Here is a 276643-nt window from a genome sequence, read left to right as displayed (position 1 = left end):
TAATCTCCAACATCTACAGGCAGCTTATGCAACTTAATAAGAGGAAGATAAATGATCCAATAAAAAAATGGGCAACAGACCTAAACAGAATATTTTCAAAAGAAGACAGAAGGAAGGCCAAGAGACACATGAAAACATGTTCAAAGTCACTTATTATCCGAGAGATGCAAATCAAAACAACAATGAGGTACCATCTCACACCTGTCAGAATGGCTATCATCAACAAATCAACAAACAACAAGTGTTGGCGAGGATGCGGATAAAAAGGAACCCTCGTGCACTGCTGGTGGGAATGCAGACTGGTGCAGCCACTGTGGAGAACAGTATGGAGTTTCCTCAAAAAACTGAAAATGGAACTCCCATTTGACCCAGTAATCCCACTCCTGGGAATATATCCGAAGAAACTAGAAACACCAATCAGAAAGGATATATGCACCACTATGTTCATAGCAGCACAATTTACAATAGCTAAGATTTGGAAACAGCCTAGGTGCCCATCAGCAGATGACTGGATCGGAAAACTGTGGTACATCTACACAATGGAATACTATGCTGCCATAAAAAAGAAGGAATTCTCATCATTTGCAGCAACCTGGATGGAATTGGAGAACATTATGCTAAGTGAAATAAGCCAGTCAATGAAAGAACAATACCACATGATCTCACTCATTTAGGGATAGTAAAGAACATTATAAAGTGGTGAACAAAAAGATAGATACAGAGACAGTAAAGCATCAAACAGACTTTCAAATTACAGGGGGAAAGTTTGGGAAAGGTGGGGGAGTTTTGAAATCAAACGAAGGACTTGTATGCATGCATATAAGCATAAACAATGGACGCAAAACTCTGGGGGGGGAGGGCATGTGTGGGTGTGGGGTGGGGGGGTAATAGTAAGATATGTACACATATAATACCTAAATAAAAATATTTAAAAAAAAAAAAGATAGTGAATTACAATTAAAATAGTGAATATACTCATCACTCTTAAAATTTCCTTCGGATCCTTTATAACCCTTTGCAACCTGCCTGGACCTGCTTTTTGGTAGGTTGTGGTTTTATTTTTATTCAGTTCAAAATACTTGGTAATTTTCCTTTGACTTCTTCTTTGACCCATTTAGAGATATGTTTTTCAGTTGCTGAGATTTGGAAATTTTCCAGAGCTCTGTCTTTTGTTGGTTTCTAATTTAATTCTATTATGATTACAGAATAAGCTTTGAGTGACTTGAATCCTTTCAAATGTACTAAGGCTTTTTTATTCTGCAGAATATGGCCTCTCTTGCTAAATGGACAGTGAAAAGAACATGTATCCCGCTCTTATTAGGTGCCGTGTTCTCTGAATGTCAAGTGGGTCTACTCGGTTGGTAGTGTTGATCTGGTCTTTCAAATCCTTCATTTGCTTTTCTTTCTCTATTTATTCTATAGATTATTGAGGGAGGGGTATTGAAATCTCTAGCTATAATTAAAGATTTGTCTATTTCTCTTTGCATTTGTATTAGTTTTCACTTCGTGTATTTTAAAGCTTTATTATTAAGTGCATGATATTTAGGATTTTTATGCTCTCTTGATGGACTGCCTCCTTCATCATTAGGAAAGGACATTTTGTCTCCCTGGTAATACTCTTTTCTCTGAATCTACTTTGTCTGATGTTAATATAGCCACTACAGCTTTATTGTGATTGGCATCAACATGGTAAATTTTGCTCATCTTTTTATATTTGATTTATTTGTGTCTTTATATTTAAAGTGTGTTTCTTACAATGTGTAATTAGTTCTTGCTTTTTTATTGAGTTTGACAATTTCTGCCTTCTAATTGGAGTATTTAGACTATTTATATTTACTATTATTACTGATAAAGTTGGATTTAAGTCTATCATCTTACTTGTTTTTTATTTGTTCCATCTGTTCTTTCTTCTTTTCCCATTTTTCTGCCTCCTTTTGGATGAATACTACTCACAATTTCATTTTATCTCCTTTGTTGGCTTATTAACTATAACTCTTTGTTTTCTTATTTTAGTGGTTTCTTTGGCAGATTATATTATACTAGAGGCCCAATGAACAAAATTCATGCAAAAGTAGGCCTTCCTGGAACAGGAAGATGGCTGCTGACGGGAAGGCAGGCTGCAAGATAGTGTGTGAGAGAACAAAAGGAGAGAGTGTGGATGTGCGGGGGAGTGTCTATTTGTGAGTGAGGGACAGCTATATTCCAAGGGACTGTTGGGGACTGCCGGACCGGGTTCCCCTGACTGGGCAGCCCCGACTGCTGCTGAAATCTCTCCTGGAGTGGCCGGCTCTGCCACAGAGACTGTGCCATCTTAAAGGGGAGAGTGGCTGTGATCAGAAACCTAGTCTTACCTTCAACTGGGAAGAACTCAGATACCTCCCGGGACCCCACAAGCACAATACCCAGGGACCAGCTGCGAACCCACAAACACCGGGTCTCAAGCAGCATGAATACGTGGACACGGATGAGCCCTGCACCTTCTCATGGGAAGGTTAAATATCACTAGAGAAAGGTGAGGTTTGCAATCCAGGCTGGAGGGAGAAGTGCGCTCAGCGGGATCTAGAGTTTCAAAGGAAGTCTGTGCCCCACAAAATCCACAGCTGTTGGGGTCAGCATAGCCCGCGAATGTGGAAGGGGGTCCACAGGGCTGCTGGCAGAAGGGAACTCTAGAAATCAACCCATAGCTGGGCTGGGCACAGAAAGGCAGCCAGGAGTTTTACCAGTATACCAGCTGCACTGTGCCAGGGGGAAAAGACGTGCACAGAGACATGCACAGAGATGCGTGCAGTGCTGGGGGAAAAAGTCACGAGTCCGCGTGCTTACTCTGGCTTTTTTTTCTCTTTAAATTCTTGCTTTTGATTACTAAGCCCAGTACATAGGATCTCCCAGTTAAAAACACTCTCAGAGACTGTAGGAGAATGTTGTTTTTGTGGAACCTGGGGATCAGAGCAGGGGGAAACGCTTAGAAAACCAGCTCTGGGGCAGTCCATTCCCCCAACCCAGTATTAAGTGCAGCAAGGAAAACAAATTCTAAATACTGGGTAGAGAGAACTTATAGCTCCAGATGTCAATACAGAAACACTGCCACCCAGGGGTTGAATCACAAATTGACGCTTATGTAAATACAGCTAAAGACAGGCTGAGAAACAAAGAAATACCGCCTGCTTGAAAACAGGATTGTGGCTTACGACACAAAGGAGCAGTGGAACACAGAGAACTTCAATAGTGTCCTGACTACCTGACAGAAAACAGACGGCCAAACAGAACAGTAGAGGAAGTGAATGACCTTCACTACTGCACATTTTTATTTTTTATCTTTTACTTAAGAAACTAAATTTTTTTCTTTTTTTCTCACTTGATTTTACCTTTTTATTATACTTTATTTTTAATTATTATTACTACTATTACCTTTTTAAGTTTCATTTTATTTTTTCTTTATTTTATTTTGTGATTAGTGTCATACATTCTATTTTCATTTTTCCTTTAGCATCATTTTACTTAATCTCAACTTTACCTTTATGCCAACACTCTCTTCCTCAATTTTCCCCTTTTGTTGTCCTATTTCTCTTACTCTATTCCTGTTTTAGATTTTCCCTATTCTTTCTTTTTACCCCATTAAAAATTCATCCTACTTATATATCTAATTTCCACTCCCCTGCTCCAAATCCATACACACTTCTCTCTTCTCTTTCTTCACTATCCAATATTTTTCTCTTCCCTTTTTCTTTTCTTTTTGTTTTATGTTTTTTGTTTTATTTTGTTTTGTTTTGCCCTTCTTTCTCTATGTCCTATTGTTTTTGTTTGTTTGATTGTTGATTAGTTTGGGTTTTTTTGTTTGTTTGTGTGATTCTCTCTTTTTTTTTTTTTTTTGCTCCTGTTTTTCCTCTCCTCGCTTGTTATTAATTATTGTTTGTAGTTTGCATTCATCTCTGGGTGCTTGTTGTTTGCATTTTTTTAGATTAGTTGTTGTTCTATTGGAGTTTTCTCCCCATATAAATAGTTTTTCCCCTTCTTTTTTTATTCCCTTTCTTTTATCTCTTACTTTTTTTCCTTTTCTCAATATCATTTTTTCACTCTCTTTTTTTTATCCCCTAATTCTCTTTTCTCTGGTGGTCACCTTTATTTGGAGTTATTAGTATCGTGAATATATTTGTGTTCAGTGCCTTGTGCATTGTGCCTTGTTGTGTTGTATTTTGTGCCTTTAAGTCAATGCAGGAGAAAGAGATCTACGTAACGACACCCAGACAGAAGAGATCATGGGGAGACAAAGAAACAGCCCGCATACAAAAGAAAATGGAGCCTCACCAGAAAAGGAAGTAAATGAAATGGAGGCAAGCAATATGTCAGAGAAAGAATTCAGAGAAATGGTCATAAGGTTACTGAAAAGGTTGGAAGACAAATTCAACAATATGTGTAAGAACCAAGAGGAAATGAAGAAGAACCAAGAAGAAATGAAAAATGACATCACTGCAATAAAGAACTCAATAGAAGGCATCAACAGTAGACTAGAAGAAGTGGAGGACCACATCAGTGAGCTAGAAGACAAGGTAGAAAAAAATTCCCAAACAGAGCAGCATCTAGAAAAAAAGCTTTAAAAACAAGAGGAGAGCTTTAGGGAACTTTGGGACAACACAAAGTGAAACGACATCTGCATTATAGGGGTGCCAGTAGGAGAGGAAACTGAGCAAGGAATAGAAAACCTGTTTGAAGAAATAATGACAGAAAACTTCACTGATATAGGGAAGAAAAAAGTCCAAGAAGCTCACAGAGTCCCAAACAAAATGAATCCCAAAAGACAGACGCCAAGGCACATTATAATTAAATTGGCAAACACCAATAACAAAGTAAGAATCTTAAAAGCAGCCAGAGAGAGACAGAAAGTTACCTACAAAGGATCCCCCATCAGATTAGCAACTGATTTCTCAACAGAAAAACATCAGGCCAGAAGGGAATGGAATGAAATATACAAAGTCATGCAAAGGAAGGGTCTGAATCCAAAAATACTGTACCCAGCAAGGCTATCAATTAAAATTGAGGGTGAAATTAGGAGCTTCACAGACAAAAAATGACTAAGGGAGTTTATTACCACCAAACAAGCAATGCAAGAAATGATAAAGGGTCTGCTGTAAAAAGAAGAAATAGGAAGCGAAGAAGGAACACAGGCATAAAGAATAAAAATGGTGACAAACAAGTATCCTACCTTATAATAGAGAAACATGCAAATTGACCACACCTCCGCTATGCCCATGATTGGGCCTGCGAGAGGCTGGGGGCGGGACTCCGGGTGGCCTATCCGGCCGTTGAGAAGACCAAGATGGCGGCGCCCAATCCTCTTAGTTCTGGGGGTCCCTGGCGGCGATCACCACCCGGAGGGGCGTGGCCGGGCCCAGCCAGGCGCTCCCGGGGGTCCCAGGCAGCGATCGCCACCCTGGGGGGGCGTGGCCGGGCCCAGCCAGCCTTTCCCTGGGGGTCCCCGGGGAGATCGCCACCTTGGGGGGGGGGGGGCGTGGCAGGACTCGCCCAGCCCCTCCCAGGGTCCCTGGGAACATTGCAGGCATGTGGTTGCTGAGACCCAGACCAGGCCTCTGGCCACAGATTCATAGCTTTGCGGAGACCTAGGGCAGGGATCTGCCTCATCTGCAGAGAGACAGAGGTTCTGCAGTGCCCCCAAGACGTGGGTGGGCCCAGCCAGGGATCAAGGGGCATGGAAGGACTCCTGGCAGAGTGGCAAGGACCCTCACCCCTGAGGCGGGGGTTGAGGGGTGGAGCCACCTCCGTGAAGGGGTGCTGCACTGCAGGGTACTGGACTGACTGACATGATTCAGAGAAGCTCCCAGTGCTAATGGGCCTCGCTCAAGCGGCCTTCACACTTCAGAGGCAGTGATACTGCTCCTGCCTTCACCCAAAAGCAAGCTCGCTACACCCTGCCCCATAGCAGAGCATGCCTAGGCAGTGAGTGGGAAGCCTTCCACCTGCTTTGGAGAAGGGGGGGCAGTAAAGAATGGGAAGAGAGGAAAGAATGTGGAGCATCCGCAATGAAGAGGTGCTTGAGAAAGAGGCTCAGAAGCCTGACTGGAAGGTTTGTTCTGTTTGCTGGGCCGCTGCCCCTTAGGAAGCGCAAAGAGCATGGCTCTGAGGGCTTCCTGTGTGCTCTGAGGGCTTCCTGAGCCAAGTTCCACAGCCAACTGGAATTGGCCTCAGTTTCCTGGTCTGTAAAATGGATGAAGCGTGTCCCAGTGCCTTCACAGAGCTTTGATGGCCAATTGAGATACTATATAAAGAAAATGAGGGAAGAAGTGAGAAAGAAAAGGAAGGACAAAAAACACAAAAGAAAGATTGAAAGGAACCTGTAAACCCATTGTCACTTAAATAGGGAATATAGTCAGTAGTGTTGTAATGATGGTATGATGCCAGGTGGGTACTAGAAATATCGGGGAACACTTTGTAAAGTATATGATTGTCTAACCACTATTCTGTAACTAATATAAAACCTGAAACCAATACAAAATAATGTTGAATGTAAAGAAATGAAAATTGGAGTGAAATTTTTATAAATTTCAAAGTTTAAATAAAAGCTGTAAAGGAAGGAAGGGGAGAATAAAAAGTGTTTTTCATTTTGCCACTTCATTAAAAAGACAGTTGTCTTTATGTGGTGCTTTTATACTTTTCTAAGTCATTATCTCATTTTAATTTCCGGGCAACTTAAAGACAAGATAAGTATTCCCTCCACTATTCAAAGAAAGGAAATCTTGGTGTCTGGTCCTAATGATTCAATCGTCAAGCCCTTATTGTAAAGCAGGGTTAGTAAAATTTTCTGTGCAGGGTCATATCTATACTAATAAAAGCCTTGGGGGTGATCAGGCCAGCAGGGGAGGGTATTTGGGGGCAATCAGGCCCGCAGAGGAGCAGTTAGGGGTCAATCAGGCCAGCAAGGAAGCAGTTAGGGGGCAATCAGGCAGGTAGGTGAGCGGTTAGGAGCCAGCAGTCCCAGATTGTGAGAAGGATGTCCAACTGCAGGATTAGGCCCGATTCCTGTGGATCCCGGGACATCCCCCGAGGGGTCCCATATTAGAGAGGGTGCAAGCTGGGATGAGGGACACCCTCCCAGTGCATGAATTTCGTGCATCAGGCCTCTAGTCTATCAATAATAAATTTAAATGTAAATGTATCAAATGCCCCAATCAAAAGACATAGGGTAGCTGAGTGGATAAGAAAACATGACCTGCTGTCTACAGGAAACCCACCTCAGAACAAAGAACTCACACATACTGATGGTGAAGGAATAGAAAAAGGTTTTTCAGGCAAATGGAAATTAAAAAAGAAAACTGGGGTAGCAATACTTATATCTGACAAATTAGACCTCAAAGTGAAGGCCATAACAAGAGATAAGGAAGGTCACTTCATAATACTAAAGGGAGCAATTCAAAAAGAAGATATAACTCTGGTAAACATATATGCACCCAATACAGGAGCACCCAAATACAAAAAAACTGCTGGAGGATATCAAGGGAGAGATTGACACAATACAGTCATAGTAGAGGACTTTAATACGCCACTAACACCACTGGACAAATCCTCTAAACAAAAAATTAGCAAAGAAACATCAATCCTAAATGACTCACTAGATCAGATGGAATTAATTGACATCTTCAGAAAATTTCACCCCAAAGCCACAGAATATACATTCTTCTCAAGTGCACATGGGTCATTTGCAAAGATAGACCATATATTGGGACATAGGCAAAGTCTCTTCAAATTCAAGAAGATAGAAATCATAACATGCATCTTCTCAGATCACAATGGCATAAAACTAGAAATCAACTACAATAAAAACAATCCAAAAAAATCAAACACATGGAGGCTAAATAGCATGCTATTAAACAATGACAGGGTTATCAGAGAGATCAAAGAAGAAATAAAAAACAGCATGGCATCAAACAACAATGAAAACACAACAATCTAAAATCTATGGCACACAGTGAAAGTAGTCTTGAGAGGGATATTCATAGCTCTACAGGCCTACCTCAAAAAACAAGAAACAATGGTAATAAATTATCTAACCCTACAACTCAAAGAGTTAGAAAAAGAACAACAAGAAAAGCCCAGCGTAATCAGAAGGAAGGAAATAATAAAGATCAGAGTGGAGATAAACGACATAGAGACTCAAAAAACAATACAAAAGATCAACAAAACCAAGAGCTGGTTCTTTGAAAGGATAAACAAGATTGATGAACCTCTAACCAGGCTCACCAAGAAGCAAAGAGAGAGGACCCAAATAAAGAAAATCAGAAATAAAAGAGGTAAAGTAACAACCAATCCCACAGAAATACAAACGATTATGAAAAATACTATGAACAACTCTATTCCAACAAAATGGACAACCTAGATGAAATAGACATATTCTTAGAAAAATACAAACTCCCAAAACTCAACCAAGAAGAATAAAAAAACCTGAATAGGCAGATCACTACCAAAGAAATTGAAACAGCGATCAAAAATCTTCCAGCAAACAAAAGCCCTGGTACGGATGGCTTTACAGGGGAGTTCTACCAAGCATTCAAAGAAGAACTAAAACCTATCCTCCTCAGACTATTCCAAAAAATTCAAGAGGAAGGCACAATTCCAACCTCTTTCTATGAAGCCAGCATTACCCTAATCCCAAAACCAGATAAAGACACAACAACAAAAAAAGAGAACTACAGGCCAATATCCTTGATGAATATAGATGCTAAAATCCTCAACAAAATTCTAGCAAATCAGATTCAGCAATACATTAGAAAGATCATACACCATGACCAAGTGGGATTTATTCCGGGGATGCAAGGATGGTACAATATCCACAAATCAATAAATGTGACACATCACATAAACAAACTGAGACAAAAATCACATAATCATATCAATTGATGCAGAAAAACCATTTGACAAAGTCCAACACCCTTTTCTGATAAAAACGCTCAGCAAAGTGGGAATAGAGGGATCATACCTCAACATAATAAAAGTCCTATATGACAAACCTACAGCCAACATCATACTCAATGGGCAAAAACTAAACTCATTTCCCCTAAGAACAGGAACAAGACAAGGATGCCCACTTTCACCACTCCTGTTCAACATAGTACTAGAAGTACTAGCCATAGTGATCAGAGAAGAAGAAATAAAAGGCATCCAAATTGGAAAAGAAGTAAAACTGTCCTTATTCGCAGATGACATGATACTATACATAGAAAACCCCAAAGACTCCATCAAAAAACTATTAGACTTAATAAATGAATTTGGCAATGTAGCAGTATACAAAATTAACACCCAGAAATCTATGGCCTTTTTATACACCAATAATAAACAGAAAGAGAAATGAAAAAAAAAAAAAAACCATCCCATTTACCTTTGCACCAAAAATATTAAGATACCTAGGAATAAACTTAACTAAGGATGTAAAAGACCTGTACTTGGAAAACTACAGGATATTGAATAAAGAGATAGAGGAAGACATAAACAAATAGAACAACATACCATGTTCATGGATTGGTAGAATCAACATCATTAAAATATCCATAAGACCTAAAGCAATCTATGGGTTCAATGCAATAACTATTAAAATACCAATGGCATATTTCAAAGATCTAGAACAAACTCTCCAAAAATACATCTGGAATAAAAAAAGACCCTGAATAACCACAGCTATCTTGAGAAAGAAGAACAAAGTTGGAGGGATCACAATACCAGATTTCAAGCTATATTACCAAGCCACGGTTCTCAAAACTGCCTGGTACTGGCACAAGAACAGACATATAGACCAATGGAACAGAACAGAGAACCCAGAAATGGACCCAAGCCATTATACTCAATTAATATTTGACAAAGGAGGCAAGAGCACACAATGGAGTAAAAACAGTCTCTTTAATAAATAGTGCTGGGAAATTTGGTCAGATACATGCAAAAAAAGTAAACTAGATCACCAAATTACACCATACACACACACAAAAAAAAACCCTCAAAATGGCTAAAGGACTTGAATGTAAGACAGGAAACCATAAAAATCCTACAAGACTCTGTAGGCAGCAAAATTGCAGACATATGTCGTAGCAATATCTTTACAGACACAGACCCTAGGGCAAGAGAAACTAAGGAGAAAATAAACAAATGGGACTACATCAAAATAAAAAGCTTCTGCACAGCAAAAGAAACCAAAACAAAACAACAAGAAAGCCCACTGCATGGGAGAACATATTTGCTAATGTTATCTCTGATAAGGGTTTAATCTCCAACATTTACAGGGAACTCATACAATTTAACAAAAGGAAGATAATCCAATCAAAAATGGGCAAAGGACCTAAATAGACACTTTTCGAAAGAGGACATTCAGAAAGCCGAGAGACACATGAAAACATACTCAGTCACTAATCATCCGAGAGATGCAAATCAAAACAACAATGAGGTACCACCTTACACCTGTCAGAATGGCTATCATCAACAAATTAACAAACGACAAATGCTGGAGAGGATGTGGAGAAAAAGGAACCCTCCTTCACTGCTGGTGGGAATGCAGACTGGTGCAGCCATTGTGGAAAACAGTATGGCGTTTCCTCAAAAATTTAAAAATGGAACTGCCATTTGACCCAATAATACCACTTCTAGGAATATATCCCAAGAAAACAGAAACACCAATCAGAAAGGATATATGCACCCCTATGTTCATAGCAGCACAATTTACAATAGCTAAGATTTAGAAATAGCCTAAATGCCCATCAACAGATGAGTGGATTAGAAAACTATGGTACATCTACACAATGGAATACTACGCTGCTATAAAAAAGAAGGAATTCTTACCATTTGCAGCAGCATGGATGGAACTGGAGAGCATTATGCTAAGTGAAATAAGCCAGTCAGTGAAAGAAAAATACCACATGATCTCACTCATTTATGGATAATAAAGAACATTATAACCTGATGAACAAAAAGATAAGATACAGAGGTAGAGAAGCATCGAACAGACTGTCAAATTACAGTGGTAAGTCTGAGGAGGGTTGCGGGGGCAAGGTAAGAGATCAACCGAAGGACTTGTATGCATGCATATAAGCATAACCAATGGACGCAAGACACTAGGGGGTGGGGTGAGGGCATGTGCCAGGGGGTAAGGGAGGCCGGGGGAAGGTCAATGGGGAAAAAAAAGGAGACATATGGACTACTATTTGTAATACTTTAATCAATAAAATTAAAAATTTTTTTTAAGAAGAGTAGGTCTTCCATCCCCCGGCTGCTGGCACCGGCTTCCCTCTGGCACCTGGGGCCCAGGCTTCCCTCACAGCCCCAGATGACCAGAAGGATGTCTGGAAGGACATCTGGTCTAATTAGCGTATTATGCTTTTATTATTACAGATATCTTTAGCATATCACAGTGGACTTTCAAGTGATATATGAACAGTATAAGAGTCTTACAATAGCCCTAACCGGTTTGGCTCAGTGGATAGAGCGTCAGCTTGCAGATTGAAAGGTCCCAGGTTCGATTCCGGTCAAGGGCATGTACCTTGGTTGCAGGCACATCCCCAGTAGGAGGTGTGCAGGAGGGAGGCAGCTGATCAATGTTTCTCTCTCATTGATGTTTCTAACTCTCTATTCCTCTCCCTTCCTCTCTGTAAAATAAAAATAAAAATATTTTTTTTAAAGAGTCTTACAAAGAAACCAAGATGGAGGCATAGGTAAATATCTAAACTGCTGCCTCGCACAACAATTTCAAAACTACAACTAAAAGACAAAATGTCTATCACCCAGAACCACGGGAAAGCTGGCTGAGTGGAAGTTCTACATCTATAAGGAAAGAGAAAAGAGCATTGAGATGTGCACAAGCACTGAAAAGCTGAGATACAGAGGTGCGCAAATTGGGCTGGTGGCAGACGATTGGATGTGCTGCTTTTTTTCAACCCAAAGGTGAGACGAGCTCCCGATTACTCTGAAATCCAGTTTCTGGGGAGACGCTGGACTGTCAGCCATCGGGTCGGAAAGTGAGGGTGACTTTCTTGCAGAGGTGCACCCAGCAATCATTGTTTACTGCGGCGCAGGACGCGGGGACTTGAAAACGCGGAAACTCAGAGAAGGCTGACTGGCAGCCATCACTGTTTGCCACGCCCTAGCCTAGTGACGCCCTGAGACCCAGCCCTGCACAATCTACAAACACACCCAACCTCCACGCAGCGACTTTTGCATATAAATGGCCTGCCCTATCACAGCTTAACCAAACAAACTGCAACTCCAGTCAGACAGCTCCAAAACCTCCAAACCCCAAGCAAAAAGGAGAAAACTGTAGTTCCCGCTGTAGCTCCTGCTGGGTAGCCTCAGACAGTAGCTGACCTGCACCCCATTGGAGAGCCAGAAGCTAGTGTATCTAGTGGTCTGTGTGAGACGACATCAGATTTCAACTACTCTCATAAGGGACACATTTAAGAGGCAGACTCAGTGAGCACCAAAGCAACACTGAAACAAATCCTGCCCAATAAGCGTGTCTCCAGCACAGCGATTCTTCCATTATAGACACAGCGGGTCCTCCAGTCAATTGGCCTGGTGGTCAATTCCTCCCAGTGACACCAACAACAATCAACACTTAACTACAACAAGGCTGTACACACAGTCCACAAGGGTAACTGGGAGGCCGACTCATTGGACACCTAGCAGACAAAGCCACCCTACCAACTCAGGGAAGCAGCGAAAATGAGGAGACAAGGAAACAGATCACAAACGAAAGAAATGGAGGAAAACAAACGACTGGATATAGAGTTCAAAACCATGGTTATAAGGTTTTTCAAGAATTTCCTAAAAAAGGCCGATAAATTTAACGAGACCCTCGAGGATATAAAAAAGGACCAACTAGAAATTAAACATACTGACTGAAATAAAGAATATTATACAGAGACCCAACAGCAGACTAGAGGAACGCAAGAATCAAGTCAAAGATTTGAAATACAAAGAAGCAACAAACACTCAACTGGAAAAGCAAAAAGAAAAAAGAATCCAAAAATATGAAGATGGTGTAAGAAGCCTCTGGGACAACTTCAAGCATACCAACATCAGAATTATGGGGGTGCCAGAAGAAGAGAGAGAGCAAGATACTGAAAACCTATTTGAAGAAATAATGACTGAAAACTTCCCCCACCTGGTGAAAGAAATAGACTTACAAGTCCAGGAAACGCAGAGAACCCCAAACAAAAGGAATCCAAAGAGGACCACACCAAGACACATCATAATTAAAATGCCAAGGGCAAAAGACGAAGAGAGAATCTTACAAGCAGCAAGAGAAAAACAGTTAGTTACCTACAAGGGAGCACCCATACGACTGTCAGCTGATTTCTCAACAGAAACTATGCAGGCCAGACGGGAGTGGCAAGAAATATTCAAAGTGATGAATAGCAAGAACCTACAACCAAGACTACTCTACCCAGCAAAGCTATCATTCAGAATTGAAGGGCAGATAAAGAGCTTCACAGATAAGAAAAAGCTAAAGGAGTTCACCACCACCAAACCAGTATTATATGAAATGCTGAAAGGTATTCTTTAAGAAGAGGAAGAAGAAGAAAAAGTAAAGATAAAAATTATGAACAACAAATACATATCTATCAACAAGTGAATCTAAAAATCAGGTGAATTAAAAATCTGAGGAACAGAATAAACTGGTGAATATAATAGAATCAGGCACATAGAATGGGAGGGGATTGATAATTCTCAGCCGGGAAGGGGTGTGGGGGATACAGGAAGAGACTGGACAAAAATTGTACACCTACGGATGAGGACAGTGTGGGGGAGGTAAGGGCAGAGGGTGGAGTGGGAACCGGGTGGAGGGGAGCTATGGGTGGGAAAAAGAGGAACAATTGTAATAATCTGAACAATAAAGATTTATTAAATTATAAAAATAAATAAATAAATAAATAAAATTTAAAAAACAAAAAGTCTTACAGGCCTCCCGTGCGCTGGGCGACCGCGGAGTCATACCCCATGGGTTTATTTGATAAATGAGCTTCTTGGCATAGAAGAGAATTAAAGAATGATGGCTTCATTCCAGCACTCCAATAGCCACGACAAAGTAAGGAGTTGCAGAGGAGGGTCGTACAGCAAGAAATCTAATAGCTTGGAGCATTCCACTAGAAAGCAAAGATGATGATGAAAAATCTAAATTTCAAACTGGTGGAAAACCAAAGAGGACAATTCAGGGGACTCATAAAACTACTAAACAGAACACTGCGGTAGATAAAATAACATCTACAACTGGAGATAAACACTTTGATAAAAGTCCCACTAAAACAAGGCACCCTCGCAAAATTGATCTAAGAGCTAGATACTGGGCATTTCTTTTTGACAATCTTCGCCGGGCAGTCGATGAAATCTATGTAACTTGTGAATCAGATCAGAGTGTGGTGGAATGCAAGGAGGTGCTGATGATGCTGGATAATTACATAAGATTTCAAAGCATTGATTGACTGGATTCAGCTACAGGAAAAGCTAGAGAAGACTGATGCTCAGAGCAGACCAACTTCATTGGCATGGGAAGTAAAGAAGATGTCTCCGGGACCTCATGTGATTCCAAGTCCATCAACAGATAGAATAAGTGTAACATCAAATGCTCGAAGAAGCTTAAATTTTGGGGCTTCGCCTGGCACAGTGGCTGCTCCCCGTGCGGCTTCCGCGGGTGTTAGTTGGGCTGACAAGGTCAAGGCTCATCATTCAGGGCCTACTGCTTCTTCAGATGGAGCGCCTGCGCAGTCTTGCCCACCAATGGCAGTGCAGAAGACTTCCTGCAAAAACGAACGGAAAGATGCTGAAGGATGGGAGACTGTTCAGAGAGGGAGGGCTGTTTGCTCACGATCAACAGCAGTGATGCCAAAAGTTTCAACACAGCATTAAGGTCAAAGGATGACAGTGATAAAGAAAATGTACGTCTTTTGCCGGATGAAAGCATACAGAAAGGTAAAGTTGGAGATGGACCTTCTAACGCCATAGAGGCTCGTTAGAAGACTCATCACATTCATGTGACCATCTTCTGGCTGAAAGAACCCAGTTCACAGCGAGTACACTGGATGACGTCAAGAACTCTGGCAGTAGTAGTATCTTACCAGACAGTTCTGTGCGAAGTTCTGAAATACCTGCTGTTCAAGGGGATACAGTGTGTGTTTCAATTAATCAGCAAGATGACACACCTCCTTTGCATACAAATGAAGAGAGATTTTCAGCAGAGAAAGCAAGGATAGAAAGTGAATGGACTCTTCAGATATTTCAAATGTGAGTGCTGCTAACTTGTCCATGGCAGAAGTTCTTGCTAAAAAGGAAGAGCTAGCAGATCGCCTAGAAAAGGCCAAGGAAGAAGCCATTGCTAGTGCTATTGCTGAAGAACAATTAACTAGCGAAATCGAAGCTGAAGAAAACAATGATATTAATATTGAAACTGACGACAGTGATTTTTCTGTGAGCCTTCAGAATTTTATAATTGTTCAAAAAAAGTATATTCAAAAATAAAATTCTTATGGCCAGAGGGACCTAGAGTTCAAAAAAAAAAAAAAAAGAGTCTTACAATAGTATAGTTTTAATTCTTCCTTCTAGGCCTTTATACTATATGTTTCCATGCATACTGCTTATAGATATGTTATAAAACTCACAATTGTTATTATTTTTGTTTAAATAGTGAATTATTTTTTGTAACAGCTTCATTGAGATATAGTTGACATACTATACAATTCACCCTTTGACAGTGTACCATTCAATGATTTTTAGTATAACCATAAGACTGCAACCATCACCACTATTTAATGCAGAACCTTTTTACCAAACTAAAAGAAAAGCCAACACCTCCCAACCCCCCAGCCCTCCCCGCTCTAGGTCACCACTAATCTACTTCCTGTCTCTATAGATTTTCCTGTCCTGGACATTTCTTATGACTGGTTCTTTTCACTTAGCATACCATTTTTAAGGTTAATTCATGTTGTAATATGTATCCACATTTTGTTCTTTCTTTTTTTAAAAATATATTTTATTGATTTTTTACAGAGAGGAAGGGAGAGAGATAGAGAGTTAGAAACATCGATGAGAGAGAAACATCGACCAGCAGCCTCCTGCACACCCCCTACTGGGGATGTGCCCGCAACCAAGGTACGTGCCCTTGACCGGAATCGAACCTGGTACCCTTCAGTCCGCAGGCCGATGCTCTATCCACTGAGCCAAACCAGTTTCGGCTGTTCTTTCTTTTTTAAAAAAAAATAATTTTTATTGATTTCAGAGAGGAAGGGAGAGGGAGAGAAACACCAACGATGAGAGAGAATCATTCCTCAGCTGCCTTCTGCATGCCCTACTGGGGACTGAGCCCACAACCCGGGCATGTGCCCTGACTAGGAATTGAACCCTGTCTTCCTAGTTCATAAGTTGATGCTCAACCACAGAGCCACACCAGTTGGGCTACTTAATTTTTTATTTGTAATCTTGTATTCTTTTTCTTAAAGAGGGCCCCATTATTGTGTAATCTCTGGCCCCATACTCAGGCTCTTGTACTGAACCACCTGGTTTGAAATTCTGCCTCCACCACCTACTAGCACTGTGATCTTAAGCAGCCTCAGTATCTGTTTTTTCTCATCAGTAAAACCAGGATGATAATAGGACTTTCATTATGAAGTGGAACATTAAATGAGCTAATATGTGTAAACCACTTAGAAAAGAACATGGAATATAGAAATCACTCAATAAATCTTTTATTCTTATTATTATTTGAGCATTAACAAGATATAGGTAGAACTATCAATTATGGGATCACCCATAGAGAGTGTGAGGGCTTAGAATGGAAGATCCCTATATAAGTGATGAGAGCAGGGGAAGAGATTACAAAAGAGACAAAGTAGTGGCCAGAGAATGGGATTACCCAAAGAATATAATGTTCTAGAAAATAAAGTAAGCAAACTTCCATAGAAGGGAGAGATTAATCTGTTCTGTGCCAGTAAAAATCAAGATGAGAACTTAAAAATATCCCCTGGATTTGGCAATATAGCAGTCATGACTGATGCTGTAAAATGGGGACATGAACGGGCCCCACCACATATGTTAATAGTGAGTATTAAATGAGAAATCCATACTAATTCCTTAGAGTATATTAATCATTCAAAAAATATAAGATATTTTTATTACTATTATCAAAATTATGTTTATCTTTTACATCACTGGTTCCAGCCTGTGTCTTACCCTAGTATATAAATGTTAGGACAGAGTCTCTGTCTGGTCCTACTGTCTTTATTTGCCTGATGCATTTTCACCCACACCTTGAGGTATGCCACTAGGGGGTCCTTCTCTCTCTCTCTCTCTCTCTCTCTCACACTCACTCACACACACACACACACACACACACACACACACACACCCCACATCACAGACTATCCTACAAGCTTACTTTGCTTTTTTCCAAGGGCAGTTGTTTCCCCCTGCCTTCATACTCCTCCCTATCTCCCTATCTTATTAAAGTAGTGTAGAATTCACCAATAATTAGCACTCCCTGTGGATTCAAAGGCCAAGGCCAACCCTGGGTCAATACTGAGTCACATGTTCATATCCTTTAGGGCTAGGAGAGATGCCTGGGCCCCTCTGGCTTCTATAGGAGAGGCAGAGCTCAGCTTTCTACCAGGATTCCCTCCAAGTAAGAAGTGGACTGGATTCTTAGCAGCCAAAGACCAGTGGCCAGTGTACCCTACACTCAACTAATTCCAGCATTCCAAGGACATAACCACCTAACCCAAAAGATATGTCGTTCTATCTTGAATTATATTTCTAAATTTTCTCTTTAATTTGAAGAGGTACCAAATCCATTTGGTCACTTGTTTGTAAGCCATATGAATTCCAAGTGAAAAACTGGTGCTTCCCTGTGGTTCTGATTCGTTACTATATGAATCATATTAATGCTATTTGCAAAGATCTGTAGGGAGCCCCAAATTCTACCTTTCAAGATAAGAAGTATAACTTGTACCAAGAATCAAATTATTTAAACCCAAAACACACCTGTGTTCAAGCTGAAAATTTGTTCCCCAGGCTTCTCTGAGCCTTGTACTGTGAGTCATTCTAGATGACTAAACCTCCCAATAATTGAAAGCTTAATCATTTAAACAAAAAACTTTAGAATTTTAGGGATGTGAGACAAAAATCTTCCTAAACAAAACTATTTCAACTTCTTAAGCAAGGCAAAATGAATATAATTTTATCTTCTCTTAGAGACTCAGGGTCACCCACAAAAATATAAGTAATGGCCCATTCTAGAATAGATTTAAGACTCCAAGGGTTATTTAACCCTACCCTAAATGGCCCAGATGGTTGGCGTTGAGTTCTCAAGACTATTTTTTATATGTTTAATAAATCTTTATTGTTCAGATTATTACAATTGTTCCTCTTTTTCCCCCCATTGCTCCCCTCCACCTGGTTTCCACCCCAACCTCTGCCCTTACCCACCCCTACTGTCCTCATCCATAGGTGTATGATTTTTGTCCAGTCTCTTCCCGCACCCTCTTCTCCCTTCCCCCTGAGAATTGTCAGTCCACTTCCTTTCTATGCCCCTGATTCTATTATATTCACCAGTTTATTCTGTTCATCAGATTTTTTATTCACTTGATTTTTAGATTCACTTGTTGATAGATATGTATTTGTTGTTCATAATTTTTATCTTTACCTTTTTCTTCTTCTTCCTCTTCTTAAAGAATAAATACCCTTCAGCATTTCATATAATACTGGTTTGGCAGTGATGAGCTCCTTTAGCTTTTTCTTATTTGTGAAGCTTTTTATCTGACCTTCAATTCTGAATGATAGCTTTTCTGGGTAGAGTAATCTTGGTTGTAGGTTCTTGCTATTCATCACTTTGAATATTTCTTGCCACTCCCCTCTGGCCTGCATAGTTTCTGTTGAGAAATCAGCTGACAATCGTATGGGTGCTCCTTTGTAGGTAACTAACTGTTTTTCTCTTGCTGCTTTTAAAATTCTCTCTTTGTATTCTGCTCTTGGCATTTTAATTATGATGTGTCTTGGTGTGGTCCTCTTTGGATTCCTTTTGTTTGGGGTTCTCTGCGCTTCCTGGACTTGTAAGTCTATTTCTTTCACCAGGTAGGGGACATTTTCTGTCATTATTTCTTCAAATAGGTTTTCAGTATCTTGCTCTCTCTTTCTTCTGGCACCCCCATAATTCAGAAGTTGGTACACTTGAAGTTGACCCAGAGGCTCCTTACACTATCTTCATATTTTTTAATTCTTTTTTCTTTTTGCTTTTCCAGTTGGGTGTTTTTTGCTTCTTTGTATTTCAAATCTTTGACTTGATTCTTGCAATCCTCTAGTCTGCTGTTGGATCTCTGTGTATTATTCTTTATTTCAGTCAGTGTATGCTTAATTTCTAGTTGGTCCTTTTTCATATCCTCGAGGGTCTCACTAAATTTATCGTCAGTTTCTAGAAGTTTCTTGAATAACCTTATAACCGTGGTTTTGAACTCTATATCCAGTCGTTTGCTTTCCTCCATTTCTGTCATTTGTGACCTGTTTCTTTGTCTCCGCAATTTGGCTGCTTCCCTGTGTTGATAGAGTGGCTTTGTGTGCTAGGTGTCCTATAGGGCCCAATGACTCAGCCTACCCAGTTACCTGAGGTGGACACTCTTGGTGCACCCCTTTGTGGGCTGTGTGCAGTCTTATTGTAGTTAAGCCTTGATTGTTGTTAGTATCACTGGGAGGAATTGACCTCCAGGCCAATTGGCTCTGAGGATCAGTTGTGTCTACGATGGGAGAACTTCTGTGCTGGAGACACCCTTATGGGGCAAGACTTGCTTCAGTGGGGCTTTGGTGCTCACTGAGTCTGCCCCCTGAGTGTGTCCCTTATGGATCTGAGGAGTTGTAATCTGGATGGTCCCACTCTGACCACTGGGTACACTGGCTCTTGGATCTCCAAGGAGGTGCAAATTTAGCCTCTTCCTGAGGCCACCCAGCAGGAGATATTTGCAAATACCTCTTCTTTGTTAGGGGTTTGGAGGTGCCCAGATGAGGCCCAGCTATGAAGTAATGCAAGCTGCTATGGAGCCTTGGGCCTTCTTTTGGAAGTTCTGGGGCTCTCTGACCCAGCTGCAGTTTATTAGGTAATTTTAGATTGCAAAGGGCCAGGCCATTCATATGCAAAAGCCTCTACGCACAGCTGGAGTGGGGTTGTAAATTGGGTGGGGCGGGATCTCAGGGCAGAGCAAACAGCAATGGCTGACCATCAGCCCTGCCCTAAGAGGCCCCTGAGTCTCAGTGTCCCGTGGTAATCGCTGCAAGCACCTCTGAGAGAAAGCCGCCCTTGTGTTCCGGCCCAATGCCAGACAGTCCAGTTTCCCCCCTATGAGTCTGGGTCCCCAGAGTCTCGCCCGGAACTGGAGTTCAGAGCAGTCGGGAGCTTGTGTCTCCCTCCCAATTGAAAAAGACAGCTGCATCCTCAGTTGCCAGCCCTTTCCACGTGCTCGCCTCCGTACCTCTGCACTTTACTTCTGCACCTCCTCTGAGTCTCAGTGTGCTTTTCTCTTTCCTTCTAGTTGTAGAATTTCCACTCAGCCAGCCTTCCTGTGGTTCTGGATGATGTCTGTTTTGTCTTCTAGTTGTAGTTTTGAAGTGGTGTGCGAGGCAGCAAGTTCAGGTGTTTACCTATGCCGCCATCTTGGTTTCTCTCTCTTGGGACTATTATTGTTTTTCTGTCTCTTTTCTTATTGGTACCTGTCACTTCCTGCCACTAGAAGTTTACTGATCTATAGTAGCTCCTTCCACATTAAACTATTTGTTGCTTTTTAAATCTGAGAGCTTAGATACCCTGTGAGAATTCTTATATAGTACAAATTGATTCTAAATGGAGCCCTGATTTCACATGTGAACAACCTAAAGTTGCTCAGATGCTTTTTTTTTAAAATCGGTAAAGCAAACATTTTGTGACATCCACTCTGGGTTCTCTGATGTTTTATTGGTTTTTCTTACTTTGTGATTTTGGCCATGTCCTAAAGTGGTAGAAAAGCAGGGGGTGGGAGGGAGGGCAAAGGAGACTAGGCCTCAGATGTGCTTCATTCTCTCTCTATCATCAGGGGCATCAGCCAGCTGGAAATACAACCAGTGGCTTGGATCAGCAAATAACTGAAATACCTCAGGAAAGACTTGGGACAGAAAGGCCAGGGGCAGTCAGAAACAGGTGCCCTCAAAAATATTTCCTCATTCCTTACAAAGAATTACTAAAAGCATGAGATCTTGCCACAATCCTGGGGCCTGGTTGGAAGAAGCATCTTTGTTCCCTGGGTTTGGCTAGATGGGCCAGTTCCCCAGGGGGACAGTGGGCTGTCAGACACCGCACTCACATCCCAAGAGCCAGCACGCAAGCAGGGCTGCTCCTCTGCCGCCTCTCCCTGCAGCGTACCACCTGGCCCCGGGATTTCTCTGTGCTGGGAGAAACCGCCGCCCAACACTTCAATTCAATCCTGGGGAGCATTTTCAATAGGTGAGTGCGCTTCCAATTATTTAATTCCTTAAACAGCAGAAATCTCAACTATTCCCTAGAGTCCATGCTTTGGCTCCAAGGAAGCTCTTCCCCAATAATCTCCTGACACAGGGCAGCTGAGGCACCTGGCCATCCGTCAGCACCGAGGCTAAGGAGCTCTTGTCCTGTGGCCTGCTTCTCACAACCCCACCTTCTGCTCCCCAGACAGGCTGGCTCTTGAGCTTCTTTCCAGCCTCTTCCCTTGGGCAGCTTCCAGCTTACTTGACCTATTTTCTACCAGCTCAAAACAGAGGGCATAGAAAAGTGCTGAGTCACTATAGGGTCTCTGTTGTTTCCCAGTTATAAAGCCCAATGTCAAAACATAATATCACCTTTTAGCAGCCCCACACCTCATAGATTTAATGGTCCATTCTAATTAATAATCAGCTACATTTCTTTCTTTACCTTCTTTCCCTAGTGTAAGAGAAAAGAAAGTTCTTCTCTTTCAGTAGATTCTAGATTCTGTATTTATAAATATCACTAGAGGCTATACACTTTCACAATGATAGGAAAAGTAAAGATTTTCTCTATTTACCCAATCAGAACAGAACTATTTCTCTATCACTAGAGAGTTTTCTCCCTTCTCCATCTTCAGCTCAGTATTCTGGTTCTCTAGGTACATAGTAGCTATTCAAGAAACATTCATTGGTTGAAAGAATGGATAGAGATGGATAAATGTCTCCACTTTGTCATCTTCTGGGGCATCCCCCAAACTTGTCAGAGAACCCTCACAGTGCTTCTTGGGGGCTCTTCTTCAGGGACCCATGATCAAAGGGGCCTCTCTTAAGCCTATTTGGGGTTCATACAATGGAATTTAATAATTAAGACACTTTTATTTACTTCTTCGTTTTGTTTGCAAAAGAACTGGATGAAAACTTAGCTCCCTGGGTCCTGGGTAGAAGTTCTGAGTGAATGGTTGGACAATTTTGTGTTTCTAGTTCAGCTCAGCTATCAGGCAACTTGGCACCCACTTGGCCCTGGAATGGCTGTGCACCGCTGGGGTTCCGTCAGGAGTTCAAAGGGCTCCTCCAGAGCCCTGAAGCAATTAAATTTAGGACTTGCTCTTCTTTGTGATGAGCCTGTTGGATTTTTTTTTTTAATCTTTTCAGAAGTCTTGGCAGCTATTGGCCTCTCTTTAGAGAACATCCTCCCTCGAACATTACAAGATGCTACTGCCCACTGAGAACTACAAAGGCAATGGCCCTGGTAATGGACCCCACAGTATGTCAGAGGCCAGGGGCTCAGTGTCACAGGCCAAACTACCCTAGTGTGACTCAGTGGCTGCAACTTCCCTAATCTCCCAGCTCCTTCAGTCTGTTTCTCCCTTTTCTAGAGCTGAGCCAGGCTTCCAGAGGACATTTCCTCCTCTCAGTGGGACTCCTTATTAACATTTCTTCTTTTCTCTTGTTCTTTGCTCCAGTTCCACTGCAGCTTCCTATCACAGCATTCACAACCAGATCTGACCCCACTGCTGATATGGCATACCCAAGGGAGGGCTTTGAGCCAAGAGAAGACAGGCTGTGGTCATGAGAAATGGAAGGAGCCTCTCCAGGACGAAAAGAGGCCACATCAGTAACTGGCTGTGCTGAGCACAGGGTAAGTGCTCTTACAGCTGTTACTGTTCCGATTATTGGTTGATAGTCTTAAAGTGACTCCCCACATATCACTTCTCAGTAGCAAGGGAGAAAAACTTCACAGCAACCACACAGTGGGGGAAGTGTACAACACCTTGACTGGATGATCAAAATTAACTTTATCTATAACCTCAATCTCACCATGAAGAAACACCAGGCAAATACACAAGGAGGAACATGCTATTAAAACAACATAGTGTGGTGCTCCCTTTCGTAACACATATACTAAAATTGGAATGATACAGAGAAGATTAGCATTGCCCCTCTACACAAAGATGACACACAAATTTATGAAATTTAAAAAAAAATGTGTTTAGAGGGAATGAGGGATCAATGTCATTAAAACAGATTAAAGGGAGCTAAAAATACATGACAAGAATATGCAATACTTGACCCTAGACTGGATCCTGTACTAGGGAGGGGGAAGGGGATGCTTTAGAGGCCATTGATAAGTCATCAAAATTGATATGTGAAGGCTAGATTAGACAAACATTCTTTGTTCATATTTTCATATATTGATCTATTTGAACATTTAGTTAATTCTCCAAAGATATTTTTCAATGGGTGGTAGGTTTTAAAGTGTCTCTAGGCTTCCTGGGATGGATGGCAGACCATTAGCCTGCCTCTTGCCTGAGAAATCAGACTAATTACTGGTGAGGCTTGGCTAATGGGGTCTTTTGTGAACTCCCTTCTTAAATGAGAAATCTTTAACTTTTCACAAAAACTCAATCTCATTTGTGCTGCTGATTCCTAATATTTCTAAATAATTGCTTGGCCTCTGGGCTTGTGTAGTCAAATAACCCAAATCAAACCAAGCTGCTGTGGCAGAGGAAGTTTTTACTTTGTGTGAATCTACTGGAGGAAACAGACCGAGTTTGGAATCATCATAAGCAAAGACTAGCTGCAGCTCACCCTGGGTCAAGTTTCGTGGACCTGGGCTAAGAGGTGAGTTTACCCCGGTTTGGGCTGAAATGGCTTGTTGAGATGCTCACACTGTAAACACGGGCATGTTTCAGAACTCACAGTTTGTAAGACGTAGGCTAATCCCCTGACCCAAGTCAACTGCCACACATGGACAGGCTCAGGACTCTGTGTCTAAGGCAGAGGAGACAAAGTCCAGGGAAGCCAGCTAACTGTCCCGCATCAACCTAGAAAGGAGGCAAAAGAGTCGGAGAAGGTAGGAGGTGTTTCAGGCTGGAACCTCTTAGTAATGACAGGACCATCCACCAGCAGGAGGTCCTCTGAGAGAGATGAACTTGAAACAGAGATACATGTAAACGATGGTAGGAGGAGAGGGAAGAACAACTCAGAGCTTGTCAGGCCGGAGAGGATTCCGAAAGTGGCTCGGAGCTGAGCTGTATCCTACACAGTTGGCTGGAGGGACCTGCTCCAGCAGCACCTCCAGTGACCTTGAAAGGCAGATCTGGAATATTCCATTAGCCCTTTCTTCAGAGTTCTTCCTCAGCAAGGATTTTCACAACTCTTGAAATCCAGTAAAATGGGAATGCTGGGTGCCTTTGGATTCCTTTTATAATATTAAATTGCACTGAATTGCCTCCCAGCTAATTCTGAGCTCTTCCTCTACTGTATTTTCACCAGCTCCACTGTTTCTTTCCAGAAACTTTGAGAAGGGATAGCTGTCTGCCCCATAACTTCTTGGGATATTCTGGGTCCCCACTCTATCCTGAGGAATAGAAAACATTTCTTCTTTTTGCCTTAATAAAGGTACCATTCAACTTTTTTAAAAAATTGGTAGAAAACTTCAAAAAGATAAAACAAAGAGGTACAGAAATGGTTTCAGGACATAGTTTTTATTCTAATGGGAGTTATGGCAAAAGTTAGGATCCAGTAAGCTCCAGTTTCTTTCCCTCTCTTCCACTCCTCCATTCAGCCTAGAACTTTCTGACCAAAATCCTCCTTAAATCCTTCAGCATCTTTCTCCCGTTCCATTTTTAGCATATGCATATTCCTCCAGGAAATAAGCATGGACAGGGGCCTCAGTCACCACATGTAAGACTAAGTGGGTCATTAAAGGTCCATGCCTCGTCAGAGAAAGGATGCCTCTCATTTCTCATGACCAGGGTTCTCGCACTGTGTTATGCATACAGACTACCTGGTGAACACCTTAAAATTCCTATTTTGGGGCCTTTCTTCCACATTCACTAGGTCTGTGGTAAGGCTCAGGAAACTGCCTTTTTTTGGGGGGGAGAGAGAGAGAGGAAGGGGGAAGAAACATCGATGTGAGAGAAACATCCATCCATTGTCTCCAGTACTGGGGATCGAACCCCCAACCTAGGTATGTACCCTGACCGGGAATCGAACCCACCATCTTTTGGTATACGGGAGGAAGCTCCAACCAACTGAGCAACCATGCTGGGGCTCCTGGGTGTTTCTTGGACAATTTTTGTTGTTGTATTGTTGTTAATCCTCACCTGAGGATATTTTTCCATTGATTTTTAGAGAGAGTTGGAAGAGAGAGGGAAACAGAGAGAGAGAGAAACATGGGGATTGAGCCTGCAACCGAGGTACCCTTGACCAGAATTGAAACTTGGACCCTTCAGTCTGTGGGCCGATGCTCTATCCACTGAGCTAAACTGGCTTGGGCAGGAAACTGCATTTTTTAACATCCTAGGACCTAGGTAATTCTGATTCAGATAAAAAGAAGACACTTTGAAAGCCTGTTTTGGGGCTACAGCATCATAATGACAGTCTTAAAAAACTGGTACCCACTCCTAACAGAAGTAAAGGATCATTTCCCTACACTTCTCTAGACCAGAATGGAGTCCTCCCCAGGATCTGGACCTTCAAGAGCTGCCTGGCTCAATCCTCCCAATCCACGGTGCCACTCTGCAAGCCCGAGTTACCCACAACAGCTGCTGACTCTTTTAAAAAATCACAAGGGAGTAACATTTCTCAGCCTCCCATGCAAAGCCATTCAGTGTTTAATCACCCTTCGGTTAAGTTCTCCCTTACATTTAATCAGTTCTCTCACTGCAAGACTCATCAACTCTGGCTCTATTCTCTGTGGAGATGGAAAAACGTTACTGTGCAATTTCTAACCCTTCATTGAATCACAGAAGAGATTGCAGATATTATCTGGCACTACCCCTCTACTCTACCTATGAAGATGTTTGTCCAAAGACAACATACATTCTGTGGGTTTTAGTTTACAGTTCCTGCAAAACATCTGAACAAAGCTGACCAGGAGGTAGTTAGCTATACAACAGTCCCCATTCTGTACATTTTCTATTCTACTGTGTTGCCTTAATTTGGGAGTGGGTTGAGAGCACCCTCTTAGCCTTTTCTGTTTCAGAGTATACATATGAACTCTTCCATCATTCCTCCAAAACACATGTTTTCCAATATTATAATCATTTTAACTGCTTGTCTTCAGATTTTTCTTTGCTCCAAATAGGGTTGCCAGACATGGCAAATTAAAATTCAGGACTCCTAGTTAAATTTGAATTTCAAATAAACTAATAATTTTAGTAAATATTTCCCATGCAATGTTTGAGTCATACTTTATACCTTTTTAAAATTTTAATGTTGAGAGTATTACAGATATTACCCCCTTTTTCCCCCTAATACCCCCTCCACCCAGTTCCCACTCTGCCCCAGGCCTTCACTACCCTATTGTCTGTGCCATGGACAATGCATATATGCATGTAAGTCCTTTGGTTACAAAATACAAGGCCAGCACACAAAAATAATTTAATTTCTAGAAACTAAAAAATTTTAGAAACTAAAAAATTAGAAACTAAAAAATTTTAAATACCCATTAGAAAATGAAATCTCAGTTATAACTCTAATATTCAGCTTTAGATTGTTTTTTCAAGCTCCTTCTGTACTAAAGCATCTGAAAGTTCTAAACTAAAGTTCCAAAACAGACAAAACTAACCTATGATGATGAAGACAGAAAAGTGTAGTACTGGCATAGGACATAGGGGACTTGTGGTTTCTCTGGTAATATTCTATTTCTTGACTTGTGTAATGATTTGTTTTGATAAATCACTAGCGTAAACAATTATGAGTTGGATACTTTTCTGAATATATGTTCTACATAAAATTTTTTTAAATAACAAACAAAAATATAGAGTGTTATGTCTTGAAACATTTGTAAAACTACATTTTGAAATTGCAGTTTACATTTTATCTTAACCAATTAAACATTAGCAGAATGATCTGAGAAATATATTGGTTTAATTTAACAAATCATTAGATTTCCATAAAATTTTATTGTTTCACAAAATTTGCATCGTTCTCACCCATATTTTCCTCATCATTATTACCTAGCAATGACAGTAACTGTTGTCACATGGCTAACACTAATCGTCCTTACAAAGCTTGAGGATGCTTTCATTTTGGGGTAGGTAGTCTTAGGATCAGAGCATTGGGATAATCATCCCTCATCTACACAAGGTTCATCTTTTGTTTTGTTTACAACATCCCAATTCCTCTATTTCCCTCTCTATCCTCTCCCTGCCCCCAAACATAGGTATCTGAGATTATCCTTGGATACTATTCTTTAAAATTATAAAGGGTACAAAGTTTCAGTTATGCTGGATGAATAAATTCTGGATATCTGTACAGCATGATGTCTATAGTTAGTAACACTATATTGTATACTTAAAAGTTGCTAAGAAAGTAGGTCTTAAATGTCCTCACCACAAAAATAATTATAACTATATGAGGTGATGAATATGTTAATTAGCTGTAGTAATAATTTCACAATGTTTATGTGTATCAAAACATCATATTGTACAGTCAATATATATAATTTTTGTCAATAATGACTCAATAAAGCTGGAAAAAATTATATAGTTTTTAATGTGTACAAATTTTTAGCTTACATAAATGGTTGGTGCAATGGATCTTATTCTTTTTTCTCTTTTACCCAACACCATGGTTTTGAATAATTACCTCTGTTGCTATGTGCACATCTAGTTTATTTCTGACTGCTCCAGAGTTTACTCTGTGTGTACCTACTTTTTATATGTTTTTTTTTTCTTTTGTGATAAACAAAAAACACTGCAAACCTACCCCCTATACAAAAAGTTTCTCTGGAATATATCCAGGGTTGGGAAGGCTGGGTCCTTAAGTATGTGAATTTATCTTTGCTAGGTACCGCCAGAATACTGCTTCTAGAAGTGTCTCTCGTTATGTGTTTAGTTTGTATTTCGCTGATGGGTGGGGAGCGTTTCTCTTATAGACATATTAGTCATTTAGATTCGGGGTTCTATGAATTATCTATTCATACTTCTTGCACATTTTTCAACTAGGCTTCTAAGTATTCTTTACTGATATAAATTAGTTCTCCCTAACGCACAAACTACGAAGTAAACAACTGATAAATTTGATATCAAAAGTAAGCATTCCTCTCAGGAACAACAGGAGAGGCAACATTCAAAGTAAACAGATAACCCCTTGGAAGAAAGACATCCGCAGCACCATTCCACCTTATTTAATCCTCCCAACGACCCCAGAAGTCAGCGTCATTATAACTCCCATTTCATAGATGTAAAACCTGAGACCAAAAAGGCACAAATAACTCACCCATGATCAAATCGATAATCAGAAGATGAGAGCAGACTCAAATCCAGATTCAACTGAATGGAAACTCTTTGCTCTGGGACTTCCACTTTTTGGATCCATGTGTAAGGAGTTTGGAAGTTCCACTCCATCCTAACAAGTAGAAGTTGAACAGACTGAAAACTCAACAGCTCTTCTTGGATCCCTGAGAGAGGAGAGGACACAGGGCAAAGCGCTGCCCTCCAGGCTGGAGAGAGAGGGGACTATGTGGAGTGGGCTTCCTGATGAGACTCACAGTGGAAGCAGCTGTGGGAGTCAGCGCTGGGGAGGAACACCTGGCCTGCAATTGATGCTCGCGGGAGGCTCGGTGTGGACAAGTCTGAGAGTTAGAAGCTCAGGGGGGCCTGGTCATAGGGCAGCCCCCACAACATTGTGTGATTTACCTTAGGAACTCAACCAGTTTCCCACAGTAAATATCAGAGAAAAATCCCCTCGGGCTTCCTCAGGAGAAGGAAAAGGAACCATTGTGAAATATACCAAACCACTCAGTTCTATTAAAAATGCCTGCCCTCAGGAGAAACTAATTAACCAGAGCCTAGTGGAGGTGGGGAATGCATATACAGGCTCCAGCCCACTCTAGCCACCCTGTTCCACCCAGTGGGGAGCGTAAAGGGTGAAACTCCTGAAGGTCACGGTCCAGAGGCACAGGCTCACTCATAGACTGAGCCAAAATTATAGGGCCATGGAAGGCTTCCCGCCCCCAAATCACCACAACTAAAGGCCTATTTACAGCAGCTCCTCCACCCAGTGCCTCACAGCGGACTATGAAGGGGAAATTTCAAGGCATACCAAAAGGAAAAAAACAAGCAAACAGAAAGCACCTCTTTAGAAAGGTCAGAGCAAGCATCAGAACCAGATAGGCAGGATGCTGGAATGATCAGACTTAGGATTGAAAGTAACTATGATTAATATGCTAATGGATAAAGTAGACAGCATGCAAGAACAGATGGGCAATGTACACACAGAGATAGAAATCCTTTAAAAGGACCAAAAAGAAATGCTAGAGATAAAAACATGGTGGATGAATGAGTTTTTTTTTTAAAGCCCATTTGGCCATTGTTAAACCCCTTGACTGACGAACCTCTGTCCTATAAATCTACATATGTGGCCATCTGTAGGCATATCTTTTCTAACATATATCTTTATCTTTTTCCAAATGGTGAAATAAGTATAATGGTGGAGACAGAGTATTGTTGGAATTGGAGGCAAGCCAGTTAGATCTGGGAACAAAAAGAACTGAAACCAAGGGAAATAAAACCTTCAAGTTTGGTGGTTAAAAACAATTAAGGGGCATTGACAAAGGCCCCATATTTGTTATCAGCCAACAGGTCAAAACCAAAGATATCAAAGAGAGTTGAACTGTACAAACTCACCTGCCTTTTTAAACTCTTTTTATTTTGAAGTAATTATAGCCTTACAGGAAGTTGCAAAAATAACACAGAGACAAACCTATGTACTTTACTCAGTTTCCTTCATTTTTATATCTTACAGAACCATAGTCCAATATCAAAACTAGGAAACAATGCATTGGTAAAACGTGTGTATAGTTCTGTCATTTTATCACGTGTGGATTTATGTAACCACTGCTGCCATCAAATACAGAACAATGCCATCACCATGATAGCTACCTCTTGCTCCCCTTTATAGTCCAGTTTGCTTTATAGGAAGATAACAATTTAAAGCTCAGTCTGGAAGCATTTAAGACATGGTGTGTGTGGAGAAGGCAGATGAAAGATGACTGTCCCTTAACTGCCACTAAGCCAAGCTCTCCAGTGTGTCAGGGAATCTTGGTTAGGGACCTCCCGCCACTGCTGGTGTTTCCCCTGAGAAGCAAACTCTTTAAAAAGACATTAAAATTATTCCTGCTACATTGTCCCCAGATCTTTTCCGCACAACCTTCCTTATCTCTTGTCCCACATTCCCCCAACCTGGCCCTTCACTCACTCTCTGGCCTCTTATTAAGTGAGACAAATTACATTTAATCTTTAAGTCCCTTAGTCAGTGGCATTGGCCTGCCTAATCTAACAAGTCACCATACACCTCATGTACTCGTAAATGGACTCATAAAAGAGACTCTGTCCTCTACCTTCTCTCATGGTATCTCATGCTCATGGCCTCATGAAAATCATCCCAAGTTTGCATCTCTGGCTCCAGACAAGGTAGCTCCAACTATATGTCATGAGCACCCTAGAACTGTCCCAAATTCAACTCCGTATTCTAACAAAAATTGTACTCAGCCGTGTTCCCTACAGTGGAGACTAAAATCATTACCTGCTCAGTCACTCAGTATAGAGGCCTCAGTAACTCCAGAGTCTCCCCGCTGCCTTGCCCCCATATCCGTCACTTCCAGCGTGCAATAGACAGGGCTTTTGAGGGCTTGTTCTTTATTCCCCTCAGATCCTGATTATTTTTCATGTGGACTCAAATGACAATGCAGCCTCCCCTTCACAGCGCCACTGCATTCTTCCCTCCTCAGTACCCACAGTGGAGGCATCACTCCCCAGCTCAACCACCTGGGGATGACTCATCACTTATAATAATAAAAGAGTAATAGGCAAATTAACCATCACTCTACTACACCCACAAACCATGCCCACCAGCCAATCAGAGCGAGTATGCAAATTAACCCCAACCAAGATGGCTGCGGCCACAGAGAGCAGGAGGGAGGCTTGGGTTTCCCTGGCAATGGAGGAAGCCTAGCTTTCCACACACCCTGGCGGGCCCAGGCCTCCACTCAAGGGTACAAAGTTTCAATTATAGAAGGTAAATAAATTCCAACAGAAATGGCGGCAGCCACTGAGCTGGAAGAGCAGGAGGCTAGGGTTGCCCTGGGCGATGGAGGAAGCCAAGCTTCTGCAGCCCTGGCTTGCTCAGGCCTTCACTCCAGGCTACAAAGTTTCAATTATAGAAGATACATAAATCCCAACAGAAATGGCTGCCCCCATGGAGCGAGCAGGAGGCTTGGCTCCACTCCAGGCTACAAAGTTTCAATTGTAGAAGATAAATAAATTCCAGATACCAGGGCCTCCGCTTGGGTTGCTGGGGGGCGTGGCCAGCCTGCAAACCACCACAGGCCCCTGGCCCAGGCCACCCCATGCCCCAAGGGAACCCCCACCCTGATCTGGGACACCCTTCAGGGCAAACCAGCTGGCCCCCACCCATGCACCAGGCCTCTATCCTATCTAATAAAAGAGTAATATGCAGACTGACCATCACTCCAACACACAAGATGGCTGCCCCCCATGTGGTCAAAGATCCTGCCCCCATGTGGACACAAGATGGCCAACACAAGATGGCTAGAAGGGCAGGGCAGTTGGGAGGGACCAGGCCTGCAAGAGACGGCAGTTGTGGGTGATCAGGCAAGCAGGGGAGGGCAGTTGGGAGGCACCAGGCCTGCAAGGGAGGGCAGTTGAGAGGGACCAGGCCTTTAAGGGAGGGCAGTTGGGGGCGATCAACCCTGCAGGGGAGGGCAGTTAGGAGTGACCAGGCCAGCAGAGGAGGGAAGTTGGGGGCAAACAGGCTGGCAGGGGAGCAGTTAGACATCAATCAGGCTTGCATGGGAGTGGTTAGGGGGTGATCAGTCTGGCAGGCGAAGCGGTTAGGGGCAATCAGGAAGGCAGGCAGGCGAGCAGTTGGGAGCCAGAAGTCCTGGATTGTGAGAGGGATGTCCGACTGCCCGTTTAGGCCTGATCCCACCAGGCAGTCGGACATCCCTCGAGGGGTCCCAGAATGGAGAGGGTGCAGGCTGGGCTGAGGGACACCACCCCCTCCCCCCGTGCACGAATTTCATGCACCGGGCCTCTAGTCACTTATAAAGTCAAAACTCCTTCCTTCAGCATCTCAAGAGCTCCATTCCCAAGGGTACATACAGTGTGTGCTCTAGAGTCACCCTACCTTTGCATCTGCCTCTTTTTAATCGGCCCAGATGGTCCTACACCCTTGACCTGCTTGATAAAATCCTATGCATCCTTCCAGACCTCTTTCAGAGCCATCTTCTTGGCTGAGCCTTCTTTGATTGACCAGATGGAATGAATTCTCCTTGGCATTCCCATGGGCACTTTAGTCTAATGATTATTTAAGGTTGCCTAGAAATATAGCTCATGTACATTTCTAACACTGCAGCCACCTTCATCATTTTTTGATCTAGCAAAATATTGAAGAAAAACAATGAGTTTTAGAGTTAGTTAAACTAGGATTTGAATTCCAACTCTGATATGTACTGACATGTGGTATTGCACCAATTGTCCTCTCTGAGCCTAATTTCTTCATCAGTAAAATGAGGAAAATACTGTCTGTCCAATAAGAGTTGCTATATAAGAATTAAACAAGATAATGTGGATAAAATGCCAAGCACAATGTCTCCTCACTCAGAGTAGGCACTCCAAAATTATGAGCTGGGTTCTCCACTTGATATCATACCTAATATATCTAAGGCAAGTTTTTGTGAATAGCAGGCTGTTAAAAAAGTTTTTCTTGTGTAAACCCCTCCCACATTGTACCAGGGTTGGTATGTATGACAGAAGTAATATGCCACTTCCAGATTAGGTTATAAAAGACACTGGGGGGAAATTTTTGTAAATAAAGGATACTTGCCCTGGCTATTGTGGCTCAGTTGGTTGGGTGCAGTTCCATGCACTAAAGGGTTGGTTCAATTCCAGGTCAAGTACAGGCCTGGGTTGCAGGCTTGATCCCTGGGAGGCATGCAGGAGGCAGCCAATCTATATTCTGCTTTCACATCAATATCTCTCTCTCTCTCAAAATCATCATCAACAACAAAAAACTTTAAATAAATAGATACTGGGGCTTTCATCTTGGGTATGTTTTTTGTGTATGTTCTGTCTCTCCCTCTCTTGGATCACTTGTCCTGGGGAAATCAGTTGCTGTGTTGTTAGCAGCCCTATGGAGAGCCCACATGGCAAGAAACCACAAGTGAATTTGAAAGCAAATCCTCCAGCCCGTCAAGCCTCAGATGATTGTGGCCCAGCTGAGACTTTAATTACAGCCTAGTAAGACTCTGGGCCAAAATCACTCAGCTAAGCTACTCCTGGATTCCTGGCCCACAGACTGTAATGTAATGAATATTATTTTATTGCATTAATTTTAGGGTAATTTGTTAACCAGGAGTAGATATCTAACATAGTCTGAATCTCTTTATTTCCCAATTAGAGGCCCGGTGCACGAAATTCACGCACTGGGGGGTGTCCCTCAGCCCAGCCTGCACGCTCTCCAATCTGGGATCCCTCTCACAAACGGGCAATCGGACATCCCTCTCACAATCCAGGACTTCTGGCTCCCAACCATTCGCCTGCATGCCTGCCTGATTGCCCCTAACTGCTTCTGCCTGCCAGCCTGATCACCCCCTAACCACTCCTCTGCCAGCCTGATTGATGCCTAACTGTTCCCCTGACGGCCCGATTGCCCCCAACTGTCCTCCCCTGCAGGCCTGGTCGCCCCTAACTGCCCTCCCCTGCTGGTCTGATTCCTCCCAACTGCCCTCCCCTGCCAGCCATCTTGTGTCCATGGGGTCGGCCATCTTGTTAGAGTGATGGTCAATTTGCATATTACCTCCTTATTATATAGGATACTAGAAGCCACATATGTCTGGGGATGCTTTTGCATTACAATGGCAGAGTTGAATGATTGTTATGTTTTGTAGAAAATGTTTGTTGACTGTTGCTCTAAACTGAGGCTATAATGATCATTTTAATATTGCAATCTGAACACTCACTGCCCTACTTAATCTCTTACAATGACTTCCTGTTGCCCTTAGGACAAAGATCAAAATCCATAACATGGCTCAAGGACATGCATGATCTGATTTGAGCCTATCTTTCCTGCATCATATCCTGCCACAACCACCACACCCTTCCACTTTCAATTCAACTGTACTGTACTTCTTTCAGTTTCTTTCTTTTTCTTTATTGGGGCAACACTTACTAGGCTGTAATTAAAGTCATTATGTAATTTTCAGGTACACAATATTATAATTTGACATCTGTGTACTCTATTGCATGCTCCCCATCTGAAGTCGTTACCTTGTTAGTGTATACACTGAGTGGCCAGATTATTATGATCTCTGAACGCATAATAATCTGGCCACTTAGTGTGTGTGTGTGAGTGTGTGTGTGTGTGTGTGTGTGTGTGTGTGTGTATTAGAGGCCCGGTGCATGAATTCATGCATGGGTGGGGATCGGCCAGCCCTGGCCAGGGGGAAGGGACATGGGCAGTTGGCCGGCCTGCCTACTGGCCGAACTCCTGGTCGAGGGGACAATTTGCATATTAGCCTTTTATTATATAGGATATACACTGAGTGGCCAGATTATTATGCATTCAGAGATCATAATAATCTGGCCACTCAGTGTATTTGACCCACTTAACCCACTTTGCCCTTCCCACCCTCTTTCCCCTCTGTAACCACTAATCTGTTGTATCTATGAGTTTGTTCTTGTCACTTTTTTTATATTCCATGAGTGAAAACATATGGTTTTGTCCTTTTCCATCTGACTTACTTCACTTAGCATGATATTCTAAAGATCCATTCAGTTTCTGGAGTGTATCCTGCCTGCCCATTGGTTCCCACAGCCCTCTGCCTAATTTGTTGATAACATCCATTTACCTATAGAGTGCTGTTTTCCACTAAACTGCAGGGTGAGACACTAACATTCTGTCTTGTTCATTGTGGTATCCTCAGCATTTAGCTTAGCATCTGGCACACAGTAGGCACTTAATATTCCTTGCTCTCCCTTACCCTATTGAATTCTGTCAATTCTCTTCTGCTATTGTCCACTGCTTTCTGTCTCCACCACAACTTCCCTAGTTGAGCCAACTATTATGTTGTGTCTGGATTCTTTCAATAGATACCGAGGCAAGTCTTCCCACTCTGGATTTTTCTCCACAGTGCAGCTGGACTAACTTTACTAAAATGCAAATCATCTAAAGAGTCTAAAACTCTTGGAAGACTTACAAAATCCTTTGTAATTTAGATTTTACTTCTCTCTCAAAAGCACCAATATTAGAGTCAAAATGATTCCCTTTCAGGTCTTTAATTACAGATTCTCTCACAACTCTGAATCTTACAAATGACTCTCTTCACCTGCCTAAAACAGTATTCCCCACACCTTCCCTTTCACCCAGGCATCTCCTACACAGTATTTGGGGATCATCTTTAGACATCTCTACCCCTGAAAGCCTCCTCACACTCCCAAGTCTGGTTAGAGGTGCCTTCTTTAGTACCCTATATTCATTCCATTGCCCCCAACACCCCCTACACACACCACTTGTAGAATTACACAAAAAGCTCTTTGAGAGAAGGGACTGTCTGGCTTCTTTTCCATTGTATTTCCAGTATTTACACAAGGCATGGCACACAGAAGGAGACAAAAAAAAAATTTACTAAATAAGTGAATTTTAATGCTTCAACACTAAAGCAATTTTCATAATTCTGAAAGGAAACTTTGAAAGCTTACATTAAATCTTGTGATTTATATTATACCCTTCAATTTATCCCACATGGACCCTACACTCCTTTCAACTAGCACCCCAAAATTTCTTACTACCTTACATTGTACCCACCTCTCAAATCCCCAAAACATGAATTTAGCAGTCTAATTTCTACCCTTTGGGTCCTAGACTGCTGGGCTCAGGGGCTTCATAAAGTCACAAAACCTTTCTAATTGGCTCCATTAAAATATGGCTTCTAACCCTACTGGACTCTCAAAAGGACTTCTGCCCATTGGTGCTTCTCCTTATTCCCAGCCTATTCTCTACCATATGTCTAAACTTTTACCACTTACCTCAAGTCCCCAAATTATTCTACACTTGCTCACTCTCAACAGATGATCCTTACTCTGTCACCGAGGTAAGAGGGAAATGGAGATTCCTTTCCTTCCTCTAAACTTCCTTTTCTTTCTCTTGTCCCTATTCCTTCTTCTCAAGCTGAAGCATTTATCTGTGCTCTTGAACCTACTTCTCTGGCCTGCTCTTGAGCTCTGCCACATCAATCTTGGTATTGTCATATTTCATATTAACTCACTCGCGGTATCACTATGCTTCTTCATTGTGTTGCATCAGCTTGAGTGGAATCCACTCCACTGCTGGATTACTGCACACTAAGATGGTACAGCTCTTCAATACTTGATATGCCTCATTATCAGGGGAGCCTAAAGTTGACAAATCGAGAAGTGATGATGTTGCCATCCTTCTGCCCACTCCAGTTCACCCCTGATGAGCTTGGATCAAGTCAGATCACAAAGATAAAAGAAAGGACTATGTGCTGTGAATGGGACTAAGACAGTAACAAGTCTTCTGCTCTCCCACTAATTCTCAAGTGTCAGGCATAACCCCAAGCTACAATAAATGTATCTTGTCTTGGTGATTCTAGTGGTTAAAACTATGTTGCATTGTTTTGGGTTTTGTTGTTGTCAACATGACCTCAAATATGAGCCAAAAATGGGAACTTGAGAATTAGCAATGACAATTCTGGAGAGGACTCAAGAGACTCGTGGGCCACATCTCCTCTCGTGCTGTTGTTCCCTCCAAGCTTTCAGTACTTCTATCAGCTTTTTTTCTAGATCAAAGAAATCAATAAATATCAAAACACATAAAGCAGAAAGGTTTGTAAACATAAATGGATTCCTAACTGGCTGGTGATGATTGGCTGGTGAGCTCAGGATGGAGGGGTAGGGATGAGGACTGTCAATTCAAACAACACCACAGACCATTCAAAAAGACCATTATCACAAATCACTTCAGATTTCTGAAGTCCAGATGGGAATTTTCAGAAAGCAAGGACCATAGTAGTGTTCCTCAGATCTGCACAACCATTTTCTTCTCCCCACTCCTTTCCAAAACACATACACTTAGCAAAGGCTTTGCATTAATTTTAACACAAGGATAGCAGAAATAGGAACTAGCTCTCAAAATAAAAAAAGAAAAGAAAAAAAAAACCCTTTACACTTAAACTCTACCTTAAAGCAATTATTAGTTGTTATGTTTTCATCTTTTGAGCCGTGCTCACTTACATACATTATTGTCAATATCTTTGAAAAAACATGTAAACATTAAACATTTTAAGGACCTTTCACAAACCAAATGACAGTAGGTTTTTATTAACATATCTTACAATGTTGATTATTCCTAGGTTTATAATTTCTGCTTAATTATAAAGATTGATTTAGCTTCTACAGTAATGTACTGTATTTAAATGATCATTCATACAAGGTATCACACCAGTACATTTTTTGAATAATATACACACAGCACTCTAACTTGGACCTGTTATTTTTAAAAGTGAATTTATAAATGGTACTTAAAAAAGTTATGGGGGGGAAATTAAAGTTCTAGTTTAGCAGCATGCATGTATGAATTCAAGTACAATTTTCAACCAAGTGCTTTTTAAAAATTTATTGGTGACTAATTCACCAATATCAAAATAAACACTATCAAACCAAAATTTTAATGTTAAGGCTAATATTTTCACTTCACATCCATATGCACAACCATAAAACATTCCATTTTAAATATGTAGTAATCAAAGTCTGAATACATTATACCATGTATATATAGCATCAGAGTTTCAAACTGTAGAATTATTCAAGTTCATGAATCCTGAAACAGTATTTACTAGATGTAAATTAGCATTTTTCTCTTCAACCACACTTACAAATGGTCTGGTATTCATAATGACTGATGCGAAAAAAATATGACAGGCTGAACTTATGATACATTATTGTAAAAAGTAGCAATGAGTTGGAAAGGACATCTATTTAGTTAAACAGAATCATTCTAATCTTTCAGAAAGTTATCTTAATATTTTGGAAATGTATATAAAAATAGCAAGCTATTTCCATGTATTTTATTGTAGAGCTATAGGTAATTTTTTGACTTTTTGAACACATTTGAGTATGTACTGTTCTGTTCTCTCTATTTTAACCAAGGCCATCATTTAATGTCCACTTGCATATTCTGTAATATCATGTCATTCATGATTTTTAGAAGCTAGGTCTGACTTTATTTTTATATTTTATCACTAGATTTTTTTAGGTTATTTTTATATGTAAAAATGTAATTGTATATAACAAGCCATGTTCAGTCCAAAGTATCTGGAATTGCTTGATAGCACTAAGTATGAAATAATCATCAACTTAATTATTTGGAAGAAAAAAAATGGCAGCAATATATAACATGCTTTTCTGTAACCTTCCATCTGTTCTAATAGAGTTTAGCTCAATCATTCCCATTCTGACTTAAAAACCCTACAAACATAAATTGCTTTTCACAACAGCATTTGAGAAGAATGCAGATGTGAGGCTCATTCATGAGGGTCCTCACCACTGAGCCCTTTCCTCCCCTTTTAGGAAACCAAGCAGAAATAGCAGTGATTACATTGCACAAATATATAGATGAACCGCTTGAGCTGAAAGGAAAGTTCCAAAACTATGCTTCATTTGTGGGAAGTCTGAGCATTTCCAATCCAGTCATTTAAAAAAAAAGTGTGGTTGGTAATAAAAGACGGGCATGAGCAGATTCAAAATCTGCCATGTGTATGCTCTTAAAACTTAATTTTATAGTCAAATCTATTTGTTACTACCTCCAGTAATTCAACCAACTGAAATGGAAAATTTTGATTTTAAGGACTCCCTCCCCCAAGCACTCATGTATCTCCCAAAATGTACTGTATTATATTAACAGCAGCTACCTACTTATTTTACAATTATTTCAATTATTTACCTGGGGAGAATATTTATGAAATTCCTGAGAATGAATTAAGTTTTCAGCAAAGCCTTAAACTTGAACAGATTCCTCACAATAAGAAAACATTTTAAAGTTCTACTATTAAACCAACTTTTACTATACAATATTTCACATAAATCATGTTTTACATTTTTTTTCTAATTACATACAGCAAAAATCTCAAATCAACACAAGAATGGTGAGGGGAAAAGATGCATTATGTTTAGCAGATGTAAATTAACACACAGATATAAAGAAGCAGTAAAACTTTAAATAAATCACACCCACTCTAAGTATCAATGAATCATTGATATGCATTGCTGGGAGAATCAGTTTTAAATAATTTTGTCAAATTGTGCTTCTTATTAATTGTAGATTTTTTAAATGACCACTAAAGAATGATTTAACTTGTAACTTATGTTCTCCAGATACTTTTTAAAATTATTATACCATTAATGTGATTACCAAGCACCTAATTTTGGAAAGGCTTCATAACGTATGTTTTCTTTATTTCCCTCAGCAAAAGCGTTAATCCCCCAAATTAAGTTAAAGCTTATTGTTGATAAATTCTTAATGAAAATGATAATATAATGCAGTGCTGAGGTGGTGAGTCAGAGCCCATTGTAGTGTGGACCCCATCTTTTATTGATGTGATCAAAAGTATGAGAGATCCACTGTTGTTCAAGAACTTTGTATCTTTCCTTACAAATGTAGAGAGGCTTGCCTCGCCTAGGGAAAAAAAGGGGAAAAGGTATTAAAAGTAATAAAATACAATAAAGATTTCATACGTATTTTTAAAAACAGAATTTTCATGGCAAAAATTTCACATAGTAATTTGGTTTATTTCATGTTTCCTTAGCAGGTTGATGAGGAAAATATCTCAAAAACTAGAAATAGCTCTAAATTAATGACTGTCAGAATTTCTTAATATAAAACTTTTATTATTACAAAGCTAGAAATGGCACATTGTTCTTACCGGACCAAATGTCAGTGACACACCTGTGACACCCACACACTCTCACCTAAGATCCCGGTCTTCCTCTCCATGCGCATCCAGGTACACTGAGCCCCACAAGCAGAAGCGGTGCCCACGGATGATGATGATCACCGACGCATTGACCAGGAGGAAAATTCCCGTGCCAGCACCGCAGTTCTGAGAATGCTGAAAGATTAAAAATATATCCAATAACTTCATAATCAAACGGACTTTACATAAGAAAATCAAGAATTCCTTAAGTAAATTTCTTCTAAATAAAACAGGCATGTTTTTAAATTTTTTAATAAGATTTTATCTAAGTTAAATTTATAATCTCATTTCTAACACTTTATTAATAATACATTAGGAGTAAGGATTATCTAGAAAAGCAATTAAAAGTCAATGCAGGGGTGGGGGGGGACAATGGGGCAATTAGGACACATATGAAATTCCTTAATCAATAAAGAAAAAAAATTTAAAAAGTAAGCAGGCACACACACAAAAAAAAGCCAATGCAAACCTAATTCAGAGGTTAGCATCTACATTAGCATATATGACTGTGGTTTTGTTGCACAACATTCAAAAGTATGTATCAGTAAAGGATGGTAGGAGTAGGAAGAGGACGAGAATTGTACTTGTGAAAGGTTTTACTCAAAGCCTCAGGTGTTTTGTTTTGCTTTGCTTTACCCTTTTACTGGGTTAAAAAGAAGAAAAATAAACAATAACAAAAAAGAACGAAATCTTTACATGTATTATTTCACTCAAAGCCTAAACTTTTAGAGCTGGCTTGACCATATATATGTATCTATATAGCACATATCCATGTGATATGAAATTTTGAGTTTTCATAAAATAGCTATTATTTACTAATGCTTACCAATACACATTCACAGTAACTTTGTTGCTTGCAGCAAAGTCCTTTCAGGCATACAAAAGTGCCACAAACAAGGCAAACAGCAGGATCTTTAGGAACCTTGGTGCAGACACTGCAGGTCTTTCTGTGGTAGTACTGAAAAATGGTATTATAATTCTCAGGCAATTGTAGTAGGTGTGGTAACTTCCATCTTGACTCTTGGATAAGCAAGGCCTAAAACATTATCCAAAAATATTCATTAGTCCTATGTATTTAAGTCATTAACACAAAATACTTATTTTTTAAAATGATTTTTTTAAAGAATGGAAAATCTGTCTCCAAAAATGTGACTTATTTTCTTTATTAACACTCTTCTCATTTCCATTTTACAAATGACCAAAATAATATTTCAAAAATTACCATTCTCTATTTTAATGTTGTTTCTATTTAAAATATGATGCAAGGTTTAGATTAAGCACCCTAAAACACTTAAACTTGTTACTATTTTAAAAGAAAAATAGTAAATATAACTAAGCATGCATGAAAAGTATATCTAGTTATACTTGTTTTATATATGCTTTTAAACAGTTATACATTTCTTAAAACCAAGTTTTGACCTTTCTTAGCTAAATAATTCATTGGCTTTTTCTTTAGGGAAAGTCAAAGTTTTAACTCATTTCTATTTCAATACTTTTTAACCTAGAGCGGGGGGTGGGGGAGAAGGATACTTTTTTTCTGTCAAGGCCATTTGGATATTTATAACATCATTCTCGGGCCATACCAAGCTATCAACTTAAACATTAGCCTGCTATATTCGGTCAAACATTTAAGTAACTCACCCCTAATGCCTGGCAGGGCCAGACCACCTGACTTCTCCGGCCTTATACAGCCCAAGGGCCTGACGTTCCCCACCCCGATCTAGATTATAAAGTGTTGATCTCCTTCCTAGAAGGTGTAAAATCTTCTTATACCTCAAGCTAAGATATTTTGTATTCATAAGTGCTAGGGCTACAACTCTTCATAAATTTGCTAACTTTTTTTTTAAATGACAAATTAGTTCAATTTTCCTGCAGGATATACTTTATTGATTGTTTGCAGGGATATAAAAATATTGGTAACAGCACTCATTTTTTCTAGATGCTACTTCATTAACACAAATAAAATGTAGTATGAATCTATTACCTTAAGAAACCGTAAAGATGGCAGGCAACTCTTACGTTGATCATCTCACATTATCTACAGCCATAATCCATCTAACTCAATGCAGTGGCTAAGTAGCTAATCTGGTGTTTATCAATAAGTTCATGGATAAAGTGACCATGGAAGCAAGAATAAGGACAATATATGGGCCTACAATATGCTATTTGCCAATACTCAGTGTCCAACCCTGGACTCCAAAAATTGTTATTCCATAATGGGCTGATTATATTGGAACTCTTCCATCAGTGGAAGGAGTGGCAGTTTGTCCTCACTGAACTTGATACTTAGCTAGATTAGGCTGTGAACTACCCAGAAACTCACACCACATGGCCTCTAATAAAAGAATCTTCTTCTATATAAGAGTGATTGTTCTCTCACAGCTGGAAATGCACAGATTAGGAAACCAGGGTTTCAAGGTGGTTGTGGCATCTTACATGTTTTCATCTAAGAATTTGGTCTTTAATTTCTGCTTACCTAAGGAAGCTGTGTACTATTCTCCATCAGATTCCACTGAATTAGAAAGTAAATGTCATCTAACCATTCTAGGTTACCCACACCACTAGGAGAAGAAAAAGAATGGCTCGCAACACTGTCTGGAGGGACTGACCCTGACTGGCAGCTATCAAGAGCAGCCGAGATGCTAGTCAAAGGAGGTGAAAGAAGGAAGTCATATATTTAACTATGTATTAACTACAGCTTTATGACTGGTTGTTACTTTTGCTTTCTGTGGCATACATTTTTGCAACAATTTTCATTCTTTTTCCCTTTCTCTTACTATTGAATTCAGGGTGAGTAGATGCTAATTAAAATTTTCTATTATTTTTTTAGGTTTAATAAATCTTTATTGTTCAGATTATTACAATTGTTCCTCTTCCCCCCACCCCATAGCTCCCCTCCACACGGTTCCCACCCCACCCTCTGTCCTTACACCACCCCCGCCACTGTCCTCATCCATAGGTGTACGATTTTTGTCCAGTCTCTTCCTGCACCCCCCATACCCCTTCCCCCGCCCGAGATTGTCAGTCCACTCTCTTTCTATGCCCCTGATTCTATTATATTCACCAGTTTATTCTGTTCATCAGATTTTTTATTCACTTGATTTTTAGATTCACTTGTTGATAGATATGTATTTGTTGTTCATAATTTTTATCTTTACCTTTTTCTTCTTCTTCCTCTTCTTAAATACATTTCAGCATTTCATATAATACTGGTTTGGCAGTGATGAACTCCTTTAGCTTTTTCTTATCTGTGAAGCTCTTTATCTGACCTTCAATTCTGAATGATAGCTTTGCTGGGTAGAGAATTCTTGGTTGTAGGTTCTTGCTATTCATCACTTTGAATATTTCTTGCCACTCCCTTCTGGCCTGCATAGTTTCTGTTGAGGAATCAGCTGACAATCGTATGGGTGCTCCCTTGTAGGTAACTAACTGTTTTTCTCTTGCTGCTTGTAAGATTCTCTCTTTGTCTTTTGCCCTTGGCATTTTAATTATGATGTGTCTTGGTGTGGTCCTCTTTGGATTCCTCTTGTTTGGGGTTCTGTGCGATTCCTGGACTTGTAAGTCTATTTCTTTCACCAGGTGGGGAAGTTTTCTGTCATTATTTCTTCAAATAGGTTTTTAGTATCTTGCTCTCTCTCTTCTTCTGGCACCCCCATAATTCGGAGGTTGGTATGCTTGAAGTTGTCCCAGAGGCTCCTTACACTATCTTCATATTTTTGGATTCTTTTTCTTTTTGCTTTTCCAGTTGGGTGTTTTTTACTTCTTTGTATTTCGAATCTTTGACTTGATTCTTGTGATCCTCTAGTTCAGTGGTTGGCAAACTGCAGCTCATGAGCCACATGCGGCTCGCGAGCCGCGGTTTGCCGCTTTGTTGACTAATGAGTTTGCCGACCACTGCTAGACTAAATGTTACCATGTAGTTGGAAGCTGTGAAGATTAGGCAATTGTGGCATATTGTGTGCAAAGAGGTAAAGGGTAGTATATGACAGTGGTCAGCAAACTCATTAGTCAACAGAGCAGCAAACGGCAGCTTGCAAGCTGCATGTGGCTCACGAGCCACAATTTGCCTACCACTGCTCTAGTCTGCTGTTGGATCTCTGTATATTATTTTTTATTTCAGTCAGTGTACACTTAATTTCTAGTTGGTCCTTTTTCATATCCTCGAGGGTCTCACTAAATTTATTGGCCTTTTCTAGAAAATTCTTGAAAAACCTTATAATCATGGTTTTGAATTCTATATCCAGTTGTTTGCTTTCCTCCATTTCTTTCATTTGTGACCTGTTTCTTTGTCTCCGCATTTTGGCTGCTTCCCTGAGTTGACAAGAGTGGCTTTGTGTGCTAGGTGCCCTATAGGGCCCAGTGGCTCAGCCTCCCCAGTTACCTGAGGTGGACACTCTTGGTGCACCCCTTTGTGGAATGTGTGCACAGTCTTGTTGTAGTTAAAGCCTTGATTGTTGTTGGTATCACTGGGAGGAATTGACCTCTAGGCCAATTGGCTGTGAGGATCAGCTGTGTCTACACTGGGAGAACTTCTGTGCTGGAGACACCCTTATGAGACAAGACTTGCAAAAGCCTCTGTGCTCAGCTTGGATGGGGCGGAGTCTCGGGGCGGAGTCTCAGGGCGGAGCAGACAGCAATGGCTGACCGTCAGCCCTGCCCTAAGAGGCCCCTGGGTCTCAGTGTCCCACGGTAATCACTGCAAGCACCTCTGAGAGAAAGTCGCCCTTGAGTTTCGCCCACTGCCAGACAGTCTAGTTTCTCCCCGAATGAGTCTGGGTCCCCAGAGTCTCGCCCGGAACTGGAGTTCAGAGCCATCGGGAGCTTTTTTCTCCCTTCCAGTTGAGAAAGCCAGCCACGTACTCAGTTGCCAGTCCTCTCCGCGCACGCGCCTCGGTATCTCTGCCTTCCGCAGTTCCTCTGAGTCTCAGTGTGCTTTTTTCTTTCCTGACAGTCCAGTTTCTCCCCGTATGAGTCTGGGTCTCCAGAGTCTCGCCCGGAACTGGAGTTCAGAGCCGTAGGGAGCTTTTGTCTCCCTTCCAGTTGAGAGAGCCAGCCGTGTACTCAGTTGCCAGCCCTCTCCACACACGCGCTTCAGTACCTCTGCCTTCTGAAGCTCCTCTGAGTCTCAGTGTGCTTTTCTCTTTCCTTCTAGTTGTAGAATTTCCACTCAGCCAGCCTTCCTGTGGTTCTGGATGATGTCCGTTTTGTCTTTTAGTTGTAGTTTTGAAATTGTTGTGCGAGGCAGCAGTTTAGGTGTTTACCTATGCCGCCATCTTGGTTTCTCTCCTAAAATTTTCTAGATGACTGGGGCATGAGTACAAAAAAATATCACAAAAGAAATAAACATCTGCCAGAGCCTCTAGATTCAGGGAGGCTGATGATATAACTATTGGATGTGATTTCAGGTTGCATATTTTGAGAAGTGGTACATGCACCTGTGGTTGTATAGGTGATGCGACTGTTACTTCATTTTGAACACAGAAAGAAGTGAAACTCTAAGAATGAGAAGAAAGATGTCTATGTGCTGGGCAAGTAAGATGTGGAGGTAATGGGCTACCAGTGTTTTTTATTTCCATTTTTCTAACATCTTTATCTGCATTCTTATATTAATGTCATTACAAGTTCTTTTGGAACAAAAATAACCTCTTTTCCTGCTACAAACAAGTCTCATAGGGTTGCCCTCTCACAAGATACTGCCCAACACAAGGGTGTGTATATGATGCAAATTAGGCTAACCCAGGTCTCTCTCCCAGGAATCTGAATCTTGAGTGCACATGGAGGGAAGAAAAATGGTTGAGGCTGAGTCATCCAGAGGTAGAACTTCAGAGAAAACAGACCATAGGTTTGCAACCAAACTGTCTGTTTGAACTAAAGAATCTTAGGTGATGCATGTTAGAAGCACTAACTCAGGCTATCTTTCAAGGGTACTGTTGTTGGACTATTTAGCTTCATTCACTGTTTATCTTTCTAAGTCCCTTTATTCAAATTTAAAATTCCTGGCAAAGAAAATCTAGTTGCCCTAGGGTCCCAGACAGGGTTAGAGATAGAACAGAGTGAAGCAGGAACAGGAGGAGGGGTGCAGGTCAGATGGTGATGCATTCAAATAACCAGTAAAAATTCTGCATGAATAAGTACAGTCAGTCTACTGTTCTGACTCTAAAACAAATAATTACCACTATATTTTACAAAAAGATACAGTATTTTTAAATGATAAATTCTAGTCTTCATCAATATCCACACCAATAATCATTCATCTAAAATGTAGGCCTGCTCTTATACTATCAAATAAGTTATTTTTATCTCTTGCTTAACCCATGGCTCATATGAAAACAAAAATTTTAAGTATGCTCATTACTTTTTCTCCTGTCCTGGTTGTACAATTAGACCCATCTCTTATTCCAAGTCATGCCTCATAGGTTTTCAGACATCAAAATATAACTTCAGATTCTAGCTACAAACTATGAATAAAGAAACTACTAGACAGAAAAAAAGATTTTTATATGTAAGATTTCAATTAACTTCATGAATTTCCCATTCCTTTAAAAAAAAAAGGTATAAAATGATATATTATCTCTTCAAGGACTTTGACAAAAAATAGAAATGAGTAAAAGAGACATTTATTATTTATGCTTATCTTGCCTTTATTATTCACTTCAATGTTTTAAAAATTAAGTATAATCAGACACTTCTATCTGAAATACTAATCTTTTTATTTTCCCTTTGATGTTAAAATTAAAATTCTAATTTTCCCTGAAATTTGGTTCCCTTTCATCAGTTCTATTTCAGCCAATGACATCCTACCACCACTTAATTGTTTAACAAATATTTATTAGGTCACTAGTCTATAGCAGGCACTTTATAGGAACTAGGGATTCAAGGATATACAAATAAATTTTGCTTTGTGGAGCCACAAATCAGACATAAAAGTTTTAAATTCTTCATTAGCCTCATATCACCTCTATGGCAAGTGAGCACTATTCCTTTTACGTACCTTTCCTTGTTCTGCATGTCTTTCAGTAAATGAATTTATCTCAGAACACCACTGAGCTATAATATCAAATGCTGGAACTGGCCAATCCAGACAGGAGGCACTGATGAAGGGATGTTCTGTTTGGTAAAATGTTGGCAGAAGTCCCAGGCAGCTGGAAAGAACTGAAAATTCTTCTTCTTCCTTTTAGACATGGAATAGAAAATTCTCAAGACATTTCATCATGAACATTTCCCATTATAGATATTTTAAGTGTCATTCTCATCAATTACTTTTGGATAGTAAGAAAACTTTCTTAAGTAAAGAAAAGTACAGGGAGTAAAAGAAAAGAGAGAAAGGTTCCTGGCTGTTATATCCAAATATACTCTTAACTAGAGGCCTGGTGCATGAAATTCGTGCACAGGGGGAGGGTCCCCTCAGCCCAGCCTGCACCCTCTCCAATCCAGGACCCTGAGGGGGATGTCCGACTGCTGCTTTAGGGATCGGGCCTAAACCGGCAGTCGGACATCCCTCTCACAATCCTGGACTGCTGGCTCCTAATTGCTCACCTGCCTGCCTGCCTGGTCACCCCTAACTGCCCCCCTCTGCCAGCCTGGTCGTCCCCAACTTCCCCCCCCCACCGGCCTAGTTGCCCCTCACTGCCCCCACCTGCCAGCCTAGTCACCCCCAACTGCCCCCCTGCTGGCCTGGTTGCCCCCAACTGCACCCCCCCCCCGCCGGCCTGGTTGCCCCTAACTGCCCCCCCCCCACAGCCCTGGTCGCCCCTCACTAACCCCCCTGCCAGCCTGGTCACCCCACTTAGCCTGCTGTTCAGTCATTTGGAGGTCCCTCACTAACCCCCCTGCCAGCCTGGTCATAGGCAGCAATCTTGTGAGGGTGTGAGGGTTAATTTGCATATTACCTCTTTATTATATAGGATATTTCTCTCTGAAATTTAACTCCTAAGTGCATAGCATCTGCTTCTTTTATACATTTATTTTCTAAACTAGAGGCCCGGTGCATGAAATTTGTGCACTGGAGTGTGGGGTCCCTCAGCCCGGTCTGCACCCTCTCACAGTCCGGGACCTCTCGGGGGGTGTCCACCTGCTGGCTTAGGCCCGATCCCCTGGCAGTCAGACATCCCTCTCACACTCTGGGGCTCTTGCAGTCCGGAACCCCTCGCTCATTACTGCCGTGAGCCCGGCTTCTGGCTGAGCACTGCTCCCCCTATGGGAGCACACTGACCACCAGGGGGCATCTCCTGCATTGAGTGTCTGGCCCCTAGTGGTCAGTGCACATCATAGCGACCGGTCGTTATGCTGGTGGTTCTGCCATTCGGTCAATTTGCATATTAGGGTTTTATTATATAGGAATAGTATTGTCACATAACTGATGAGTACAGTTTATAGACCCGTATTCACTCTGAAAGCAAATGTTAATTTAGGACAAAAGCAAAGTGACTTTCAGTGTGGGGTGACCAGGCCGGCAGGGGGGCCGTGTCAGTGTGGATGAAGAATAAGAGTAAAAGCATAGAATACACAAGAGGCAATGCTAAATAATTTGCATGTGAAACAAAGACAGTTTTAAAAGAAGGGAGGCCCTTGCCAGTGTTGCTCAATGGCTGAAGTGTTGACCCCCTGCACTGAAGGGTCTCAGGTTTGATCCTGTGCATGTGAGAGGCAACCAATTGATGTCTCTCTCTCTCTCTCTCTCTCTCTCTCTCTCTCTCTCTCTCTCTCTCTCTCCATCTCCCACCCTTCCACTCTCTCTAAAAAAATCAACTGAAAAAATATTCTCTGAAGATTAAGAAAAATAAATAAATAAATCTGCCAAAAACATTTTAATAAATAAATAAATAAAGATAGAAGTGAGTTTTAAAAAACTTCCGAGATCCAAGTGTCAGGCGATCTTGAAGCTCCACTCAGTAATAACAGAACCAGAGAAATAAGCCATCCAAGCACTCACATTTTGAAAGTTTATTTTTAAGGAGTTTGTTAGTCTTGTGAAAACCAAAGTATACTCCCTAATCCCTTTTTATTTAACTGAAAAAAACATTTCTGAGGCTAGTGTGTCTACTTTTCTCTGTCCATTGGATCAATTCCTATCATCCTTCAAATCCTCTAGCTCCTCAGAGAAGCCTCCCCTGACCCCTATTAATGAGACTTTACATTACCCAGACCCATTCAGATAAAATTAATCCTTCCACACCTTGTAAACACTTCTCTTCTTGGATATTTGCTATTAGTTTAAAAATAAATTAGCCTTTCCTATAAAACTGTGGGAGTGGTTCCTGGGTATAGGAGCTCTGTCTTGCCAGGGCTTGGCACATAATAGAAATTCAACCAGCATCTTTTAGCAAAAATGAACTAATTATCTAGATTAGGTACAAATTTGAAATATGGTACAATGATTTTTTAAAAAGCAAAATGATAAGAAAGCTAAAAAATTTTAATTTTTTAAATCTCTAGAAATAAAGCCACAAATCCCCCATTTATATAGCTATGCAAAGAGGGCATTTTAAAAAACAACTTTATTGAGGTACTAGAGGCCCAGTGCATGATTTAATCATGCACGTGTAGGCTGTCTGTCCGCTGGTCAGGACCCGGTGTGGCCGGCAGCTCCGAAGTCCCTGGGCCCCTAGGGCGAGGCGGGGCGGGGGCGTGGTCCTCCTGCGGCCGGAGCCCAGGCCGGGGTCTTGCCTTTGCCTCCCGCCCAGGAATGCTGGGGCCGCCGCCGCCTCCTCTGCCTTCGTGGAAACCCGCGTCCTCTGCGGACACCGGGACACCCGGACACCGCTGCGCGCTCCTGCAGCCCAACTGCCGCCAGACTCCTCCCCCCCACCCCCCCCGCCGGGAGCCGCGCCGCCAGCCCACCCGCGCCGCCTCCAAACCTCCAAAACCTCCAAAACGCTGGCTCGCTGCCCCAGAGGCCCGTCTGTGCTGCAGCATAGCCATGGCGCAGACGCTGAGCTCGCGTCGCCGCTGGCAACGCGAGCTCAGCGTCCTGCCGGCCCAATCACCACCCCAGCCACTCCGAGTCCCGCCCCCTGTGTCTCCCACTGGCCCAATCGTGGGCGTAGTGGAGTGATGATAATTTGCATATTACCATTTTATTAGGTATGGTAACTTCCATAACCATAAAATGGACCAACCTTAAGTGTAGTTTGATGAATTTTAGTAAAAGTATAGTCATGCAACTACTGCTACCATAAAATTTTAGAACAATTCCACCCCCAAAAATATTCCTTCTACCCCTATGCAATCAATTCCAGCCCCTTCTTTTGTGCCTGGCCTCTTTCAGCATAATATTTTGAGATTCATTCATGTTATAGCATGAATCAGTAGTCCATTCTTTCTTATTACTTAGTAGTATTCCACTATATGAGCATACCACATTTTGTTCACATGTTCACTTGTTGAAGGACTTCTGGGTTATTTTCAGTTTTTGACTACTATAAATTTGGCTGCTATGAACATTCATTTACAAGTATTTATGTGGACATATGCTTTCATATCTTTTGGTAGATAACTAGGAATAGAATCATTGTATTATACAATTAAGTGTATGCTTAATATTTTAAAGAAACTGCCTGAATTTGACTATACCACTTTGCATTCCTACCAGCAATGAACGAGAGTTTCATGGAACTCTATCCAACTCCTTACCAACACTTGTAACATTAATTTGTACTCCTCTAATCAACAATGATGTTGAACACTTTGTCATGTACATATGGTCATTCATATATATTCTTATAAGAAGTGCTTGTTCAAATTTTCTTGACCATCGTATGTTTTTTGTTTACTTATTATTGAGTTATAAAAGTTCCTGATATATTCTGGATATAAATCCTTTCTCAATATATACATTTTTAATTTTTTTATGAAAACTACAAACCCACAGATCTAAGAAGCTTAATTAATCCAAATCAGAGGAAATATAAATAGGTCGAATACTGGAGTTCTCAATGTTAAGGTGATAACATTATAATGTTACAGCGTCAGTTCTTCCAATTAAGATGACAGTTCTAAATTAATATTTAGAGTCAATGCAAACCTCCCTCACCCCCAAAAAATCTAAATAGGCTTTGTTTTTTTATAGAAATTTCCAGGCCGATTTAAAAATTTTATGGAAATGCAATGAATAGCCAAAACATACCTTGAAAAAGAACAAATTTTAAGAACTTATACTGTATGATTTCAAGTCTTACTATTTTAAGTCTTTTTTTCAAGATCATATTTGAAAGAAAGGTTCTACTGCTAAAGTATGTTTGAAAACTCCTGCTGCAGTGTCATGGGACTGAAGGGAGGGGAGAGATTAAAGGAAGGTGTGATGAGGCATATCAAATTGTGCTGTAATCAGATGGTCCTTAGTAACATTTGAGGCTGCAGGATAGTACTGGTAGGCAGAAAAAGTAGATTTTGTGGGGTTAAGGAGTGAGTGAAGAATAATGTAGGCAGCTGGTAATAGACCACAATTAGAAAGAGAAAGAACGAATGCAGATAAATGTCCTGGTTGGGCAGCCCCTTCCTCGTGCCCATGCTCACTAACATTAGTGCTAGGGATAACTTCTTCAGTCAAAGGTATTTTGATTAAAGCTGTACTCTTCAAGTGAGTTACTTGATTTGACAAGACCAAGATTCCACAGGTCTCTCACTCTATCCACTCTTTTAGTGACTACAAAATCGGTCTCAGACAACCCTGATGTATGGCTGGTTAAATCATCACCGTTTATTTTAGAAATATTTGTATTTTTGAAGTCACTTTGGCGACCCAGTGCCTGGATTGCTGTTAAAAAAGAAAAACCCCACAGCTTAATCCCTACTTTTTGTTTAAGGAGATTCTCCTAGATTATTGGTGCAATACAGTGATGTGAAGAATTTTTGAATATTTTTAATTTGTTCAATATCTTATAATCCTAAATACAAAGTTTTGGGGACAAATGTGTAGAGTTTAATCTCAAATCACTTGATAAAAACCAAAGCACACAAACTATGCAATGGCCAATTACATAGAAGGAAAGGAATAATTGACTTAAATTCTGATATACTTCAGGCTTCAAAGACCATAAATATAATAAATATCTTAATGGCCACATCAAATTCACTGAAAATGAATTGCAGATAATGCTAGAAACATAATCCTAAAAGCTAATTTGGTTTACTTACCTTCTGCTTTCCTATCCTGTCACTTTCTTGCCTGCTCACATTGATTAACAGTTCTAAGAAATATATTAAACTAGTGATAACTCATTCATCCAAGTTTTAATATAAGTGGCTATAAATTGAACATTTTGTTGTTCTAAAATTACATAAACACTATCTTATCTTCAGATAACCAGCTTTCTGATCAACGTAACTTTTAAAGGATATTAAAAGCAATTAGTGATAAATGTATCAATAGAGATAGTGATAACTATATCAATATGAATACTATGATCCTGTAAAGTATTGGGCATTTATTATCACTGATCTAATCCAAAACTACTCAAATATCAAATATTAGTAACATTATCATAAAAATGAATGATGGTAACAAATACAAAATACAATAACAATAAATATTCTAAATACTTATTCCTTTCAGTTAGACTAAAACAATGCACCCTGATCTCTATCCCAAATTATACCTGGCAGCTAGGTAAATCTTCCCCAAAAAGGTGATGCTGAAGAAGGCTGGTGATTCTGAGGAAAGGTAAGCAGAAGTCCTGTAAGTATTTTTCCATGGATTCAGAAGACCAAGCAGTAGGGCTAACCTAAAGTTAAAAAAAGAAAACCTGAATAATTCATTCTATAATAGATATAGCTTTAAAAATTATATTCATAATGGCAACAAAATCTAAATTTTTAACTAAATAACCACTACATCTAATCTTAGAGAAAACATACCATTGCACACTCCTGAGCTCCTTCTTCATGGTATAACTTTCCTTTAGATAGTTCACTTATCACAAAGCTCAACAGCACTTTATAAGACTTTTCTGCATCACACGTATTCTAGAAAAAATTAAAATATTAGTTATCTCAGTCACTAAATTTACAAAAGGTTAACATTAAAAAGAACACTTTTTAAAGAGTGCAGCATTATTATGATTACACTAGAGGCCCAGTGCATGAATTCATGCACACTGAAAGGAAATTAATTAAAAGAAATATTTTAATATTGCTATTCACCCTTTCTCTATAATAGAAGTATCAACCAAATTCACGATCAACAATGACAGGTGGAAACACACATGTGCGATTGGCACCAGCGAGAGCTGTATCACGCATGCACAAGTCAACTTAGCCTTTTATAGATATAGAACTTGCTTAATTAGACCTGCTTTCTGATGTTGCTAAACCTTTTCCAGCCCAGTGAAGCACCCCAACTTCTCTTTCAGGTAATTGTCAGCAACACAGCAGTAAATATCAACACGAAGCAGATTATTATTGTAGATCACGCAGGGAGAACAAAGTGTAAAATATTTAACTGCAGTAGTGTTTGACTGTGTTCTGTGCACTGAGAAAACCTGAAGTCGTTTTCAAGGTCCACCATTTCTTACATCTTTTCAGTCAGGTCAAGTTTCTAAATTTTCTAAATCTTCGTTTTCCGCCTAATGAAAAGAAAATTGGATTCCACCAAGTCTCCTATCTACCTACTCCAGAACTTCTGTGAGGATCAAATGAGATGAGGCACAGGAAAATGCTTCAGAGACATTTGGTTAAAGTGTGAAATGTTTCCACCTGGCTATAAAGCAAGTCGTGTTCCTGGGCTGAAGAAACTGCAAGGAGGCTAGTCACTAGGGAGAAAAAGCCGGCGTTGCTATGTGACGTCACTACCCAGACGTCATTACCTATACATTTACACAATGGAGTACTACTCTGCTGTAAAAAGGAAGAAAATTTTATGTTTTGCAATAGCATGGATGGACCTGGAGAACACTATACTAAGTAAAGTAGGCCAGACAAGTCAGAGAAAGACAAGTACCATGTCATTTCATTCGTATGTGGAATTTAATGAACCAACTGAACTGACAAGCAAAATAGAGACAAAATTATAGAGAGCAAGCAGACAGCTCTGGTGTGTGTGGAAGGATGTTGGAAGCCGGGTGGAAGGACTGAGCAAAAAAAGAAAAAGAACTCATGAACATGGATAATAGTGTGATGACTCCGGGGGGAGCAAAAAGGGATAGAGGTGGAAGAGGACATGAGGGGAGGATAAATGGTGATGGGGGGAGCAAAGAAATCCTGGTATAAAATCTCTTTTAACAGATATTCCAAAGAAGAAAAGAAATATACTAACTGTAATGACCATTTTTCCAACTCAACTGAACTTCCTTATCAAATTATCTCTATAATATTCTTTTGAAAAATATATATATTTATTGCTCTAGGGTAGATTCGATTTGCCAAAAATCTGTTTTCACTGGAATTATCATACCTGAGGATAAAGATTTATAGGGTGGGTTGAAATAAAAGAGGCTCAATGAAGAAAGAAAAGAAGGAAAGGGATGAGAAGAAAAGAAGTAAAGGAAATGAAAAAAAAAAGAAGTAATGAATGATAGAGAAATCTAAGTAGGCACAGAAGTCATAATGATACATTTCATTACTTATACAGCTGTTGCTCTTATTTACTAGAGGCCTGGTGCACAAAATTCATGCACTTGGGGGAGTCACTCAGCCCACCCTGCTCCCTCTTGCAGTCCGGAAGCCCTTGGGAGATGTCCGACTGACAGCTTTAGTGCTGCCAGGGAGGCAGGAGAGGCTCCCACCACCACCACTGCACTCACCAGCCATGAGCCCAGCTTCTGGCTGAGTGGCATTCCCCCTGTGGGAGCAAACTGACCACCAGGGGGAAGCCCTTGCATTGGTCAGGATTGGGCCGAACCCAGCTCTCCAACATTCCCCAAGGGGTCCCGGATTGTGAGAGGACACAGGCCAGGCTGAGGGACCCCACCAGTGCACAATAGGGAACAGGGAGGGACGCGGGAAGTTGGCCAGCCTGGGAGGGACCACGGAAGGGTTCCAGGGCGTGTTGGCTCATCTTGCTCAGTCCCGATCAATCGGACCCCAGCAGCAAGCTCATCTACCGGTCAGAGTGTCTGCCCCCTGGTGGTCAGTGCACGTCATAGCGAGTGGCTGAGTGGCCTTAGCACATCATTAGCATATTACACTTTGATTGGTTGAATGGACAATCAGACAACCAGCCACTTAGCATATTAGGCTTTTATTATATAGGATACTAGAGGCCTAGCGTGCAAAATCACACGCAGTAGGCTGCCACTGCTCACAGCCCCACCCACCCACCCGCCACCGTGCCACACTCAGAGCCCTGCCCACTCGCCCGTTGCTGCTCACCACCCCGCCCACCCACCCACCGCTGCTCGTCGCATTCACCACCCCGTCCACCCGCCTGCCGCTGCTCACTGTACTAGCTGCCCCACCCACCCATCACCTGCTGCCCGCCTTGCTTCGATCGGAGCCTGTGGGCCACGGGGGAGGGACCGAGAGGTGCTCAATGTACCTCATTGTAACCAGTCATTTGGTCATCACAGACACTGGCTTTTTATATATATAGATGCTACATATCTAAATGTTTAGATCAACTGCAGAAAAAGCTAATAACATAGCAAAACAACCTACAGAATAATTATAATGTTTGCTTTCATTCACTAAAGCCATTTATGTGGGTATAAACTTCTAATCTATATCTGATAAGAATCTAACTCATGTTAAAGGTTTTATTAAGTATTTTTAAATAGCTAATAATTATCAAGTCAAGAAAGAAAATTAATAGAAGTTACCTAAATTAGCTCATGTTCCTCCCATCATGGATTTACAATTGTCTAATGTTCTGTCATTAAGGTCTTACTTTTGCAGTTAGATTAATAGATTTAGACCCAAATTATATCAGAAAATGTTTTAAATACACAATTTTTCATTATTAGACAGTTTACTAAGAAAACATAGTTAAACAATGACACAGCATAAAAACTTAATATACTTGATTTGAATACTAACAATACAAATATCAGATTTGAGTGCATTCAGAAAACTGAAAGAATATTTAGGGAAAAAAAGAAAGATAGTTGCAGAATAAAAATTATCTAAGAATCAACTAAGAACAAGGAGGAAAAAAATCACTGCAAGAAAAGACAAAAATCAATTTTGATAACTTGGAATAACAGAATTTTATAAAGAAAGGCACCGTTATAAATCATACTAGAGGCCCAGTGCATGATTGAATCATGCACGTGTAGGGTCCCCTACACGCTTTCACTTTCGATCACGGGGGAGCTGGGTGCCTGTCCGCTGATGCACCAGGCCTTTCGGAAGCCTCCACCGTGCCGGAGGCTTCTGAAAGGCATGGTACACCAGCGGACAGACTCCCAGCTCCCCCGCTTTTGATGGTCCGCGGTGGGACGTGAGCTTGCTGCCCCAGAGGCCCCTTCTGTTCCGCAGCACAGCCATGGCGCAGACCAGCTGGCCCAATCGGCTACCCCGGCCACCCGAGTCCCGCCCCCTGCGCCTCCCGCTAGCCCAATCGTGGGCGTAGCGGAGTGATGGTAATTTACATATTACCATTTTATTAGGTAGGATATTCCAAATTCTCATTTACCTCTGAGAAAACTGAGGTTCATTGAGTTATGTCTTGACTGAAAAAGTAATATATATCTCTATTTAGTGGTAGAAGCTTGGCCTAGTACTTAGGTTCAATGGCCAACCACCCATATCCCTAATTAAGACTAATGAACTGTGTGATGATACTATACTAAATTTTTGTACACATAATCATGATTTGAGAGTAAACTGGTGATAAAAGTGAAAGTTATGTTGAGTATATTTCATGTGTTTATAAATAGTCTTCTCTCCCCTTTGATATAAGTAGTTTAATCCTCACCTGAGGATATTTTTTCCATTGATTTTTTTAGAGAGAATGGGAGGTAGAGGAGGGGGAGAGAGAAGGAAGAAAGGAGGAAAGGAGGAAAGGAGGGAGGGAGGGAGGGAGCGAGAGAGAGAGAGAAAGAAAGAGAGAGAGAGAGAAACATAAGAGAGACACAGCAACTGGTTGCCTCCCACTCAAGCCCCAACTGGAGCCTGGGATCAAGTCTGCAACCAAGGTATGTGCCCTTGGCCAGGAATCGAATCCACAACCCTCAGCCCATAGGCCAATGCTCTAACCACTTAGCAACCAGCCAGGGCAAATAGATATGATTTTAACAGAAACTTTTCAATGAGGTATAAAAACCTTTTTAAGAGTTTATAAGCCTAACAAAGGTTTAATTTATACACCTATTCTTTTCTACTAATTTTCCTAAATAAATACTGAAGTAACTTTCTTATTTTAAACTATTTGTAAGCCAAACCACTCATTAACAGAGCACTTTGATTCCACAGTATCCTATTTGTTCTCAAGCCACTGAAATACTTTAATTAAATACATTTAACTAAATGTGCACAATTGTTCTAAATTGTTTACATAATTTTAACTAAAGAGATCTCCTTTAAATTTGCTAAGAACCTGTATATTCCAACATGGGGGGAAAAAGCAGTACTTAAAAAGGTATCATTAAGAAAAGGTTAGGATTATTTTTTAGGTTTAGTATATTTTATTTTTAAGCATATAAAGTATCTGAGAGGCAAACTTACAATCCCAATAGAACTAGAAAAAAAAAGCCTCAAACAAACTAGTAAGTACAGTAATTGAGTTACCTCAAATATAACAGTAGTATTTATATGCAATACATTTCCAATACACCTTTCACCTTAGGATTTTTAAGTTTAGAAATGATAAGTGAAAAGCCACCTTTGGATTGTGACTGGGGATAGGGATAAGAAGAAGAAAGATGACATAGAGTAAAATAGGTAAGTCTGCAGACATTGTGTTACTGCCTCACTGTGTTAACAAAATTTTTGTAACTTCTGTAAGTTTAAGGCTTATAGCAAAAGCAAAACAAAACTGCCCAAATATCCTACCTAATAATAGACAAATATGCAAATTGACCATACCTCCAACACACCCACAAGCCATGCCCACAAGCCACGCCCACCATCCAATCAGAGCGAGTATGCAAATTAACCCAAACCAAGATGGCTACAGCCACAGAGAGCAAGGTTTCCTAGGTAACAGAGGAAGCCAAGCTTTCCGCCTGCCCTTGCCAGGCCTAAGCCTCCATTCAAGCTACAAAGTTTCAATTACAGAAAGTAAACAAATTCAAACAAATGGCGGCAGGATGGAGCTTGAGAGAGCAGGCCAGGGTTGCTGGCGGCAACAGGGGAAGCAAAGCTTTCCACACACCCTGGCCGGGCCCACCCGCTTAAGGCAACAAAGTTTCAATTTTAACCCCAACAGAAATGGCTGCCAGCCTTGGAGGGAGCCCCAGGCTTGGCTCTGCTCCAGGCTACAAAGTTTCAATTGTAGAAGGAAAATAAATTCCAGATACCAGGGCCTCCGCTTTCGTTGCCAGGGGGCGTGGCCGGCCTGCAAACCACCACAGGCCCCTCGCTCAGGCCGCCCCACGCCCCAAGGGAACCCCCACCTGATCTGCGACAACCTTCAGGGCAAACCAGCTGGCCCCCACCCCTGTACCAGGCCTCTATCCTATCTAATAAAAGAGTAATATGCAGATTGATCATCATTGCAATACACAATATAACTGCCCCCATGTGGTAAAGATCCTGCCCCCATGTGGACACAAGATGGCCACCACAAGATGGCCAGCAGGAGAGGGCAGTTGGGAGGCATCCGGCCTGCAAGGGAGGGCAGTTGTGAGGGATCAGGCCTGCAAGGGAGGGCAGTTGGAGGTGATCAACCCTGCAGGAGAGGGCAGTTAAGGGTGACCAGGCCGGCAGAGGAGGGAAGTTGGGGCAAATAGGCTGGCAGCAGAGTGGTTAGGGGGTGATCAGGCTGGCAGGCAGAAGTGGTTAGGGGCAATCAGGAAGGCAGGCAGGCAAGCAGTTGGGAGCCAGCAGTCCTGGATTGTGAGAGGGATGTCCGACTGCCCATTTAGGCCCGATCCCCGGAGGATCAGGCCTAAACGGGCAGTCGGACATCCCTCGAGGGGTCCTATATTGGAGAGGGTATAGGCTGGGCTGAGGGACAATCCCCCTCCGTGCACGAATTTCGTGCATCGGGCCTCTAGTAAAGGGATAAAGGCCAAGGTTTAGAAACAGATGCAAAAGACCTCATTGTACAAGGGAAACATTTTCAACGTTTTTAGCCTGAATGTGTTACATTTCCAATTAAAATACTTTGTTAATAACTCATTTTGTCTTTAAAATATCTAATCTCATTCATTCATACCTCCAACATAAATGAGTTACCAAACTACTAAATGACAAATTCAGATAAGACACTAACCTTTTTGAGAGCTCCTGTATGTTTCCAGGCTGACCTATCTTCCTCATTGCATTTGACTGAAAGTGCCGCAAGAGCTTGTGTGTACAGTAGGGCAAAAAGCACCTTCACAATGCAGGTGAAGTGGTCTACAAGAGAAAGAGAAAATCGTTATTTCTTTGGAATCTAGACATTTTATACTCAAGACTAGAGGCCCGGTGCACGAAATTCATGCACTTGGGCGGGGGAGGGGGGTCCCTCAGCCCAGATTGCAAGAGGGCGCAGGCCAGGTCGAGGGACCCCACCAGTGCACGATTGGGGTCGGGGAGGGATGCGGGAGGCTGGCCAGCGGGGGAAGGACTGCAGGAGGGCTCCAGGGCGTGTCCGGCCCATCTTGCTCAGCTGGACCCCATAGTGGACATCATAGTGAGCAATTGAGTGGCCTTAGCATATAATTAGCATATTACGCTTTGATTGGTTGACCGGACAACCAAATTACTGGACACTTAGCATATTGGGCTTTTATTATATAGGATAATTTCACAAATATATGCCTTTCCTTGCTGGTCCGATCAGCTGGACCCCAGCAGCAAGCTAGCCTACTGGTCAGAGTGTTTGCCCCCTGGTGGTCAGTGCACATCATAGCGATTGGTTGACCAGTCGACTGTCTGCCCCCTGGTGGTCAGTGCACATCATAGTGAGCAGTTGAGGATAATTTCACAAATATATGCCTTTCCTTGCATGTGTAATTGATTTTTGTTCAACATTTAAGTAGTTAATAAAATGAGATTATAATGTGGTGATATATTTTCTACTCAACAGATCTGAAATTATGCAATCAAAGTTCCTTTATTTATCCACTGAATATGTAAATGAAAGGCATTTAGCATAGTGGAAGGTGTGCTATGTTTTAGAAGACCAGAGTGCTAATGCCACTCAAATCCCCTACTAGACATCATGTACTTAACAATGTCTGGTAGTCTGAGTGCTTAAAACCAATACTTCACCTACTTCTAATATAATATAGATCTTGTAAAACCAATATTTCATCTACTTCCAATATGATATAGATCTTGTAAATAATAACATAATATAATACAATATAGAACTTCTAAAATAAAAAAAGAAATACCAATATTTTAGGTACTCTGAGTCTTAAAATTCAATGAAAACTATAACAATGCAAAAACAAGAATAACAATAATGCAAAATGCTTGGTACATATTAGGTACTTAATAAATGGTAGCTTAATAATCATAATTAATACTTATAAACACCTAATAACAGAAAATTTCCTCAAATGTCTCATTCAATCCTCAGAACAGTCTCAACTGGAGAACTAAGCTTCAAAAGGATGTGCCAGTGGTAACCAAGCTAATAAGCACACAGGTCTGAACTTGAATCCACACACATCAATCAGATTCACTGTTCCTTCTATGATTTTATGCTGTTCAGTTGGTTGGGCATCATCCCATGCACCAAAACGTTGCTGATTCGATTCCCCATCAGGTCACATGCCTGGTATTGTGGGCTGGATCTCCAGTAGGGGGCATGCAAGAGAAAGCCAATAGATGTTCTGCTCTCATATCAGTTTCTCTTTCTCCCTTTCCCTTCTCTAAAAATTTATAAAAATATTTTTTAAAAATCCCTAGCTGGTGTGACTCAGTTGATTGAGTGTCATCCCATGCTTTCAGAGTGATTTCCCATTTCTTTACCTCATTATGGACTAAAAAGCTAAAAAGAATAGACCTATAAGGGAAAAAGCAATTTTATTTCATTGTCTTTTTCTTTATATATATATATATGATTTCTATTTACTAATAATAAATAAACGTTATTTACCTCTAAATAATTCCACCAGATGAATGCTATATTTGTTGCTACAATTAGTAGAATATTCATTATATATACTATGTAATCTAAGAATCTGAATTATAAAGATATACCTTTGCGTAAGGGTTGTGGCATCATTAAAATCTGGATGAGCAAAAGGGATGTAACATCATGATAAAGAATTGGAACCTCAGGCTGTTGTTCTTCATTTCCCAGCCTAAAAGAAAATGCATAATCACTTTAGACAGTATTGTACATCTTTTCTTTCTAATTCATTTTCTATTTTACACATATGTCTATGGAACAGAAATCAAACTTTCATAAGCAACTGAGAAATCTCAAAAGAAAAAGCTAGGGGCCATAATTTTTGCCTAAAAAATAATCTTTTTTATCTTTTTTAGTCCTTACCCAAAGATAGGTTTTCACTGACTTTAGAGAAAGGAGAGGGTGGGAAAGGGGGGGAGAGAGAGACAGAGACAGTGACAGAGACAGAGACAGAGAGAGAGACTGATAGGATAGAGAAACATCAATAATCATTCAGAAATATTTAAAGAATAAGATACCAACAGAAAAAATGTACAGATGTCATGAATATGTAATTCACAGATTATAAACAAATGGCTAATAAATATGAAATATTTATATAAAGTTAACTTCACCAGAAGTTATATAAATTTCTATTACTTTGCAATTCCAATTTTTTTTTTTAATTTCAGAAAGAGAAAGGGAGAGGAAGAGAGACAGAAACATCAATGATGAGAGAGATTCATTAATCAGTTACCTCCTGCATGCCCCCTACTGGGGACTGAGCCCAAAACCCCGACATGTGCCCTGACTAGGAATCAAACGCTCAACCACTGAGCCACACCAGTCGGGCATGAGGTCCCAATTTTTGTCTCTCAAATTATCCCCCAAGCCCTAGCCGGCTTGGCTCAGTGGATAGAGCATCAGCCTGAGGACCGAAGGGACCCAGGTTCGATTCCAGCCGAGGGCACATGCCTGGGTTGCAGGCTTGATCCCCAGTGGGGGGGGTGTGCAGGAAGCAGCCCATCAATGATTCTCCCTCATCATTGATGTTTCTATCACTCTCTTCTTCTCCCTTCCTCTCTGAAATCAAATTATCCCCCAAAATATTTTTAAGCACTAATATTCAAGATTGACAGAAATGATGACATTCTTAGATTAACAATTTAAGTTTATATAGGTACAATCTTCCTGAGAAGCAATGTTGCTCTGTACAACACAGTTCCTAACACTCGGTGAGTATTTATCAAATAAATTACTGAAATAATCTAAAACATGTTATTTTATAGTTTCATGTTATTCTATTGCTCTAGGTTACATCTAACATGTCAAGAACTGCTTAACACACCATCTGATATTATGGTGGAAAGAGAAAAATTAAATAATTAACAATAGAAATGAATAAATAAATTAGGTACATCATTTAAAGAATTTTTAATGATAAGGGAATTTGGTTGTTATATATTAATTTTAAATTCTAAAACGAATATAGTATGAATCAAATAGTATTCTAAAATTTATAATATCCTATATAATAATGAGGTAATATGCAAATTGACCATCACTCCAACATACAAGATGGCTACCCCCATGTGGTCAAAGATGGCCACCCCCATGTGGACACAAGATGGCCACCACAAGATGGCCAGCAGGGAAGGGCAGTTGGGAGGAACCAGGCCTGCAAGGGAGGGCAGTTGGGGGCGATCAGGCCTGCAGGGGAGGGCAGTTCGGGGGGACCCAGGCCTGCAGGGAAGGGCAGTTGGGGGGGACCAGGCCTGCAGGGGAGGGCAGATGGGGAGGGCCAGGCCAGCAGGGGAGGGCAGTTAGGGGTGACCAGGCTGGCAAGGGAGGGAAGTTAGGGGTGACCGGGCCAGCAGGGAAGGTTAGTTGGGGGCAACCAGGCCTGCAGAGAGGGCAGTTGGGGGGGCGACCAGGCTGGCAGGGGAGTGTATTAGGGGTACTGGGCCAGTAGGGGAGGTCAGTTAGGGGCGACCAGGCCGGCAGGGGAGGGCAGTTAGGGGCAAACAGGATGGCAAGGGAGGGCAGTTAGGGGTACCAGGCCAGCAGGGGAGGGCAGTTGGGGGCAACCAGGCCTGCAGGGGAGGACAGTTAGGGGCAACCAGGCTGTCAGGGGAGGGCAGTTTGGGGTGACCAGGCCAGCAGGGGAGGGCAGTTAGGGGCAATCGGGCCAGCAGGGGAGCAGTTAGGCGTCAATCAGGCTGGCAGGGGAGTGGTTAGGGAGTGATCAGGCAGGCAGGCGAGCGGTTGGGAGCCAGCAGTCCTGGATTGTGAGAGGGATCTCAGATTGGAGAGGGTGCAGGCTGGGCTGAGGGACATCCCCCACCACCACCGTGCACAAATTTCATGCACCGGGCCTCTAGTATATACATATAAAAAAAGAAAATAAAAAATATCTCATAATGTTAACAGTATAAGAGGATATCTCAGAAAATATGATTGATTTATTTCTCTATTTGCTCTCATTTTTATGGTTGATGAGTTCATTAAACTGTAATAAACTATGTATAACACATAGTATATAAGATTCTAGATCATTTCATCCTCATCCTCAATATTTTTGTATGTTCTAAGTATTGTACAATAAATATAATTTTTATAATCAGAAAAAAATGTAAAAATAATAAACTGGAGCTTGTTGGCTACTAAGATAAAAACAATCATTCTGAGAACATAGAAATGGATCTTTCCTAGCACACAGTAGGCACATACTAAAAATGAATGAATGAATGAATGAATGAATTCACCCCACTGTCGAAAGAGAAGCATAGATTTTGACTGTGGTGTTTAATAATATCATTGTGATAACTACCCTTTAAATGCTTAATATTTTAAAATACATAATTATTTCTAATGGCCAGGAGACATATGAAAAATGCTCAAAAGTCACTAATCATTAGGGAGATGTAAATTAAAACCATAATGAGGTATGACCTCACACCTGCCAGAATGGCTACCATCAACAAATCACAAACAAGTACTGTCAAGGATATAGAGCAAAGGGAACTCTAATACACTGCTGGTGGGAATGCAGATTGGTACAGCCACTGTGGAAAACAGTATGGAGTTTCCTTAAAAAATTAAAAGTGGAACTGCCATTTGACCCAGTGATCCCACTTCTAAGAATATATCCTAAGAATCCTGAAACACTAATCAGAAAGAATATATGCACCCTTATGTTCATAGCAGTACTATCTATAATAGCTAAGATCTGGCAATAGCCCAAGTGCCCATCAGTGATGAGTGGATAAAAAAGCTGTGGTACATCTACACCAGGGAATACAATGCAGCAGTAGAAAATAAGGTGCTCTTACCCTTTGAGACAGTATGGAAGGACCTGGAGAATATTATGCTAAGCGAAATAAGCCAGTCAGAGAAAGACAAGTATCACGTAATCTCACTTATATGTGGAATCTAATGAACAAAATAAAACTCACGAACAAAATAGACCCAGAGACATGGAAGCATGCAACAGACTGACAAATCTCAGAGTGAAGAGGGGGAGGGGGTAAGAGATTAACTAAAGAACTTATATGCACATATGTATAACTCATAGACACACACAATTGTGCAGTGAAGACCTGGGGAGGGGATGGGAGTGGGATGTAGGGGGACATCTGTAATACTTTCAACAAGAAAGATAATTTTTAAAAATATATAATTGTTTCTAACTCCTAAAGTTTTTAGCTAATCTTTAAAAAATCTAGATTATAAAAACTGTACACCACTATTAACTCTATAGATGATAAAAGAAAACGGGTGGGTTAGTGTTAATAGGCCTAATTTTCCCATTATTTTTTCTTAAACCAAATGATAGTCAATACAATAAAATTAAAAGGAAATAAGAAAATAATTTTCATGAGGATTACAGAAAAAGCATATATGAAATCTGTATCATTAGACATAGAATTTGATATTGAAGAAGTATTAAAAGTGAGAAAATAGGAAAAGATACTTCAATTCTTAAAAATCTAATATTATAGATATAAAACAGATGACATTATTAGTATTAAAACTTAGTGAACTAATGAACCATACTGGAAATTCCTCAGATCTGTACGGTAACAAACAGTTAAGAAGTTAGGCCTCCAAAATCAGAAAGTTTTGGATTCAAATACCAGCTCTATTCCTTAAAAGCTGTATATCCCAAAAGAGTATGTTACTTAACTTTTCTAAGCCTCAGGTTCCTCATATGTAAAAACTGGGATAACAATGGTACCTAGTGTATAGCATTATGGTGATGATAAAATGAGATTATACACGCCACGTACAATAATGCCTTACCATGAAATAAGCATTAGATAAGTGTTCACAGCATTTACTACTATCCTAATGGATGGGTATTTATCTTAGGGCTTAAAAAGAACACAACCCAGCAATCAATATTATGGAAAGCATAGTACCGATGTCTGTTCTTTCAATATATTTTTTAAAATCCTCATCTGAGGATATCCTTTCCATTAGTTTCTAGACAAACCAACAGCATGTGCCTCCTGATACAACACAGTAAAAAGAACACATTACTTCTGTGGTATTTCTGCCAAAAGTTTATAGCCTGAATCTAACTACAAGGAAATATTAGACAAAAAAATTTGAGAAATTCTACAAAATAATTGGCCTAAGCCCTTCAAAAAAGAAGTCAGTGTCATAAAATACAAAGAAAAAGTCAGGAACAATTTCAGATTAAAGGAAACTAAAGAGACATGACAACTAAATACAAGCATGATTTTTGAATTGTCTTTGCATTGCATTTGCATTTCCCAGGATATTACTGAAACAACTAGCAAAATCTGAATAGGTTCTGTATGAGGTAAGGGTCAACATTGTTTCTCATATAGATAGTCAATTAACCAGCATCATTCACCATAAAGACTACGCTTCCCCCTCCTCAGAGCCATCTAGTCTATAAATCCAATATCTAGTACAACAGAAGAAAGGTTTTTTAATATCACTATTTTGCAGCATCTAATGAAATATCAGATTTAGGCAAGAATCATCAGGGATTGCAAAAATCATTAGATGAAAGGCTGATGGGGAACTTTACAATGGAGGGATCAGACTTAGGCTACCTGAACCCACTGATCAATTCTGACATAAAAAGAGGCACAACCAACTATTGTGTGCGTCCATTTGAATGTTTTATCTGTATTTTTCAAAAGCAACTTTAATTAACTTAATCTTTCAATAATACTTACTGCGAATTCATCTCTTCTAACTGAGTAAGCTTTCTCCAGGGATTAAACTCAGAATCAATGCTATAAAGCCGCATGTGCAAGGCTAATACATGGAACAGTTGATCTAAATATATTAGAGAAAAGGTAATTAGAAAGTTTACAAAATTCTTCCAGAACAAAATTCAGACAAAATGTCTAATTCACAAAGAAATGTTTCCTATTCTTATAATTATAATTCACTAGGTTTAAGTACCAACTATTTCATGCTGTCTTTTAAGCTAAACTCTGAAATATATCTAAATAATTTCAATTAGTGTCTGGACTGTCCTTATACTCAGTCTTAACAGGAATGGTTCCTTTTCCTCATCTGTCATAGACCTACTTTTCCTGGGCTTTATGCTACAGCTTTACAACATGTACTTCTCACTATTGTGGTCTCCTCCTAACCAAAATTTACTATTATCTTCATTACCCTACCCTGAATAATATGGACAATACAGCCATATAAATCAGTTAGGTGAAGTTTTTTCTTTACCTAATATTTTCCCCAAAGTCTTTTTCAGGTTGAATTTTGACTTTATCAATCATCTTTTGATTCAACCTAAAGAAAAAAATAACAGCCTGGTAGGTGTGGCTCAGTTGATTGGAGCATCTTCCCATGCACTGATGGGTCTTGGGTTCGATTTCTAGTCAGGGCACATACCCAGGTTTCAAGTTCATGTTCATAAAAAATCTACTTAAAGTTCCCAATGACACTTCTCTCAACTATACCCTTACAAAAAGTATTAAAGAATCATGCCACTTTACAATATAAAGTATATTCATAAATAAAAGCAAACATATATAACTTTAATAGGTTTTAACACATATATCAAAGTACAACATAAATGCCTTCCTTAATTAACAGTAGCTATATACTAGAGGAATCTATAGGCAATACTAATTGTCATTATGAAAAGATTTTCTTAAATGTACACAATGAAAAAATTATTTTAAAGAATTCAGTTCAAGAACAATTTTTTATAGCTGAGAATAACATTGTTTTAGAACCAATGTAAATCTGGTCAATTAGTATGATATTTATTTACTGAGTAATCACAGTACAGAAAGAGCTAAATATTCATATGATTTTTTTCTAAGTACAAGATTAACAATTTAAAGCATATAATCACTATTAAAATTGATTATATACAATATAAAAAGAATCTAAAAATACCCCAAAAGATTACTTTGTCTGTATATGCTTTCAAAAAAGACATAAATAGAAAATTTTAGCACCATTTAATACTTACTTAAACAAGACCTTTTGCCAGCTGTGCTTGCACCCCCTGAACACAAATTGCCTCCTCGATGTATTAATTCAAGTTCCAAATTGGTTCTGTAAATAAAGCATTATAATATATCTCAGTCATTAGGCTGAAGCAATCTTTCTTAGTTTGTCTTATTAATATGACTGAGTCAACCTAAACAATAAAGTTCAACTTTATTATTTGCAAAAGTATAATCTATGCAATATCAGGTACAATTTTATTTCTGAAATAAAAAGGGGACAGCTTATTGTCCTTACTTATACAGTATATTCATATTTATAACTGCAAAACCGCACGTCACAGTATAATTGTTCAAAATTCCAAATGTTGGCAAATACTTAAAACTAGTCCATAAGGAAAATAACTACAAATGAATCTAAAGAAAGAATTTGTATCCCAACTGTTAGTCACTGAGTAGGTGGTTACTATCACACAACACACAAGGGCATACCAATTTTTCTATCAGAGAAATGGTTATCACTCATTGGAGCTTAGATGGTTCTAGAAATCAATACTAAGAAACAAAATCACTAACATAAAAATGACTAGGAACAACATAATTAACAGCAGTCTCTTCTGTGGACATCTACAATTAGTTTTATTAAAATATATTGTGTAACTATTGATACTGCTAAACATCAGTAGTATTATTCATATAGACCTGAAATTATAAAATACTTAGCAATTATCAGCTTACAAAATAGCAATAATTAGTAAATTGACATTTCAAAAATCAAACTGATGCAGAATCTAAAGATTCACTCAAAAATAATAACAGTAAAATAGCAATTTTTGCCAAAATAATAAATAATAATTCTGAGTCATAAACTATGTATTTTTACTTCAACAGTATTAATAATCTTAAATATACCTTTATTTGCCACAACTAAAACTGAATGAAGTTGTTTATATCCTAGACATGCATTTGACTCTAATAGTGAGCTATCCTCAGTCTTAAAAAAAAATAAAAAGAAAAAGAAATTAGGCGGCCAAGTATCAAGCTTACTCTTTGCAAATGAATTCAAGAAAAAATGTTATGCTATTTTATTTAAAACAAACCATTTTGAACTAGTTCTGATTGTATTTTTGAACACGAATGTTTTGAAATGTTATTTTCATATATTTACTTAGAAATGCAAACTTTAAAATATTAATATTCCTAAGTCTGTACATTTGCCACCCATTTCTAAAGGAATGCTTTAATCCTCTCTACTTGTTGGGGGTGAGGGGGCAAACGGGGGAAGGAAAGCAATTTAACATTGATAATGTTCCTGCTCAGAGCTCCATCTGGTTGCTGCTGATAAGGGAATCTGTGTGACAAGGAAATTTTCCACCCTTCAGGCGATTTGCATTGCTCACTGAACTTCTAAAAACCTACCAGCAAGGAAGCAGGGACAAGGATTTCATATTAGTGGACAGAAAGCGAGCGGAGACCAGCATGTTTTCCTTCATCAAGGGAACATAAATGAGATCAATACATTTTGTTTTCACAAATCTTCTGTTGCCTAATCTGTAGGAAAAAATTAATGGCTATATTCTCTTATAAAAACTAAGATTTCCTAGACAGTACTTTTAAAGAGCTAACCAGAAACATGAGCAATTCTTACATTTGAATGTCAGAACTAGAATGTCAACTTTGATTTCAGTGTAATTTGCAAAAATATTCATTAAAATATAAATACAGGAACAATTATGTTTATTCAACCATCAAATAAGATACTTTAAAAAATGACAAACATGTTACTAGGAATTTTATTTTAATGAATACTTGACAGAAAACTACTAAATGTAATTAATTATTTCAGATTATGGTAGGACAATCTCCTACACAACATTCTTTCTGAATTAAAAAAAAAACAACAACAAATACTACCTACCTACCCAAAGGGTTAGTATCATGTAATAATTTGTAAAATTTAAAAATCAAAGTCAGAGGCCCTAACCATCAGCTTTTCCTTATTTCATTTATAACAAAATTTATCCTTTAATTTCAGACTTGTAAGAAAAGAGACACAAATGCATTTTGTTCCCCATGTCTAATCTTCCCTCACTGTTGAAAATCACCACACAATAGGGCTGGTAGCAGGAGTTTTCTGACCATTCCAACAATTTCTTCTTTGCTGCCCTCAGAAAATCTCCCAAGGCTTCACCATACAAATAAAATTAAAAACAAAAAGATACTCATTGTCCTATTAAAAAGAAATTTCTAAAACAATGATTAAGGGAAACAGTTTTACAGGCTAGTTACCCTCTAGAAATATTTTGTTTCTAAACATCAAAAAATTTAAGTTCCCAAGAGCAAACAAAATTACATAATCAGCAGGAAGAAATTCAGTTCTGGAAAACAGGTTGTAGTCCATTCAAAATTACTAATGTCAAATAAATAAACTTGTAAGTTCTAATAAACTCTACATTTAAGAATCACAATGTTTGATTCAAAAGTAATTCAAATTAAGCTTACTTCTAAATATTTTACTTAAATATCTAAGCATTTTAGATATTAATATGTTAATGCCTACTTTTTAGGCATAAAAATAATCATAATCTATAATCATAAGTATTTATGACATAAGGTTATATGCTAGGCATAAGATAATTATGAACAATCTGGTTGGTTTCCTACCTTGATAAAATTATATCCTATTCAAATAGGATATAAAATACTTTTTTCTTTTAATTCATGTTTTTGTTTTCTGAGTCATTTTGGTTTTTGTTTGGTTGTTTGTTTTCTTTTTAATGACTAAATAAAACTTTAGAGAAGGCATGCAATTTTTCTGTGAAAACTTGACAATGAACTAGGTAATTTTAACCAAAGGAAAATGAGGTTTTTAAGGATTATATACTTTCTCTTTCAGAATCTTTATTTTGCAGCTTTAGAGTTTATCATTAAAGATCAGAGAAGGGTGGGAAGAGGGAAGAGCATATTTTCTCTACATATATACCCTTATTAGTAAATAACATTTGACATTTGTTCCTGCTTCTCTATAAAAAACTGAAATTTGTGTATTTTAAAAGTCTCCTGAATTAGTAAGCTTTATTCTGTAAGTTATTTATATATTTAATATTTAAACCACAAATAGGAATCTAAAATTTCCACTAAACTAAATGTAAATCAAATTATTGGATTTATCATACTATAGAAAAATTCCATATAGATGGAATTTTCATGCCCATTCAAACAGGATTTTCTTATAAGTCAAATCAAAGGCATAATAATCAACGTGTGTGTGTGTGTGTGTGTGTGTGTGTGTGAGAGAGAGAGAGAGAGAGAGAGAGAGAGAGAGAGAGAGAGAGAGAGAATATCTATGTTTGCATAAAGACATTTCAGTCAACACATATACCAACCACCGTAATACCATAACGTTATAATGGACCTATCACCTAGTGATGTCATAGTCCTCCTAACATCATAGCACAACACATTACTCACGTGTTTGTGGTGATGCTAGTGTGAACAAATCTGCCGAGTTGCCAATTGTATAAAAGCATAACACATACAATTATGGATAGTACATAATACTTGACAATGATAAATGACTATGTTACTGGTTTATGTATTTACTACATTTTTATCATTATTTTAGAGTGTACTCTTTATAAAATGTGTTACATTGGTAGCCACATCATATATCTCATGTTCATCGCATCTGTTTATTGCATTATTTTCCTGTGATTGATTTAATCTTGTGTTTGTTTGTACAGTAACATGCTGTACAGGCTTATAGCCTGGAAGCAATAGGCTATATCAAGGAGTCTCGGTGTGTAGAGGAGGCTATGCCATCTAGGTTTGTTAAGTACATTCTATAATCTTTGCACAACAAAAAATCGCCTATCAACACATTTTTCAGAACATATGCCTATCATTAAGTAGCACAGGACTACCTATGTGTACACACACACACACACACCATAACTGAGTTGGTCTACATTCATCCCAATCTTCTATAGCATTATTACCACAATATAGTACAGGAGTTTTATAAAACCTTGAAACCATGGAAAATTAAATTATATTCAATTTAGTTTTCACATAAAGCATATTTTACTGCAAGTATGCAATTGGTTACTCTCCAGAGACAAATGTTAAATTAACTATTATAGCTTCCCCCAAAGCATTCTGGATAAATAATAATAGTCAGGAATGTGCAGGCTAGAAAGTTACTTCCCAGTCCATTAGATCCTTTTACATCAATCTGTGTCCAGCATTTGCATTCTTAAACCAAAGACTAACGTTTCCTTATCGTGAGCTCTAACTTGCTTGCAGCAATTTTCCTGAATCTGGTTCCATTTTTCCTGGGTTCTAAAGACTACATATAATTCATTTATCCTTTTATTATCTTCTGGTCCAGGAATGGGTCAAAGACAATGGCCATGATAAACTGCATGCATATATGACCTAAAAAAAGCTGAATGCAGGACAAGAAAAAGGAGGATTGGAACCGAAAGAACACTAGACCGAGACTCAAGAGACCAGAGTTCTAGTCCTACTCCTGCCACTAATTTGCTGCATGACTTCCAGTCACATTTTCTCTCTAAATGTTGCCTATGACAACACTACTTGGACAAAATATGAAGCTTCTAGAGATATCCAGGGTTCTTTTATGGTTCTCTGTTTTCATTCTATTAAGTTTTCTAAAATTCCTATTTGGAACTATTTCTTAGGCAATGAACATCTATCTACTCAGTCGATTAGACTAATCCTACCTAATCTGAAAGATGAGAGTTATTTGCCTCTGTTTTCTTAAGACCGCTGCTAGCTACTAATAGAGGCTTAGGATCTGCCTGATCTCATGCTTCTCTCCCTCACCTGTTTTTCAAAACCAACTATTGTCTTCTAGGATATTATTAGATCTTCCACTAGTTTAGAACAAACAAAATAAGTTCTTCTTACTGTTCTTATTTTTTTAAATAAATACTGTTCAACATGTTACAATGTTTTAATTCTCAATATTATCACTTTTTAACAACTTGAATAGTGATTTCTTAACACCACCTTTCATATATAATACTCATATGCGTTGAGGTAGATATCTGTCTCAAAATGTTAACATATCCCACATATCCTATAATGCTTAATAACACTTATCTCAATATTTCACTAAAATAAACTCTTCAGAAAATGAAGGAAAAGTATACGTTTATAGTCCTTCTAGGAGATTCTAAAATTAGCCATAATTTCAACAAGCATTAAAAAAAATCCTTTCTTCAAATAAATATGAATGACAACAAATGAAATAAATCCAACTAAAAATAATAAGTAAATATAAACGTATATATTGCATATACCTACCTAGCAACAGAATACATAAAGAGAAAATCATTGTCTGGTGAGCCTGGGGTCTTGCTATAGTCTCTATATTTCTTCTGAGTAGTATTTTTTATATCTTTCATTACAGATTCCATTTCTTTACTTAAGTTAGTTTCAGACTGTAAAAAATACAAACAAAAATATAAAGTTTATTTATATTCATTTTCTCTAATAATAGTCTAATACTATTATTTATTATATGAACACACTAGAAAATTAAAGTTAAAAAGTACATTAACTATCTATTATAAATGTATGTAGTATACAAAGATAAAACAGATCAAGAAATATTTTCTCTTATTTTAGGGATATTTTATCCTAATTCTATATTGTGACTGGTAACCCAACCACACAAACTATATTCTAAACAAATGAGTGGATGTCATTAAAATAATATTTTAGAACAGTTCCCATGTTTATCAAAAACCTGATTTTCATTTTCAAAGACTAATATTGATGCCCCTTACTTTAAGCATACTATAAACACACACAAATTTAGAGGTACCAAAGGAAAAAATCACAAAGACTCTAAAATTAGTCTTCAACTGAGAAAAGGAACTGCTAGGAGATGATTCTGAGTAGCTTTAAACTATGAATTTCTGTTTCAAAAGTTTTCATAAGTTTACTGCAAAAACCAGCCATAGCTGTCACTTCTCTCAAGAACTACGTAATAGCCCAGGCCAATGTGGCCCAGTTGGTTGGAGCGTCATCCTGTTCACCAAAAGGTTGCAGGTTCAATTCCCAATGAGGGCACATACTTAGGTTGCAGGTTCGATCCTGGTGGGGCGCGCACGGAAGGCAACTGATCGATGTTTCTCCCTCTCTCTCCCACATATCCTAAAATCAATAAAAACATATCCTAAGCTGAGGATTAACTTTTTTTTAAAAGAACCATATCACAAACCTATAATAAGGTGAAATATTTAAGAGTTTAAATCAAATAAATAAATCCTACTGGATAGGATAAAAGATGGGTTCACTTAGAACAAATCACACAGTAAAATAGATCTGACTTATGGTGAATTCAATCAAGTATACAATATTTCATCTCTTTAATATACATACACACACAAGTGTCTATGTAAATCTATAATTACACATATATAAAGTGTGTGTGTATGTGTGTGTGTGTGTGTGTGTGTCTACATGTATCTTAATCCTAAAATACCTACTGGGCATAATTTATGCATAATCCTAAAATACCTACTGGGCATAATTATGTCTATGTATCTTGCAATGTTAAGCACATTGCAAGATACATAGACATAATTTACTTATTTGAGTGGCTTTGTTTTTAAATATTTCAATATCTTAAAAAAGTTTAACCATATCTAAGCTTATAGGATTTCATGATCTGGAAGACATATATTAAAACTATAACAATTTAGACTAAGGAAAAGTATAGCCTTTGCTAATAACTTGTTCTATTATTCTCATTTTTATTTTTAATAACCACAAATAAGAGAAAAACTTCTAAAAGTAATTTCTATTAAATGTATAAAGGCTCAGAATAATTTAAAAACTAAACAAATATGAAAGCTAAAAAGCAGAGCTGAGTTAACCAGGATATTTCTGCCTTACACTGATGCTTACTGGGAAAGCTCCCGGCCGTCCCTGCAGCTCCTCCACTTCCTTTATGAGATCGTGTATGCTTTTGTTACTAGGACGTTGCCAAAGGTTATTTTCCATATTGCTTCCAGGATAACAAGGAAGAACACTGTTCGCAAACTGCCTGCAGAGAGGACAGGTGAATTCTCCTTTGTCCACTGAGAACCCCTGAAGAACCTGGTCATTCTGAAAGATGAAATAAACATACAAATGTATGATGCACACCTTTATATAAAATAAAATTACAACACTACATTTTATAGTAAATAAATGAAACATACAAAATAAGACTTCTCTAATATACGCCATAAAAACATCAACAAAATCTCTCATTTAACTGTTGAAGCTTATCAAATCACCTCTCACATCATGGCAATCATGCAATAGTTGCCATTACCAATAAACTTCTTAAGTACCCTACTCTTCTCTCAGATTTGAAACATTTAAATAATGACAAAAATTACTCTGAAATGTGGATTTAAGATAAAGAATAACTGAAAAAGCAGACCACATTAAAGTGGATCACCTTCTTCTTACCCCTTGCCCTGCTTTCATAATCTGTAACTGACTACTGAGAAGATTTTCCAAGTGCCACGTAGGTAAGATAGACAGCTTTTGAGCATAAATTAAGCCAAAAAAATGTGATGTGTCTTGTGTCTTAACTGCTGAAGACAACTGACTGGCCTTTACACAGTAGATCTGTTTAGGTTTCATGGATAGGAAAAAGATTTAGAGTATTCAGAACGTAAGTGTGATAGGAGGGGAATTAACTCCTTCCTTCGGATGTTTCTGATAGAAAGAGGAGGAAAAAGTAGAATTTTTGAAGCAAAGACACATAATGCACATATGCCAAGGAGGAAGCTCTTGCTCGAGAGACTGCAATACATGCTAACTAACCAGAGGACTTAGGACAGAAATTCAAGCTGATATATTCGTTCCTTTCTTTTGCCTGACACCATCCCACTTCTATTTTGTTCTTGTAGGCCATTGCTGTTGTGTAGTCCTAACTGTTATATATCTTTTCCCAGTAGTCTGTCTCTTATTCTGTTAATGCTTTATCTCAAAATATGTTTTTAATACATCATGTATATGTATGAATACTATAATATGACCATTATTACTAATAAGACAAAAATAATGAGAAAACAGGATTAAGAAAAAGAAAATAAATTTATTTGCCTAGAGTTAATAAGGTAGTTAATGACAATGTCAGGATGAACTTAGATTTCCCCACTCTTAATTTAGTGCTAATTTCACTACACTAGGTTCTATCATGTGTCAAGTGATGGCATAAAGAGTTAAGATATATCTTCACTTAAGATACAAACAATTTAAAAGCAAACAGAAACAGCTAGATTATAATAATAATGTGATAAATGCAACAAAGAAGGCTTTCCAGAGAAGACTTGTGAGCTAAGTTTTAAAGATACAAAAAAAGAGTAGACTACAAGGTTGGGGCAAGGGACCTGATCACTGAAGGACATTCTGTGATAAGCTTCCCTATATCCTTAATTTTAAAAAATGGTAGGTCTACCTCCTTACCACGACTGAAACTCAATTCTTTCCTAAAGCCTCCCCAGAAGTCCTCTTAATTAGGCACTGCTCATTCTCTTACATCCCTCACATCTCAGCATCCTTCTCATCTCGTGATGGCTCGAGATAATTATTCTTGCATTCTCCTGTCTTTGTGGCTCATGTCATTTAACAATACCATTCTTTCCTTCCCTTTTACTGGTCTCCATTGCCTTCATTAACATGAGGATTTTGGTACCTAGATCAGCTTTCCTCATCACTCCAAGTCCTACCATCTTCCTATGCAACTTCATTGTGTGTATGTAGACAACCCATCTTACTTATATCTGAGTCCTTCAACTACTTGGCCTAATCGGCTCCTATGGCTTTGACCTCCACTCTAACACCAGTACCTGTTACCATGACCACATCCTTGTTCTGTAATGGCCCAAAATTATCCATATCTGAAAATACTAAATTCATACGTCTTACTTTCTGACTGCCAACTCCTGTCTCCTTTAGTTCCTCTTTTTTTGTTCCAGTTTATCAGGCTATTCCTGTCCTGCCCATCACACCATGATCTGCCACTTCAAAAACTCTCAAGTCAATACTCCTCATTCCCTCCATATGTCTTTTCATCACACACACCTAACACAACATTCATACAAAATTAATTCAATGTATGACTTCTCCAATTCTGCATCAAACTAAATGCTGTTAGGGAAAACTGAAGTAATTTCTTCCACAGTTTCCAATTTCAGCAGAACCCTGAATACTGCATGGCAATCTTGCTCCAACATCCTATGAAGCACTCTCTCACCCAATTCCAAAGTGGTTTTTCAAAACCACCTCTTCACTTGTAACGTCCCTTCACCTACCCCAGCTTTGTCCCCTGTACTCTAGGCACATAAAGCCATACCTCCTGACTTAGAAAGAAGACAGTTATGGCAGCTCCTTCAGCTTCCTGACTTCTCCCACCCCAAATATGGAACTAATAAATCCTATCAGTCCTTCCATCCACTTTCTTCCTTTATCCTCTTTGCTAATATCTCCTAATCACACTACTGTCAGTATGATCTACCTAATGTGAGATTATTCCCAATCACAATCTTTCAATTATCACCATTATCTTTCACCTTGATTCCTTACTCTCTTATGCTGCACATACAATCTCTCAGAAGACCATATATATTATTTCTATATATATCTATTATATATTCTATATATATTTCAAATATCTAACCTCTTCTCCATCTCAACTGCCATGACCAAGCCCAAGCAGCCATCATCTCTTGCCTCCTAAATGATATCACCACATATTTTCTAACTCTCCTGCAATCCTACAACAATCCCCTGCAAACACAACTACCACAATAAACTTTCTGAGCATGTCATATCTCTGTTTAAGAGTCTTTAATGGCTTTAATGTATCTCTGGAAGGAATCTGTCTAGAGTCCAAAATCCTTACATGGACCTTTACTATATGACCCCTGGATACTTCTCCCATCTTATCTCTCATCACTCAAGAACCTTACTTCATCAAATGTTCTAGCACTTTGGCAGATGTTCCAATAAGACCCTATATACACTTCATAATACTTAGCACATATATTGCAACTGTTTATTTGTCTCACACAATGTATAGTAAACTCCTTGAGAGAAACTGTGTCTTATTCACTGTTGCATCCCAAAAATCTATCACAGTATCTGGAACACTACAGGCTTTGAATAAATATTTGTTGAATGAACAATTGAATAAAGAGGTATGAAAAAGGCATAATGTACTTACAGAGCTATTAATTAGCTTATTAGTGCTGAATTAATGGAAGATAAAGCTAAAGCAACAGGCAAGCCTAGATCATGGAGTGCCTTGAATGCCATTCAGAGAAGAATAAACTTTATCCCATCAAGATAAGTCAGTAAAGGATCTTTAAGCCATATGTCATCAAATTTACATTTTAGAAAGATCAATATAATGATTAAAGTAGACTTGGAGTAAGGAAATTGATAAAAAAGCAAATGCAATAGTCAATAGATGAAGGCATATACAAAAAAGTAGAAGTGGGAACAATAAAGACAGAATATAGTCAAATGAGATTTTAGAAGGCAGAATCAACAGAAATTGGTAATGACTGAATGTGAGAGATAAGGAATATGAAAGGAAAAAAAGAAATCCACTGCTTCTGAGTTAGAAATCTGGGAATAGACCTATCTAGCTTTTAAGAAGTTAAGCTGAGAGAAAGATAAAGACTACAGCGACATGCCCAGGCGGTGTGGCTCAGTGGTTGAGCATTGACCTATGAACCAGGAGGTCATGGTTCGTTTCCTGGTCAGGACACATGCCCAGGTTGCGGGCTCGATCCCCAGTAGGGGGCGTGCAGGAGGCAGCCAATCAATGATTCTCTCTCATCATTGATGTTTCCTTCTCTCTCTCCTTCTCCCTTCCTCTCTGAAATCAATAAAAATTTTAAAAATTTAAAAAAGACTACAGCTACAGGAAAATACAAGGTCAAGGGAAGAAATTTTAAATAGCAGACTTTGGTGTCCTTATTAACTGAAAAGAAGGGACAGACCAGGCAAAAAAACTAAAGATACAGAAGAAAAAGAAGATACTTACTGATAAACCAAAGCCCCTGTGGTAAAGGGGAGAAAGGAATACTACAGCATAAAAAGAAAGATTATTCCTGAACAGAAGAAGAAATACTACCTCAAAGAGTAGAAAAGAAAGAATTGGTTGGGATGCAATTCATTCATCAAGGAATATACCTAAAAGCAAGGTAGGAAGCTAAAGTAGTATGTGACAGAGAACCACTGTTTTTGGTGAGAGGAAGAGACAGTTTAATGAGGGGAAAGGGACCTTGGGACTTAAGTGGGATAAGGGAGGCAAAGGTTTGGAATAGCTGCTGAGGACACCAGGAGAGGAAACTGATTAAAGACAAGTAAATGAAGTGTAAGTGGTATTTACAGTCCATGACTTTAGTCCAGCAATTTTTAACCTTTTTCATCTTATGGCACACATAAACTAATTACTGAAATTCTGAGGCACACCAAAAAATATATTGTTGTTTTTGTGCCAATCTGACAGGAAAAAAAAAATAGTTATACTTTTGATTCATTCATACCAGATGGCTATTGTTGTGTTGGGTGTTGTCACTTCTTTATTTGATAACTAAGGGAAAAGAGGTGCCCTGACTAAAATTTTTATGGCACACCAGTTGAAATTCACTGCTCTAGTCTAAGGCACTATTATAGAAAACCACAAATTTATGGAGATGCCAGTTTACTTAGCTTTATTACTTTTCTAGGAGGGCTAGTTGCCTGGGTCTATGATCAAAGGAGGCAGATTAAACAACGGGTATTAAGAGTAGAACAGGCAAAGTATAAGTAAGTGAGGGTAGGTAAGAGCTAATGCACCAGGAAAAAATGCACAAGGGTTAAAGGACTAGAGATCTTGATGCCAAAAGCAAAACATAATAGTAAGAGTGAAAATAAGAGAATTTGAAAAATAATCAAATGATATGGTGGGATAATAAAGCTTAATATTTCAGAACTAGAATAGCAAAGTCTAAAATTACAGCCATGTCCTGGCCTGTGTGGCTCAGTGGTTGAGCGTCAACCTAGGAACCAGGAAGTCATGGTTCGATTCCCAATCAGGGCACATGCCCAGGTTGTGGCCTCGATCCCCAGTAGGGGATGTGCAGGAGGCAGCCAATCGATGATTCTCTCTCATCATTGGTGTTTCTCCTTCTTTCTTCCTTTCTCTCTAAAATGAATAACATTTTTAAAAAATAAAATAAAATTACAGCCTTGGACGTCAGCTACTAAAAAAAAATCCCTAAAGTGAAAATGAAGAAACTGTGAGTCTAGATTGTTCACATGATGATCAAAATCACCCCAGATGAATTGGGATGTATATGCTGTAAAGGTATTTAATATGGGGAAAGATACATACACCTTTAAAATTTATTCAATTAACTTACCCGTAATGATTCCATATAAGATTTATGACAATCTATATGTAATGTGTGTCCACAGGTTTGTACATAAACACCTCCTTCCCAGCCAATTGATACTGCCAAGAGACAAGAACTCTTAAAAAAAGAAAGACAAAATACAATTAATTTTAAAGAAGTATAGACATATTTAAATATATCCACAGAAACCTCTGAATGATTTCATATTCGAACTTAGCATTCTGATTTGGTGACTAAATAGATTGTGGAGCTTTTAAACCCAGAGGAAAAGGAAGAATAACTTTGTATTTTTGTGATAAAGCAATACCAGACTTGACAGCCCGAAGGCAATATCTTTAAACTAGAAACACCATAAAGATTTAGCTTCCAAATATCTATGCTCATATGAAAAATAATGATCAATTAGCCTTTCTCCACCCCATAAAATATAAGCTCTCATTATTATATTATAGTTCAGTGTAAACTATACTGCTATTGATGATCTTAACCGTTTTTATATGGTACTTAATCTGTGATTGCCATTAACAACTTCCCTCTTAAAGGGTCTACTTCCCTCTGACTTCCATAATGCGACTCTCTTGGTTTTTACTCCCAATCCTTTAACCATTTGGTTTAGGTTCCTTTAAGTCTCTTCTTTCTTCCCCTGCCCCTTCAAAGTTTATATTCCTCAAGATTCTATTCTTGGTGCTTACTCTCTACTCATTACAACTATTCTCCCTAAGTGATTTAATCAGTAAATTCACCTACCCTTCAAGCTAAATCTCTTGCCTGACTGACAGATACAAATAGTTAGCTGCCAACCAGAAATCTCCAGTTTGACATCCCTCAGATAACATAAAATTAATGTGTCAAAAACTTGTCATTTTCTCCATTACTCTTCCTTTTCCTGTGGGTTTAAAAGCTCCACAATCTATTTAGTCACCAAATCAGAAAGCTAAAGAGTTAATCTACATCACACCCTTTCCTTCACACCACAGTTTTAATTCCCAAATCATATGAATTCTGTCTTCTAAATAACTCATGACTTCGGCCTGACTTCTTCATTCTCACTGTAACATTCAAGTCTGTGCATTTGTTAGGGGGGGGGGGGGGTATCCTATATAATAAAGAGGTAATATGCAAATTGACCATCACTCCAACACACAAGATGGCTGCCCCCATGTGGTCAAAGATGGCCACCCCCATTTGGACACAAGATGGTTGCCACAAGATGGCCGGCAGGGGAGGACAATTGGGAGGGACCAGGCCTGCAAGGGAAGGCAGTTGGTGGTGACCAGGCCTGCAGAGGAAGGCAGTTAGGGGCAACCAGGCCTGCAGGAGAGGGCAGTTGTTGGTGACCAGGCCTGTAGGGGAGGGCAGTGCAGGTGAGGGCAGTTGGGGGAGAACAGGCCTGCAGAGGAGGGCAGTTGGGGTTGACCAGGCCTGCAGGGGAGGGCAGTTGGGAGGAATCAGGCCTGCAGGGGGGACCAGACTAGCAGGGGCGGGCAGGTAGGGGTGACCAGGCCTGCAGGGGAGGGCAGTTAGGGGTGACCAGGCCAGCAGGGGAGGGCATTTGGGGGAAACCAGGCCAGCAGGGGAGGGCAGTTAGGGGTGACCAGGCCAGCAGGGGAGGACAGTTAGGGGCAACCAGACCTGCAGGGGAGGGCAGTTGGGGGGACCAGGCCTGCAGGGGAGGGCAGTTGGGAGGGATCAGGCCTGCAGGGGGGACCAGACTAGCAGGGGCGGGCAGGTAGGGGTGACCAGGCCTGCAGGGAAGGGCAGTTAGGAGTGACCAGGCCAGCAGGGGAGGGCATTTGGGGGAAACCAGGCCAGCAGGGGAGGGCAGTTAGGGTCAATCAGGCAGGCAGGCAGGCAAGCAGTTGGAAGCCAGCAGCCCTGGATTGTGAGAAGGATATCCTACTGCCTGGTGGGATCAGGCCTAAAAGGGCAATTGGACATCTCTCGAAGGGTCCCAATTGGAGAGGGTGCTGGCTGGGCTGAGGGACACACCTCTCTTCCCCCCCCATGCATGAATTTCATGCACCGGGCCTCTAGTTCTTATATAAAGTTTTCTTATATAAAGTTTTGTAATTGGTCTTCTTGACTCCGATTTCTTCTCTCCATGATGCATCCCCCACATATCTCTCCAAAGTACAAATATGGTCATAAGAATAACCCCCAAAAAGTGTCTTAATATTTACAAGGGTTTAATATAATACACAATAAAGAAGGCAAACAGATTATATAAGCCAACTACATACTCATTTGAAATTTGTTTTTAAAGTTAATTGCTTCTATCTCCTTTTTCTCTTACATCTTCAACTTCTTCTCTGCTAATTCCTTCCATTCAACCTATAAACAGGTTTAGACTTTTCCACCTAAAATAATTTTGAGTTTTCATTTCCCCTCTGACAAATAGTACTTGAGTTCACTCCTCTACAGTCTGTAGTAAATAGATGGCCAAGCCAGAGCAATATAAGATCTAACATGAGTTACAGCATATGATGAAAGCTTTGAGAGCCATAAAAACTCTTTTTATATTAAAAATTTATACATTATAATGTAAGATGACCAAATCAACTTTAACAACAGTAAACAAAGTTCCAATATTAAATCGAGACTCTTCATGAGCATCTGAAAGTGGAAAATTACAGTGCAAAATGTCTTCACAGCCAATTTAAATATATGTGCAGCAGCACAAATCAAATACTACTCACAGCAGGTGAGCTGGCTTCTACTGTTACAAATCAGAAAAATAACAGGAGATCTGCTCATCTCTGTTTTATGATTTGGAGCCACTTGAAGTAGAAGCAGATTTTGATATTAGATCCTTTTAGAACTAGAGGCCCGATGCATGGATTCGTGCACCGGTGGGGTGGTCCCTCAGCCTGGCCTGTGGGAATCGGGCTGAAACCAGCTCTCTGGCATCCCCAGAGGGGTCCCAGATTGTGAGAGGGCGCAGGCCAGGCCAAAGGACCCCACCAGTGCACAATCAGGCCTGGGGAAGGACTACGGGAGGGTTCCAGGGCGTGTCCAGCCCTTCTTGCCCAGTCCTGATCAGGGCCAATCGGGGCCGTCTGACCCAGTCCCAATTGGGGCCAATCGGACCTGCCAGTCGGGGAGGGACCATGGGAGGTTGGCCGGCCAGGGAGGGACCACAGGAGGGCTCAAGGGCATGTCCAGACCATCTCGCCCAGTCCCAATCAGCTGGACCCAAGCAGCAAACTAACCTAGTCAGAGCGTCTGCCCCCTGGTGGTCAGTGCACATCATAGTGACTGGTCAAATGGTAGAACAGTTGGACACTTAGCATATTAGGCTTTTATTATATAGGACTAGAGGCCCAGTGCACAAATTCGTGCACTGGTGGGGTCCAGCTGGCCCGCCCCCGATGGCCCATCGGGGGCGGGCCAGCTGGGGCAGGGGGCCGATCAGGGGCGGGCCCGGCCAGGGCGAGGGGCTGCCGGCAGTTTGCCTGCCGGCCCGGCCCCACCCCAATCGGGATTGGAATGCCCGCTGGGGGACGGGGGCGGCTAGGGTGAGGGGCCGCGGGCATTCCAGTTGTTCTGCTATTCAGTCAACTTGCATATTACCCTTTTATTATATAGGACAATTGATAGTTAATAAACAAGCTGCTTCTTTGACCATGTATTATAAAAATGTAATTAATCTTCCTTTTTAATAAAAGCAATTAGCTGAAAATACTAAGTCATTTGTTAATGTAACTGTTAGTTGTCTTATTTGAATCTGCTATAGTGTGGAAAAAAGGCAGGAAAACATTTACTAATATGAGATTAATATTTTAGGAAGACTTCAATGATGTGTCCACCACTGTGGTAAGTGCTTATCATTCAATTTTCATGACCTCAATATTTATTAAAACCTCCCACAGTAAGTGGTAGTATCTTTTTACAAATAAGGAATACAAAAGTTACTAAGATCACTAGTTATAAATGTTAGTAGAGCCCAAGTTCAAACCCAAGTCTATCTGACTCCAAAGCTCAGGTTCTTCCCCTATATAAACACTTACAATTTCAACACTTCAGTTTCAGTAGTAATTGTACTGTCTTACATGACCAAAATTCTACACATCAACTCTATAAACTGCATGCATTTGATCTGAAGAGAGCAGAATCTACACAGTTTAATTCTATAATCAATATCAGTGCCCACTGATTGTAACTCTTCTCTTCTACCAAAATCTGATACTCTGCTGGAATAATACAGTAAGAAATCTAGTAAGCATCTACAACACACATAGCATGTGCTAGCCCCTCAGGAAACTATAAAACTAATATAAGAAATGGCCCTAGCCCTAGCTGGTTTGGCTCAGTGGATAGAGCATCGGCCTGTGGACTGAGGAGTCCCGGGTTCGATTCCGGCCAAGGACACATGCCTGGGTTGTGGGCTCCATCCATCCCCAGTGTGGGGTGTGCAGGAGTTAGCCAATCAATGATTCTCTTTCATCATTGATGTTTCTATCTCTCTCTCCCTCTCCCTTCCTCTCTGAAATCAATAAAAATATATTTAATAAAAGAAAAAGAAATGGCCCTAGACCTCCAGAGGCATGGTCGAGGGATCATGCCATATACACATAAAATAACCATTGTATAAGTACACAAAAGTATTAACATAGGAATAAAATCTCACAATCACTAACAGAAACATAACAGATATTCAGTCCAGTTCATATTTCAGAACCTATTCGTTAAAAAAATTTTTTTTGCTCTGGCCAGGTAGCTCTGTTGGCTGGAGCTTTGTCCCAAAGTGCTAAGGTTGTGTTTTTGCTCTCTGGTCAGGGCACATACAAGAAACAACCAATGAATGCATAAATAAGTGGAACAACAAATTGATATTTCTCTCTCCCTTCTCCTCTCTCTCTAAAATCAATAAATAAAAATTGTTATATAATTTTAAAATAAAAAAAGAGTTTTTTTCTGGAAATGAAGTAAGTATTCTGGCTGCAAAATGGAGATACCCTACTTTTTCTCTTCTTCATTAGATCTCCCCTTCCCTCAAAATTATTTTGCTATTAGGTCTGGATTGTATTTTGAGTAAATCAAGTCATTTTTCTGTTTGGCCTTAGGATATACCTTCAACCATTTAAAGTGATTCAAAATCATAAAATCAAAACCAAGATAATGTCAAGAAAATAAAATCTAAATAAAGGTGGTAGTAAATTTCTGCAAAAGCAGAACTTAGCACAATTTCATCATTTTCTTCAAAAAAAAAGATACGTATTCATCTGTGATTAATAAAGTTATATGTTTATATACACATGGTAAAAATTTCAAAGAATAAAGAAAAAATGTGTGAAAGTGTGTGTTTTTATCTTTTTCCAAATAATGATAATTTCATTTTAAAGCCTCAAAACACAGTCCCCATTACCTAATCCAAACTACCTTGTAAAGCTTAACACATGAGACCTCCTAAATGGGCTAGTTTGAGTATTAAAAACACTTTATATTTATACTGACCTTTATTATTTGTAAAGTGATCTAAAGTATTTTCTAACCTGGTGGGTTAAAAATTGCTGCATAAAAGATCATTATGAGCCCTATTTTACAGATGAGAAAACTGAGTGTTTATTTGGCCAAGTTCACATTAAGAAATGGCAGAATCAGGACCAAACCCATTTTTCTGATCTGGGACTCGTTCTACACTAGACAAGATCTCCCTAATTAGAGCCATATGCTTCTCCAGAATCCACCAGAAACCTTCTCCCCAGACCAGACCATTGAACCACACTCTACTCTGACTCCTATCATTAGGTCAGTTACTATTTATTCTCATTAAGCATTTTGTGTTCTACCCATCCTACTAGTTTCTTCCATTTAATCCAGTGCATTATGGACCGATAAGAAAAAATTATATTTGGAAATCTATTAAGATAATCATCTCATATAGTTAAATAAAAATAATGCTTCACTTCACATTTTAAGCAATTTATTATCATATATGTACTTAAATCAAGAAGCAATATCCAAAACACAACAGGTGAAAGGAAACCCCATTTGGTAATCCAGTCAGGAAATGCTAAAAATGGTACCAAAAAAAGAAATTTTATAAAGAAATTAATGCTGTTGCTATTAAATAAATAAAGCTGGTCTTCCAAGGCTTGTGACAGCTGAGTGCTATAGCATCTATGTGCAAAGAGCTAGAAAAAAAATCTACCAAGTTCATGAGAAACCATAGAAACCATATATTAACCCTGCCCCTACTTTACATTTAAACAGCATCATAATGGGATTTTATTGTATACTAGAGGCCCAGTGCATAAAATTCGTGCACGGGTGGGGTCCCTAGCAACAGCCGGCAGGGTCGCCTCCCTTCCCCCAGCCGCCTGCCACCACCACCACCAGCCCCACCCCTGGTCGAACTCTAAGTCAAGGGGACAATTTGCATATTAGGCTTTTATTATATAGGATCTTTAAGTGAAAGTAAAAAAGGAGACAAAAACCTTCATAAAAATATTCATGCCATATCTAAAAGTTTTTATAGTTAACTAGAGGCCCGGTGCATGAAATTCGTGCACGGAGGGGGTTGTCCCTCAGCCCAGCCTGTACCCTCTCCAATCTGAGACCCCTCAAGGGATGTCCGACTGCCCGTTTAGGCCCGATCCCTGGGATCGGGCCTAAACGGGCAGTCGGACATCCCTCTCACAATCCAGGACTGCTGGCTCCCAACTGCTTGCCTGCCTGCCTTCCTGATTGCCCCTAACCGCTTCTGCCTGCCAGCCTGATCACCCCCTAACCACTCTGCTGCCAGCCTGTTTGCCCCCAACTTCCCTCCTCTGCCGGCCTGGTTACCCCTAACTGCCCTCTCCTGCAGGGTTGATCACCTCCAACTGCCCTCCCTTGCAGGCCTGGTCCTTCTCAACTGCCCTCCCTTGCAGGCCGGGTGCCTCCCAACTGCCCTCTCCTGCTGGCCATCTTGTGGTGGCCATCTTGTGTCCACATGGGGGCAGGATCTTTGACCACATGGGGGCAGCTATATTGTGTGTTGCAGTGATGATCAATCTGCATAGTACTCTTTTATTAGATAGGATACTTATGATTCCATTGTATTAAATTTGTATAACTCCCAATAAATAACATTTAAAACAAAGATATAACATTTATAACCTAAAATATTCACTTATTAACAGATTTCCATTTCTTTACTATTCACATATTAATTTTTTCTAATAAAGTTCCAGATTCTAAATCAGAATGACATGTGTTAGAAAAATATACATAAAACTCTGGAGTGAAATAACTATGAATTTTGCAGACAAAAATACTAGTAGATAAAAAGGGTACTCACATCCTTAAAATAACGCTGTAATAATGAAAGCCTCACATCATGAACGGCTGCACATGTATCCCAAGGGTAAATCTGTTCCTCTTCAGTGATAGGCAACTTTTTTGGCTCAGTGTTATCACGGCATTGCCCCAAAACTATATTAACAACAGAGATAAGAGCTCATTAAATGACCAATATATAGACCTGATTCACCATAAGAGCCAAGTTATTTACAACCAGCTGACTAATTTTTGCACTATTATACCCTTAAAAAAAATGATATTCTAGTGTTCTTCTAGAGAGTAAATAAAACTCCAAATATGCCAATATTTAATTTTTAAATTAGCAGTGAAATATGGGTATGAACTCTGGATGGATGAATGGACCAATGGATTGATCGAAGGATCAATAAATGAATGGACTGATAGAGGATGAATGGTTTCCAAAGTCTGTCCATTGAAAAAGTCTAGAAATTATGACACTCCAGTAACAAACTTTATTTCTAAATACACTATCTCTCATGAAAAGGAAACAGAGATCCTCGGAGAAAAACCTGAGTCCAAGGTTGGGGAAAAGTTCAAGAAAAGCCTGGAATTTTGTGTAATAAAGAGCAAGGGGTAGCCCTGACCAAGCAGCTCAGTTGGTTGGAGTGTCATCCTGTACACCAAAAAATTGCAAGTTAGATTCCCAGTCAGAGCACATACCTAGGTTGTGAGTTCGATCCCTGATTGGGGCACATACGTGAGGTAAATGATTAATGTTTCCCTCTCACATCGATGTTTCTCTCTCTTTCATTCTCTCTCTTTCATTCTCTCTCTCTCTCTTCTCTCTCTCTCTCTCTCTCTCTCTCTCTCATCAATGAAAACATATCCTCGGGTGAGGATTAAAAAAAAAAAAGAGCAAGGAGTAATTCAAACAATGAGGGGGCAGACATGAGGATCTAAAGGAGTTCTGACTGGTCAAATTTGAGAAAATTTAAGTACTGAAAAGAATAATAATGGAAACAGATAACACACTCATTGATTCAGATGAGGAATCAAGTAAAAGGGTAAATTACTAGAGCCTCATCATATAGATTACCTACCACCTTAACCAAGTGATCCAACTTCACTGGCATCACCAATAATAGGACAAGCTGTCGCTATGAGCCTCATTCTATAGAACTAATTAGACTCATCAAAACTTTTTAAAGGTTTGGAGAAACTGTCCTAGATTAAAGTAGACTAACAGGAAATGACAATGAAATGCAATGCATAATCTTGGTTCTTGGATCAAGAAAAACACTTTGCTCTAAAAATATTACTGGGACAATTGAGAGAATTTTAACATAGAATATTAGATGTTATTAATATCAAATTTCTTGGATATGATGATACTGTGGTTATAGTAAAAATATCCTTTTTCTTAGGAGATACTGTCTGAAGTATTTAGGAATGAAATGTCATGATCTATGCCATTTTCTTCTGAAGAGAGAAAGAGAAAAAGAGAGTAAATAAGAGAGGGAAAGAAGGAAAGAAAAATAAATATGACAATATGTTAATTACTGGTGAGTATAAGTAAAAGGTATCCAACTTTTTTGTAGATATAAAACTTTTCAAAATGCAAACTTGGGAAGAGGTATATGGCAAAAGGAGAAAAACAAATACTAGGATTTTATAATTGTAAAAGCACAAAAAAGGGGAGTGGGGATATAAACATACAGTGCCATACATTATTATAATACTGATAAGTATGGGAAGAGCCATTCTTAGGGAAGGTAAATTAGCCATAACACTCACTGTGGGCCCCAAGTTTTGGAGAGTAGTGGCAAAAAGAAGAGACAGAAGCAAGTAAATGCTAACAACTAAAATATGGTTATCCATGATGTATGCACTACGGTATTGGTTTGCTAGGATTTTACTTTTGTGTCAGAGTAATGCTGGGCTCCTAGAATAAGTTAGGAAGTGTTCCCTCCTTTTTTTTTTTTTTTTTTTCTTTTGACAAGTTTGAGAAGAATTGGTGTTATTTAAATATTTGGTAGAACAACCACAGAATCTATCAGGTCCTGGGCTTTTATTTGTTGAGGTGTTTTTCATTATAGATTCAATCTCATATTTAAGGTCTGTCAAATTTTCTATTTCTTCTTTTTTAATTGTCTAAAGTTTTACCTAAGTCTCCTTTTTCCCCAATTGACCCCCTCCCCCACCTACTATTTCTTCTTGAATCAGTTTTGGTAGTTTGTTCTTAGAACTTATTCATTTCATAGGACATCAAATTTATTAACAAAATTATTCATAATATTCTCTTATAGTCTTTTTTATTTGTGTGTCCTTTTTTTTCTTGGTCACTCTGGCTACAAAATTTGTCAATTTTGATATTTTCAAGAATGATTCTCTCTAGTGTTTTCCTTTTCTCTATTTCATTTATCTTTGCTCTAGTCTTTATTTATTTCTATCTGCTAGCTTTGCAGTCAGCTTGTTCCTATTTTTCTAGTTCCTAAAGTGTAAAGTTACGTTACTGATTTGAGATCTTTTTTTGATGGAAACATTTGCAGCTAAAAATTTCCCTCTGTGCACTGTTTTCACCGCCCACATAAGTTTTGGTATGTTGTGTTTTCATTTTCATTTGTTTCAAAGTACCTTCTAATTCTTCTTTGGCCCACTGGTTGTTTAAGAATGTGTTATTTAATTTACGCATATTTGTGAACTTTCCAATTTTCCTGCTGTTATTGATTTCTACTTTCATTCCATGTGGTCAGAGATGATACTTTGGATGATTTCAGCCTTTTTAAATGTATTGAGACTGTTTCATGGCTAACCCATGGTCTATCTTGGAGAATGTTCCATGTACAATTGAGAAAACTGTATTCTACTATTGTTAGAAAGAGTATTCCATACAAGTGGGTGTTTTTTTGTTTGTTTGTTTAATTGTTTTATAGTGTTGCTTAAGTGTTTTATTTCTTTTTTGATATTCTGTCTAGCTGTTCTATCTATTATTGAAAATGGGAGATTAAAGTCTCCAACTATCATTACAAAACTACTAGTGGCCTGGTGCACAGATTCGTGCACATTGAAAGGAAATTAATTAGAAGAAATATTTTAATATTGCTATTCGCCCTTTCTCTATAAGAGAAGTGTCAACCAAATTCACGATTGACAATGACAGATCGAAACACACACGTGCAATTGGCACCAGTGATAGCTTTATATGTATCACGCATGTGCAAGTAAACTTGGCCTTTTATATATATAGAATAAACTTGCTTAATTAGACCTGCTTTCTGATGTAGCTAAACCTTTCCCAGCCCAGCAAAGCACCCCAACTTCTCTTTCAGGTAATTGTCAGCAACACAGCAATAAATATCAACACGAAGCAGATTATTATTGTAGATCATGCAGGGAGAACAAAGGGTAAAATATTTAACTACAGCAGTGTTTGACTATATTCTGCACAGTGAGAAAACCTGAGGTCATTTTCAAGATCCATAATTTCTTACTTCTTTTCAGTCGGTTCAAGTTTCTAAACTTTCTAAATCTCCATTTTCCGGCTAATGAAAAGAAAATAGGATTCTACTGAATCTCCTATCTACCTACTCCAGGACTTCTGTGAGGATCAAATGAGATGAGGCATGGGAAAACGCTTCACAAACATTTAGTTAAAGTGTAAAATATTTGCACCTGGCTATAAAGCAAGTTGTGTTCCTGGGCTGAAGAAACTGCAAGGAGGCTAGTCACTAGGGAGAGGAAGCTGGGCGTTGCTACGTGATGTCATTACCCGGCATCCACAGCCACCATTTCCGGGCTAGGCTGGGCTGTGGGCCGCATTTTACACCATGGGGTCCCAGCAGCGTTGGCTGTGATTTGGTGGGCTATCGCTCCAGGGTGGTGGCAGGGCCTGTATCCCACTTGAGAAAAGCTGAGTGTTGCTTTGTCGGCGCCAGGACCAGGCTGACATTTCTCTGTAAATGGCCAGTGTGTATCTCGGCAGCTCCTGCGTTGAGCATCTGCCCCATGGTGGTCAGTGCGCATCATAGTGACTGGTTGGATGGTGGGAGGGACACTTAGCATATTAGCCTTTTATATATATAGATTTCTCCCTCTAATTCTATATTTGCTTCATATATTTTGAGCCTCTACTATTTGATGTGTATATATTTATAAATGTTTTATCTTCTAACCCTAACCATAACCCTACCTCAAAATACTTCATTATGGGAGAGAATACAGAACATTCAGACAAATCCTTAAAAAATACAAAATTTGTTTTGTTAACTATAGATTGGCAAACATATCTGTCAGCGAGCTGTTTCAAAAATGACACCTTCTAGTAGCTCAAGATATAAGGGCAAAGCTACCTGAATATGCCTTATGCAATTAAAATAATTAAGCTGACAGCCTGGACAGTGTGGCTCAGTTGGTTGGAGCATCATCCCGTGCACCAGAAGGTCAAGGATTTGATTCCAGTTGGGGTGCATATGGGAGGCAGCCAATTGATCTATCTCTTACATCGATGTTTCTCTCCCTCACTCTCCTTCTTTTTCTCTCTTCTCCTTCCTTCCTCTCTTAAAAAAATCAATATATAAGTTGACAATATTTCTGGTGTTAAAATGCTTCCAGATTTTAGAAAAATTAAATTGCCAAGAACACTAAACTCAGCTATTAGCCACCTAGCATTGGTAATACACCATATCATTTTAAGGAAAAAGACTGTAACATATAAAGAGATCTCTCTGTTAAAAAGTTCTTCCAACACTCATGTCCAGCAAGGTCAGATAAAACCAGATTAAGAATCTTTGCTATACAATTCTAAATCAACCCTTGCTATGTAGATCTATAGTTATATCTAGACAAAGGTATAACTTCCATTCAATACAGTATTTATTAATCTGTTGTATATACTTTATCTCTAAAATATTCCCACGGAAAAAGTACTTTGATTTTACCTGAGGATGCTTGTAACAGAACAACCAATCCTGTAGGTCGGTCTTCAGAGGAAGGGCCACTCTGTCCACAAATAACACAGTCATATACTGCCTCAGAAACTTGTGGTTCTGCTGTGGCGATCTCCATAGGAATATCATTCTCAGGAGAATCTGAGAAGAAAAATCTCTCTTCAATGAAAATGTGGGGGAAAACTTAGTTGAGCTAAGTTTTGAGCTTCAATACCAATAGAGGTATATTGTAATAAAATTATGGAAAAATACCTTGAGCTTCAATACCAATAGAGGTATATTGTAATAAAATTATGGAAAAATACCTTGCTAAAATAAAATGTTTACTCAGAAAAAGACAAAATATTCCAAGAGTTGATATAATGAAAGACTTTAAATAATATGTGATTAAATACTTCTGAAAATGTATCATTCATAAACAAAATTGAAAGGAAAAAACACAGAGGCAAAGACATTTATATTAAAAACACCTTTAAGATATTATAATTTAAGAAAATTGTTTTAATTTTCTTTGAGGCACCTCAGAAGGAAAATTTATTGACATCTCAGCTCTTGGGAAAAAATGGCAATATTTACTAGGAGATAAAAGAGAAACCAACTATTCCTCCTTTATTTTAAATTCTAGTGATTATATCTTGGCAATAATAATTATCAATATGTTTATTTACGTACGGAAATCATTTAGATATGACCATACATATTAATAAAGCAGAACTACTATAAAAAATAACAGTAATCCTTTGATGATATGATGTTAACAACAAGAAATAAAATACTGATTATAATTTCCCAATAAAGACTCTTAAATTCACAAAGATCAGTGATATTGGCAAAAAATAATGAGTAGAGGGGATTGGGAAGACCAGGAAAGCAGAAGTGATTTATGACTTCTTTAAAAGATGAAGGTGTATCTAAATAAATATGTAAAAATTCATGACAGAAATAGAAAAGGAAAGATATCAAGCCCTAACTGGTTTGGCTCAGTGGATAGAGCGTCGGCCTACAGACTGAAAGGTCCCAAGTTTGATTCCGGTCAAGGGCATGTACCTTGGTTGCGGGCACATCCCCAGTGGGGTGTGTGCAGGAGGCAGCTGATCGATGTTTCTCTTCTCATCGATGTTTCTAACTCTCTATCCCTCTCCCTTCCTCTCTGTAAAAATCAATGAAATATATTTTTTTTAAAAAAGAAAGATATCAAGTTCAGGTAGGTTTAATAAGAATTCATGCAGATAAACATGTATCTGATAGTTATTGAAAGTAACTGAGAAGAAAAGGGCCAAAATAAAGCTTTGAATAATGCCCAGTATTAATGAAAAATAAAAAAGAAGCCAATAAAGAAATCAGAGAAAAAACAATAATACATAAATAGAATGAAAATGGCAGCGTAGTTAAACACTGGTACTCACTGCCTCCCACAACCACATCAAAATTACAACTAAAATATAGAACCACCATCATTCAGAACCATCTGAAATCTGGCTGAAGGGAAGTCCTACAACTGGAGAAGTAAAGAAGAAAGCACATTGAGACTGGTGGGGAGGGGGGCAGAGGCACAGAATGGGCTAGTCTGACACCCATACCTGGCATTTCTTTAATCAGGAGGGATATCTCTAAGGCTTCCTGTGAGAAGCAGGGGTCCTGACCCTACACCAGACCCCCAGCCCAGGTTCCAGAGCTGGGAAGAAAAGTCCCCATAACTTTGAATTGTAAAAGCCAGTGACAATTGTGGCTAAGTGACACGGAGGCTGTTGGAGTCCCAGGTGTTCCTCTTGAAGGGAATGCACACAAAAGTACATGGTCCCACTTCCTCTGAGCTCCAGCGCTGGGTAGCAGCATTGGGGGAATCCAGGAACATACAGGGAAGAACTGGACTGTTTGGCATCAGGGCAGGAACCCAGGGATGGTTTTCTCCCAGAGAGGAGTGCTCACAGGGATCAATGTTCCTGTGCTTTGATCTCCATAGTCACAGAGCTAACTGGCAGCCATATCTGAGTTTTCATCAGCATGGTCCACACTGTTCCCTCTGCCCTGGTGATTCTCTGAGACCCCGACTCATTCAATTGCAGCCCCACTCAAGCTGTTTGCAGCTGTTTTTCCATATGAATGGCCTGTCCTGGCGTAGGCTTCAGACTTTCCTAAACAAGCAGCAGCTTGCCCCAGCATGCCCCAAACCTAATCAATAAGAGGTCCAATACCAGGCACTAGCACCAGTCTGCCTTGCTTCACAGCTGGGCTTTGCCTGGGAACCTTTTAGCCCAATACAAATAGCACCCATCTGCGGAGATCTTTGTAGCTCCTGTTGGGTGGCCCCAGAGTCAGTGCACCCAGTAGACAGCTTCAGAACATACCAGATTACAACTCTACACATCCACAAGGGACACGCTCAATTTGGGCAGACTCAGTGAGACCCAAAGCCCCACTGAAGCAAGTCCTACTCCATAGAGATGTCTCCTGCACAGCAGAACTTCCATTGTAGACACAGTTGGTCTTTACAGCCAACTGACCTAGAGGTCATTCCTCCCAGTAATGACAACAGCAATCAAGGCTCAACTACAATAAGACTGTGCACACAGTCCACACAGGAGTGCACCTAGAGTGCCCAGCTCAGGTAACAAGGAAGACTAAGCCACTCGGTCCTACAGGACACCTATTACACAATGCCACTTTACCAATTCCAGGAGACATAACAACTCTACCTAATACACAGAAACAAACACAGGGAAGCAGCTAAAATGTGGAAACAAAGAAATATGTTACAAATGAAAGAAATGGAAGCAAGCAAACTACTGGATACAGAGTTCAAAACAATGGTTATAAGGTTATTCAAGGATCTTAAAGAGGGCTTCAAGGGACTTAATGAGAACTTCAAGGGACTTAGTGAGACTTTTAAGGATCTTAGTGAGAATGTCAAAAACATGAAAAAGGACCTGTCAGAAATTAAGCATACTACACTAACTGAAATAATGAATAATTTACAGGGATTCAACAACAGAGTAGAGGATTCCGAGAATCAAATCAATGATTTGGAAAATGAGGAAACAAAAAGCCCAATCAGAAAAGCAAAGAGAAAAAAGAGTCCAAAAAATTGAAGATGATGTAAGGAACCACTGGGACAACTTCAAGCATACCAACATTCGCATTATAAGGGTGCCAAAAGGAGAAGAGAGAGACCAAGATATTGAAAACCCATTTGAAGAAATAATGACTGAAAACTTCCCCTACCTGGTGAAAGAAATAGACTTACAAGTCCAGGAAGTGCAGAGAACCCCAAACAAGAGGAACCCAAAGAGGACTACACCAAGACACATCATAATTAAAATGCCAAGGGCAAGAGACAAAGAGAGAATCTTAAAAGCAGCAAGAGAAAAACAGTTAGTTACCTACAAGGAAACACCCATATGACTGTCAGTTGATATCTCAACAGAAACTTTGCAGGACAGTAGGGAGTGGCAAGAAATATTCAAAGTGATGAGTAGCAAGGACCTACAACCAAGATTACTCTACCCAGCAAAGCTATCATTTAGAATTGAAGGTCAGATATAGAGCTTCACAGATAAGAAAAAGCTAAAGGAGCTAATCACCACCAAACCCGTATTATATGAAATGCTGAAGGGTATTCTTTAAGAAGAGAGAAGAGAGAAGAAGGACATTGAAAAAATGGCAGCAGAGTAGGAGGATGCTGCACGGACATGCTCCCAGGAACAAGCTGGAATTACAACTGAAATATGGAAAGGCTTCCTAAATAATCAATGGAAAACTCACAGGAGAGAATCCTGATACCTGAGGACCGAAGGTGGAGACCACATAGAGACTGGTAGGAGGGGCGGAGGAGCAAAAGGGCTGGCCAGGCACCCACAGACGGCAACTGAAGTCCCGGAGAGATTTCTTAGCTGTTCGGGGGGTGCCACTAAGAACTCTGGGATCTAATCCTGAAGTTGGGCTCCCCAGCAGAGAGCACCAAACTGAGAAAAGTACCCACATAACATCTAGCTGTGAAAAGCAGTGGGGTGCTGTCTGCCAGGGAGTGGCAGCTGAAAGTTTGGGCACCCTTTTAAAGGGCCAACACACAAAAATGCCCTTGTGCTCTGGCAGAGGGAGGGTGAAGTGGACTGGAGCTGTGAGAGCAGAACCCAGGACTGGGGACTTGGGGGCTAAAACTCAGAAGGCAGACACCCCAAGTTTCCTGGGCTGAGTTATTCCCTCACACAGCAGAGGACATCTTTCCCACACAGACATCTGCCTTGCCTGGAGGGAAGACAGTCGACACACCCTATTGGAAAACACCTTGCCCTGAGGCCAATTAAGAGATTAAAAGTAATAATTAGCCTCCAGGCAGAAGCAACCACCCCACCCTGTTGAAAAAACTCTCGCCACACATGAGGAGGATTGCCTAGTGGCAATTCAAGTCAGAATTCTATTGGTCTGTAGACAGAGGCAGTCTCTGGAGGCTTTGAGTCTTTGCCTGATCCAATTTGTCAGAAACAGCCTTTAACACTGTTCTGCACTAGAGATTGAGAGGTGTAGAGCAGGCGTCCTCAAACTACGGCCCGCGGGCCACATGCGGGTGTTTTTGCTGTTTTTTTACTTCAAAATAAGATATGTGCAGTGTGCATAGGAATTTGTTCATAGTTTTTTTTTAAACTATAGTCTGGCCCTCCAACGGTCTGAGGTACAGTGAACTGGCCCCCTGTTTAAAAAGTTTGAGGACCCCTGGTGTAGAGGACCTACCTAATACATAGTCACAAACCCAAAATAAGGAAACAAAGAAACAACCCCCAAATGAAAGAACTAGCGAATTCTCCAGAAGAAGCAAAGGTAAGAAATTTATCCGAAACAGAGTTCAGAGTAATGATGTTAAAAATGCTCAACAGCATAAAAAAAGATATAGTAACTATGAAAAAAGAACAGTGAGATAAAGAATGACATAACACAAATAAAGAACACATTGGAAGGAATACACAGCAGATTAGGGGAAGCTGAGGATCAAATCAGTGAATATGAAGACAGAGTTGAAAATATCACTCAATTAGAGAACCAAAAAGAAAAAAAAAAACAATTAAAAATCAGAAGGACAGCTTAAGGGAGTTGTGGAACAATGTGAAACGTAACAATATTAGAATAGCAGGTGTGCCAGAAGAGGCAGAAAGGGAGAAAGGAATAGAGAAGGTGTTTGAAGAAATAATGGTAGAAAACTTCCCTAACTTGGTAAAGGAAAAAGTCACACAAGTTCAGGAGGCACACAACCCCAAACAAGAAGAACCCAAACAGACCCACGCCAAGACACATCATAATTAAAATGCCAAAAATTAAAGACAAAGAGAGAATTTTAAAGGCAGCAAGAGAAAAGAAAACTGTTACCATAAGGCTGACACCTGATTTCTCATCAGAAACTCTACAGGCCAGAAGGGAATGGCATGAAGTACTCATGGTAATGGAAAGGAAGGATCTGAGACCAAGATTACTATATCCACCAAGGCTATCATTCAAAATAGACAGTCAAATAAAGAGCTTCCCAGACAAAAAAAAAAAAAAGGCCAAAGGAGTTCTTTACCACCAAGCCAGCATTACAAGAAATACTAAAGGGGCTGCTAAGGGATTGCTGAAAAGAAGAAACAGAGAGAGAAACCTAGCCATACAGAATTTAAATGGCTATAAATAAGTACCTCTCAATAATAACCCTAAATGTAAATGGATTAAATGTGCAGCATAGCTGAATGGATACAAAAACATGACCCAACTATATGCTGTCTACAAGAGACCCACCTCAAAACAAAAGACACACACAGGATGAAAGTGAAGGGATAGAAAAAAATTTTCCATGCAAATAGAAAAGAAAAAAAAGCTGGAGTAGCAATACTCACATACGACAAATCAGACTTTAAAAGCATCATGCTAAGCAAACTAAGCCAGTTGGAGAAAGATAACTTTCAATGATCTCACTCATTTGTGGAATATAATGAACAACATAAACTGATGAACAAAAATAGAGCCAGAGGGATAAAAATATTCTAGAATATAGAAGTAATCCTGTTCTTTGCAGATTTTTAATATTTCCTACAACTTTTGTGATATCATACAATGTTAGTACAGTTTTGGTAATATATTTATACTTAAAAATCCTTTTTTTCTGAAATAGTAATGTTTATTGCATGTAATATTATTATATGTAAGATCATTTTTCTTGAATAATTGGTGTTTATTGTATGTAACATATTTAAAATCATTTTTCTTGAGCTATTAATGTTTACTGCATGTAACATTATTATATTTAAGATCATTTTTCTTGAAATATTAAGATTTATTGCATGTAACATTATTATATTTAAAATAGTTTTTCTTGAAATAAAAAAAACTGAAAAAAGAAGAAAAATATGAACAATAAAATGGCAATAAATACATATCTATCAACAATTGATTCTAAAAATCAAAATAAACGAACAAGGTATCCAATGAACAAAATAAACTGATGAATAAAATAGAATCAGAGGCAGAAACATGGAACAGACTGACAAATCTCAGAGGAAAGGGGTGAGAGGGTGCGGGAAAAAATTAACCAAAGATCTTATATGCATACTAGAGGCCTGATGCACGAAATTCGTGCAAGAGTAGGCCTTCCATCCCCCAGCTGCTGGCACCGGCTTCCCTCTGGCAACCAGGACCCAGGCTTCCCTCGCAGCCCCGACTTCATCCAGAAGGACGTCCAGAAGGACATCTGGTCTAATTACCATATTACACTTGTATTATTATAGATATGCATTACCTGTGGACACAGACAATAGGTTGGTGAAGGCTAGGGATAGGGCAGGAACCGGGTGGAGGGGGGCAATAAGGGAAAAAGGGGCAACATCTGTAATACTCTCAACAATAAAGATTTTTAAAAATACATAAATAGAACCAGAGAGCTCAATGTCTATGAAAATGAGATTAATGAATCACAATAAAGAGATTTTAAAAGAAAGTACCAAAGGCCATTAAGCTTTGACATGTGATTACTGTTTCTTAGGAAGAACTTTTTAGCACAGAAAAGAGGGGATGTGTTTGACTATTCTCAAGTTCAAAGGAGAATAAGAAATACCTGACTTAAAGTGACATGAAATAATTCAGTCTCACATTAAGTGCCAAAGAAATAGAATTTCTTGAACTCTACCTCACACACAAAGATAGCTTTCCTTTTTTTTTCTTTTCTTTTTCTTTCTTTTTTTTTATGTTGTGATATAATCCAGTTGGACCTTCAAAGAAATCCTAATACCAAAATGCTATATCAAAGAAGCTGCTACATTTCATTTTATAAACTTTTAAAAAGTAGGGCTTCACTTTGCTAAATGCATGAAAATAAAACATATGACCATCACTTTCATGCATAGTAATTTTTATTTTAATTCTGACATTAATAATTACAGATACTAATGTCCTTTTTTATTTTTCTTCAAGAAAATAAAAAGATCCTGTTTTATTTCTTTAAAAAAGAGGAAAATCACTACTTCTGTTTATTATTGGTAATTTATTATTGACTAGAGGCCCAGTGCACGAAATTCATGCACTGGTAGGGTCTCTAGAGGCCGCTGGCCACCTGCTGCCTCCGCCAGCTGGGACCTCCCTCCCTTTCCCTGGCCAGCCTCGCCCCCTGGTCAAACTCCAGTCGAACTCCCCATGGAGGGGACGATTTGCATACTACTCTTTTATTATATAGGATTCTCTCATTCTGATACATTTGTAACACAGATTCTCTTCTACATTCTGAATTCTATCCTGGAACAATGACTTTAAATTTGCATACATTTAGAGTCACTCTGTTGTTAAGTTCTATAGGTTTTGACAAATGCATAGTGTTATGTATCCAACTTTTTATAGCATCATTCAGAATAATTTCACTACTCTAAAAAAATACCCTGTGTTTCACCTATTTAGCCCACCACCACACCCAACCCTGGAAACCACTGATTTGTTTACTGTCTCAATGGTTTTGCCTTTTCCAAAATGTTACATAATTAGAAACATACAGTAGGTAGCCAGGCTAGTTTCACTAAGCAATATGTATTTAAGATTCATCCATGTCTTGCATGGTTTGGTAGCTAATTCCCTTTTATTGCTGAATAGTATTCTATTGCATGAATGTACCACAGTTTGTTTATTCATCTACTGAAGAATATCTTGGCTACTTCCAATTTTGAGTAATTATGAATAAAGCTTCTATAATCATTCATGTGTAGATTTTTTTACAGACATAAATTTTTACATTAGTTGGGAGCATACCTAGGAGCATAATGGCTGAATCATATCATAAAACTAAGTTTAGCCTTGTAGGAAAATGTCAAATCCTAAACCAAAAAATTTCAAGAGAAAGAACTTTTTGTACTTTTAACTGGCAACACATGGGGGAAAACCTGAGTTAATGTCAGATTGATATCCCTTTCACTGGATCTTTTTAAATTAACAGTTAATAGGTATTGAAAGTATATAAACACTTATCTTCACAGAGTGGCTATGAATGAAAGAGTAGACATACAGGGTGGGGCAAAAGTAGGTTTACAGTTGTTCATATGAAAAATAATACAATAATTAATAAATAACAAAACAAGAATAAACTGAAATGACATATAAGGAAACCAATTTTTACCATAGGCCAATCGATATAAACAGGTGTTAAGGTCCTATAGAATCTCATCAATGTTATAATGAAATGACACTGAACAAAATGAGTTATTTGAGGACCTGCTGTATAATAATCCCTTTTAACTGTGTGAAAATCAATGTAGAAAGAGGTTAATTAAATTACTCCAGGCAACTGAGGAGCTGAAATATGAACCTAGGCAACAAGTTCCAGAGTCCATACTCATAACCACTGCACTATGCTACCTCTCCAATGAAGTACAGCCTTTAAAAATTATAGTTGCTAAGAGTTTTAAAAATAATATAGATATTTTTACACTAAAATGTTGAGTAAAAAGGCATGATACAAAATTGTTACTATACAGTATCACCAGTAATATACGTTTTTTAGATGGTAGGATTAAGGATAATGTTTGTCCTTTCTTTATGCTTAAAATGAATTATGTCTAGGGTCAGAAAATAATTTTCAAAATAAATTCTTTATATTTGGAACTCAATTCAGTTGCATTTCAATCATCTCTATCTGATAAAACTTTAATGGATCAAGGTTATAATTTAATATCTTGTATCTTAATAATTTTACACCTTGATAGCTAGTCAAAATAAATAAGGAGGGGTCCTAGCCATTTTTTCTCAATGGTTAGAGTGTCAGCCCACAGACTGAAGGCTCTCAGGTTCGATTTTGGTCAAGGGCACGTACTTTGGTTACAAGCTTCATCCCCCGCCCAGTAAGAGCACGTGTGGGAGGCAACCAATCAATTTGTCTCTCTCACATCTATGTTCTCTCTCTCTATGTCTGGGTCTCTCCCCCTCCCTTCCACTCTCTCTAAAAATCAATGGAAAAAAATATCCTGGGATGAGGATTAACAAAAAACAAACAAACAAACAAATAAGGGGCGTTAGTGAGCAGGAGAAAAAAGTGGAAGGAAATGCAGAGGTGAGTCTCTTCATACAGGAAACTTGATAACTACAGAAAGGCATTAAACATCAAACTAGTTAAGAGTAGTAATCACAGAGCAGAAATCTGTTGCATTCAGAGAGAAAAGCTTTTGTCCTTAACTTTTTATCAAATAAAATTACTTGATTAGAGGATTTGAAAAGTACTGTGTTTTATAAATTTGAAATATTCTGTATGCTGTGTTAGTAGACCAAAAATCTTAGGAAAACATTCCTCATACACAAAGATAAAGGCAAAATAAGAAAGAAGCAACCACAGAATGTTTAAATTCCTGCAACATGGATAGGAAATAAGGCAAGAAGACGAAAGGAATTCTGACAAATGAAGCAGAGGACTGGACTAAGACTAAACTGTATCTGTACTACTGCCAGGTAGTAATTCAGGTGGAGAAATGCAACTTGGCAATTTTTATCTTGGGCAATGGATGAAAACAGAGTCTCAAATGGGTTTTCGGGGTCAAAGAGATCTCTATGGGAAGGAACTGAATTCTAAATCAAAGGAATATACAAATCTGAATGGTCCAGGATCCCACTGGCATGGCATTGAACAACATAAATAAACCAAGTGCTCAGGAATCTTTATTACCTCACCTGTCGCCACTGCAGCATGCAAGAACCGGGACTGGGATCATTATCCTGATGACTTCTGTGAATTGCCTTTGTTTGCTAGCAATCATGTCTGCCTGATCCCTCAATTGTTCTTCCTGTGCCCTGGCTACTGCCAAAAAAGGTCATACCTTCCAAAAAGTAGTAAGATTTAGGAGAGCGAGTCAATAATTTGCAGACTAACAACAAGTCAAAGTTATGATCCTGATTATAACTGGTCCCTAAGCATTGTTTATCAATCTTTATACTGAGCCTTGGTGAGCCACATCTTCCACTCTCCTCCAACTATTCCAAACTTCTGGTGGCATTCTTTCTACTCAGCAGATCTCACATTTTATTTAACCCTGAAAACTAAAGCAACCAAGTGATCACCTAAACTTCCCATTTCCTTTACCCCAATGAAACTTACCTCTATCTCCATCCAACCTTTCCTCCTTTCCTCCAGTCTCCTCAGAAAATGAGGTGGCCATTCTCCTATTCAACACTACCTAACTGCCTCTGGGTGCTTTGCTTAATCAATTCCTCAGAAAACTGTTTTCGCTTTATCTCACTTGAGACTGGGAAGCAATAGGTAAAAATAATTTCTAAAAATATTATTAACATTCCTTAGTTCTTAAACTTGCAGACAAATAAACCAAACCGCACATCAAACTGGTTATAGGACTGCTCTCAAGTGACTTCAGAACACAGAACTTTGACTCTACAACCTTAGAGGAATATATTGAAAGACAAAATGAGCCTGGCCAGCATGGCTCAGTGGTTGAGCGTCAACCTATGAACCAAGAGGTCACAGTTCAATTCCTGGTCAGGGCACATGCCCAGGTTGCGGGCTCAATTTCCAGTGTGGGGCATGCAGGAGGCAGCCAGTCAATGATTCTCTCTCATCATTGATGTTTCTATCTCTCTCTCCCTCTCCTTCCTCTCTGAAATCAATAAAAATATGTTTTAAAAAATGATATGTAAATAAATTTTTAAGCTTTATTCAAATAATTTCATTATTTAACATAATATCGAGGTTTGTATTTTGAAGTCATTGTCTTTGTAGGAAAAAGTAATTTTCTTATATATAATATGTTGTGGTTGAGTAGGAGAATATGCTTAATCCTAGGGCATGCATGCTGTAATATTTAGGAGTAAAGTGATATGATATCTAGAATTTACTTCATTAATAGAGAGACAGAAAACAAGGAGGTGCAAGAAGAAAGAAAAATGTTAACTAAATGAAGGTTACATTGGAATTTATAATACTATTTCTGTATGTTGAAATTTATCTTAGGAAAAAACTGCAAATGCAAATTATCTCATTTTGGTTTAAAAACAAAAAAAAACAAAACCTGTACTAGTAAGGATACAGCTAAGTTAGGAAATCTGGTAGCAAAAAAATGTATTATTTTCTTAATTTTAATTATATGTGTTTTCTAAGATTCTATAACAATTCAATGCTTTTATATCAGAAATTTTAACTTCATACTAATTACAATAATTAGTAAGTATCTAATTCAAGATTGCAAACTAAACATAGTCTTTTGTTGTTCATTCCTTCTAAAAGAACACTGAAATAAAAGTAAAGAAGAAATATTCCTACAAGAATATAGAAAAAGGATAGAGTTGTGAAAGAGAATTAAACCAACCAACAAATAAGAGATGTCAATAAAATTTCTGAACAATTGGAGGAGATGGAGAACTGCTGACAGGTGAAAGAAAGCTATAAAAGCTGCAACCACTTGTGCATTATGAGAAAGTTACAGAAATGATCTATCCCTTAAAAAGTCCATCTAGGCTTAGAATCAGCCGGTGATCTGACAATAAGGATCGTAAGTATGAAGTGATTATGAAAATATTATAATTAATTGAAAGACTATATACAGAACTCACTACTCAGCACTCAAATCCCTCCTCAACCTTGACTGAACAGAGCATTCAGGTGTCTTGGCATTTATCTCAGAAGAAAAAAAAGGGAAGGAGGGAAGGAGGGAGAGACTATCTTTCTCTAAAGAAACTGAACAAGTTGCTTGGAGAACAATGGAGTTTCTAGTGAGTGGCCAGATTATTATGATCTCTGAACACATAATAATCGGGCCACTCAGTGTGTGTGTGTGTGTGTGTGTGTGTGTGTGTGTGTGTGTGTATTAGAGGCCCGGTGCATAAATTCGTGCATGGGTGGGGTCCGGCCAGCCTGGCCAGGGGGAGGGCACATGGGCAGTTGGCCGGCCTGCCTGCTGGTCAAATTCCTGGTTGAGGGGACAATTTGCATATTAGCCTTTTATTATATAGGATATACACTGAGGGGCCAGATTATTATGTATTCAGAGATCATAATAATCTGGCCACTCAGTGTATGTGGGCCCAAACCAACCAGTGTGCCATCCTCCCACTCAAATCTAAGTCTGACAGTCAACACATCTCACCCACATACACAGACTAGACAGAATAATAAGGATCAGCCCTAGCCAGTTTGGCTCAGTGAATAGAGCGTCAGCCTGTGGACTGAAGGGTCCTAGGTTCAATTCCAATCAAGAGCACGTACTTTGGTTGCAGGCTCAATCCCTGGCCCTGGTCAGGAAGCGCATACTGAGGCAACCAATCAATGTGTCTTTCTCACATTGATGTTTCTCTCTCTGTGTCTCTCCCTCTCCTTTCCACTCTCTAAAAATCAATGGAAAAATATCCTAGGGTGAGGATTAATAAAAAAAACAACAACAAAGCAAACAAACAAACAAAAAAAACAAATTAGCTACCTAGACCATCTTTCCAGGACAAGCAAGTAATATCAGGCAAGTGAGGAAAACTAGCAACATGAAAGACTAACAAATATTTTAAGTAATTCAGAGAGAAGAGAGACATCTAACACATTTAGAAAAATATGAGAAAAAATATCTATAGACAAAATAAGAACAAGATGCTAGAAAGAAGAAATCTCTAAGCATGTAAAGCAAAAGAACGCATGAGATAAAAGATAAAATATTAAAAGATCCAATATCCAACTAGTAGGACTCCCACAAAAAGAGAAGAAAGAAAATATGAGGAAAAAAATATTGTAATAGTTCCCTATTGCTGTTTAACAAATTACCCCAATATCCAGTGGCTTACACCAATATTTATTATCTCACACAGTTTCTGAGGATCAGGAATCTAGGAGCAGCTTAGCAAGATGGTTCTGCCTTGAGTTCTGTCATAAGAATGTTATCCAAAAAAAAAACAGCTAGGCTGTACCCATCTCAAGGCATAACTGGGGCTGGAAGTTCCACATCTAAGCTCACTCACATGACTATTGGCCAGAGGCCTCAGTCACTCACCACACAGTCCTCTCCATAGAGTTGTTCACAATATGGCAGCTGGCTTTCCCCAGAATGAGTAATCCAAAAGAGAGAGAAAGCGATCAAGACAGAAGCCACAGTGTCTTTTAAAACCTAACCTCAGAAATGACATATCATCACTTCTAGCATAGTCCAATGGTCAAGTATACCAATTCTGGTGCAATTTGGGAGAAGAGTGCACAGGGCATAAATATCAGGAGGCATGGATCATTGAGGGTCACTTTGGAGGATGACTGTTAAACTACTTATCAAGAAAATAATAGGAAAAATTTTTCTCAGGGCTTCAGAGATATAAATCTTCAGATTAAAAGGCCATTAAGTACTAAAGAGAATAAAAAAAGATCTACCTAGATACAAATCATAAAATCTCATATCTCTAAGAATCAGACAATTGTAAAAGTGTCACAAAAAAAGGGGGGGGGGGCGGAATGTTCAACTACAAAAAAATAAAAACAAAACTACCACCAGACTTCTCATCAAATACTATCTAGTAAAGAGGAAATATGCAAATTGACTGTCATACCATAACAAGATGGCTGCGCCCACAGTGGAGGCCGAGTTCCCGTAACGAGCCTTAATGAGAAATCAGCAGGGACCTGAGACTACGTGGCGCTGGGCTGGGGCAGAGGACCTGAGGCTGTGCCCCCTGCCTGATGCCAGGCCGGGGAACCTCAGGCCATGCCCCCCGCCCCGGTGCCAGGCTGGGGGACCTCAGGCTGCACCCACCACCTGGCAGGGCTTGACAGGGGACCTCAGGCCGTGCCCCCCACCCAGCAGGGTTTGACGGGGGACCTCAGGCTCCGTTTCCTGCCCAGCGGAGCTTGACGGGGGACCTCAGGCCATGCCCCCTGCCCCGGCTCCAGGCTGGGGGACCTCAGGCCGCAACCCCCACCTGGCAGGGCTTGACAGGGGACCTCAGGCCGCATCCCCCACCTGGCGGAGCTTGACGGGGGACCTCAAGGCGCACCCCCCACCCCCCACCCCGGCCCGGGCCGGGGGACCTCAGGCCATGCTCCCCCCTGGTGGGACTTGACGGGGGACTTCAAGGCACCCCCCCTACCAGGGCCGGGAGACCTCAGGCCACACACCCCACCTGGCAGGGCTTGATGGGGGTGTGGCCGGCTGGGTCTGGATCTAGCCCAATGGGGGTGGGGCCAGCCAAGTCTGGGTCTCATCGGATTTCGAGGTGCACATGGGTGGGCAGGGACTTGACTCTGGGTCCTGCGGCACACCCCAGACTCTGACAGGAGGAAGACTTACATATACATTTTACTAATTTTCTTTCATCTCTTGACACTTCTATTATAGAGAAAGGGCAAATAGCAATATTAAAATATTTCCTCTAATTAATTCCCTTTTAACGTGCATGAATTTCATGCACTGGGTCACTGGTTAATAATAAAAAGACAAGGGAGTATTGCCTTAACAGTTGTGACAGAAAATGTGTATCAACCTAGAACTCTACATTCATCTAAATGAATAATCAAGCATGAGAGCAAATTCAGGTCCCATCCAGAAATATAAAGAATTAGAAAGAATAGTCTCCACACAAGCATTATTAGGAATATACTTGAGGCTACACTCCAATAAAACAAGACCAAAATAAGAGATAAGTAATGTAAGATGCAGGAAACTCTAGATCAACCCTACAAGAGGAAAATTCCAAGGCAATGGCTATACAGCATGCCTACAAAGCAAATGGACCAGACTGAAACAGAATAACAGAAAAAGGACAATATCACTGAGTAGTAGAATAATATAGATGTCATAAAGATACATTAATTAAGAAAAAAGCGTAGTTCAAAACCTCAGGAAAAACAAAAAACAATGTAACAAAGTAATAGCCCAAATAGAAATGAGTAAAGGGTGGTATGGCTTTAGCCAGGGGTCCTCAAACTTTTTAAACAGGGGGCCAGTTCACTGTCCCTCAGGCCGTTGGAGGGCCGGACTATAGTTAAAAAAAAAAAACTATGAACAAATTCCTATGCACACTGCACATATCTTATTTTGAAGTAAAAAAACAAAACAACAAAAACACCCACATGTGGCCCGCGGGCCATAGTTTGAGGACGCCTGGTTTTAGCAGTTGAGAGAGCTATAAGAAAAGAGGCTATATACTAAACACAGTTTCCTTAAAGTGGTCCAGGTGTCAGACCACTGGACTCAAAAAAAGTAAATGTATCCTAGCACACTACTTACTTAGCCCTGTACTCAACAACATTCAAAAAGCCATATTAATTGATTTTAGCTTTTAGAGTCAAGCTTTAGATGAAAGACTTGATTGCAAATGTAAAACAAAATTTTAGCAACCTTGACAATTTAAAGGTAAACAAGTAACTACCCTGGCCGGTGTGGTTCAGTTGGCTGGGCATCATCCCATGCACCAGAAGGTCGCAGGTTCAATTTCCAGTAAGGGCACATGCCAGGGTTGCAGACTAGATCCCCAGTAGGGGGCATGCAGGAGGCAGCCGATCCATGTTTCTCTCACATGGATGTTTATCTTTCTCCCTCTCCCTTCCTCTCTCTCTAATAATCAATTTTTTAAAATATTTTTTTAAAAAAGTAAACAAGTAACTGTTAAAAGGTGGAAGACAGAGATGAGAAAAATAAAGATAGGGGTGCTTATTAGTTCATTTTATATAAAGGAGTATGAAGAAACTGGTTATAGATACAATAATTAATAGGTATTATAATTATATTTAATATGTAAAAAACATAAAATATAATTATCAATATTTGGAAAGAAATAAAAGAAGAGCTGGAGAAAGGGAATGTAGTGTCAATAAACTAAATTCTTATCTATCATGTAAGGAAGCCAACAAATATTAAGTTAATCCAAAATACAGAATTTAAATATTCTTTACATCAAAGTTATATCCTGAACATAAACTCCACTACATCTGGACTGACCCCCTCTCCACACCTTTTCATGACTATGTATACTTTTGTGCACAAAAGTGCATGAGAATGTATATGCATATGTGACTGCACATATGTATATGCATTTCAACTAAATGCCTGACCTATTTTCTTTCAGCATTTTTGTCTAAAAACATCACTGGAATGCAAGAAGTAGTCAGGGAAGGAAATATCCAGGTTAATGAAAGACTGAGATTAATTGAGATATAATATATTTCTCCAATGTTTGTAAAAGATTACTCCAACCAACCTATCATCATACAGGAAAATGGCATTGACTCTCATTGTACAAATGCAAATGAAGTGAGAAGTGTACCTAATTTCAAGTAATGCTGAAGGGTGGCAGAAGGAGGAAGCACTACATGTATCTAAAACTGTTTTAAGGATCTTGGGATAATTTCACTCACACACACACAAAAAAAAATCAGAATAAGTAAATGCATTATGGTGAACCTCACAAATCTAAAAGAAAATTTAACAGAAGAGAACAGTGGGAAGAAACTACTGCTACCATCAGGAAGAACTTTCTAATTGCAGCTATTCAACAACAGAATGTACTTCCTATAATAAAAGTCTGATCTTCCATCACTCCATTTTTAAGTAAAGAAAAGAAATAATCTCTCTGTAATGTTTAAAACTTATGGAAGATTAGACTAAATAGTCCCCAAAATAATAACTGTAATTATGAAGTTCTAAATTAATAAATTTTGACTTACCAACATCCATTGCAGTTTCCATAAAGCTTTTTTGTCGTGAAGCAAACTCTGCAAGCAATTTTTGCTGCCTCTCTCTAGCCTTTTGTCGCCTAGATTAAACAGAAATAAAGTGATAAGTACCAGACATGCTAAGACTTATTTACTATCTTTCAGGAGTATATAATGTATGAAAAGGCCTTTGTACAGTTAACAGCAACATGAACTTGGGATCTAATGATTTTTAACTCAAACAAAATGTTAATTTTCTTATTTAAAAAGCTGTATTGTGATTATATAAGAACTAGAGGCCCGGTGCACGAAATTGGTGCACACGGGGTGGAGGGTGTCCCTCAACCCAGCCTGCACCCTCTCCAATCTGGGACCGCTCGAGGGATGTCCGACTGCCCGTTTAGGCCCAATCCAGGTAGGATCGGGCCTAAACGGGCAGTCGGACATCCCTCTCACAATCCAGGACTGCTGGCTCCCAACTGCTTTCCTGCCTGCCTTCCTGATTGCCCCTAACCGCTTCTGCCTGCCAGCCTGATCACCCACTAACCACTCCCCTGCCAGCCTGATTGATGCCTAACTGCTCCCTGGCCAGCCTGTTTGCCACTAACTGCCCTCCCCTGCAGGCCTGGTCACCCCTAACTGCCCTCACCTGCAGGCCTGGTCACCCCTAACTGCCCTCCCCTGCAGGTCTGGTCCCCCCGCAACTGCCCTCCCCTGCAGGCCTGGTCTCCCCCAACTGCTCTCCCCTGCAGGCCTGGGTCCCCCAACTGCCCTTCCCTGCAGGCCCAGTCACCCCCAACTTCCCTCCTCTGCCCACCTGGTCACCCCTAACTGCCCTCCCCTGCAGGCTTGATCGCCCCCAACTGCCCTCCCTTGCAGGCCTGGTCCCTCCCAACTGCCCTCCCCTGCTGGCCTGATCGCCCACAACTGCCCTCCCTTGCAGACCTGGTCCCTCCAAACTGCCCTCCCCTGCTGGCCATCTTGTGGTGGCCATCTTGTGTCCACATGGGGGCAGTCATCTTTGACCACATGGGGGCAGCCAGCTTGTGTGTTGGAGTGATGGTCAATTTACATATTATTCTTTTATTAGATAGGATAGAGGCCTGGTGCACGGATGGGGGCCGGCTGGTTTGCCCTGAAGGGTGTCCCGGATCAGGGTGGGGGTTCCCTTGGGGCATGGGGTGGCCTGGGTGAGAGGCCTGTGGTGGTTTGCAGGCTGGCCACGCCCCCCGGCGACCCAAGCGGAGGCCCTGGTATCTGGGATTTATTTACTTCTATAATTGAAACTTTGTAGCCTTGAGTGGAGCCAAGTCTCTTGCTTGCTCCGTGGCCGCAGCCATTTTTGTTGGGATTTATCTTCTATAATTGAAACTTTGTAGCCTTGAGTAGAGTCCAAGGTGTGTGGAAAGCTTGGCTTCCTCCATTTCCGGGGAAACCCAAGCCTCCTGTTTGCTCCGTGGCTGCAGCCATCTTGGTTGGGTTAATTTGCATACTCACTCCTGTTTGGCTGGTGGGTGTGGCTTGTGGGTATAGCAGAGGTACGGTCAATTTGCATATTACTCTTTTATTAGATAGAAAGTGCCCTTATGTCTAGAAAATACACACTAAAGTATTTCAGGGTAAAGCAATTTACTCTGAAATAGTCCAGGAAGTTCTTGTATTTCTGTAAGTTTAAGATTTCTTTAAAATAAAAAGGTTTGAAAAATTAAATCCATCCTCAAAAGACAAAAATTTGTCACCACAGAACAAGTGGAAACAAACAAAAATATGCTATAGTTGCTCACAGCATTCTAAGAGACCTCCACAAGTGCTATAGGTAACAATAGCCTTGACAGGATACATGCTTGGTCTTGTATAGCACTATTTTGTAAATTTATAAGTTTTAGTATGTTTTTTTAATTAAAACAGTTATTGCACTTTACAGCTCACCTTTAAACATGTACATGTACATTTAGAATATATTCCATAAGAGAATATTTCAAAAAACAAATCCATATATCAAACATAAGAAAGCCTCAAATGTAACTGCTTGGCACTAGATTTAAAATGCATTTCTATTCTGCCACAATCACATGCGCCTGGAAGACTAAGCTCTACATAATTATTGCTGTCACCTTGATTTTAGCCTTGTGAAACTGAGCTGAGAACCCAGTCACACTATGTCTAGACTTGGACATACAGAAACAGTGAGTAAATAAATGAGTATCGCTTTAAGCTGCTAAAAAAAAAAAAAAAAAGCATATCTATACTAGCTTCCTATAATTTCCAGGGGCGGGGTCATTGTTATTTTTCCCTTTCATTGTTAATTTTTCTTAATGTAGGTTATTCTTTTCTAAAATTGGGCACAGATATGAATAAAGACATAAACAAATTCTGGCAGATTCAGTACAACTCAAGCATTTTCCATTATTACCCCAGAGGTGGAGACAATGAGATTGCATAATGTTACCACCATCTAAGGTTTCCTATTTGTATCCTGTTTTCTATGGAGTTAATCTATTATGAAAGTGATGCCAAATTTGTCTACAGATCAGGTACTTGGGAATGGATCATCATTAAATGCTTGTGAACTATTCTGCCCTTATTATGAAACTTAATCCCAAAGCCAAAATAAACTGAGAAAAGATAATGTGAGAAGCATAGTGAGATTCAAATAGATTCATCTTAATTCTTAGCTGTCTGCTATAGAAATAGTTTCAAGTCTTTATCAATACCATCACCGCTCAAAGGAAATAAAGCCCATTACAAAGAAAGTCTTAGAATTTTTTTAGAATATCATTTATTACAACAGTATTAGAGCTTTTGTAAAAATAGCATCTGAACTATGTACTCCAGTATCATGTCTATTGAGTAATAATCACAAAATCTTTTTAACCAAATAAAACAAACTTTGACTCACTGGATGTTTATCTTCCTTTAAAAAAAAAACACACACACACACATTATGCAATAACCAAATAAAAAAATCATCAATTTAGAAGAGAATAACAAAAATAAAAATTTAACTCATTCTGACCTTATGATTTTATCAGATCTATTAAATTCTAGGAAGTTACTAATTCAAAATTAATGAACTGTCATCTAAATTGTTATTTATAACGATCTATAATAATAAAAGCATAATATGCTAATTAGACCACATGTCCTTCCGGACGAAGCCGGGGCTGCAAGGGAAGCCCAGGTCCTGGGTGCCAGAGAGAAGCCGGTGCCAGCAGCTGGGGGAAGGAAGACCTACTTTGCATGAATTTCGTGCATCAGGCCTCTAGTTCCTATTATAAAGTACTAATAGAGGCCCGGTGCACGATTCGTGCATGGAGGTGTGTGTCCCTCAGCCCAGCCTGCAACCTCTCCAATCTGGGATCCCTCAAGGGATGTCCGACTGCCAGTTTAGGCCCGCTTCCAATGCTTGCCTGCCTGCCTTCCTGATTGCCCCTAACTGCTTCTGCCTGCCAGCCTGATCACCCACTAACCACTCCCCTGCTAGCCTGATTGATGCCTAACTGCTCCCCTGCCAGCCCAATTGCCCCTAACTGGCCTCCCCTGCCGACCTGGTCACCCCTAACTGCCCTCCCCTGCCGGCCTGGTCCCCCAAACTGCCCTCCCCTGCAGGCCTGGTCCCCCCCAACTGCCCTCCCCTGCAGGCCTGGGTCCCCCCAAACTGTCCTCCCCTGCAGGCCTGTGTCCCCCCGAACTGCCCTTCCCTGCAGGCCCGGTCACCCCCAACTTCCCTACTCTGCTGGCCTGGTCACCCCTAACTGCCCTCCCCTGCAGGCTTGATCACCCCCAACTTCCCTCCCTTGAAGGCCTGGTCCCCCCCCAACTGCTCTCCCCTGCAGGCCTGGGTCCTCCCCAACTGCTCTTCCCTGCAGGCCTGGTCACCCCCAACTGCCCTCCTCTGCAGGCCTGGTCACGCCTAACTGCCCTCCCCTGGTACGGTCAGTTTGATTGCCCCCAACTGCCCTCACTTCCTCCCCTGCTGGCCATATTGTGGCGGCCATCTTGTGTCCGCATGGGGGCAGCCATCTTGTGTCTTGAAGTGATGGTCAATTTGCATATTACTCTTTTATTAGACAGGATGAGAAATCTGGACTTTCCTAAATTCATAATATACCAAAGCCTTTTATGTATACTTATAACAAATTATCTGTAATGAAATCATATCAGCAATAAAGTACAACTACATATGTGACTAAAATTGCTCCTGATACAGTTACCCAAGATGACTTCCTAACTATAAGGTCAAATGGAACAGCCAATCTTCTCTGAACTTTTGCAGCACTTAACAATATTGAGAAGTTTCTTCCTTCCTGAACCTCCTCATGCCTTCTCTAATGCCACTCTCTGAAGTTCTCCTCCTATTCTACTCTAGCCATCCCTTTTCAGTTTTGTGGATATTCCTTCCTCAGTCACTCCCTTTAATGTTTTCTCCTTGAGTCCTATATTAAGTGTTCTCTTACTGTACACACTCTTCCATATATAAGGCTTTAATTATTACTATGTGCCCAAATCTGTAGCTATAACTCAGAATTCTCCCCTACATGTCAAATTTACTTGACTGGACATCTTCACCTGGATGTCCCCCTTAAACTCAGTAATGGACAAAACTGAGCACATCAATTTTACTGTTAAGCCTGAGCCTCCTCCTATCCTCCCTTATCTTGGTAAAAAGGAAAATCATCCAAGAAAGATTTTTTAAATTTTATAAATATCAGGATTTAACAGCAAATTAAAAGCAATCTAAAATTCCAAAAGCTAGAGCCATAAGTATGTTTTAAAACATTCCTTGTTTAATAATCAGTGATCACACATTGAAAAGAGTGGAAAGGACCAAAAGGAACTAAAATAGTCCGATTTTTATTTTGAGATATATTTAAAATATATTTTTTAAATTTTCTGTTCTCATTTAAAGTTAAATTGATAAAAGTTTTTGAAAACAGCAGGAGAATTATTAGATTCCCATGGTAATTACAGCAGTAGCAATTTTCCACAGGGGCCTACAAGTTTAAGGCAGTAATTTAATGCTGGGGTCAGAAACCTTGTTTTCTCAACACCAACTAACTCAAGCATACTACACACAGAAGCACCAACTACGTTTGGTTCCATTTATCTTACAAAGCATTAAGCTATGATTATAGATACTAAACACCCAGGTCCTCAGATAGCCAATAAGGGAAGCTATATCAAATCTTGAACTGTACCATTCATGTTAAAAACAGTAAAAATAATAAATTACCTTTCTTCTTTGTCCAATGTTTTCTTCTCTGCTGCAGTGACTTTTCTGGGTGGTACAGGAGGGGTCACTTTTCTACATATCTCTTCAATGATACGTTTGTTCATTCTGCTTTGCAATGCAGCTTTTAGTAAAATTCTTTCTACTGCAGTTATACCATCTCCATGACTATATTTAGGAATTTCTGGTTGGATCAAAATTTCTATGTCATCAAGCCAAGGAGGATAGTAGGAGTTTTGTTTTCCTGAGAGTTTGTGGTGAAGTTTAATTAGCAAAGACAATATGCTTTCTTTAATTTCCAAAATGGCTGTAGTTAACTGTGGAGCTGAACCAGGAGCAGACCATTTGCTTGACGTTTTAGGACGAACCACTTGATTTGCTTCATTGCTGCTACGATTGATGATCTCCTGAAACTTCTTTCTACGCTCTGCTACTAAGCTGAAAACTTGGGCTGTACCAGAATTCTACCATTAAAAAACAAAAAGAAAGAAATCAAAGAAGTTATTCAGTGTCAAGTTTAAAAACATATTAGTACTACATTTTCCAAGGGGAATATTTAAAGTTTCATGCAGATATGTTTCAACAGATTTTCTTTTTAAGAAATCTGACTCTTCACCTCTCTTTCCTAAATATACTTAGACCCACTCAATCTGAAAATAACAATGAAGAGGAGAAAGGAGATAATCCAAGGTAACACTTCTTTTGCAACCTCCTGAATCTATCTATCTACTAGAGAAAATAGACAAAGCTTGAGTAGTATCTATAGTCATATTAAAGAGGAATCATAAATTAAGTTCCTCATCAGTTTATAAAAAGAAAAGCTGTTCTACCCAACATTCATCCAGAATACCATATTTGCCCTAGCTAGTTTGGCTCACTGGATAGAGCATCAGTGCAAACTGAAGTGTCCCAGGTTCAATTCTGGTCAAGGGCACGGACCTTGGCTGCAGGCTTAATCCCCTGACCACACCAGGCTGTCACCCCATAGGCACATGCAGGTGACAACCAATGTGTTTCTCTCACATCAATGTTTCTATGTTTCTCCCCCTCCCTTCCACTCTCTCTAAAAATCATTGGAGCCCGGCCAGCATAGCTCAGTGGTTCAGCATCAATTTATAAACCAAAAGGTCACGGTTTGATTCCCAATCAGGGCACATGCCCAGGTTGCAGGCTCGATCCCCAGTGTGGGGCGTACAGGAGGCAGCCGATCAATGATTTTCTCTCATCATTGATGTTTGTATCTCTCTCCCTCTACCTTACTTTCTAAAATCAATCAAAATATATTTTTTAAAAATAAAAATCAATGGAAAAATATCCTCAGATGAGGATTTTAAAAAGAAATACAATACTATACTAATTTCTAAAAAAACTGTCATATTTTCCAGTGGAGAAAATTATAAATTAATTTTTTCTACATTAATAAATATGAACTGCTAATTAATTTCATTTTTAAGGAACTTCAAACATTTAAAAATTATTTCTAACATATATGCTTAAAGTTATTAATATGAAATATAAAGATGAAAAATCAAATTGATCTGCTTCATATTTGAATATCACTATAATTTATTTGAACAAATTTTAAAAACCATTTTTCTCAATGTATTGTCTAAATAGCCTTTACACTAAAGCTGTCAAACTGCAGTAGAGCTCTTAAAAATCATTTTTAATTAAGATACACATCAGTTTAATACATTTCATTAATTTTTTAAGCAAGAACTTGACAGGCCCCCGACCCAGGCTGGGGATTGAGTCTGCAAGCAAGGTATGTGCCCTTGACTGGGAATCGAACCCGCAACCCTTTGGTCCTTAGGCTTATGCTCTAACCACTGAACAACTTGGCGAGGGACAAGTTGTTTTTCAAAGTAATCTCTACCAGCATAAGAGGCAAGAGCTGCCTCTTATAAAGATTCCAATATTTTAATAAAAACTCTTTATGATGTTCACAGCAAGAACATGTTGTCAAAGTCAAAGAAATCTCCTACCACAGGACTCTACTATGAGAAATGTCTGATTCAATGTTCCCTACTCACAAAAATATAGATTGTAGGCATTAGGTGTTTAAGTTTAGTTATTTGACATATCACTGCAATATATTTCATTTCTGCTTTTTAAAAATTAATTAAGCTACATGCAATGAGAGCTGATTTCCAAAATGAATCCAAATACACAGTATATGGAGTTTAAGATTTGAGAGCTTATTTTATCAAAGTTAATTAATTGCCATAATAAAAATATTATAAATGGGCATGCTGCCGGCAATTAAACATTAAATTTATTTTGATTTAGGAAACATTTATTTTTAAGTTGTTAGTAACAATGCTAAATGTAAACAGACCCAAATGTGCTGCTTATAATTGATGTAAAATACTACTAATACTACCAAGAAAAACCCACTATTAAACACTCAGTATTATTTTTTTAAGTTCAATAATACAAATTTCCTTTAAAATTATACCTAAATCACTATATTAAAAACACACACGTATACATTAAAGAAACACCTATTTAAATTTAACCATATTAATTAAACATACATATACACACACAAATACTTCAGTGTTTATCCACATTTCCGGTTAAAGCCATATTGCTAGTTAATGCAAATATCACATACATCTACCTCTCTTTGAAGAACTTTAGGCCTTCGTGAACTCTGGCAGATTAAAGGAAAAAGAGAGGTGAGGCAGAAGCTGCTTAGATATATCAGAGAAAATAAAAGACAATTTATAGTCACCTACAAGCACATTTATTTTTCTTTTGGATATCACAAGATGACCTAAACAAGGTATCTGTCCGAACATAACAAAGCCTTTCCTTTTTTCCTTTCTCCCTTCCACACTTACTTGTAAAGAACCCAAGCTATCAGAGCTGGTGCTTGCAGGTGAGTCTCTCTTCACTTCAGGAGCAGTCTCTGGAACTCTCACTCTAACATAGTTTATAAAGTGTCGCATATTGGCTACTAAATTACTGCCAGGAAACCAACTGTCATGACAGCGTTCTGGTCCACACACTGATGCCTATAACATAAACATAATGAATATCAAGTCAGGTCTAAGGTACAAGGGAGATGTAACAAGCCCAAATAATCATCCACTGTCTGTCATATTCATAAATCCTCATAGCCTCATCCACAAATTATAAAGTGCTAATAAAACCAAATTCAAACACAAAATACAAGAATAAATTTTTTAATACTAAGATAGGTAAATTCAAAGGAAGTCAGCTAAATTTCTCCTGAAAAGTATATTTTAAATCTGAAAATACTTAACAGTACAGAACATTTTTCATCGCTCATTAGTATCTTACCTTATAATAGACAAATACGCAAATTGACCGCACCTTCGCTACGCCCAAGCCACGCCCACCAACCAAGCCACGCCCATCAACCACGCCCACCAGGAAACCGTCGCAGGGACGCTGGGGTGTGGCGGAGCCCAAGGCCAGGAAAGCCGCCCGAGGCTTTCCCGGCCTTGGGCGCCAGCGGGGTGCCTGCTCCGATGGCAGGAGCGAGCCGACCTGGGGGGTCGGCTCGATCCTGCGATCGGGTCGCAGGGACGCTGGGGTACGGCGGAGCCCAAGGCCAGGAAAGCCGCCAGAGGCTTTCCCCGGCCTTGGGCGCCAGCAGGGTGCCTGCTCCGATCGCAGGAGCGAGCCGACCTGGGGGTCGGCTGGCTCCTGAGATCGGGTAGCAGGGACGTTGGGTGCAGCCGAGCCCAAGGCCACCGCCCAGGGCCAAGCCCGGACCCTGAAAGAAGGCAGAAGGCGGTGGCCACAGCCAAGGCCTGGGTCCCCGGTGCCAGCAGAAAACTGGTGCAGGCAGCCAGGTGAATGAAGGTCTATTGCATGAATCTTCGTGCAAACAGGCTACTAGTAGCCAAATAATAGTAATATGGAATAATTGTAGAAGAAAGTGTGAAAAATTAACTAAAAGTCTGACCTAGTCTTAGAGGAGTCTTTATGATCCTTTAATATCTATGGGAGAATATATGTTGATTCAACTGCCTAGTCTTTTTATTCGTTGTTGTTTTTTTGCTGTTGTGTTGTATTTTGTCTTTTTGAAGGGAGGGAATGAGGATGTCTTATATTTTAAAATCAATTTGTAGAAACAATTGCTTTTATGGAATGATACTTCTAAAGTCCTGAAAGATCTTAACTTGTATACTTAAGTACTTTAAACATTCTTTATAATAAAAGGCTAATATGCAAATCAACTGAACAGTGGAACAACTGGTCACTATGACGCGCACTGACCACCAGGGGGCAGACGCTCAATGCAGGAGCTGCCCCCTGGTGGTCAATGTGCTCCCACAGGGGAAGCGCCGCTCACCAGAAGCCAGGTTCACAGCTGGCGAGCGCAGCGGTGGTGGTCAGAGCCTCTCTTGCCTCCATGGCAGCACTAAGAATGTCCAACTGCCAGCTCAGACCCACTCCCCGGCGGGGCCTGAGCCATCAGTCAGACATCCCCTGAGGGCTCCCAGACTGTGGGAGGGTGCAGGCAGGGCTGAGGGATCCCCCACCCCCTGAGTGTAAGAATTTCATGTACCAGGCCTCTAGTTCTCCCATAAAACACTATTCACTTCATTAACTTAAAATCTTAACCCCAAAAATTTGCTTCTCAAAAATAATCCCTAATCAAATTATTAGATTTTCTAGGCTGAAATGATTATTACCAGTAATCAATGTTATTACCATTACACCAAAAATTCATTAACTACTTTTCTCAGATCTACAGATTATGAATTTACCAATTTCAAATTCAATAATTTTACAAGTAGAGTGTAATGTATCAGTGGAAATGCTAAAAACCCCTGAATTTAAAGGTCAAAAACAGCCTTTTCCAGTAGTTAAGATCATATATAAGAAGATGATTTCATAAATACATTTCAAGATGACATATTACTTGTTATAAACTTTAATGTCTAAAAATATACGAAACTACTTACCTCTTCATCTGATTCCTCATCAGCTGAATTTTCAAGTCCTAATTCAATCAGATATAAAACCATGCAGAGTACATGTTCTGACAGATTTTGATGATCCATTAAAATCTTTAAAAAGGGGGAAAATGCCTCATAATTACTTTTTTCCCACAAAATATAATACATTTAAATATCCAAAAACATTTTAATGTCATAGATTTAAAAAATAAACATATATATAAGTATACAGCATGATCAAACATGTAATAAAGCTACATCTTGAGAAAAGACAAACTAAACCAAAAATACAAGTTCCCTTGCAAGATCACATAGTATTTTAAGCAATATCTAAAAATAAGACTTCACTGATTTACTAAAGGTTACCACATTAAACAGTCCACTAAATCCATAATTATAAATATACTAGTATCTGAAAAAATAATTTAACGAGAATATTTTACATCCTAATTTGCTGACACTCTTCTACTGATGACAAGGATATCAGAGCAGCAGTAGAAGTGGGTTGAAGGCTGGGAGGCAATAGAGGTCACCCTTTTAATCTGCTACCTTATAGAGAGGAAACCAAAGCTCAGCCACACATTCAGTTTGTGTAAGCAAACCCAGAACACAGATTTCAGACTCCCAAAGAATGTCTACCATTACTACACTGCCTCCTCTTCATAAATAAAATATTACTAAATTCAAATAAATTTTGGCTTGAAATCCTGTGACATTCTATCTTACAGCTTCAATTTCATAGCTAAGAAAAAAATCATTTTAGTAGATACTGCAGAAAAATTAACGTGACTTTTCTGGGGAATTTTATTAACATGTTCTATATTAATGTTTGTTAACAAACATGGCAGGAGAAAAAATGTTTTACTGACATTGGTTTTTAGAAAGTTGACTTGCCAATGCAATGTCAATTAGAAAAGTTTTTTCTATGATCATTAAATTAAGAAAAGTTATTATAAAGTTCAGACTTTAAAAAATTTGTTCCTAATAACCTTATAACAACTAAAACACTGCCTTTCTATTTTTGATAAAATACTATTTTTACAGTAAGCAAATAAAAGGTTGAAAAATATAAATTGAGAGAACACAAATCATTCACAATAAGACTTTAATTTTTAAATCATAAAATTACTGACTTACTACTTATTAATTATAACAGTGCTCAGATTCACCATCTGAACTAGTTATTTAACCTCTAAAACTCAAAAATCAACCTGAAAAATAACAACTGTAACTCATAAATTTTTTGCTAGAATTAAACAAAGTAATGTATATAAGTACATATAAAGCACTGAAACAACATCTAGCACTAAGTAAACATTCAAAAATGTCTGTTATTTGTAAAATAAATACAAATCATTTTAGTAAGGAAAAAATATTTTACTTTTTTAATGAAGAAAACAAAAATTTAAATCCTTTTACTGAATAATCCTCTTGGAAATTAATAAAAATAAACCATTTAAGATATTCTGAAACACATGTCTAAAATTTTAACAGGAATAAATTGAAAAATTGCTCAGGTAGAGTTGAAAAGAAGGGAGAGATACAAAAATCTAAAAGGATTAATCCATTACTAGTACATAGCAAATATTAATTAAAAAATCTAGTGTCTATTTAACTAAGTTTAATATATATTTTCTTAAGTTCTTAATAAATGTGTATGTAGTCATTGGAAATTTGCATAACAAATATGCTTATTTTTCTTTTTATGCCTTTTAATTTTTCAAATTCTAATTAGGAAGAACAGTAGTTTTTCTTTGTATCTAATTATATGTTTATTATGTCTATAGTTACTTTGTAACTGTCTACAGTAATTTTACCTATATAACATGAGTATAGTTCTTTTGTCTTTCATCTCTTATACAGATTAAATCATAAATATGCCTGTTTTATATGCATACATATACTCCACAATATTATGCATACAATTATTTTAGTACACTATTAATGTTAACCAAATAAACAAGTCAGTTTATGTGAGAAGAGCCAAGAATAAAACAAATTCAAGGTAAGAAGAAAGTAAAAATATCATCTTTTGAGTTTCTAAGGTCTTTAACAAAAGCAAAACCTTAACGTGTCAATAGGAACCCATTCCCATCCCCCCATGTCACATTCCTGATAAGAGTTAAAAAACCAAGAGAACAACCTTAGACACAGGGTGACTGGCCCCATTGGCTGTCATCTTAGTTTTGTCATTTTAGTGGCTACTGGTGGTGGTTTGGTCCCTGTTGTTCATTCCAATCTTCCTGTAATCTCACCATATTTCACTTCTTATTCTACAGAAGCCATCTATAAATATTCCTAATCTGAAACTGGATAACATAAATAGTTTCCCACAAAGAATGGTATAGATATTCCATTATTTTTAACTTAGAATTCATAAATATGTGATTACAACATACCCTCATACATCTTAAATGTATAAATACACTTTGCTTTATAAATGGTACTTTTACGTAAATATTATCCTTTAGCACTTCTATTTGAAAATTATGGAAACAAATTCTAATCGGAATCTTTCTATTCAAATCACTACTGTACCTTGTAAAGCAGAGTGAATAGCACAATATGTAAAGTTTTACAGTGCAATAGTCTCATGAGACCTTTATAGCTGGGATGGAGTGGTGTCCTTTTCTTATAGGGAGGCCAAGGATTTCCAGGGAATTTTCCATTCTGTTTTAAACTGTAAAAATAAAACAAAACTAAAATTAGATGATAGACTCAAGATTAAACTGTAGTATAAACTGTGATTTATTGTCATTAATTTTTGTCACATTACCTATGCAGTACTTTTTTTTTTAATCCTCACCCGAGGATATTTTTCCAAATATTGTCTACCATTTTTAGAGAGAGTGGAAGACAGAGGAAAAGACAGAGAGAAATATTGATGTGATAGAAACACATTGATTGGTTGCCTCCTGCATGACCTAACCAGGGCCCAGGCCGAGGAGGAGCCTGGAACAGAGGTACGTGCCCTTGACCAGAATCAAACATAGGACTCTTTGGTCAGCAAGCTGACACTTTCCACTGAGCCAAACAGGCTAGGGCTATGCAGTACTATTTTTAATCAAATTGCTTAAAATTTTTAAATAGGCCCTTGCCAGCGTTGCTTAGTGATTAGAGCACCATCCTGTGCACCAAGGGGACGTGGGTTCCATTCCTGGTCAGGGCACAAACCCAGATTGCAGGTTCAATCCCTGGTCAGGGCACAGGTGGACGGGAGGCAACTGATTGATGTTTCTCACATCAATGTCTCTCTCTCTCTCTCTCTCTCTCTCTCTCTCTATCTCTCTCTCTCTCTCTGTCTGTCTCTCTCTCTGTCTATCTCTCTCTCTCTCTCCCCACCCCCATCCCTGCCTCTCTCCCTCCCTCCCTCCTTCCTTTTCTTCCTCCCTTCCTCTCTCAATGAAAAAATACATATCCTCAGATGAGGATTGAAAAAACCAAATGAACATTATTATCGCCTTCTATATTGGACAAAAATGAGTGGAGAGAGCTAAAACTAAAGAGAAATATGAATAGGAAAATGTTAACAAAGGAAAATAAATGGAAAGAATACAAAGTAAAGAACTAGGCAAACAAATTTCCAGTTGTGCCCTGGCCAGGTAGCTCAAGTTGGTTTGAACATCGTCCCCAAACGCCAAGGTTGTGGGTTCAATCTCCCTTTGAGGCACATACAAGGATCAACCAATGAATGCATAAATAAGTGGAACAACAAATCAATGTATTTCTCTCCCTCTCTCTTTCTAAAAAAAAAAAAAAAAAAAATCAATAAAAATATATTTTTTAAAATTTCCAACTGTAATAACTGAACAAAATAGATAAGCTAAAAATTCCCCAATACAGCTCGGAAAGCTGAATAAAACATAAAATATAACCTTTTGAAGGCATATTTGAAGCACAAAAGAGAAAATAGAGTTCTCCAAGGTAACAGGGGGAAAAAATTAACAACAAGCACTAACACTGTGTTTGCCAATGGTTTTCAAGGTGTTTGAGATCTTAAGGTGTTGGACTCACACAAGGCTAAGAGACGGAACTGAGATCCCACATAAAGCTGAGACCTGAAAAGCTTTACCCTCAATGAAAGGATAACTTACAATGAAAAATAAGAAAGTTTGTCTCTTCTGTGATGGAAAAATAACAGACTCCCAGGAAGATAATAATCATGAACTTATATGAACTAACAGCAGACTCAAAACACAAAAGGCAAAATCTGAGAGAATTACACAAAGAAACTGACAAATCCACATCTTTAATAAAGGATATTAACATACTTCTAACAGAAAGCCCAATAAAAATAAATTGGTAAGGATTTTAAAGATTTTTAACAACACAATTAACAATCTTGACCCAAAGACAAATAAAGAACATCCATTAATTAGAGAGTACACATAATTTTAACTAATCTTAGAACGTTTATAAAAATTGAAAAACTAGTAAGATACAAAGTAAATATCAACAAATACAAAAAGAACTAATATACAGATCACAATCACTTACCACAAAGCAAATAAAACTAGAAATCAAAGATAACCCCAAACCCCAAACATATAGATCTAAACCAGGTTTCTCAACCTTAACACTAGTGACATGTGGAACCAGGTAATTCTTTGTTTGGGGCACAGACCTAGCATCTACTAGATGTCAGTAACAACCCTCCCAGTCTTCAGACAATGCCAAGTGTCTGTGAAGGACAAAAATCATCCCAGGTTGAGAACCACAGGTCTAAATGAGCTCAATTAAAAGTCTATGTGAGCCGAAACCAATTTGGCTCAGTGGATAGAGCGTCAGCCTGCGGACTGAAAGGTCCCGGGTTCGATTCCGGTCAAGGGCATGTACCTTGGTTGCGGGCACATCTGTGCAGGAGGCAGCTGATTGATGTTTCTCTCACATCGATGTTTCTAACTATCTCTCTCCCTTCCTCTCTGTAAAAAATCAATAAAAAATATTTTTTAAAAAAGTCTATGTGAAAATCAAAAGATGCAATTCTGTTTGCTTCACAGAGGGCCTACCATATAATAAGCATTCCATAAAGGTGTATTGTTAAATAAAATTTTCCCTTTAAAATTGATTACAAGGCTTTGAAAGTTTCAGCCCAATCCTAGTCCAAATTTCTATTTATTACAATGTAAAAGAGAATAAAATTTACTATTCATTTAATTCTTATCTAATACTCAAATGACCAGCCACCACCACTGCCTCCTGAAAAAAAGGCAGAACCATTTAAAACAACAGTATTTAGAAAGGCCACATTAGGTTTTTCCATGCAAATGCTATCTCCCACCCATCTTTCATTTTTCAATGTGAACCACTCAAATTTATTTATTCAACAAACATATTCTGATGCCTACTATGTGCCAGCACTGAAAGAGTTATTGAAGATGTAAAAGAGATATACAGACAAAAGTATCCTCCCTCAAGGAACTAACAGTACAGTAAAAGCATACAAATGTAAAACTTTAGACAATAAAAGAAAATTTGTAAAGAAATAAAAAAGCATACAAGCAAATAGTTATAAAACCACATGATAAGCATAGACAGAAACTGCTAAGAAAGCAGAAAAAAGGGAACCTCAGATTATCCCCCTAATGGTTTTAGAGAAAAATAGGGAGAAATGCTGATGAGTAAACCAGGTTTTGTTTTTGTTTTATTTTTGGGGGGTTGTATGGTAAAATTTGGCACCAAAATTTTCTTCAAATATATCTGTGATGGATCTTAAATTCAACATATCTCTATTATTACAAAGTCTGGCAAAAGAGAAGTTTCAGTTATACCTAATACATTTATACTTTGATAGTTATCTGGACACATACTTTTTTCAAAATTAAATCAATTTAAACTTGTTTTTTAAATGTTTACCTTAAGCTTTAGAAAAGCAAAAATAAAATATGATGTTCAAAAATATAATACTATGTAATTATTGAGGTTTAAAAATAAGTGGAATTAATACATTTAAAATAATCTACAACATACAAAATTGAATGCATTAAAAAGATATCCTTCAAAACTTTATTTTCTGCAATCATCAATATTTTAAACTACTTTAAATACTTACAAGTAAAATTCATTTTATTTTGGCTATTTCCCCAGTTAATAGCAATATTACCACACTTTTTGATACCCATCATCTCTGATGTCAGACAATTTTATTCTCTTAACTTGTGCCTCCTCTAGTGGTTTAAAAGTAGAACAACACAAAACAATCTGAATTCCACTCGTTTTATGTTTTATAAAATTTATTTTTATCATATTAAAATCAGATTTTGGATCAAGATCTTGAGAACATAAATCTCAGCCATATTATTTTTTTAATCTTAAAATATTTTCTCCTTTAAGGACTGAGAGCATACTTTAATTAGAGCATATCACATTTGTGTTATAATTGAAATGTTTCTATATAAATACAAAATGTCCATTATTACACTAATCAATATAGCGAACTTACAATGCTGTATATCTGTCCATTGCAGACTGCACGTCTCTACGGTAAACTGTTCGAAGAATGACCATGACGGGGTCAAACTCCTGATCCCAGACTTCAGCTATTATTCAAAAGAAAGTAGAAACAAAACACTGACTTCACAGGAAAAAGCCAATCTCTAATTATTAATTATATTTAAGTATATTTTAAATTTAAAAGATGGGAGAGTTTAATTCGATATATTTGCTTTAATAAGCTTGATGTCATGAATAATTACATTATTATGAAGTTCTCAAGTTCACCAAGAACTAGTGAGCAAAAATTTTTATATGATACCTCACCATAAAAATTTAGTTCACTGGATATTTTTTGTAAATTGTCAACTAGAAAGTGAGAAACACAATGCATTAACATCTTTCCAAAGTTGTCATGGTAATGACATATTGAAATTGATCTCCTTACCTTCTCTATAATTAGGAACCACTATCCTATGTATGATGGTACACAAGATGATTTTAAGTATTAACTGTACAAACCTTTTTATTTTATTATATTAACATGTATTAGAAAAATGTACATTATAAATAAAACCTGTGATCTCACTAATAATCATGCATAGAATGAGGCAAAGTTTTAAAAAAGTGAATCCATTTAAGAAAATACAGTATACTATGTATATAATAATGGAAATGATATTTAGATGTGGCAAAATCTACACCATGGAATAATAATTCTAGAAACTGCTACCTCTTTACTAAATTAAGCTTTTTCCCTTCTCAGTCTCTATAGCAGAATTCTCAACATTTAAAAACATAGTAAGAAGCTTAAGATTCTTCCTACATATCTACTATAATTTCAACTTTCTGGCATAAGAAACTTTCAACAGTTGTCCCTATTTTCTTTTTCTTTTCTTTATTGATTAAGGTATTACATATGTGTCCTTATTCCCCCATTGCCCCCCCCCCCACAACATCCCCCTGGTGTCTGTGTCCATTGGTTAGACTTATATGCATGCATAAAAGTCCTTTGGTTGATCGCTCTCCCTTCCCCCCACCCTCCCCTATCTTCCCTCTGAGGTTTGAGGGTCTGATCGATGCTTCTCTGTCTCTGGATCTGTTTTTGTTCATCAGTTGATGTTGTTCATTATATCCCACATATGAATGAGATCATGTGATATTTATCTTTCTCTGACTGGCTTATTTCGCTTAGCATAATGCTCTCCAGTTCCATCCATGCTGTTGCAAATGATAAGAATTCCTTCTTTTTTACAGCAGCGTAGTATTCCATTGAGTAGATGTACCAAAGTTTTTTAATCCACTCAACTGCTAATGGGCACTTAGGCTGTTTCCAAATCCTAGCTATGGTGAATTGTGCTGCTATGAACATAGGGGTGCATATATCCTTTCTGATTGGTGTTTCTGTTTTATTGGGATATATTCCTAGAAGTGGTATTACTGGGTCAAATGGGACATGCTATTCATCTTAAATTATCTTAAGTATGATCTAAGATCCTTAAGATAGTCCTTCACAAAGACCTTTGCTACTGTTTCTATTATCATTTATTGTCCTTCACTTTTAACTCTATTAATTTGTAAAATTAAAATGCCAATGCTTTTATTAGAATTATGAGACCATAGCAATGGAAGAAAACCTTAGTGCTTAACTAGTCCAGGAGGCTTCAAACAGTGTTCCACTGGAGCTGAATTTCCAGAGGTTTAACAGGGGCCACTTTGGAGCAAGGAGGTGCCAAAACAGACAAGAAGCTATATGTCCACTACTCACACACACTTTTACAAGAGTCGGGCTGCTTTTAGCAGGTCTGTATAGCAGATTTACTTAAGGCTTAGTTCCCCAAAATTATAAAAAGGTTTATTTAATCACTTTTGAAAACCTTAAAAACCATTCATTTTGCAAATAAGTCAAATCCAAAGATAAATTAATTTTCTCAACATCACACAACTAGCTAATACAATTCAGTACTATGTTTGAATATGACACCCAATTTCTTGACTCTAATCTTCAAATACCCAGTGCTCCATCTCAGTGTCTAAAACTTTATTGTGTATGCCAATCATCTTGTAGAGCTTGTTAAAAAAGCATACTCCCAGAATCCATCCCTTGCGATCTTAATGAGAGCAGATTTGGTTTTCAATAAGGACCACAGTGAGTCTGACAGAGGTAATCCTCACTGCACACTGTAATAAGCACTGCACTATACAAGAACCCCACTCCCCTTGGAAGCTCACCTAAATTTTAGATACAAAATGCTCTCTGCAACAAAGAAAAACTTTTCCTTTAATGGAATATATCCCAACCAGAAACTTGGGATTGTTCTTTGTAAACTCCCTAAAAAATCCCACACAATAAGGCTTATTCTGCTGTTTTGCCAAACACAGCACATGCTATTTACAACTTCAAAGTGGGCATCAGTTTTTCATTTAGAAAACGAGTATTGAGGGGGTCATGAAGCATGTAACTGTTACTTCTTTCAAAATTGTACCTTATATTAGTGAAAATATGAAAGTGAAAAAGAAAAGACTGTGAATCAAGACTTCACCTACTTCTGGCTCTTATCAAATAAATCCCGGGGGAAATCTTAGAAAATCAACCATTTAAGGAAAGGATTCTATGTTTTCAAAATGTAAGAAAATGTTTCAGTATTCTATATAGATTTTAATTTTACCTGCTTCAAATTAAAATGTGGGAGGTGAGAACTATTTCCAAATCAAATTTTGAGAGCAAATATAGTCAAAATGTTTTAGGTATATATTTTGTTTTATAATTTGTGGTTTATTTACAGTTCGTTCACTTATAAAAATGGACTAGATACAGTTCATATATAAAATTCCTTTTATAATTCAGAGTCATCTAAAAAGCTTTATTATAATATAAAAACCATAGATTTGTAAATAAATAATAGCAATATCACTGTATACCATAAAGGACAAACATACATCTATTAGAAAGTTGAAGAAAAACCCCAAAAGCAGAATAAATAAAAGGCAAAACATTTGTTTTCAGTATACACAACTTACCTTCAGGAAAACTGATATTTAAAAGAATATTTATGTATATAAACGTACCTTTAGGAGTATACATGCCTTGTTGCATAGAACCTCCAGGTTCAAAAACAGGAGCCTTAAAATCAGCTACAGCTGATAAAACTGATTCAAAGCTATAACTGCCTGGAATAATGCCACTTTTGGGATTTGGATTTTCTGGAATATGATGTATGTGTCAAGAAAAAAAAATTCATGACTAAAAGCCAGCTTTATAATCTTACCAAGGTACCCCGGTTTCTAACTGCTTTTGTTAAAAAGGCAGAATTGTCTGTAATATATGAAGTTGGCCACAAGAGGGCTATATAATTCAATAACTAATTATAATTGTGAATTTTAAAAATATTTTTAATCTGGAAGCCTACTAATAAAGTATATGCTGAAGTAGTCCCCAAGTATATTTCCCCAAAACAAATTAATCAAATTTCAGAAGAGGAAAAATAAAACTCTAAAAAAATTAATTTATATTTTCATCATTTTGAAATGTGTGCTTTCCCTTAGAAAATCAAAGAGAGCAGACTAAAAATTAACCAAGATTTTGATGAGTAAAGGTTGTTTTTCCAAAAACACAAAATGTATTCCTCCAAGTAAAAAGAAAAAGATGCTAAGCAAATTTTTTAAAAGAAGGAAACCAGAAAATCACAGACTCTTTCCCACTGGTTTCACATTAAAGTGTACAATTCTTTTAAATTCAAAATTTCTAAAATGCTTTTGCTCTGTTACAGCACTGATACACAGTATATAGTTGTTAAAAATTTTTCTAAAACATCAAATGGATGCTGCTTATGAAAATCTTCAAGGTTATCAAAAACAGGAATTCCAATAGGAGTCATTTCACAAAACTGTAGCAAATTATTCCAAACATATTCACAATATATAAAGTAATTTAGTCAAACATTTACAAGAAAAATATTTATCACAAAATAAAATGATGATCTTGGTCTAAGATTTTGTAACAGTAACAAAAAATAACATATCCATGTATGCTCAGTCCTATACAAGGAACCATAAGTTTTCAAAGTTGTAGACAATAGTCCTTGCCCTTAAAAACCTCTTAGTTTAATAGTAAACTCGAAGAAAAAGTCCTTAGAATGTTTAAAACCCTGGTAATAATAAGTATAAGGTAAATCTCTAAATTTTAACCAGAATTCCAGCCAGGCTATAAGATAAAGTACTCGCTGCCTTTTACAAGGTGTCCAGCTTTCTTTCACAAATGCTGTCCTAGAAGGTCATACATATCCTCGGGTGCCCAGAGTCATCAGTCCTGAGGTCTAACGGAGGCCTAATAAGAGCTCACTGAGAGACCTAGTTGGTTTGGCTCAGTGGATAGAGCGTCAGCCTGCAGACTGAAGGGTCCCAGGTTCAATTCTGGTCAAGGGCATATGCCCGGGTTGCAGGCTCGATCCGCAGTAGGGGGTGTGCAGAAGGCAGCCGGTCAATGATTCTCTCTCATGATTAATGTTTCTATCGCTCTTTCCCTTTCCCTTCCTCTCTGATATCAATAAAAAATATATGTTTTAAAAAAAGAGCTCCTTGGGAGGTGACAATTAGAGGCAAACACATCTGTCACTAGCCCTGAACACACAATTGAACAAACATTTGGAGTTATTTTTTCCATACTATTTTCAAATTAAAAAAAATTTTAGTCAAAAAAGTGATATATCTTTAATCCATAAAAATTACTTATTATTTAGATCCTGCAACTATTAGTAAATTAAACTTTTAAAAGGATATGAGGTCCAGCAATGAACTATGTGTCCTGTCATTCATACACAGCTGGGCTACCATCTCTGCCCTAAGAATCTCATCATCAGACATTCCTAAAATAATTAAAAACAGAATTAATAAATCTGAATTAGCAAATTATAAAGAAACAACTTACCACACATTTTATTAAGCTGTTTTACCAAAAATAAGATGCTTTAAATATTAAAGAGCAAAGAATGCAATGCCCCAAATATAACTGCATAACTACTTGCTGTTTGCAGTTCCCTTAAATTAAGGATTTTAACATATTAAGTTTGAAACACTGTTTAAATATGTCCACATCCCTTCCTTTTTTTCCACAAGCCAATTATTAACACTGGGAGGGAGAGGAAAGGGAAGAGAATATTTAATACCCAAGTATTAGTATCACTGCTTTTTACCTAAATGTAAACGAAGACTCAAAAGAATCACAAGAAATGTAAGAGCGCCTTCTAACATCGACCTCTCATGTTCTGCATCAAGTACTGTGTTTTGATGTTGCGACGCCATTGTCAACAAATCCACTACTTTAAATCTATGAGAAATATTTGAGACAAATTTTTGAATGTTAAAACAAAATTAACTTACATTTCAAATACTTCCTAATACCTGTCTTATAAAAGTATGCTTACCTTTCAAAGACAGATGAAATAAAATAATCTGGGTCAAGTCTAGAAGCACAAACCTTTAAAAGACAACAACAAAAAATCTGTTTTATTTCTCCATATTCAATTTTACTTCTTATATCAATCATGTTGGGTGTGTTTAATTTTTTGCATCTATGATGTTTTGAAATCTTGGGGAGACCTTACAGATCCAGCAAGAGACTACCCAGGTACTCTCAAGGAGAGCTAATTCCTAAAGATAGTAAATAACTCACTTGAGAGCCAGTCTCTTATATGCAAATCAATCACCCCCTTTATCTAACTCACATACAACAAGCCAATACGCCCCCTATAGTAAATCAATCCAGGACCAAGTACCAGATAGCCAGGGACAGTCCCTATGCCGCAAAAACCCACCAAAATTATTTAAACTAGCCAATTCTAAAGTGTTTCCCCTGCCCTGACTTGCCTTTCCTATGGAAACACCAATAAAAGAGAGAGAGAGAGAGAGAGAGTTCTACTCTTCAATTTCCCCCTCTGCCTGTTTCCACCTCCTGCACAAATCTAACGCTTCCTCTGTGGTCCTGCATGGTGTGGCATGGCCCCTTCTCTTGGGAAATGTAACGAACAAATTTTTATTCCAATAGCAATGACCTCTCTGTGTTGTCACTTAGTCATATGAATAAATTAGAATCCTGTGGGTACAAATGAGACATTTCTAATCTAAAGTACAACATCTATTATCAAGTTGGCTTACCTGTAATAGGTAAATGTCAGGATCAATCATGGAATTACAGAAATGAGATTGAACATAGGTCATGGCTTGTCCTTTGATTTGCAGACCATTTCTTACCCACATATTGCTATGGATTTCAGCAAGACTTGCCTAGTAAAATAAAAATTACGTAAATTGGACAAAGAAGTCATCTAAATTCAATCTTTATAAAATATGTTATATTGAAAAATCACTTCAAAATATTTTATAACTTAACTAGAGGCCCAATGCACGAAGATTCGTGCAAGAATGGGCCTTCCTTCCCCTGGCTGCCAGCACCGCCTTCACTATGGCCCGGAGCCGCCTTTCCGCCTTCCACACTGCCCAGAGGCCCAGAGCTGCTGGGGTGGTGTGAAACGCCTGGGTTGTTGCAAGCATCCCGCCCCACCCCCCCCCCGCCAAAGCCTGTTTTGTATGCTTTAAAAATTAAAGAGCAAAGAATGCAATGCCCCAAATATAACTGCATAACTACCTGCTGTTTGCAGTTCCCTTAAATTAAGGATTTAATTTGCATGTTCACTCCTGATTGGCTGGTGGGTTTTGCGAAGGTATGGTCAATTTGCATCTTTCTCTTTTATTAGTGTAGATCACAGTATGAGCCTGACATTCTGTCCAATGTTAGTTTAAGACATTCAATTCAAATATATACTTTAAATTTTTTAAATGCTTTATGTGGTCCCTTTTGTTGGAATTGTATATGTGAGTTTGTTTTATAAAAGTTAGTGATGGCTTCTAGATATATTTACAGTAATATTCACTGAAATTTTCATAAGGAATCTATGAGAAATATTTGAGACTAATTTAACGTTTAATTCTTTCCTCCTCAAAAGAAAAAGCCTTATATAATGCTTAAAGAATACAGGAATGAGCATAAAACAAAGCTAAGTGTTCAAAGTCAATAAATATAAGCTATATCTTTAATTCATCCTAACTCAACTTGCAATCCAAACTAGCCAACTTCCAAATAACTGGCAGATAAGACAGGATCAGATTAGAACAAATTTTCTTACTATATTAATATTTAATTCTTCATGTGTTTATGTTCTGTATCAATTAAAACTTAGTATAGTCATAACTTCATCTCTTATTTGTTCCTCAACCCAAGAGTTAAAGTTTAACCTTTTGCACTCGGATGTCGAGTGTCACTCGACACGGTTAGCATTAGAATAAAGGAATCGAGAAAAAAGCAAGCGAGTGCAAAGGGTTAATAATGATTAACAAATCTAAAATTGCCAGAAAAGCAAATTGAAGTGCAAGTCTCTTAATGTACATAAATTAATGGTTGGACCACAAAATTATAGTGTTAGAACTGAAAGAAACCACAGAGCTTATATAGGCTGATTCTCCTCTCTTTTATGTCCTCTCACTTTACAAACGAGGAAACTAAGAATCAAGTAGGTGAATTACCCCAAACAACATGGATAATAAAATAGTGATGCTACCAAGGCTATAATCCATTAGGTCTACTGACTCCCCAAAACAGTGCTATAAACTTTCCCTACAAATAAATATAGTGAAAATAATTCCTGAGAAAACTATAACTAAATGTAAATCTCATAAAAGCAAAAATTCCTAAATATAACCTGGCAAAAATATGAAAACTAAGTTTAATTTTTTTAAATCTTTATTGTTGAAAGTATTACATACATCCTCTTGTTCCCCCCATTGACTCCTTCTAGCCCACCCTTGCCTCCCGCTCCCTGCCCCAGTAAAATGTTTTTCAAACATTTTGGCTACTAAAACAATGATAATGGCATACAAATAAAATAAAGGAAGAATCATTTAACCAAAGAATTCAATCAAAATGCTTTAAGAGCCTGAATACGTACTTGAATTTGGAGTGGATGAATCATTAGTTTCATTAACATTTCCTGATCTGGTAAAACAGAATCCAAATCTAGTTCTTGACATTTCACAGCCTAAAAAATATGATTAAAAAGTTACTAATTGAATATTTATTTTCTAACATTAAAAAAAAGAATTGTTTAATGACAATCTTACCTTACTCAGAAACATAGCATAGTAACGATGTAGTGGCAGATGAAAAGTGACTTGGTTGGGAGCTGGCTGGAATAAACATAGAAAATCCACAAGTCAAAGAATGTTTTACAGAAGTTCAAAGAAGGTTTTAAAATGTTAAAACCACATTTTCACCTTGACTTATTCCTATACTTTTAATCAAGATTTAAAATTTTAGAAGTATAGCTTTAAAAAACACATAAAATAGATAAAACTATTCTATTTTAAACACCTAAATATAAGTTCCTGAAGGCAAAAATTGTATACTACTCAACTCTGAATCCTCTGAAGCCTCTAGCACAGAACAAGAAATGGGAGAGATGTCCCTTTACAATAGGCCATTTGGGAATCTTCAAATGCATGCATACCAAACACATAATAGTAACATGAACAACAATTGCAGCTTACCAACATTGAGCACTCATCATGTGCCAGTCCCCACTTTATTCACATTACCCCATTTAATCCTCATAAAAATCCTATGGAGTAGGAACTATTAATAGTCTCATTTTATAAAAAGGGAAATTCAAGCTTAGAAAACATGAGTAACTTCATAACAAGTAGAAGTTATTCTGGACTCCACTGAGTGGTAAGAGCCTCTGACTATAGTCCTAAATTGAGTATAGGTGAAATGCTTGCCTAGGTTCCTTCACGAGCTAAGTGAGACGTTCCCCATATCAGTGCTGAACACACAGCCTCCATAATTTAGCTTAGTACCACATATCTTAAGGACTTTGGGCAACCTTGTGACTATTATAGAATTTATATTTTAAATCTGTGAATCCCATGGGTCACACTATCACTATAGGGCAAAAGTACACAACAGCTGTCTTTTTTAAACAAATAAAAAAATTAAAAATTTTTTAAAAATGTGTTTTTAATGCTTTTATAAATTTTAGTAAAGTTTTTTCATGTTAAAAAATATTATCCAGAACATTCAGATAATAATGCTAATGTAGTATCAGTATAGAATTATAAAGAACTCCAATATGTCACATCCGTGAAAGTTTTTTTCAAAAATATGAAAATAGCATCCTCCTCATTATGTGAATAAAAGTCTATAAATTAGTCTAATAAATAAAAGTTTGCCTTCCATAAAAAGGAAGAAATTTCTGACACATGCTACAAGATAGATGAACCTTGAGGACTTTTTGCTAAGTGAAATAAGTCAGTCACAAAAAGACAAATACTATGTGATTCCACTTATATGAGTTACTTAGTCAAAATCATAGAGACAGAAAGTATAATGGTGGAGAAAGGCTAGGGTGTGGGGAAGGGGAACTTAATGGGTTAGTTTCAGTTTTGAAAACAAAAAGACAGCAGAGGTTCCATCTGTCTAGGATTCAAAAATCACCGGGGGAATTGAAGTAGTCTGAAATATGGTCTTCCTTCTGCATATGGCATATTGTGATGCCACTTTATAAGAGGAATAAAAGGGGCTTCTGATAGTAAATGTGGCTGACTAATTAAAAGCAAGCCCTTGTTTAATTCATACAGAGCCTGTTTTATGTTATTCATTAATAACAATCACCTTTGTTCAAACCCACACAAGAATGATGACCAATTAAAAAAGTTGTGATACCCTTTCCATCAATATTCCCTATGCTATTCACATTTGCACTGTCATTTTTACCTCTTCAAATAAAACTAATTTACTCCTGACAAATACTGAGACATACACATTTAAGCACAGGGTAAAATATCATGCCCTTCTCTAGGAAATAAACAAACATTAAGTAATGCACTGTGGAACCTCCTAGATGTCAAAGAACTGGTGTCCCACTTCTTCCTTTTTAAAACTTAATGATATTATTCACTCTGACTTCTTTCCCTTGTCCTATGAAAAGGTATTCATTATTTTCAGTGTTAAATGTAATCTAACAGTTCTTTTCTTAAATGCTTTTACATATATCAAAAATGTACATACCTCATCTACAAAGTTAATTGCATCAAACCAGTCTTGAAGAGCTTCAAGGCAATATCTAACAACATTTCGAGTATATTCTTGGGTTTCCTAAAAAAATAAGTTATACAGCATATATATATATGTGTACTTTCAACTTCAAATTATATGCAATACATAAAACCAAGTTATATGCATTGTATATATAATGGAAAAATATTTTTTTCAAAACAAGTACATCTGTCATTTCAAGAAATCATCCTTTCACAAGCAAATACTAACAATCAATGACAATTATAAAAATTAAAGAACACAATCTGCTACCTGCTATATAATATATTCCTTTAAATTAATCAAAGCTGAAATAGATTTATATGATATAAACCAGATTCCATTTTAAGACATCCCAAAAATATTATAAATTCTCTAACCTTATTGTTTAATAGGTACAGAGTTTCTTTTGGGGGATGATAAAATGTTTTGGAAATGGATAGTGATCATGCTTGCACAACACTGTAAATGTACTTAATGTCACTGAATTAGGCACCTAAAAATGGTTAAAGAGGTAAAATTTATGTTATTTTACTACATATTTTACTACAATAAAAAACAACAAAAATAAAAAGGGAAGAATATATGACTACTGTAAGTAACCTATAAATATATTTGTTTGCAACAGAATTTAGAAGAAAAACGGAAAAGTATGTGCCACTAATGTTTTATGGAGAAATGGATCCAGTGAAATAGGTATCTATTAAGTTAAATGGGAAAATAAATGATGATAGCCTTTGCAAAAATAAACTGGGCAAAGAATTTGAATAGACATTTACATGAGAAGATGCTCAACATTACCAGTCATTAGAAAAATACAAGTCAAAGCCATAGTAAGATACCATCCACATAAACTAGGATAGCTATAATTTTTAAATGTAAAATAAAAAGTGTTGGCAATGATAGAAACTGAAACTCTCATACATTGCTGGTGGGTATGTAAAATGCCCAAGAGAATTAAAAGCATATATATTTACACAAAAACTTGTATACAAATGTTTACAGAAACAATATTCATAGTAGCCACACACAAAAAGGAATCAATTCAAGAATGGACAAGTAAAATCTATGTGATGGAATACTATTCAGCCATAAAAAGAAATGAAGTACTGATTAATATATGCTGTAACACAGCTGAACCATGAAAACATTACTAAGTGAAAGAAGCCAGACACAAAAGGCCAAATATTGTATGATTCCATTTATATGAAATGTCCAAATAGATAAATTCAAGCAGAAGGGAGATCAGTGGTTTCCAGAAGATGAGAAGAGGTTGGAATTGGGAGGTATGAAGGAGGGAGGGGAAGGTGATAAAAATGTTCTGAAATTAGTGGCAATGGTTGCACAACTTTGTGAATATACTATAAACTACTGAACGTTCACTTTAAAAAGGTTAAAATGGTAAATTTTATGTTATGTGAATTTTAAATATATTATATATGTAAATATCTTTTTACATATGTAAATTATTCTAGGCCTCTAAAGAAAGCTAAGTCTCACATTCATTGCTGACTTCTCCTTCATCCTGCTCAGTCTCCATGTCCTGTTAATTCTTCCTTGATATTATTATCTCATAAATTCACTCCTATTTCCACCTATTTCTGCTACCATCCAAACCAAATATCACTTATCTAGTTTCCTTACCAATAGTCACTCTGTTCTAATCTATTCCATTTATAAAGATTTATCTTTATAAAAATATTATTTTAAAGCACATTCTATTCCCCATCTCTTACAGGAAAAAAAAAATCTAATGGCACTTATAAATTATAATAAATAATCTGTCATAACCAAACTAACTGGTAGATAATTCATGACTAAAGAAATTTTAAAAACCAAATGTTCTCCTACTTTATCAAGGGTTTGGACAATGGAGTACCATTATTCCTTCTCAACACTAATGTAAACTGACACAATCCCTTTGGAGAATAATTTAAAAAGTGGATATCAAGACTCTTTTAAAAAGTGGCCAGTTTATTCCATTCCTAAATACAGCATATTTAATAATCTGTTCAGATCATCTCTCTCCCATCTCCCCACCACTAACACACCCACTCAAAAAAAATTTAGTATGCATGCTAACTACTTGTTAGTTTATTATCTTTGGCAATTTACTTAAATTGTATGAGTCTCTGTTTCTCCATATGTAAAAATGGGAATTAATACTACTTACTTCCTAGAACTGTTATGAAGAAGAAAATGAAATAATGTATGTAAAATGCTCTGTGTAAAAAAATAAATAAATAAATAAAATGCTCTGACAAGCAGTTAAGTGTCCCAGAGACAAGGCCAGACACTTCAGTAAAGTATGCAGTAACCCAAAGTTGCCACTAGGTGGAGATTTTATAGCTTGTTTGTTCTGTTCAAAAAGCAAAAATTAACATTCTAGAAATGAGCCATCCTTTATCCATTCTATCATTATTAAACAATCTAGTAACTACTGTTTTAACTAGCTCTTACCATTTTCAACAACCAAACAGAATTCAGGGCAACCATACAAAGTAAGCTATCAGGTGAAGTTCCCATTTTGATTGCTAATCTTTTAGTTTTCCATTTTCTAATTAGAGAAAACAAACACAAAGAAATAGCTTTTGTTCCCCCTTAAATAATAGTCTTTCTTCTAGTTTACATTTCTAAAACCTGATAACACTGCTGCTAAAGACATTCTTGCTTAAGAGACAATTATAATAAAGTGGTAAAGAGCACTGGTTGTGAAATCAAATGAATTTGTTTTCAAACTCAGCTTTCACTTGTAGTTTTGTGAACTTGGACAAGTTATTTAACCTATGAAAGAAAGGGATGAGACTATTTACTTCATAAGAGATCATATGCGGATTAAATAAGAATATAACCTAAAGAATACAGTGTAAAGAACAATGTCTGGCAAACTGTAAGTGCTCCAGAGAGCATCTTATCTAGGACCAAGACACTACTGTCTCAGATACTACCAGGATAATATGAGCTTGCTTTCTCTCTGTTCTCTCACTTCATAGATTAAGGGAACCATAACACATTGCAATCCTGACCTTCAAAGCTAAAAAAAAAAATCAAAATAAACTACTGCTCGGTATGCGTGGCTCAGTGGTTGAGCGTCAACCTATAAACCAGGAAGGTATGGTTCGATTCCTGGTCAGGGCACATGCCCAGGTTGCAGGATCAATCCCCAGTGTGGGGCATGCAGGAGGCAGCCAATTAATAATTCTCTCTCATCCCTGATGTATCTATCTCTCTCTCCCTCTCCCTTCCTCTCTGAAGTAAATAATTTAAAATATATAAATAAACTACTGCCTGGAAACAATGATTTCTCATTATTATATAACCTCAGCTTCATAACCCAAAGTCATCCTCAAAACTGTTGGCTCTCCAAAGGTTTTTTTGACCAAGAAATAGAATATGAATTTGATAAACAGGGACACAACACTTGGCTCTACAGGGTTAGATTACCTGTGGATGATTCCACTGGAAAACAACTGGTGACTGAGGCCGTACACGCGGGAAAGAAAAAAGGAGCAATGATCCAGTGCTCTCTGAAAGCCGGTCCAATGCTCGATACTTTGGGATTTCTGAGGCAGGGGACAGTGTCTCACAAAAGGAAAGTGAAGAACTGAGAAGATGCCTTTTATGACAATAATGATGACACATTTCTTGACTGGACTGGTCTGGTTGAGAAAAAGCTTCTGGATCAAATGAAGAAGGCTGGAAAGATTTGATGAGAAGCCAGAGACCTTTGAATCATTGGTTGCAAAGTTAAATGATGCTGAAAAAGAACTGAAATTTCTGAGACTGAAAGCCTCAAGCAAAGCTCTATCAGAGTCACCATCTCAGGACTCTTTAGATGAGTTCATGTCTTAAATGAACAGGGAATGCACTGGATGATGTGTCCTGGGAGAAACTTCACCTGAGAACTTTTGAACTGAGGAAAGAACAACAGAGACTTAAAGGGTTGACAAAAACTGTAAAGCCAGCAGAGATTCTGGAACCAAAAAGGACTGAAAGTCAGACTATAGATGCTGAAAAATAAGCTAAAAAGTTTACATCTTCCTTTCTTTGGTGTCATGAAAGAAGGACGCAAGTTCAAATTAAAACTGGAACAGTAGGAAAGATACCCCCCACACACAGCATCCTGAACTCGCTCCAATTCTAATGAAATGAAGGCTGAGCTAAAGTAGAAGAGGAGGGGAAAGAGGAGAAAGAAACGGAGGATCAGAAAGAAAGTAAAACTGTCATTATTCACAGATGATACGATATTGTACATATAAAACTCTAAAGATTCCACCAAAAAACTGCTAGATTTAATAAATGAATTTGGCAATATAGCAGGATACAAAATTAACATCCAGAAATCAATATTTTTATATACCAATAATGGACTCACAGAAGGAGAAATTTTTTAAAAATCCCATTTACCATTGCAACAAAAAATTAAGATTAACTTAACCAAGGAGGTAAAAGACCTGTATTCAGAAAACTACAGGACACTGAAAAGAAATAGAAGAAGATATAAATAAGTGGAAGAATATACCTGTTCATGGATTGATAGAATTAACATCATTAAAAAGTTCATACTACTCAAAGCATTCTATAGATTCAATGCAATCCCTATTAAAATATCAATGGCATATCTCACAGATCTAGAATAAATACTCCAAAAATTTATATGGAACCAAAAAAGACTACAAATAGCCACAACAAACTTAGCTACTGTAATCAAAACAGCCTGGTACTGGCACAAGAACAGATCAATGGATCAGAACAGAGAACCCAGAAATCGACTCAAGCAATTATTCTCAATTAATATTTGACAATGGAGGCAAAGGCATACAATGGAGTAAAGAAAGTCTCTTCAATAAATGGTGTTGGGAAAATCAGATAGGTACATGCAAAAAAAATAAACTAGACCACCGACTTATACCATACACAAGAATAAACTCAAAATGAATAAAAGAATTATATGTAAGTTGTGAAACCATAAAAATCCTAGAAGAAATCATAGGCAGCAAAATCTCAGACATCTCCCATAACAATATGTTTACAGGTACATCTCCTAGGGCAAGGGAAACAAAAGAGAAAATAACCAAATGGAACTACATCAAAATATAAAGCTTCTCCACAGCAAAAGAAACCATCAACAAAATGAAAAGGGAGCCCACTGTATGGGAAAATATACTTGCCAATGATATATCTGATAAGGGATTAATTTCCAAAATATGTAAGGAACTCATACAACTTGACAAAAGGAAGAAAAACAATCTAATTAAAAATTTGACAAAGCACCTCGCCTAAGTGGACAAGAGATATGAAAAAAAATGCTTAAGGCTACTAATCATCAGAAAGATACAAATTAAAACAACTATGAGATATCACCTCACAGCTGTCAGAATGGCTACCATCAGCAAATCAACAAGTGACAAGTGCTGGTGAGGACATGGAGAAAAGGGAACCCTCGTGCACTGCTGGTGGGAATGCAGACTGGTGCAGCCACTGTGGAGTTTCCTCAAAAAATTAAATATGGAACTGCTATTTGACCAGTGATTCCACTTCTAGTAGAATATCCTACTCAGAAAGAATATATGCACCCCTATGTTCACAGCAGCCCAATTTACAATAGCTAAGATCTGGAAACTGTCCAAATGCCCACCAGTAGATGAGTGAATAAAAAAATTGTGGTATATCTACACCATGGAATACTACACAGCTGAAAAAAGGGATTTGTTACACTTGGAGATAGCATGGAGGGACCTAGAGAGTATTATGCTACGCAAAATAAGTCAGATAAAGTATCACATGGTTTCACTCATATGTGAAATCTAACAAACAAAATAAATGGATGAACAATATAGATCCAGAGACACTGAAGCATGGAACAGACTGATAAATCTCAGAGGAAAGGCAGGGGTGGGTTGGTGGGCAGGTGGGAAGAGATTAACCAAAGAACGTATAATGCATATATGCATAACATATGGACACAGACAACAGTGTGGTGATGGCCTTGGGGGGTGGGTCCTGGGTGAGGGGGTATTACAGATGTAGTGGAGAAAAGGAGGGACATCTGTAATACTTTCAATAATGAAGATAAAATTTTTTGAAAAAAGGAAGGATCGGGGAGGAAAAAAATAACTGGAGGCTGGAAGCAGTAAGCTACATTGGGAGAGAGGGTCAGAAGAAGCAGTGCAGAAAACGAGTCCTCCCACAGATCTCACATGTTCTAAAGAAACAAAACAACATGGAAACATGTTTCTATTCAGCCAAGTGGAATAGAATAAAGATTATCAAGAGATTGGTGAGACAGCTGCATCACATGAGGAACCCTCAACATCAAAGAATGAATATGAAGAAAGCAGAGATGAACTGAAAGGAAAAAAAGCTCCCGGTCCAGGTAAACTTCTACCAACATTTTCCTCCAAATTCCCAGACTACTATGTGTGGGTCCCACCTCAAGGTCAAAGTGGAGGTGACAGAACCCAGGAAAACCTTGTGGACCATGTTACATGGGACATTTAAAATAACATATCAAGCTGAATGTGCAGAGAAGGTATTCAGAAGATCATTTATAAAATTTGGTGACTGTCCTTTTCTTTTATACTGAATTTGGCTTCCTGAATTTATCTACCCACCTGATTCTCTTGAATTTGGTATTTATGTTTAAAAGTGTTTGTGTATGTATGTAAAAAGAAACCATACATTTAAAGAATTAGTAAAGTACGAGACATGACTGTTAAATTTTTTAAAAAGAACATTGCATGCTGGGGAATGGTAATCCAATGAAGGCAAGTAGGTAGGAAGATGAATTAAGAGAAACAAGTTGAGGGCAAATTGTGTAGAATCTTAAATGCCTCTATAGAAAACTCAAACATTATCCTGGAGACAGATGAGAAGTTGAGTAATTTTTAAGCAGAGAAGAGATACAGAACTTAGAAAAGTAACTTAAGTATTGGGATAGATTATAAAAGGAAGAATCAGAGGCAGAAATTGCCTTAACAACCCAGATTTTTTTAAATATACAGAAATGAATTAAGACAGAGGAAAGAAGTGGGAGGGAGATATTTCTGGAATGGAAAAGAGAATTCGTGGCATCTTATACAGGTTAAACAAGGCTGGTACAGCAATGGGAGAAGATTTATATATTAGCTAACTGCATCATTTAAGATACCATTAAGTAACATAAAGGACGCAGTATGAACAGATGATTTTAGAAGTTAGTTAGGGACCTGAGAAAACATGTACCTATAAGGAGATCTATCTACATGAGTAGCCAGAGCTGTTGGAAATTTGAACCTAGCAGGACAGCAATCAAGTTGTGAGTCATCTGCATTTAAAAAATAGCTGAAGTCATGAGAGAAAATATAAATCTGCTTAAAGAATCACATACACCTAAAGAGTATATGGAAGAGAGCCTCGTAATAACCCTGTGAAGAAGTTCAGGCTTTGCTGTCCTTCGTTTTGCTTTTTTAAAAATAAGGATAAAGACTGAGACTGCGAAGTTCAAATAGTTTAAAATGAGCAGGCCAAGTCACCTACGCAGAAAGAGGCAGAGCCCAACTGGAATCCAGAGTTTCAAAATATTTCTGCTATAAAATCTTGTCCAGCATGCTTATTGGTACAGGCTAGCAGGCTGGACTTCCTGGTATCCATATAGCAAAATCTTAATCAAGTTCTTAGTTTAAGGATCAGGTAATTCCATTTTTCTAGATTATCCAAGGATTCTGCAGTCCCATCAAACCAATACTTCAAAATACAAAAGTAAAATACGTATTTGTATAGAAAGACATAAATACACACAATTACAAATAAGCTTTTTCTAATCCAATTAAAAGAATTTATGTTGCTGCTATGTTACCTTTAGATTTTGTTTATAAACAACTGGAATTTGTATAAAATGTATGCTGATTTTGTGCTTGGAATCTTAAAAGTGTAAACTTTACTGATAACTATCCTCATCCCTTGAAAGACAAGAAAAATCAGGCAACTAACTGATAATGGGTAAAATGAAACAATAAAGATGAGTGTAGAGATTTATATTCACAACAAGGGAAGGCTGGAAAGATCTGGTAATATAAATGAAGTCCAGCCTGCCTAAGAAAAATAGTTACTGTCTCAAGTCAGCTTTCATAGAGGTGAGTTCAGAACTAAACATTGCAACCTTATTATACACATGTATACAAATAAATGTTTTCACATCTTTTTTCTTAATTAATTATTGTAAAGGTATTTAGAGAAATTAACAAAAGTTAACATACCCTCACTTTACAATGTGATAAAAGCCCCCACATTGGCTGTGCACAGGCCTCAAGTTCAGCAGCAAAGGCAGCATAGTAGGTCTGAGACTCAAATTCCACATGCTCATTTAGTTCTCGCTTGTTTAAGTTCATACCTTAGAAAAATTAAAACAGATATAAACCTTATTAATGAAAATAAAATTTCCTATTAAAAATCAAATAAAATACTTCCTAGTACCAAACATATTCTAATATACACACAAATAGCAATATGTATAGAAATAAGTAAATTGTTAAAAATACAACAATCTAGTCCTTTTGGAATTCTTTACAATCTAGATTTTCTTATAAATACTTTGCAAATTATCTCTTATATAACATAATTGAATGTATTAAGTTAAAAAGTCAAAATTATTTTAATTGATGACAGTTGAAATTTTTATGAAAGCATTATGAATCTTCTTAGAAAATAGAAACTTCCAGAATATGGTTTAAAATCCTAAAAAAAAATTACATTCTTATTCTCCTGTTTTCTTTTTAATATTTTGACATTTTTTAACTCTGTTGTATCTTCATGAATACTTTATTAAAGTATTTACAAATATCAATTAATTAAAATGAGACACTTCACATGTAACCCAAATAATGTGCTATTATCTTTTAATTAGTAGTTGATAGCTCCACATTAGGCATTTGATAAACTAAAGAAATTAACAAAAAAACAAAATTCATACCTTGAAAGAAAGATACAAAGTTCATCCATGTAACTAACAGACCATGGTCCTCCAAAAATTTCTTAGCCACACTTTGATGAGAAAGAATATTAATAAAATCACTGACAAGAGGCCAATAAGTGTTATTCTTCAGTAATGCTTCTCCACAGTTCACTACCACGTGTAAACTATTTTCTTCATCTAAAACAAACACACACAGCCCAAAAATAAGTTTAAAAAAAAACTTTACAAGGATACAGATTATACACTTTAGATTCAGAGACATCTAAATTCAAACCTAGTTTGCCATTTAATATCTATATGGCTTTAAGCATGTTAGACTCTGAATCAATTTCCACATCTGTAAAATGGAAAAAGACACTATCTTAAGGGAATTAAATGAAATGTTAACATAATATTTAGCAGATTATTATAATAATATTTACCATATGTCCAACATATTATATGATACTGAGTTAACTATGTTTATAAAAGCATATTATTTTCTTGATTCCAATGATATAATGCAATATTTCAGTCCAAATCAATAAATATTTTTATTCCTAGATTAATCTCATTCCATCTTAGCTATCAAAACTGTGATTTAAACCATATATTTAATTACTTTCTACTCAAAGAATATGTAAATACAATTACTTAGCAAAAACAGTATTTCAAAAATGAAAGAACAGAAAACACACATAAACTTTAGCCTTAAAAAAGTCCTCAAAAACATTTTTTAGTTTCAGTTTTTAAATTTTATTTTTTATTTGAGAGAGAGAGAAAAAAGGAGGGAAGGAAGGAGGCAGACAGAGAGAGACATTGATTTGTTGTTTATGCATTCATTGGTTGCTTCTTGTAGGTGCCCAGACCAGAGATTGAACCCACAACCTTGGCATATCGGAATGATGCTATAACCAATTGATCTACTAGGCTAGGGCAAAATCCTCAAAATTTAAATACATTGTTGGGGAGGCAGTATGCTTATACAAAATCACTGTTTTTTTTCTTTACAAAATCTTTACTAATAGAATTTATCACATAAATGCATTAGCTCTCTTAACCAATTCCAATTAAACTGATTCACTGGACAAACAAGCCCCCCAATCCCACTGTAAAATATCTTAATAACCATAATTTACAGAATGCTTGGTATAAAAACCTAGCATAAAAGCCAAGTATGTATATGCTTATCCAGAGTCAGTTTTTGTTTCTGTTCGTGTAAATTGTTGTTTTTATTATAATTAGAAAACTTAAATTAAAAGTATATAAACTGATGGAATATGAAAGCATAGAGAGAAACACTACAAAAACTGGATCATAAGCTTTTAAGAGACAATAAAGGTGCCTGAGAAAATGCTAAAAAATCTTGGAGGGAAAAAAAATCATAAAAGCCTAGAAAGATCTTTAAATGTAGTGAAGCCACTAAGATCTAATGTTCCTATTCTACTTTAAGGAAACTGAAACTGAAAATCACAGATGATGCTTTACAGATGTGATATATATAAGAAAGACGAAGAACTCCGGGGTCAAGGAAACAATACCCTAAAAATGCTTTGCCCAAAATTAAAAGACTGGAGAAGGAGCATGCATTTCTGTGTTTTAGGTTAAAATGCATTGTTTAAGATAATGTATCTTTTTGTTGTTAATCCTCACCCGAGGATATTTTCCCATTGATTTTTTTCTTTTTTTTGAGAGAGTGGAAGGGAGGGTGAAAGACAGAGAGAGAAACACCGACGGGAGAAGACACATCGATTGGTTGCCTCCTGGACCGGGATGGGGGATCGCACCTACAAACAAGATACATGCCCCTGACCAGAATCGAACCCAGGACCCTTCAGTCCAAGGGCCAACGTTCTATCCACTGAGCCAAACTGGCCAGGGCAGTATGTATCATTTTTTAAAAAATATATTTTATTGATTTTTTTTAAATATATTTTATTGATTTTTTACAGAGAGGAAGGGAGAGGGATAGAGAGCTAGAAACATCGATGAAAGAGAAACATCGACCAGCTGCCTCCTGCACACCCCCTACTGGGGATGTGCCCGCAACCAATGTACATGCCCTTGACCGAAATCGAACCTGGGACCTTTCAGTCCGCAGGCCGATGCTCTATCCACTGAGCCAAACCGGTTTTGGCAGTATGTATCATTTTTAATGATTCCTCACTTTAACCAACTTTTTCAACTAACCACCTACTTGTCAAACTCATTAGTGAGGAGGGCTTCTACTGAACCTCTTAATTTCCATACATTAAATTTGGGTTTCAGTCTATAAAATTATTTTTCCTACTCTTGATGGTTAATATGAATTCTTGCTTTCTTTTAGCAAGATTTATACCTCTTTTAATTTTTTGCAAGGTATGAACTTAAACAAATAAGAACTAAATAAATGAGCATGTGGAATTTGAGTCTCAACTATGATGCCTTTACGGCTGAACTTGAGGCAAGTAAGGGGACTCTTATCACACTGAAATTTAACTATATATAAGAACAGGACCCACAAAGTGAAGTATACTCTCTTTTAGTGCTTCCCAATAGAATGAGAGAGGGTATAACTGAATGAGGAAGAGGGAGTAAGGGACTTTCTATAAATAACCCACACCTGAGATTCAGAAAAGCCCTCTGACTGACAACTACTGCCACTGTAGTTGTGAGCCATTGATATTAATGGGAGAGTGCTTAGGGATGCTGGGATTTTAATATATTTAAACATTGATCACTGTTCTATTTCATTAAAAACAGAGGATAAACAGAATATAATTCCTCAAAATCACTATTTTTCTTGACACTACTTTAAATATTAATCTTGTGACAAACACCTTAGAATCTTTAATGAAATAAAATGATTAGTACTTCAATTTTTACCTGAGTACTTTTGTCACTAGAGAGTAATGATTCAATGTTAAATGGGAGTCATTCATCAACAATTATTTATTTATTGAGCACCTACTGAGAACTAGGTAGTCTATTAAGCTCTGAGATTAAAGTGGTAAATAGATCAAGACTTTTATAGTCTCACCCAGCCAGTGTGGTTCAGTGGTTGAGCATCAACCTACGAACTAGGAAGTCACAGTTAGATTCTCAGTCAGGGCACATGCCTGGGCTGCGGGCTAGATCCCCAGTAGTGGTGTGCAAGAGGCAGCCGATGAATGATTCTCATCATTGATGTTTCTATCTCTTTCTCCCTCTCCCTTCTTCTCCAAAATCAATAAAAATATATTTTAAAATTTTATTTTAAACAAAGACTTATATAGTCTCTCTTTTCACTGAGATTAAGATCTAAGAAGATAGTGTGTATGATAGAGATTATAACAAGAAAAGTACAGGAAGTCATAAGAACAAATAAAACTAGCCTACAATTCAGGAAAAGACTCTCCTGAGGAAGAGATATTTAAACTGAGATATACAGAATTAGGATTAGCCAAAGAAATTAGGGATGGAGAAGGAAATGGTGTTCTAAGTAGACAAAGCTGTAAAAAAATAAAAAGAGGCCCAGCTGGCATGGCTCAGTGGTTGAGCATCGACCTATGAACCAGGAGGGCATGGTTAGATTCCCAGTCCGAGCACATGCCTGAGTTGTAGGCTTTGTCCCCGGTGTGGGGCGTGCAGGAGACAGCCAATCAATGATTCTCTCTCATCACTGATATTTATATAACTCTCTCCCACTCCCTTCCTCTCTGAAATCAATAAAAAAATTATTTTTAAAAAAAGATAAAATCACTGAGACAAAGAATGCAAAGAATAGGTGGCAGAAATGAGGCTAGAGACCCTTATTAATCAGCTTCAGGAGTTTGAAGTTCATGTAAAGAGAATGGCAAGCCACTGGAGGGTGGCAAGGTGGTAAGAAAGGGGACATGATAAGATGTGTAGCGTGGAGAGTGACTAAAGAATGGCAGTGATAACTAGTGGTAGAGGCCTAGAGATAACAATCGTTTGAACTATGGTGGTGACATGAAGATACAGAGACAAAGAGAAGTGGCTGTTTTAAGATGTTTAGACTATACTACCAAGTCGCTAATATCACCAAGGACACACACATATACACATACATACATACACACACAAGATAACAGAAATGAAGCAGGCTTGATAGAGAGATAATGAGTTTTTGGTGTGGACATAATATGTTTGAGGTGCTTATAGACACTGAAAGAATATAATTCAATAAAGTTTGATATGAAGGACAGAAGATCAAACTGGGATTTCTAGCAACTACAGATATTCCTATTGTTATGCAACACATGGTTTTAAGTCCCATTTTACACAGATTGATTTATAAGGCAAACTGTAAAATTTCAGGAATATGAAAAGTTATGAATTATGTTTGGGATAGCACAGTGGTATGGTATAAAAATGAATACAACAAAATTAAAATGTAATGTAGGGGTCACTAGCAGATGCTCTTTCCCTTTTTTAATTTTTTTTTAATTTTTTATTTATTGATTGATTTTAGAGAGAGAAAGGATAGAAAAGAGACAGAGAGAGAATCATTGATGTGCCCTGTCCAGAAATCAAACCCAAAACCTTGGTGTATCGGGACGACACTCTAACCAACTGAACCACCAGCCAAGGCAAGGCTTTCCCTGTTTTTTAAAAATATATCTTCTAATTGACTTTTAGAGAGAGAGGAAGGGAGGGGAAGAAGCAGAAATATCAATGTGAAAGGGAGACACTGATCAGCTGCCTCTTGCACACCCTGCCCCGGAATCAAACCAGCAACATTTCAGTGCACGGGATGGCGCCACACCAGACAGGGCGAGGCTTTTTCCTTTAAATCTTCAGCTATTGCTGTGGTCATTGAATTCTCATTGTGTCAGCTCCTGTCTTTACTAATAGTGTAGACAAAACTTTCAAATATTGTCTCGAGACAATTTATGCAAAGGCTAGATGAAGACTGTTAAAAAAATTAAAAAGAAAGTACAGAGATCTTGTTGTAATATCTGTGGCTAGTTATATTTAATATATTTAAAGCTCATTCCAATACTACTCATGCAAAAATAAGAATAACTTATGGCCGAAACCGGTTTGGCTCAGTGGATAGAGCGTCAGCTTGCAGACTGAAAGGTTCCAGGTTCGATTCTGGTCATGTACCTTGGTTGCGGGCACATCCCCAGTGGGGGGTGTGCAGGAGGCAGCTGATCGATGTTTCTCTCTCATCGATGTTTCTAACTCTCTATCCCTCTCCCTTCCTCTCTGTAAAAAATCAATAAAATACATTTTTTTTAAAAAAAAGAATAACTTATGATGCTTTTATAAAACCAGTAAATATGTACTATGAAATGCTATGCTATTTTTAAAAGTAAAAAAAACAGCATAGCAGCTAAAGATAATTTTAGACCTGGGCTTAGAAATAGTGTAATTTACTACTAGAAAAAATACATTTGTATTTAAAGATCTTAGAAAAGTTACCTATAGCTATTTAGCTTCTAGAACATTCAACTTGTGCAAGAATTTCCAGGACAGACCAATTTCCAGCACTAGAAGGGAAATATATATAGAAAACAAATAAGACCATGCAATATGATTTCACAAAATATAGGGGAAATGAGAAGAGCAGAGACATCAGGGCCAAGTGCCAAGAAACACCAACATCAACATGACAAGTGGAAAAGAGTATTGGGCCACAAAAAGAGCAGAAAATCAATAGTGGGAAACGCTATTGAAAATCAAACAAGATAAGGTCCAAAGAGTGGCCACTGGTTTCTTCATCATATCCAGGAGTGGGGAACATCTGGCCCTCGGAAGTCATTTGGTCTGGCTCTGCCAAGGCATGAGTGGTGAGTTAATTAAATGTTTAACCAAATATAGCAGGCTAATTTTTAAGTTGATAATGCTGCATGGCCCAAGAACGATGTTATAAATATCCAAATGGCCCTTGGCAGAAATAAGATACCCCACCCCTGATGTAGGCCATAGAAAGGGCTACAGTGTAATTTATTAGATAAACTGGGACTCTTTTTAGACTAGAAGAGATTGTATTAATAACTATATCAGAACAACAGGCATAATTTGGGGCTGTTTTGGAAACATATGATATGTGGCTACTGGAGTCGTTGACAATTTTAGAAAGAAAAACAGAATGATGGAAGCAGACACTAGATTGAGGTGGGTTATTGAGTCAACAAAAAGTTGACTTTTTATTTTTAAAAGGCCTTTTTCCAAAATAAAAGAGCAATATGTATAGTTAAATCTCTAAGAAATAAAAGATTGTCTTACATGAAGATAGAAAAACTATAATACAAAGTGGATTTTAAATTTTCCTTTAAAGAAGTGAAGAGGTATATTGCTTAATGTATAAAATGTATTATTCTCCCATTATACCTACAATGGGAAACCAGTCCCACAGTGGGCAAAAGTATGAGTTTTGAAGTCAAACACCCAGCTGTACCAATTTACAGCTGTAAAATTATAAATTATTGATTTAACTCCCTAAGCCATAATTGCCTCATTTATAAAATGGAGAAAGCAATATCTATAATACACATAAAGTACTAAGAAAAGAGCACAGTATACGAGTGCTCAAAAGATAGTAGCTATCATAATTATTAGCTAGCTATTATTACACATAAAGCATGTGCCCCGCACTGAGCATATATCAATTTTCAGGCTATGGTATCACATCTGAAAACAGACAGTAAGAGCTGATATGCAGAAGGAGGCAACAGTGGAACAAACCAAGTCTTAACTACAGAAAATGGGAAGGTCCTAAGATTTAATCTGAAGTACTGGTTGTTGTTATTTTAAAGGTTAACTCCAGGTGCCAACAAGAGAAGACACAGTCTTATCAATGTTGGCCTGGCTGTGTCATGGAGAAGAACAAAGATTCTGAATCAGAGGATATGAATTCTGAATCTTGGCTCTGTCATTTACTAGCTATATACTCTATGGCATCATTCGCCATAGAGTATACAGCTTAACTTCACCAAGCCTCAATTTACTCATCTTTAAAGTGGGGATAGTAACAATGCCCATCTCAGAGAGTTGTTCAGAAGTTTAATTAAAACAACATACAAATAGTATTCACACAGTGCCTAATACATAGCAAACACTCACATAATATCCATTATTACAGGGAGGTAAAGTCAAGATGAAAGACTACAGAGAAATGAGAATGTGATAAGGTCCTAGAAATATACGGCAATTTGAGACTTCTGGGCACAAAATAAGAAAATCAAAGATCTCACTATGGCAGCACAGAAAAGTCAAGATTTATTCAACTTTTACATTATAAAAAGTATAGGTATAGCCGAAACCGGTTTGGCTCAATGGATAGAGCATCGGTCTGCGGACTGGAAGGTCCCAGGTTCGATTCCGGTCAAGGGCATGTACATTGGTTGCGGGCACATCTCCCGGTGGGGGATGTGCAGGAGGCAGCTGGTCGATGTCTCTCTCTCATTGATGTTTCTGGCTCTCTATCCCTCTCCCTTCCTCTCTGTGAAAAATCAATAAAATATCCTACCTAATAATAGACAAATATGCAAATTGACCGTACCTTCGCTATGCCCATGATTGGCCAGGAGGCGTGGGGGGGGGGGGGGGACTCGGGGTGGCCGGGGTAGCTGATTGGGCCGGCGGGATGCTGAGTTGCGTCGCCAGCAGCGGCACGAGCTCAGCGTCTGCGCCATGGCTATGCTGCGTCACAGAAGGGGCCTCTGGGGCAGCGAGCTGACGTCCCGCCGCGCGGACCATCAAAAGCGGGGGAGCTGAGTGCTGAGCGGACAGGCACTCAGCTCCCCTGCAATCGAAAGCAAAAGTGTGGAAGCTGGGTGCCTGTCCGCTCAGGCAGCAGGCCTTTCAGAAGCCTCCAGCGCCTGGTGCACCAGCAGACAGGCACCCAGCTCCCCATGATAGAAAGGGAAAGCGTGTAGGGGACCCTACACGTGCATGATTCAATCATGCACTGGGCCTCTAGTATATATATAAAATAAAATAAAAAGTATAGGTATAGTAAAATGTCTGAGGCTGGTAGTAAAAATTTTATGATTAAAAAAAGGAACCTATCTAATTAGGAAATCTTTAAATTATAGTAAAGCCATATGATATTAATACCTGCAACCATTAAAACACATATTCTTTTTTTTTTAATATATTTTTTAATTGATTTTTTACAGAGAGGAAGGGAGAGGGATAGAGAGCTAGAAAATTGATGAGAGAGAAACATCGATCAGCTGCCTCCTGTACACTCCCTACTGGGTATGTGCCGCAACCAAGTTACATGCCCTTGACCAGAATCGAACCTGGGACCCTTGAGTCCGCAGGCCGACACTCCATCCACTGAGCCAAACCGGTTAGGGCTAAAACACATATTCTTGACATGTACACTATGATAACATATTTTAAGTATGTATGTATACATACATATAAATATACTAGAGGCCCGGTGCACGAAATTCGTGCATGGGGGGGGTGTCCCTCAGCCCAGCCTGCAACCTCTCCAATCTGGGATCCCTCTCACAATCCAGGACTGCTGGCTCCCAACTGCTCACCTGCCTGCCTTCCTGATTGCCCCTAACAGCTTCTGCATGCCAGCCTGATCACCCCCTAACCACTCCCCTGCCAGCCTGATTGATGCCTAACTGCTCCCCTGGCAGCCTGATTGCCCCTAAATGTCCTCCCCTGCCAGCCTGGTCACCCTAACTGCCCTCCCCTGCAGGCCTGGTCCCCCCAACTGCCCTCCCCTGCAGACCTGGTCCCCCCAACTGCTCTCCCCTGCAGGCCTGGGTCCCCCCCCCCAACTGCCCTTCCCTGCAGGCCCAGTCGCCCCCAACTTCCCTCCTCTGCCAGCCTGGTTACCTCTAACTGCCCTCCCCTGCAGGCTTGATCGCCCCCAACTGCCCTCCCTTGCAGGCCTGGTCTCCCCCTAACTGCTCTCCCCTCCTGGCCTGATCACCCACAACTGCCCTCCCTTGCAGGCCAGGTCCCTCCCAACTGCCCTCCCCTGCTGGCCTGATAGCCCACAACTGCCCTCCCTTGCAGGCCTGGTCCCTCCCAAATGCCCTCCCCTGCTGGCCAGCTTGTGGCGGCAATCTTGTGTCCACATGGGGGCAGCCATCTTTGACCACATGGGGGCAGCCATTCTGTGTGTTGGAGTGATGGTCAATTTGCATATTACTCTTTTATTAGATAGGATTATCCTACAAAATGACAGAAAATATCCCAAAATGTTAACAAGATATTTGTGAATAACAAAACTACAGGTGATTTTAGGAGGCCAATGCCTTATCCATTAGGTGACTGGGTGATTTTAAAGTTTTATTTTAAATGTTACTGAAAATTTTCCAAAAATTTCTTTTACAAATACGTACTATTTTATAATATTTTGAAAGCTATTTTTAAACATAAAAGGAAGTTTTAAGAGTAGGTATACACAGTATACTAATAAAACTAGTGAAAATAATTCTGAGTTTACCTTGTAGCTCACTTTTAATAAGGCAACTTTCCATCATGTATAATAGCACAGTGACCATAATATCCAGCAGCTGACATTCTTCTGTTACCTGTCTTGCTAGCTCCTCATTGCTGAACAACTGAACACTAATATGAACAATTCTGTTAGACATCGTGTCTGATTCATGACTTTTTTTCAGTGTTTTCATAATAAAAGCATAATGCTGAACAAAAGTTTTTGTAAAAGCAACCTGTAAATGTTTTAAATAGAAAAAAAAAACACATTAATTTAACTGACTTTTATTACACATTTTCCAACATATTATACTAATCATATTAAACTATTTTAGTTTGTGATGATGTCCAAGGTAATTGAAAAAATAATTTCAATGATGACAGCAGACTTAAATCATATTTCCCCATTTTTTGAAACATCAGCAAAATATTTTGATGGTTAAAAAAATTAATAGGCATTTTAAATTACTAAAATTTTAAAGCAATTACAAATACCATAGTTTAAAATACAAATTCTCACTATGCTCATAAATAAATCAATTTATTATCAAAGTATTTCTCTTTGTTCTGTGCTACCTACTTTAAAAACAAAACCTAAAGTCTCAACTAAAAACTATCACAGGTTTCATGTAACTTAACAAGTGAGTCAATGTGATTACTCCAAAAGAAATATCTTCTCCTATTTGTTTGGAAAGCTGACCACTAATCTGACTAAATATTCTTTCTGTGTAACATGTACATTTATTTCCTCTGTTATTTTCCTAAGCAGTTATAAAGTCACCAAACAATGGCATTATTAAAGTGTTACTCCTAAAGAGGCCTTATTTCCTAAGCCCTAAAAAGAACTACAGCATGATGCATTTCCTTTTTCATACACTAGGCTATGTCACTTTGCCATAACTATACAGTGATAACAGGTGGGTCCAGACACCCTGGGACAAGAGACTTCATCTACCTACATGAGTACATTAGTCAATAACTGTTCTGTATTTTAACTTTATGGCAGGCAGCTACTAATGCCATGTTTTCCCATACCTAACCCCACAATCTAAATTCAATTGGCCCAATTACACATACTCATAGCATCTGTACCTCTCCTTAGAAGAATTTGTAACAACGTATTTATTTGAGCAATTGTTTTTATGTTTGCCACCCAGCATTCCCTTTGGATCAAGTTCTATGCAGAAAGGCAACCCTTAGGAATTCTGTTTAACAGTGGTGCTTTGCCACAGATCTTTGATACTATGCTTCTTCTGCAGACCCTATGCTCTTTCACAGTGTTATATCAGTCCTCAGAGCTACAATACAATAAGCCACAGCTGAGAAATACATTTTTAAAATTTAGTAGAGAAAGGGCAAAGAATAGGGAGCAAAGTTCAGAAAGGAAGTGAGGGAAATGTATATACCTTATACTCTTGATCTGGAAGCATATTGAGTAAGAAAGTTACCATCTTCTGGGGGAATTCATATTTTATAGTCCAAAACAATAGTTCTTCTAGGAAACTTTTATGTTTCAAAACATCCATTATGGATTGATCTATGTAAAAAAAAAAAATTATCATCAAATGATTTAAGTTTCTCATTTCATTTAAACCTTACTATAATTAATAACCCATCAACCCCAAACATAGAAACCCACACCTGAAACCTATATGTACGTTCATGTTGACCAATGTCAACCCAATAAATTTAAATTAATTAAATAATTAAATAATTAGATGGTAATGATGGTTTTAAGCTAAAAACGTACTATTAAGGACATAAAGTCCAAATCTAATTTTTTTAATTTTTAAAAAGAGAGGGGAAATCTTTACAAATTCAATATTTCTTCAAAATTATCCTTCATAAAAGAAATACACATTTCAACAGAAAGAATAATTACTAATGCATTGCTTACTATAGTATACAGAAGCATTTACTTTTTCTAGTAAAAATATACCAGGCAAAGTACAAAGAGTGTTAAATCTTTATACTTTGCACTAGTATAAAGACTTAACTTTATACTAGTGCAAAGTAGTAGTATAAAGTTATACTACTTGCACTAGACTCAAGAGTTCCTCTTCATGTATACAATGCCCCTTTCTAATAAAAGTATTCAAAGGGGGATAAAATTATCTACTGGAAAGCCTATTTCTAAAACCAACTGTCACTCCTTGAAGGCTAAGGCTGTCTCTTGCTAATCTCTGAATCCTTGCCATACTTACTCAACAGAAACATCTCAACATGTATATGATGAACCAATATGTTTAATACTTTAGCTATCTCTTTCACTTTCTCCAATTTTCCCCCTAAAAATGAACTAATTCTGACTATTAATCTCTTGGAGCAAATGATCTTGGGCTACTGCTCTGAATCATAATCTCTATACAAGGACATCAAAAGGATATAGCAAATATCAACTGTGAGTAGACTAGTTCAGTGATGGTGCTTAAGCAGGAACTGGAACTAGATGACAGATTTGAAGAAAACAGTATCACATGCACCAAAATATGCAGGTACAGCCATAACTACATTACAGTTCAAGTTGTCTTGCAGGATAACTTTGTAGAGTTTTTTTAATTAACCCGACCCAATTTCAGTTTTCTATTGTTGAGTAAGTGTTCACACCACATCTCCCTCAGGTAATGAGTCTACCCCAACTCAGATGTATCTCAAAGGACTCAGGTAAAAACATGGACAACTCGAGTAAGTCAAAGGGCCATATGGGTTTCTATTTTTTCAGGCATCACAGCTTCTCTGCTGCATCAGGGAGAAGGGAAGCATGATTATACTAGTATGTTTGCATCCTGGACTGCAGACCAAATTTCACGCCCTTTGCTAGTAGCCCACAAGTTAAATGCAGCAGCCTAAGTAACTAAGAACACTTACAAAACGAGCCTAAACTAAAACTACCCGCTTGCTCCACCTTTCCAAGCAGTCCTAAATATTCCACAAGATATACTTAATCAGCACCAGAAATAAGAAGCTTCTTTTCATCAAAATATTATTTTAACCTCTGAAGACTCTAAGAGACCATATTAACCCATACAATAGACCATGTTAAACTTTTGATCATGGCAAAAATCCAAAGTACAGGCTGCCAACTAGAAACCAGTACTCAATTGCCTACCCAGTGTTGCTCAGTAGTTGAGCATCACCCTATGCACCAAGACGTCACTAGTTTGATTCCCGGTCAGGGCACAACATTTATTCACATTCTCTCTTTCACCATCTCTACTTTATTTGTCATTTTTCACTTTAAAATGCATACACCAGACTATAAAAAGATGTAATCCAAATTAAAACTGTACACCTAAAACACTGGCTCCAAATCAAAGAATTAATGAAATGACTTGTATTTTTCTGGCTCAAAAAAGATAATAAACATTTTGTTTTTTAAAACATATAACAAAATCCCAATAGTAAAGGTTTTGCTTGCTTTTCAGGTCCCCCAAAATCACCCCCTAAAAACAGTTTCTCCATTATTCGACAAATATAATTAAATAAGTCTCTTTTCAAACATACCTCAGATGTCAATACGGATAGCCAATCAAGTGTTCTTAGTGATTAAGCATTTAGAAGCTTTTTATACAAGTTAAAAATAAAATATAAATACCTTTGGTGCTACTGCTTAGTTTGACCCTCTTTCTCTTGCCCAGACCTTGACTTCCATCCTGATCCTCCTAGAGGAAAACAGAATTAGCATTATAATAATGCTATTCATGAATTTATATATTTTACATAAATATATGTATGTTTATAAATGATTAAATATAATATAGTCATGCTTACATATTATTAATCAACATATTTTACTTCTCTGTCTTTGCTGTAATATCTTTTAATACTGCTAATTTTGATTAAATTATATAATGAAAATCCTTAGTATTAAAATATAAGAGCTCTTAAACTTAATCTGTTCTTCTAATGCAAAATGCCAAAATAAAAATTTTCCTAACCTTATAAACATCATTTCATATGAACAAAGAAGCTGAAGGGGGAGTCAAGCTGATTGGCATAGGAAGAACGGAGAGAAGAGGCAGAGGGCTAAAACAATCAATAAAGAAAAAGGCTTTGAAGAGTCTAAGACAAACAAAAGTCATAATCTGCACCTGGGGAAATCATTTGGATGCCCAGGAAAACATCTTGGAGTGGTTTGAGGCATTCTCAAGGGATGGTACACTGCAGCACAGCAACAGAGTGGGAAGCTAGGGAGTTGAGACAACGCAAAGGGAGGAGGAATAGAGGAAGCAGCCTGCCGATGGTGAAACCAAGGTGTGGCTAGGAGTGTGCATCGTAGGGAGGGAGCCCTGGGCACAGGTGCACATTTCTAATTTTCTTTAAATGTTGCTGAAAAGGCTCTTGCTATCTTTGTAGCTGAATTCAGGAGTTCTTCCCCTCCAGCTAAATGTTATGATTCCACTCCATTTTTCCAGCTTTCCTAAACTAGGAAATTGCATATGAATTCAAAATTTCTATGCTATACTATCATTTTCCTATTTTCCAAACATATATGAGCCAACTGGTATTATAGGGACATGTATGGTAGCATTTTGGCATATAGTCTGTTGTGCTAACAATGGAGTTGGTGGCATATTAGAATGTAATACAAATTCCCAGATTTCTCAAGTAGAGCCCATCAAATCTTGAAAGCAGAAAAGTAGTCTCGGATTCATGCTGCTGCTGTTCTATCTACTATTATAGCTTCCTTGGCCTACACACCACAGTCTTAACTTCTGGTTTCTATCAAGTCCAGCATCAGTCCTCAGGGCCAGTCTGGGGTTTTCCAGAGCTACATTCCACATTTACTGAGCACTTTAATATGCCCTCCCTGTTAATCCCCACCCTTGCCAAGGCCTCCATAATAATCTACTGGGCAGCAGGACTGACAAACTACTACTCCTCCTCTGCCACCCTCACCCTTGCCATTGGAGAAACTCAACCAGAATGAAACTTGGAGCCTTAAAAGACAGAAAACAGACACAGGAATGTAAAATCAGCCCTGGCCAGTGTGGCTCAGTTGGTTGGGCATCATTCTATGCTCCCAATGGTTGCTGGCTCGATTCCCAGTCAGGGCACACGGTCAGGTTGTGGGCTTAATCCCCAGTGGGGGACACGCAGGAGGCAGCTGATCGATGTTTCACTTTCACATCAATATTTCTCTCTCCCTCTCCGTTCCTCTCTCTCTCTAAATATCAATTTTTTAAAATCTTTTTAAGAAAAGAAAATAATGTTAAATCATGCCACAGGATCCAGGGGATCCTAAAGTTTGAGATTTTAGCTAATAGACATTTATTCTGAAACTGTTCTCCCAGCCCTGAGAAAAAAGACAAATTTGGAAAAACTATGTTATATCCCAGGTTAGGATTGCTTAATTATTTCTTTTTTTAATATATTTTTATTGATTTCAGAGAGGAAGGGAGAGGAGAGAGAGATAGAAACATCAATGATGAGAATCATTGATTAGCTGCCTCCTGCACGCCCCCTACTGGGCATCGAGTCTGCAACCCAGGCATGTGTCCCTGACTGGGAATTGAACCATGACCTCCTGGTTCACAGGTTAACGCTCAACCACTGAGCCATGCCACTGGGCAGCTTCATTATTTCAAATATAAACTTCCTCTGAAAAGAATATCCTTGATCAAGCAGTAGTCTTGGAAATACAAAGTTATGTTAATTTCCCAGTCTTATAGTCTAAAATACAAGTAAAATTAGTCAGGCAAAGGAGGGGAACATCATTCCAAAAAAAGAAGACAGCATAAGCAAAGCTGCAATAACAAAAGTTCATAAACATAGACCAGTGATGTAGGCTGGACAACATAATACACATCAGCCAAAGCAAGAAAAGGAGATTATCTCCATCTAAACTGATGGGAAAATAGGTACTCTTATACACTGATGGTAACATTATACAATAGTACAATTTTCCTGAATGGCAATTTGTCAATATACTTGTCATAAGTCTTTAAAGTGTATTTATCATTGGAATAGAAATTCCAGTTCTAGAAATTTATCCTAGAGAAATAATCTGACAAGTAAATAGGAACTATATGTATAAGTATTCATCACATTTTATTTATACCAGGGGAAAAAAATCTTTGGCTTCCAACAACAAGGTACACAGTAAATAAATTTTAGCATACTTTGTATCCTTTGAAGAAAAACAACGCTAGAGTTCTGAATTCACTTTGACCAGAGAGATGTTCAAAAACTATTATAAATGAGAAAAGGATCTCATATGTAGAATAGCATATGGAATATAAAACCATTTAAGTATTGGTAATATCTATATATATAAAAGCCTAAGCAGCCAGAACACCGGAACAACCAGTCACTATGATGCGCACTGACCACCAGGGGGCAGACTCTCAATGCAGGAGCTGCCCCCTGGTGGTCAGTGCGCTCCCACAGCCAACCTCCCCTGGACGCCCCCTGTGGCTGGCCAGCCTCCCGTGGTCCCTCCCCCCGTCCGGCAGGCCCTGGCCAGTGGCCGGCAGCCAGCAGGAAGGCCCCAGCCAGCAGTCAGCAGGAAGGCCCTAGCTGGCAGCTGGCAGGAAGGCCCTGGACAGCAGCTGGCAGCCAAAAGGAAGGCCCCGGCTGGCAGCCAGAAGGCCCCAATAGGCCCTGATCACCAGCCAGGCCTAGGGACCCCACACGTGCACAAATTTCATGCACCAGGCCTCTAGTACACTAATAAAATCTGTTACTAGTAAAGCATACTCCTTGTTATAAATGTTCAAAAAGACCATTAGTGAAAAAGGCAGAATACAGAATAGCACATATACATGAAACCCTTAAAATATACTATATATGGGGTGGGTTAAAAGTGAGTTCACAGTTGTTGGTATGAAAATAATACAATAATTAATAAATAATAATATAAGAATAAATTGTTTTGTGTACTTACAACTATAAGCCTGCTTTGCCCACCCCAGTATAAAAATGTTAGAATAGAGATGTTTACAGTTAAGACACCTCTAAGTGATAATAATAATAGGTAATTTTATTATATTTTTGTTAATGTCTATTTTCTCTTTACTCTATAATGAATATGGTCTAAGTTAATTTTTTAATAGTCTATTAATTTTTAGAGAGAGAAAAGGTGGGGGAGAGATAGAAACACCAATGTGATCATTTTTAGAGAGAGAAAAGGTGGGGGAGAGATAGAAACACCAATGTGAGAGCACAACATCAATCAGGTGCCTCCAGCATGCTCCCCAACAGGGGATCAAGCCCACAAGCCAGGCATGTGCCCTTGACTGGGAACTGAACCAGCAACTTCCTGGTGCACAGAACAATGCCCAACAAACTGAGTCACACTAGTATTTTAAATACTAGTTCAGATTTCCAATCCTAATTGCAATAACCTGCCCAAAATAATGGGCTACTGTGCTATATATTACAACTCCATCACTAACTAGAAGAAATTCACTAGCCTGAGTGAATCCATTAATTCTATGGAATTTAGCTTCCTCTTCCATAAATAGGTTAAGCAAGACAGACTTTAAGGTCACTTTTAGGTTTAATATTTTTAATGTTTACAACCTTCAAATTGCCTCCTCCTAATTCTCATTTTTGCTTTGTTATAAGATTTTTCTTTTTCTAACTCAAGATATAAAAGTCAGAAAGCAAAGACTTTGTAGTATATAAATCAATAAAACAAATGAATGTTTTTGTTTTATAATTAAAATTATGATCACAATCTTAAAACGGAAAATTTCCTGACTTTATCACTAAAACTCTTCTATGATTGCCCTGGGTAGTGATCTTATCTCTATACTTTTCCAAACTTTTCACTTTAAATATTTGTGTGTGACTTTTATAATCAGGAAGAAATACAATCTATAAAAATTCCAAATATACATACCCTATAGCCTAGCAATTCCATAACTTAGAAAACTATATGCACATCTGCACAAAAATAAATGTAAGCATTATCTTCAAATAAAAAACTGAAAATTAAGGAAATGATTGGATAAACTGCACAATACTACATACCAGTAATAAAGAGTATTGACAAAGATGGATTAACACAATACATTAAAGTGGAAATAACAGGACACAAAATAGTGTAACCTTTTTTATTTACTCACACACACTATACATTCCTATAAGCACATAGTTATTTAACTACAACAGAAAATGGTCTGTCAAGGTCAGCCAAACTATTAACTGTAACCCAGAGGTGATTTTTATTTTATCTGAATTGTCTGGCAAAGCAACTACCATGTATTCACTTGTGCATTATTTAGTTAATTTTTAATGTAATTTTTAAATATAAACTTCATTACTTTTAAACCATGCTTTAGTAAACCAATTCCTCTGAAAAGATGAGCAGAAATACCTACAATATGACCCATAAGAGTTCAAAAATTCTAATACTTGAACCCTTTCTACACATAAAGGACTAGGACAGAAAACATTTATCAAGTGCCTAATTTGTGTTGGTCCATGATAGGTTCTTTACATATGTTATCTCATAACTAAAAGTTTGATTATAAAATGTGATTTAGGGCCGAAACCGGTTTGGCTCAGTGGATAGAGCGTCGGCCTGCGGACTCAAGGGTCCCAGGTTCGATTCCGGTCAAGGGCATGTACCTTAGTTGCGGGCACATCCCCAGTAGGGGGTGTGCAAGAGGCAGCTGATCGATGTTTCTCTCTCATCGATGTTTCTCTCTCATCGATGTTTCTAACTCTCTATCCCTCTCTCTTCCTCTCTGTAAAAAATCAATAAAATATATTTAAAAAAATAATAATAATAAAATAAAATGTGATTTAGGGATCAAATATGATTTAGGGATTAAACTACTTTTAAATATTTAAAGTAAATATACATTACATGCTCTAAAATTACATTTTCTCAGCTATCACAAAAATAGTGCATTATGAGGATAGGTGTTGAAATGAAGTATTTTAAAGTTATCACCATCAAAAAATATTTACTATGATATTCACACTGAGCCATAATCATAATTAAGGAGCAAATGATTATATATATATATATATATATATCACAGAAGTTAAATAATCTAAGAGGAATGAAGAGAGAAGAAAGGACCTAAAGAAGGACAGATGAGAAGTAATGGTGATGAACAAAACCACATTTCAAATCCTCTGATACTGCTGTAGGAATTACTTGCAGAAGAGATTTAAAAGCCTCCTTTACCCATGCACACAAAAGGATCTCCTTTTAGCATCTATACTAATAAAAGGGTAATATGCTAATTAGACTGGGAGACCTTCCGGGAGACCTTCCAGACAAAGCCATGGTGGCGGGGCCAAGGCAGAAGTGGTTAGGGGCAATCAGGCCAGGAGGGGAGGGCAGTTGGGGGTGATCAGGCCGGCCGAGGGGAAGGCAGTTGGAGGCAAGCAGGCCGGCCACTTGGGGGTGAGCAGGCAGGCAGTGGGGGGGCAGTTGGGGGCAATCAGGCTGGCAGGGGTGGCAGTTGGGAGCGGTCAGGCCAGTAGGGGGAGGGGCAGTTGGGGGCAAGCAGGCCGGCAGGCAGAGTGGTTAGCGGCGAGCAGGCAGGCAGGCAGGTGAGCAGTTAGGAGCCAGTAGTCCCGGATTGCGAGAGGGATGTCCGACTGCCGGTTTAGGCCCGATAGGGATCGGGCCTAAACCGGCAGTCGGACATCCCCTGAGGGGTCCCAGATTGGAGAGGGTGCAGGCCAGGCTGAGGGACAACCCCACTCCACCCCACCCCCATGCATGAATTTCGTGCACCAGGCCACTAGTTCTATCATAAAATATGGCATTGTTGTGATGCAATTATGTACTACTAAAGGCCTAGTGCACGAAATTCGTGCACTCAGGGGGGCGGTCCCTCAGCCCGGCCTGTGTCCTCTTGCAGTCCAGGACCCCTCAGGGGATGTCCGACTGATGGCTTAGTACCACTCAGCCTAAGCTGGCAGTCGCAGTCGAACTATCCTTAGCGCTGCTGCGGAGGCGGGAGAGGCTTCCACCACCGCCGCTGTGCTCACCAGCTGTGAGCCCAGCTACTGGCTGAACTGTGCTCCCCCTGTGGGAGTGCACTGACCACCAGGGGGCAGCTCCTGCGTTGAGCATCTGCCCCTGATGGTCAGTGCATGTCATAGCCACCAGTTGTTCCACTGTTGATTTGCATATTAGCCTTTTATTATATAGGATTAAAGTCTCCACTGGCAATTTAAAAGCTAATCTGGAGAGCTTAGACCAAGACAAAAATAAATGTTACTTCTTTCCTAGACACAGGAGAAAATATCTGAGTTGAAGATCAGCTTTTCACGTGCCCAGAAATCAAATCCAATTCATGTAAATAAAGTAGAATTGTTAGCAAGGCTGTTGGATGCATAATGCTAGGTATGCTAAAATAATATGAAGATTTTAATCAACAATATAAATACGAACATAAAATTATAGATTTTTCAAGATTATATCAAGATATTTAGATTATTTTAATAAAGTGCTCTGTAACATCAATAAACCATTTCATTATGTAATAGTTTTCTAAAGTTTCTACTGGCAATAGATACAAGTAGAAACTCCTTTCCTATCTGCCTGGCTTTAGTCAAGGAAGTGCATATGCATCCATTCATATTCAACTAAGTATTCTCAGATCTTACCTTTTGAGAAGCCATTCTACCTCACCACAACAGTAATGTTATAAAGAACTTACTAGAAATATTTATTATATTAATAAGCATTATTAAAATTGAATTTTCAAATTGACATTCTATTTTCCTGTACATTGCTTTTTTAAATAATCCTTGACATATTAGGTGTAACTTAGTTATGTGATTAGAAAAGCAGTTACATTTCATATTCTTTTAATAAGTTACTCTAGACTTCTCTAAATTTCTTTAGACAATTTCATTGTACTTATAACAGCAATTTGGATAAATTTTGGGATACCTTCCTAGGAGAAATCTCTATCTCTATCTCCCACTTCTAAACTATTAAAAGAGAAATTAATTATAAACAAATAAAAATCTAGTTGTAGTAATACTTGTTCTGTCACTAAGTAATTATATGATCGTGGCTAAGTTATTCCATTCTGAGCATCAGTGTCCTTGTCTACAAAATTAAGAATTTAAACTAGATAATATCCACAAACCTGTACAGTTTTAAAACTTTTTAAATTCTATTTTTAAAAAGTTTTAAATTGTAAATCTCACCTCATCTGAAGAATCTAGTTGTCCCAATGTCCCTGTTGCACCTGCAAAACCTTTGAAAAGGAAAAGAAAAGTTGCCCTTCATAGTTGTTACATAATGCTTTACTTGCTACATCACAATATCAAAAGCTAAGTTTTATTATATTAAGACACCTCATTCTAACAGTTATCTTGGCAAAGTTCAACATTTATCTTTAATAAATTTGGACCTAATACTTTATATACTTTATACTTTCAATAGGAAATCCCAGTGAAAACCCAAATATAATCATCACAAATGGTATTTCAAAAGTATCCCTATTTTTTCCCCTTTTTATTAAATTTATTTGGGTGACACTGGTTAACAAAATTATATAGGTTTCAGGTGCACAATTCTACAACCCATCATCTGTACACTGTATTGTGTGTTCATCACCCCAAGTCAAGTCTTCATCCATCACCATTTATCATCCCCCTTCTCCACACAACTCCCTTCCCTCTAGCAATCACCACACTGTTGTCCCTGTCCAGAAGTTTTTTCCCTTGTTTTTTTCTTTTTTGCTCAATTCCTCCACACCCCCAAAACCCCACCCCCAACCTTTTTAGTTTTAAACTATGGTTTACTAAAATTCTGGGCTACTCTTAAATATAACAACTGCTACATTTTTTTACTAGTTAGAAAATCTTTAAACTTTTATTACTTTCCTTACAAAGAATGACACATTATTTAAATTTCTCCAATAATGAGTACAGTTGGAAGGGGTTATTTTGTTTGTTTTAATACAGGAAAGTTATCATTATCCAAATTACATATTTAGACAAACCTTGAACTGCCAGAGCGCTAGTGCCGGCAGATGGCTCCTGAACACCATATACAAGTTTGTCCTCAGGATAGGTAAGTCCAGAGCTCTTCAAAGCTATAAGGTACTTCTCGTGACTTTTCTTTGCACAAGTATTTTCTCCAAGACCTAATATTTAAAACAAATTTAAAATAGGATTAAAATATTCCATTTGAAATATAAGTACAGTCAACTCAGTTACTAATATATATATTATATATCTATAAATAGGTGAATACGCTATTGAAGGGAGAACCCTAGAATGAATTATATAAAATAGTTTCACACCTTTTTCTACTCATGTTTGACATTAACAATCCCAGAATGTACAGCACATGTAACAAATAATGAAACCTACTAAGTAATTGAACATCTAAAATATGCCAGAGATTATATATAAGGCACAGAGGGGGCAAAGATTAATAAGGCATGATTCCTGCCTTCAACAAATTAGTGGTAGAGAAAGACAGATAATATGGTAAAAGACAATTATGTAGCAGACTTCATCATTTGGTTTGATAACCTGTGTTCTAATACTGTGCAACCAACTTACCCAAAGCAGAGTACTTAGGACAGGCTTCCTGGAGAAGATAATTCCTGGGTAAAATTTTAAAATATTACAACTGAAATTACTGTTAACTCCTGTTTTATTATCATATTTAAGGTATTAAAAGTATAATTTCTACAGAAGTATCAGTTAAAACTAATTTATTCCAAAAAATACTGAAAAGTTTAGGTTCTAGAATTGAACAATCCTAAAACTTTCACTTTAGCATTTCAGCTTATTAATTACTGCCAATTTTTCTATTGTTTTGCTTTTTAACCTTTTGCACTCGGATGTCGAGATTAAAATTACTCTTTGAATGTATCGATAATCCTATCTAATAAAAGAGTTATATGCAGATTGACCATCACTCCAAAACACAAGATGGCTGCCCCAGGTGGACACAAGATGGCCGCCACAAGATGGCCAGCAGGGGAGGGCAGTTCGGAGGGACCAGGCCTGCAAGGGAGGGCAGTTGGGGGCAATCAAACCTGCAGGGGAGGGCAGTTAGGGGTGACCAAGTTGGCAGAGGAGGGAAGTTGGGTGCAAACAGGCTGGCAAGGGGAGCAGTTAGGCATCAATCAGGCTGGCAGGGGAGTGGTTAGGGGGTGATCAGGCTGGCAGGCAGAAGCGGTTAGGGGCAATCAGGAAGGCAGGCAGGCAAGCAGTTGGGAGTCAGCAGTCCTGGATTGTGAGAGGGATGTCCGACTGCCCATTTAGGCCCGATCCCGGTAGGATCGGGCCTAAACGGGCAGTCGGATATCCCTCGAGGGGTCCCAGATTGGAGAGGGTGCTGGCTGGGCTGAGGGACACCCCCCCCCCACGCACGAATTTCGTGCACTGGGCCTCCAGTTTGAAATATTAAAAAATCCAAATAAATAAGTTTATATGAAAAGAAACTCCAGTTTTTTATTCTACTGCCGCGCTTTGTAAAATCTGGGGTATTTAAAAAATTAAATCCTGAGTAGAATAAAGGAATCAAGAAAAAAGCGAGTGCAAAGGGTTAATATATTATGGAAGATGAATAATAGTAAAAGAAAACACTAATATTTAAGAATTCCTTAAAAGAAAAAAATCATTCTCTGTCTGAAAGCAAAATTACCATGGCATTTGCCACCTCTTTAGGCAGACTGTGTATCTTAAATTAAGATCTCAGCCTCTCTGATTATAAAAAGGTATAAATGTGTTTCTTTAGTATTTGCTGAGTTTTATTTCCTCTCTTTACTAGCTTCAATAACTGCAATAGAACAGTTTTATTTTGTTTTTAAATCTCTGTCCAATCTCTCTGAGCTGGTATAAAAAAAAAAACTCCAACACAGACTAAATAGATAGGAATTAAAAACAACCATAATTAGTTTGCAAAGAATAAAGAACTTGTAGTGTTCTATGTAAGAAATGACTAAATGTCTCCTGAGTAATAAAAGACACATATTTATCTCAATAAGATAATTTGTAATACCTTTTAGTTAACAAAATATATTTCATCAATCTCTCACAAGCCTGAGAAAAAATGAATATATAAAATCTTACATGGTCCATGAGCATCTACCTAATCTAGAACAAGCCTAATACAGTAGCCTTTCTTTTTACCATTATCCCCATAACATTCATTTCATTTCAACTACACTAGCTTTTTTTATTCCTTTTTTAAAAATAAGCTCATTTTCACCCATAAATATTCCCACATGTACATTGTATTGTGATAGTCTTTATATTTATCCTGTTTGGGGTTCATTAAACATCTTGGATCAATAAGTCTATATTTCTTCATCTAATTTGGGGAATTGTAGTCATGATTTCTCCAAATGTTTTTTAATGTCCCCATTCTCACTCACCTGTCGTGATATTTGGTCATCTGATTTTAATAGGTCCTTGAGGCTCTGTTGTGTTTTTGGTTTTCTAGGTTAAATAATCTATTGATGTGTCTTCAAATTCACTAAGTCTTTCTACCTTGTCTAATCTACTGCTAAGCCCATCCAGTAAATTTGTCAATTAAATTCTTGCACTCTACAGTAATTTTCAGTTCTAGAATTTTATTATTTATAGTTCTTTGCTAAGATTCCTTATCTCTTCGATCATAATTATTTGAACAGGTTTTTCTTTAATTTCTTAAACATCCTATCTAATAAAAGAGTAATATGAAAATTGACTGTCACTCCAACACACAAGATGCCCTACCCCATGTGGTCAAAGATGGCTGCCCCCATGTGGACACAAGATGGCCACCACAAGATGGCCAGCAGGGGAGGGCAGATGGGAGGGAACAGGCCTGCAAGGGAGGGAAGTTGTGGGCGATCAGGCCAGCAGGAGAGGGTAGTTGGGAGGGACCAGGCCTGCAAGGGAGGGCAGTTGGGGGCGATCAGGCCAGCAGGGGAGGGCAGTTAGGGATGACCAGGCCAGCAGAGGAGGCAAGTTGGGGGTGACCAGGCCTGCAGGGGAGGACAGTTAGGGGTGACCAGGTCAGCAGGGGAGGGCAGTTAGGGGCAATCAGGCTGGCAGGGGAGCAGTTAGGCATCAATCAGGCTGGCAGGGGAGTGGTTAGGGGGTGATCAGGCTGGCAGGCAGAAGCAGTTAGGAGCAATCAGGAAGGCAGGCAGGCGAGCGTTTGGGAGCCAGCAGTCCTGGATTGTGAGAGGGTTGTCCGACTGCCCGTTTAGGCCCAATCCTACCGGGATCAGGCCTAAACAGGCAGTCGGACATCCCTCGAGGGGTCCCAGATTGGAGAGGGTGCTGGCTGGGCTGAGGGACACACACACACACCATGCACGAATTTTGTATTTATAATAACTTCTTTAATGTCTACCTGCTAAATCCAATAACTGGGCTATTGCAAGTCAGTTTCTACTGACTGTTTTGATAACATATTGAACATTGTTTAAAAAAAAAAGAATAGTTTATTGATTTTTTTTTTAGAGAGGGAGAGAGAGAAACATGATGTGAGAGTGCAACAGCGATGGGCTGCTGCCTCCTGCACACCCTTTATTGGGGATGGAGCCTCAACCCAGGCCTGTAATCTTGATCGGAAATCAAACTGGCAACTTCCTCATACATAGGATTATGCCCAACCAACTGAGCCACACCGGTCAGGGTGATTTTGGACATTCTAATGACACATTACACAAGATTCTGGATTCTGTTATCTTCCTATGAAGAGTATTCATTTTATTTTAGAAGACAGTTCGATTAATAGCCTGATCATGGATGTGAGGGCGATCTGGCTGCGATATCTGTCACCCCATTGATCACCAGGATTGATCCGGCTAATCTGGCTGGCTAGGCGGGTGTCCCCCTCCTCCCTCACCATCCATGTGTGTCCCTCCCAAAGCTGCACACTTGAAGAGGACGACCTTCCCCCCAAGGAGAGGACCGGTCCTCAGTCAAGGGTATAGGAGTAGCTGCGCTCCCCTGCTAGAACCTCCAGACAAGCTCTCAATTAATAGCCTGATCACCTAGAACTCATGAAGGTTTGGTTTAACACTTTTGTAAAGAACAGATCTGTGGAAAGCCTAAGTTTCTCTATATGTCCTCTGAGCTGACAGAATAATCTCCATATTCTATCTTCCTTGCAGATACTGTTCAGGGCTTTAAGCTTCATTAAGGCTGACCTAGACCAGCCCTTACTCTAAGGTTTGGCCTTCTGTCTCAGCTAGATGCCTGAGGTATTAACAAACTCCAATGTCTCCCAATACTACTTAACCAGTTTTATGTTGTTTATAGCATAAGGGATGGACCAATAGTCAGAGAGGAAAATGCCCTCTACCTGAAATCTAATCCTATCCATTACCACCCAACTCCTCTCACCCTTTGTGAAGCTTCCTCACCTTCCCCATCAGTGAAATCGCTCTCTCTTTAGTATACACTTGTCCTACCCTTTCATAGCATTTACTACAATTTATCATTAGTCTGAGGGTTTTATTAATGTCATCTCACTCACTATACTATAAGCTTTATAAGGGTACAAACAGGATTATCAGGTTTATTAATTACCTTCTCTACCCAAGCTCTAATACCTAGCCCAAAGCCAAACCGCACAGTGAGTACTTAAGTATTTGTTGAAGAAATAAATATATCTGACTATCTCTAAATAACACGATTAACAATAAACATGGAAATTATACCAAGAAACAAGACAAACTTCAATTTTCAAAACATGCTATTTATGAACCAGCATAAAGAATGCCATTTAAAATATTTATAACAAGATTTTTAAATAATTGATATATTTATTGTACTATAAATTTGAACTAAACTAAAGGTATAGAAACTAAAATATTTTATATAACAGTATAGTATACTATGTAAAAAACATAGTCAACAATTCCAAGTTTTAGAACTTAAACTCTACATTATTATAAAATCCTAAACAACCCAAAAGTTTAGAATACCAAAGATGAAAACATAAAAATGATGGTTGTTATTGTTGGAAGAAAGGAAGAAAGAATATAGTTATGATTATGTCACATCAAAAATTAACACCCTAGCCAGTTTTGCTCAGTGGATACAGCGTCGGCCTGCAGACCAAAGGGTCCCAGGTTCGATGCCAGTCAAGGGCATGTACTTGGTTGCAGGCTCCTCCCTAGACTGGGCCCTGGTCAGGGATCCTGCAGGAGGCAACCAATCGATGTGTTTCTCTCACATCGATGTTTCTCTTGGTCTTTCCCTCTCTCTTCCACTCTTCCTAAAAATCAGTGGAAAAATATCCTGAGGTGAGGATTAACAAAAACAAACAAAAAAGTTAAGAGACCTGGGTTCTAGTCCCAACTTCAAAATAAATTAGTTGTAAGGTCTTAAACTAGTCATTTAATTTTTAGGGGGCTTCATTTCTTCATCAAAATCAGATATTCTTAATAACATCCAGCTTTACAAAAAAAATCTACATTTTACTTTTAAGTTCTAAAATACACAATTTCTATTAATTATAGCAATATAAGCAAACTTTAACATTCTTCTACTCTAACACTTTACTCACCAGAAGTCAGATCTTTGTAGTTCTGTTGGTTTGTCAAAACCTGAGTAAGAACAGACCGCATTGCTCCTCCCATTTTAGTTAGATCTTCTAAAAAGGAAATTTGAGGTTCCAAAAGCTGAAGAACTTTGTTAAGGTCTTTTTCTGAAGGTACATCAGCTGCTAAAGAAAAAAAATAAAACATTATAATTAACTTTCTTTAAAATATTTAGATAAAAATAATATTTTATCCATTTAAAGTTATAGTGACTTGATGACAGTATTTTATAATCAAAAAGGTTCATATAAAAACTGTGTGGAAATTAGGCATCCACTAAGCACCCAGCCTAGGGTAGACTTGTTCAGGTATTTGGTCCTATAAGAAAAGGTTAACGAGGAAAAAGACACCATAGGTATTATTTAATTTGTGTAAGAAGCATTCAATTTGAGGGCTCTATACTTCCAGATACATAAATGTAATCATAAGATCATTTCAAAATTACATAGTATTTAAGAAAAAAATAAAACAAGACCAAAATCAAATACATTGTACAAAATTATGTCAGTTCTAAATTTAAACCTGTGTAGCTAATAACACATCCTCTATCATATTCCGAAAATACAGACCTGTGTTAGCTGGAGGTCAAAGCAACTAACATGAAAAATAACTGTTTTCAGAAACATGAATGTTTTTACTAAAACAATTTAAAAATACCAGGCAATATATGCCTAGTAGAGATAGAGGAAGAAAAGGGAAACTTGCATAGTAACTGAAAAGAATATTTAAGAGGAAAAGAAAACAAATGCTTTAGAGAAACTGAGGTCTAAAAGAAAGAAGTGAATAGAGAGATTTAGAGCTTAGCTATCTACACTAATAAAAGAGAAAGATGCAAATTGACTATCACTTCACGACGCCCACCAGCCAATCAGGAGTGAATACACAAATTAACCTAACAAAGATGGTGGGTTAATTTGCATACACAGGCGCTGAGCGGCCGGGGGCAGGGCAGCTGCTTGCGCGCTCGGGGTCCCAGAACGACTCCCGGCCACTCTGGGCCTACATGCACAGGCACCGAGCAGCCAGGGGCGGAGCAGGAATGCAGCGGATATTCCCACCCTGCGGCCACTGCGCGCGCGCCGGCACCAAGCAGCCTGGGTCCCGGGGACAGGCGTCCTTGGGAGCCAGAATGCTCTGAGCCTGTAGGCCCGCACATAGGCCCAGAGTGGCCGGGGGCAGGGCGGGAACATCCCCGGGACCCAGGCGCTCCAAGCCAGCACGTGCGCAAGTGGCCAGGGGTGGGGTGGAAACGTCCCCCGCAGCAAGCAAGCAGACAGCAGACTGCGGGGCCCTGCTTGCCCCTGGCCGTGGCAGTGAGAGGCAAGCAGTCCCCCGCAGGGCCCCCATAGAGAGCAGACACCAGGGCCTTGCTTGCCCCTGCACCGGCGAGCTAGAGAGCAGACAGCAGGGCCCTGCTTGCCCCTGGCCGTGGCGGCAAAGGGCATGCAGGCCCCCACAGAGAGCAGACACCAGGGCCTGCGGTGGCGTCAAGCAGGCAGGTCGGCAGAGAGCAGAGAACCACGGGAGCAGGCCTAAGCCATCAATAGGACATCCCCTGAGGCGGATGAGGAGAGGGTGCAGATTGGAGAGGGTGCAGGTCACTGAGGGACCCAGCCACCCCCGCCACCTCCGCCACCCCCTCCCCCCATACACGAATTTTGTGCACCGGGCCCCTAGTAATTGGTTAAAAGAAGAAAGCATATAAGGGAGCTAACAGGGTCTGATGTGCCCAGTAAAGGGGACATCAATTTCATTGATTAATTCAGCATCTACTCCATCATAGGCACTGAGAAGCAAAACTAAATTAAGACATAGTTACTAACCTCATGGAACTCACACCTAGTTCAAAGATAATCTGTGAATGAAATTCTAGACAATTATGAGTCCTGAGACCCAAACCAAAAGCCTTACTTTCTCAATAGAAAATTAATAGTATATGTTATTCATCTTTATAATCTCCCCCAATGACTTATACAGTTAACATAGTAAATATTTAATTAACTTTGATTTTTGGTTCCTAAGAGCTCTAACACAAGTCTGACATTGGTCTGAGGATTGTAGGGTGAAATGAAAATGGAATTCAAGGCAACTGTAAAACCACAAGATCTCTGAACTTCCATTACCACAGATTAGATAATTTCAAGTCCTTTCTTTAATTGTAAAGTCTTTTTTTTCACAGAGACAAGAAATTTATGCTAAGCCTAATTAGTTATTTAGAGAGGAAAACATCATAAATCTAAGTTCATAAAGTTTATCTTAAGACAAAAAAGTACTTCCATTCATTCCTTTATGTTTTCAATAATGGTAACAGATAATTATCAAAGCTATGTATCTACGTTATCTACCTTTTATAACTGCTAAATGTCACCATAGGAAAAAATAAATATAATGTACTTGTTTGAAGTATTCTGTGATTGTGAGAAATCATACAGAAGGCAAGTTCAATAACCCAGATGGTCTCTGGTTCATTCATTCCCAAGACAGAGTAGTTTGGAACTAAATCAAAATAATATTTCTTTCTGTATTTTACAACACATACTCTGAGAAGAGTAGAAATATTTAACAAAGGATTGTATAATTTGCTAAAAATGTAAACATAAGAAAGTGTTTGCTCACAATGAAGAAAACATGATAGCTTTAGGAATAATAAAGCTGCTATGTGATATTTCTTCACACTTTAAGGATGGGGGAGATACAGAAAATAAAAATGTGTGCCATAGTTTCAAATTAAATCTAAGATTATTTATAGCATTAAATAATTTAAAACCTCTAAAAGTAATGCAAAATGCCATCCCTTATATAACAAAAATGCAATATCATTAGAAAAGTAAAAAGCAACAAAAAATTAATAAATTTGTTTTACATCACTAGTGGATATCTGTAATCCACAATGTCAGACTAACTTTAACAGATAATAGCTAAATCCAAATATTTAACTAAAGTATATGAAGAAAGACTATGAATAAATCTTAAAAGGTAAAAAGAATATCTATAATTTGCATGTTTCTTTTCTCTTTTTAACACTATCATGTTGCTTATACCCCATACATTCTTACCAGCCATTTGACTCTCATAATATATGGAGAGGAACAAAAATATATAGACCCCTACAAAAAAGGGGGGAGGAGGGCAAAGCTATAGACAGCTATAGATATTGGTGAAAGAGTAGTTTAATCTTCTAAAAATCTAAGTTAAATTCAAACTTTTCTGGGACTTCTTAATTCTGCTATATCACAATATAACTACAAATAAAGTCACTTTAACCCTATAAAATGATTATTTCCTCATATGCAAAAGGCCAATAAATTTTATCAAAAACATATTTGTTCGTATCCCACTCCTGACACCAAAAAAAAAGAAAAAAAAACAAACATATTTGATCCCAGGAACACAGAGTGCCAAACTGTGCCAACTACAAGGTTATTGAATTAATATTTAGTGTGTTTTTACTTAATATTTCACAGTATCCTATAAAAAATATTGCAAAAATAAGATATCCGAAAAAAACTCACCTGTTATTAATGCTAAACTTTGTTATCTGGAACTTAAAAAGAGTACTAACAAAGAAGAGATTAAACATACCTGGCTCATTATAGCCTTCTCTTAAGTACTGAATGAGACAAAAAATAAACCTTGGAAGCACAAATTCAGACATCATCAGTAAGTCTTTGGGGACACAAGGGATATTTGAACTTGATTTAATTTGATGTCTTCTGCAAAACCTGTAATATGAAAAACAAAAAAAACAATTAATAGTGATGTCTTATCTGCCAAGAGTATAGTACTTCTATTTACAATATCCATAAATGGAATGCAAGCCAATATCAAAGCCAATGTATTCTTCCTTTATAATTTTTAAGGCATGGAGTTAAAAGAATATAAAGTTTTAATAAATCTTTAAATTAAAAATGCCACTGAGGGATATTTCTTCCTAATTAAAGACCATACTAATTAAGTTCCCACTAGAATACAAAAAGAAAATCTCATTACAGGATTTATATTTTTAACTGCAATTTATTACTTCGATCCTTTATAAACCACTAAGCATAAATTAATCATTTCCCAAGAATTTGCATTCCTTAACTCAACTATTTCTAACTTTTTGCATTAACAAATAAGCGATATAAAATGTTGAAGTTTATTTTTAAAGTTTATACACTTGAGTATATGCATTTCAATTTTTATTTATAATTCTTTTAAAGCATGACTGGTATACTTGAGCAAAAATGAAGAAAACTTCATTCACAATCCAATAATCACAATTAAGGTATTTTGTGACTAAACACAAAATAACCACACTAAACATATTAAATGCCTAGAAATAATCTTAAGAAGGGTGTAGAAACTATTTTAGTTGAAAAATATAAAAGATCTGAATAGAGAAAACTATATAACCAAATGGGAAATCCAATTTTTTTAAAGTCTGTTCCACCAAACTTAATACCATTAGATTTAAATCCCAATGGGACTAATTACAAACTAATTGTAAAATTCAAATGGAAGAACATGTGTGAAAAAAATCAGTACAAATGAAAAAAAAAAATTGATAGTGAGCTAGACCTTAAAAACACAGCACAAAGCTATTATAATTAAAAATCTGTGGTAATATGATAACATCAATGGACCACAATGGAGTCTAGAATCATGCTATGTAAATTTGCAAATTTAACATAATAAATGTGGCATCTCAATTCAGTGGGGAGACAACAAATAAAATGCTTGAAGACAACTAATTGTTTAAATGCAGAATGTAAATTTGATTTTTCTTATACCATAAGCAAAATATATTCCATACAGATCAAAATCAAATGTGAAAAAAGTTACCAGGAAGAAAATAAACATATTCCCGTAAATAATCTCAATGTCTTGAAACAAAACCCATAAAATATAACAATTAACTACATAAATCAAAAGCTTCTATGCAGAAGACAATTACAAACTGGAAAAAATATTTACAATATGTAAAAAAGATTAATATATATGATCTATAACTCTCAAAAATAAATAAGAAAAAGAAAACAATTTGATAGAAAGGCCATGTATGATTCACAAAAGAAGTACTGAATAGCCAACAAACATGTGAAAAGATGCTCAAGTTCCCTAATAATCAAAGCAATGAATCAATCAGCAAATAAAACAATGAATAGCCTCCCTTTTTGCATTCATGTGACTGAAAACAAAATTAGGGTAATTCTGTACATGTTGCTTCATAAAATGCTTTATGTAAATAAAACAAGTATACTATTTATTTTGTTTAAAAAAATAATCAAAGCAATGAATTTCATTAAAATAAAATATGAGTGCCCTAGCTGGTTTGGATCAGTGGATATAGTGTCCCCCTAGCCCACGGACTGAAGGGTCCAGGTTCGATTCTGTACCTAGGTTTTAGCTTACTGGAGGCAATCATCTCTCTCTGTCTCTCTCCCTTCCTTCCACTCTCTCTTAAATATATATATTTAAGATATATATATATCCTCAGATGAGGACTAACAAAAATTAAAAATAAATAAAAATGACCACTATAAATAAATAAATAAATACTAAAACATGAGTAACTAGAAAATGACCATTTTGTGATACCTACTGAAATATTTGACCCATGCTATGAAGCCACTAGAGGAAGGCTTGAGGGGAAATTTTTCACTTAGAGATCAGACTGTTAAATCCTTACCAATCTGTATGATCAGAAGTGAAAAAAATTAGGCTCTATGATGCTTGTAAAACACACAGCACTGATTTCAAGCACCATTTATGAAGTGTTCTTACCAAACAAGATGAATTTGAATGACATCACAACTCTAGAACTAACCTCCATTTATAAAGAAACAAAGAGATAAAGGAACTAGTTAAATGGCACCACAAAAAGCAAACAGATAAATCATGAATGTAGAACATTATACAGGACTTCGCTAGGGGTTATGGGCCCACATTCAGTGTACAGATGATGTTTTATTTAGTTATACATTTGAAGCCTGTATGGTTTTATGAACCAATGTCACCCCAATAAATTCAATAACTAATAAATAAATCCTATATAATAAAAGCCTAATATGCTAAGTGTCCGGTCATCCGCTAATGATATGATAAGGTTGCTCAACTGCTCACTGTGACATGCACTGACCACCAGGAGGCATATAGTCAACCTGTCAATCAGTCATTATGATGTGCACCAACCACCAGAAGGCAGACACTCCGACCGGTAGGTTATCTTGCTGCTGGGGTCCGGCTGATCAAGACTGAGCAGGACGAGCTGGACACGCCCTGGAGCCCTTCTGCAGTCCCTCCCCAGCTGGCCAACCTCCCACATCCCTCCGCAGCTCCGATCGTGCACCAGTGGGGTCCCTCGTCCTAGCCTGTGCCCTCTCACAATCTGGGACCCCTCAGGGGATGTCAGAGAGCCAGTTTCGGCCCAACGGTGGAACAACCAGTCGATATGATGCTCAATGCAGGAGCTGCCCCCTGGTGGTCAGTGTGCTCCCACAGGGGGAGCGCAGCTCAGCCAGAAGCCGGGCTCATGGCTGGCGAGTGCAGCGGCAGTGGCAGGAGCCTCTCCCGCCCCCGCGGCAGAGCTAAGGATGTCCAACTAATGGCTTAGGCTCCCAGACTGCGAGAGGGCATGGGCTGGGCTGAGGGACACCCCCCCACACACACACCCTCCCGAGTGCACAGATTTTGTGCACCGGGCCTCTATTAAATAAATAAAAATACAAAAAAGGACATACAGGATAACTGACTCAGTTTCTGCAACCTGTCAAGGTCAGAAGTAAAAAGGAGGCAGAAGGACCACTATAGGGTAATATAGACCTGAGAGACCAAATAGCCACATGTACTATGTAAACTGATCTAAAAATAAAAAACAACTTGAAAAGGCATTTTTCAGACAACTGGAAAGCCTGATTATGAACTGGGTACTAGTTCAACAGGTAATTTTATTAGATGTGATAATAACATTGTGTTTACATGTTAATGGATATTTGATAATATTAAGGAATTATTTTGTGTAGGTGTGATAATAGCAGCATTGTGGTTATCATTGAAAAGTTTTGTCTTTTAGATATATCTATATAAATATTTACAGATGGAATGGTATAATTGTATGGGATTGGCCTCAAAATACTCTGGTCAGGAGAAGGGAAGTAGGTAAAAGTATAATAAGACCAGCTATGAATTGTTAACTGTTAAAACTGAGAGATGGGTAGATGACATTTCTTTATGTTATGCTAATTAAACAGAATGTGGGTCATGTCAAAGCCACTAAATACTCTTTTCAGATTTTTAAGGCATCAAGTCAAAAGAATGTAGTTTTAATTGGTTTTTAAATAAATGCCACCAAGAGTTTTTTCCTAATAAAAGGTCATACTAGTTGGGTTCATGCTCATTGCTTTTATATGTGTTTGAAATTTTCTGGGCTAAAAAGAATTTTTTACAGAAAGGAAATATTCATTTTTTAAAAGATGAATACTGAAGCATGTCAGTGTGAAATAGCAATGTTTGGGATTTGCTTCAATACACTTCAGCAAAAGGTATCGGGGATGGATGCAGTGAAGTAAAAAAAAAGACTTCAGGGAAAAAAAGGACAAATAAAGCAAATGTGGCAAAAATCTTAATAAATGTTGAGTTCAGTGAAGGTATATGGAAGTTCAATGTTCTGTTGTCCTTACCTTTGTGTATGTTTGAAAATTCTAATGACACAAAAATATCTTTTCATCTTGCAGATTAGGAAAGAATCACTTTACTAATTCATTGTTGGAAAGCATGGGCAGACATTTTTGTTGTCATACACATGGAAGTATAAACAGATCCAGTTTTTGGTGACATTTTTATAATATCTATTAAAATTTTAAATGTTCATAACCCTAGATTTGCATTTTATTTCTAGAAATTTATTATACAAAAATATTCCTAAATTTGCAGGACTACAAGGTGAGGCAAAAGTAGGTTTACAGTTGTGAGTCCATGAAACAGTTTATTTTTATATTATCTTTTGTTAATTACTGTATTATTTTTCATAAGAACAACTATAAACCTCCTTTGCCCACCCTATATATCCACAAAGAAGTTCACTATACCACAGTTTGCAATGCAAAAAAGTTAGAAACAACTCATGTGTTTAGTAATAGAATAAAGGTTAACTAAATTATGGTAGATCTGTGGTAAATAGACATGAGCAGAGCAAGGAGAATGGGCCAGGTACTGAAAGTTACCAGGGTGACTAGCAACTGGGAAAACAAGGACCTCTCCTCAGGGTAACCTTTCCTCCCCTAGTATATGCATGGTCATGAAGTTTAGACCCCCTGACCTTTCATATTGCTGGTCTTGCAGGTTTGACTCTCCCTGTGACCTTTCCTCCTCTGGCCTTTGCTAGTTGTACAAGTGAGACCCCCTGAGGGGGGGAATGAACAAGAGGACCAGAGAATAGCTATTAAGCATTAAGCCCCCAGGACAATGAGGTTCTGACCCGAACCCAATACATCTGGGTCTCAGCTGTGTTTCAGCTCCAGGCCGGAAAAAAGCATCAAAACCAGACAAGCAATGCCATGGCTGACATCAGGACCAGCAGTATTAACTATGACCTCCCTGACCTGATGCCAACCAATCAGTTGGAAAGCTGATGAATATATTCTACTGGGATCCTCCCCTGAGACCTTCAGATAAAAATCCTCAAGAAACCCTGGCTGGCCGAAACCGGTTTGGCTCAGTGGATAGAGCGTCGGCCTGCGGACTCAAGGGTCCCAGGTTCGATTCCGGTCAAGGGCATGTACCTTAGTTGCGGGCACATCCCCAGTAGGGGGTGTGCAAGAGGCAGCTGACTGATGTTTCTCTCTCATCGATGTTTCTAACTCTCTATCCCTCTCTCTTCCTCTCTGTAAAAAATCAATAAAATATATTTAAAAAAAAAAAAAGAAGAAGAAGCCCTGGCTGGTTTGGCTCAGTGGATAGAGCATCGGCCCACGGATTGAAGGGTCCCGGGTTCGGTTCTGGTCAAGGGCACATGCCCAGGTTGCGGGCTTGATCCCCAGTGGTGGTGGTGGGGGGGGGATTATTAATGTTTCTATCTCTCTCTCCTTCTCCCTTCCTCTCTGAAATCAATTTAAAAAAAATTTTTTTTAAATCCTCAAGGACTCAACGCAGCTCTCTCTATAGAGAACTCCCACGCCTTTCCCCACCTCCTTCTTCAATCCCCTTCCTCGAGGTGAGATATTCTTGTATCTCTCCTTTTGAGCTCCAAGGACCCCTCTTTTGCCTTTGTAACTTGCTTCCTGAGCCCATTTCTTCTACATCTGTGACTTTCTAAATAAATTTTCTCTTATAGTTTGAGTCTAGACTCTTAATTCTTTCTTAGCCAGAACTCAAGTACCCAAGGTTGTTGAACCAGGTCCAGTCTGACTCCACCGGTCTAACACCTGGTACCATTTCACCCCACCAACAGATCCATAAAATACTTTGCATTTGTTTAAAAGAATGAGATAGATTGATAAAGATAAAAATAGAATCATGCCAAAGATAAAGTGAGAAAATAATTGCATAGCAGTATAAATAATCTCTTTCATATATAAAATTTTACAGGAAGAATAGGCAAGAAAATGTTGACATATGTAAGAAGAAAAATGTATACCAAATTTGGTGTAAATTTCCTGAGAGTGATATGGCATACTTTTATTTTCTACATTAATTCTACCTATAATTTTGAATTTTGTATAACAAACATATCTAGAGAGAACCAAGATGGCGGCATAGGTAAACACCTGTACTTGCTGCCTCCCACAACCACATCAAAATTACAACTAAAATACATAACAACTATCATCCAGAACCGCGGGAAAGCTGGCTGAGTGGAAGTACCACAACTAGAGAGGTAAAGAAGAAAGCGCTTGAGACTGGTAGGAGATGCAGAGGTGAGGAATGGGCTGACACCCGGATGTGGCACTTTTTTAATTGGAGGGAGATACAAGCTCCTGCTTGCTCTGAGCTCCAGTGCCGGATGAGACTCGGGGGGACCCAGACACATACGGGGAGAAACTGGACTGTCTGGCATCAGGGCAGGAACTTGGGGACAGCTTTCTTCCAGATGGAGGTGCTCACAAGGTTCATTGTTCCTGTGCTGGGACCTCCCCAGTGCAGGGCTGACTGGCAGCCATTACTGTTTGCTCTGCCCTGGAGATTCCCTGAGACGCCGCCCTAACCAATTTACAACCCCACCCAAGCTGTGCACAGTGGCTTTTGCATTTGAATGGCCTGTCCTTTCTCAGCCTAAAACCTGTCAAACAAGCTACAGCTGGGTCAGGGAGCCCCAAAGCTATCTAAAGAAGGCCCAAGGCACCCTGACTGGTTTGGCTCAGTGGGTAGATAGCTGACCTGCGGACTGAAGGGTCTCAGGTTCGATTCTGGTCAAGAGCACATGCCCTGGTTGCCCGCTTGATCCCCAGTAGGGGGCGTGCAGGAGGCAGGAGGCTGCAGGAGGCAGCCGATCAATGATTCTCTCTCATCACTGGTGTTTCTATCTCTCCCTCTCCCTTCCTCTCTGAAATCAATAAAAATATATTTTTTAAAAAATAAAAATTAAAAATAAAGAAGGCCCAAGGTTGCACGAGCACCAGCCTGCCTTGCTTCACAGCTGGGCCTCATCTGGGCACTTCCAAACCCCAAACAAAGAAGAGGAATCTACATATCTCTCTGTAGCTCCTGCTAGGTGGCCCCAAGCAGTGGCTGACTTTGCACCTCCTTGGAGATCCAAGAGCCAGTGTACCCAGTGGTCAGTGTGAGACCATACCAGATTACAACTCTTCACATCCATAAGTGACACACTCAAGGAGCAGACTCAGTGAGCACCAAAGCCCCACTGAAGCAAGTCCTGCCCCATAAGGGTGTCTCCTACACAGCAGCTCCTCCATTGTAGACACAGCTGGTCCCCACAGCCAATTGGCCTGGAGGTCAATTCCTCCCAGTGATACCAACAGCAATCAAGGCTCAACTACAACAAGACTGTGCACACAGCCCACGAAGGGGTGCACCAAGAGTGTCCACCTTAGGTGATTGGGGAGGCTGAGCCACTGGGCCCTATAGGACACCTACTACACAAGGCCACTCTATCAACTCAAGGAGACTTAGCAACTACCCAATACATAGAAACAAACACAGGGAAGCAGCCAAAATGCGGAGACAAAGAAACATGTCACAAATGAAAGAATGGAAGAAAGCAAAATACTGGATATAGAGTTCAAAACCATGCTTATAAGGTTACTCAAGAATCTTCTACAAACCTCCGAGGAACTTAGTGAGAACTTCAAGGATCTTAGTGAGAATGCCAAAAAAAATGGAAAAGGACCAGTCAGAAATTAAGCATACACTGACTGAAATAAAAAATAATATACAGAGATTCAACAGTAGACTAGAGAATCCCAAGAATCAAGTCAAAGATTTGAAATATGAGGAAGCAAAAAAACACCCAACCGGAAGAGGAAAAAGAAAAAATAATTCAAAAATATGAAGATAGTGTAAGGAGCCTCTAGGACAACTTCAAGCATACCAACATCAGAATTACGGGGGTGCCAGAAGAAGAGAGAGAGCAAGATATTGAAAACCTATTTGAAGAAATCATGATAGAAAACTTCCCCTACCTGGTGAAAGAAATAGACTTACAAGTCCAGGAAGCACAGAGAACCCCAAACAAGAGGAATCCAAAGAGGACCACACCAAGACACATCATAATTAAAATGCCAAGGGCAAAAGACAAAGAGAGAATCTTAAAATCAGCAAGAGAAAAACAGTTAGTTACCTACAAGGGAGTACCCATATGACTGTCAGCTGATTTCTCAACAGAAACTATGCAGGCCAGACAGGAGTGGCAAGAAATATTCAAAGTGATGAATAGCAAGAACCTACAACCAAGATTACTCTACCCAGCAAAGCTATCATTTAGAATTGAAGTCAGATAAAGAGCTTCACAGATAAGAAAAAGCTAAAGGAGTTCATCACAACCAAACCCGTATTATATGAAATGCTGAATGGTACTCTTTAAGAAGAGGAAGAAGAAGAAAAAGGTAAAGATAAAAAATTATGAACAACAAAGTGACAACAAATACATATCTATCAACAAGTGAATCTAAAAATCAAATGAATAAAATATCTGATGAACAGAATAAACTAGTGAATGTAATAGAATCAGGGGCATGGAAATGGAGTGGACTAACAATTCTCGGGGGGGAGGGGGTGTGGGGAGGGTACGGGAAGAGATTGGATAAAGATCTTATATGCATGTATGCAGTACCTATGGACGCAGACAGTGGGGTGGCGAGGGCCTGGGGTGAGATGGGAACTGGGTGGAGGGGAGCTATTGGGGGGGGGGGGAGAGGGACATCTGTAATAATCTGAACAATAACGATTTAAAAAAACATATCTATAACTTTGTGATCAAAAGGAAAAATTTTGGAACAAGTAAGTGATTAAGTATACTATTCGTTTGGTTTTAGTTCCAAAATTTAAAGCATTAATTCTTAGCCTCTTTTGGTTCATGGACCCCTTTGAGAATCTAATGAAAGTCATAGCTCTTTCTTAAGAAATATATATACACATATAAAAATAAACCATTCAGAGGATTCATACCTGCTGAAGTCTATCTACTTTTAAGGCAGAACTTCTAATTGTTAGGCCCAGTAAATTACAGGGAAGAGAGATGTATTTCCTCAGTCCTCAAGGCAGACAGAAGGGCAGGGACTGAGTAGCCTCTTCAGTTGCCTCAGTGTCCCATCCAAACATCATTTCCACATCTACCATATTATGAAAAAGGTTAGTAACTATTAACCCTTAAGGTCCAAACCTTTATTTAAAAGGAAATTTTAATATAAGAACCTCTTTCATATCATTGCTGTTATGAACACATTAACAACTGCTGGACATAGAAACCGGGACTCAAAAGAACTGTTGGCCCAGAAGGAAACTCACTACAGACTGATTCATTTGCCTCTCAGCATAACCATTATTGCTTGTCTCATTTTCAGTGCCTATAAGTGTATTCCTAGTATCACATGAGCTCACTCATCTAGGGGAAAAGATGAACAACATAGACTGAAGAACAAGAACAGCAATGATCAGACTGTCAGACCTCAGAGGGAAAGTAGGGGAGGGTGGGGACAAGGGAGATAGATCAACCAAAGGACTTGTGTGCTTGCATATGAGCCTAACCAATGATCACGGACAACAGGGGGAGGGGGGCTTGCGTGTGGGGGGGATTGGGAAGGGAACGGGGGGAGGGGGTTGATGACAAATATGTGATACCTTAATCAATAAAGTAATTTAAAAAAAAAAAAAGAACCTCTTTCAGCTGGACATACAAAATCTAAGTAAAATCAAGAAAACTTCTTAAATGATACCATTTTTAATTTAAGAGCCTTTAAAAGATAAAAAAAAGAACCTGGCCTCTGTGACAGCTTAGAGAACCAATGGTTATCTAAGATAATTTAATTAAAGCACCTATAAACATAAGTGTAAAGGAGAGAAAACAGATGAAAGGAAAGCTAGAATAGAAGAATGAGAAAACACACTGGGCCAAAAGACTGAAGGATGCAATGTAAGGCTCAACAGCTTTGAAAAGCAAGAGAGAAAGAGGATTAAATAAAGGAGGGCACAGAAAGCTCTCTTAGATACTCGGTGCAGGGAAGAAATCAATTCAAAAGAGCTACTGGGCAGAAAGTAAAGAACAATTTGAATAGAGTGTCAAGTGGCTTCAAGGAGTAAAATTTCAACCTGGAACTAAGCCCAAGGGACAATAATAATGGTCTGAGCAATCTTTGGACCGGCGTTAAAGGAGTGTATCAGATGGCTGTAGACTTAACAAATTAATAGCCGAAAGACTAAAGAACCAAGCTCTGTGAGCCCATTTAAATGATGTAAGACTGTCCAACATGGATGGAACATATTATAAGATCTATAAACAGAATTGGTCTTTGTATTTCAGGCTGAGCAGAGTATGGGAACTAAGACATCTTACATAGCAAGTATTCCATAAAGACTTGATGAAACAAAGACTTGATGTAATAGAACACCAAAAAATTATTTCAAGGGTGTCTAATTAAATAACAAGGAACCCATTTAATAATCCCAGATTTCAAATATGCTTTGAAGAACCACTCTTACACCTGACACTTAGACCCTAGGAGCATAGGGGCCTTGCTCTCATGGAGCTAATTTTCTATTGGGTGGGGAGGGGAGTAGAGGACAGAGAGAGAAACAAAAAATTAAATATGAATAATAAGCTCTATGAAAATTTAACATGATTTATAGAGTGCATCCATTAGGCTCCGTTAAATCAGATTTGTCAGGGAAGGCTTTTCTAAAGAGGTGATATATGCAGGCTACAGGCCAAATGACAGCAAGGAGCTAGGCTAGGTATACAAAAAGCTCTGTAGAGAATACTGTCAAGAGGCCTGACAAATGCAAGTGTATATATTCAGGTACTAGTGATCTCTCCCGCAGTGAACAGGAGAAGAGCTTTCTAGACAACTAGAATGGCTCCAAAGAAAAAATGAGGCAGGAAGTAATGTGTTCATATTAGCAGTTCACAGATACTTTTTTCAAGGAACACAATGGTTTTTAATGATTAAGAAGGTTAAATATTCCTTAGTGAAGTAGGATGTTATGGCAATAATGGAATGGCCCAATGGAATGATATAAAGAGACTAAAGGCCCAGTGCACGAAATTCATGCATGGCCAGGGGGGAGGGTGTCCCTCATCTCAGCCTGCACCCTTTCCAATCTGGGATCCCTCTCACAATCCAGGACTGCTGGCTCCCAAATGCTCGCCTGCCAGTCTGCCTGATTGCCCCTAACCACTTCTGCCTGCCAGCCTGATCACCCCCTAACCACTCCCCTGCCAGCCTGATAGACACCTAACTTCTCCCCTGCCAGCCCGATTGCCCCTAACTGCCCTCCCCTGCCAGCCTGGTCACCCCTAACTGCCCTCCCCTGCTGACCTGGTCACTCCAAACTGTCCTCCCCTGCTGTTCTGGTTGCTCCCAACTGCCCTCCCCTGCTGGCCCAGTCACCCCTAACTTCCCTCCCTTGCCAGCCTGGCCATCCCTAACTGCCCTCCCCTGCCAGCCCGATTGCCCCTAACTGCCCTCCCCTGACGGCCTGGTCGCCCTCTAACTGTCCTCCCCTGAAGGCCGGGTCGCCCTCAAACTGCCCTCCCTTGCCAGCCTGGTTGCCCTTAACTGCCCTCCCCTGCCAACCTGGTCACCCCAACTGCACTCCCCTGCAGGCCTGGTCTCCCCCCCCCCCCGCAACTTCCCTCCCCTGCAGGCCTGGTCACCCCCAACTGCCCTCCCCTGCAGGCCTGGTGCCCCCCAACTGCCCTCCCCTGCCGGCCTGGTCACCCTTAACTGCCTTCTCCTGCTTGCTTGGTCGCCCCCAACTGCCCTCCCCTGCAGGCCAGGTTGCCCCCAACTGCCTTCCCCTGCTGGTCCAGTCATCCCTAACTGCCCTCCCCTGCTGGCCTGGTCACCCCTAACTGCCCTCCCTGCAGTCCTGGTCCCCCCCAACTGGTCGAACTCCTGGTCGAGGGGACATCTTGTGTGTTGGAGTGATGGTCAATTTGCATATTACCTCTTTGTTATATAGGATGATAAAATGAGCTTATCAAATTTTATTTTACTTCAAGCTTTTTTGATTTCTAGAGAGAATGGAAGAGAGGCAGGAGGGGGAGAGAGAGAGAGAAACATGGACATGAGAGAGACACATCAATTGGTGGCCTCCCACATGCGCCCCCACCAGGGCCAGGGAACGTGCAATGAAGATACATGTCCTTGTCCAGGAACCCTTCAGTCCTTGGGCTAATATTCTAACCACTGAGCAACCGGCCAGGGCTTACCTCAAGCTTTTAAAACGTTTCATTGAAGAACAACTGTTAGAAAATTGCAGCTTAGTAAAATATCACAAACCAAAGTTAAATGACTAAAAGCAGAATTCTTGGACTCTAAGAAAGAGAAAGAAAGGGAATAGGATAGGAGAGGAGCAAAGGGACAGAGGATTCTGGAGTCTGCAAATTACGGAATCTTTAAAAGGAGTAGGAGTACAAGGAGAGGCCAATTCAAATAACCATATGCTTCAAAAATTAGACAAGTATCTGAGATAAGCTCCCCTAAAAATTTGCCTTTGGTGTGCACATCCCATTCCCAACTTAGCACATATTACACATATATACACTACTTTGCATACAATTTAAAATAATAACAGAGATCCCTAGAGAGTTGCCCCAAACTAAAAGACCCTAAAAATAATCTGTTCTCTTAATTTTACAGAAGGGACAATCTTAGAAACACTAAATGACAAACCTTTCTGATAAAATTGTTTTGAAACTCCTGAAATAGCTAATGGACACAGACAATAGTGTGGTAAAGACACAGGGTGGGGCAGGACTGGATGGATGGGGGCAAAGGGAAGGAAAACAAGGAACATCTGTAATACTGTCAACAATAACAAGAGAAAAAGAAAAAGAAAGAATAATAATAAACTCCTGAAGATCACAAAAGGCATACCATAAAAATACACGTTATCAACCTAAACTAATCTATAAATTTAATATGAACCTCAGTAAAAATGCCAATAAGGAATAAACAAGTTGGTTGTAAAGTTTGTATGGAAAAATAACAATAGCTAAGAAAATTCTGAAAAATTAGAGTTATAAAGTTAAAGTAGCTTTACCAGATATTAAAACTTACTATAAAATTTAAATAATCAAAACAGTGTATCCAGCCTTTAGGGAGCTTACATTCTAGAGGTTAGAGATACACATCTATGATAATAAAAGCATAATATGCTAACTAGATCAGATGTCCTTCCAGACGACCTCTGGACGAAGCCGCGGCGGCGGGGGCTGAGGCAGAGGCGGCTGCCACAGCCAACCAAGGCAGAGGCAGCTGCTACAGCAGCGGGGGGCCAAGCCCCTTGCACTAATTTTGTGTATCGGGCCTCCCGTTAATGATAAATACAATTAAATAAACTACAGAATAAAGAAAGAAGGAGACAGGTCATAAATTCAGTTCCAAATTCGACAATATATAGTCTTGTGCCTCCACAAAAAAAGTCACCAAATGACAAAGAAAGACAGTGAGAGAGGAAGAAACAAAGAAACTAAAAAACAGTCAGAAAACAACAAAATGGCAAGAGTAAATCTTTACCTATCAATAAATACTTTGAATATAAATGGATTAAATTCTCCAATCTAAAGATATACACTGAGTGGCCAGATTATTATGATCTCTGAACGCATAATAATCTGGCCACTCAGTGTGTGTGTGTGTGTGTGTGTGTGTGTGTGTGTGTGTGTGTGTGTGTGTGTGTATTAGAGGCCCGGTGCAGGAATTCGTGCATGGGTGGGGTCCGGCCAGCCTGGCCAGGGGGAGGGAGGACATGGGCGGTTGGCCGGCCTGCTTGCTGGTGGAACTCCTGGTCGAGGGGACAATTTGCATATTAGCCTTTTATTATATAAGATATACACTGAGTGGTGGCCAGATTATTATGCTTTCAGAGATCATAATAACCTGGCCACTCAGTGTAGAGCAGCTGAATGAATAAAAAATACAGTAAGATCCAATGATATGCTGCCTACAAGAGATTCTCTTTAATTTTATGGACATGGATAGGCTGAAAGTGAAGGGATGGAAAAAAATATTCCAAGCAAATGTAACCAAAAGAGAGCAGGAGTGGCTATACTTATATCAGACATAATAGACTTTAATTCAAAAATGGTGACATGCCCTGACTGGTTTGGCTCAGTGGATAGAGCGTCGGCCTGCAGACTGAAAGGTCCCAGGTTCGATTCCGGTCAAGGGCATGTACCTTGGTGGCGGGCACATCCTCAGTGGGAGATGTGCAGGAGGCAGCTGATCGGTGTTTCTCTCTCATCGATGTTTCTAACTATTCCTCTCCCTTCCTCTCTGTAAAAAAAATCAATAAAATATTTTTTTTAAATGGTGACAAGAGACAAGGAAAGATATTACATTATGATAAAGGGGTCAATTCATCAAGAAGATATAACAATTTTAAATATTTATACATTCAACATCAGAGCGCCTAAATAAATAAAACAAATACTAACACAACTGGAAGGAGAAATAAACATTAATACAAAATCATAGGGGACTACAATATACCACTCTCAACAATGATATCCAAAGAGGATATTAATAAGGAAACAGCAATTTGAAACAACACTACAGATCAAATGAACCTAACAGACATTTACAGAACATTTCAGCCAACAGAATATACATTAGTCTCAAGAGTGAAACAGGACATTCTCAAAGAAAGATCATATGTAAGGCCATAAAACAAGTCTTTAAAAGTTCAAGAAATCCTTTCCCCAGCCGCTGGTAAGGTGCTCGGTCCTTCCAAAGAAGCTAAGACTGTGTTGGGGTGAGACCCTCACTTCACCCAGCGATTAGCACCACTCCTGACAGCACTCGCCCACACCAGGGTCTTGGAACTCGCCTGCATCTACTCAGCCCTTATCCAGCAGTGACAGTGATGGATGATAAGATCAATGCTCTCATTAAAGCAGCTGGTGTAAATGTTGAACCTTCCTGGCCAGGCTTGTTAACAAAGGCTCTGACCAATGTCAACATTGGGAGTCTCATCTGCAATGTAGGGCCTGGTGGACCTGCCCCAGCAACTAGTGCTATACCAGCAGGAGATCCTGCCCCCTCCACCACTGCTGCCTCAGCTGAGGAGAAGAAAGTGAAAGCAAAGAAAGAAGAATATGAGGAGTATAATGATGACATGGGTTTTGATCTTTTTGACTAAACCTCTTTTGTAACACACTGAATAAAAAGCTGAATTCTGTGGGTGTTTTTTTTTTTTTTAAAAAAAAAGGTCAAGAAGATTGAAATTATATCAGACATCTAACCTGAAACCACAGGTTATTAAACTATAAATCAATAAAAAGAGGAAAACTGGAATACTCACAAATATGTGGAAATTAACACACCCCTAAACCAATGGGTCAAAGAAATCAAAAGGAAAATTTAAAAATATCTTAAAGCAATACAAACCAAAGCCTATGGGATGAAGTAAAAGACATTCTAAAAGGAAAATTTGTATCATTCATAAAGTTCTACATTAAAAAATAAGAAAGATCTCAAATGAACACCCTAACTTGATACAGTAAGGAACTAGAAAAAAAAGAAAAAAATAAGCCCAAATTACCAATAGGATGGAAAAAAGAATAGAGCAAAAATAAACAAAGAGAAAAGATCAATAAAACTAGGAGTTCATTTTTTTTAAAGACAAATCCTTAGCTAGACTAGATAAGAGGAAAAGCAAGATGATTCGATTAATAAAATTATAAATTAAAGAGGAGAAATTACAACTGATACCACAGAAATACAAAGAATCATAAGAGACTACTATGAACTATCATACGCCAACAAATTGGATAACCTAGAACCATGGTCGGCAAATTGCGACTCATGAGCCACATGAGGCTCTTTGGCCCCTTGAGTGTGGCTCTTCCACAAAATACCACGGCCTGGGCGAGTCTATTTTGAAGAAGTGGTGTTAGAAGAAGTTTAAAAAATTTGGCTCTCAAAAGAAATTTCAATCGTACTGTTGATATTTGGCTCTGTTGACTAATGATTTTGCCGACCACTGACCTAGAAGAAATAGGTAAACTCCTCAAACAAACCATCTAATATGAATGAATGAATGAATGAATGAATGAATGAATGAAAATAAAAAACCCAAACAGACCAATAACAAGTAAGGAAAAGTAAATCAGTAATCAAAAAAATCTCAAACAAGAAAAGGCCAGGACCAGATGACTTCACTGATGAATTTCATAAAACACTTAAAGAAGAATTAACTCTAATCCTTCTCACACTCTTTCAAAATATTGAAGAGGAGGAAATGCTGCTTATGTTGATACCAAAGCAATACAAGGACACTAGAGGAAAAGAATATTACAGGCCAACATCCCTGATGAATATTAATGCAAAAATTCTCAAAAAAAAATGCTAACAAACCAAATTAAACAACACATTAAAAGATCATGTAAGATTTATCCCTGGTTCAACATACAGAAATCTATCAATGTAACACACCAGATTAACAAAAGGAAGGATAAAATTTATATAATAATCTTAACAGTTGCAGAAAAATCATTTGGCAAATTCAACATCCAATCATGGTTTAAAAAAAATTATCAGCAACTGGGGACAGAGGGAATGTACCTCAACATAATAAAGGCCATATATGACAAGCCACAGCTAAAATCATACTTAATATTGAAAAACTGAAAGCTTCTCTTCTAAGATTAGAAAGAAGACCAGGGTGCCCTATCTCCCCACTTCTATTCAGGATAGCACTGGAAGTCCTTGCCAGAGTAACTAGGGAAGAAAAAGAAATAAAAGGTATCCAAATTAGAAATAAAAAAGTAAAACTGTCTTTGCTTACGAGATGACATTATATCAGAAAATCTTAAAAACTATACCAAAAATCTGTTAGAACTAATATTGAAAAAATCAACATCAAAATTCAACTGCATTTTTATATACTAACTAGAGGCCTGGTGCACAGATTTGTACACCGGTGGGTTTCCTCAGCCTGGCCTGTGCCCTCTCACAATCTGGGACCCCTCGGAGGATGTCAGACTGCCAGTTTCGGCCCGATCCCCGCAGGCCAGGCTGAGGAAACCCAGTGCACGGGGCCTCTAGTATGCATATAAGATCTTAGGTTAATCTCTTCTCACCCTCCCTCTTCCCTTCCCTCTGAGATTCATCAAGCTGTTCCATGTTTCCATGCCTGTGTGTTGAGCGTCTGCCCCCTGGTGGTCAGTGCACATCATAGCTACCAAACAGTCAAATGGTCGCTTAGGCTTTTACATATATAGATAATGAACTACCTGAAAGAGAAATTAAGAAAAAAATCCAATTTACAATAGCATTAAAAATAATAAAATACATAAAAATAATTTTAACCAAGGAGGTGAAAGATCTATGCATTGAAGACTATGAAATACTGATGAAAGAAGACACAAATAAATGGAAAGATATCCTGTGTTCATGGATGTTAAGATCTCCATACTACCCAAAGCAACCTACAAATTCAATGCAATCCCTAGCAAAATTCCAACAGCATTTTTCACAGAAATATAAAAAAAAAAAACAACACTAAAGTTCACATGAAACCACAAAAACCCTAAAGAGCCAAAGCAAACTTGAGAAAGAACAAAGTTAGAGGCATCGTACTTCCGAATTTCAAATATATCAGAAAGTGATTGTAATCAAAACAGAATGGCATTGGTTTAAAAAAAAAGACAAATTAATGGGGCAGAACAGAAACCTCAGAAATAAGCTCAGGCATATACAGTCAACTAATATTCAATAAGAAAGCCAAGAATACACAATGGAGAAAGGATAATCTCTTCAATAAATGGTGATGGGAAAACCGGACATTCACATACAAAGGAATGAAATTGGATCACTATCTTATACCACTCATAAAGTTAACTCAAGTAGGATTAAAAACTTAAATACCACAAACCATAAACTCCCAGAAAAAAACATAGGGAAAAAGCTCCTTGATGTATGCCTTGGCAATGATTTTTTAGATATGACATAAAAAAATACAAGCAACACAAGCAAAAATAAACAAATGGTACTACATCAAACTAAAAAGTTTCTACACAGCAAAATAATCAATCAATGAAATTAAAAGTAACCTAAGGAATGAGAGGAAATATTTGCAAATCATTTATCTGATAAGGGGTTGATATCCAAACTATATAAAAAACTCATACAACTCAACAGCAAAAAAAAAACCAAAAAAAAAACTCTAATTTTAAAATGGACAGAGGACCTGATCTCTCTCTCTCTCTCTCTCTCTCTCTCTCTCTCTCTCTCTCTCTCTCTCTCTCTCTCTCTCTCATACACACACACACACACACACACACACAAAGCTGACCCTTGAACAATACAAGAATTAGTGATGTTGACTCCTTGCACAGTCAAAAATATGCATAGCTTTGCCTCCCCAAAAATTTAACTACTAATAGCCTACTGTTGACTGCAAGCCTTACCAATAACATAATCAATTAACACATATTTTATGTGTTATATTATCATATACTGTACTCTTACAATAAAGTTAGATCAAGAAAATATTATTAACAAAATCATAGGAAGAAAAAATACATTTACAGTATTTATTGAAAAAAATTCCCATATATTTGGACCTGTGCAGTTCAAACCTATGTTGTTCAAGGTTCATGTGTGTTTGTGTGTGTGTGAATATCATTCAGCCATAAAAAAGAAGAAAATCCTGCCATTTGTGACAACATGCATGAACCTGGAGGGCATTATTATGCTAAGTGAAACAAGTCAAACAGAGAAAGACGAATACTGTATGATTTCACTTATATGTGGAAATCTGAAAAAGTTGAATTCATAGAAACAGAGTACAATGGTGGTTTTCAGCGGCTGCAGGGTGAGGAAAATGAGGAATTATATTGAACATAGGGTACAAACTTTCAGTTATAAGATGAGTAATTTGGGGGACAGAAGAGGGCTGGAAGAGGTTAATGGGGGAAAAGGAAGACCTATGTAATACTTTCAACAATAAAGATTTTTTTTAAAGGTGAGTAATTTGTGGGGATCTAATGTACAGCATGGTGACTACAGTTAACAATACTGTGTTGTATAGTTGAAATTTACTGAAAAAAACTTACTGAGGAAAGAAGGTAACCATGTGAGGTGGGGGTGTGTTAAATAACCTTATTGTGGTTGGTATTCATTTTATAATATACACATATATCAAATCATCATATTATATACCTTAAATTTATACAGTTTCATTTGTCAACTAGAGGCCCAGTGCATGACTGAATCATGCACGTGTAAGGTCCCCTACACGCTTTCGCTTTCGATCACGGGGGAGCTGGGTGCCTGTCTGCTGGTGCACCAGGCCTTTCGGAAGCCTCTGGCGCAGCGGAGGCTTCCGAAAGGCCTGGTGCTGGAGCAGACAGGCACCCAGCTCCCACGCTTTCGCTTTCGATCGCGGGGAGCTGGGTGCCTGTCTGCTGGTGCACCAGGCCTTTCAGAAGCCTCCGGCTCGGCAGAGGCTTCTGAAAGGCCTGGTGCCGGAGCAGACAGGCACCCAGCTCCCCTGCTTTTGATGGTCCGCAGCAGGACGTGAGCTCACTGCCCCAGAGGCCCCTTCTGTTCCGCAGTACAGCCATGGCACGATGCGAGCTCAGCGTCCCGCTGGCCCAATCGGCTACCCCGGCCACCCCAAGTCCCGCCCCCTGTGCCTCCCGCTGGCCCAATCGTGGGCGTAGCAGAGTGATGATAATGTACATATTACCATTTTATTAGGTAGGATTATACCTCAATAAAGCTAAGGGGAAAATCAGGTTGCATGGTCCTTCTAATTAAATTAAATGACAATGAGAAATTTTCTTAGTTTAAGAATCTATTATAGCCCAGCTAGCGAGGGTCAGTAGTGAGCCATCAACCTATGAACCCAGAGTTCACAGTTCAATTCCCTGTCAGGGTATATTCTCAGGTTGAGGGCTCGATCCCCAGTGTGGGGCGTGCAGGAGGCAGCCGAACAATGATTGATTCTCTCCATCATTGATGTTTCTATCTCTCTCCTTCTCCCCTTCCTCTCTCAAATCAATAAAAAAATATATATTTTTTTAAAGAATCTATTATAGCCAGGCCGGTATGGTTCAGGCGTTTTGCGTCAACCTATGAACCAAGAGGACATTGGTTCGATTTCCAGTCAGGGTACATGCCGGGGTTGTGGGCTTGATCCCCAGTAGGGGCGTGCAGGAGGCAGCCAGTTGATGTTTCTCATCAATGTTTCTATCTCTCTCCTTCTCCCTTCCTCTCTCTCTAAAATTCAATTTTTTTAAAAAAAATTTAATGTAAAAAAAAGATACTCTATTACATATAGTATTTTAATACAAGCATTAAGGCTGAACCTTTCTAACCACTTTCTAATCTCATAGCTCTTTTTAGTTTAAAAAACTCTTCATCACCTTGAGATTTTACATTACCTTAAATACATTTCATATTAGAATTCAGGTAATATCACATACTTATCAATATTTAGTTATCTACTAGAGGCCCGATGCACAAAAGTCGTGCAAGGGGCTCAGCCCCCGCCACCACGGCAGTGGCGGCTGCCTCTGCCTTGGCCTTCTCTGCCTCGGCCTCCGCCGTGGCTTCGTCCGGAAGGTCGTCCAGAAGGATGTCCAGTCTAGTTAGCATATTATGCTTTTATTATTATAGACTAGAGGCCCGGTGCACGAAATTCGTGCACAGAGGGGGGTTGTCCCTTAACCCAGCCTGTACCCTCTCCAATATGGGACCCCTCAAGGGATGTCCTACTGCCCGTTTAGGCCCGATCCCGGAAACGGGCAGTCGGACATCCCTCTCACAATCCAGGACTGCTGGCTCCCAACTGCTTGCCTGCCTGCCTTCCTGATTGCCCCTAACCGCTTCTGCCTGCCAGCCTGATCACCTCCTAACCACTCTGCTGCCAGCCTGTATGCCCCCAACCTCCCTCCTCTCCCGGCCTGGTCACCCCTAACTGCCCTCTCCTGCAGGGCTGATCACCTCCAACTGCCCTCCCTTGCAGGCCTGGTCCTTCTCAACTGCCCTCCCTTGCAGGCCGGGTGCCTCCCAACTGCCCTCTTCTGCTGGCCATCTTGTGGTGGCCATCTTGTGTCCACATGGGGGCAGGATCTTTGACCACATGGGGGCAGCTATATTGTGTGTTGCAGTGATGATCAATCTGCATATTACTCTTTTATTAGATAGGATAGAGGCCTGGTGCACCTGGGGGCCAGCTGGTTTGCCCTGAAGGGTGTCCCGGATCAGGTGGGGGTTCCCTTGGGGCGTGGGGCGACCTGAGAGAGGGGCCTGTGGTGGTTTGCAGGCCGGCCACACCCCCTGGCAACCCAAGCGGAGGCCCTGGTATCTGGAATTTATTTTCCTTCTACAATTGAAACTTTGTAGCCTGGAGCGGAGCCAAGCCTGGGGCTCCCTCCGAGGCCGGCAGCCATTTCTGTTGGGGTTATAATTAAAACTTTGTAGCCTTAAGCGGGTGGGCCCGGCCAGGGTGTGCGGAAAGCTTTGCTTCCCCTGTTGCCGGCGGCAACCCTGGCCTGCTCTCTCAAGCTCCACTCTGCCGTCATTTGTTTGAATTTGTTTACCTTCTATAATTGAAACTTTGTAGCTTGAGTGGAGGCTTAGGCCTGGCAAGGGCAGGCGGAAAGCTTGGCTTCATCTGTTACCTAGGAAACCTTGCTCTCTGTGGCTGTAGCCATCTTGGTTTGGGTTAATTTGCATGCTCCCTCTGATTGGGTGGTGGGCGTGGCTTGTGGGTATGTCGGAGGTATGGTCAATTTGCATATTTGTCTATTATTAGGCAGGATTACTTAAAGTAGATACTGGTGCATATTTTACTAAAATAGTTTAAACTGTGCATATACATTTTATACACACTTTCTTAAGTATATAAATTTGATAACATAAAAACATTTAAGATATACTAATACAGAAACTCAGAATCTGAGTTAAAAACCCTTCTCAATATTACTCCAAATAAACTTAATAGAAAGTACCACTGTCCTTTTTCTCAATGAGAAGGGTTAACTAGTGTTAAAGTTCTGGTTTATAAAAACCTAAACATCTTTTCTTTCAGAGTACCTAATTACAAGAGAGTAATATGAGTAAATAATGAAAAATATTAACTATAACACATTACAATAACAATTTCAGAGATAAAGAACACCTACCTTATAGGTTTGTTTCTATTTTTTTTAATGAACTATATAGAAGTATCCTTGTTTTTATATATATTTTTTTAATTGATTTCAGAGAGGAAGGAAGAGGGATAGATAGAAACATCCACAATGAGAGAGACTCATGGATTGGCTGCCTCCTCCAAGTCCCCCACTGGGGATCAAGCCCACAACCCGGGTATGTGCCTTTGACCGGAATCAAACCTGGGACCTTTCAGTTCACAGGCCGATGCTCTATCCCCTGAGCCAAACTGGCCAGGGCAGTATCCCTGTTTTTTAAAATTTCACTTTAAACCACTTTACTTTAATGTAACTGTTTTTGCTAACCAAAAGAAATACAAAAAGAATTTTTGCTCTTACAAAAAAAAGTCAAAAAGCAAAAACAGTGTTTAATGTTTGTTTTGCAGTGAGCTGTGGTAGAGCCATTCAGAAAAATAGAAGGCACTTAAAGGTGTTGATAAAAATATATACTTCCTATTGTTTCATTCACATGTAATCAGTCCGAATAACAAAGTGATATTTTTCTGAATACACGAGTAGATATATTAGTCCTTTTGCTGAAAAATACCTTAAAGAAACTAACCTCGATAATAGGTGTTTTCTGGTAGTAAGTGTGCTGATCACCCACCAGGCATTACCAAGTATGGTGGTAACATTTATGTTGTGTTCCTACTGCTGAATACAATACAGTTGCTGCCACCATGTAACCAAAGCCTAAAAGCACAATTAGGGCTAATCATATGAAAAATGCAATGTGTTTTATTGTAAGTGCCATTGACAGAAAGGGCAACTCTGAAGCATCTTCACGGGAGATCTGGAAAGAGTACAATATAAAATTGGCAATCACGGCATAGGTGAAAGACCTAACCTGCAGCCGGGCACAACAATTTCAAAGGCACAACTAGAGGTCAGAACGGACATCGTCCAGAACCACAGGAGAGCTGGCGGACTGAAATGCCCACAGCTGGGGGGAAGGAGAAGGCCACAGGGACAATCGGGGGAGCAGTAAAAGCCTGAGGTATGGAGAAACTGGCGGAGACACGAGCACGCGCGCCTGCGGGGAGGATGGAGCCGGAGAGGAAGGGGCGGCTGACGGCCTGGCCAGCGTTCACTGGCAGGAAGGAGATAAAGGCTCCGGCGTGCAGCGCTAAGCGCCGGCTCCGACTGCACTGAGCGCCAGTTCCGGGCGAAACCCTGGGAAGCCAGGCGCAGGCTGGGGGAATGAATCTGGGCTGTGGGGCGCAGGCACAGAGGAGCGGGGTAAGGCAGAGCTCCAGAGGCGCGCATGGGAAGGGGCGCAAAGGACGGACTGTTGCCTGCTCCACTGAACTGCCCTAGCGGGAAGGAGACATAAGCTCAGGACCGTGCTGAACCCCAGTTCCGACTGCACTGAACCCCAGTTCCGGGCGAAACCCTGGGAAGCCAGGCGCACGCTGGGGGAATGAATTTGGGCTGTGGTGGCGGAGGCACAGAGAAGCGGCGGCTCCAGACGCGCGCACTGGAAGGTGCGCAGAGGACGGACTTTTGCCTGCGCCACTGGGTGGCCCTGCTGGGAAGGAGACAGGGACGCCAGACTGCGCTGAGACCCAGTTCCAACTACACTGAAACCCAGTTCCAGGCGAGAATCTGGGAGTCCAGATTCATTAGGGGAGGGACTGGACTGTTTGGCAGTGGGCGAAACTCCAGGGCGCGTTTCTCTCAGAGGTGTTTGCAAGGAATACAGAGGGACACAGACACAGGAGCCTCATAGGGCGGGGCTGACAGGAAGCCAAGGTTGTAGGCTCCACCCTGTAGCTCCGCCCCAGCCAAGCTGAGCAGAAGCTTTTTCCTGCTGAGTGCCTCAGGTAGTGGCTGACCCACACTACATTGGAGACCCAGAAACGAGGGCATCTAGTGGTTGGTGGGAGATGACACCAGATTTCAATCACTTGCATAAGGGAGGCATTCTAGAGGCAGACTCAGTGAGCGCCAAGGCATTGCTGCATCAAGACCCGGCCCACAAACATGTCTCCTGCACAGCAACTCTTCCTATATAGACAAAGAGGGTCCTCACGGCCAATTGGCCTGCAGGACAATTCCTCCCAGTGACACCAACAACAATCAAGACTTAACTGTACAAAGGAGGACCAAGATGGAGACATAGGGCGGCAGCCTGATCGTTGCCTACCACAACAATATTGAGACTACGACGGGAGAGCAGAGCAGACACCAGCCAGAAAGACCGGGGGGCTGGCTGAGCAGATGCTCTACAACTAGAATAAAAGAGAGGGGTACGCAGGATGATGCTGATGCTGGTGACCCAAAGTCCACACTTTAAGAACTATGGCTCAGGCGACACAATGGTGGCCTGGAACGTGCTCGGCACAGTTCCCCCGGCGGTCTCCGGCTGAGGGGACGGCTCCACTCGCTGCTGAGCACGGACAGACGAGCCCCTGGGAGACATGGGGTGGGAGACTCCGTGCTTGCTGACCTCCGAGTCCTTCAAGAATCTCAATGCCCCGAAGTGGCCAGGTGCGCACGCTCAGCGACTGGCCACCGTTGCAGACCCAAGGGCCGACGCAGCGACACCGGACCAGCCCACCGCCGGGCACCGGGCACACCGGAGCCTTGCCGAGCCCGCCGCCCAACGAGTTCTGCGGCAGCCGCCCTGGAGCTCTGAGAAAATGACCGAAGGAATTGCTGAGAGGGAATTGACCAACAGGAATTGGGATCAAGAAGACGAAACCCCGCTGAGACCCGAGTCCAGGCGAGCCTGCGAGCCTCTGGGCTCAGATGTGGTCACACGCCTCTGGGTCTAGGTGAGGCCTCACGCCCCTGGGTTTGGGTGAGGCCACGCGCCCCTGGGTCCAGGTGAAGCTGGACTCCGGGTTCGGGTGAGGCCATGTGCCCCTGGGTCCGGGCGAATCTGAACCCTGGGTCCGGGTGAGGCCGTGGGCCCCTGGATCCGGGTAAGGCTGGGTCCCGAGTACGGGTGAGGCCGTGAGCCCCTGGATCCGGGTGAGACCACGCGACCAGGGGTCTGAGAGAGGTAATGCGCCCCTGGGTCCGGGTGGCTTCGTGCACCTAGGTCCAGGTGAGGCCACGTGCCCCTGGGTCTGAGAGAGGCCACACACCCCTAGGTCCGGGCGAGACCATGTGTCCCTGGATCCGGGTGGGGCCTCGTGCACCTAGGCCCGGGTGGGGCCGCGTGCCCCTGGGTCTGGGGGAGGCCAGGCGTCCCTGGGTCCGGGTGAGACCGTGTGTCCCTGGATCCGGGTGAGGCCTCGTGCACCTAGGCCCGGGTGAGGCCACGTGCCCCTGGGTCTGGGGGAGGCCAGGCATCCCTGGGTCCGGGTGAGACCGTGTGTCCCTGGATCCGGGTGAGGCCTCGTGCGCCTAGGCCCGGGTGAGGCCACGTGCCCCTGGGTCTGGGGGAGGCCAGGCGTCCCTGGGTCCGGGTGAGACCGTGTGTCCCTGGATCCGGGTGAGACCTCGTGCACCTAGGCATGGGTGAGGTCACGTGCCCCGGGGTCTGAGAGGCCAAGCGTCCCTGGGTCCGGGTGAGACCATGTGTCCCTGGATCCGGGTGAGGCCTCGTGCACCTAGACCCGGGTGAGCCCAAGTGGCCCTGGGTCTGGGAGAGGCCAAGCGTCCCTGGGTCCGGGTGCGACCATGTGTCCCTTGAGCCGGATGAGGCCTCGTGCACCTAGGCCCGGGAGAGGCCACGTGCCCCTGGGTCTGGGAGAGGCCAAGCGTCCCTGGGTCCGGGTGAGACCATGTGTCCCTGGATCCGGGTGAGGCCTCGTGCACCTAGGCCCGGGTGAGCCCAAGTGGCCCTGGGTCTGGGAGAGGCCAAGCGTCCCTGGGTCCGGGTGAGACCATGTGTCCCTGGATCCGGGTGAGGCCTCGTGCACCTAGGCCCGGGTGAGCCCAAGTGGCCCTGGGTCTGGGAGAGGCCAAGCGTCCCTGGGTCCGGGTGAGACCATGTGTCCCAGGATCCGGGTGAGGCCTCGTGCACCTAGGCCCGGGTGAGCCCAAGTGGCCCTGGGTCTGGGAGAGGCCAAGCGTCCCTGGGTCCGGGTGAGACCATGTGTCCCTGGATCCGGGTGAGGCCTCGTGCACCTAGGCCCGGGTGAGCCCAAGTGGCCCTGGGTCTGGGAGAGGCCAAGCGTCCCTGGGTCCGGGTGCGACCATGTGTCCCTGGAGCCGGATGAGGCCTCGTGCACCTAGGCCCGGGTGAGGCCACGTGCCCCTGGGTCTGGGAGAGGCCTAGCGTCCCTGGGTCCGGGTGAGACCATGTGTCCCTGGATCCGGGTGAGGCCTCGTGCACCTAGGCCCGGGTGAGCCCAAGTGGCCCTGGGTCTGGAAGAGGCCAAGCGTCCCTGGGTCCGGGTGCGACCATGTGTCCCTGGATCCGGGTGAGGCCTCCAGGGACACCTAGGCCCGGGTGAGCCCAAGTGGCCCTGGGTCTGGGAGAGGCCAAGCTTCCCTGGGTCCGGGTGAGACCATGTGTCCCAGGATCCGGGTGAGGCCTCGTACACCTAGGCCCGGGTGAGCCCAAGTGGCCCTGGGTCTGGGAGAGGCCAAGCGTCCCTGGGTCCTTGTGCGACCATGTGTCCCTGGATCCGGATGAGGCCTCGTGCACCTAGGCCCGGGTGAGCCCAAGTGGCCCTGGGTCTGGGAGAGGCCAAGCGTCCCTGGGTACGGGTGAAGCCAGATCCTGGGTCCGGGTGAGGCCGTGCGCCCCTGGATCCATCCGGGTGAGGCTGGGTCCCAGGCCCGGGTGAGACCACGCGCCCCTTGGGTATGGGTGAGGCCACGTGCCCTTTAGTCCGGGTGACGCCGTGCCCCTGGGTTCGGCCGAGACCAAACCTGAGGGAGTCGGACCTCCATTACCACCATTTGTCCACCATCCAGAGCTGAGGGGTCAGTGCTGACATGTACACATAAGGAACTACTGGACATTGAAATTGGGTCTCAAAAGAACTGTTGGTCCAGGGGGAAGCTCGCTACAGATTGATTCATTTGCCTGTCAGCATAACTATTATTGCTCGTCTCACATTCAGTTCTTATTAGTATATATCTAGTGACATATGATCTCGCTCATCTAGGGGAAATGATGAACAACATAGACTGAGGAACAAGAACAGAACCAGAAGCAAGGAGGCATCAATCGGACTATCGGGCCTCAGAGGGAGGATAGGGGAGGGTAGGGGGAGGGTGGGGGGAGGGGGAGAGTTCAACCAAAGGACCTGTATGCATGCATATAAGCCTATCCAACGGTTGAGTTCAACAGGGGGTTGGGGCATGCGTGGGGAGAGGGGTGGGATGGGAATGGGGGGATGAGGACAAATATGTGACACCTTAATCAATAAAGAAATTTAAAAAAAAAAACAAAAAAAAAAAAAAATAAAAAATAAAAAAAAATAAAATTGGCAATCACCCACCTTGGGGATGCTCTCAATGGGCTACCAGTCTGAATGAGAAATGCATTTGGAAGAAACTGTCACAAAGCAATGAACAATTTTTTAAATATGTTTTATTTATTTTAGAGAGAGGAATAGAGAGGGAGAGAGACAAATATCGATCAGCTGCCTCTTGCACTTCCCCTACTAGGGATCAAGACTGTAACCCAGGCATGTGCCCTGGCCAGGAATCAAAATGGCAACCTCTTGATGCATGAAGTGATGCTCAAGCCTAAGAAACCTAAAACACCAATCAGAAAGAATGTATGCACACCCATAGCAGCACAATTTACAATAGTTAAGATGTGGCAACAGTCCAAATGTCTGTCAGTAGATGAACGGATAAAAAAGCTGTGGTAGCCCTAACCCGTTTGTCTCAGTGGATAGAGAGCGTCAGCCTGCGGACTGAAGGGTCCCAGGTTCAATTCCAGTCAAGGGCATATACCTTGGTTGTGGGCACATCCCCAGTAGGGGGTGTGCAGGAGGCAGCTGATGGATGTTTCCCTCTCATCAATGTTTCTATCTCTCTGTCCCTCTCCCTTCCTCTCTGTAAAAAATCAATAAAATAGATTAAAAAAAAAAAAAAGCTGTGGTACATTTACACCATGGAAGATTATGCAGCAGTAAAAAAGAAGGATCTCCTACCCTTTGAGACAGCATAGAGGGACCTGAAGAGTATTATGCTAAGCGAAATAAGCCAGTCAGAGAAAGACAAGGATCTCACTCATATGTGTAATCTAATGAACAAAATAAACTGGTGAACAAAATAGATCCAGAGATATAGAAGCATGGAACAGATTGTAGAACCTCAGAGGGAGGGCGGTGGTGGGTGGGAAGAGATCAACCAAATAACTTGTATGCATATATGCATAACCCATGGACACAGACAATAGGGTGGTGGAAGTCTGGGGCAGGGGACAGGGGTGGGTTATAAGGTGTCAATTGGAGAAAAAAGGGGACATATGTAATACTTTGAACAATAAAGTTTTTTAATGAAGGGTGGGTTTGTGGAAGCTAATAAAGATGATGTTGGCTCTGGCCCGTGTTGCTCAATGGTTAGAGCGTCAGCCCATGCACTAAAGGTTTGAATTCCAGTCAAGGGCGCGTACCTGGGTTGCAGGTTCAGTCCCTGACCCCTGGTAAGGCATGTGCGGGGAAAAAACCAATTGATATGTGTCTCTCATCAATGTTTCTCTCTCTTTGTCTTTCTCTCTCTCCCTCCCTCCCTCCCTCCTCCCTTTCCTTTTCCTTCCCTTCCTCCTCCTTTTCTTTCCTCCTTTCCACTCTCTCTAAAAATCAATGGGCAAAATATCCTCGGGAAGGAGTAACAAACAAAAACTAAAAAAAAATGATGTTGAAGAGGTTTTGGCATCCCATGACCAACAACTTACAGATTAAAAACTAATGCAATTGCAAGAGGAAAGGATATGAACCAAAAGCTAATGCAATAGCAAATGGCCCGAAAATGAAGTCATCCAGGAACTGAAGGTGAAGCACTTGCATGAGATTTTCACTATGAATGACCATGCTGCAATGACTACAGAAAAGTATGACTTTAATTTTGAAAGGGCATGTAGGTTTAGGACAGGTTTGCAGGATGTTTTGAGCCTACAAAGAATTGTATGATAGAAAAATGTGTCATGCTAAGCAGACAAGTATATTGTAGTATATCAAGCCTTCCACATCAGCGACAGCAACTAACCTTGGACCTCAACTTTCAATATTAAGAAAAGCAGACATAATCTGCCTGCCCTGATGATTCAGACAATGATGAGATGTTAACAGATGACCCTCTGCCTCTCTCTTCTACACCTACCTCCCACTACCCCAACCTCCATCAACTCTGCCTAATACAGCATCATCACCACCTCTCACTTTCCAGTGTGCTCGCTGTCTTCCCAAATCTAGTAAGGCAAACTATACCATACATACATTATTTGTACTTTATATAGGCTGTGTACTTATATCATTCCTGTTTTTAATACTGTTGGTGTTATTTTAGGTTTTGTGTATTATCTGGTACGATTTGGTAGGTTATTTGGGGGATCTAAGAATACTCAAAAAATTTCCATATAAATTAATGGTAATTGCTTTTTCACTTTGTACCATTTCTGCTTACAGAAGATTTCATAGGAATACTCTATTTTCTCATAGCAGGAAAAACCTGTACTCAGGGGACCCTTCAACCAGAATTTTTTTAATATATTTTTATTTATTATAGAGAGAGGAAGGGAAAGGGAGAGAGAGAGAAACATCAATAGGCTGCCGCACCCAACCAGGGATCAAACCTGCAACCTGAGCATGTACCCTGACCAGAATCGAACCAGCAACCCTTCGGTGCATGAGACAACGCTCATCCGAGTCACACTGGCCAGAACGCAACCAGAATTATTTACCAGACTTCTCCTTTTCTTCTCTTTCTCATTCTCTCCTATGCATATATACATACTAGTGGCCCGATGCACAAATGAAGATTCGTGCAAGAATGGGCCTTCATTCCCCTGGCTGCTGGCACTGCCTTCACTCTGGTTGGAGCAACCTTTCCGCTCCTGCCCAGAGCCGCTTTTCTGCCTTCCCACGCTGCCCAGAGGCCAGGAGCAGCTGGGGTGGTGCAGAATGCCTGCGTCGTCGTCATGGCGATGCCACAAGCGTCCCACCCCCGGCCGCTCGGCACCTGTGTATGCAAATTAACCCACCCATCTTTGTTGGGTTAATTTGCATACTCACTCCTGATTGGCTGGTGGGTGTCATGAAGGTACGGTCAATTAGCATGTCACTCTTTTATTAGGTAGATACACATGAACAACACACATAAATTCATGCAAATTTCAAAGAGAAACTAAGTCCCTTTATAGGGAAAAAGAAAATGTACTCACATTTTAAGAATCAGCACAGCTCTGTAAACTACCTGACAAAAAGACACTGCTCATTGCTTATAATAACCCTGATCTATTATAATGAGGCATTGCTTAACAAAATGGAAAGTCCTCAGAAACAGTCTCCTGCCCAGGTTTGCTAATAATCTTAATTAGTTGGGAAAGAATACTGCGGGAAGCCACCCACTGCTGATACTATCATAAGAGTGCATCAAGGAACGTGGAAGGCCGATGGACCTTGGGCGTTAGCAGGCTGAGGCTAAGCACCGATTGTTCCATGTTGAGATAGTGGTGGCTCGAAGCAATTTCCTGACCTAATAGCCTCAAAGTAAATGTTTACTGGACCTTACTGATCTTTACTGATCTTTATTGACCTTAGACATGGTCTGTCTGCTACCTGTTTGCCGTGCTTTACTAAGGCAAGATGTGTATCTAAAACTGAATAAAAAGCAGATAATGCCAGGTTTCGGTGTGCCTCTCCAAGACAGAGGTCTCCACCTGGCCCCCCATACCTTCTAAATTCATATTTCTTTTATGGTATTTTCATTTGTGCATCGGCCCCTCCTTCAGGTCCTGAACCCTAGCCATGCAGGTCGCAGCACAATATGCATTTTTAGATTAAAAAAAAACAAAAAAACATGGTTCTATTATATAAGTCCACAATGTTTTTCTTATAGGCCAGATAGTACATATTTTAGGCTTTGAGAGGCAAATAGTCTCTGTAGCAACTACTCAAGTCTGTCTGTCGAGTGAAAGCAACCATGAACAACATAAATAAATGAGTGTGATTTGTTCCAATAAAACTTTATTTATAAAACCAAGCAGCCAATTCTTGCACATTAATGTTAACTCCATCTTCTACAAGGATCCAAATGATGTATAACCATAGAATTGAAAATGTAAAAGTCTACCTAATCTATTAATTACATTAATCCATGTTCTATTAATCAATGAGGCCAATGCTCTTAGATTATGAGGAAAGTATTTAAAATACAGAGATCTCAACCACTGCTTCAAAAATCTAAGGTGTATCTCAACTATAAAATGAAGAGTTGGTAGTAAATGATCTTCAGGGTGCATTCTACCATTAAAATTCTATGTGCACATTTACAAATAAGCAGCCTAAGGGCTGGAAAGATTAAATCACATTGCCTTGTCACCATAAATAATTGCCAGAAAAAGTAACTATACAAATTACAGACAAATATTAGTACCTTTGAAAAGGTGTTAATCAGTAAGCAAAAGAGTGGTTCACATTTCAAAACAATATTTATTCCACAGACTCCAATTCAAAAGATCTGGATCCCAGCTATGTTAGTGATCACACATTGAATAAGACTCATAACTTCCTTCTCCACAAAATGAGGACAAAAATACTACCTCACGGCTTATTGTCTGGACGAAAAGGGTAAAAAATGTAATGTAAAATAGAAAACTAGCAAGATGATGGGTGTTAATAAAACAATACAAAGAATTACAATAAATGTGAATGGTCTAAGCATAACAATTAAAAGACAGAGATTGCCTGATTGGATTGAAAAAAAGCAAAAATGCTTTTTTCTTTTCTTTTTTTAAATATAACGGACATAGACTATTATATTAGTTCAGGTATACAACATAATGATTTGATATCTATATATAGTGGGAAATGACCACTTTATAAATCTAGTTAAATGCACTTTAAACATAAACATATAAAGATATACTTAAGATAAAAGTAAAAGGATGGAAACAGATATACCATGAAAATTCTAACTTACAAACATCAGACCAACCTTAGAAATAACAAGCTGAAACTTGTGTGCATGCATATAAGCATAACCAATGGACGCAAGACACTGGGAGGGGAGTGAGGGCATGTGCCGGGGGGTATGGGAGGCCGGGGAAAGGTCAATGGTGGGGGGGGGAGGGGGAAGAGACATATGTACTACTATTTGTAATACTTTAAACAATAAAATAAAATTTAAAAAAAGAAATAAAAATTAAAAAAAGAAACCTGCCCAGTCAAGTGTTGCTCAGTGGTTGAGCATCAACCCATGAATCAAGAGGTCCTGGTTCAATTTCCAGTCAGTGCACATGCCTAGGTTGCTGGCTCCATTCTCAGCAGGAGGTATGCAGGAGGCAGCCCGTCAATGTCTCTCTCATCAATGTTTCTCTATATATATCCTTCTCCCTTATTTTCTCTATAAAATCAATAAAAAGATATTTTTTAAAAATTAAGAAACCTGACACTACATGTTTTCAGGCAATCTTCCCATGAAAGCAAATGAGGGTAGACTTTTAACAGGCGTACCCCTTGTCTAAAAGGAGACAGTACTCTCCCAAAATCTGGTTCACATGTAATCCATGTAAATATATATACACTGCTCCATCCTGAAAAGATTACTTCATTTATTTATTTTATTGTTGACAGTGTTACAGGTGTCTCTTTTCAATGTCTTATAATTTTCTGAGTATAGGTCTTCTATCTTAATGGTTAAATTTATTCCAAGGTATTTTTTATTGATATTTTAGAGAGAGGAAGTGAGGAGAGAGAGAGGGAAAAGGAGAATGAGTGAGAAACATGGATCAATTACCTCCCACACGTGCCCCAACCAGGGATCGAACACACAACCTGGGTATGTGTCCTGACTGGGAATCAAACCCACCACCTTTCAGTGCACCTGACGACACTCCAACCAACTGAGCCACACTGGCCAGGGCTCCAAAGTATTTTTTAATGCAAATGTAAATGGGATTGTTTTCTTAGTTTCCCTTTCTGATAGTTCATTGTTAGTGTACAAATATACAATAAATTCTGGGCATTTATTTTGTATCCTGCTACTTTACTGAATTTATTTATCAGTTCCAGTAGTTTTCTGGTGGAATCTTTAAGGTTCTCTCTATATAGTTTCATGTTATCTGCAAATAAAGACAGTTTTACTTCTTCCTTTCCAATTCGAATGCCTTTTATTTCTTTTTATTGTCTGATTACTCTGCCTAGGAATTCAAATACCATGTTGAATAAAAGTGTTGAAAGTGGATATCCGTGTCTTGTTCCTGGCCTTAAGGAAAACTATTTTTGTTTCTCACCATTAAGTATAATGTTAGATGTTGGTTTGTTACATATGTTGCTTACTATGTTCAGGTATGTTCCCTCTATTCCTACTTTGCTAAGAGATTTGATCATAAATGGATATTGGATTTTGTAAAATGCTTACTCTGCATCTATTGATATGATCATATGATTTTTATCTTACATTTTGTCTATGTGGTGTATCATGTTAATGGATTTGTGAATATTGAACCAATCTTGCATCCCAATAAACCTACTTGATCATAGTGTATAATCTTTTTGATGTGTTGCTGAATTCAGTCTGCTAATATTTTGTTGAGGACTTTTGCATTTATCATCATCAGAGATAGTGGCCTACATATCACTTTTTTCTAAATGTCTCTGTCGGGTCTGGAATCAGCATAGTGTTGGTCTTATAAAATGCGCTTGGGAGCATTCCTTCCTCTTTAATTTTTTGGAACATTTTGAGAAGGGTAGGTGTTAGTTCTTCTTTGAATGTTTGGTAAAATTGACCTGTGAAGCTATCTGGTCCAGGACTTTTACTTGATGGGATGTTGTTGTTTTTTTCAATTTCATTAGTAGTTACTAGAGGCCCGGTACACAAAATTCGTGCACAGGGGGGGGCAGAGGGTCCCCCTCAACCCAGCCTGCACCCTCTCCAATCCAGATCACTCAGGGGATGTCAATCGGGCCTAAACTGGCAGTCAGACATTCCTCTCAAAATCTGGGACCACTGGCTCCTAACTGCTCACCCCCTGCCTGCCTGATCACCCCTAACTGCCCCCTGCCCCCCGCCAGCCTGGTCACCCCACGCAGCCCACTGCTCAGTCATTTGGTCGTCCCTCACTAAGCCCCCTGCTGGCCTGGTCACCCCATGCATCCAGCTGCTCAGTCGTTTGGTCATCCCTCACTAACCCCCCTGCCAGCCTAGTTGCCCCACGCAGCCCGCTGCTCAGTCATTGCCCTCACTAACCCCCCTGCCAGCCTGGTCGTCCCACGGAGCCCGCTGCTCAGTCGTTTGGTCAGCCCTCACTAACCCCCCTGCCAGCCTGGTCGCCCCACGCAGCCTGCTGCTCAGTCGTTTGGTTGGCCCTCACTAACCCTCCTGCCAGCCTGGTCGCCCCACGCAGCCTGTTAGGTCGTCCATTTGGTTGTTTCAGTTGCGACTGTCACTTAGGCTTTTATATATATAAATTGGTCAGTCTGCTCATATTTTCCGACTAGAGGCCTGGTGCATGGATTCGTGCATTGGTGGGGCCCCTTGGCCTGGCCTGCAGGTATCAGGCCAAAACCAGCTCTCTGACATACCCTGAGGGGTCCCAGATTGCGAGAGGGCAGTTCTCGGGTGACGCACCCTAGAATCGGGCTCTCTCCTCTCTGGTTCTGGGTGCATCACATGAGAACCACAGCTACCAAGTCACAGCAGCTCGGCAGCTCCTGCATCGAGTGTCTACCCCATGGTGGTCATTGCGTGTCATAGCTACCGGTCAGACAGTCAAATGGTCGGACAGTCACTTACGCTTTTATATATATAGACTAGAGGCCCAACGAAATTGTGCATGGTTAGGGTCCCTAGGCCTAGCCAGGCCTCTGTTGCTGGCCTATGCCACCCTGCGAGGCTACGTGAAGCTCCCTGCCCCAGGATGCTCCTCGATGCTCGCAGCCCCTCGACTACTCCATGAGGCTCCCCCCGCCCCGCGACTGCTCCGCAAAACTCCCCCCACCCTGCGACTGCTCCACAAGGCTCCCCTCCCCCCCCCCACCCCTTGACTGCTCGCGAAGCTTGCTGCCGCCCCGCGAAGCTCACTGCTGGATGTTCTGCAAAACTCCCCCCTCCCCGCCACTGCTCTGCAAGGCTCCCCCCACCCCACGACTGCTCTGCGAAACTCCCCCACCCCGCGGCTGCTCCACAAAACTCGCTGCCGCCCCACGAAGCAGCCCCCCGCCGCCACCGCCACTCAACAGTCCCCAGTCCCGCCTGCCGCCACCCCCCCCCCCACCATGGCCAGCAGCTTGGGGGCCAGGGGAGGAGGGAGGACCGAGAGGTGCTCCATGCACTTCGTGGTGACCAGTTGTCCATTCGGTCGTGATGGCACCTGGCTCTTTATATATTAGGATTCTTCTCAATTCACTCTTAGCAGATTGTATGTTTCTAGAAATTTATCCATTTCTTCCAGGTTATCCAATTTCTGGCATATAATTGTTCATAATATTTTCTTTAATACTGTGTATTTCTGTGATGTCAGTTGTCACTTCTCTTTCATTTCTGATTTTATTTATTTTGGTCCTCTCTCTTATTTTCTTGATGAGTCTAACTAAAGGTTTATCAATTTTGTTTATCTTTTCAAAGTACCAGCTCTTGGTTTCATTGACCTTTTGTATTTTTTTTAGACTGCATTTCATTTTTTTTCCACTCTGACCTTTATTTTTTTCTTTTTTCTATTCACTTTTGGCTTTGTTTGTTCTTTATATAATTACTTTAAGTATAGGTATAGATTGTTTGAGATTTTCTTGTTTCTTAAGATAGGCCTATATTGCTATGAATTTCCCACTTAGAACTGCTTTTGAGCCATTATCTTCATTTTCATATACCTCAGGTATCTTTTGATTGCTTCCTTGATCTTTTATTTTTTTTTAATATATTTTATTTTTTTTTTTTTTTACAGAGAGGAAGAGAGAGGGATAGAGAGTTAGAAACATCGATGAGAGAGAAACATCGATCAGCTGCTTCCTGCACACCCCCTACTGGGGATATGCCCGCAACCAAGGTACATGCCCTTGACCAGAATCGAACCTGGGACCCTTGAGTCCGCAGGCCGACGCTCTATCCACTGAGCCAAACCAGTTAGGGCTGCTTCCTTGATCTTGCTGTTCATTGTTTAGTAGCATATTATTTAGCCTCCATGCGTTTGTGTGTTTTTCAGTTTTCTTCTTCTAATTGATTTCTAGTTTCATCTATTGTGATTGGAGAAGAGTCTTGATATGATATCAATCTTCTTAAATTTGTTGAGACTTTTTTGTGGCCTAACCTGGAATCTATCTGGAAAATGTTCTATGTGCACATGAAAGAATATATATACTGCTACTTTGGGGTCAACTGTTCTAAAAAAAAGATGTTAAATCCATCCTGTCTGTGTTACTTAAGGTCACTGTTTAATTGTTGATTTTGTCTGGAGGACCTATCCACTGATGTCAGTGAAAGTTTCCTACTATGACTGCATTACTATCCATCTCTCCCTTTATGACTATCAATATTTGCTTTATATATTTAAGTGCTCCTATACTGAATGCAAAAATGTTTACAAGAGTTACATCCCCTTGTTGGAATGATCCCTTTATCATTATGAAATGTCCTTCACTGTGTCTTGCTATAGCCTTTGTTTTAAAATCTATTTTGTTTGATATAAGTACTGCTTTTCCAGCTTTATTTTTCTTTCCATTTTCATGAATTATATTTTCTATCCCTTTACAGTCAGTCTCTGTGTGTCTTTCAATCTAAAGTGGATCTCTGGTAGGCAGAATATGTAGGGCCTTGTTTCTTATCCATGCAGCCACCCTATGTCTTTTGATTGAAGCATTTAATCCATCTACACTTAAAATAATTATTGATAGGTATGTAGTTATTGCCATTTTAGTATTCACATTTATTTTCTTCTCCTACTTCTTAAAATAATCCCTTTAACATTTCTTATAATACTGGTTTGGTGGTGATGATGTCCTTTAGCTTGCTCTTTTCTCACTACTTCTTTTTCTCTCCTTCAATTCTAAATGATAGCCTTCTGGATACAGTAATTTTGGTTTTAGGTCCTTGCTTTTCATCACTTTGAATATTTCATGCCAATCCCTTCTGGCATGCAGTTTCTGTTAAGAAATTAGCTGAGAGTCTTATGGCAGTTCCCTTGCAGGTATCTAACTATTTGCTGCTTTTAAGATTCTCTCTGTGTCTTCACCTTTTGCATTTTAATTATGATGTGTCTTGGTGTGAGTCTCTTTGGGTTCATCTTGTTTGGGACTCTCTGTGCTTCCTGGACTTGTATGACTATTTACTTCAGCAGGTTAGGAAAGTTTTCCATCATTATTTCTTCAAATAAATTTTCAATCCCTTACTCTTTCTCTTCTCCCTCTGGTACCATTGAGATGTAAATGTTGGTATGCTTGATGTTGTCCCAGATGTACCTTAAACTATCTTTATTTTTTAATTCTTTTTTCTTTTTGCTGTTCTAATTAGGTGTTTCACATTTCCTTGTCTTCCAAATCACTGATTCAATATTCTGCTTTATCTAATCTACTGCTGACTCCCTCTAACATACTTTTTATTCAGTTCTTGTATTCCTCATACTGACTGGTTCTTTTATGTTTTCTATATCAACTTTTTTTAATTACTTTTTTCAACATCTATATTTTTTAATTTAAATTCTTTATTGTTTAAAGTGTTACATATGTCTTCTTTATCCCCCATTGATGTCTCCCCAGCCACTCCCACCCCCCAGCACATACCCTTACCGCCCTACTATCTGTGTCCATGCATGCATACAAGTCCTTTGGTTGATCTCATACCGCCCTCTCCTGGTCCCCCGCCCACCCTCTCTTGCTTTCCCTCTGAAGTTTGACAGTCTGTTTGATGCTTCTGTGTCTCTGGATCTATTTTTGTTCATTATATTCCACAAATGAGTGAGATCATGTGATATTTATCTTTCTCCAACTGGCTTATTTCGCTTAGGATAATGCTCTCCAGGTCCATCCATGCTGTTGAGAATGGTAAGAGTTCTTTCTCTTTTTTACAGCAGCATAGTATTACATTGTGTAGATGTACCACAGTGTGTTTTGTTGTTGTTATTGTTGTTATTTATTGTCTAAAGTTTTACATATGTCTCCTTTTTCCCCGATTGACCACCTCTACAGCCATTCCCACCCCAGGCAAGGCCCCACTGTCCCAGTGTCTGTGTCCATTGGTTATGCTAATATACATGCATACAAGTCCTTTGGTTGCTCTCTAACCACCCCTCCTCCCTGTCATTTGTCTCTGGATCTATTCTTGTTCATCAAATTATGTTGATCATTATATCCCACATATGAGTGAGATCATGTGATATTTATCTTTCTCAGACTGGCTTATTTCGCTTAGCATAATGCTCTCCAGTTCCATTCATGCTGTTGGAAGTGGTAAAAGTTCCTTCTTTTTTATAGCAGCGTAGTATTCCATTGTGTAGATTTTAAAACATGTACCACAGTTTTTTAATCCACTCATCTGTTGATGGGCACTTAGGTTGTTTCCAATCTTAGCTATTGTAAATTGTGCTGCTATAAACATAGGGGTGCATATATCCTTTATGATTGGTGTTTCTGGTTTCTTGGGATATAGCCCTGGAAGTATCACAGTTTTTTAATCCACTCATCTGCAGATGCGCACTTAGGCTGTTTCCAAATCTTAGCTATTTTAAATTGTGCTGCTATGAACATAGGGGTGTGTATATCCTTTCTGATTGGTGTTTCTGGTTTCTTGGGATATATTCCTAGGAGTGGGATTACTGGGTCAAAAAAAAAATCACCTAACTTTTAATATATTTTTATTGATTTCAGAGAGGAAGGGAGAGAGAGACAGAAACATCAATGATGAGAGAGACTCATTGATCGGCTGACTTCTGCACACCCCCCTACCAGGCATTGAGCTGGCAACCCAGGCATGTCTCCTGTACATGCATCAAATCATGACCTCTTGGTTCATAGGTCAATGCTCAACCACTAAGCCACACCAGTCAGGCTCAATTTTTTTTTTAATCCTCATCAAAGGATACGTTTATATTTATTTTTAGAGAGTAAGTGAGAGAGAAACATCAATCGATTGCCTCTCATAAATGCCCACATTTACTAAGCACCTGCTAAGTGCAAGAGACTATGCTGGCCTCTGATTAATAATAGGAAGATGAGGTTCCTATTTTTTAAGGAGCTTAGAATCTGTGAGGAAGAACCAGCAAGGAGGCAAAAATATCTATCATACAGGATAGAACACAAAAATGGCCATCCTCTTCAACAAAATTTGAGAACTAAATGTTTAAAATTCCAATTTCTAGTTACCACTAGAACCCCAAACCAATCAGAAATTATTTTTCACTACTTTTTGTTTTTAGCTCATCCATCTATAAACCATTTCTGACATGACTGCACCTATTTATTAGTGGCAAAACTATAAGTTATACACACAATTATTAATATACTAGGGGCCCGGTGCACAAAAAAATTCATGCACGGGGGGGGGGGGGGGACGGGGGGGCAGTTCCCTCAGCCCAGCCTGCACCCTCTCCAATTGGGGACCCCTTGGGGGATGTCCGACAGGGATTGGGCCTAAACCGGCGGTCAGACATCCCTCTTGCAATCTGGGACTGCTGGCTTCTAACCACTTACCTGCCTGCCTGCCTGATCGCCCCTAACTGCCCTCCCCTGCCAGTCTGATCTTGCCCCTAACTGCCCTCCCCTGCCAGCCTGATCTCGCCCCCAACTGCCTCTGCCTGCCTGATCACCCCTAATTGCCCTCTCCTTCCGGCTTGATCTCACCCCCAATGGCCCTCCCCTGTCGGCCTGATCTCACCCCCAACTGCCCTCCCCTGCTGACCTGATCTCACCCCCAACTGCCCTCCCCTGCTGGCCTGATCTCACCCCCAACTGCCCTCCCCAGCCGGCCTCGTTGCCCCTAACTGCCCTCACCTGCCAGCCTGATCTTGCCCCCAACTGCCCTCCCCTGCCAACCTGATCACCTCTAACTGCCTCTGCCTTGGCCCCCACCACCATGGCTTTGTCTGTAAGGAAGTCGGACATCCAGAAGATGGCCGGTAGACCCGGTCTAATTAGCATATTACCCTTTTAGTAGTATAGATAGATTATATAGGATAGGATTGCTTAAATGGGGGGGAGCCTTCTTCAGCAGGAGGAGATGCTCTTGGCAGACAAAAACACATAATCCCCATATCTGGACTGATAGCCAGCCATATGCACTATGCTACCAAACCGGTCATGAAAAAATTGAACCGCTTTCTTACACCTTACACCAAACAGCTGTTGCCCTTAAAACACCTCCTCAGCCCCCACCTTAGGTTCTGCCTTCACAGTTCACCCAGATTAGGTTCTGATTGGTCAGTTTCTATGCCAATCAGCGTCAAAAGCTCTGCCTCCTAGGCAGCCATTGGCAACTCGCACTTCACCCAGATTTGGTTCTGATTGGTCGGTTTCTATGCCAGTCAGCATCAAAAGCCCCGCCTCCTAGGCAGCCATTGGCTCCTGGCACTTCACCCAGATTTGATTCTGATTGGTCGGTTTCTTTGCCAGTCAGCGTCTCTGGGCCTATCCCTGGGCCTGATCAAAGAGGCTGGGCAGATCAGCAGCCTCCCAGGAGGCGCGGCTGCTGGCGAAGTCGGGAGAGAAAGAGCGAGGCAACAGCTGATCAACAGCTGCCACGGAGGCTAGGGATCAGACCCTGCCTCTCTCTCTGCAGGCCTCTCTCTGGGCCTGATCCACAGCCCCCTGACAGTCAGTGCTGGGTCACTGCGCTGGCACCGGCTGCAGTCAGTGCTGGGTCACCACAGCAACCCAGCACTGACTTCTGATGTTCGGTGGAGCCTTGGTCGTTACAGACCCTGACTCTTTATATATTAGGATAGTTTCCATAGCCTTTGTGATCTCATCCCACAAATGAATTCTCAGTTGTTTTATTCCTTTGGTTTGTATACCTGTTAATATCACCACATTTATTATATCAATACTACTAATCAAAAAATAACTAAATCTTCCCCCCATACTGATATAATTACAAGTTTGAAAATTAAATAGTAATACAAGTTGTGATGAATCCAAGATTCTTCCCCATCTCCAATCATATCCACAAAAGTCAGACACTTGGAAAAAGAATTAAAGCATAGCAGGATTTCTTCTCTTTTACTAAGAACACAGATACAGAGAAAGGTGGAATCCTTCCTTAAAATTTACTGAACAATGGAATTTACAAACTTCTAGAGGAGCTAGAATAACAAACCCCAAATCAATACATCTCCAATCTTTAGCAACCTAAAAGATTTTTAAGAAACTTCAAAAACTGAGGAAAGTTAAATATATTCTGTCCATGCCAGGGTAATGCAGCTTTGCCCAGCAGAAACACTGGTATAATTTGGTGATGGTTTCCAATTCTAAAAAAGTTCCAGATGCAGCTTTTAACCTGCATTGTGAGCCAACATCACAGTCTCTTGAGGAAGTAGATTAGGTGTGTAGCCCAGAAGAATTACTCTGTTCAACACGAGTTGTAGAAATTTCAAAATAATCATATAGCCACAATGCTATTTATTGTTGACTCTTGCCCTTTATGAAATTAAACATAGAAACTGATGGTACATACAGGCACTAGTTCATAATAAATCTTTAAAATCTATATATTAACACATAGAGGGTTGCCAGATGGTAAGAATAAGTATCTATGAGATGTCAGTAAAGGTAAATGCTATAAGATTAGTATGTATACTATCTACAGCCCAGATGCCCTAAACCTGTATGAGTACCTTCAAAGAAACTCACTGACATAGTTCCATTCCTACACTGAAGCATCACAATTGGAAATCAGATTTGCTTTTCACCCAGATCAACCTGATAATTACCACTGTGCTCCAAAACTCAGAGAAGAATCAATGTTATTTCTTAGTTTCATTTTTTAGAGGATCTCCTAAATACTTAAACTAGTCTGAGAAGTAAAAGTGACTAAATATCAGTAAAGAATTATTTCAACTCCTTCCTCTATGTTTTGAAATGCTTCTAATACAAAGAAAAAAATGTTAGTTTAAAAAGAAAAAGGCACAATAGAACGGAATATTTAAAACAAAACAAAAAACAGTATTAAATGGAAGTACGAATAAGAATGTCATTTGTAGAGACAGTAGAGAGAAGTGTTGAGTAGTCAGGCTCCAGAGCCAGCATGCCTAATTTAGTGCTTGTGTAATCCTGGGCAAGTTTTTTAAAACTCTGTGCCCCACTTTCCTTTTCTATGCAACGGGGATAATAACAGTAATAATCTCAGAACTGTTGAAAATTAAATGAGTTAAATCATGTAAAGCAATTAATATTTTTGTTGTTGTTGTCGTTGTTATATATTTTATTGATTCCAGAGAAGAAGGGAGAGGGTTAGAGAGATAGAAACATCAATGATGAGAAAGAATCATTGATCAGCTGCTGCCTGCACGCCCCACACTGGGGATCGAGCCCGCAACTCTGACCAGAAATCTAACCGTGACCTCCTGGTTCATAGGTCAATGCTCAACCACTAATCTACACCAGCCCGGCAAGCAGTTAATATTTGACCACTGTTTTCCAAATAGGTGGATAAAAGTCCAAACTTTAATAACACTGTTGATAAGGCTGTTAGAAAGCAAGGAGTCTCATTCCCTGCTTAGTACTAAGGCTTATGGAGGGCAATTTGGAAATCCGACTTTTGAGAATTTATTCCATTGATATTCTTGCACAGGTCTGAAAAGACAGGTATACCAGGTTTTATATCTCATAACGGAAAACAAATATCCATCAAAAGTGATGATTAAACAAAGTATGGCAACTTCATGACATGGAACACTATATAGCAGTTTTGTTTTTTTAAACAGACTGGCATGGAAAGACCTCTTAAGTCTTTTCATAAGTGAAAAATGCAAGACGTGTAGAACAATGCATATGGCATGTTATGTTTTGCATAAAAAAGACTAAAAATCAAAATACATATTCATCATTGTTGGTTTTTGCACTGAGAAACTAACAATGGTGGAACAAAACTGGGCAGATGGAAGACAAGATGGGAGGGACTCTTCAAACTGTTTATGTTTGGGCTTTTTTAATTTTTTTAGCTATATGAATATTTTACCTACTCAAATATTAATTTTAAAAACTATTTTTTTAATGTTAGTACTTGGTGATGAGGGGACATGAAGAGATAAACCAAAATAACTTATATGCATAGCACATGGACAATAGGGTGGTAAAGACCTGGGGGCGTAGGTAGGGGCTGGGAGGAGGGAAGGGGCAGGAGGGGAAGGGGGGAATGGGAGACATCTGTAATACTATCAACAATAATATACATAGGAAAAAATGAATGTCAGTCTTATACTTTATGCTCTTGAATGTTAGCTGCAATTATTACCTTTTTTTTTCCAAATATATATATTTTTTTATTTCAGAGGAAGGGAGAGGGAGAGAGAGATAGAAACATCAATGACGAGAGAGATCGTTGATCAAGGTGCAGCCAATCGAGCCCACAACCCGGGCATGTGCCCTTGACTGGAATCGAACCTGGGACCCTTCAGTCCTCAGGCCAACACTCTATCCAATGAGCCAAACCAGCTAGGGCTATTACTGTTGTTATTAGTAACACTAGTAGTAGTAGTAGTAGCAATCTCAAAAAACCTTTCTTTTTTTATTTATTTTTATTGATTTTAGAGAGAAAGGAAGAGGAAGAGAGAAACAGAAACATCAATGATGAGAGAGAATCATTGATCAGCTGCATCCTGCATGTCTCACACTGGGGATCAAGCCTGCATAAGTGAAAAATGCAAGATGTGTAGAACAATGCATATGGCATGTTATGTTTTGCATAAAAAAGACTAAAAATCAAAATACATATTCATCATTGTTGGTTTTTGCACTGAGAAACTAACAATGGTGGAACAAAAGGTTTATGGTTTGACCTGGAATCAAACCATAAACCTCCTAGTTTATAAGGCGATGCTTAACCACTGAGCCACACTAGACAGGTATCTAATTTTTTTAATCCTCACATGAGGCTATGCTTTTCATTGATTCTAGAGAGAGAGTAGGAAGAGGGGAAAGGAGGGAGGGATGGAGGGAGGGGGGAGAGAGAGAGAGAAAGAAACATCAGTTGCCTCAAGCCTACCAGAGATAGAACTGCAACCTGGGTATTGCCCTGACCAAGAATCAAACCGGTGACCCTTCAGTGCACAGGATGACACTCTAACCATTGAACCATTGGCCAGGGCTCAAAATACCTCCTTTCTAAAGTCTTTTTCTTACTCTCTCTGCACAGAAGCCTCCTCTAACTCCTGAACTATTTAAGGAATTTATCATTTTCTATTCTATTGTTAAGTGGCTTAAGTCTTATTCATGTTTAATATCCCAGGAACCTTGCTTTAGTGGATACAAACATTCTGGAGAAACAGTTACCTACCAGTACTCCAAGGAAGAAAATAGTGACCATTTCTAAAGGCATTATACTCTATGAGACCTAAAATTTGAAAAACTTGAATAACTAGATTTGCTAACATTCTTTCAACTACTGCCCAACTAAAATTTCCTCTCAGTCACAACGTTTTTCCTTAAACATGGGAATCATGTCCCAAGCCAAGACACTACATGTACTAACTCTTTAACTCACTGCAGTCTCTGAAATGTCTTCTCTTCCATATCCCAACACCCTGGAACACCCTTCCTATTGAAAAAGCATTTGTTGAGTGTCTCCTTTTAGAAAGATGGCACGTATTAAACAGTGAGTAAGGTGCCCTTTTAACTGGAGAAGAGCTAACACCTGATTTCTGATTTGCTCAGTGTTTTTGCTTGTTCTTCTGGTATTGAGGGTATTCTATAACTGACCGCTCAGGAGCCCCAATTCTAGATGTCATTCCAGCACACCAAATACCCCACTGACAGCTCAACAGTCGCTTTCCATACAGGCCCCTCCCATTCGCTCCTCCCTCAACCCCCCTGAGCTCCGGAGCTCCTTCGCACAGACACACACACTGACAGTTCAGAAGTCCTTTTCCCCACGCTGTCCTCCCCTGCGGTTGCAAGACCACCTCCCCGCCTCTCACCATCCCGCGATCCAATTCGGTCCAAATACCCCTCCCGGCCAAACCAAATCGCATCATCATTTCTTCCCCAAGAGGCACGCGGCTTTACACAGCCTTTCCCACCAAGTGCACAACTGACAGCTCGATACCAGATTCCCCCAAGTATCCTTTCCCTCCTCCTGCCCCACGCACAGGCTCTTCTCTCGCTATCACTCAGTCGCCCTGGCTTCCCCCGACATTCACAGCCCGTTCCTTAAGCATGCTCTCCGCTCGCCCCTCCATCTCACCCCCTCCCCGCCGCTGACAGCTCAGACACCTCCATCCCCGTGTGCCTGCAACCCTCCCCTGCTCCCTTCCCTTCCCAGCCCAGGATCGGCTCCCCAAGTCCCCCCCATTCCCGGTCTCCCAAAACCCAGGCCTGGACCTCCCGCTGCGCTCCACGCCCCGGGGGAGGGCTCCACTCACCCGCTCTCCCGCATCACGTTGCTGTCCCCGCAATCACAGGCGCCCCCGGCCTGGCTGCGGAACATGTTGAAGTCGTGTCCAGTGTGGTCGCCCTGGTGGAAGCACTCGGCGCACAGCGACATGCAAGGGGAGATGCCGCACGTCCGGCAGCGGTAGGCCACGAAGTTGGCCGTCCAGACCAGGCCGCAGAGCGCCGCGGGGTCGTAGGCCCGCACCGCCGCGCAGAACTCCTCGTAGCCGCCGCCGCCCGCCAGAAGGCACTTACACCACTCCAGGGCCTCCTCCTCGGCCGCCCCCGGACCGCCGCCGCCGCCGCCGCCCGCCGCCGCCTCCTCGCTGTCCGCAGCCACGGCCAGCGGCCGCTCGGCGCTCAGCACCCGCTCCAGCAGCGCCTGCAGCTCCTCGGCGCCCGCCCTGTTGTCCGGGCGGCTCAGGGCCGCCTTCAGGTGCGCGGCGGTGGCCGCCTTGTCCAGCGCCAGCCCGGGAGCAGGCAGCTCGGGCTGGGGCGGCTGTGGCCCCCCGACGGCCGCCGCGGCCGCCGCCGCCATGATGAGAGCTCAGAATTTGGAGAGCCCAGGGCTGGCGGCTCCTCCCGGGAGGGTGGGGGGAATTGACTGCTGCGATGGCTCGGCCGCCCAACTCTCGCGATACCCGGGAGCTGCCGCGCACCTTCGTCCCAGCTCCTGCACACGCCCCCGCAGACTGCGGTGCTGGTGCGGTCTGCACACGCCGCATCTCGCCTGGGGTGCTGCTGCATCCACTTCCCACCGCCTCTTGGCTCTCCAAGTTAAGAGCAACTGAAATATTTCATATGAAAATTCTTTAATATGAAAAATCTTTAATGTGGACAATGTTTGTTTGTTTTTTAATGTGCCTGCATATAGGAATCATACGCAGCATCTTTCAGATGTGTTTTAAGCATCTGCATTTCGTTTTGCGATATAAATTCCCACTGTCAAATCCATAATTAATATGTCAATGGCAAATGGACACAGAAAAGGTGCTCAGCACCATTAGTCGTTAAGGAAATGCAAATTAAAACTATGAGATACCGCTATACACACCCACTAGAATGGCAATGATCAACAAGACAGACAACAACAAATGTAAGCAAGGATGTGGAGAAGCAGGCACCCTCATACTTCACAGATGGGAATGTAAAATAGTACAGCATGTGGGAAAAGTTTGACAGTCAGCTTGACATTTACCACAGAGCCCTTCAATTCCACTCCTAGGAATCTACCCAAGATAATTTACAACATATATCCACGCAAAGACTTAAAGGTAAATATAGTAGCCAAAAAAAACTGGAAGCAATCCAAAAGTCTATCAATTCGTAAGTGGATAAACAAAATGTGGTATATTCATATAATGGTATACTACTTAACAATAAAAAGGCATGAAATATGTGCTGTAACATGAATGAACTTCAAAAATCTTATGCCAATAAAAGAAGTCAGATACCCCCCAAATTTGTATTGTATGATTCCATTTACATGAACTGTTCAGAAAAGGCAAATCTGTGGAGACAGAAAGTAGATTAGCAATCTATGGGAAGGTAAGAACGGAAAGTGACAGCAAATAGGTACTAAGGGTCTTCATGGAATGATAGAAATGTTCTAAATTTGGATTGTGGTGATGGTTGCACAACTATGTAAAATGTACTCAAAATCATTGCGTTCTATTCTAAAAACAGGTGGATTTTATGGTATGAAAATATACCTCAATAAAACAGTTAATGATCATAATCAGTAGTAGTACTCATTGTTTGAGATGAATAACAATCAAGTTTCTGTCCAGATAGAAACTATTTTGCTGTTTTAGCTTTCAAAATCAATATGACAGGCTCTCAAATCTTTGGTTCTCCTAAAGTGTCTGGGGCTTCTATCATTTGGATCCAGGAAGTCTGACGTTTTTCCCTTTCAATGCATTAGCGTAATATAACAATTCTTCTTCTAAATTACCTCTCAAATAACAGTGCCGTGTAATGGGGAATTCCTACAACGATCATATTTCCATGAGGGAAAGCCAGATTGAAATTTAGCTGAAAACTCAGTACTCACTTCAATGTTATACCTCATAAGATTTCATTTAAGTGTGCTACTATTACTCTACTGAAGACATTGAATAAATAATGCAATATGCTGCAGTTACTGAAAGCTAAAAATAGTACCTAAAAAAACTGTGCTCTTATGTATTTCATCTTAATTAATGCAAAGAAAAATCTAGTAATACTTATAAATTGGCTTTTCAAATTAAAATAAACCACACAAATCAGTTAAAAGCTATAAACAAGTGATAGATAACATCATCGCTTCCAAACTTAAAGTAGATACCTTCAACAGAGAATTTAAAAAATAATGTAAATACTTCAAAATTGTTTTTGTATTAATCAAGATTTTCTTAGTTGCAAGTGATAAAAACCCAACTTGAACTAGCTGAAGCCAAAAAGAGGACCATATTAGATCACACAGTAAACAACGGAGGGAAGGGGGAAATGAACCTGGATATGTATCCATCTTTGTTTTCGGTGAGCATCCGCTCTGTTGTCTTCTGTGCATGGGCCTCCTCCAACCCCAGCTCTAGGCCATATCCCACTTCACAACAAAGAAAAAGGGTCTCTTCTCTGCCAGATCCACTTCAAACCCTGGATGGCCCATGCCATCCTTACCATCAGAAGTAGAGGAGGCCATACCTGCTGGAGACATAAATATACACAATGCTGAGAACATTAATTTCTCAATTTCTACCTGGCCTCCAAATACACACAAGACCTTCTCTACATACACAGCAAATTTGCCAGTTCTAATGGCAAATGTTGAAATTTCACATGATAAGAAACATTGTGACTACTATGTACAGGAATTCCTACAAGTGAGAACATTGAAGATTCACAACCATCCTGAGAGGCACTTCTCATTATCCCCATTTTACAAATAGCAGTGATACTCTGCATTTCACAGCCTTCAAACCATAAGAACAAACCCTGGTAGAAAAACCATTCATTGTTCCTGAGTGGGCCTGTCTTCTTCCTTCCTTCCTTCCTTCCTTTTCCTTCCTTCCTTCCTCCCTCCCTCCCTTCCTTCCTACCTTAATAGCTACCTTGCAACTATACTTACTGCCAGTCTCTCATTTGTTTAATATTGAAGCAAAGACATTTTAGTAATTTTGTCAAGTTGTGCTTAAGAAATATTTTGGAGGAAAAAAGCATGACAGTGCATTAAGTGTTTGACCTATTTTAGCTCCTCTACAGGAGCAACTTTTCCAAGGTTGTGAATGCTTGACAACTCCCTGGGGTCTTTTTTTTATTATCATTCAATACCATTACAAGTTGTCCTACTTTTCTTTTCCTCCATTCTTTTTTTTTTTTTTTTAATCCAAGGAAAGTTTCCTTCTCTGCATCCCTACTAAAGACCGGAAGATTTTCACCCACTGCCCTATTCATACAGCAAATTAATTCAATAAATGTTTGTTGAGCTCCTACTAATTACTGTGAACAAAACACATGGTCCATGGCAAACCTAGGGAACACTATTCACATACAATGCTCCTTACACTAAGCTTACACACTGATGGAAGCATATTATATATTGTAACCTAATCAACAAATACAGTATTATTGTCGTTACAATTATTATTACTTATAATCTGGGAGTGGAAAAATAAACAAAGTACTCACCACAAAATAAAGACTAACAAAATTAGTTAACTTAAAATTTCTATTTATTAAAAGAAACAGTTAAGAGTTACAAACTTTCACCCACAGCCAGCATTATAGTCAATGGGCAAAAACTATGAGCATTTCCCTTAAGATCAGGAACAAGACAGGATGTCTACTTTCACCACACTTATTCAACATAGAACTGGAAGTCCTAGCCACAGCAATCAGACAAGAAGAAGAAATAAAAAGGCATCCAAGTTGGAAAGTAAAAAGTAAAACTGTCATTATTTGAAGATGGCATGATATTGTATATAGAGATCTCTAAAGATTACACCAAAAACTATTAGAACTGATAAATGAGTTCAGTAAAGTAGGATACAAAATAATGAAATCAGTTGCATTTTTATACACCAATAATGAACTATCAGAAAAGGAAACTAAAAAGAACAATCCCATTTACAACTGCTTCAAAAAGAATAAAATAGCCTGGCCAGTGTGACTCAGTGGTTGAGCATCGACCTATGAACCAAGAGGACAAGGTTCAATTCCCAGTCAGGGCACATGACCGGGTTGCAGGCTCAGTCCCCAGTAGAGGGCATGCAGGAGGCAGCCAATCAATGATTCTCTCTCACCACGGATGTTTCTATCTCTCCCTCTCCCTTCCTCTCTGAAATCAATAAAAATTTATTTTTTTTAAAGAAAGTAAAAAGACAACCCACAGAATGGGAGAAAATATTTACAGACTACTAGTATATAACTGCTAAGGATCAAGTATGTAGAATATACAAAGAACTCTTACAACTCAACAATAAAAACATGAATAACCCAATTTTGAAATAAGCAAAGGGTTTGGATTGTTATTTATCCAAAGAAGCTATAGAAATTATCAAGAAGCATATTTTAAAATGTTCATCAGGGAAATGTAAATCAAACCACAATTAATTCCTACTTCATACCTGATAGGATGGCTATAATTTAAAAAATGAAAAATAAGTGTTGGTGAGGATATGGAGAACTAGGTTATAGGAACTTGGTCGGACATTGCTTATAGGAAGCTAAAATGATGCCACACGAAGGATCTTTGTGGTGATGGAAATACTGTGTCTTGACTGTATCTGTCAATATCCTGGTTGTGAACAGCAAGTCACCCAGGTAAAACATACATGGTGTCAAAACAAGCCAAAGGAAAATCTTTTGGGCAAAAAAAAAAAAAATGAAAAAGGATCGCAAGTCAAATTTATAGAAAATATTCCTTTATTAACTTTTGGTCGAGAATATGTTTGTATATTTTCAGAAAACAACTCCGAGACATGTGGATTCCTGCAACAGAGAGGAATTGACAGGAGTGCTCCAGTCATGAAGTCAGAAGAGAAACAGTCCAGAGATGGAAGACACTGATGATGCCTTGCCATACTAGCAGTCAGTAGATATACGTCACTGCAGATTGCCCAGGACCAAACCAGAGAGGGTCGGACCTGCATCACCACCATTTGTCCACCATCCAGAACTGAAATATCATTGCTGTTATGAACACATAAACAACTGTTGGACATAGAAACCGGGACTCAAAAGAACTGTTGGCCCAGAAAGAAACTCACTATAGACTGATTCATTTGCCTCTCAGCATAACTATTATTGCTTATCTCATTTTCGGTTCCTATAAGTGTATTCCTAGTATCACATGAGCTCACTCATCTAGGGGAAAAGATGAACAACAGACTGAAGAACAAGAACAGCATTGATCAGACTGTCGGACCTCAGAGGGAAGGTAGGGGAGGTTGGGGACAAGGGAGATAGATCAACCAAAGGACTTGTGTGCTTGCATATGAGCCTAACCAGTGATCACGGACAACAGGGGGAGGGGGGGCATGCGTGTGGGGGGGGGGTTGGGAAGGGAACGGGGGGGAGGGGGTTGATGACAAATATGTGATACCTTAATCAATAAAGTAATTAAAAAATATATATATCCTGGTTGTGATACTATAGTTTTGCAGTGTTATTATTGGGGAAAACTGAGTAAAAAATATACAGAATCTCTACGTGTTATTTCTTATGATTGTATATGAATTTACAATTATCTAAAAATAAAAATTTTAAATCAATTTTTAAAAGGAAAAAATGTTTTCAACCGCAGATAGGTTTGTTTTCTTTCCATATATCCGGCTACTTTCAATCATCCATTTGATTCAAACTCCTTACCCCAACCACCTCCCTCTCAACAAATACCAACCACAACACCAACTATTGGGCATTTGTTATGTGACAAAGAACTTTATGGGTAAGAACTTTTTTAAAAATATATATATTATTGATTTTTTACAGAGGGGAAGGGAGAGGAATAGAGAGTTAGAAACATCGATGAGAGAGAAACATCGATCAGCTGCCTCCTGTACACCCCCAACTGGGGATGTGCCCGCAACCAAGATACATGCCCTTGATCAGAATCAAACCTGGGACCCTTCAGTCCACAGGCCGACGCTCTTTCCACTGAGCCAAACCGGTTAGGGCTAGAACGTTTATGTATTAACTTATTTAATCCTCACAACAGATAACTTTGAATTCTACTTTTCACAGGAAACAGCATCCTCAGACACCACTTCCTCAACTTCATTCTCAACCATCCATATATATACATTATTATTTTCACAATAAATATATATATATATATGTATTTCAGAGAGGAAGGGAGAGGGAGAGAGAGAGAAACATCAATGATGAGAGAGAATCATTGATCAGCTGCCTCCTGCACGGCCTCTACTGGGGATCAAGCCCACAACCTGAGCATGTGCCCTTGACTGGAATTGAACCCCAGAGTCTCCAGTCAGCAGGCCGAGGCTCTATTCACTGAGACAAATCAGCTAGGGCCGTGGTCGGCAAACTGCGGCTCACGGGCCATATGCGGCTCTTTGGCCCCTTGAGTGTGGCTCTTCCACAAAATACCACAGCCTGGGCGAGTCTATTTTGAAGAAGTGGCGTTAGAAGAAGTTTAAGTTTAAAAAATTTGGCTCTCAAAAGAAATTTCAATCGTTGTACTGTTGATATTTGGCTCTGTTGACTAATGAGTTTGCCGACCGCTGAGCTAGGGCATCCATCCACACCTCTTTTTCTTCCTTTAATAATGAAAAGAAGGGCCCATTTCGAAGAGTAAAGGCAATCCTTTCACTTAAGCACAGAATCTACTTCTCAGGATCCTAACTCCATCCAATATCCTCTTTCTTGTATTTTGAATCCCTGCCTTTCTATTAGCTTTAACCTGTTCGAAAGCTTCCCCTAAGCAAATCCATCCACAATTCTCACTCCCCTTTTCGTAGCCACATTTCTTAAAACTTGTTCACATTTACTCTTTCTACTTCCGAACCTTTCATTCAGTTCAAAATCCACTACAAATTGATTTCTGCTCTACTCTATGAAAGCCTGACCTCTTTCCAGCATTTCACACTACTACTTATTTCTTTATTTAAATTCTCTCTTCTTTGGGCTTCTCTGACATCACTACCCTGTGAGAGTTGAGGTAAGTGACACGGGTGACCTAAAAAGAGGGAAACAAAGTTATAATAAGTAGGGCATGCTCGTGACCAAGGAGGCAAAGGTGAGCAGATGGCTGCTTTTTGAGAGGGGCGTTTGGGAGATGGAGGGCAGAAAGGGCTACACTAGGCATTAAAACAAAGTGACCGTGACTTTCACCCTCTTTTCCCCATCATTTTCCTCATCATTTTCACCCTCTTTGTTCCCTATCCTTTGAGTGTAACAGTCGGGGGGCAGGGGAGGCGGGGAACCCGGCTGGGGCGCTGCGAGAAGGGCGCAAGTGGAGGTGGATGAAGACTGAGTCGCCGGCGGAACCCGTGAGCCAGGCCGCGGTTGCAGCTCGGAGAGAGCGCTGGGACGAACGCGAGTGCGCTTGGTTAGCGGCGCTTCCGGCCCCAGCCCTGGCGCTAACAACCTCTTGAAATACCCCGACACGGTGCGTGAAACCCGGGCTGGAGCCGCCGCTGATCGAAGATCCTGAGATCGGCGCGGGATACCCTGGAGGCAGGCTGCTCAGAGGCTGGCGGAAGACTCCGCTCGGAGATTGCGCCGGGAGGAGACGCGCACGGCCTGGGCCGGTGTGTCCTTACAGTCAGTGGTCCCCTGCCGGGCCTCTTGGCCAGCGGCGCTGATAAATGGGCGGGGGCTTGGGGGCTTGGGGGCACGGGAAATTCAGGTTAAACTAATTTCTCTGCAGATCCGGTGCCGTTAAAGCCTGAGAACCCACACTTTTTTAAAAAATGAAGAAATTAAGACTTAAAGAACTAGAGAGTCGCCTGCAACAAGTGGATGCATTCGAAAAGCCCAAGTTACTTCTAGAACAGTATCCCACCAGGCCGCACATTGCAGGTAGGGCGGCTGGTGACCACGCCTTTGCTTCGCGGGTAGGTTAGTCCTGTCTGTCTACTCACCCCATAATGAAATGAGAACAGTTATTTACATACAAAGAACGTCCAGAGGAAATCTGCTGAAAGATTACATATCACATTAGAGAGGACTTCCTTGACACCACAGCTAAAGACACCCCACACACAGACACACACGTTGTCATTTTACTGTTTGGGTTTTGCATGCCTTTAATACTGTCAGACATCTTTTTAATGTGTTTGTTTCTCTCATTACACTATAAACTCCTTAAGGGCAAAGAATTGGTCTTTTTCACACAGTTCCCAGTGCCTGAAGAGTTTCTGATACTAGTTAGGAGCTCAGTAAATATTTGTAAAATAGGGATCAATTTCCTTTTGCAAGGAATTGTCAGCACAGATTCTATGCTATACTCTATCCTAGAAATGAATACTAGAGCTGGCTAGCTGAAGGGCTTTTAACAAATCCAGAAAAGGTGCTATTTAAATATGAGGATGCATTTCAATTTTAAAAATGGACTGAGTGAGAATCAGTAGTGTTGCTTGATCTGAGAGACTGATACCAGTAATACAGGAGAGAATACAGGAAAAACCATTCATATTTAGTAAATGTATTATCAAAGTCATTAGGGAGTCTTAAGGAAAATTAATTTGTTGGCAACACCTGCAAGGAGGAAACTCATCCAGCTCCAACATAGTTCTGTTTCTAAGCTGCCAGTGAATGTTAAGGAACTTAACTTCAACATACTGTCATAATTTCAACCAAATATTAAGACCAGTTTACTCAATTTAGATAATGACTTATTTAATATCTCAGGTTATAGGGTTTCTAAGTGGAATTCGGCATTTTAAAAGACCAGTTGTAACATGCACATGGATGTGCTAATTCTTTACCAGCTTCAAAGTCACTAACACCTGCAGCTATAATCAGGACAGCACAGTCAGCCTGAGATGTCCCATAATTGTATTTTTGATAAAACTATTGGATCCTGGGGCATCAGTGATGGTCAGTAATCCTTGTAGGGTTCATATATCCAAAGGGAGATATGAGTGATCTTACTCATGAGTAACCTTCAGCATATACCAGACCTTTGTGTATTTGAAATATCCCTTTCCAATCTCAGTAGCTTCTGCTCTACAACTCAATAGTTCTATCATGTCTTATTAGTAGATTATGAATATATGTCTGTAGATCATAAATATGTGTCTGAATATGTGAATCTAAAAGCTATATTGTGGGTTTAGTTTTTTCCTTTCCCATTCTAGTTTAAGCTTATTAAATATCATTCTAGTGACAAATTTATTGCAAAAAAGTTCTGTGCCATTTTAATGTTAATGCTGTGGTTCCTGGACTTACAGATTTCACAAATCAGTAAAATTTCAAAATAATTTTGGACATTGATATAGGGTTGCCAAATATATATATTAACAAGGAAAGATATTTTTAAAACTTATTTACTCTTCCCATCCTTTCATAAAAATATTTCAACATCAAAGTTAACTGACATATGTGTGTGGATGGCAATGTTTTGAACAGGTTGGGGGGGGGGAAACATTGACCTTATTTTTCTCATTTACCTCAAAGTTTTGTCATTCTTGGCATTGTCAGCAGAGACTAATTTTGGGGAACCACTGGTATGGGTTTTATTTTTTTTTGTGGGACCTTGTATTACATACCAAGTTTTATGCCTTACATTCTGGGGAACCATTTGGGGGAGGAGTAGATAATGAAAGACAAATTGTTTTAACGAGTCATTTGCACAAATTGGATTTTGGTCATCAACTTGCTTCTTCTCTAATGTTTTTTGATCTTTTAGCATGTATGCTCTATACAATTCATAATACATATGATGACATTGAAAATAAAGTGGTTGCAGATCTAGGATGTGGTTGTGGAGTACTCAGCATCGGAACTGCAATGTTAGGAGCAGGGTAGGTCCAGTATATATTATTTGGTATGGGGTGGCTTTAATAAGCATAAATATGATCAACTGGTTATATTTATGGGACTCTATAGAATGAAGTGAGGGGGTTGAGAATCTGATAATGAGTTCATTTTGAATGAGCAGAACAAACTAAAAAAAAAAAAAAAAAAAAACAGAACAAAACAGTAACACCAGCAGGCAGATGTCTCCCTTGTATACAAACCTGAGTTTCCAACCCCTGCCAGATTGGGAAATCATGCTGTTGAAAGGTAACACTCACTCTTACTTTGCCAGTTGACTTAAAAAGGTTATGGTTTTTATTGTTATTGTTTTAACTTGGAAGCCATAAATAGTCGGTCTTTGTCTATGTTTTGTATTTACAGATTGTGTGTTGGATTTGACATAGATGAAGATGCATTGGAAATATTTAATAGGAATGTGGAAGAGTTCGAGTTAACAAATGTCGACATGGTTCAGTGTGATGTGTTGTGCTCATTATCTAACAGAATGTCCAAGTCGTTTGATACAGTAATTATGAATCCTCCTTTTGGAACCAAAAATAATAAAGGTTAGTAACAAAACTCAGGTATATTGGTTTTAAAAACCAGTTGCTCATTGATTGTTCAGGTTAAGTGATTTTATCACTCTACAGTAAATATACCAATCTCTTATTTATAGTTATTACAATTTCAATTTGTTTAATGCATGGATAGGGAATTGAATTTTTCAATCTTTGTTTTCACAAATTTGTATTAAATGAAAAAAATATTTTTATACTCCATCTGGTTTCAATAATGATTTACCTGCCCTTTATGAATGATTATGAATCCTATAAAGTATTTTATACTTTTAGAACCTTCTTTTTTTTTTTTTGGTTAATCCTGGAGGATATTTTTTCCATTGATTTTAGAGAGAATGGAAGGGAGCGGGGGAGAAAGATCAATGTGAGACTCATATCAAATGGTTGCCTCTCCCACGCACCCCTTCCTGGGTGTGGAACCTGCAACCCAGGTATATGCCCTTGACTGGAATAGAACTCGAGACTCTTCTATTCTTGGGCCGACGCTCTAACCACTAAACCATGCCATCCAAGGCTAGAACCTTTCTTTTGTTTGTTTTAGTATGTATTTTTATTTATTTCAGAGAGGAATGGAGAGGGGGAGAGAGATAGAAACATCAATGATGAGAGAGAATCACTGATTAGCTGCCTCCTGCACACCCTACTGGGGAGCGAACCTGCAACCTGGGCACGTTCCCTTGACCAAATCAAACCCGGGACCTTTCAGTCCGCAGGCCGACGCTCTATCCACTGAGCCAAATCAGCTAGGGCTAGAACCTCTTTTTAATACCTTAACACACCCAAGGATTTCATCATGTGTCCATCAGTAACAATGACTCACTGTAGCTTTGTGTGAATGCTGTGTGCAAGGAGGGTAGGAAATCAGTAAGAGGAAAAGACATGCATAGTTTTAAAAAGTCCTCCTTGCACCCCCCCACCCCCACCTGATTCTAATTACTACTCTATTCCTTTCTCCCCTCTTTGAAAGTTATTAATTTGGAATATGATACTAAATTTTTTTCTTTATCCTTATTCAAATACGACATTATACTTCTGGTTTTATTCTATCAACTTATATTTGGATATTTTACTTATTTGTACACTTTTTGCAGAATTTGAAGTGGCTATTTTTATATTTACTACTACCTGGTATTCATTTAACCTTCTATTTTGATAACAGGTATATAATTTAAATTGGAGCTTTTTCTACTGTTAACAGGAACAGATATGGCATTTCTAAAGACTGCTTTGGAAATGGCAAGAACAGCAGTATATTCTTTACACAAATCCTCAACGAGAGAAGTAAGTTCAAATCATCATGCTATTCTGTCATTTTTTTAAAAATATATTTTATTGATTTTTTTTACAGAGAGGAACGGAGAGGGATAGTTAGAAACATCAATGAGAGAGAAACACCAATCAGCTGCCTTCTGCACACCCCCCACTGGGGATGTGCCCACAACCAAGGCACATGCCCTTGACCGGAATCGAACCTGGGACCCTTCAGTCCGCAGGCCAACGCTCTATCCACTGAGCCAAACCGGTTTCGGCCTGTCATTTACTTTTGAAATCATGAGTGTTGTAAGGATTTGCTGTGAAATTTACTAGTAAATAAATCTAAATACTAGACAAAACCTGGGCATGTGCTCCAACTGGGAATTGAACTGTGACCTCCTGGTCCCTAAGTCAACGCTCAACCACTGAGCAATACTGGCCAGACAAGTCTATATTTATTATACAGAAATTCTAGATCTCAAAAATGGGAAAATATACCAAAACTAGGAATATTTATTAAATTCAAGAAAAAACTACATATACAAACACAGTATCGGTATTGTTTATAATGAAAATGTTTCCCTAAAATTTAGGGAAAGTTAAATAGTTTATCAACCAGCTTAATCATACTATCAACATGAATAAAATGCTTATACAAAATGTTAAGCCCTTAACCGGTTTGGCTCAGTGGATAGAGCGTCGGCCTGCGGGCTGAAGGGTCCCAGGTTCGATTCCGGTCAAGGGCATGTACCTTGGTTGCGGGCACAACCCCAGTAGGTGGTGTGCAGGAGGCAGCTGATCGATGTTTCTCTCTCATCGATGTTTCTAACTTCTATCCCTCTCCCTTCCTCTCTGTAAGAAGTTAATAAAATATATTTAAAAAATGTTAATAGCCCTAGATTTCTAGTATTTCTAGCAAATTACGCACATAATTTATTTAGAGGATTATGGGCAACTTTTTTTCCATTTATGTTGAAATTTGTGTATATTGTTTTTAAAAATTCATAAAGCAGTTTTTATAACAAATTAACCAAAAATTTTATGAAGTAGCTCAAGAATTTTAGACCTGTAAGTAGTTAACATTTAGTACTTACTGTGTGCCAGGACAGTTCAAAGCACTTTTCATATTCCTCAACAATCAGATGAGACATACCATTATTATCCTCATTTAACAGATGAAGAAACTGAGGCACAAAAAGAATGAGTAGCTCAGGGTTACAAAGCTGGTAAGTAGCAGAGCAGCAGTTCAGATGCAGGCTGTCTGGTTCCAGAGACCATGTTCTTTTCTACTATCCCATACTGCCACTGACCACGTACATAGATCTCTGTTGAATGGTTTCCAGGATAGTTATATATATTGATGAAATAATGCTGCAGAAACCATGGCTACATTGTACACTTTGATGTATTTTTGAAATAATAGCTTTGTGACTTGTATTTTATTTAAATATGTAATTTGGCTCAGATGGTTAAATATATTGAAATGGCTTGGTTTATTTTCTAAACATGATCCATTCAGTTGAAAAAAATTTAAGGATCTAAATTCTAATGAAGTTTTAAAAGCTTGAATTTTTTGAAAACTTAATACCAAGTATTAGTAAAAAGCAATTTAAAAATATTTACAAATCAATTCACATTAACATGTTATTATGTTCAGCATATTCAAAAGAAAGCTGCAGAATGGAAAATCAAGATAGACATCATTGCAGGTAAGACAGTTTTTAAGTTTCTCATAAAACAAATCTAAATTCTATCTAAGAAAGCCAAAATGCATTAGCCAAACCAGAATTTTTATACAGGTGTTGAGAAGGTACTGTAAATCACATTTTTTAGTGTTGCAAATGGAGTAAAGGTGGGGTATCAATGTTTGTCTAAGACTGTCCCAATTTATGTATTGCGTTTTACTGAAAACTTCTAAGAGTACCCAAGTATTTGGTCACTCCAGGCTCAGACCCTTTATAGCTTCAGTGACTGAAAAGCTTGGGTTGAGTTGGTCAGACCTCAGTTTGAAATCCATTCATGGAAAATACCACCAGATTATGCCTGGATCACCTGTCTCTCTTTTTTTTTTTAAAACCATTGCTGCCCTTTTTTATAAAATATACAGTGTTTATTTTAGAGAAGGGAGAGAGATAGAAACATCAATGATGAGAGAGAAACATTGATCAGCTGCCTCCTGCACACCCCCCTACTGGGGATTGAGCCTGCAACCCAGGCATGTGTCCTTGCCTGGAATCGAACCTGGGACCCTTCAGTCCGCAGGCCAATGCTCTATCCACTGAGCCAAACCAGCTAGGGCTGGATCACCTGTATTTCAATGTTCTAATTGCCCCTGAAGTCAAATAACATGCAGCTTTTTTTTTTTAGTAGGGGATAGAATATAATCATCCACACTGAGTAAATCATGCTTGGTACATTTTTATTAGTAAACTGAATATTCACAAACATTAAAATAGGGAAAGCATACAACTAGAAGCTAACTGTAATCCAAATAATTTTGAAAAGTCTGAAATAAGAGTACAATAAAGGGAAATGTTTTTACACGATAATAAACTATGAACTAGCACGGTGGTGGTAACCATATAACTAATTCTATTACTGTTCTTAATATAATGTGTAAAAGGTCAGTCTTTCTATTATATTCAGTATTGTCATTCCTTATGTAGTTTAAGTTATTAGAATATGCAACATGGAACACCTTAGAACAATTCCAGTATAATACCAAACCAGAGCCTTGCTACTCCAAATGTAGTTTTAGATCATCACCATGACATCCCTTGGGAGCTTGTTAGACTTGCAGAATTTCAGGCTCCACTCAGATCTACTGAATTATAACTTGCACCTCAATGCACATTAAAATTTGAGAGCTGTGACCTTGAGTTAGAATTTATGTTGTAAAATATGAAGGGGTAGGTAGATTCATTGCCATCACTCTAAAATGGATCAGTAATAAGTTTGGAGGACCTACATTATACTTTAGAAATGAAGAATATGAAAAAATTGGTTTTCATTTGAGAGCATAGTGGGAAAATACATGGCTACTTACTACCATTACTAAAATCCAGACAATAAAATTTTAAAATAAGCATACTTATGAGATTGCTAGCTATTGATTAGGAAACTAAAAATAGGAAGGTACTATCCTATCATTTTCATAGGATATACTTTTATCCACTTGTAATGCTTCTAAACTCTTCCCTATAACCTCAAATTTTGGTATAAATTACCAAAATAGCAGAAATGCCAAACTCAACTTGCCATGGGTAACCTTGGGGATATATCATGGCAGTCCTTGGATACCAAGTTAAAGTGACAGGTCTAAAATCTTCAGTTTACCAGCATTTAGTGCTTTCTTAATTCGTGGGGGTTTTTTTTTAGTCAAGGGTGGTAAATACTTAGAAATATAGTTTTTATCCTTAGGTGGCTTTTTTTTTGTCTTTTTTTTAATAGAGCTGAGATATGACCTGCCAGCATCATACAAATTTCATAAAAAGAAATCAGTAAGTCTCTTGAACTTTACAATAAGTAATTAATTCTTATGTTATCAAGTTGCCTGAGTAAATACAAGAAAGCCAGCCTGGGAGACAGATTATGGAACAGCCTATAATCAACAGCCAATACTCTGGTTTAAGATAAATTATTTCTCAAATACTTTGGGCAAAAAAAGAATAAACTTAAGTTTTTGCTCTTTTTATATAGTATATATTTTATTCATTTGTACTAATACATTCTCATATTACAAAGGCAATTTAGTACAAGAATCTTTCTTTTGATATTTGAATCATCTGAATAACATACAACTGTACATTAAAAAAAATCCTCATTTGGATAACAAAAAGACAAGCTAAACAATAAAAAAATTTTCCTTTCTTACAGGTAGACATTGAAGTGGACCTAATTCGGTTTTCTTTTTAAAAGCCTCCAAAGACAAATGCAGCTGAAAACCTAATTAAAATGAATACAAAATTTGTTTACTAAACTACTGGTCTCCGGCACCATTTTCTGTTTTCTGCTGTTTTGATGCAGGTTCTTCTTTGTCTGTTTCTTCTCTTGCTCTTTTTACTGGTCCTATACAATAACAGAATTAATTTTTGTTAAGTTCATTGTAAGGATTACTCTATTTTAGTAAGGAGCACAATTACCAATGAGAAAAGGCTTTTCTTGTAGCACACACCTTCTGCTCTCTAACATTAACTTCCAAACATCCTTGTTATGATGTTTGGAACAGCACAACCAGGGTAAATTGCAATCCAACAATGCCACTCAGACAGAAACTGAATAACCACATCACTATTCTCTCCCACAAACAATTTCTCATGTAAGTACCAAAGGACTTAGAAAAACTTACCAGATGCACCATTTTCATCATGTTCATCATCACTATCAAATTTAGTTTTCTTGCCCTGGAACTGTACTTTTCCTTTAGCAGACCCAGTCTGGGCAACTTTATTTCCCTTTCCTTTTCCTTTAAATCTGCGACCTAGAGAGACAATTGAGAAATCAGTAATGAAATGTTTTAAATATCCTGTCACTGTCTTTGAACACCTATTATACTTTTTACTCAAGCAAATAAGTAAATATCCAAACTCAGAAAAAAATCAGAATAACCTTTTGACTTCCATTTGTTTAGGGATTCTTGTTGATCGTCTATGATTTTTTTCAATGCTTCTTTTTCCACATCTCCATCTAGTACTTCCCATGTCACTTCTTTGTTCCTTAATTGAAGGTTACCATTATTTGCATCTTTGGCTTTATCCAGTGCTTCCTTAGCTTTTTCTTTAAATAAAATTATTCCCTACACCAAAGACAAAAAGCCACACCCTTAAGTTTTTAGTCTCACGGTTAATACCTTCAAAGTAATTTTTCCTAGCCTGCAAAATCTTCCATGCCATTACCAGTTTCAATGAATTTTAGTGAACATCAGGAAGGAAGATACTACAAAACTTGCAGTCACTGATCCAACAATTATTTACAGCATAACAGAAAATATCAGCTATCACCCGGCCAATATGGCTGTGGTTGAGAGTAGACCAGCGATGGGCAACCTTTTGAGCTTGGTGTGTCAAACTTCGCCAAAAAACTGAGCATAACTCGGGTAGTGTCACTTTGAGGAAAAAACATTATTTCGCAAATGTTTCATCCTCAGGAGCAGCAAATGTTTCATCCTCGGCATGCAGCCGCGTGTCATCAGAAATGGCTACGCGTGTCAGTGCTGACACACGTATCATAGGTTCGCCATCACTGAAGTAGACTCATGCACCAGATCACTGGTTCAATTCCCGGTCAGGGCACTTGCCCAGGTTGCAGGCTCCATCCCCAGTAGGGGGCGTGCAGGAGGCAGCCGATCAATGTTTCTATCTCTTTCCCCATTCCCTTTTCTCTAAAAATCAATTTTAAAAACAATTTTTAATGAAATACAAAATACAGATATCACATGGAGTCAAAGCAATAACAAAATGGACAAGTAATTAGTTAAAGAGAAACTATTTGCATAAACATTGAAAATTTGCTTTCTCTCTACTAATTATTTCATCTAAAAGGTAAATTTCTGTGGATTTTTCAACACTGGCATAAAGCATATGAATGAATGTTTCCAAACCTCTTTTGCTCCTCTGACAAAGTCTATCCATTTTATTTCACCATGATTTGAGAAAAGGATGTGCAAATCTTCTCTACAGGTCTGATCATCTAGGTCCCCTGAAAATTTCAACAAGCAACCAATCTTTTCTTCCAGAGATTTCTATAAAAACATACAAGGCAATAAGTTTCTTAAAAGCAACCACAAATCAGAAATAGCTTATACCTATACAAGGAAAAGACTAGAAACTAAAATGCTATTTTTAAGTACATTAATAGTTGGTACATTCCATCCTTTGTTCTACAACGGCTTTTGATTTAACTACTTTCTCCAACAAGTAAAATTTAATTAGTTATATATTTTAGTTATATAAGCCTGTTTATTAAATCACCTCTGGATAAATAATAATTTTAGCCAATAGTACTTGGCTATTACTTTAGTGTAATGACAACTACAGACTTGCTTACATATTTTCTGGAAAGTCCTCAGATCTTTTATTTTCATAACTTTAAATTCTTAGATATCAGTAACATATACTTACCATTTCAGCATTTTCTGCTAACTTTCGTTTTTCTTCTTGCTCTCTACAAATAAAAATATAATTAGAATTTTCCATTTTCTATATGAGAAAATTAAATCACGGTAAAGATAACCTTGATCATGATCACTAAACTTAACCAAAGCCAGTCCTTAGAATTTCTGATTGTCTAATACTAGCACATACAATGTGGCCCCCAGATTATCAAGGCAGTTTAAGACCCCAATGTTTCATGAGCAAAAGGTTAAGTAAGCCTATTGCTACTCATTTCAATGCTCATCATCAGCCCCATTTCCCAGAACCACTATCTACCTTGGTAAAGATTTAAGGAATTAAAATGTTCTATTTGCTCTATTTACTTACTTTTTAGCTCGTAATTTAGCTTCCACTTTATTTTGCTTTCTTTCTTCATTTTTCTTTGCAAAGTAATCTTCCCTAAAGGACGCAAAATATAGAGGCTAAATTCATGAGAACAAAGATTTCAAATTATTTTGAATTATTTAAGACAAGGTATAAAGAATGTTACTTTTTTTCTATCAACATAATTACCTAAAAATTCAAAGAAAGTTATTACTCTTGTATTTTTTAAATAACAGATTTACTAAGAAATAATTCACATGCCATAAAATTCACCGTTTTAAAGTGTATAAGTCAATGCCTTTTAATATATTCAGATTGTACGACCATCACTATTATCTAATTTTAAAACATTTTCATGACCCCAAAAAGAAATTCCATATCCATTAACAATCTCATATTGGTTTTCATTTATCATTCATGTATTTTTTACTTATTTTTTAAGTATATTTTTTATTGATTTGAGAGGAAGGGAGAGAGGAACATCAATGATGAGAGAATCATCGATTGGCTGCCTCCTACACACCCCACACTGGGGACGGAGCCGGCAACCCAGGCATGTGCCCCTGACCAGAATCAAACCCAGGACCCTTCAGTCCGCAGGCTGACACTCTATCTACTGAGCCAAACCAACTAGGGCTCATTCATGTATTTTTTAAAAAGTAAACTAGAAGTTATGTAAGTTTCAGAGTTTTCTTAGTGTTTGTTTCACAAAAGGAGAAAATTCTAAAGCCCCTCCCTGGACCCAAGAATAAGAACAATTATAAAAATCACATTAAAAAATATTTGTTGAGGGGCCCTGGCCAGGTGGATCTGTTGGAGTGTTGTCCTATATACCAAAGGGTAGTGGGTTCAATTCCTATCAGGGAAAATACCTAAGTTTTAGGTTCGATCCCTGGTCAGGGCACATATGGGAGGCAACCCATACATGCTCTCTCTCACATCAATGTCCACGCCCCCCAAGTCTAATCAGTAAAAACATATCCTCGGCCCCTAATTATAGATACTTCTCTCAATCTGCCTCCTAGTGTTTATGAGTTCAAACTGTACAATACTGTTCAAAACTGAAGATTATTAGGTGTCAGTTCTTTATTCTGCTCACTGTGATACTACAGAGAAATTATTCTTCATTACTGCTCAGCAAAATCATCGTATATGCTTAATCATCACTTGTATTATTTTATTTTTTCCAGTTTCCTTGCATTATAGTGTCTCTGTCACTGATTTTCAAGAGCTTGTTTATGACTAAAGATGTTAACCTTTTCTCATGCACTGCAAATGAAATAACCATGTTTTTTGTTATTATTTTACTCTGGTGTTTTACTTCTTTGTTGTATCAAACTTGTGTATTAAATATAATCATGTTCTATTTAAAAACAAACATACCCTCGGGTGAAGACTAAAAAAGAAAAAACACTTTTGAGAGTGTAACACTGAGCATGATTCATCACAGTGCATCTCTAAGTCCAGTTTAGTACACAGCATATTTAGAATACTATGTTGTAGAGAGCACCTGGGAAGGCACATGAGCTGATTGTGGCTGAGAGCCGATTGTGGCTGAGTCCAGTGGCGTCGGCAGAGCCACGTCCTGGAAACATACCTTGCCAGAGGCAGGTATGTTGTCGGCCTAACCTTTAGCTCAGGTGCCAGGGGGTGGGTTTCATTATCGAAGTTCAGCCAGGCGCCAGGAACGGACACAATTATCCAGGCTCATCCAGGAGTGACAATTATAAAGAAGCCACATGAATGAAGAATTGCAGCTTGATCCTTAACCATGATTTCACATAATTTCCTTTGTCTTAAATTCCAGTAAAACTTCCTGGTATTATGCTGTATCTAATAAACGCGCTGCACCAGCTCTGGGTCTTTGTCTCTCCATCAGAGGGCAGCATTCCACCTGGTCCCAGCTTTCCCTAGTGTCCGTGTCTGTCTCTTTCTTTTTCTCAATCCCCCGTCGCCCCTACTCAGGACTCATCCTCTCTCTAGCAATGCTGGTCGCGGTAAGGAGAGAAAACTTATACTACTATATAATGCAAAAGTAGGAGACTATGGTCCTCCATCTAACTTTATCATGCAAATGCTCTGGTTTGTCCAAGCTTTTAGACACACACATTAAAAAATGTGATCCAAATATCTATTACATAATCCTTTGTACTATGTAAAATACAAGCATATAGACTATGAGAAGAACAGATAAAAATTGTACAGCGATTTATTCTTTAACACCAAAAGCCCAAATTTTAGTATCCAGCCTGATTATATATTTTAGATGCAAAGTCCTAAAACTTAGCCTTGTTTACTAATTGCTAACAGAGAAAAGGTATTAATAAACATTTTCATGTATTTTCAAAGGATTAAGTTTCCACTAAACAAATTTCAAGCATTTCTCAAAGAATCCTATGGATACCAAAACTACTGGACTTATAGAGGATGTTATTCCATATTCCTTACCCCAGTGTGTCAATTCCACATAACTAAGTGGCCAGAAGAAACATCCACAAAAAGACTTACTTGAAAAGTATTAGCAGATCTGTGTCTTTGTATTTTTGTCCAGGAGTCTCCACAAACTTTTTAGCAGATTCAATGCTATCAAACACAGCAAATATTGATCCCTTTTAAAAGGGGGAGAAAGATTTTTTTTTTTAGTTATGTCCCATATATTTTTCAACTAGAAAAAGTCTGTTACATCATACAACCATACCTTAAATGCTTTATGCAAAGTTCTTCTCATCTGAATATTTAGTACTTGACCTTTATCTTCTAACCATTCTTTTATGTCATCAAGGCTTGCATCAGTAGGGAAGCCTTTCTGTGAGTAGCAAGAAATGTACAAATGACTTCTCAGGTAAACAATTAGCCAGAAATTCTGAATCCTTTTGTCTTGAAATGAAGCCAGGATATCCATCCATCCCTCCCTCTCTCAAATGTTTGACAGCTCTGGTTAAGAGTTATTGCTATCCAGTACAGTAAGAGTGACTCTTTTATCTGGGATTCAATTCAAAATAATCCAGTTGTTGTAGAAAAAATAATCCAGTTGGAACAGGGACAGGACAAGATTCATCAGGTGTTAACTGTTACAATTGGATAATTGTACATTATATATCCAATCTACTTTTGTATGTCTGAAATTTTCCAGAATAAAAAATACTTAAAAATTAATATACTAAAAAAAATTGCTATCAAGTTTAGCTGATGACAAATAAGAACAGGTGATATGCACTGGGTGTTTATATGTTAAATATTTTACCCAAGAGTATATGGGTTTTTCATTTCATTCTCACAACACTTCTATAAGGTAAAAATATTATCCCCATTTATAAAGATAAGGCTTAAAGAGGTTAAGAACATATAGTAGGTGGTGAGGGACATATAATAAGTAGTGAAGCTATGATTGCTGAGCCTTTATTCTCACCAACTCTACCATCCATTCTTTCTAAATAAATAAGTTATAATTAAGTGCATTAAAGGCCCACTTACAATATAAACAGATCTGTTTTTTACATCATTTTTATACTCATCAGTCACTTCAGGGAGAGGTTTGTTTGGAGATCTTCTGATTTTGGTTTTATCTTCACTTATTTCCATGAGTTCTGCCTTTGATTTGCTCAATGCTTCTACTATTACATTAAAGTCTGTTGTTAGACGGTTTAACCTGAAGAATATGTATAAAAACATTGTAAGACTTAGTACTAGCACTTGTTAACAGAAAATCTAAAGATGGTTTTTAAAAGGTTTTTACCTATTAAATTTTATCATTATTTCCAAAGGTACCCAGCCTTCATCCAGTTTGATTTGTTCCTTTAAAAATTTGTCCCGTGGCAAATTGAAATCACCAAAATAATACTGCAAGATAATTACAATATATTTCAGATCATTGTATAATATTGACTCCAACTCTGGAGGGTTTTATTTAAATTACTATCACATCACTAAGTAATATTCTTTAAAAATACATGGCATGCCCTGGCCAGTATTGTTCATTTGGTTGCACGTCGCCCCATGCACCAAAAGGTCGCCAGTTCTATTCCCAGTCAGGGTACATGCCTGGGTTTCAGGCTTGACCCCCAGTGGGGGGTGTGCAGGAGGCAGCCAATCGATGTTTCTCTTTCTCTCTCCCCTCCTCATTCTTCCTTTCTCTCTAAAATCAATAAAAACATATTTAAAAAATATATGTCAGAACTTAAGTGGCAATAAATATTTCCTCCTAAAGATATCAGAATTAAATATTTATAATACAAATTTAACACAAAGGTAAAACTAAAAATTGATTAAACAATGTAATTAACAGATATGTCAACAACAAATAAAAATATACCTAAGGATTTAGTATATAAAAAAAAACCTCTTGCTTCAAATCAGTGTGGAAAAAATAAATTTAAAACCTGGAATAAACTGGTTAATCACTCCAATTTTTAAAAGTTAAAAGTGTATATCTAATTTAAGCATAGACGAACCCTTTCTCAGTATAAAAAAAAGAAAAAACTATACATGAAAAGGTCCAAGTGTGACTACTTGGAATGACAAAAATAAGACACAGAAGTCTGTTAATAATTCTTAGGAATCAAGGGGGAAGAAAAAACTCCAGAAAACACTGATAGAAAAATGAATAAAGGACATTTAAAAAATCACTAAAACTAAACATGTACTATAAGCATAAGTTCAATTCATTATTAATTAAAGAAATATAAATTAATGAAATAGCATTTTTCACCTGACAAATTGGCCGAAATTCTAAAAACAAGTATACTTAGTATTGGTCTGAGTATTGAGAAATGGTCATGCAGGCGGAGATGTAAATTGGCCTTAATTATTGAAAGTTTTTTAAAAATGTGTATAACCCTTAAATCAGTAAACATGTTTATAAATGTATATATAAAGATATCATGACAAAACTGTTATAGCTAAAATATTGGAAATACCCTACATATCAAATAGAGAACTGGGTATATTGTATCCCATGTTTGGTGGAGGAAAGGGAAGGAAATAAAAACTATGTTAGTGTCAGCACTGACCAAAGCAGGCATCCTCAAACTACGGCCCGCGGGCCACATGCGGGTGTTTTTGCCGTTTTGTTTTTTCACTTCAAAATAAGATATGTGCAGTGTGCATAGGAATTTGTTCATAGTTTTTTTTAAACTATAATCCGGCCCTCCAACGGTCTGAGGGACAGTGAACTGGCCTGGCCCCCTGTTTAAAAAGTTTGAGGACCCCTGGACCAAAGTGTAAAAGTGTATTCATTGGGCTTTAAACCTTGATTACCTCAGGAGGTGGGATCTGAGAAGTGACAGGTTATAGAAGGGACATCATTAACGTTTTCTATGTGCATCTTGTTATTATTCTAAGTATTAAAACTGAATAACTTATAATTTTCTTCACAAGAAATTAGTACAAAATATTGCAATATAGGAAATTTTAAATGACAAAGTAAAACTTTTTAAAAAACAGTTCTGAGAATTGCCAAAAATACACCAATATGAAGTTTTTCAGTAAAAAACATAAAATAGAAACTAAGACATTACCCACAGCAGCCATTATTTTAAAACTTCTACTTGTCAATACAAGACTTAAGTTCAAAAAAATGCTAAGTGGACTTCGCAAACAAATATTCTGTTAAAAGTTACAACAGCTGAGAACTACTTGGGCAGGAAAAACAAGGAAGATCTTCAAAGATATCAAGTGATATTTAACAGGGAAGGTACTTCACAAAGAATTATGTTACTTTATTAAAGTGCCAGGCACTCTGCTATATGTTTTACATTTTATTAAATGTAACCCTCACAGCCACCTTATAAGGAAGGTACTATTATCCTCACTTTATAGACTAGGAAACTAAAGAAAAAAGGTAAGTAACATTAGTCTACAATGTCATCTTTTGAAATGTCTGTCGTCTTTGGGTTTCATAAACTGGCTCCACCAATATAAAACAGTTGTATTATTATATGTACAACTAATCCCAAGAATCAAAGACAAACCAAATATTGAATAATGGGTCAATATATAACCGAAATTAAATGTTCTTTCTGTATTTGTTATGAGGCCCTAAATTTCCTTTCAAAGAGCTTGTTCTCACAGTTGAATAGTACAAGGACCATACCTCAATTTGATGACAGATTTTGGCCTCCAGGGCAGCCATTTTTTCATCACCATTTTCAGCCATTGTGGCTACCTGTAAATTTTTTCAAATTGGCATTATTGTTATTTTTTAGCATAAAACTCAAGATCAGAAAAAAAAAATGTTTTAAATTATCAATATCCCATTGTTTTCTTTAAAAAGAAATCGATAATTTTTAGTTTCTCTACTCAATTCTTAAATCTCAAAAGAAAACTTTGGAATAAGTGATGGAAAAGTGAAAAGGTGCACACCCCTTTCAGTAAATCACTGCTCCCTCTTCTGTAACAAAGCAAGCGGTTATCTTCATTATGGATCTCAGTCCCACTTGTTTGGTGTGGGCCAAATTTCTTTTAAAATCAGTCACAGATGACTGACTGAAATCTTTATCAGCCAAGATTAAGTATCATAACTTTGTGTGTGTGGGGGTGGGGTGGGGGGGAATTCACATATTATTGCCAGGGTCCAATTAGATGCTGTACATTAAAGAAGCCTATGAAGTGACAACTTGAAAGCCTGCAGACACTGAAACAAGGATAAGCTGGGATACAGTATGCCTACTCATTCTCTAATGTATTTATTGGCTACCCAGTTTCCTGCTTAGGAGGGCAGGAAGAATGAGGCTGTGAGGTTGGTTTGCTAGGGACACACAAAACCACGTCTCCTCATTTCAAGTTACTGGCCTCCAGTGCTCTATGAAACCATCCAGGCATCCACGTTGTACACAAGTACACAGGATCTCATCGAGAGCATCTGCCATTAGCTGACTCCCTCACTGGTACACCCCTTGGAGGCCCCGCGTAGACACTGTAATTACTCCACAATAAACTGGACGGAGGCACACTGGAAGCTCTTGCAATAGGGATTTTTACATGGTGCACATCCCACTACCAAGTTTGCTCAACCATACACGCTGGATTGCCGACCACAACCTACATTCCTGAATTATTACCATGATGTAGGGCCCCTTGGAAAACAAAGGGGGGAGATAAAGGACTCGTTAAGTCCCCACAAGGCTTCCCGGCCTACCCCATTTTGGAACTTGGCTTCATCCTAGTCTTTCCCAGAATGTAAAACACGATGTGAGATATGAGCCACGGTTAACATTTCGCACAGACGCCTTGACGTGAGGGAATGAAGAAGACCCTATAGAAAGCCGAGAGTTTCGCCAGGGGAACACCCGCAGCCCCGATTCTCGGGCCTCCACTCGGCCCCACGGGATCCAAGGAGCCCTGCGGAGTTCCGCCGCGCCGACCTCCCCGGAAACTTACATGGGTGGCCCCAAACGTCCGCCCGAGGCGCCACCGAAAGGCGGCCAGGATGGGAAACTCCCAAGGCGCAGGGGGGATGCGGGCAGCTTCTGTCCAAAGACCCCGCCAGGGAGTCCCATCCCAAAGCAGCCCTGGCTCGCTCGGGTCCCAACCTCGTGCGCAGAACCCCAGGCTCCAGCATTTCCCCTCAGGGGCCCCTCTCCCCTCCCGGACCAGCGCGCCGCCTCCGGCCGCGGCCCACGCGGCCCAGGACCCGAACCTGAGGAAGGAGAGACGCCGAGGCGGCCAGCATGAGGCAGCAAAGAAAGGGAACGCGCCGCGGTGCACCACGCAACGCAGGGCCTTTTGTTCCCCCTCCTCGTTAGCCCCGGAAGTTGCTCACCTTTAAGGTCCCGGTCCCGCAGAGCCGGGCCACAGGATCACTGAGAACGCCTCGCCTCCGCCGCGTCGCCTCTTCTAACGCGCGCGCAAAGAAGATGGGGACTGTCCCGGCAGCCCTTGCGCCCGAGTGCGAGTGGCTGTGGCCGCGCGGCCTCAGGAGCGCAGAGGCTGGCGGGGCGCCGGCGCCGCGTGATGACGCGGTGGTAGGCCCGCCCCTACTCCTCTGCCCTCCCCAAGAAGTTGGGTTGCGGTGTCCGGCAGAGTGATAGAGGATGTTAGCGTAAATATTTGTTTTTAAGTGTTTGGGGGTTTGGTTTGTTTATTTGTTTTTTAGAGAGAGAGGAAAAAACATTATTTGTTGTTCCATTTATAGCATTTATGCCATTCATTGGTCGCTTCTTGTATGTGCCTGGGAATCAAACCCAGAAACCTTGGCGTATCAGATGCCCAACTGAGCTACCTGGCCAGGGCAGTACAGTCATTTTAGAAAGCAACTTGGTAATACCTGCTAAAGTTTAAAATGTGTATAGCCGATGACCCAAAATCCACTCCTAATAATATATTCTAGGAAATTTTTCACATCTGTGCACAAGAAAACATGCTCAAGAATATTTATAGAAATGTTGTATAAATGCAAAAAAAAGGGGGGGGGAATTAACTAAATGTCCACCAAAAAAGAACAGGTAACTAAGTTGTGGTGTAATTAGACAATGAAATAATAAACAATACTCTGCCCTGGCCAGTATGGCTCAGTTGGTTGGGCATCCTCCCGTGCACCCCAAAAAAAAAAGCTTTTCCCCAACCAGGGCTGGTGATTGAACCTGCAACGAGGTATGTGCCCTTGACTGACAATAGAACCTGTGACCCCTCTAACCACTAAGCACACTGGCCAGGGCAAGACTCTGAGCTTTTTTAAAAAATTATTTTATTTTTTAATGTTTTTTATCAATTTTAGAGAGAGAGCAAGGGAGAGGGAGAGAGCAAGGGAGAGGGGAGAGAGAGAGAAACATCCATGAGAGAGAAACATCAATTGACTGCCTACTGCATGCCCCATACAGGGGATCAAGCCTGCAATCCAGGCATGTGCCCTCACTGGGAGTGGAACTGGTGACCTCTTGGTTCATAGGTCAATGCTCAACCACTGAGCCACAGTGGCTGGGCAAGACACTGAGCTTTTTACCTGAATATATGGCTACCTATCTTTGCATCAGCCTATGATAGGATTGTAAGGACTTTACATGCTATTGTAAGGACTTTAACTCAGAATGAAATATAGGGGTGGGCAAAAGTAGGTTTACAGTTGTTCATTGGCAAGACATGCAGTTATGATTTACAATAGCTTTATTAACTTAAAAGAATAAACCCTATTTCCTATACTTACAACTGTAAACTTACTTTTGCCCACCCCTATAGGTATCATCATGAGATTTGAACAGAAGAGTGATAGGATCACAGTGTCTTATGGATTATATTGTTAGTATTGTCAACAGGGATTTACCTGTTCATCAGGAAAAAAGTACAAGGCAAGGTGTCTCTCCAATCAAAAAACTGGCTGCAGCCCTAGCCGATTTGGCTCAGTGGATAGAGCGTCAGCCTGCGGACTGAAGGGTCCTGGGTTCAATTCTGATCAAGGGCACATGCCTGAGTTGCAGGCTTGATCCCCAATAGGGGGTGTGCAGAAGGCAGTCAATCAATGATTCTCTCTCATCATTAATGTTTCTATCTCTTTCTCCCTCTTCCTTCCTCTCTAAAATCAATAAAAAATGTTTTAAAAAACCAATTATTTAAAAAAAAAAACTGGCTGCAAACTCTCCCCCAAGGCCAGAACTAAAGCTGCTTTACAAGTTGAGGAGACTAGGACACTGGACAACTGCCTGGGTAGGTCTCCACTTCCTCATATTAAATTCTTCTAAATGTTTGGTTTTTACAGACAAGGAATGGGAAAGATAGGGATGGAATCTGATGAGAAAGTTCCCGATCCTGGACTTATGAGTCAGGATGCTGTGCTACTTCCACAGATGGTTTTTAATATACTTTTGCAGATGGTTTCTCATAAAACTTTGAGCTTCCTCATTGAAAAAGTATTTCAAAGCTTCAGCTCATCCATTGCTATGGCCAAGAACATCCTTATTTATAACTTATGGAATAAACACACAGAGGTCCACAGATGTCACTATGGAAAGATGCCCAGTTAGAACTACTTTTCAAAACAGTACATGTATGCAAGATGAAAAACTCAACTAGGGAATACAAAGTCACAAAACGCACTTGAAAACTAAAGCTGTGTCCAGCTAAGAGAAAAATGGTAATTTAAATTGGGCACAATTTTTATTTAAATTTTCCAACCATTTCATAAACCAGGTGTTTGCTGTGATTTTGGTGAGCTTGGACTAATGGGGCTTCTGAACAGTGTGCATTCCTGCCCCACACCTTCTTAGAGAAGTTTCTTCTTGTTCAAAGAGATAAAGGTTATAAATTCCATCACCTTGCCTTCTTAACTTCTTTTAAAAGCAGAGATAAGAAAGATAACATATTTCTTAATAACTTTGGGTTTCTATATTTACTTAAAAACACTAGAAAATAGTTTTATGTGTCTTTTGTGTGCATTGGACATCCTAAGATGTTGACAAGGGGAAAATGTTATCTTGAAGATCCTCCTATGAGAGCTTGGCTGGGCCCCCAAGAATAAATGCCCTATGATAGAAATTGGAGTATAGGAAAGCAGAGAAAAAGCTCCATGACTTTTTCAAAGACCTTCAAAAAATTATGGACAAAATCCTGTAAAACTTCCCTTTTTTTATTTCCTAAAATTCCTTACCATTCTTTCTCCCATATGACTAAAAACCCAAGTCCCAGTAAGACAGGTTAGTAAGAAACTAGAAAAATTCCCTGGCAAGTGTAATAAGAAAACTGAGACAAATGACCGAACAATTAGCTGGAATAGCTGAGCAATTAATAGTCAGCTGATGAATCATAAGACGGTCGTCCCTAACCAAAGACATCTAAGAGCAGGTGGTTTAAATCACCTTAGAAAGGGAGAAAGATAAAACACATACACATACACATACACACAGACTAATCCACAATAGAGGTGAAACTAAGCAGAGAATAACCCTAAATTTCATTACACACTAATTTTATTTTTTAAACTTATTTCAAAGAACTTTTTATTTATATTTTAAAATTGATTTTAGAGAGGAATGGGGACAGAGAAAGAGATGATAGAGGTAGAGATAGAGATAGAGATAGAGATAGAGATAGAGATAGCGAGAGAGATAGAGATAGAGATAGAGAAACATCAATCAACTGTCTCCTGCACATCCCTTCTGGGGGATGAAGCTGAAACCCAGGCATGTGCCATAACTGGGAATCAATCTGGTGACCTTTTGGTGCGTGGGATGATGCTAAACCAACTGAGCCGGGGCGTACATGCTCATTTTAATACATCAGCATACTAAAGGACACACCCAGAAATCTACTAACTATTCTGTTGAGATCCTCCCCTGGGATGTCTCCTAAAATTCCCGCTGGTAGAAAATAGATAAAACCCACAGGACAAAGGACATCAGTGTGTGCTGTTCCTTGAGCACGCCCGTACCCCCTTTCCTCAGGTGTGTACTTTGCTTCTTCTATCCCAAGCTCTTAGGGTCGGATGAGACTTGCACCCAGGGGAGCAAGTGGTAGCAGCAACTCATCCGAGCTTACCTCCTGATCCTGTCTCCAGGGGTCCTTCCTCTGCCTCAGTCCCACGCTTTAATAAACTTACTCTCACTTTCACTTAAGCTTGTGTATTGAAATTTTCCCAGCACAAGTCAAGAACCTGGATGTCGAGAAAGGTCTGGACCATGCCGGGGCAGGGCCAACCCTGGTGTGGGCGCAGCCCAGTAACACCAGCTGGTAGTTTGTCAGTTTTAGCCCCACTTTCTCTTTTGCTTTCTGTTTGGAATTTGGAAGAATTCCAAAAGTATTGAAAATTCATACCTAAACTGCATATTCTGAGACTGGGACGTGTCTGTGGGAGAGAGGGGTGGGATAAAGCAAATGAGTTATAATGTGCTAATCTGTTTTCATAGGTGACTTTGAGAAGCAGAATACTTTCTGTGGGCAAAGAGGCCAGAGATGTTGGGATAGAGGAAGTTGGGTCAACACCCTGACAATTTACCACTTCCCTGACAATTCCAGGATCTTAGAAAGTTTTAACTCTAATTACCCTTCCGCCTTTGTATTATTATTGTGTATTTTAGTTTCAGCCTTGAGATTTAATAGCAATAAACATCCCTAGAGCCCAGATAAAGGTCTTAAAATACCATTTCTCACTAACAGACATCCTAGCTGCTTGGAGAAATGGCTGATTCCAGGTGTGGGGGCTAAAAAAGATATTTTTTTTCTCTCATCTTTTAAATTCTTTTGGCTGGGATAATAAATTAACAGAGACAGATTAACAGGAGAAAATCAAAGCTTAATACATGTGCATGGGGAATTCATATAATATGCCTGAAATTTTCAAAGACAGTAAGGCAACATTGTGTATTAAAAAAAAAACATTTTCGGACAAAGAAGAAAGAAGGGGAGGCGGAGTATTAGATTTCAGAAGTGAGAATGGGTGATATTCAGGACGTTGAGGAGGAAGGGAACGTAGATGGCAGGAGAATTGTCGTTAGGCAACTCAGAAACAATGGGACACAGGGCATCTAGGTAACTGGCCCAGCCTGAAGCCCTCTTGTTTTCTATACTTACTTCAAATTAGGCCAAGGTAAACATCCTAAGATTTCCTTCCTGGAGTGGGCCTTTCCATCTGAATCTCTTACGCAGAAAGGGAAGGGTCCAAGGTTCTTTCCGAATCTCTTGTTTCTGAATAAACAGCTTAAAATCAATATCCCAAAAGGCAAAACTTTTGGTCCTCTTCACAGGTTTGAGGCAGGAAATGAACAAAAAAAGTATAAAAAGCAATCTGTAGTGCCTTCTGATATGGCTGTAGTTAGCCCAGTTGTTAATTAACTGGAAAGGAACATAGGGAAGGCCGAATATTAGAGGCATCCCCAGTAAAGTCTGGGTGACATAGGGAAGGTACTGGTCGGTTACAGCTGGGAACAGGTCATTGCCAGGATGGTATGGCCACTGCATGGGCGAGAAATCTGAGATACATCAACAAAGGCGTTCCCTCTCTTGCCCCTGAGCCTGACTCCTGCCTTACAGGGCTCCCACGCACTCGTCCACAGCCCACAGCCATGTGGACCCCCCACACAACGGACTGATGGAATGAAACTAGCATGATGTCACATTGGAGCCAGCTCCACCATGGAATGGAAACTCTGGACACTGGCTTTGCTTTTAGCTCTGCTGAATCCCCAGGTGCACTTCTTCCAGGACTGGTTTAAGGGAAATGAGACTTTTGAAACCCAGAGATGTAATTTCAAGCAAATAAAGCTTTCTGCCACATCTCATCCTCCTACAAGGGCCTCCGGAAATTCTTATTCCGGTGGTACCCTAAGAACCTCACTCCTACTGGTAAAGGAGGGCAATCCACACAATTATCTGATAACATTTCCACTGGCTCAAGATAGAGGAAACTGAGCATCAATAAGAGTTATATGCCGTAACCGGCTTGGCTCAGTGGATAGAGCGTCAGCCTGTGGACTGAAAGGTCCCAGGTTCGATTCTGGTCAAGGGCATGTACCTTGGTTGTGGGCACATCCCCAGTGGGGGGTGTGCAGGAGGCAGCTGATCGATGTTTCTCTCTCATCGATGTTTCTGGCTCTCTATCCCTCTCCCTTCCTCTCTGTAAAGAAATCAATAAAATATATATATTTTTTAAAAAGAGTAGCTGCAATACACTGAAAAATGCCAAGTACATTTAAATGCTTGAGTCCACAATAATTAAAAAACACCAATAAACCTAATAAATTGCCTTTGAAGGATGCTAATAACTGCTTATTGTGCAAACTAGTACATAAAGATGAAGGAACCAAAATTCTGCCACTCTGAAGCTGCTTTTTGGGATATTGACTTTAAGCTGTTTAATAAGCTCCTTAAATGAGATCACACCAGCTGGGGTGTGATCTCATTTAAATTTACCTCCACATGGACCCTATCTCCAAATACATTTGCACTGGAGTAATGACTTCAACCTGTAAATTTTGGGGGACACAAGCATTCAGTATATAACACAGCATATATTTACATAAATGTGAAAATAAAGGCTAATGTGCCTTTAAGCAATTAGTACCCTAGATGTTGATTCTATTTCAATTAAAGCTAAAAATGAAAAATAAGAATTGTGAAAAACAGCAACTTTTAAAATTTGTATACTTAAAGAGTCCTTTTAAAGTCATGCTTCAAATCATCTCCACAATTTTAATCATTTCGTAAAACAGTGTTTGCCTTCCCACAGCAACAGCCCGCATGCAATTATATTTTTGGAGTAAATATATATATATATTTTTAAATATATTTTTTATTGATTTTCTACAGAGAGGAAGAGAGAGGGATAGAGAGTCAGAAACATCGATGAGAGAGAAACATCGATCAGCCGCCTCCTGCACAGCCCCCACTGGGGATGTGCCCGCAACCAAGGTACATGCCCTTGACCAGAACCGAACCTGGGACCCTTCAGTCCGCAGGCCAACGCTCTATCCACTGAGCTAAACCGGTTTCGGCTGGAGTAAAATATTTTTTGTTCATACTACAGTGATTTGGAAATTGGGATAATTCTGACAGAAATGTTTACCTTCTAATCCTTTCTTGTGTGCACAAATCAATAGCAAAAAAGAATTTTACAGAAAATAGGAGCTGCAAATTAAACACCTCAGATCCCAAACTATTTTCAATATCCTTCCAACACCTCAGAATGCCTTTCTGTAAAAATACTCAATACCATCATCTTTCCAAAAAGTATGCTGGATACACAGGTGAAATGCTAGACCTTGAGAGTACTAAGAAGAATAAGATGTGATCCATGATCTCAAAACTAGCTAAGAGACATACTTATGCATATATCAATGATGTATCCTTTAAATGTGACAATGGGAGTTTACTGTGGCTGAAACAGTCAGGAAAAAATCCCCAGAGGTTGGACTTGAATCAGAATGTTATAGGACCTACACAAGTTAAAAGCAGGGGAGCCCTGGCTGGTGTGGCTTAGTTGGTTGAGCATCGTCCAGTGCACTGAGAGTCACTGGTTAGATTTTAGTGGGGGCACATATCCCAGTTGCGGCCTGGATCCCCAGTAGGGGGCGTGCAAGAGGAAGCCAATTGATGTTTCTCTTTCCCTCTCCCTTCCTTTCTCTCTAAAATCAATAAAAAACATATTATTTTTTTAAAAAAATGTACTTTAAAATAAATAAATTAAAAGAGGGAAAAGTGAGTGCAACTGTTCGCATCTATTCCATAAAACTCTAAGCATGAGTAGGCAACGTATTGGTCCGGCATTAACTGCTAAATGTTCTTGAGAGCAATAAAATAGTCTGTAATTCAGTTACAGACTGAAAGAGTCTATAATTCAGTTATTTCACTAATTCACACTATCCTTCAACTCAACTGGCCCAAATTCAAGCAGTTTACCACATATAGTGCTTTATTTATTTTTATTGAAAATACAAAGTCATATTAAAGAACGACATTTAAATAAATTAAAAATCATTCCATATCACCCTACACTAACACAATGAATTTCAGTTTTGCAAATTACCTTCCACATGCATAAAGATTTTACAAAATCACAATCATAGTGTGCATACTATTTTACACTGTGCTTACTTTACTTACTATTTTATAGACACGTCCATATTTCTACAGTCTCCCAAATAGTTATTTTAATAGCAGTATAACATTTCACGGTTTTTATTAGCCCATTTTCTTCTTTAACATGTAGATTATTTCCAATTTTTTGCTATTATAAGTAATACAGACATAAACATCTTCATGCATTTGCCTTTTTCTGGTTTGTTTTGTTTTTATATTATTCTTATGGCTCTTTCTATGTAGTACCAGGTTGCAATCCAAAGGGTTGAATCTATTTATTTTATTTATTAAATATATTTCTTTATTGATTTCAGAGAGGATGGGGAAGAGAGAGAGAGAGAGAAACACCAATGATGAGAGAGAATCATGATTGGCTGCCTCCTGCACATCCCCTACTGGGAATCGAGCCTACAAACTGGGCATGTGCCCTTGGCCAGAATCAAACCTGGGACCCTTCAGTCCACAGGCCAATGCTCTACCCACTGAGCCAAATCGGCCAGGGCATTGTATCTATTTAAATGCCATCTAAAGTAAATGCATTTAAACAGTTTCTTTCTAAAATTAAAAAAAGGAAGTGTTAAGTAATTTTAAACTTCTGTATTTAAAGTTAAAAGTAACTGTCTCTTTTTTTAAAAATGAAGGGTGTGGATAGATGGTCTAACAGATTACTAAAAGTTTAGATGAGTTAACTAAAGCAATGTTTCCCAACCTTTCTCAAGTTATAGCACACATGGACAGTTATAGAAAATGGACAAAGGTGTTGCTGGCCCAGAAATTGCAGCCACCCAGGCCACTTATGGCTGCCCCAAGGGCTATGAGGATCCATATCTAGGCACACGTATGACCCAAAGTGCCAGTGTGCATGGGTTGGGAACCTCTAATTGAGGAGAGGTTCTAGTTAGTGGCAGAAATGGGAAATGGATGCAAACTTCTCATCAAGGTATTTTCTACTATATCACAACTGTTCTGCATGCTTTCTGGCTCTAAAATTCAATTTTATATGCAGACGTGTCTGTACTTAAAAATAAAGAGGATTTTCTAACATGCTTAAACAAAAGATACCTAATCTAGTGATTCATATCAAAGCTGAATATTAAAAACAGTTCTTACCATCAGCAAATGTTTGACTATTTTTCAGGTTTGCCATTCTTTTAAATTTAGTTTGTAAACTCTCAACAGTAATTATCTTTTGCACAGTATCTTGTATATCTGTTAGTCAGTAAATAAAGAATAACAATGAATTATACACACAACAAAGGAAAAAAACTAAACTTAAAGTAAGACCACATTCCAAATAATTCTAAAGGTGATAAAAAAAAAAAACTTTTGTAAAGTGTTGATTTTGTAGAGGTAGAGAAGATTCCCTCCTTAAATTTCAAATTCCCTACTAGCTAAATAGAACCTTAATATACACTGTCAATTACATTAGAGGGTCATAAGAGACATTTCATTCCAAAGAATGATTCTGTCCTGCACCCAGTGTTCATGCTACCAGGAGGAAAAAATTTACTACAAAGGCATTTCACCTTTTACCAAGTGTCCAATATTCCATACCACCTTTGAAAATCAGAGATTATAGATGCTAACCCCATTGCTTCAACTGCAAATATACATTAGATTTCTCTTGATCATTCATCACTGGGTTGGGGTATAGAGTTGGTGTTAGAAATGAAAATTTACTTATTATGTGCCAGGCCACAACAACAAACAAGGAACTCCAAACTCTGCTTTTTTTTTTTTACTACACCCCAAAACAGTGATTACTTGGTCATTTCTACAAATCCAATCAGACATTATACACACAAACACATCCGTGGGACCGCATGGCACTTGGAAGATTACCCACAATTTCCCACTTATTAAGGTCTGGATCATACTTTTCAATGCTCTGAAGATACGTTCCCTTTGAGTAAGAATATCCCCCAGTGACATAGATACATCCATTCATGATGACAGCACCACACTCCATCCTTCTTTCCATCATGGGAGCTATCTCTCTCCACTCATTTTGTTCAGGGTCATAGCATTCCGTGATTGTAGTTTGTCCGCCAACTAGATAGAGCTTACTTTCAAATGGAACTGAACACAATCCATATTCTATTAAAAAGAAGAAAGCAAATTTTTATTAGGATAACAAACAAAAGAGATATCTTAGGGTGGTGATGTAATGATCCTTTAGAATTATGCATACAACCATAGAGTAGTCGTGACATTTTGACTCCAGCACACACTACCACAACACTGGGCCATAAAATCCATTCCCTTTCACCTGCCATGCTCTCTCAGGCCATCTTTCACTGCCTTTGCAGGATGCCAGGGAAGAAAGTATTCTCAGACCGCTACCCTTCTGGGAATTTTGCAGCACAGACACCTTTTATTCTACATATATGTGTAGAGTCCCTCTGACATGAAGACGTTCTACGTAACTGGTGTAAGTTCCTTCAGGTCTTAGCTGCCATCCCTGTAACCAGTGGCAGGCAACCTGTAGTATCTGTTGCCATAGCTGCCACACAGATTACCTTGCTTGTCAAGTCTCACAGTGCTGGTCAAGTTAAGGCAGAGAAAGATAAATATCACATGATCTCACTTATTTATGGAATATAATGAACAACATAAACTGATGAACAAAAACAGATCCAGAGAAAGAGAAACATTGATCAGACCGTCAAACCTCAGAGGGAAGGCAGGGGAGGGTGGGGGTAAGGGGGAGAGATCAGCCAAAGGACTTGTATGCATGCATATAAGCCTAACCCATGGACACAGACAACAGGGGAGGGGGGGTGAGGGCATGAGTGGGGGAGGGTTGGGGGGTCATGGAGGGATAAGGACACATATGTAATACCTTAATCAATAAAGAAATTTTTTAAAAATGCATACAAGACCAAAACATGTTAGAAAAACATACAACCCGATAAGTGGGGAACTACAGTCCATCATCTTAAGAAGCTGCAGAAGGTGATCAAAGGTAGAGGCTGCTGTGTGAGGTCTGGGTCCTGAGGCTCAGAGTTTGCCTTTCAGGCTGTTTGAATTTTTCCCATTATTTATCTCCCCCTCTACACCCAAACCTGCTGGCTCTTCCAAGCACCAGGGTCTTTTGCAACTGCATTTCCTCTTCCTTCTTATCCTGCTGTGACCAGGCGAGGCGAGTAAGGCACTGGGTATAAAAGGTAGAAAGGCTCTCACTCTGAGTGACTCTTTTTTCAGTTTTGTGACTCAGGCGCCTTACTGGCCTTACCCTCGTCCCAGCCCAGTGTTTCTTCCACGCCTCCATTGCTAACATCACAACTGGCCTGTGAGTTCCTTCTTCGGGAATATCAACCATAAAATTTTATCAACCATAAAATTACATTTAAATACTCCTAGCTGCCGACCTTAAGGAAGAGCAGGATTTGTCAGTGGCCCTAATACTATAGAAAGTAAATGAAAATTTACTTCACTTATTTGCCACTGTTTGCCATTACTGAGTTGTTCCTTCTGCCTGGAAGTCTCTTCTTTTTTCCAGGTCTTTCCACAGCTGCCACCGTCTTATCATTGAGGTCTCATCCTATTGTCATCTCCTCAGAGGGACCTTCTCTGTCCATCTAACCTGAAGTGGTCAGCTAGGCATCTCTCCCACATTACCCTGTTTTAATTCTCTCCACAGCACTTTTCATGATCTGGTGTGTGACTTGCTTACTGGCTCCCTGCCCTCTGCTCCATTTCCAGTTGGAGAATGGCAAGTGTATGGACCCAATAAATGTTTGTTGGATCAATGGATAAATTGTACCTTTTGCCCTCTGTGCCGAAATATGCCCTCTCGTGATTTTGTGAAAGAAAAGCTTTATAAGCCTCTCTTCAGAAAGAGAGAATGTTGAGATAAAAAAATGTGATTTCCCCATTAGGAATGGAAGACAAATCCTTATCAGTTAAGTTCTTGCTATCTAGGTTTTAAAGGCGAAAGAAGACTCAGAAGATGGGCATTTTTGCTTTGAGTCCACATTCTGTTGTTGTCAAGTTTCTGACAAGTAAATAAGAATTCTCCTACCTCTGAAAAACCCATTTGTTCCTTTCCAGTTATATACACATAGAATTTTTATTGGATTTAGTTGTTTAAAATATTTGTGAAACATTGTTTATATAAATTACTAGAGGCCCAGTGCATGAAATTCGTGCACAGGTGGGGTCCCTAGGCCTGACCAGCGATCAGGGCCGATCAGGTTCCCCGCCTCCCTGCCTCCCCCTTCCCTCACTCCCTCAGTGCCCTGCTGCCACCGCTGGTCACCCACCATGTTCCGCATCGCCCCCTGGTGGTCAGTGCACGTCATAGCGAGTGATTGAACTCCTGGTCAAACTCCCGAGGGGACAATTTGCATATTAGCCTTTTATTATATAGGAGGATATGAATCATTCCATTAAATGGTTATTGTGAAAATTCATGATGATGCAAAAATTTTATGAGTTGATGTAAGTGATTCAACAATGAGCTCACGAGGCTTTTCTTAAATTATTCAAAGTTTACCAAAAAACCCTCAATTTGTGGTTTGTATATTAAGAGAGATATCTTGCCTAGCTGGCATGGTTCAGTGGTTGAGCATCGACCTATGAACCAGGAGGTCACAGTTCAATTCCTGGTCAGAGCACATGCCTGGGTTTCGGGCTCCATCCCTTGTGGGGCATGCAGGGGGCAGCCAATCAATGCTCTCTCATCGTTGATGTTCCTGTCTCTCTCTCCCTCTCCCTGCCTCTCTGAAATCAATAAAAATATATTTTAAAAAGTAAAGAAAGATATCTCAATCTTCCTGTAGCAATAAATATATTTAAAATAAAGTGATTCCTGTCCTAGCTGGTTTGGCTCAGTGGATAGAGAGTCAGCCTTTGGACCCAAGGGTCCCGGTTTCAATTCTGGTCAAGGGCGTGTACCTCAGTTACAGGCCCAGGCCCTCTCTCTTCCACTCTCTCTCAAAACCAATGGAAAAAAATATCATCGGGTGAAGATTAAAAAATAAATAACATAAAGTGATTCCTGATAATTTTTCCCATTACCCAAATACAACATAAAGTTCTATTACATTGATGGAAACTCTTTCCTCTTCAGCTGTAACTGCCTTGTTTCTTCTTGGTCACTCTATGAAGTAACTGAGGCCAAGGGGCTGAATCTTGTTTATTGTGCTCCTAGCACTGAAAGTAGCATACAGAAAGCACTCAGCAAATATCTGTTAGACAAATGAATAAATGAACCATTTCAAACCAAGCATGGGAATAGTGCCATTTGTCACAGCTCCGAGTTTACACACAAATATTCACAACAAATTCATGGCAGTCTGCATTAGGTATTACATGAGTGAAATGAAAAACCCATGCAGGATTCAGAGACAACCACAATATTTTCATGTATGAAATATTCATTGAAATGATTTCAAAATTTTTTTTCTCCTAAGCAGATGTGAGGAATGTTATAAATTTGACATTGACCCTGGAATGACTGTCAACTCCTTTCTCTCCCTCATTTCCTGTATTTAATCAGTCAAGACAGCAATCACTCTTCTGACTAAAAAGACCTATAAAGCTTTCCTAATATAACGTCCTTATTTTATTGGAAAGTAAGAACCAAGAGCGTAAGCTGTTACTCTGGAGAGCCAGGAGAGAGCTCTCTTCCCACAGGACACAGCCATCCACAGGTGTTTCTCCTTTATCACTTACAGCGGCTTCGCTGTTCTTCATGCACTCTTCTTCCTCAACTCATCCCTTAACTAATGCTGTTTCCCAAGGTTCTGCCCGTAGCTGTACTGCTGGTCCCACCCTCCCAAGACATCTCATTCATCCCCACACCCATAGCCAGCACCTCCGAGTAAACAACTCCCAGATCTATATTTAGCTGCATTCTTTCTCCTGAGTTGCAGAACCGAAATTCCGATTGGTTTCTGCACAGCTCCTCTGGTTATCCAACTCATTTTTCACTTTCAACTACAAAACTGTGCTCCTTATCTCTCCACTTCTCCCTTCCTATTGGCTGTTCCTTCAATCCTCTCCATCCTCCTAGTCAACCAGCCATAAACCCTGGAATGACTGTCAACTACTTTCTCTCCCTCGTTTCCTGTATCTAATCAGTCAAGACAGCAATCACTACCAATTCAAGCAATGTCGAATCTATAACAGTCCTCATATCTGCCCATTTTCTACTCCACCACTTCAGGCTTTCAGCATTTCCTACCTGGTTTATTACCAATAGTTTTAGTAGGCCTCACTGCTGTCTTCCTCCCAATCTATTCTAAAAGGAGCTCTCTTCTTAAAATTAGAACTCATCACAACTCATTCTTTTGCTCTGACACCTCTGACAGTTCTCCATTTTCAAATTTTCCTGGCTCATATTTCTTCCTGACAGCAATCACTGTGGCCAAGTAGTGGTTGTTGCCTTTAGATGAAGCTTGTATGCTCTGTGGCATCAGTCTCTCCAGGAAAGGAGAGCCATCCAAAGTCCAATGTAAATCAAAACTTTACAAATTGGATTATAAGTTCCCCCTGATTTATACTGTAATTTAATATTTATTTATAATTGATTTTTCAATTTGTCATGGCTTTTCACACCTTGGCTTAAGTCTCACTGACTTTTAGATTTTTTCAAGCAGTGAACAAGTTATATGTAATTAGAACATGCTATGGGATATTTATTTTTCAAAGAACCCCTTTATGAAATATGTATTATTGATCATGTAAATAACTATCCTCTAGTTTGTTAATATGACTTTTCATATGTTGGATTTTCTTTGTAAAGCTAAATCAGAGTAATAGCTAACTCATAAGGTTAGCAGGAGGAACAAACAAGATAACAGTGTAGTTGTGAAGAGCATGGTGTTCCCAGGCAGATTGCCTGGATTAAAACCTCATCTCTAATAAGCACTAGCTGGCTGACCTTGGGCAATTTATTTACTGCGTGCCTTAGAAAATAGAGATAATAATAGCACCTAGCTCACAAGATCGTGGTAAGGTTTACAGGGATGAATACATGTAAAACTATTGGAATAGTTAGTGCCTGGCACATTCTTACTGAATAAATGTTAGCTATTACTCAATATGAGCTGTTATTATTATTTTCCATTATAACTTCACTAGAGGCCCGGTGCATGAAAATTCATGCACTGGAGGGGGGTCCCTCAGCCTGGCCTGCCCCCTCTCACAGTCCAGGAGCCTTCAGTGGTGGGAGGCGACCAGGCGATCAGGGGAAGGCGACACCCCCATCACGCCTCTGCTGCTGCCACTGCCAGCAGCGCAAGCCTTGGCCAGCCCTGGTTACCTGAGCCTCAGGCGGCCCTGGGCGGCTTGGAAGCTGCCATCCGAGGCTTGCCTGCGCCTTGGGCCGTCTCTGGGCAGCTGGGCAGCCGCCATCCAAGGCTTGCCTGCGTCTCGGCCGGCCCTGCTTGCCTGAGCCTCAGTCAGTGGGGGGTGCAGGAGGACCCAAGGCCCCCGGTGGGGCTGAGGGGACTCCGGCAGCAGGTGCGCAGAGCGACTGGCCCCGGCTGAGGAATGGAGGATACTCTCAACGACATGAGTTATAACTTCCAATTTGCTGGATACCGCAGTCAGGCTTCAGCTTCGGGGGAGGCAGGAAGAGAAGGATGGGCAGCTCATTGGAGGAGCCTTGGCGAGCTGTCAGTCAGCTGGGGGTGCAGGAGGATCCGAGGCCTCCAGTGGGGCTGAAGGGACTCTGGCAGAGAGCAGCTGGCCCTGCCCCCGCTGTGGGTGCCGCCATCTTTGTGACAGCATGATGGTCAATTTGCATATTGCCTCTTTATAATATAGGATTGGTCATATGGAAAGTGGTGGGAGTCTGCGATAATACGTATGGGCTACTAGGAAACAGTCTCTCCATTCAATGACTCTTCAGATCCAGGACAACCTGAAGCTGAAGTGTCTTCTTATGCACTCTTATACGGAGATGTAGCACCTGAGTCAGGTGTGCTCTACCTGAACTGTGAGATGACATATGTGACCTGTGGGTATTAGTAGCTGCAGTGGTCAAAAGCAGGAGAGCCGGCTCCATTAAGGAGAGGCAGATTGCTTAGCAGTTATAGCAATCTGTCTGAACTGAATCCTCGTCTATCACTTCCAAACTGTGTGTCCTTGGCAACGTTACCTATTTCTAAGCCTCCACTTCCAAATATGTAACAGGGGTAAACAATACCTACTAACAGGGTTGTAGTTAGAATTTAAGGTAATATTACACGCAAAGTGTTTAGTTAATACCTGGCCTGTGAAAAGTGCTTAAGGTTAGCTGTTACTATTCCTCTCAGATGGTTCCAGCTTGTGAATTTCAGTTACGCTTCCCAGTAACCCACATGGAAGCCTGATGCTATGTGGAAAATGACTCAAAGTAGTATGGTGATTTGGTGATATAAATCTTTCCCAACGAAAAACTTAAACATAAGGCATAACTGTAACAGGACATAGCTTATGCTTTCCCCAAGTTCTTCAAAGACACAAGTCAGAGAACAAAAGACACCAAAGAAAGCAGGCCATTCCTTGTGGGCAGACAACATGTCCCCTTTATGATTGTTAAAGTAAGGCCAACAGAAGGCTCTCCACATTGTAGGAGGGAGTGCTTAACAGTTATTGAAACCCAGAAAGAGTATGCTTCTAAAAGAAGAAAACATCTCCTGCCGAGCTGAATCACTACGTACCCTTCCCAACTGTTTGAGAGACTAGTGCCTTTTATCTGTCTATAAAAATTATGTTTTATATAATGCATGAAAATGAAAGAAAGCACATAAGGAATAGAAAACAAAAAAGAATCTAAGTGAAAAAATTTTTTTCAAATATACTTTTATTGATTTCAGAGAGGAAGCTAGAGGGAGAAAGAGAGGGACACATCAATGATGAGAATCACTGATTGGCTGCCTCCTGCATGCCCCCTACTGGGGGTCGAGCCTGCAACCCGAACATGTGCCCTTGTCCGGAATCAAACCCGGGACCCTTCAGTTTGCAGGCCGATGCTCTATCCACTGAGCCAAACCAGATAGGGCTGAAAAATTTTTTTTTTAAAGAAACTCCTTTTAATCACAGAGGCTTAAAATGTATGTTGTGTGATGACATGAGGGGAAGTATTTGTAGACATGATCTAATCTGAATAATCTAAATTGTGATTATTGTTACATGGACACATATGAATATTTTGAGCCTTTTAATTAAACCCATGTGTAGTCTCCTATAAATTTAGCGTTTTCCTATTTCCAGCCCATTTTTAGCCATCTCTCACACTGACAGGCTGTGTCATGACATACACTACTAAGACAGCGTTTTGTTACCTGGATGGGGACCAGAAGTGATGAGGCTCCATTCGTTGATATCCGAATTGTAGCTCTGGACCTTGTCATAGGTGCAGCTCCCTCTGTAGCCACAGTGTCCACCAATGACGTAGATAACTTCATGCAAGACACAGGCAGTAGCATTTCCCACACCTGTGTGTTAATTAAAATCACATCTTCAGATTGATCTTTCCTTCTGCTTTGCAATGAATATTGTACTGTCTGTGTTATTAGGGATAGTAGACATAAGGCACTGTCCTAGGTGCTCTGAGGGATAGAAGAATGAAAAAGAAAGGCTCCTGCCCAGACAGCGTGGCTCAGTGGTGGAGCGTCGACCTATGAACCAGGGGGTCACGGTTCGATTCCTGGTCAGGGCACATGCCTGGGTGTTGCAGGCTCGATCCCCGGTGTGGGGCTTGCAGGAGGCAGCCGATCGATGATTCTCTCTCATCATTGAAGTTTCTATCTCCCTCTCCCTCTTCCTTCCTCTCTGAAATCAATAAAAATATTTTTTTAAAAAAATAAAAAGCAAGGCTCCTTGTACTCTTTTAAAAGAGGGTGCGACATTTACTCAACTAGAACACAGGGTACAGAACTACTACTGTGGATGTGCAAAACAAAGAGACATTACTTTTGACTAGGGAAATCATGGCAGGAGGTGGCAAAATCTGACTTGGGCCTTAGTAGGTAGGACTTTGGCAGGCAGAGGTGAGAGGAAGCCACTCTGAGTGAGGGCAAGGCAAGTGCAAAGGCTTACTGGACAATTCAAGTAGTTGTTTTGATTCTGCCACCCTGGAAGGGACGGTGACACACCTGGGGTTGACCTGTGGGAATTAAAGCTGGCAGAGTAAGTTGGAGCCACGTGGCAAAGAATCCTGATGCCCAATTCAAAAATTTGCACTTGATTCAACAGGATTTTGTTGGTGTAGTTAAGCCTCACCCAAGGATATTTTTCCATTGATTTTTTTTAGGGAGAGTGGAAGAGAGAGAGAAAGACAGAGAGAATCATTGATGTGCGAGATTGGTTGCCTCCTGCACGAGCCCTGACCAGGGCCCGGGCTGGGGAGGAGCCTGGAACCAAGGTACGTGCCCTTGACCATAATTGAACCCGGGACCCTTTGGTCCGCAAGCTCTATCCACTCTGCCAAACCAGCTAAGGCGATTCAACAGGATTTTAAAAGTTTTTAAACAAAGGAAAGGAGGGACTACAGCAGAAGGATAGAAGTGGTCCAGGTGCAAAGTGTTGAGGGCCTCAGTTAGAAGCGGTCTTGGTATAGACTCTATACTATAGAACAGTCGTCGGCAAACTCATTAGTCAACAGAGCCAAATATCAACAGTACAACGATTGAAATTTCTTTTGAGAGCCGAAAACCGACTTCTGCGCATGGACCACGAAGTTTCAATCGCACTATATGTGCGCGCCCACACGTGGTATTTTGTGGAAGAGCCACACTCAAGGGGCCAGAGAGCCGCAGTTTGCCAACCACTGCTATAGAGGAAGGTGCACAGAGGCAAGAGATAAAGGTAAAACAGAAGGGCCTTGATGACTGAGTTGAAGACAAGACGAATTCTGAGGTCCTGAGCTCAGAAAACTGGGAAACGCTGATGCCACAGAAAAATGAGAAAGAGAAAATGGTTTCAGCAGGGGAATCAGAAGAGAGAAAGAATGATGACGAGGCTCATTTTAGTCGAAATGTCAGCTTAGTCTTTCAACCAACTTTTATTTAGCATGTTACATGGTGGGTGCAGTTCAGGCTCCTTGTTCATTTCTACTCCAAAACAAAAGTGAGTTTATTTCTTTAACATGTTTTTTTTTTTCTTTAACATGTTTTTATTGATTTTTAGAGAGAGAGGAAGAGAGAAGGATAGAGAGATAAAAACATCAATGAGAGAGAAAACCTCATTGATCAGCTGCCTCCTGTACACCCCTCCCCCACCACTCCCAATGGGGATGGAGCCTGCAACCCAGTATGTGCCCTGACTGGGAATAGAACTAGTGACCTCTTGATTCCTGGGTTGATGTTCAACCACTGAGCCACTCCAGCTGGGCCAAAAGTGAGTTCATAAGCAGGGCAGTTATGATGAGAGGGGTAAAAGTTAGGAGTTCCTAAAAAGCCATCTATTTATTTCTTCTCTGTACCTCCCTCAACCAAAAAAGGAAATTAATTTGAAATCTGACTCTACCCAATTTAAGGTCTCATTCCCAGGGAAAGAAGCTAGTTCACTTCAAGACTACAAAATAAAATAAACTGGGGGGGAAATGTTACCCTTTCTACATAAGAATGGGGAACTGAAAGTTCAGCAGAGTTTGAGCATCAGAACTGGCCAAAACTGCACATAACTGACAAAGTGTTACCCTGCCCTGGGATGACGAGGTATAACCAGGAATCAAACCTTCCAGGTAAAAGCATAAAACTTTGACATTTCAAACCCAGCTGGTAGGTGAGGGAGGACTTTTGCATATGAGGGCCTCCCATTCCCCTTAAGCTGTCAAAAACACATTCAGCTTTCTTTCATGATGGATACAGCATTGCAGCATTTTATTTTCAGCAAGCGTTGCTTCAAAAGTTTTAACAAAATTTCAGTAAAGTAATAGGTTTCTGTCCTCAAAGCAATACACTGTAAACTACAAAATCACTGAAACTTATCATTAAGAAGCAGAGGCAGCCAAACTGGTGTGGCTCAGTGGTTGAGCACCGACCTATGAACCAGGAGGTCTAGGCTCAATTCCTGTCAGGGCACATGCCCGGGTTGCGGGTTCGATCCCCAATGGGGGCAGCTGATCAATGATTCTTTCTCAACATTGGTGTTTCTATCCCTCTCTCCCTCTCCCTTCCTCTCTCTGAAATCAACAAAAACATTTTTCTTGTAAGAAAAGAAACAGGCAGAAATGTATCTAGGTTTACAATAGCTGCTAACATATTTGCAGTGCCCTTATTTCTTTTGTAAGCGAGGAGTCAGACAGGATATTCGGAATCACCTTGGAGAGGGGACTGAAAATCTGTAAGTGAGGGTCATGCTCAGGTAGAGTCAAAAAATCAGAGCAGCAATAGCAGTGGGCTTTAAGCCACCTTCTTCCACCCTACCAACCACTGCTGCACCTTTGGGAAGGAGAGTGGTCAGGATTTAATATGAAAAGTAATTCTGCCCCATCAAAGCTGACATGTTCTATAATGACGTTCATGAGTACAATGCCTAATGCTGCTAAGTGCTTCCCATGCATGAGTTCATTTAATCCTCTCAAAACTCTAAACTAAGCAATGTCACTCCCATTGCACAGATGGCAATTTGCCCAGGCTCACCAGCAAATGAGTGGAAAGTTGGGATTTGGGCTCAGGCAGTTCCATTTCAGAAGCAGTGTGCCTGATCACAAGACTATTTTGCCTCTCAGGCTTCCTGCTTGTCATCCAAGGATCATACCAGGTCAGATTCCCACACCAGGTCAGATTCCCACACCCTCACCAGTGTTAAAAAAAGAAACAGAGAGGCCTGGGAAGAAACATTTGGAATAAAATGACACAAATTTGGTAACCAACCACCAATTGTTCTGTGCAACTCCCCAGCACCAAAAAATAAATGTAATTAAGATTCCAGTGTAACTTTTTTCCGGTGGGAGGGAAGGAGAGCAAGGCTAATCTAGTACCAAACAGCAGAAAATAGTGTTTATCAGACAGACATGGAGACTCAGCAGCGTGCCTGGCTCTGTGTGCCACAGGAGGGATCTGCCTCTCTCTTTAACACTATGAGACAAGACTTGAATCAAAAAAAGCAGAGGCTCCACAAAGAAGTGCTGGAGAGGATGTGGAGAAAAGGGAACCCTCGTGCACTGTTAGTGGGAATGCAGACTGGCACAGCCACTGTGGAAAACCGTATGGAGTTTCCTCAAAGAATTAAAAATGGACCTGCCTTTTGACCCAGGAATCCCACCTCTAGGAATATATCCAAAGAAACATGAAACACTTAATTCGAGAGAATACATGCAGCTCTATGTTCATAACAGCATTATTTACAATAGCCAAAATCTGGAAACAGCCCAAGTGTCCAAAAGCTGTGGTGCATTTACACACTGGAATACTATTAGGCCATACAAAAAAGAAAGAAAATCTTACCTTTTGTGACAGCATGAATGAACCTGAAGATTATAATGCTAAGTGAAATAAGGTCTCACTAATATGTGGAATCTAATGAACAAAATAAACTGGAGAACAAAACAGAAACAGACACATGGATATATGAAACAGACTAACAGCTGTCAGAGGGGAGGGAATTATTTGGGGGGAGGGGGTGCTGGATGAAAGAAGGTGAAGGAATCAAGAAAAAAATCAAACAAACAAAACATACATATATAACACACAGATACAGATAACAGTGTGGTGACGGCCAGAGGAAAGGGCAGTGGGGAGTAAGTGGAGGTGGGCAAAGAGGGGGAGAATGGGGACAGGAAGAGACTTTGCTTGGGATGATGGGACCACAATGCCATGTGCAGATGATGTTTTGTTGACTTGTACACTTTTCTGAAACCTATATGGTTCTGTGAACCAATGTCACCCCAATAAATTCCTTTAAAAAAAAAAAGCAGAGGCTATATCAAGTTTTTGAGAGACTGTAATTTGTTATATCCTTCAGGGACCAAAACTTTCAAGGTTTTAATGAAAGATCACCCTGGCTGGTGTGGCTTTGTGGGTTGAGCATTGTCCCATGTACCAAAAGGTCACCAGTTCCATTCCCACTCAGGGCACATGCCCTTGTTGCCGGCTTGATCCCCAGTAGGGGGTGGGCAGGAGGCAGCTAATCAATGACTCTCTCTCATCATTGATGTTTCTATCTTTCTCTCTCTCCCTTCCTCCCAGAAATCAATAAAAATATATTTAAAAATAAGAAAATAACAAATAAGAGCAAAATAAAAAGCGTTCAATTTCAAGAGCAATCCAATATAAATTAATAAGCACAAACTAATAAAACTACCCTGCTTTCTCTATTTAGCCTTTGCCTTAAATGTAAATTCTTAATACTTGAGTGAGATCTAGTCTCAAAACAGGTAGTAGCATCAGAAGAATGAATTATATTGGTTTCTAATAAAAAGATGTCTTTTCTAGCCTGAGTATTTTAAAAACATAAATCTCAGACAAGTTGGGGACTGCTATTCTATGTTTTTACTTGGAACATTATGCACAACATTATTTGTATAATCCACTCTAGTGCTTAGATAGCATTCCAAAGCAAATTCTTTTTTTATTTGCAAGAGAAGCCAGACTGTTGGCCTAACCTTAAACACCCAAAAAAAATACAGAATAAGCATAATCTGCACTTACCTTTAATCATGTTTGCAATGGGAATCCACTTCTCTTTTAATGGATCATAGAACTCGGCCTCTTCCGCTGGAGCCCCTTTTCTGTAACCGCCTAAAGCATAGACACAGCCACCCAAGGTGACGGCACAGTGGTAATACCTGGCATTGAGCATTGGCAAACCTTCCGTCCACTCATCGCTTTCACTGTTATAGATCCACACTGTGTCAAGAGCTTCTATGTTATCTGTCCTGTAACCCCCAGTTACATAAATGTTGGGTCCCAAACAGGTAACACCATAGCTCTCCCTCGTATAATCTGGTATCTCTGCTCCCTGAATCCAAACATTCGTCAACGGATCCCATATGTGAACCTCTGATAAAGGATGCCAGTAATAGCCTCCAATGATATACATGGTGGCTGTGGACCTCTGGGAAATCTCTTTATGCATGGGATTCAAAGCATTGTATATTAGAGACCGTATCTTATTTTCCGTTAGTAGGCAGCTTCTTTGGAGGCCTAACGCTGTTTTTAAATACACTGGATCTATATCTATGTTGATATAGCTTAGTAGGTTATACAGGCAGTCAATTCGATTTTCTACATCATAAGCAGTCCACTTAATAACTGGCTCTATGATGGCTTCTTCTTTCCAAACACTGAGATTCTTTCTGGACAAGATGAAGAGCAACTTTTCAAAGCTGATTTCCAGAAATTCTTCTTGTTGCCATACTTCCTTAAACCTCGAACACAGAATTCTTTGCGATTCCTTCTCTAGCTCTGGACACACGTGAAATTCCGCAAAGGAGTGCATCCCAATACAATTATCAATATCCAGGTGCCTCACCAAAAACTGCTCACAGGCTTTCTTCACGGAAAGGAACTGCAGCAGGTCTGCTGCTTCCAGCAGGCTCTGAACATTTCTTGTAGTTATTTCAATTTGAGAAGTGTATGCATAATTTACAAGACCTTCCAAAATATCATGGTGGATGCCAAAGATTTTTATTTTATTTTTAAATTTTTCTTTCATGTCAGCTGTGAACATTGCCTTAAAATAATTGCTGCAAGCAGCCAAAACAGCTCGGTGACAGTGGAAGATTATGCCTGACGGACACTGAAGGGTGATATCAGTAAATAATCCATCCAAGTAAAATGTTTTGAATGCATCCAGAAAGTCCACTGGATGCGCGGAGTCCTTAAAAAGGTAAATATAATCTTCTTGTCCTTTTAGAGCCATGGCTGCAATAAATATGAAACAATAAACGTGTTTTCAATTTTGCATAGTACCTCAAATAATCAATACTAAACATTCCAATCATTAGGATGATTGATCAGCGCCAAATAGAATCCAAAACTAGACTTAAGCTCAACATTCTAAATGCAAAATGTGGATGGACTATTTCGTAATTTAGATGATGGTCAATTTAAATTCAGGGTAGCTCGGAGCCTGAAATGAAGCCCCCGGACTTTTCAATAGTTCTTTCTAGAAAAAAAAAAATTTTTTTTTCTTTTTTCCTATCCCAATTACACAGTCTCCATCTGTCCGGGGCAGGCGCTCCGAGAGACATCCCACTCTCGGCAAACCAAGTGCCCCAGGGGTCACCCCATTCACCCGCGAGGGGCCGGCCTCGGTTCGATCCCCATTCAACCGTTTTCGCTTTCCAGCCGCTTCGAGATGCCAAGCGAGGGAGGAAGGAAAGATAATGGGGCCAGAGGTCTTGGGAAAGGGCAACCCTGCGCCTCCCGGGGGAGGCAGGAGACCCGGGAGAGCGGCGCGCCCGCCCCGCGGCGCCGCAGGGGCTTCCGCGCCCCCGCGCCCGGGCCCGCTTCCCGCCCGCGCCCCGCCCCGCCCCGGCCGGGCGCGGGGACTCCCAGGGCGCCGCCCGCCGCTCGTCGGGCCGGGTGCCCGCGTCCCTCGGCCCGGGACGCCTCGCAGGTGTGGGACGGCGCGGCGGGCGGCCCCGCGCTCAGCCGGCCCGGAGCCCGCGCGGCCATTGTCTCCGCGCCGCCGCCGCCGCCGCCGCGGGCTCCGGAGGCGGCGCGGCCTCGCCCTCCCGCGCTCGGCCCGCGCTCTGCCCGCCCGCTGGCCTCGGGCGGCGGGCCCGCCCCGCACCTACCTCGGGCGGCGGCTCCGGGACGGGTGCTGGCCCGCGGGCTAGCGGCGAGCGGGGGCGGGGGCGCCGCCGGACCCTCTGACCATCTTTGGAAGCGGCGCGGCGGAGGCTGCCTGCTAGTGCAGCTCCAGCCCACAAACGGCGCCTCTTTTGGTGCCCCGGCTGCTCCCCGCCTCCCACCGGACAGCCCCCCGCCGGCCGGGGCGCGGGCCACTCGCGGGCACTCCCGAGCGGCGGGGCCGAGCCCCTCCCGGCGGGCCCCCCGCAGCAGGTGGGACGGCTCCCCCAGGACGGCGCGGGGCCGGGAGCTCTGCCCTCTCCGGGGGTCTGTCTCTCAAGCACAGAGACCCCCGAGCATTGTCCCTCTAGACAAACTCCGAGTCCAGTCCTGAGTTAGCACCTGGGGGGGGGGGGGGCTGGACGGGGGTGCCCTTTACCCTTCCTTCGGTAGCTCTCGCCAGGCCCGGGGTGGAGGAGAAGGGAGAGAATGCAGCAACACGTAAGGTCTGGTATTGAGGTTGTCTTCAAAATGCCAGGAGGAGCTGCGGCTTGCCCACGAAGGCCCCCCGGCCCCCAGCAGCGCACTCAGGAGGGAGCCCCTGGGGTTGGTTTGCGCACCAGGGGTTAACCTGGAAGCTTTGACCTAGACTGGGGGCAGCCAGGGCCAAGGATTCAGGTTACCGTGTTTAGAGCAGAGGACTCACCAGCCTTCCTCCTGGTGATAGCCAGTCCGATCACGTAAGGATGTCCATGTGCTACCCCAGAAAGTTCATTTTCTGATCCAACAAAAGCCAATATCAAATATTTTCACGTATCATTCACTTATTTGTAGGATTTCCCTGAGTGCCTGATAGGGCTAGGCACTGGCAGTAGAAGGGTGAATGCAGCTGTCATAGAGATTCGAGTCTAGCCTTCTTAAGGGAAGGAGGCTTGGATGAAAGGAACCCCAGAGACCCAGTGTCTCTCTCTCTCGGTGTCCTGAAAGACAGAATATACAAATGGACAATGGCCAGACTGTATGTGACGACAGAACTCCGAATGACATAAGCAGTCCAGGAAGCCAAATCACAACCTCTGCAGCAATTGGACCAGAACAGGCAGGACTGGTCAAGACTGCCAACTTCCCTATTTTTACCCCTACTTCCAACTCAGGACCACCAGAGAAAGCCAAATAGACTCCCTAAACCAATGACATAAAATACCCCCTGTTTCTAGTAGCCCGTCCAGATTGCCCAGGCCAGCAATCTCCAATCAGAGCAGACCTGAGACCCTCCCCTTTTTATCACTCTTATGTAAAGCTTTCCCATTCCCATGCCTATCTGAGCCTCTGCCAAGAGCAAGTGTGGGTGACTGACTCTTGCTATAGCAAGATCTGAAAAAAAAAAAAAAGGCTGTTCGTTCTCATTTAGGGGGTTTTAGCTTAATTCCACATGTCAGACCATCTCAACTGAATTATGCGGGATGCTGGTTATGCAGCATCCCCAGACTTCACAGGGATGGAGACCTAGGAATCTGCATTCTAATCAAGGGCATCATGTGATTCTTCTTTTGCAGTTAGAAGAATGTATGCTAGACCCAAAATGGAAGAAAAATGAAAAGTTTAAAATCCCAACAAATGGTAAACAGCTTAGTAGAGAAAAAAGGTAAATGAGCTTTAGTTTCAGGCTTCAATTTCATCTCTGCCATTTATCTAACATGTAACTTTAAACAAGTTACTAACCTTCTCTGATCCTTCGTTTTCTGATCTGTAAAACACACACAAGAACATAACATAAGGTTATTGGAAAGATAAAATTAAAAATATGAAAGCACTTAGGATGTGGCATATAAATGTTAGTCAGCTATTATAATGAAAGGATATTTAAAACCTCAATTTGGAAATTAGCATCTTATTAACATTTCTTCAAAAAATTATGAACTTTGTAGCTAATGGTAATTATAGACAGCTTATCTTTCATTTACTGATGATATTGTCACTCAAGGACACGAATGTGACTGATTGAAGATCCGTCATCCTTTCCATGTTTGTCACTGAAGTGTGGAGATGGCTGCTAGTGGCTAGGATGATAAGGTTCATGTGCAGAAATTATTATACGCTCTGGCTAATTCAGATTAGGAGCTTCTAGAATCATAGCTGCATGTGAGAAATGATTCTTTTTGTTAATTTTTTAAATTTACTGATTTTAGAGAGGGAGAGACAGATAGAAATATGAATGATGAGAGATATTGATCAGCTGCCTCCTGCACACCCCCTACTGGGGATGGAGCCCACAACCTGGGCATGTGCCCATGGCCAGAATCAAACCTGGACCCTTTAGTCCACAGGCCGACGCTCTATCCATGAGCCAAACCAGCTAGGGCATAAATGATTCTTGAATAGCAGAATTTACTCTTTCCATTGAGCAGAGTTATTTCAGATTGCTGCATAGATTAAGTAAAACGTTTGCTTCCATTGCCTAATGTTCCCTAGTTGTGAATTATTGCTTCATAATGTATATCAACTATATGTCAATTATATGTCAATTTAAAAAAGAGCAGGAAAAGTGTATATCAGTATACATTAGACTGCTTCAACTTGCCTGGAGAGGAACAGGTCCTGTAGGGTATTTCCCGCAGTTTCTCTTTCCCACCTGCTTTATCAAAGAGACCATTGCAAACACTAATACAGTTGATGCACTCAGAACATATAATTAGCAACCATATGTTAAATAAATTAATGACACTGTTCAAGAAAACATGTGCCATCTGTGAATCCAAGTCTTAAAGAGATAAAGAGCCACCCCGGGGATGAAGCATAAACAACTCTTGGCAGATATCAAGCTTGGCATGGAGTTAGATTAAGGTGACCAGATTGTCCTGCTTTTGGCGGGACAAATTGTTAAAAATCGGGACTGTCCCGCCAAAAGCGGGATGATCTGGTCACCTTAATTAGATGCCATTTGACATCACACTTTGCTTTTCAAAAGACTCCTGGTTTCTAGAAATAACAATTTTATTTATTTGTTTATTGCTTTTACCTTATTAGTACATCTTCCCACTAAGTATTGCCGTGTCATTAAATGTTTGATACGCCAATTGTGATGTGATTATCGATGTGTGAAAATGGCAGTTTTCTACAGGAAATTTTGTGTACTTTGTTTGCACACTGGGTTCAACAAGTTGCTGTTAAGTAAAAAATAGTGGGTATAATTTATATGGCCACAGCATAGAGCTCTGTAGGTCATGCATGGCACAACTCATTCCACTCAAGTTGAGTGCAATGTGAACAATGTGCTGGTTGTACAGTACACAACAAACTTAGGTATATGTGGCTGCCCGGAGGTTGATGTGTCTTGGAAAAGCCTTTTTGGCATCTTCCCAAAAAATGAGAAAGTAAACATTCTTTTTATTATTATTATTTTATTTAAACAAATTTTTTAAATATATATTTTTAAAATTGATTTCAGAGAGGAAAGAAGAGGGAGAGACAGAAACATCAATGATGAGAGAGAATCGTTGACCGGCTGCCTCCTGCAAGCCCCCGACTGGGGATCAAGTCCACAACCCGGGCATGTGCCCTTGACTGAAATTGAACCTGGGACCTTTCGGTTTGCAGGCGGACACTCTATCCACTGAGCCAAACCAGGTAGGGCAAAACAAATTTTTAATTACACTTGACATTCAGAATTATTTTACATATGGCACCATGCATAGTTATTACAATATCATTGGCTATATTTCCTATGCTGTATTCTACATTCCTGTGACTATTTAGTAACTATCAATATGTACTTCTTAATCCCTTCGCCCTTTTCAGCCAGCCCCCAACTCCCTGTCCCTCTGGTAACCATCAGTTTGTTCTCTGTATCTATGAGTCTGTTTCTGTTTTGTTCATGTATTTTGTTCTTTAGAGTCCACATATAAGTGAAATAATATGGCATTTGTTTTTCTCTGTTTGACTTATTTCATTTAGCATGATACTTTATAGGTCCATCCATGTTGTTGCAAATGATAAGATTTATGGCCGAATACTATTCCGTTGTATGTATGTACCATTTCTGCTTTATCTAATTGTCTATAAAGGGGCACTTGGGTTTCTTCCATATCTTGGCTATTGTAAATAATTCTACAATAAAAATAGGGGTGCATTTATCTTTTCAAATTAGTGTTTTGGATTTCTTCAGATAAATACCCAGAAGTGGAATTGCTCGGTCATAAGGTAGTTCTATTTTACATTTTTGAGGTACCTCCTTATCATTTTACATAGTGGTTGCACCAATTTGCAATTTCACCAACAGTGCATGAG

General features: G+C 39.6%; 4 protein-coding genes, 1 non-coding gene and 2 pseudogenes across 15 annotated transcripts; 4 read left to right on the top strand and 3 right to left on the bottom strand.

Annotated features, from left to right (window-relative positions):
- The first annotated feature begins 23364 nt into the window (after positions 1–23364).
- Positions 23365–23473, top strand: LOC114230521 (U6 spliceosomal RNA). Its single transcript, XR_003616440.2, has one exon. It is a non-coding gene; the product is annotated as a U6 spliceosomal RNA (small nuclear RNA).
- Positions 23474–36140: 12667 nt separating this feature from the next.
- On the bottom strand, positions 36141–222522 carry UBR3 (ubiquitin protein ligase E3 component n-recognin 3). 4 transcript variants are annotated; one of them, XM_054723408.1, is made up of 40 exons: positions 221896–222522; positions 176018–176157; positions 172402–172560; positions 166874–167017; positions 166074–166123; positions 158536–158602; positions 156347–156477; positions 154948–155176; positions 145557–145736; positions 144844–144977; positions 136580–136666; positions 134635–134700; positions 134463–134552; positions 132616–132744; positions 131886–131938; positions 131655–131788; positions 131242–131327; positions 129532–129673; positions 126473–126569; positions 122569–122710; positions 120037–120141; positions 117937–118110; positions 117714–117746; positions 115094–115554; positions 109873–109961; positions 92739–92888; positions 87839–87972; positions 80563–80673; positions 75044–75256; positions 73445–73581; positions 68137–68222; positions 66866–66968; positions 61742–61845; positions 59820–59944; positions 53366–53473; positions 53107–53232; positions 47502–47681; positions 41337–41546; positions 40506–40645; positions 36141–40212 (listed from the first exon to the last, which is right to left on the bottom strand). In XM_054723408.1, exons 1-40 carry the CDS (start codon positions 222441–222443, stop codon positions 40095–40097), a joined length of 5715 nt encoding a protein of 1904 aa, XP_054579383.1. In that variant the 5' UTR covers positions 222444–222522; the 3' UTR covers positions 36141–40094. The 4 variants fall into 4 exon arrangements, with proteins under 4 accessions (XP_054579383.1, XP_027996827.2, XP_027996828.2 ...); XM_028141026.2 differs by lacking the exon at positions 117714–117746; XM_028141027.2 differs by lacking the exon at positions 117714–117746 and having other exon boundaries at positions 75056–75256.
- On the top strand, positions 139984–143107 carry LOC129150780 (kanadaptin-like; annotated as a pseudogene).
- On the top strand, positions 186337–191233 carry LOC129150779 (60S acidic ribosomal protein P1-like; annotated as a pseudogene).
- Positions 222523–229454: 6932 nt separating the features above from the next.
- Positions 229455–237682, top strand: METTL5 (methyltransferase 5, N6-adenosine). 5 transcript variants are annotated; one of them, XM_054722905.1, is made up of 8 exons: positions 229456–229659; positions 229779–229930; positions 231762–231876; positions 232253–232437; positions 233648–233730; positions 235361–235412; positions 237154–237203; positions 237580–237682. In XM_054722905.1, exons 2-8 carry the CDS (start codon positions 229822–229824, stop codon positions 237616–237618), a joined length of 633 nt encoding a protein of 210 aa, XP_054578880.1. In that variant the 5' UTR covers positions 229456–229659; positions 229779–229821; the 3' UTR covers positions 237619–237682. The 5 variants fall into 5 exon arrangements, with proteins under 5 accessions (XP_054578883.1, XP_054578880.1, XP_054578881.1 ...); XM_054722906.1 differs by having other exon boundaries at positions 229758–229930; XM_054722907.1 differs by having other exon boundaries at positions 229456–229672.
- SSB (small RNA binding exonuclease protection factor La) lies at positions 236106–248075 on the bottom strand. 4 transcript variants are annotated; one of them, XM_008138590.3, is made up of 12 exons: positions 247939–248075; positions 246271–246342; positions 243916–244019; positions 243654–243828; positions 242878–242985; positions 242688–242788; positions 240183–240254; positions 239823–239865; positions 239303–239443; positions 238312–238498; positions 238052–238183; positions 236106–237771 (listed from the first exon to the last, which is right to left on the bottom strand). In XM_008138590.3, the coding sequence occupies exons 2-12, from the start codon at positions 246331–246333 to the stop codon at positions 237683–237685; spliced, it is 1215 nt and encodes a 404-aa protein (XP_008136812.1). In that variant the 5' UTR covers positions 246334–246342; positions 247939–248075; the 3' UTR covers positions 236106–237682. The 4 variants fall into 4 exon arrangements, with proteins under 4 accessions (XP_008136812.1, XP_054578878.1, XP_027996837.1 ...); XM_054722903.1 differs by lacking the exon at positions 247939–248075 and adding an exon at positions 247816–247913; XM_028141036.2 differs by lacking the exon at positions 243916–244019 and having other exon boundaries at positions 247939–248074.
- A 9326-nt stretch (positions 248076–257401) lies between these two features.
- On the bottom strand, positions 257402–272413 carry KLHL23 (kelch like family member 23). The gene is made up of 4 exons (XM_054723096.1): positions 272362–272413; positions 270269–271483; positions 264956–265108; positions 257402–257774 (listed from the first exon to the last, which is right to left on the bottom strand). Exons 2-4 carry the CDS (start codon positions 271479–271481, stop codon positions 257464–257466), a joined length of 1677 nt encoding a protein of 558 aa, XP_054579071.1. The 5' UTR covers positions 271482–271483; positions 272362–272413; the 3' UTR covers positions 257402–257463.
- Between the last annotated feature and the right edge of the window lie 4230 nt (positions 272414–276643).

This window comes from Eptesicus fuscus, chromosome 11 (genome assembly GCF_027574615.1).
Source record: "Eptesicus fuscus isolate TK198812 chromosome 11, DD_ASM_mEF_20220401, whole genome shotgun sequence".
NCBI lineage: Eukaryota > Metazoa > Chordata > Mammalia > Chiroptera > Vespertilionidae > Eptesicus > Eptesicus fuscus.
The sequence above is the reverse complement of the archived record's forward strand: the minus strand, read 5'-3'. Positions and strand labels throughout refer to the sequence as shown.

What these genes read in the sequence shown, in the direction of transcription:
- UBR3 (XM_054723408.1), bottom strand. Translation starts at nt 222,443, where the DNA reads ATGGCGGCGGCGGCCGCGGCGGCCGTCGGGGGGCCACAGCCGCCCCAG. An exon ending in TTTATGTATTCTGTTGCTAG is followed by an intron (nt 68,223 to 73,444) that starts GTAGGTATATGC and finishes CTTTATTTACAG; the next exon opens with AACCAATTTGGAACTTGAAT. An exon ending in GAGCTCAGGAGTGTGCAATG is followed by an intron (nt 53,233 to 53,365) that starts GTATGTTTTCTC and finishes TTTTAACTTTAG; the next exon opens with GTTAGCCCTACTGCTTGGTC.
- METTL5 (XM_054722905.1), top strand. Translation starts at nt 229,822, where the DNA reads ATGAAGAAATTAAGACTTAAAGAACTAGAGAGTCGCCTGCAACAAGTG. An exon ending in TGGAACCAAAAATAATAAAG is followed by an intron (nt 232,438 to 233,647) that starts GTTAGTAACAAA and finishes TACTGTTAACAG; the next exon opens with GAACAGATATGGCATTTCTA. An exon ending in ACAAATCCTCAACGAGAGAA is followed by an intron (nt 233,731 to 235,360) that starts GTAAGTTCAAAT and finishes TATTATGTTCAG; the next exon opens with CATATTCAAAAGAAAGCTGC.
- SSB (XM_054722903.1), bottom strand. Translation starts at nt 247,848, where the DNA reads ATGCTGGCCGCCTCGGCGTCTCTCCTTCCTCAG. An exon ending in GATCTGCTAATACTTTTCAA is followed by an intron (nt 240,255 to 242,687) that starts GTAAGTCTTTTT and finishes TGCGTCCTTTAG; the next exon opens with GGAAGATTACTTTGCAAAGA. An exon ending in TGATGAAAATGGTGCATCTG is followed by an intron (nt 237,772 to 238,051) that starts GTAAGTTTTTCT and finishes GTTATTGTATAG; the next exon opens with GACCAGTAAAAAGAGCAAGA.
- KLHL23 (XM_054723096.1), bottom strand. Translation starts at nt 271,481, where the DNA reads ATGGCTCTAAAAGGACAAGAAGATTATATTTACCTTTTTAAGGACTCC. An exon ending in CATTGCAAACATGATTAAAG is followed by an intron (nt 265,109 to 270,268) that starts GTAAGTGCAGAT and finishes ATTAACACACAG; the next exon opens with GTGTGGGAAATGCTACTGCC. An exon ending in CACTTCTGGTCCCCATCCAG is followed by an intron (nt 257,775 to 264,955) that starts GTAACAAAACGC and finishes TCTTTTTAATAG; the next exon opens with AATATGGATTGTGTTCAGTT.